This window comes from Lepidochelys kempii, chromosome 5 (genome assembly GCF_965140285.1).
Source record: "Lepidochelys kempii isolate rLepKem1 chromosome 5, rLepKem1.hap1, whole genome shotgun sequence".
NCBI lineage: Eukaryota > Metazoa > Chordata > Testudines > Cheloniidae > Lepidochelys > Lepidochelys kempii.
In genome coordinates, this window is record NC_136384.1 from 76,812,107 (window position 1) to 77,100,464 (window position 288,358).

Genomic DNA, 288,358 nt, shown 5'->3' on the forward strand with positions numbered 1-288,358 from the left:
TAGGGGGCAGGGGCCAAGCTGTTTGGGGAAGCACAGCCTTCCCTACCCGGCCCTCCATACTGTTTTGCAACCCCGATGTGGCCCTCTGGAAAATTTGCCCACCCCGATCTAGACATTTAGAAGGAATTAAAAACAGACCAACAAAACAAAACCCTAAGCATCAGAGCTACTAGCAAAAATATTTAATTGATCCTTTTAAAAGAGCCATGTCCTGGAAGAGACACACATCTTTGAACAGGTGCTAAGACTGATCCCCAAAATTATAGAACATGGACCCTTAGTGCCTTTACCAGGAAAACTGGTAAACCATTACAGGAAAACAATAAACTGCTAGATGAATACAATATAATAGGGACAAGCTAGTCCAACTCCTTGGAGGACAACTCATATGTCTCTACCTTAAAATACTTTGAAAAAGTTTAATAAAATTGTAGAGACAGAATCACTGGCTATGGTTATCTCTTCAAAAGTCTTTGGACAAATTATCTGAGGGCTAACTTTCATAGGGTGAAGTCCTGTCATGATCTAAAACTAGTTGACAGAGGTAAAGTAGGAATAACATTTTGTCTTTTCAGAGTAGAAATGTTTAATAAGCAGCTCCCGAAGAAATCATTATGACTGAATATATTTACAACTCCAAAGAGGGGTCTGAAGTGAAAAAAATTGCTAATGGTACAAAATTAATTATTTGTGTGTGTAAAACAAGGACCAGCTGTAAGAAACTGAAATTACAAGGAAACTACCTAGTGCTATTTTATAACTTAGTAATGTCAGGTAAGTGACAAGGAATTTATGCCCTCCTTTGACACATCTGGAATTAACCACGGTGGGAGAAAAGATAAGTAAACAGATAAACCACCAATCTATTCCTATATAGTAATTTTGCAGTGACTTTTTTTTTTTACTCTAAGTGGGGCCATACAAAATCTACATGAATAGGTTTTGATAAATTTTGCTACCCCTTCTCTTCAGAGAATGTATACAAATAGAGCAGTACTTCTCAAATGGGTTAATCACTGGAAACCAGGAAGCCGTTTTTTCCCATGACATTTGTTTAGTGTGGCTCTTAACTCAAAATCTGAGATTCGAGGTGTAATCCTTAAGGGTGAATAGTCCCTCAACTCGTATGGTATCTTTTGCTGTTTGCTGACTGGATAAGCACAATAATCAAGTTTCCAGCGTGAATAGCTCCAGAAAATGAATCTTAAAATTGTTTTCCTAGAGTCTGAGTGTGTGTGTGTGCTTAAACCAGATTGCCTAAATACTTAGGGAAAGTGAATGCAATGCCTGTGAACAAGGCCACCTTGAAATTATTTAAAGATTCTAATGAATACTTGTGGAAAACATATTTTAATAGTATTTGCCCAACACTAATAAGTCCTTTCAATCCAGTCCTGTGATTTATTCTACGGACAAAACTCCCTGAATAAGGACAGCTAGCTCTCCTTTAGTGGTAGCGGAATTTGCAATTCAGCCTGTGTCTATTCCTCATTCTAGCCCCACACCCACTCTAGACACAGAACTGTTCACTACCCACTTGTCTGCATCGGGTGAAATCTGAAATGTTATGCACACACAAGAGCTCTGAGCGATGTCGCTTTCTCTTTTCTTTCCTGCTGCTAAGATAAAACACAGCAAACTGCGAGAAAATCCCTTCAGAAACGGAAGCACTTAAGATTTCTAAACCAGGTGTAACCCTCTAGGCCGATCTTCGACGCAGGGCTTGGCGGTTTGCCTCTGAACTTTGAAGTTGAAGATAGAAATTCGTAATACAATTTGCAGTGCCTGGACATGACGTCTTCTTGCAATAAGTGGAAAAACCACTAGAGGTGAATATCTGATAATCTCTCGCCCTCAGCCCCAGCAAATTAAATGCTGAAGTCAAACAGCAACGTGTGGAGAAAGCCCTGCCCTTAATTGTACCTATTTCATTGAAGCAATCGGGGGCTATTTTCGTTCGTGTACCCTCTTTCCCCGGTACCTGGCGAAATGCATAGGTTTTCTTTCTCGAGTTAAAAAGGTTTATTGTTCCTCATGTGCTCACTGAATAAAGACCGAGGTCCCTCCTGCCAATTTGGTGGCGTTTGCAAATCTCCAGCCTCCTTGCTGCCTTTAGGAGAGAAAAGAAAGCCAGATGGCATCGTTACAGGTGCTGTAGGTCTTTCCCTTGTAAAATGAGATCGGGCTGCAGAGCCGGAAGCCAGAACAAGAAATCTACAGGGCAGGAGAACGGGGGCTTCATGCCCACAATTAGCAGAACCAGACCGATCGTCCTACGTCGGGCGGGGGGAGTTTTGCTAGGCTCTGGCGGTACGTGTAAGTGCTTCGCTTTTCCAGGATGTTTTTTCCTGGGTCTGGGAGTTAGCGAAACCTGACCCTGTACTAACGCAGAGAAGCTCCCGCTAGGTAGCGTGAAAGAGACGAAATCACCACTGCCGGTCGCCTGCAATCCTGATCCCACCATTCCAACGGGCAGGCTGCGCTCCCAGCAGAGACTGTGCGCTGCAAAGGAAGCGCCTCCGCGAGAGGAGTTGTAACCACCACCACCTCCTCGCCTGTCTCTTACGCACTCGCACCTTCTCCCCCACTGCACTTATAAAGGGGAATCAGCTGGCCCTGGCTAATGGGCAGGAACCGGGCAGATCCCTTTCTCCGGGCGAGTTTGCCCAGAGGAGAAGGAAAAGGGAAAGTTCGTGTAAAAAAAACAACCTACCCCCGCCCCCAAGTCTGGACCGAGCAGACTGGAGCAGTCCTGAAGTGCATGCTCGGGGATGGCGGGTTTAGGCTAAACCCGTGGCGGGAGGTCGGAGGAGAGCCACGCAGGCTGCCGGGCTGGGCACAGCGGGGATCGCACGCACGGCTTCCCCCCACCCTGGCTCTCCCCTTCAGTGAGCGACATGCCCTGTGCGTGCGCCTGTGCCTACGGGAGGGAGGGAGAGAGGGAGCCAGGCGCAGGCGCACCGCCCGCCCGTCTGCAGCCCGGGCGCTCTCAGTGCAGATCCCGGGGAGTTGATGGCAGGAGCGCGGTGCAGCCCCACGGCGGAGAGCGGTGCGCGGCGGAGCCCTGAGCCCAAAATGTGCGGGGAGGAAGACAGCGGCTGCAGCAGCTCCGGGAGCCCGAGGGACGGGGCCGGGCACCCGCTGGTTACCCAGCTCTCCTGACCTGCATACCCCCTCCCCACACATCGCTCCCCCAAAGAATGTCAGCCAAGTCCAAGGGGACCCCCGCCTCCTCCTCGCCACCCGAGGGGCCGCCCGCAGCCTCCAAAGCCAAGGTGAAGGAACAGATCAAGATCATCGTGGAGGATCTGGAATTAGTCCTGGGGGACCTGAAAGACGTGGCCAAGGAACTCAAGGAGGTGAGCGGCGGCTGGGGTGTGCGCTGCACCGGAGAGGCGTGGGGCCAGCCCTCCCTTTTCCGATAGGGAGGACGGACTTGCCGACTCTTTCGGAGCCGGAGGGCGCCCCGCGAGCAGCGCACGGGGCTGGGCACAGGCTGGGTACACTTTTGTCTTTGCCAAGGGGAAATCAACTAGTGTCTCGTCCCTGCGCGCGAGGGTGCCGCAAGCCGGGCAGCCCCCGGTGGAGGTGGCTGGCTCGGTGTGTCCCAGGCCGCGGATCCCCGGGCTCTCCAGAGTGCGGTGGAGAGGGGAAGGCGCGGAAAAGGCGCGGTTGTTTTTGTGAATGATGAATTCAAGGGAAATCTCTGTCTGGAGTGGGGTTCGCCACCCGGCAGGGGCTGAGAGCGGGGCTCTTAGGCACTTGCGTCCAGGGGTCTCCATCACACCCCCTGCCGCGCTCACCGGTTTTCTCTATGTTTCTGGGGAGGGCGGATTATGACTCTCCAGCGCTTTAAAGCAAAAGGGTCTGAAGGTATTTCCAGCCCTTCCCCCCCCCCCCGCCCGCCCGCCCGCCCGCCCGCCTCCTCCATCCCTGGGGATTCAGATTTACCTTTAGCTATTCTGCGAGGGAGAGGCTTGTGTCCGTCTCTGAGCTGACGTGCCACTTACGCCCTGGCTCCCGGCGTGGTGGTGGTTGTGCGTGGCTGTGGCGGATGCTATGTTCAGGAGATGGGGAGGACTGTTGAACTTATTACAGCTCCTGCCTTGGGGAAGTGGCCTTCGCTGCGCCGGGGTAGTGGGCATCTCCGTGGGGGGAAAAGGTTCCCTCTAGCTCCAACGTTAATTTTGCAATCGTAACCCTGTATTCATCCCAGAGCTGCCTGACTCTCATTACTCCGGCTGCTGGAAGCTGGGGACAGGGAACGGGGGGCTCCCTCAGTTATAAATCTGCTGGAGGCTTTCCCAGTTATTGGGGAAAGGGAAAGGACAAGTCTCTAGCGATCCTGCTAACATTTATAAAGGTCATTGTAGCAAAGTCTGCATTTTCCTTCTCAGACTTGTATCACAATCACGAGATGTACATTAGTCAAAATATCTGTTGTTTTTTAGATATCTGGGAATCCATTGTAATGTTTCTCTGGTCAGGGACAAGTGTCAGCTCCTGTAGGTTAATCTGCAGACAGAATGTAATGACCGCAAAGATGTTCTTAAGTATCAAAATACTGTAGCTAAAATAACGTAACTTGGCTGTCCTTTTTGGAGCTTGCCCCACATCTTGATTTTGCTACACAACTGGTCGGCAGATGGTTGGATTGGATTATGCATTGAAATTCAAGTCCAAAGTTTGTGTGCATTGCCTGTAATCCTTTATTTGACATTTGTATTAGGCTGTGTTTTTTTTGCTCTCAAACATTAGTTTTCTATTTTAACAATATTTTCCAACAAGTTTAGTCAACAGTCTTCAGAGGCAGTTTTTGATTCAGTGGTGTGTTAACATTTAGATTATATAAATGTATGTCCTCTAATAACAGATGCAATCACTATATGAGCATGATTGTAATAATCACAATCCAAGATTTTTCACTCTTTCTAGAAGATGTCTGTAATTTTCCATTGATGTGCTACCTGTTCTCTGTTTTGTATTCTTTGTAGATGTTTTAAAAACAGAAAAATGGTTCTTGTTCTTACTTGAATAGCAGTTCTTCCAACATTTAAAAATGTTGCTAGAATAAATTGGCTTCTGTTGCTGCACTAGTACATGTTGTTCAGAACCTACTTTGTGTTCTGCCCCACGAACGTAAATCATTCTGTACATATAATCAGACTCTTGGCTTTCCTCTAGTAAGCAAACAAGATCTCTGTAGTTGGAGGTCAAGTGTCATCATTTACTATGGCATGTTTCATCTAAGCAGATATGTCTGTTCTGGCTGACTGCATCTTTGAGAGAGAGAACTGGGTTTACCTGTGCCTTATGGGAGGGGGAATGGCTTGTTTGGAACTTCTTTTCCCAGTTAGAAGTGAAACCAAAAGTCTAAAATTCCAGTACTTTTTGGCTGTAACTTGAAAGCTGCGGGCGTGAAAAGGAAGCACTGTTAAAGAGTGGATAGTTGGAGAATATACAAACACCTCTTCTTATAACAATGTTTCTTAATCAGTGCTCCAAAGCTATGCTAAAACCTGTGAATAATAATTCAAGTAACTTTTTTGTAAAGAGCCATCATTATACCACAGTGTACCGACAGATAAGTGTTGCATATGAAATTATCTATAATATCATCTTAAAACAATGGCTTCATAAAAGTTAAATACATCTTGCACTGTAGCTATTTTGAGAAAAGTCTGTGGAAGTTTGCTATGTGACTGCCACATTTATAGTATAGGCTAAATCCACCCAAGAATTCTCAACATATCCTGTAACGTACTTTATTTGAACAGGGAGTAAATTAAGAATCTGGCTTTGCAGAGTCTCTATGTAGGTTGTGTATAGATATTGCTGTGCATTTGGAAGGACTTTGAAGCATCGTGCATTAAATAAAACTCCAGGCAGTTTATTATTGTATATTAAATTATAGACTATCAGACATAAAATGCTGGTTTTATAGGCAGTGAAATGTTGACTGTGAATTAGTAAACAGTTTTCACAATTTCAAAGCATGATAAATATTAAAACCAAGTACATTTTGTTGTGGAACCTGGCAGGGCTATAAACTGTAAGACAAATCTTTTCTTTTTCTATTTGCATTCTAAATCAAATTCACAATGTTCTTTTGGAAATGTTTTGGCTAGCCTCCATTTTTACTGCATGTGTGCCACAGACAGACTCTTTTATATAGTGCTTTTCTTGTGGTGTTAATGTTCCTCTTCATACTGTGCCTCACTCCTGAAAAAGAGATTCATCCTGGTGGTCGGAGAATTTGCCTTCTACTCTACTCTATTTTTGCTTTTATTTTTATTTTTAAGAAAAATTGCACACCATATTGCGATAGGTCAGATCTCTTTTGTACTTTTATGGAAATCTGCAGCTGCTAAATTGACAAACACAGCTTTTGTTTCTGGCTCAAACATTTGTTTAGGATTGGGATCTTTTATGATATAATTTTTTAAATGGTAGCTGTTAGTTGCATGCATAATTAATGCATTGTTGAGTTGAAAGATTCAGTGCTTCAGAAGTGAACGCTCCCAAAATAATGGGTATGGAGAGTGGATGTGATTACTCCTGTATCCTAGAGTTACATTTGGTTGTGCAGTATTCCACTTAAATTAACTTCTCCCATCTGTTCTTTGCCCTACATGTTTCCTACTGGTCACTTCAGTAGCTATGGCCTTGAAGGTCAGAGAAAGAGGAGGACTCCTGTCGCATTCCAAGGTAGCAACAAGTACAATGATAATAATGTCCAATAGTACCGCTTTCTAAATAGCTCTGCATTTACAGAATAATGGTCCTGTATTTAATCAGAACCAAATAGTCTGCAGTTGATCTCTCTCTCTCTCTTTTTAGAAAAGGTTGATTTTAAACATAAAAGTAGGGCCAAAACTATCTGATGTGACCTGTTAGCCTTCTGTATCCTCTACAGATCCTACCATATGACATCTTGAGAGCCCAACTGCTTGAGACAGCTTTACATGTTTATCTGGGTAAGGAACACATTTGAGAGAGATACTCCAGTGAATTAAGAAACAGGCAAAACCTTGCTTAACTTAATTTATTTCAGTGAAATCCAGACACACAAGTCTTGAAGATATTAAAATTCCTTTCAAAACAGAAGACAAAATTACATCATCTGTTGTAATGGAGTTATTGTGGCTCTGAAGTTAAACTTTATATAATTTACCATGATTTATTGGTAAATTTAGGCTAAGGCAGCCGCAAAAGACTTAGGAGAGTGAAGGAGTGACTGGGAGACTTGTTAGGATGGAATAGTATGAGAGACAGTTCTGAGTTGCAGCTGATGTACGTCTAGTCCTTCCACGGATGCAACTGACTTACTATAAACAGCCATCCTTGTGTTGTTGCTAGAAGAAAAAACTATTATGGGTATGTGTTAATTGCAGCATGTCTTGTACTGGAAGAACATGCTGTTTAAACTGAGCTGTATGGTTTCTGTTTATTTAATTTTTTTTGGCCCCTTCAGAATATTCACCAACCACCACAAGAATATGCCCTAATGTAGTCCATTTCAAAAGTTGCCCATCCAGAGTACTAGATGTCAGTCTATTTTTAAAGATTTTTAACACTGGTTCTTATTCTGCTGATGGAATTTGTCTATTTTCCTGTGAAGCACTTAGATGTTAAGGTGATGGTACTATAAGAATCCATAAGACAATATGTGCTAACTAAGTTTTTAAACAAGAGGACAGAAATTATCAGGGATTATTTCCTTTCTGTTTGGTACTTGTGGACATAGAATGCATACTGTAGCCCAAATGCTGCATTCTCTGTGAGTTCAGTGGGGAAGGAAGGATTTGTCTTGTATCTGTAATATAGTGTCATTGTTATTTTAAAGGCTCCCCCCTCCTGTGTTGATTGCATTAGGGAAATCTCAAATATTGAATCATTTGGTAAATACTTTGATAGAGATGGAAAAACTCATCAACCAGAACAGATTCCTGAAAGTAATTTGAAAAACATTTGCAGAGCTTTTAATTGGCGAATGGATGTGCTTCAACCTTTTATCAAAAGAAAGCAGCTGTTGTAGCCATTGTCAATGTTCAGTGCAATCCAAAATGGAGGTGTGTGTCTCGCATGAGAAACATAAATCCTAGTGGCCACTGTTTGAACATGGTGGTTCCTTAGATTGGAATTTAGAATATTGTTCAGGTGACTGACTCTCATCAGAAATTATGGTTGTAGGACTGAATCAACCCCTGCCCCCTAAATTCCCTGGAAATCTTGGAAAATCCTAATTCATGCATCAAAAGAAATCCTGTCTTCCCCAGTTCCACCTCCCTCATTCTGAGCCCTCCCAAAGAGCTCTGTGTTTTGGGTAACTAAAGAATGAATAAATAATTCTTTCCACCCCTTTCCACAATGTTCAATTTTAATGAAGTTATCAGATAGGAAACTCAGGAGTGAACTGAGCAACAGGTAATGTGCTCCAGGCGATGGTAAAGTTAATAGATAAATGGCCCGATTCATTACTGAGGTGGCTGCTCTTCTCCTACAATAAGGTCAGTGTGCAGTTCTTGTGGGTGAAATAAGCATGTTTATATGGAATATTCCGTATTCACCATCTTTAGGATAGACGTGCACAGACATATCATAGCTCCACTCCCAAGAGTCTGTTTCTTAGCTCATGACTATTGTGCACAGCTGGTACTCTAGCTAAGGGAAGATACAGTCCTTCAGGTCAGATCCTGAAATAACAAGCAATGTGCAGCAGCAGACTATTTACAGAGACTCCCCCTCTAGGAGATGGAAGAATGATTGTTGTCTATCTAATCCTATCGTTCATTCACATCCCTGATGTGTAGGCAGCGACGCCCTCACTGTGTTATGGAATGACATTCCAGCATACAGAGGTCATAGTCGAGGCATGATCAGATGCAACTGCTACAATGGGATTTGGAGAGAAGGGTTCCTTAATCCCCAGCCCTCCCCCACTGTTAATATATCGTTGGTAGACATGTTCTGAATGGTAGAGTAGCCCATATATCCAGGTCTGATGGATGGAGTGGAAGACTGACGTGCAGCACTGTGTGTACCTTAGATAGACTGAAGCCTTCATGTGTGTTGCACTGGTGTGGCCAGGAATAGTGTTTTGTGTAGGCATGAAGGCCCAGATGTCTTGTACTGGTTGCTTACACATCTGGATTATATGCTCCAAGAGTTGCCATTTTTGCCAGGAGTACACTTCTCCCTCTGATTTCCCCATCCCATTTCCTTGATGAGATATGCAGCTGCAATCTTTGCCTTCACTTTTGTAATGAGTGCGGAACATGATTCACTATGTATTCGAAGCACTGCATAGCCTCTTCACTTGTGATCTGTTCAGTGGTAACAAAAAGGGCCATAAATAGTTAACTGAATCATAGCTTTGTTACTCCTTTCATAGCTTAGAGTATATAAAGTATTTATAAATTTAAAATATTACAAAAGTACAAACGTATTAAAGTAAAATTCTTACAGATGTTCAGTAAATAGCTACAAAGCTCATATGTGGCCCTGAACCTCTGATGCTTAGTTTAGGATTATCAGGGACACATTAAATGCTGATGTGATGCTGGAGGAAATTGCTTTGTATCTAACTGGAATCAAGTTGCCATAAGTTAGTAACTCCTTTCATTTTTGTACAATATACAGTTAATAGAAAACCAGTACATGCATACGGCACTATTTATTAACATCATGTGCCTTGACAGAAGGAAATATGCTGTCAAATTTATGCTAGCTATTTTGTTTTCAGCTACATTCATTCTGTTTGTGAAATACGAAGTTACTTGAAAGTACAATATATTGTAAAACCATGAACTAAATGGAGCATATATAAATTTGATTTTCAAATAAAAATAGTACCACAGTTAGAATAAGTATTAAAATGTATGCTTGTATGAACTTCAGGCAATCTAGATGCTTTTGACAGTGATCAGAAAACAAACAATAGTATTGCAAAAGCATGAATCTGTTCTTGGAAGTTTTGCCATTGACTTCAGTGGGAAAAGATTGGGTTCTTATCTCAGATAAATTTTTAAGATTTCAGAAAGTTATGGCTGTTTAGCATGTATGTGTGTATGTGAATATTTATAGATGCATAGATTATAAGGTGAGAAGAGACCATTATGATCGTCTGATCTCCTGTGTCACACAGGCCATAGGGCTTCAGTGAACTAATTCCTATATGAACTAGAGCCTATCTTTAAAAAAAATAAAATAAAAATCTTGTTTTAAAAATTTCCAGTGATGGAGAATCCCCCACGAAACCTTGGTAAGTTGATTCAGTGGCTAGTTATCCTCACTCTTAAAAAATATAGTCTTAATTTGTCTAGGTTCAGCTTCCAGTGGTTGTGGATCTTGTCATACCTTTGTCTGCTAGACAGAAGAGCCCTCTGTTATCAAATTTCTGTTCCCCTATGGATGTACTTTTAGACTGTGAACAAGTCAGTCCTTAACCTTCTTTTTCATGAGCAAAGAAATTGAGTTCCTGGTGTCTATCAGTGTAAGGCGTATTTTCCAATACTTTAATCATTCTTCAGTTTATCAACATCATTCTTGAATTGTGGAGATCCGAACTGGACATAATATTCCAATAGTATATACACCAGTGCCAAATACCGAGATAATATAACCTCCCTCCTCCCACTCAAGGTCTCCCTGTTTATACATTCAAAGTTTGTATTAACCCTTTTGGCCACAGCATTGCACTGGGACCTCATGCTTAGTTGATTATCTACTATGACCTTGAAGTCCTTTTCAGAGTCACTGCTTTCCAGGATAGAGTCCCCCATTCTGTAAGTATGGCCTACTTTGGTCTTAGATGCATACATTTACACTTAGCCAAGTTAAAATGCATATGGTTTGCTTGCACCCAGGTTACCAAGCAATCCAGATCACTCTGAATCAATAACCTGTCCCTCTTCATTATTTACAATTTATAATAATTTGACTTGTGTGTGTATGCAGAAAGCTAATAAGTAAAAATGGTGAAGTGTAAACACTTTTTTTAGTTATGAATATTGTCTAATCTAGGCATTATACCTATTCTTCACAATGGTATGTGAATTGTGGTATAGTTCAAAAGTAAAGTAACATGCACCTTGTTGAAGCTTCCTGTTTTCACATATGCATAGAGATTATTAAAAATGATGATCATCGTTATTGTGTGGGAAAGCTGAGTTGAAGATCTGGGTTTTGTATATTGTCCTGGCTCATGAGTATTGTTAACTCTTGTAGAACAGTGTTCCAGAAGCTGTGGACTAGCCACAGAGATGTCTCTCTCTCCTGCTCTCATTAGTCCCACTTTTGATAGATCCAGTGGAAAACAGCTAATGTGGTTGGGCTTTATTTTCAGGGAGAAAGAGTCCCTGAGATAGCCCAGGCCCCATTTGTTGAAGGTGGTGTAGATTAAGACCGAGACGTAAATTTTAGCATAGTATTTGATGGATTGCTAGTGTACAAAGCACCAGTGTGATGTGCTTGTGACACTCTGTTTTGGTTAGTCAATGGGCTGCCATAGCATGCACCAACTGGAGCATTTTCAGTGCCTGTGGTATCATTTCCTACTTCGGTGCATTGTAATTATTGAGACTGGAGTTGCATGAATGATTGGGGCCAAGTCCTCATCTGACAAGATGGAGCATAATTTCCTGGCCTAGCATAGTTGGAAGGTATATTTTACAGATACTACTTGAGTAGCCATAGCCATATGTAGCTATTACAGTTTAAATTGTCCTATAAATATGTATTTCTTTACAAATATAACATTCATCTCATAGAACCCTGTAATCTAATTTTCTCATTATACTGACATTCATGGGAGCCTTTTCCTATTTCACCTTTTTTATAATGTTTGGAACTGTCAATTCCTGCAATGAAAACGATTATTAAATTAAATGGTTTTTATTCTAGAAGTTTGCAGATTTATTGGAAATAACGCCGACTTGCAAATATTGGGTGAAGTTGTGGTTCACTGTGCAAAGCCTGATTTATGATGATGCCCTTAGTACAGGGGGAAAAATAGAAGTGGTATAGGGAGGAAGCAGTCTTTTCATGGCAATCCTGAGGAAAGGTGCACGTTGCCTGTATAGCTAAACCATTGCTACATTAGCTCATAGGCTCTGTGGTGAAAGGCTGCAGCCTATGCCCCCTTTCCACATGCTTGTGACCAGTCTCTTGTTTGGTTATACGTCATTGAGTCTCTAGCTATCCATGCATGCCATTCACAATGTCCTCTCCTATCATGCTCTCATTGTGAGAGCAACTGAAGAGTTTGTTTTAAGCATGAAGGGGGCTGAAGAACATCTGCTCAGTCCCTTCCCACAGCCCCCAAAACAGTAGCAATTCTACTGCATTTTATGTCCATTGCAGAGGGGGCTTAAGTCCATTGGTGTTTCGTTTTTGGTTTAATATTCTTAAACTTAAATAAACTGGAATAGTTAGCAGCAATCTCCTCCAGACAGAAGGAGGATATGTCAGTCCTCTCTTCTCCATAGATAATGGAATGTTCATATGTGTTTAAAGGTTAACACACTCATCCATTGTTTCTTGCAACATGTGCCACAGTGCATAATGGAGTTTGACAGCGCTGAAGGTTGAATCATTTCCAGAACTCATTGCAGATTAAGTTTGCTCAGTAATCAGAAGAATCCTTGTATTTTTAAAACATTGTTTTTACTGAAGCCTTTCTTGGGAACTTCTGCGTTATGTCAATCTTGAATCACATTTGGTTTTTCTTTCTTCTCCCTGATGCGGTATACTCAGAAAGGAATTATGCCCTTTTCCCTGATGCATATTGAAAGCTAAGGGGCAGATTAAGTTACCCTTAATTCATGCTGAGTTGTACTTTATATGGCAAGTTATCCTTTGACGTTAGTGGAATAAGGTACTACTCAGTGGGTGTAAAAGGTATCTGAAACTGTCCCAGTACTTATTATTGAGAACCAGCAATCCCAAGTTTGTGGTTCATGAACTGAATTATAGAAGGTTTGACCAAATGCATAGAATATTATAATTATATTTTCTAAATTATGATAGTTCAGTAGATTATAAAATTTTAGGTGTCATTGCCAATACCATTGCACTAAAATAGAAAATTCATGTAATGTTCCTCCAAAGGGAATTAAAGTAAAAAATAAATATGAAAACATTAGCAAATGAACAATGTGGGACTGATTCTCATTACACTATCTCTATCCAAGTGCAACTCCACTATCTTCATTTATGTAAAGGGATGGAGAATCAGGTGTAGCATCTTTTCTAACTCCAATATTAAGCAAAAGAAAAATTATTGATTCTTTTTTGCATACTGTAATTTTTGAAGTGCTTGCTTCCATTGTATGCTTTCTTTCATATCTTTTGTTGAAACTTAAGATGAGAACTAAATGGCTTTTAAAAATTAGTTCCCATGACTGTTTAGAGAACATTAAATAAGCACACAGAGTATTTCTAATGAGAAAGTGATACGCTAGCTAAAATAAATTGAAGATAAAATTGGCACAAGTACTTTTGTTATTAGATCAAATCTATTACATATTCAACAATAATGGTATATTATGAACATTAGCATTCCCAATAAACGTTTATCTTACCAAAACAAGCTTCACAATTTTGGCATTAAAATCACAATAATAAACAGTTCCTAATTTCATACCCAATAGTACATAGTGGATTTGAAAGTGAGATTTCTTGTCCTTAATACAGTACATAACACAGGCTTCTCTTTAGCACAAATATGTGCTTTCCCCCTCCAAATTAAATTGTCATGACAAACACAATGAGATGCAATTACTCAAATAAACTTTGTGAACTATCCTGATTAGTTTTGTCCTTGACACTCCAATCTCTGCAGAACTTCCATGAACACAGAGAGATAAAAGCCTTAACTTTGAGTTACTCAGTTTTTATTGATTCGTATTAATGCTCCCAATCCTGAAAACAGCTTTTCTTTTCTCTCTGCATTCTTTCCTCTCCATTTCCCCCTCTCCCCAAGTTCACTCCAGTATTCCTGTTTAATCTGGACTACAGTACTAATGGTTTTCAAGGCTTTTCTTTTTTGTCAGTTCACAATTTGATACATACATATTTTAAAGCATTAGTTTCTATGCTCGTAAAATCTGAATAAAAAATTCAACGCACAGATGGTATTTGTGGTGAGGTATTTCTGTGAAGTTAACCTTAGTTATGTGATGTCTCTTTCTCTTTCCCAATTTAGTAGTAACAGACTGGCATGGTGGCAGAGCATGGAGTTGTGTGTGTGATCATTACAAGATGAAAGCTTTTTCTCCTAGAGTTCATAAGAGGTTAAAGTAATATTATTTTCCAGGCTTTCCAATTCAGCATCCAAAAATATTATTTAAAATCCACTCCATTCTTCATCTAAAGACTGTGATGCTGCTGCCTTTAAGAAATGGTGGTTGTTAGCTTCCAACTAAATGCTTTTCTTTTCTGTGGGCACAGTTGGTGGTGATCAAACAGTCTGCAAGAAATGTGTGTTATAAATGTGGTAGATGAACTCTCCTGGTACTGCTGTATGTGTGAGCTGAGGCAGGATGCTAGGCATAGAACTCACTGCCAAAATTTAGATTTCTGTGTTCATGGACACTCTAAGATACCTCACAGTTCAGAATAAGTAAGTGCACCTGTATCCCCCTCCTTGGTCCCTTGAGGGCACCCAAGTAAGAGTTTCCAGCTGGCACCTCTCTTGGGTGAAGACCCGCATCTCATTTCCTCCTTACTGGAGGTTTTAAGGCTGCACAGCTCCCTATATTACACGGTGATATTCCCAGCAAGCCAGACTGCCTAAACAGGTCTATGCCTGTGCTTTGCTTTCTCTCCGAAGGCTTTCACCTGTGTATTGTCTGCAGTTATAAGTCTGCAGTTACACAGCTTTTTGTAAGCAAGCACATTTATTCTTATAATAGCCTTACAGAGAAACACATTAAAACAATAAAAGAACCTAAACACAAGCTAAATAGTTTACTAGAGGTCACTCCCATCTCCAACCTAGCATTCTGGTAGGTTTCAAAGTCCTTCAAAACTCACAGCTGGGTTTCCCCAGGGTTATAAGTTCATTCCATCTTAGATCCAGAACCAGAGAGAAGGCTGGGCAGATCAGTTGTTTCTGTGGCTTGGGCCATTGATCTTGGCCTTCTGTAACAGGTAATCAGCAGAGAATAAACCTCTCCGTGTGCAGGCACCTTTGGGCTTTGAAGAGACAGCTTGGGCATGTGGTACAATTGATGCATCTGCAGTTCACGTGATTTCAACTGTGGCAGCTTGAACTGGCAGCATGGATTAGATTTCCCTCAGTGGAGGTAAAAATTAATGGGGATGGGTGATGGCCCCCCTTACCCTGCCCATTCCTGAAATGTTAGGAGTTGGGGTAAGGTCCCTTTCTTGAGAATTTGACACCAACCCAACTTAACCAGAAAACTTTGCAGATACTCATACAAGGCCTGGTGGTTTCCTTATGTAGTGGCTCTGAATAGGCATGTGGCCTTGCTATCAGGCCAGTGCATTGCTGCAGGTCTGATTTTATGTAGTACTGTCAGATGGGTAAATTACACAACAGGAAGTGATAATGTAAGATACTGTGAATCATAGAATCAGAGTCTTGCAATGGAGAAGGCTTCCTAGGTATTGATAAAATTCATTTGGAATACCATATGAAGTGTTGATTGCTGCCACCTGGTCATAGGCGAGATTTTACTGTGTTGGGAGGAAGGTTTTTATAGGACACCAAAACCAAACCAATACAACTTACATGTTCAGTTCTTGTGAAATGGAAGTCAGTGATGACCAGAGGCAGATTGCTGCACCAGAATGAAAAAACTGGTTTGTGTTAGCCTAATCTACTCTTTACATATTTTATTGCTGAAAAGCATTTTTTTGTTTGAAACCTATTTAAAGAGGTTTTTTACTTTAAAAATGAGAGCAGAGAACTAGGTGTAAAGAATGAAGTCATGCAAATATTGTTAAAAGTATTGAATATATCATAGCAAAGGTGATCCAGGAACTGAGTTTGAGAGAGATTTGTCTCTGAGACTGAGTTGAGGGATATGATGAAATGAGATCAAATGAAAAAAAGGGCAGAAATGTTGGCTAGGATGATCTTTGCTTATTTGAAATTGCATGGACTAGATCTTTAGCTGGTATAAAATGACATAATGATGTTACAACTGTGTCAGTTTAAAGCAGTGGAGGAGCTAGCCCTGGGTTCTTAAACAAAACTAGCCATTTTGGTCACTTCGTTCACATGAAATTGGTTGCTCGTAGTAAATCCATGGCCTGCCTAGATCTTCACACCAAAAATTGACCATCAATGCCTAGGTTTGAATCTATTAGCCACCGCAAACAGTCTAATACAGTTACCCTTTCTGTATATTAGGCTCTTACAGACAATGCTCAGTGTACAGAAATACCATACAGTTCTGGTATTCTGCCTTTGTTATACCATCCTTTATAACACTAACATTATGGGGCATCTAAGAAAGGTGGTCTGGCAGTGATGGAAGATCCAAATAAAAGTAAGAAACCCAACTGCATTTGGATATAGGGTGGCTATTCATGGCATTTCATATCAAGCAACTCTTTCTCCTAATTCTCTTATCTCTAGTGAATAAGTGAATCATATTTGAATACCTATTACAGAATTACAAGTATTGTAGGTAGCATTTGTTGACAATGAAAAACCTGTCTGTAGCATACAGAACGAAGGCTATGAATTATTATCATTTATTTATTTCTGTGATGACTTGCCTAGCATCTTGAATAACAAATGCACTACTAGTGTCCTAAGGTTATTAAAAGGGAGTTTTGTCCCCCTTCCCTCCACCAACTACTTCTAGCAACATACCTGATATACAAAGATTTTTTCTCCATGACTTCATAGTCTGTCACAGAGCTGCATCTAGGTTAAGAATATAAATTATTTCTGAGATCCAACATTTAACAGACATCAGTCAATGAGGGACATAAAACAAAATGCTAAAGCCAAAACTGATTAGAAAACCCCACACTATCATTTCTAAGCAAGTTTCTTTTATGACATCTTCAGGAAAAATGAAGACAGCCTTGACTGATCTTTTATATTTTAAAGATCACATACAGTTAATAACATGTTTATTATGAAGAGGAAGTGGGATCAATGCTTTGGCAGATGAATTACTCAGTCCAGAACCTACCACTGGCTTCTCAAATAGTTACTGTGAATTATAAATATGAAATGCTGTTCTTCTATGCATGGTTTCTTATTAAAAAGTAACTAAGTTGTCTGTTACATAAATGGTAATATACTACAATTAAATCTTAATCAACTGGCAATGACTACTACATTATGTGGTAATTAAATGTCCATTTTGGATAGTTTACTTAAATTGTTACCTTGTTTCTTGTACAGTAATTGTAGTCTTGCAACACCACAGTGACATTTTTCTTTAAAGAACTTTGTTTTAGATCGGAAAAGTGAGCCATGATCATCAGAAGGCAAAAGAGTATGTATATTATTGCCCTTTCTTTTGAAACTGAGCAGTAGCAGATGTCCGGGCCTTGCAGGTCAGCTTCCCATTGGAGGAGAAATCAGTCCTCTGGAGTCTGTGTATATTCTTGGTATTAGCTGATTTATTTACTCCTGTATACCAGAGCATGAGCAAAGGTGGTCGCAAACAACATGCAGGGCAATCCCTTCTTCCAGGAATCTCAGCCCAGCTTCACTGCTCAGTTTCTTGGAAACAGCTCTGAGCTTTGTGTGTGTGTTTCGAGAGGTTGGCAGAGAATACTTGACCGTGAAGGATAAGGGTGCGTGGGGGTGAGATTTTCTTTGCTTTGGATTGGAATAAAGCCCCACCCCCACCCCCTTGGTTGCAAGCCACTAACTGAGAAACACTGGCCAAGTGACAACACTCTGGTTACAAATCCAAGTAGTGCTTCTCAGAAAGGGCCCTCCCTTCACTTTTTATATGGCCCTCTGCTTGGTAGGAAGCTTAGTAAATTTTTCTAGCACTGGGAAATGTTATATTAATGAACACAATTAAAAATGAGAGTGATGGTAGCTGAAGATTCTCACAAAAGATCATTTAAACTGCAGTATGAGTGTGAAGGAATAACATTACGCATTTGTCTCTGCATGCTCAATAGACTACTATGTAAATTAAGTAAAATAATGTTTTTGAGGAGTTCTGGGTTTTCTACTATAGCACTGCCATCCTTGTCAAAGAAATTCTGACCTGAGCATTGGCTACATGCACCAGACCATACCGAGTAACTCTTTGCAAGAGTAGAGGTTTTTTTTCTAATTTTATTTTCATTGTATTTCACAGGCAAATGCAATCTATTATTGGCAAGGCTGGTAGCACCACTTATTAAAATTGCCTCACACTTCCCATTTTAAGAGTCTGTGTTCAGTTGTTTATAACTTTGCCAAGCTTTAACTGTCTAGGCTGAAATTTGCCATGCTGTTTCTTTTGGCCAAATTGTAAGTTTCCCTTGGAAAAATTGTGGTTTGCACATGCTCAGTAGAAACTTTTTAGATTTTAGTAGCTAAACTCTCCAAAGATTCCTTCTGCATTGAGCATGCTCCAACCCAGAGCTGAGCAGGAATCTCCCTGCACTTGTGGCTCTGGGTTGCTGCAGGCTCTGCTGGGTCTGGGTTCAGGTACTGGAGCTGAGAGCAGGGAGGCTTTCTGTCCTGTGCTGTTGATGAGACCAAGGCCCAGGCAGCATGGAGGAGGAACCTCCCTGATTTTAATGCAGAGGGGACAAAAACTGAACCTGCAGTAAGCTGTGGGTGGGTGCAGGAGCTGGGTCTGGAGATTGGCAGGAGGGAAAAGGGATACTGGGACTGGCCGGGTAAAGGAACTGGGACTGGGAGGTGTAGGCGAGAGATTAGGCAGTCTGGGCAAAGAGACTGGGACTGGGACCCAGTAGGTAAGGGTGTGACTGACATTGTATGAGGCACTGTGGGAAACTGGGACTAGCTGTGCAAGGAAACCAGGACTGGGAGCAAGTAGGGTGGGGAGAAGGAGGTGAGGGCGAGACAGATTTGTTGAGGAACTGGGGCAAAACTGGGACAAGCTGGATAAAGAGATTGGGACAAGGATCTGTGTGTGTGTGTGTGTGTGTGACTGAGATTTGACAAAGAAGCCTGGGGAACAAGACTGAAATTGAGAGCTAGTGGGAATGGGGAAAGCATGCATAGGGGTGGCAACAGAAGGCCAGGTTTGGGGGCAGACAAAAATTGGATGAGGAGTTGGGAGTCAGAGTTGGGACTGGCTGGGTAGGTAGAACAGGGACAAGAAGCTTGGGGAGAAGCTTGGGTGGGGAGAACTGAGGAAGGGCTGGACAAGGGGACTGGGATGAGAACCTGAGAAGTGGAGACTGGGGCTTGAAAGGTGAGGAGAATGGGACTAGGATGAGAAGCCAGGGGTGGTGTGGGGACAGGAACGAAGGAGTTAGGTTTGCAGGGAATGGGCAGGAGCGTATGTGCCCACTAGAGCATACTCCTCTCCAGAGCCTTGAATGGAACCCAAGATCCTGAGTCTCATAATTCCTTTGTTTTCAGCAAATACCTATGTAATAAACTGGGAAAATGCCCCATTCCTTGAAATTCCGTATAGTGGTAGATTGTCATCCTTTGGTATCAGTTACAAGTGGTGGAGGTCTGTGGTCCATCTAAAGGTTTGCACCCTGCTGATGACCCATGTACGTGTCACTATGATGGAATTTGGTTTGTTTCAGTTTCTTTTTTAAAAGCTTAGGAAATGATACAAAAAGTACATTAAAATAATATTGAGATTGCAAAGTCGTATACTCAAAAGTTAAGAAATGCCAGAATGAAAGCTGACTGTGTAACCTTAATTTGACTCACTTGTGTATATGTGCTATGATACAGTCTTTACATGATCTCACACAATTTTTTCTACAGGACTCCTGCCCCACTGAATGCACAGAATGGACCTACTCTGGGGATGAGTCAAGGCTGTGTATAGTGAAGCAGACTGTTGTCACTAGGGCCTCTGTTTCATTTGTTGCAGAAGTTGGAAGGTGTATAGTGCTGGGAACAAGGGATTGCAGGAAGAGAAAAGATGATCGTGTGGTTAAGGCAATTACATGCTACCCTGGGGAACTGGATTCTATCTCTCCCTCTGCGACAGAGTTCATATGTAATGCTGGACAAGTCATTTAAATCAGAGTTTTTACAGGTATTCACTATTTGTGTGTTCCTCATGTTCTCTGTTCCCAGCTTGAGGCCCTGGGTTCTGGTTTGCAGAAGTGCTGAGCATTCACAGCTGCAGCTGAAGTCCATGGGAACTGTTCTTTGAATATATTAAGTCCTGTAGAAGGATAAGTTTTCTGAAAAATCAGGGCCAAGGTATCTCATGTTGGACATTCAATATTAGTTGATACTTTTGGCCTTAATCTTTCTGTCCCTCAATTCCCTGCTGTAAAATTGGGGATAATATCCTCTCACTTCGCAGGAGTGTTGTGAAAATACACTCAGTAATATTTGTGAAGCACTCAGATACTGTAGTGAAAAGTGCTATTGGAAAGCCCATGAGGAAATTAATCGTTCTTTTTTTTAAAGCAGGGTTTGAATACATGCAGTAAAGAAGGCCTGCAGCCACATATTGAACAATGAGGATAAAACAAAATATTAAATTGCCACTCATAAAGTGAGTGCCATTTGATGCTGTGCATTGAATGAGGCGGCAGTTCTATTGAAACAATACATGTGATCATATTACTTAAGACTATCATAATGCATGCACAGAAGGGGAGTAAATTAAGGTTGCACAGGCTACCTTGATTCTGGCATTTCCTAATTTTTAAGTGATTGACTTTGCAACCTTAGCAAGTGTTGTTTTAATGTCATTTTGGTATGTGTAATATTGAATATAGTCCAATAAAGGTGAATCAGTTCTGCCAGGACACACAGAAAATGGATGAAATGAGGCTGATACGATTTAGCACAATCATTACCTGGCTTCTTTGTTTCTTCATAGAAAAGGAAAAATCTGAACTGAAAACAATTAACAGTTGATTCACTATTTCACATATCACAACAATCAGTTTTAGCTAAAATAAAAATAAATACCATTCCTAGATGTAAAAGGGAAAGATGCTACCAGCTCTGTGATTGTAGTTTATTTGGAGATTTGGACCTCTGGTTTCAGTGTTATCCTTGATTTTTGGTCCCCATTCTGCAGTGCATTGCGCACGTTCAATGCCCTGTGCTCAGATGGGACCACACACAGCAGGTGTCCACCCAATCATAATATACTGCAGGATCTGGACCTTATCAGTACATAATAAATATTTTCAGTAATGATACTTTAAAGGAGTTTAAGTTAAACCTTAATTTAAAAATATCTGGATTAAATTATGTTTCTATTACGAGGTATTGAAATGAGAGATCTCTGACCTAGAAACCTTTTAAAAACTCAGTTGATGTAAACATTAGGTTTTTATTATACTATTTTGTCTCTTTGCCAATGAAGGATAGAAGTTCTTTTCATTAAAATGTAGTGATGCTTGTTAATCAAGGTACACTGTCTGCTGAAATGTTGGCTTTTGATTATGAATCACATTTAAAGATATTGCAACCACTAAAGAGCAACATTTATTCCCCAGTTATTGCTGATCCTGGTCATGCTGTACGTATTGCATACAAAAAGTGTTTCTTTCAAAAGGATCAGTGTTTGCCCTTTTATGCTGAATGCATACTACACAAACTGTGATTTGTAGATGTGGTGGGGGTAGTGGCTAGGGTTGAGTCTCCTCTGGTTGGTTATTTTCTTCTCCGGTTTTATCTTTTGTATTTTAATTTTAATTATGTTAAGTTACCTAGCATCCAGGATAGATGCTCTTTTTTTATATATATTATAAATTTAAATGTTGAAAAGTAAATACATCAAAACCAGGAAGCATTTCCCTTTTATCAACTAAGGATACAACACACACTATTTAATTTCCAGGTCACATCCAGCATTATGTAGTAAAAGGAAATTAAACACAGAGATATGAAGCTTTTACAATACCCATTACGCCCCCCTCTCTCTGTATTCCTCTCCCTCTTTTACTGGGTACTATCTGTTCTTTCTTGCTATAAATGTAATAGTACCTCCAGCATAATGTATCAGTGTGTTAGCCGTTACCAAGCCACCACTCCAGCATTATTTCTAAAATGTTTTGTCACTCCTGAAATATATTGTGTCTTAAAGACAAAATCAGGACTTTCTGTGCCTCACATGTAGCAAAAGACCCATAATTTGGGAGTTATGGTTAAGGGGGAATTTGAAGTCACTCCTATATTCAGAAGCCGCGAACCTTCAGGGTGCCTGTAGCTAAAGCTATGCCAAAGTCAGCATTTTCGGTTCACCACCTGAATGTGTTTGTTTTTGACGTCATATATTTTGTATATTTTAACTTATGGCATTTTTAACTGTTATGCGTCTACCTGAAGGCTATAATTACCACATTTATATTTTGAATAACTGAATGATAAATAGTTTTTGTGTTTCATTGTGAGCTTTGGGTGTGCACAGACCACCAACCTCCAAAACAAAACACAGCTGAAAGTTCTAGTTTGGCCTGCGGTAGGCTCCTTTGAAAAGTGGCTGTGGTTCACCAAAACCTTCACAATCCCTGGGGTGCATCTGGCCTAGATTTCAGATATGTTATGAAACCCAAAAGAAGATGATTTGCCCCTGGCTGGCCTGATTTTGGGTTTGGTTATAAAAGTTTCCCACAACTCTGTGACCTCTTCAGATAAAAAACGAGTCTTAAAAAATGTAACACCACACATCATTATCTATATCCTAAGACCAGCTCCCTCTGTGTAAAAAGGGGATAGTAGCACTTTCCTACTTCATGGAGGCCTTGAGGATAAATACATTAATAATTGTGATGCACTCAGATACTAGGGTATTGGGGCCATATTAATACCTGAGATAGATGGATAGACAGATACTGTTGGTCTTTTATAGGGTTCCTAGAGGATAATAACTAGACTAGTGACAGTGCTTTCCTGTGCAGCAGTGCTAATTGCCAACTTTTGGTAGTTGCACATATGCTAATTACTTTTTAATAAAATCAGTGGGAGAGAATTTTCCACCAAGCTTCTATGGATAATTAACGCAGATTTTTCTTTCAAGAGCTTGAAGCTTTGCTTAAACTTTACTCTTTCACCCTCCATCAGATCTATTTGCACCAAAATGGTAAAATTACAGCAAATGTATGCTGAGATTATGCAATCTGTTCTTTCATACTGTCCATGATTGCTACGCAATGCTTTGTAATAGACACATCTTCAGGATTAGTATTGACAGCCCCTGTGATGAGGCCTTATAACTATACTAAATAAATAAAATGTTCAGGAGCACTTGGTTTTAGTGTACTAAAAATACCCCCTAGCCATCTGAGGAGGGTGGAGGGAAGCATTTTGTTGGCCTGCAAAGGGAATTGATTGTCCCAAGAAGAGTTTTCTGGAGGGGTGCGGGGAGAAGGGAGGGAGAGCCTTGGCCTGAAAAATGCCCCTCCAATCAGAGGATTGTTGCAGGTTGGGTCAAGAAATGGGACGTGCTGCTCCCAGGAGGGAGAGGGGAGGTGAAGAGCATATGCTAGAGCCACTGCCAACCCCTCTTGCCTTTCAGGTTTCACTGTGCCTTATTGGCTGGCCGGGGGAGGAGAGTGGTAGCTTATTCTGGCTTCTACCCTTCCCTCCCCAACCAATATCTTAAATCTTTGCCTGTGCTGCTCCAGTCCCTTGCCTCATCAGCTGCTCTGCATACCTGTAGCTGTAAATAGGGAGCGGTGTTTCCAGGATGTAGTTGGTCTGACTGATCACCTCTTTTTTGGGATCAGGAAGGAACTTTTCCCATTTGGCATAGGTCTGGTGGTGTGAGTTCTCGGGGCACCCAGGACCTCAAGTCACCTTTTTACCCGCGGCCTTCAGCGTGAGGGAATCTTGCCTATGCCTTGGCTAGATGTCAACTTCCTAACACCCCCAGCCTTTCAGCTGCTCAAACTCTCTCCTCTGGGCTGTGTCAGCCTTGTCCTCACCTTGCAGGCTGAGAATAGGTGCACCCCAACTCCCGAGTCCCTTTGAATTGTTCCCCTATGATATCCAGCCTCTGACTACTCACAGAAATCCCAGATCCTCTGCTCCAGAAAGTGCAGTGTATCCCAGTTTACTAGTTTTACGTTACACCACAGCTCCTGTAAACCACACAGCACTTGTAATAATACAAAAGTAGATTTATTTAAGAAAGGGTAAAAGTTAAAATAAAAACGAGAGAAAGTGGGGGGAACAAATACGAAACAAAATCATAAAACACACACCTGGGTCTACACTTATCAGTAGTTACCTTTCCTATCTAACAAAGTAGGTTTTCTCCCCAAAGTTCAGTCCGTTGCAGAGCTGACTGGTTTCACAAGAATCAGGATCCAAACATTCATGAAAGCACCTCTGCCCCACAAGGGGTTTCCTCAGTGCATGGATACAGAGTGCTACTCCCTCCTCTGTGTTATATTGAAAACGGCCTTTGGTTTCTGTTTACAGGCAGGGTGAACCCCTGTATTTTTGTAAAGTTCCTTTTTTCCGTTTAAGTGATTTTCAAGTTTACAGTTGCTTCTGATGTTGAAAGTCTTAGTATTGTGCAGGACCAAACAGTTGTGCTTTGCATTTCATCACTGGCCAAATAGGCAGGGGTGAGAACTCCTCCTTGCCTGAATGGGCTATTACTGAGGCACATTATCATCGGGTAACCAATTTTTACTCTAAGTCTATAAAGCATACTTGTTCATAATTACATTATTCCTTAAATATTCCCCATACATTTCTCTTGCAATGATTATGAATCTTGACAAGTTGTGAGCTTTCTGTAGATGCTGAATATGGTGTGGTGTATTGCGTTTGTCAGGTCTGAGGTGAGAGTTGTTTGCAAAGAACAGGGAATCCTTTGCCTAGGAGCCTCTGTATCACAGATAGAAAAGGAGTACTTGTGGCACCTTAGAGACTAACCAATTTATTTGAGCATAAGCTTTCGTGAGCTACAGCTCACTTCATCGGATGAATAAATAAATTGGTTAGTCTCTAAGGTGCCACAAGTACTCCTTTTCTTTTTGCGAATACAGACTAACACAGCTGTTAATCTGAAACCTGTATCACAGATGAGTATGTTTGCCTTCCTTGCATCATTGTGGAGGTGCAGTTGGGGTAAATAAGACTAGGATTTAGAAGCCCCATATAAAAGAAAATATAGAAATGTGTAGTTGTTGCAATTTGGGTCTGATGTCCTATGCAGATAAAGGCTAAAAGAGTGTTCTCCCACACGTAAATGAGATCTGGAATTTTAGCTGGCAGACGTTTGGCCTGTAAGGGGAGACCTGAAGTCTTCACAGACCGAGAACCCCCTTGAGTATCCCTTGGTACTCTTGCTCTCCACAGGGGGTGAGGGTTTGAGCACTCAGAATTGAGTTGAGTCATGAAGCATAGGCTGGGAGGGGAGATTCTACCCTGAGTTATTGATTACATGATGGGAGCCATGTAACTCCACACTGGACCCAGTTAATGCTTGGTAGATGTAAATTGCCCTTACCTAGTGTTAAGTGGCCTGCTGCTTAACAGCCATCCAAGTTATTGTCCTTCATTCATTCATGTGTCCTGACCAATCATCTGGGTCTATTTCCTAAACTATACTGGGCTAACTCTTTCTATTTCTTTTCACTCATCCTGTGTCCTATGTTCATATTCTCCTTATGGAATAAAATATCGAAATAATTGCCTTACAGTATCTGCATAACAAATTCACAAAGGAGAGATCAGTGTAATAAGTCTCTTCAAAAGTTGAGTGCCCTGTTGTGTTAGACTGAGCAGTGATTGGCATCATCTCCAAATGAATGCTCTGTCAAGGGTTTGCCGTAATAGTTGACGGGGATTTTAGTGGTATAGGTAAAGTAAATTCTTCACAATATTCTGTAAATTAATAAGCCAAGTATTTGCTACAGTACCAATTTAGACCTAGTGCTTGGCCATGTATCCAGCTGTACCTTCAATCTGTTCACCTAAGGCTGCTGGACTAAATAACAACTCTTTCATTGCTTATGAACAGAAAATGCATGGAATTTCCCTGAAGAATATGCATTCCAGGTTATACAGAGAGCATGAGTTCGTTCTGATGCACTGGGCCAAATTCTGGCAGTGCAGCAAATGGCTCCTAAACCAAGTACAGTGGCAAAAACAGCTTTAATGTACACCTGTATTCGGGCTGACAATGGCCAATATTAATAAAAATGCATAGCCAGTTGATTGAGTACACTTGTGGTTTGTTATGAAAAGTGTTCAGGAGACCAAATAACCAAATTTAGCCGGTTTTATTGCTAAAAGTTAATAGTACAGTACAGGGACCAAGGAGTTGCTATGTTACTGATCTTTCTGGGAAGCTGTTTCTCACAGTGTGTCAATTCACTTTACATAGGAGGTACATTCCCAAAATATGCCCCCCAAACTAGCTGTGTTTACAAGTCACAAGTTAAAATCATTCTGTTAAAATCACCCTGTTTTTTATTTTGTTTTTATGGTATCACGGCATACTCCATTTCTCTTCTTTCCAGCATTCCAGATTAGTTGGGCCAGGAAGGCACACTCAGCCTTGATCCAGAGTAGAACATTCAGGTATCTTGATTTGACACAGTTTGTATTCAGTGATGCCAAATGCTATGTTTAGCTTTGCAAGTTATTGTGGGGTATTTGAGGGGTAGGAAACGGGAGTCAAACATCCCCAGGAAGGCAAGCCCCTTCCAGAGCCTGGCTCACATGAGGGGGACAGTGGGTGGAGCATCAGACCACCACAGATGAGTGGAGTCCACACAAAACCCGGGGGCAGGTAGTGGGGCTCAGGAATCTCTGGGGAGCATCCCAGCTCACATTAGGGGTTGGGAGAAGAGCTCACCTCCCCTCCCCGAATGGCAAGCGCCTCCAGATCACATGAAGAGGGGCAGGGAGAGACGGGCTGGGGCCCCCATATCATGGCGTGCGTGCGCGCACACACAAAGCGAATGAGGGCTTGACAGGCCCACTGTCCCTATTCTCCCCACCACTCATCTCCATGTCCCGTTCTCAGTGTTCCCACCTCTCCCTTCCCACTTCCTCTATAGTCTCCATCCCCTCTCCATCACCTGATCCCTCAACTTCTCCACTGTTCCCACCTAGTCTTCTACCTTTAGTCATCCTTCCAGAGAGCATTTGCTTGTGTAGATTATTTTCTTTTCAAAAAATAGTTCCAGGGCCTTCTGGATATTCTGTTGTACTCAGATTACATTTCCCCAAAATAAAACCAAAACCAAATCAAACCTTTGACAGAGGCAGACTGGAACAAGTTACCCCTGTTTTAGTTTTAGATTTCTGCCCTAGATTGGATTAAACGCTGTGCCTTGGGAATGATTGTAATATACCATTAGAGCCACATGGGTCCTGTGTTAGAGAGAGAGTTTTCCAGGCAGTTAGCCTGCACATGCACAATGTCATCTGGTTGGTGTGTGAACCTTAGAACTGCTTGATGTGTGCTTAACTGGAGAACCAAACTTGTTTTCAAGTAACATTTTAATTTGCTATCCCCCCAAGGACTGGTGAGTGCTGTGCACTCTGTTGGGGGTAATCCTTGAGTGTTGGAGACCCTGGTGTGATGGTCTGAGCCCTGGTTTGATCTCTATCTGCGTGGGGGGTGGGGAAGCATTGCCAAAATAGGTTAACTTTAAGAAAAACTGTCTTTTTTTTCCCCAGGAGGGTGTATTTCTGGACCCCCTTGGGCAAATGGTTTACTAACCCTGCTCTGGACCCGCATGGAGCACACCAAATTTCGAGACAATCCAAGTTACCATATGGAATTTAGAGCACTTAGAACAGTCAAGTTTTAAACAGAAAGTTGGTTTTAACTTAACTATAGCAGAGCTATTACTCTGCTGTAATTAACAATGTTGTAAACAAATGGTTTGAATTTACCCACAAGGTTAGTAATTTTAAATATTCCCCAGCTAAAGACAGACAGATGAACAGTTAAGAGAGGACAGAAGAAGCCAAGGGCTAAAGGTACTGAAAGAAAAAGTGCTCTTTTATAATAGTCTGGGGTAGGTAAGTGATGCTCATTGTGGTACTTTGCTTTGGTAGGCAGAAACTGTGATGGGTTGGATCACAGAAACCCCCTTGGGGCTGCCAACTGATGTGCCAAGACTACTTTTGCCCCTGCTTTCCCTGCCAGCTTGGGGCTCCCGAACCTTGCCTGGTTGTGCCAGAGATGCTTGCCGGCCACAAACACAGACCCAGGTCTGAACTATGTCCCACAAATGGCAAGTTTAACTGAAAGCAGTTTAAGAAGTGTTCCTGTCTCTAACACTCAGATGCCCAACTCCCAATGGGATCCAAACCTCAAATAAATCCGTTTTACCCTGTATAAAGCTTATGCAGGGTAAACTCATAAATTGTTCGTCCTCTATAACACAGAGAGAGATATGCACAGCTGTTTCTGCCCCCCCCCCCAGGTATTAATACATACTCTGGGTTAAATAATAAGTAAAAAGTTATTCTATTAAATTAAGAAAGTAGGATTTAAATGGTTCCAAGTAGTAACAGAAAGAACAAAGTAATTTACCAAATAAAATAAAACACGCAAGTCTATGCCTAATATAATAAGAAAACTGAATACAGATAAAACCTCACTCTCAGAGGTGTTCCAGTAAGCTTCCTTTTACAGATTAGTCTCCTTCTGGTCTGGGTCCAGCAATCTCTCACACCCACTGTGATTACTGTCCTTTGTTCCAGTTTCTTTCAGGTATCCTTTGGGGTGGAGAGGCTATTTCTTGAGCCAGCTGAAGACCAAATGGAGGGGTCTCCCAGGGGTTTAAATGGGGGGGAGGGGTTTTTGTGGATGGACAACCCTCCCCCCCATATAGAATCTCAGCTACAAGATGGAGTTTTGGAATCACATAGGCAAGTCACATGTCCATGCATGACTCAAAATTTACAGGTAGCAGCCATGGCTCACGTGTTACCTTGAACGTCCTCAAGTAGACTTCTTATGTCGATTGCAGCCTTCCAAGATCCATTGTCCGTTAAGTGTTTCTTGATTGGGCACTTAACTTGCAAATTCTTTCTAAAGAAGCTACCCAAATGCCTTAGTAAGGCTATTTAAAATCAAACCAGTACACAGCCAATACTCATAACTTTGAATACAAAAATAATACATGTATAAAAATAGAATGAATAGATTCAGTAGATCATAACCTTTACAGAGAGATGTTACATGGCATATGTAGCATAAAACATATTCCAGTCATATATACAGTCCTAAGCATATTTCCATAAAGACTTATGGGGTGCAATGTCAAGGTCATATGAGATTAGGTTGGAATGGAGGGGGAGACGTAGTTGTTGGGAAGTTTCGTCCTCTCTCCTGGTGTCAGGAACCAGTGTAGATGGTATTGGATAAGCAAAGACCAAATCCAGGACCATTGTGGGTACGTGTTAAACCCAAGAAACACTATATTCTGAAGTTTGATAAGCTTTACACCTGGAGCAGAAACTGTAGCTTGGAGCAGGAAATAAAAATAGGACAGATACAGAGCAAAAGAAACACAACTGATTATTTTTATTTATTATAATTGTATTGATTTATTTATTGGTATTACTGTATCACCTAGGAGCTCTAGTCACACACCAGGCCTCCATTGTGCTAGGTGCTGTACAAACACAGAACAAAAAAGACCCTCCTTTCTCCAAAGAGTTTACAATCTAAATATAAATCTCTAGACAACAGATAGATGTGAACAGGCAGATGGGGGAGTACAAAGAAACCATGAGACACTATTGGTCAGCGTGGTAGACAGTGGTTTCTGCACACCAACGGCCTAATTGTTGTCAGGTGTTTTGTAGAAAAGTAGAGTTTTGAGGAGGGATTTGAAGGAGAATAATGAAGTAGCTTTGCAAATGTTTATGGGGAGCTCTTCCCAAGTATGAGGGGCAGCATGGGAAAAAGCAATCAAAGTGCTTGTTTGAAAATTTAACAAGTGGGCAATGGAGGTTGGCACCATTGGATTGGAGGTGGGAGAGAGAATAGGAAGGGTGAGGATAGGCCATGAGGGGCCTTCAAAGTGAAGTTAAACAGCATATGTTTGATGTAATAGAGACAGCGGAGGCAGTGGAGACATGGTCAAAGTGGTGGGCTAGGAAACTGATCTTTTGCAGGTTTGGAAGGGCATTCTGAATTGATATGAACAGGGCAAGATTGCATTTGTCAAGACCAGAGAAAAGGATGTTGCAGTAGTCAAGACATGAGATGATGAGAGTCTGGCTGAGAGTAAAGCCAAAGCCCGCTCCACCCCTCCCCACTGGGTTATGGTATGTTTTATATTTACTTACTTCAGTGTTCATTGAAGTTAGTGGAAAGGCTTCCATTGATTTCAATGACTGTTGGATGAAACCCCATGTCCACAGAAAACTACTCAGGTTTTCCATAGCAGCCCTTTATGAGTTTTCCTGCAGTCTTTTAGTCACAACAACTTTAATTCCTAAACACAGCAACCTTGAATGATGTTGGAACATAACAGGAGTCCAGCAATCAAAACAAAGTTCGTGGCATAGGATGGGTTCTCTTTAATGTGATTTAGTCTAAGTGATTGTAAGTCTTTTTTCCTAAAGTCCCAGGATTGTAGTTCATAGAACTTATTAAATATGTTAAAGTCTGTCTCCTGTAAGTTGTCAGATCTGTTGGTTCCATAGTCATGAGAACCTCTGCTGGAATTCTGAGGGTAGGAGTGCAACAGGGAATATATTGTAGACACTGTTACATCTAAAATATTGCAGGTGCTATTCTGTTTTTAGTAAAACAGCAGTTTAAGTTATGGACCTTTTGGGCAATAGGATTCTTCTCATTCTGATCCGATACAGGAAATAGCTGGTATACAATAAGCTTTTAATAGTGTACCACAGAAGTCCTAGTATTTGAAACGAGTTCGTCATTCACACAGAGAGCTGGGTTCAAAGACAGTTCTTCCATAATTCACATGAGGATATGAAACAGCTTGTGGTTCTTAGTGGAAATAAATCCTTTCTGTAGCAGAATGCTGCAGTTTATCAAATCTGACACTTTAAGTTTGCAGACAAAATCAGGAGACCAGAGTTCAGTGTATAAATGGAAAATTTATATTTTCCCCTAATGGTGGGAATGCAGCTCTTTTTGCCAGGATGCACTGACATAAGAGAGACTGGAAGCTCTTTCTTGTTGCCTTTTGGGACGAAGTCATCCTGCAGATAAAGTTCTACTGAAGTGTTGGAAATGGTTATATTTGAGTTTCATATATAAATCTCTTAAACTTAATTCTTAGGAAACTGGCTAGTTCCCAAGAGGATAGCATCTGAGGACTGGCTGTTTCTAAGAGTTTAATAGTTCAGATAAGGGATGTTAGTGGGAGTAATTTGAGGGGATTTCCAATAGTAGGGAGGCAGGATGGAAATCGATTCTTGCCTGGACCAAGTACTGTGTTGCCTTCCCTTCTCCCCCTGCTGGAAATACTTACTGATCTCTATAATTTGTCTGAGACAACCTTCCACCACTGGCTCCCAGATCAGCTGCGAGTGGTAGGCAGCTGGGGGGTCAGATAGGAATACGTATAAGAGGAAGAGAACCAGCTGGAAGCTAAAACTGGAAGGTTGGCCATCAACACAGGTGAGACAGAGGTGGGAGGTATTCTGTCCAGCTGTGGGGACTGACAAGGAGGGTTTGAGGGGGGCTGATGAACAAGTAAACTTGTCCTCAGTGCTATAAAGGTTAAACCTAACATATGTTACAAAACATGCACCTGTAATTGTATGTCAAAAATATTTGGGTGTTTTTGATGTTTATAATGATCTATTTCTCTGCATACATTTTAAAAGACAGAGATGACTCATACTTTGAAAAATTGGAAATTTGTCAGAAAATAGCAATATAATCTTTCGTTATATACAGTATTGAAAAGTAATGGGAACACAGAAGTTTCATCCCCTAAAGGTAGACATAATGAGTCTTATTAATGCATGACACCAGCTTTTATACAATCTCCAATTTGGGTCCCAAGTCATTTCAAGAGAAAAGAAGGGAAAATAACTTTGCAAAGTCAGAGATAATTTGTGTAAAAGAATAAATGGACACAAATCAGACGTCAAGAATTATAACATTCAAAAACCAGTTGGAGAACACTTCAATCTCTTTGGTCACTCGATTACAGACCTAAAAGTGGCAATACTTAAACAAAAAAACTTCAAAAACAGACTCCAACGAGAGACTGCTGAATTGGAATTAATTTGCAAACTGGATACCATTACACAAGGGATGGATGGGTCATTACACAAAGTAAAACTATTTCCCCATGTTTATCCCCCCCCACCCGCTACTGTTCCTCAGACGTTCTTATCAACTGCTGGAAATGGCGCACCTTGATTATCACTACAAAAGGTCCCCCCCCCTTCCCTGCTCTCCTGCTGGTAATAGCTCACCTTAAGTGATCACTCTGGTTATAGTATTAGCAATTGTTTCATGTTCTCTATGTATATAAATCTCCACACTGTGTTTTCCACTGAATGCATCCAATGAAGTGAGCTGTAGCTCACGAAAGCTTATGCTCAAATAAATTTGTTAGTCTCTAAGGTGCCACAAGTACTCCTTTTCTTTTTTCCTTATTTACTTGTACTCTTTCTCCTCAACCCCATCCCTTAATAATTAACTTTTTATCCTGTTACTTTTCTAGCTGTACAACTGGGTAGATTAACGAACAATAATTTATATAGTACCACTGTGTGCTAGAAGCTTATAGACAAAACAGAGGAGAAGGTCTCTGCTCCAAAGATCTTAAGTCTAAGATCTCGATCCTTCAAAGACTTATGCAAGACTAACTTAACTTTATGCATAGCTAGTTCTACTAATGGCAATGAGACTGTTCACATGTGTAAATCTCTGCAGGATCAGGGTCTAAGAATTTCCAGGCATGTTGTCAATTAGTTTTTATCACAGATAACCTCTCCGCCCCTAGTTACAGAGGGTTCTTTCTGGATTTAAAAATTTTCCTGCATTGTCTGCAACCTGAATTGCATGAAAAAGAACTATTAGAAAAATAAAATAAACTGTTCCTTTTCATTGTCTACAGTATTCTATAAAAATTCTAGAAATGGCATTAATGGTGAAAAGTCCATTACTTTTTAAAATTTTTGTAAGTTTTAATAACCTAAGAGGCCATTAGTAGTACAGACAAGGAAACTGGGATTTCAAATCTGCCAATGTCCCGGTACTATAGATGATGTGTAGTGATTATACATCAAAAGCATGACATTTTAACACTTACCTTCATTTAATTCTGAATGAATAGAGCAATAACCTAACAGGTTTATCATTGTCTGTCTGCGCCATTTGCCTGTATGGGTTCACTCTATATAGGTATTAGAAATTACAAAAGGATTGTGTCATATGATATGCATGCAGTGTTCGTTTATGTTACGTAACTGTGTATTACAGGTCTCATCCAATGCCCACTGAATTTAGTGGGACACTTTCCATTTACTTAAGGACCTGATCCAAAGCCCATGAAGAGAAAAACACATACAGGGCTGTTTTTTGGCAGGATGATGAGCTCCCTTAACTTACACTGCCCAGTATCTTGCAGCATTGGGCCATGATTATTTCTCCATGAAGACACATTCCTTATTTCCCCGTAATCCAAAAATCTGTGGGTGGAAAGGTTAGCAATTGTGTGCGTCTGTAAACACAACTATTTACAGCTAAATTATGGATTTAAATTTTTAGTCCAACATATATTTGGAAAGGGGTTGTGGTGAATTTTAGTTGTTATAAAATTAGAAACTGGTTGATTCGTAAGTAGAGATAGGAATTGAATAAGCATCCTTATGGAGGAAATGTCAGGTTTCCTAGTAGTACTGTAGTTCTGCCTTTCATTAAATCACCAAGAATTCTGAATTATGGAAAGCATTGTGGTGGCTTTGATGCTGTGAACTAAAAGTAATATTTTAATACCAAGAGACAAAGGCTTGGTCTACACTATCAATTTATATTGGTATAACCACCTAACCCCCGCTGTAAACAGCGCTATGTCAACATGAGGGCTTCTCCTGTTGACATAGCTACTGTCTCTTCGGGAGGTGGAGTAGCTCACCCATAAGCATAGGTAGTGTCTTCACTAAGCGCTACAGTGGTACAGCAGGTTAGATCAGCCCTAACTTATTTGTGACTCTAAGGTGGACCCCAATCTCCAGAGATAAACGGCGAGCAGTGATTAGTACAAAAAAATTACCATTTTTGGAAGGCTTGATAATAGTAAAATGTTACTGCTACGATCCTAAATGATATTATCTGCAAAATCTTCCTGAGATAGTTGTTGTCATAGACTGTAATTAAGGAAAGGAGAGAACAAAAATCAGTCTTGTCACATTTGTTCCCAATAATTTTTTTTTACCTTTCTGACCCAGTTTCACTATGAATGATAACTGCCTGATTTGAAAGCCTCTAATGTCAGCATTTGAAGACTGAGAAGCATCTGGAGGGGAAAAGAAACCTATATAGCTAATGCAAAATTTCCTAAAAGCACAATGCAGCAATTTCAGAAATATACAGGAAATGACAGTTATGAATCTTTTACATTAGACTTTTTAGTTGCTTCACTTGTAAAATGTCAAGAATGTACTTTATTTTGAGCCAAATATGCTTTGTCTGCTATTAATTAAATATTTTTATCTTTTGAATGAGTGGCTACTTCTTTGCTATGTTCTTGGGCGATGTGCAACCCTGAAAGCGGTGTGTGGGGAGTGGGAAGTTAGGGAGGATGAAGTGAACTGGAAAGGAGTCATGGTGGAGTTCAACATGAGAAAAACCTAAGTTCAAGGGAAAAAATATTAGCTGAGTCTGTATACTACAGTTCAAGGCTGTTCAGGGCAACCATACTGTAACCTAACATCATCAAGCTTCATGGGTTTTATGTGAGTGTTTAGTTTCCCATCAAAACAAAACACTTCAGGCTGTGATTGTGCCATATTTTGTAAGCTAAGTAGGATTGTGCCTGATCAAAATTGGATGGAAAACAAGGAAATCTGCAGGCTGCTGCTTTAAGTGGTGGTGGTGGTTCAGTGGGTGGCATTCTCCCAGGACTTCATGACCAGTCTTCCCTGATCCTCCATATTGCTGTACACATCAACATTTTTCATCTTGTTTGGACATTCTCAAATGATTTTGGAAAGGGTGGAAAGCTGGCTGCCTGACTAGTAGAGTTCAGCACAAGTCACAAATCCAATCTATAATTAAATAATCACCTCCTTCTCCTACAATTAGTCCCTTTTTTTTAAATACTCTTTTTACCCTATAGACTTCTTGCCTGTGTAGGTAGTCAGTCCAGATGGAATAATGTGAGGTTAGCTCAGTAGATACCCGTTTGTGGGAGTGACATCATCATTTATTGCTGAGAGAAAGTAGACTCAGAGTAGTGAGAAACACATTTTTGCAATGTCATGGACCTCTGGTTTCCACTGGATTTAGGTGGTCACCAATATTTTCAGTAGGGCCAGGAAAACTAGAAAAACTCATTGCACCAGCAGCATTTCAGCCCCTTTTCCCTCAAGCAACATAAAATTCATTTTAAACACACAGCAATTAATCCTCTTGCCATAAATAACTTCTCCAGTCTCACATATCCTGCCCTGTCTTTCCATTCTGCCACTCAGAATTGCTATCAATGCAACTCTTTGCCCACCTCATGTGGGTCCCAGATTTAGTGTTGCCAACTCCCACTTTTTTATTGTGAGTCTTGCAATATTTTTTTTCTTTTAATGTCCAAACTCTGGAGCTATGTGAATGCACAAGAATCTTTGCTTTCATTTAAAAAACAAAGGGAAGCTTCTGGTCCTCATGATTGGAGAGAGAAGCTTGTAAACATGACCCCTACAGGTGCAAAAGCCAGCAGAACTCCAAATCTAATATTTTTTAAAATCTCATGATTTTTAAATCAGTCTTATTTTTGGGGGATTCCAATTGTGATTTTTGAACACCTGGCATTAGCACCAGCGTTATCTTGGAACAGCAGGGTCTGTGTCCATGTCGTTGGATTAGTGTCAGTAATACCATGTGTGTTTTTTCTCAAACATCTTATGATGACTTGTTTCCTAATAATAATACCTAGCTCTCATATAGTGCTTGTCATCCATAGACCTCAAGGCACTTTACAAAGGTCAGTATCATTATCCTCATTTTACAGATGGGGAAACTGAGGCACAGAGCAACAAGTTGCCTAAGGTCACCCAGTAGGCAAGTAAGAAAGCTAGGAATAAATCTAGATATCCAGAGTCCCAGTCCAGTACTCTGGGCAATAGGAAATGCTGCCTCCCATAAGACTGTTAAGAATTTTGCTAAAGAAAAACATGTTCCAGTATTTCTTCTAACCTTTCTTTAAGTAAGGTTTATTTTTTTTAGAGACTTTTAAAATAGCTACATTTGTATGAAGTTTGAAGTATTACATATAATTCAGTTTAATTAAAAAAATGAGACTTTCTGTGTTGATGATATATATCTTTTGTAGCCACCAGCATTACAAAATAATGTTTATTTCACTTTTGTCTATAATATGAGATTGTTATAAAAATGTGACCCTAGTCCTCTAGAGCAGTGGTTCTCAAACTTTTTTTTCACGGACCACTGGAAAATTGCTGAGGGTCTCAGCAGACCACTTAATGATCTTTCCAAATGTTGTCTGTACCATTAGCTAACTATTGTAAAGTGCTCTGGATAAAAGCAGTATATTAAAAAAAACCCCAATAATAAAGTTTTTTGTTCTACAAATAAAAGCACAGAATTCATATTTTAATATCAATAGTCTTACATTTCTAATGTGATGGATGTGTCCTCTCTCCCCTGCTGCGGCAGCTACCAAGCTAGGGCTGGGAAGGAGAGGGGTCTCTCCCTCTCTCCCCCGCTGCAGCAACCCCCAAGCTGGGAGTGGGAAGGAGGGCCATCTGTCCCCAGCATCTGTAGCCCTGCAGCTGGGTAAAGTCGCCTCTTTTTTTGGCCGCCACAGCCCTGGACATCCCAAATTCCCCCCACCCCCTCTTCTCACCCCCCCCCACCCACTCCCACCTACCCCCTATTCCTCCCAAGGCCACCACCTCACCTTACATGTGCGTCTTCTTCAGGGTCCAGGCACCTAATTAGTGGAGCCACACCTGTGAGGTTCCACTAATTAGGTGGGTGGCCCTTCATTCTCTTGTGTGCAGCTGCCCAGGCACACACCTTAGAGGGAACTATCCACTGACCACGGTGGTGGTTCACGGACCAGTTTGAGAACCTCTGCTCTTGAGAGGTAAGTATCTATGCTGATCCCCATTCTTATTGTAGATTCCATTCTCTAGCTAAGTTCTGTGCTTATTGTGACTTTACAGTGTGGTGCATGCTGGGACATTACCTCACAGTGAGAGCTGGATGGCTGCAGTGGTTATGGTCATAATAGAAGCGTGGGGCTGGTAGAGGCACTTTATAGTAGGCCGTATGCTGAACTGGATGTTTCATAACCTGATTTCTGTGTGCATACATGGATCAAGTTGCTGGAATCTATTATATTACCTTTGCAGGTCAGTTCTGAGGCAATTATTCATGCCAGTAAGAGGTGACATGACTCTTTAACAGAAGCCAAAAATAAAAATATTGTTCCAAATTTGTGGTTTAACACTGGGATGAATTTGGCCCCACTCCACTGAATTCATTGGGATTGAGCCAGAGATTAATTTTGACCAGTGACATTGCAAAAGCTTTTTTCAGATCACACAAGGCTTTTCTGTGCAACTTCGCTTAAATTCTTCACTGCTTGAAATAAGCATGGCTTTGTGGGGAAAAGCATCCTTCAGATGTTTGGATTTGCTGCCTGACTGACACAGCCTGATGTGTCTTATCACAACATGGCGTGTCATCTGAAAATAGCTGAGAAAACAAAAGCAGGGTTCTGGAAGCTAATGCTAAGGAAACCAGTGTTAAGATCTGACCAAGAAAAATGCATTCTTTTAAAGAAGAATTTCTCTCCCCCCCCACCTCCTATTCCACTTAACAAGAACAAAATAATAATAATAAATAAAAAAAATGTTATAGAAACTTGACAGATGATAAACCCTCACCAGAGGAGACAGTTTTTCCACTGCCCATAGAGAGGAAAAATACAGAGTATATTGCTCTGGCTCGCGTCTAGTCTTAACCTCTGAATGGAGTATAAGACAAATAATTAATGAAGCCAGTGTGCAGATTCATAAGATCTCAAGTACAATCACCTTATGTAGTTTCAGAGATCACTTATGGTACTTAGCAGCTCAGAGCCATTCATTCTCAGTGATCCAAGTTTACTTGTTTTGTTTTCATCATCCAAGATGCTATTTTTTGAAGTTCCTACTTTTCTAACTTCTTAAATTGCTCTTCCAATTAATGAACATTTGTGCGCAAATCCAGAAGAACACAAAACCAAAACATCTTCTCCACACAGCGTAATAGTTAAATATAAAGATTTCCTGAAATAAATATTTTAAATAAATGATGTGGTAGTAATAAGATAAGTGGTGAGTCTGTGGAATTCACTGTCATGGGATATTACTAAAGCTGAGTGAATATTTGACTTTGAAAGAAAATTTTGATTCCCTCATATGCAAGACGCTTTCATGTTTGATTTCTGTGAACATGCAAGTGCTTGAACTTGACTATATTAATACTCTTAAAGTGTATATTTTAGATAGATATTTAACATTCACTAAAAATTAATTTCAAATTGTACATTCAGCTATAAAATTTGCAGTTTGTTTGTTTGTTATTTACATAGGTCATCCAGTCAAGAAGCATAAAAAATAACTTACAATATGTACCTTACCCAAGACAGGGTAAATATTTCAGTTCTGCATATCATTTGACGTTTGTGCTATATTGACTAGTTACAATATGTAACTAGTAGTTATTTCCTGACTGGATAACTTAGGGGTGCACAGTTGATAATTTGAACGTGCAGATAAAAGCGGTGCATGCCCACATTTTGCAGTTGAATTTTAGGTGCCCACATCTGCAAGTAATAATAGCAGAAATATTAAAAATACTATTAATAACAATTAAAACAATATTGTGGTCAAATCAGTACTAGCAGGGTCATCTGATATGTGCTCCTTTACCACCACCCTGGATATTTTTAAAATAAATTGTTGAAAAATGAGAGAGGATTATAATGTAATATTTTCTTTCTCAAAGTTTTTTGTTTTAAGTGAAATGTATATTAAAATTACCTATAATCAGTGAGGACAAATAAGAAAAGAACCACCTGTTTAACTGAAAGGTGTTTCTGTGCTAGAAGTATGTCCTCTTGTGAATAGAACCTTTCTAACTAGCAACAGTTCTTTCAGGATTTACATTGTAATTCTCTTTTTTTCCAGAATGTATAGCTTGGCTGAAAATGCCCCAGAACCTTTTAATAGATTCATAGCTTTTAAGGTCAGATGCCAAAGCCAAATGGCTATTAGTTAGCCTGACCTGCATAATCCCATGGAGGAGCGTCAGATGTCCAATCTGTGTGGAACCTTGCAAACAAAGAGAATGAATCAATAATGCTAATATGTAAGAATTTTTATTTTCAAAGCCCTCTACAAACATCAGTGTTTCTAACTCTGAAGAAGGCTTATTATTATCCTCATTTTGTAGATGAGGAAACTGAGGCCAAGAGATTACGTTTAAAAAAATCACAAAGGGAGGCTGTCACTGTTGGTATTAGAAACTTTGAAACAGTGAGGCTAGTCCACACCTTGCTCAAAGCAGGGAATTTTCTCTTGCCCCGTCTTTTTTTTATAACTCTGTTATTTTGGTGCCCAAGATTCCTTTTGTTTTGGCTGTATGACACCTGTGTGCCCTTCTGTAGTTGACGTTTCAGAAAGTTCTGGGTACCCATTTAAACCAGCCTTCGCCTTCCTTGCAAAGCTATTCTTTCTGTTGGGTGCTCACTAAGACTTCTCAGCATGGCTGTAGCAAGCTTAATTTGTTTCTGTGAAATGAGCTTCCGCAACATGTTAAGTCTGTGGTGTCTGGGAGAAAAATAACTACAAAACCCTATTAAAAAACATAAACCTATAAAAATGTGTCATCTAGAAATATTTATTTTTCAATTATTTTGAAGGGAAATTGTTATTTTTCAGCTGTGTGCCTCACAGAAGTATGAAAAGGGGCTTTTTTCTCTTAAAGTCTCCATCTAGTTAGCAGCCTGAGTGAGGGGGTAAGTACAGAAGGAAAATAACATAATTAAAATGCAAACAAAGCTTAAAAAGAGACTTTAGTAGACCCCTCTTCTTCCCTGCCCCCGAAGTCTCAAGGCTTTGGGGCTTGGCAAGCCTTTTTGTCCCTGTCTGAGCTGAATATTTTAGCATATGGCTCAGCACCTCACGCTCCTTCACCCTCCATCTTCCTTGCCACTAGATAAGATTTTTTTCATTCAGTACATAATTTTCAGCCTGCTGAACTGATGTGACAATTTTCAAATTGTAGTAAGCACTCATTTACAAGCTTGGTTTAGGCATATTCTACAGTAATTTCATTTAATTGAAGGCAACACAACTAAAATACTTCCATTCCATCGCCTGGCTACCTTGTTTATTTCAACTTGTATCCTAACATTTTCACCCTTGTTTTCTTTATCAGCTATATATCTTAATGAAGTCTCCTTGGCTCCAGCCCCTCTGCTAACATACTATTTAGTTTGTTGGTAAAGCTCAGCCCAAAAAATGAAAATGTAAAAACACAAGTGAAAGGGAATTGGTCATTTGCTACTTGGGCTTCGCTTTCACAGGCTCTTCAGGATTTTCTACTCATCAGCCCGTTAGTGATGTGTTATCAATACAAAGATGGACAAAGCTTGGGGAAAATAAGATCCGTCTGGAACATTCATCCATCTCTTGAATGCAACCAGATTATGTATTGAACAGTAGTAAAAGATTGGTAAATCAGCTTTCCCCCACCACATTTTACTTATGTTACAACCTCTGTTTAGGGGACTGCCTGGTCTCTCCACATCTGGCACACCCAGCTGGGGTGTGATCAGTCAGAAGTGATTTTCACCAGAACACAGATGAAAGGCATCTGAGATCATTAAGGGATATTTCCCAGCCAAATTTTTAACTATCTTCTCCACTAAATTTGGCACCAGAGCTAATGCTATTTTTATTAAGTAAATCAAACTTGGTAGCACACTTGGAAAAGTGTGGTGTGTTCGTCTCTTCTTATTTCTCAAAACAGCTAAACTGTCTTTGTTCAAACTTTTTTTTTTTTTAACCCAAAGCAACAAATCTACCTTCATGCAGAACCCAGATCTGGAAATTACTCTTTCTGAGAGGAGAAGTTAGGGAGCCTGCATATGGAGTCTTAATGAAAATATTTGGGCTGCCTTAACTTTAGCTGTCAATTATCTCTGGCTATAATTTATATATTAAACATAATTATTCCTCCATTTCTTGTTTTCCTGTCCTTCAGCCCATTTAGTTTTTTCTGATTGTTTTATATTGGTGTAATTTTCACTGGTTTCAGTGTCATTTCCTTATTCTTTTTCCATTTCCCTCCGTCTTTATTGCATTTTTTCCTTCCACCTCCCTCTTCTCTGTGTTTTTCAGTCTTTTCCTCCATTCGTCTTTCCTTAATTCACTTATTTAAAACTTCCATTTAACCTCATTTCTCTTTTAGTCTGTCCCCTTTGACAGTCCCTCCTTCTCCCATTTCCTTCAACTTCTGGTCTCATAGTTTACTTCCACAAATATATTCACTTTTCTTGTCCGTTGCCACTCCATTCTAGTATCTCTTCCCGCTTATGTCACAGTCCAGTGCTACATGTGTTTTATACCTCCTCTCGCTCTTTGGTTCCCCATTTGGCATCTGTTTTCTTTCTGTTCCCCATGCTCTGCTGTGGTGAAGGAATGCAAACAAGCGTGGTCTCTTTCTCTTGGGACAGAATGGAGAGAAAAGGCATGTTGCCTGATCTGTTAGTTAATTCTGATTATTTAGGATTTCTAGTTAGCGCTCTGAAATTTGGTAGCTTCTTGTGTCAAGATCAGGCTCAGTATTCTCAGGTTTATTATTCACTTAAGAGCCCCGATGGGTACAGCAGTGACAGCACCACTCGCACTCTGGGAATGCCTTTTCTAATGGCTAAATTTTTATCATCACTGTGATTAGTCCTATAAGTAAAACAATCCAAACAAGTAAGGTGAAGTACTGCAATCCTGTAGTAATGTCCTGATCCATTACATATGTATATTCACTCTGTCCTTAGGAGGATCTCAACGAGTTGAGACACATCCTAGTATGACTCTGGCATGCTGATAGAGAGCCTCCTACAGCTTGACCCATGGCTGAATGTTTTATAGGCCTTGGTATCCATCATGCAAATGCATGAGTGACTCCTCCCTCCTTCACCGTATCTTAACTTCCTCACCCTCATAGTATTGGGGTGTCCTTATCCTATAGATTAGTATATTAATTAATTTAACCTTTTTAGCATGTATGTCAGTTAGTTACGATAGCTACCTGCAGTTAGGCATCTGCTGATGTTTTCCTCCAAAAGTACCCTAACCTGGAACAAACTGCCTTTTTGTGGTTACCTGTCAGCAGTGTATGCTTAATAACTTGTAATTATTGCAAAACAAGCAAAAGTCTTATGCCATCTTGTGACTCAGAGTCACTGTTAGTTTACTTACTTATACTAACTTCATTAAGCATCTTACTCCTGCTACGACTGTAAAGCCTTACTCTTATACTAAGCATTAAGTTAATTCTTATAGACCAGGGCCTGTAGGTCTCTTGTTTTCTGCCTCATTATTCTTATCTGTTTACCTTAGTTATAAGCAGCATGTGTGCTACAGGCAGGAGATTCCACATGATTTATATCCTATGTGGAGAGGGTTTCTGTTGGGGAAAGATTGATGGTTTTAGGAGGCTTCCTGGTTGTGCAGGGATCACTAGCTTTCTGCTCCCAGGTAGAGCTGCTGAGTTAACAGACCAGTTTCTTTGGTTTATGACACTAATAGGCTGGGAGCACAAGGTGCCTTGGCAAAATACGTGTTGCAGTCAGAGGAAAATACTTCTTGGTATTTCAGAGGGGCAAAATAAACAGGCCCATGGGTCATAAGGTGGCATGAATACCAAAGATTTAGGCCATTGTCAAGAATGAGCCTGATCTTGACACAGTGCTGACAAAACCTGCACTTCTCCATCTCATTTGACCTCTCTATAGTATATACTTGGGGATGCAGTGGCACATTCATCCCCAGAGTAAGCTCATAACTTTTATAAAAACTTTTTTATAATAAAAACTTTTATTTTGGCCAAATATCTTCAGTGTTGCAGTGATGACATTGTAATAAGTAGAAGGATGCTAATGTCACCGTTGTTGGGTGCCTTTCTTAAACAAATAAAATAAAATGAAACTTGGAACAGATCCCAGATTATATATCTGCTTCTCTAATTTAACATTTCCTAGAGTGAGGATGACTAGAATTGTCAAAAGCACTTGTTTGCAGTGGGTGTACAGCTCCATCTGAAATAATGTAACAGATCATCTAAAAACATGGCTGCCGGCTGGTTAGCTAACTAGCAAATATAAGATGAATTATATCTGCATGTTCCAGCAATGTACTGCTGAATGCGTGCCACTTTTTAATCCCTCTGCTGAATATGCCACCTGTCCATTGTTTGGTTTAACAGGTGTAGAGAAGGAAGGAGGGATGGCAGGAGGAAGTAAGAAGGATTTGTTTTCTTAGCATTGCTTATATTTACTCATTTCCTTTTCCTATCTGTGGGGCAAGTCCTATGAGATGCTGAATGCCTTTAACTTCTAGTGAAGTAAATGGGAGTGGGAGGCAGTGGCTCAATGCCTCTCAGAATCTGGCCCTTTATGATTTGTTTTCCTGTTTTGTAATGTGGCACTAGATATTGCTGAGATAAAAGTAGATAGAAGCCTCGACGGTCATTTTGGGAGGTGAATTCTGCTTCTAGAACTGTCCAGCCTTCACTTTTTAAGTAATGGAATGGCTTGTTGCCTATTTGCTTGATGGTATTTTGACCACAGGTGCCAAGTAAGAAGAGGTATTTTAGTACATGTCATATTTTGTTTGATCTGGGGGTTTGAAATAACCTTTGACAAGCCTTCTGTTTACATCGTCTTTACTTCTCGGTGCAGGCTGGCATGGTATTAGAGAAAAGTGATTGTATTTAAGTGCTGTGAACTCTCATCATTTCATTGCAAGTTTTGAGATTTTGTTTTTTCTTAAGCCCTTAGTTCTCAGAGTCAATTGATGAAGTGAGAAGCTAAGCTTGAATTTCTTTTTAAAGAAAGGGCATGTCCACATGGAGACTTGGTGTGCAACAAGTTTAAGATTTCCTTGCAGTTTCAACTGGAGAAAGCACACTAGCCTGTCGTTCACTAAGTCACAATGTGGATCTGGCTAATGTGCATTACAAGCTTTGAAGGCATGGTAGCAGGGTCCATGTGGCCAATTAGTGCTCAGCACACTAGAGCACTGTAGATTTACATGCTTTCTTCTTGTGCACTAACCGATCATTAGGCAAGCCGTAAGTCTCTAGCCCTTTTGGTTGCAAAATAAAACTTGACCTGAGTGTCCTGTAAAGGTTCAAAAAGCAGAAGGCCAAATAAAAAGAATCCCAAATGTATTATTTTTTTTTAAAAAACCATCATGATATTTAAGCCAACCTCCATGATTTTGTTGGGCCTGATTCATGATTTTTGAATGTTTGAACATATAAATGTCCAGCCTCATAATAAAATATATAATGTTCCTGAAAGATTCCAAAGTGTCTATGAATTATGAAGAAAATCTTTGCATACTCATATGTTATACACAAAAGGAGGTGAGGAAGCAGAGGTTAATGCTCACATACAAGATGACTCAGGTCAGGTTTTAATGCATGCTAAAGTGTTCTCAAAAGGAGCTATCTATTGTGTTCTGTGCATGATAGGGTCCATGGGTCCTGACTGTGCTCCCAAGCCAGCAGATCAAACCCTTTGGAGCTGTGGAACACAGGGAGGAATGTTAGCTGTGCCCTTGCCTGTTGCTCAAGGAAGAGCTACAGAAGTATATTTCCTGTGGTGGTGAGAGGGGTTTTTTGTATATAAGAGGCTCCCATTGCCCTTTCTACTCCCCTAGATAAGCAGCACAACTGTGGTTCTATTCATACATCACCAGTGGAAGGAAGGAGGCCACCTTTCTGGTAGCAAGCAGTAGCCAACTTTCAGCCCTCTCCCGTGAAAGTTTCCCAGAATCAACTGGTTAAAATCGTCCTTGAGATGTGGAAAATATTGTTAGTCTTTACGTACTTGGTAGTATATTTAGAGATGCATGTGTCTTATTAACTCTGTTTTTCCTAGAGCTCCAGGAAGAAATCCCAGCTAGTGTTTCACCCTAGCTGAGATTTGGGGTGTGTGTCATAAATATAAAGGGAAGGGTAAACCCCTTTGAAATCCCTCCTGGCCAGGGGAAAGCTCCTCTCACCTGTAAAGGGTTAAGAAGCTAAAGGTACCTCGCTGGCACCTGACCAAAATGACCAATGAGGAGACAAGATACTTTCAAAAGCTGGGAGGAGGGAGAGAAACAAAGGGTCTCTGTCTGTCTATATGCTGGTCTTTACCGGGGATAGACCAGGAATGGAGTCTTAGAACTTTTAGTAAGTAATCTAGCTAGGTATGTGTTAGATTATGATTTCTTTAAATGGCTGAGAAAAGAATTGTGCTGAATAGAATAACTGTTTCTGTCTGTGTATCTTTTTTGTAACTTAAGGTTTTGCCTAGAGGGGTTCTCTATGTTTTTGAATCTAATTACCCTGCAAGATATCTACCATCCTGATTTTACAGGGGGGATTTCTTTATTTCTATTTACTTCTATTTCTATTAAAAGTGTTCTTGTAAGAAAACTGAATGCTTTTTCATTGTTCTCAGATCCAAGGATTTGGGTCAGTGGTCACCTATGCAAATTGGTGAGGCTTTTTATCCAACATTTCCCAGGAAAGGGGGGGTGCAAGTGTTGGGAGGATTGTTCATTGTTCTTAAGATCCAAGGGTCTGGGTCTGTAGTCACCTAGGCAAATTGGTGAGGCTTTTTACCAAACCTTGTCCAGGAAGTGGGGTGCAAGGTTTTGGGAAGTATTTTGGGGGGAAGGATGCGTCCAAACAGCTCTTCCCCAGTAACCAGTATTAGTTTGGTGGTGGTAGCGGCCAGTCCAAGGACAACGGGTGTAATATTTTGTACCTTGGGGAAGTTTTGACCTAAGCTGGTAAAGATAAGCTTAGGAGGTTTTTCATGCAGGTCCCCACATCTGTATCCTAGAGTTCAGAGTGGGGGAGGAACCTTGACAGCATGCTACACAATGATGTAGGAAGGAAAGTTTGGCTCAGGACACCAAGACCCCCTTTGCTGATGAAAAATACAACGGGATCCTTACTGTCCATGTGGCGAAGCCACTTCATTTTCCCTTTGTTGTTCTTATTTTAAAAGTTTCATCCAAAAGCCATTATGTTATTAAACTGTAAGGAACTCAGAGCACACCTAAACTACAGCCACTTCAGCTGCCCAGGTATGGGGCTGCAGCTGTGCCCTTTGTAGTAGTGTAGTGTAGATGCTTTTTACACCAACGGATGAGGTTTTTCCATTGATGTAGTTAATCCATCTCTCCAAAAGGTGGTAGTAAGCATTTTTCTGTTGACATAGCCACATCTACACTGGGGGTTAGGTCAGCCTAATTATAGTGCTAAGGACACGAAACCTTTCACAGCCCTTAGTGATGTAGCTAGGTCAATCTAATTTTTAGGGCTGGGTGGAGCTTGCTGGGACTTGAACACTGGCTTCATGGACTCTAGGAATTTCAAACCTGAGCCTTCTGACTTCACCGCTGTGTCGATCAAGGTGTGAAGAGCTGTAGTCCCTGACCAACGTAGCTATGCCAGCTGAGATCCCTAGTGTAGTTGCAGCTATACCGGCAGAACTGTGCTTTTATGGGTAGAGCTTGTTTCGCTCATGGGGGTGGTTTTATTGTACCAGAATTGAATGCAACTTGGCTGATGGCTGTGTCCACACTAGGATGCTTTGCTGGTGTAGCATACTGGTATTCCTATACTGGTCAAGTGCTCCTAGTCTAGATATGGCATTAACCTATTCAACCATTCCTTCTCACAGTGCTTAAGCTATGTGATTCAATATGGAACATTTTAGGTGAGGAAATATCTTCTACAGGCTAATTTTGAACAAGCCGTCAACATAGATATAAAATTAGGGCCCTACTGAATTGACAGCCATGTAAAACACGTCCCGGACTGTGAAATCAGACCCCCCCACCCCCCCGGCCCTGAAATCTAGCTTTTGGAGGGGGGAGGGGCAGGGCTGGGACTGCCCCAGCTGGGGGCTCATACCATTCACCAGGCGCTAGGCTGGGGAGGGGCAGGACTTTCTCTTCTCCTGCATGGCTGCTTTTGGGGGAGAAGGAGAGATTAGACCTACCTCCACCTCCGGGTATCTCCCCCTGAAGGAAGCCCAGCTCTGAAGGCAGCACAGAAGTGAAGTTGGCAATCCCGCGACCTCCCAACAACAGCTTTGCAACCCCCTTCTGTCCCCTTTTGGGTCAGGACCCCCACGGTTACACCACCATGAAATTTCAGATGTAAACATCTGAAAATGTGAAAGTGACCAATTAAAAAAACCCTTAAAATGGACCAATCTGGTAGGGCCCTAGATATAATGAAGGTGTAACAGATCTCATGAGGATTGAGATTAGTTCCACCATATTTATGTGCTATTCAGGGAGACACTATATGCTAGGTGGTATAGTCTCATTTTTTTTCTAGGGATGGATGTGCAGTAAAATTCTCCAGGTACTCATTAGAATTCAAGGCATGGGATCATTATTTCTTTCCAGATACCAAGCCCTTTTTATGTGATATCTACAGAAGTACTGATCTGAAGAATCTGGCTGAAGGATATATATAGTTTCTTACTGGATCTCACAATTAACTATCCTTGGAAAATCAATTTTCAGATAAATTATCTGTGTGGATGTTATGTGGGAAAGTTGCGATGCTTTTGAGGTGAGATACAACTGGGGGGAGCAGAGAAGGCGGATGTTAACTAACAGAAAAAGCAGACTTGTTTAAGTCATTTTTACATGAAAATTTTGCAGTTATAGTGTTGTGCATCCTGGAGGATCCCATGGAATTTTACGTGGTTCTTCTGTAGAGATCATTCAGCGAGCACTGTTGTGGGATGTAGCATTCATTCTGCACCATCAACATTATATAGTGGGATTTCTAAGCGGGAAAGTGAAGAATAATTTCTCCAGTTGAAACTGCAGGGAAATCTTAAGAAGACTGAATGTATTTGTCATAAATATAAAGGGAAGGGTAAACCCCTTTGAAATCCCTCCTGGCCAGGGGAAAGCTCCTCTCACCTGTAAAGGGTTAAGAAGCTAAAGGTAACCTCGCTGGCACCTGACCAAAATGACCAATGAGGAGACAAGATACTTTCAAAAGCTGGGAGGAGGGAGAGAAACAAAGGGTCTGTGTGTCTGTCTATATGCTGCTTTGCCGGGGATAGATCAGGAATGGAGTCTTAGAACTTTTAGTAAGTAATCTAGCTAGGTATGCGTTAGATTATGATTTCTTTAAATGGCTGAGAAAAGAATTGTGCTGAATAGAATAACTATTTCTGTCTGTGTATCTTTTTATGACTTAAGGTTTTGCCTAGAGGGGTTCTCTATGTTTTTGAATCTAAGTACCCTGTAAGGTATCTACCATCCTGATGTTATAGGGGGGATTTCTTTACTTCTATTTACTTCTATCTCTATTAAAAGTGTTCTTGTAAGAAAACTGAATGCTTTTTCATTGTTCTCAGACCCAAGGGTTTGGGTCTGTGGTCACCTATGCAAATTGGTGAGGCTTTTTATCCAACATTTCCCAGGAAAGGGGGGGTGCAAGTGTTGGGAGGATTGTTCATTGTTCTTAAGATCCAAGGGTCTGGGTCTGTAGTCACCTAGGCAAATTGGTGAGGCTTTTTACCAAACCTTGTCCAGGAAGTGGGGTGCAAGGTTTTGGGAAGTATTTTGGGGGGAAAGACGCGTCCAAACAGCTCTTCCCCAGTAACCAGTATTAATTTGGTGGTGGTCGCGGCCAATCCAAGGACAACGGGTGGAATATTTTGTACCTTGGGGAAGTTTTGACCTAAGCTGGTAAAGAGAAGCTTAGGAGGTTTTTCATGCAGGTCCCCACATCTGTACCCTAGAGTTCAGAGTGGTGGAGGAACCTTGACAGTATTTATTCAAGCTAGATTTTTGAAAAGGGATTTTTAATAAGTGGCCATGGCTTCAGCTTTGTGTCTGCCAGATTGTCCACATTAAAGGAGATATCAAAGGAGTCTTTTGTATGGAAATGTATGTATCTCATGTTGCTGTTCTTTCTCTTTTCAGACCATATTTAATCTCTTCTAATTTACAGAGAAATTTCTGTCTATAATTACTTATTTTAAAGAGTGCAAGGAACATTCTGTTTCACTCTGTGTGGAAAGAACCTGTGACTCAGGATTTGCATCTTATTCTTAGAGATGGGACATACCTGGCAAAATTCAGATCCTGCTTTCAGGCCACCCAAAGTTCAAGGTTCTTCAGATCCCATGTTTTGGTTCAACATCCATAATTCAGATCTGGATCTGAGTTAAGATTCTGAACCTTCCGTTCCCCTCAAAAATTCAGATGGTTTTGGTTCTGGGGTTCAGTTCATTTGCTAAGTCTACTTGCTGTTAAGTCACTTTCTTTTTTGCTTGAAGCATTGTGTTTTGTAGAAAAATCCTGCAAGGAAGAGGTAGCTGTTTCATGTTTTTAGTGAGTAAAGCTGAGGCATCAAGTGCCCTTCTTAGGGCTTCGTCAAATACTCAGTTAGTTTTGTTTCTTTCTAAGGAGACATTGGTAAGCTTGCCAAACAAGCATGACTTAATTTGATTTTCAAGATCTGAGTGCCTCTTGAAATGAAAAGGCCTACTCTTCTGTAAACCTGAAATTAGATTACAATAATGCTTCAAAACTGATGTAATAAAATTGCTTCCCGATAATTTTATTGCTATGAAATTCATTTAAAAAATCCGTTCTAACTTTCTTTGCTCTGAGTGACACGTATATCTTTGCACCTCAGGGCCCTGTTCTCTGATGGTTTTATATATTGTTTACTTTATAAGAGGGGCAGAGTGTGTGTGAGAGAGAAAAAAACTAGGAAATTTGAGTTCGTATTAAAATATAAACGTCTTCTGAGTAAGGTTCTCGCAAAACTCAGCACTCCCTATGTACCATGTCCTCACCCTTGACTCATGGAGATGTTCAAACCTGTTAAGGTGCAGAGTGACAGTGCTGCTGTCTGCCTTCATTTACAATCTAGAAGCAGTGTTTAATGCTGTATTTCTCTTGTATTGGTTTAATTTCACAATTTTCACTGAGTGCCTGGTCCTTTTGAGGTGCTGAAAACACTCAATGCCTATTGAAGTAGATGAAGTAGTTGAGGATGTTCAGCACCTTACACAATTAAGCCCTATGTTAATCACAATATTATTATGACTTCCTCAGGCCATTCTGCTAAGTGGTGCCAGGGCAAAAACAACAAGCTATGCTTGGTTGCCACACCTCTCCAGCACTCCTTAAACCTCGCCTCCAAGTCTAATGCTGCTCTGTTTTTTTCTGTATGGGTACCTACTCTACTTCATACAAGTACTGATTGTTGGCATTATCCCACCTATCAAAAAGAAAAAGATTCGCTCAGAATACATAGTTTGAATATTCTGTAGTTTCCTCAGTTTTCTTGATTCTAGTTCTGTTATTCATGTAGTCTGATTTTCTTTTACTATCATGGTGCCTATCCTCTCTTTAATATATTTGGAAATTTTTACCCGCCAGAATGATTTACTTTTCAGACTGCAGAGCTAGATGTCTGAATGGATCTACCTGGATCACAGCTGGACGCGAGACTGATTTATGTACAAAAGAAAGGGTGTGTGTAAGACTCACCTTTTACTGAAGAAGAAAATAAGATTTAGTAGATGTTCATTATGTTGTGTTTTAATTTAGTTTAAGACAAAATTGCAATTTACTAAAACAAATAATTTGTAAAACATATTGGTGCTTAATTTCCATTTCTCTCTAAACGATCCTTCTGCCAGGGCACATATGGACATGTGTGGCCAGGTTGGATAAACTTGATTGTGTTTCCAGGCATGTTAAGAAAGTGAGGCAAAATATCTGCTCAAATACTGAAGTTGTTCACCTACTTTTCTCAAAAGGCTTGTTCTTGGCATGGACATAAAAGGGCAAATTTTTCATTGGAGACAGCCCACAGTTTGCGGGTGTGCCAGGTAAATATACACACATGTGCTTATAATATCAGCAATGATGCAATATCATAGTGGCACATCACAACAATAACTACCAAATTTACAACAGTGTATTTAAAGATGTCAGTACTACAATTATGCATTCAAATGACCTTTAGGTATCGAAATTCTTGCCCACATTTGTATGATGCAATTATTACTCTACATATGTAAATTTTAAATACAATAATGTATGGACAATATACATTATTCCATAGCAGTTTTAGACCAAATATTAGCTAATTAAATTGTGTGTGTGTGTGTGTGTGTGAGAGAGAGAGAGAGAGAGAATAATGTAATGCATATAAAATGTAATGTAATATATGTAATATAACTAATGCGTATAAAATGTATATTTAGGTGCATATTCCACATACAGTGGATGGAGCACTGGTGTGGGACTTGGGAGACTTGAGTTCTATTCCCGGCTCTGCCACAGGCATGCTGGGTGACCTTGGGCAAGTTACTTCACTTCTCTGTCACCTCAGTTTTGCTGTCTGTAAAATGGGGACAATGATAGTGTCCTCCTTTGTGAAATGCTTTAAGATCTGCTTATGAAGAGCGCTGCATTATTAGTTTCAGAGTAGTAGCCGTGTTAGTCTGTATCCGCAAAAAGAAAAGGAGTATTTTTGGCACCTTAGAGACTAACACATTTATTTGAGCATAAGCTTTCGTGAGCTACATCCGATGAAGTGAGCTATAGCTCACGAAAGCTTATGCTCAAATAAATTGGTTAGTCTCTAAGATGCCACAAGTCCTCCTTTTCTTTTTGCATTATTAGTATTAGTATTATTTATTTATCATATGCTTTTACCACTTACACACCATATCTGGCAGGAATACTTAGGTCATTCCAGACTTCTGAGGAGCTTATGATAGCTAGCATTAAAAAAATATCTGTCAGCCAAAGAGAGAGGGAGAGGGGTGTTCTTCTCCCCCAAATGTGGAGTTCTATTCCCCCCCCAAAACAAAACTAAACAACCCCTCCCCCACAAACAAACAAAACACACATAACAAACAAAAAACAAATTATCTTGGACCAGTGATAGATTTCATTTTGGGCTAGAAAGCGGAGGTTTATCCCATTGGAAAGGGCAGATTTCTAGCTTTCAAGCAGGAAATATGACATTGGCTTCTAGCCCTGGGGTTTTTTTTATGTATGTATATGGTTAGTGTTTATTGCTCATAATTTTCCTCTTCCACTGATTCTCCACTTGGAATCATGAGCATGAAATATGTGCAGATTTTGATTAGCTTCCATTGAAACCCTTGCGTGCCTGTCTTTATCGGTGGAGGAATTAACAAAACAGTCCCAATAAAACTTTTGGAAAACTCTCTCAAACATTTCTAAAGTCTTTTTCTGTATGATATATGGAATAAAGAATTCAGGATGATGTGGTATTGTGATGGGATATACAAATCTCACCCTGGCCAAGAAAGGGTGAATGAGCTGCTGTGGGTTCAGTCAGCCCCATCCTGTTACACTTACAATAGATATCAGGCTTGGAGGGAGGAATTAAAAAAAGGAGAGCCCAGCTCAGTTGGGAGATGGCTGGGAGGGAGTACAGCCCTGCAACCTGACCCGAGTATGATAGGACCCAACTACAAGTGTTGGGTTCAGTCAGAAAAAAGCCTGGCCCTGTTGGGCTCAAGTGGGTTCTGATGATCTTCCCCTGCCTGTTTTGTTGGTGCCATGGTGGTTGTGTGCCTTGCTCTTGCCAGCCACCACCACCTCACTGTGCTGTGTGCGCTGCGGCTTGAGTATCACAAGAAGCCGCCCACAGCACAGCTGGGGGTAGCAGCTGGCAGGAAAGAGGCACGCAGCTGGTGGCACATGCAGGTGCTGCCTTGTCAACTCCACAGGCAGGATAGGATGATGATGGCACTGATTCAGATTCAGGAGGAAGGGTCGAGGTTGAGTCCAAAAACAACTCAACGCTCTTGGGGTTCAATCAGGTTTAAAACTTAGGGCCAAGCAGACCTCCAGGAGGGAGAATAAACTTCCGGGTCTCTCTCTCTCTCTCTCACACACACTCACACTCACACACACACACACACACACACACACACGGTTGGGGCCAGGAACTGACTAGCGACTGCTGCCTGCCGGAGCCTTCCTGAGGAAGGTCGGCCTGATGTGGGACTGTTTGACTTACTTGTTGTTCAGTAAGACTGCTGCAGGTGGTGCCCTGCCTGAAAGGGGGGTGACATCCAACTAAAAATTTGTTGTCTTGTGCACTTGCTCAGGGGCCCAGCAGTGGTTTGTCATGCGCCCAGGAGCAATCCTTTCACAGTTGTGTAAAGCTTTTATTGGCAGTTGTTTGGGTATAACCTGCAAAAGGAGAAGAGCCAAAGACTTCATACAGTTCATTAGGGACCTCACTACTGCCGATCTATTTTACATGCCAGGTGCTCAGATACTATGATGAGGGACAGCAGTACAAAACCATAAAATAAATGACTAGCATAACTCATTGTTGGCTTTGTCCCTTGTGCGGAATGCAGCCACCTCAACTTGATGCAGATAAAACCTTCATCTCAAACCACCCTGTCATGCATTCCCTCTCTCTCTCTCTCTGGTTGTATGTATGTCAGAAAAGCACAAAAATGTGTATTCACTCATTTTATTTGAATCTAGGCATTTAGATAGATTCCTGGTAGTATTAGAAATCATATCAATAATCTTGTTAAATTATAGAATACAGTTATGAGTCTGTTCTATGCTACTTGGGCACCTAAAACCTTCACTTCATTGTGTGCAATGGACACATGATTGGAAGTGCAAAATACACAAATATTAGGTATAGAAATAGATCTAGTGCATATTTATTACCTTCAAAACACATGGTGTGACTACTAAAATCTTCCATTTCTCTAGCTTGGACCGGTTAGGGAATTTCTGTTACATTCAGGTTCTCACAGAGTATTTCAGGGCTTTCAGAATAGTTGCCAAACTGCTCACTCAAGGCAGTGAACAAGGATGACAGAATTTTTAAAATACTGATTTTTGGTTCTGGTAAAAGGCAGGAGGTTGCTGTTACTCTGTCTGAAATTAGTTTAGATTTAAAAGAAATAAAGTCTTTCAAATATAAATGTTTTGAGAGCAATTGGTACACCAGGGCTAGTATCCTGACCTCTCTGCTCTCTGAAATGGAGTAGTTTCTAAGAGCAGTCGGTGGCATAGGATTCTGACCTTACAACATCTGGCTCTTCGGAAAAAAAAGCACAAATGTTAAAAGTGATATTGGGTAATTAGAACGAGAACGAAAAATAGGAAGCTTAATGCAAATAGCAGGAGGAGAGAGACACATACACTTTCAATGTTGATTTTAAAATAGAAAAAATGGCAAAATCTAGAAACACATTGTTGACTATTTATTAAAGGAATGCCAATGGCATCTGTGGTTCACGCTGCTTGAGTGATCCCATTCTAACTCTTGTCTGCAGCTTTTACCCTTCAGCCTGAAATTTTCCAGGCTTGGCCTCTGAAGGTGAACATGAAAGAAAATTTGAGTGGAAATAGTTCAGCCAATTTGTGTGAGACTAAAAAATGTTTTGCTTATTGTCCTCCCCCGATGTCTTCTCTCCCCCCCCCAAAAAAAATCAGTAGGACTACTTAATATGATGATGGGTGACAAAATCTGTCCCTTAATCATTAACTAGTATCTAGAGGATTATCCTCAATTTGTGAGGCATGACCTGACCTTGTAGTGGAGCATCAGAGAGAAGTGGGGGTTCAGTTATGTGGTGCTTGAGAGAACGAAGTAATGCCAAAGACTGGGTTCTCTCTGATAAACATTCTGTGTGCTCAGAAGCCACCTCTTAACACCTCCTATGTTCACCAATCCCACCACCTCACCATGCACTACATTTTAACTTATTTTCATAGCTAGCATACCATTTAATAAATCAGGACGTACTTAAAGGCTATGCTGATAGGTGCCTAATAAGTATCTATAATAAATGTATTCTGTATAGTGCAGTATACATTGAGATGCAGTATATGGAAAGAAGTCCCAGTACTTCCCTGAGTGCAATAAAGATGGGTAGGAAGTTTCTTACACATGCTCACCTGTGCTAATGCAGGGACCAATCTGGCCCTATACTTTCAAAAAACTTACTTCTATTAATAAATTGATCTCGGCTTGGCTGCAGCTAATTCAATATAGCTTTTCAATAGTGGCATCAGTGTACTGCATCAACATCCATTGGCCGCTAAATGCGCACCAGCCACTACCTAGGATAGCAATAGTATAATTGTAAGACTCACATGGTCATTGTCTCCTACGGTGAAAATATATCAGCTTGGTTTTAGCATTGCATTAACTACATCCAGCAGCATGAGTTCAAAATAAAATAGGATGCTTGGATGCATGAAAAAGGGATTGAAAATAATAGAGAAAATATTAAAATGCTACTGTGGCATTATGCCCATATTCTTCATAGTAATATTATTATGTTATTACTAGGGCATAACAATGATGTATTTTATGCAAGATAAGTCATGTAAGATATTGAAAAAGTTGTGATTTACAGAATATGATTATCCTATTTGTATGCATGTATCATTTTGGTATCTGAAGTTAGGAATATTGTCTATGTACTATTACAAATGTATTTACACCTGGGGAACACCCACTAGGCAGAACGTAATGGCTGGCTGGAAAGGGCCATTAGGGAGAACAGTAGGTCTTTGAAGATGCTAATCTCCCACCAGGGAACCTTGCTGAGGACGCTACAAACAGCCTCCGAGTTATGGCTGTGTCCCTACAGGGGCATGTGACCAAGTTACCTGGTGCTGGACTCCATCATAGAATACTAGTGCTTTTCCACTGAAAGGCATGGGAACTAAAGTTGGAGACAAAGGGTTCCCGCCATATGCAAAAGGGCAGGGGAGTGACAACATCGTGGTTCTTCACTGACTCTCTGCTCAAAGAAGACTTTTGGAAACACCCGAGAAACCAGGACTGAACTGGGGGAGGAGGACTGAACTCATGCTAGAGGGATTTCTAGCCTGTGAAAGGAATACCTGGGGTTTTAAGCTGCAAGCAAGTGCAGCTGGCCCTGAAGAATCTCTGAAAACTGCCTAAGCCAACAATTAGGGTGAGAATTTGCTACTCATACCCAATTTCTTTAGTATATTAAGTTTAGATTGCATTTTTGTTTTATTTGCTAGGTAATCCACTTTGATGTGTTTGCTATCCCTTATAATCACTTAAAATCTATCTTTTTGTAGTCAATACATTTATTTTTGCTTTGTGTAAAACCAGTGTGAGCAGGAGTGATTACTTGGGGTAGAAAGCTGTGTATATTCCTCTCCACATCGAAGAAGGGGGCAAATTTCATGAGCTTGCCCTGCAGAGGGAACTGTACAGTGTAAGATGGTATAATTTTGGGTTTACCCTTCAAAGGGGGGTGCACTTGAATATCTGGGCAGTTCCTTAGCTAAGCCTTCCCATGCAGAGCTGATCTCAACATCTGTTTGTAGCTATAGCTGGGTGTGTCCCTACCTCTGTGTATGCTGATTTGGAGAGCTTAGCAACTTGTCACAGCAGTACAGTGTGAGAAGGAGCCCAGGCTGGCGGATCAGGGGCTCAGTGGTACCCCAGTTCCAGGTGGCACCCTAGGGGGAACCCATCACAGATACATATACATGACTCATTCATTTGGAATACTGTGTCCAATTTTTGTTTCTCCTTAACGAAGTGATAGCAGAGACTAAATAGGACCAGGCAAGATGGATGAAAATGGTTAAAATTGGAGAATAGTGCGATTTTCAGGATATACTAACAAAGATAACAGATAATAAAGGGAAACTGTAAATGGGGATTTAGCTGAGGAATTCATAGTATAAAGGGCATATTAAAAATGAATTGCTCCCTATCTCTTATCCTGTTGCATAAGAAAAGCATTGAGTGAAATTAAAGGCAGTACTAATTGTGGTGTTCAGTAATCATTCCAAGGCAAGGAGTCTGCCTTCAGTCAGTATCTGAGTTCTGACTGATATGAGCCTCTGCATAATATGACAACCTGTTCCAGCTGGCTCATGCTAGAGCAGTGGTTCCCAAACTAGGGGCGCTGCTTGTTCAGGGAAAGCCCTTGGCGGGCTGGGCTGGGCCGGGCCAGTTTGTTTACCTGCCGCGTCTGCAAGTTCAGCCGATCGTTGCTCCCAGTGGCCGCGGTTCGCTGTTCTTGGCCAATGGGGACTGCGGGAAGCAGCGTGGGCTGAGGGACGTGCTGGCCACCCTTCCTGCAGCCCCATTGGCCTGGAGCGGCAAACCGCGGTAAACAAAGTGGCCCAGCCTGCCAGGGGCTTTCCCTGAACAAGTGGCGCATCTAGTTTGGGAACCACTGTGCTAGAGCCTCTTGGAGGTTGTCATAAATATAAAGGGAAGGGTAATCACCTTTAAAATCCCTCCTGGCCAGAGGAAAAATCCTTTCACCTGTAAAGGGTTAAGAAGCTAAAGGTAACCTCGCTGGCACCTGACCAAAGTGACCAATGAGGAGACAAGATACTTTCAAAAGCTGGAAGGAGGGAGAAAAACAAAGGGTCTGGGTCTGTCTGTGTGATGCTTTTGCCAGGGACAGAACAGGAATGGAGTCTTAGAACTTAGTAAGTAATCTAGCTAGGTATGTGTTAGATTATGATTTCTTTAAATGGCTGAGAAAATAGCTGTGCTGAATAGAATGACTATTCCTGTCTGTTTGTCTTTTTTGTAATTTAAGGTTTTGCCAAGAGGGATTCTCTATGTTTTGAATCTAATTACCCTGTAAGGTATTTACCATCCTGATTTTACAGAGATGATTCTTTTCTTTTTACTTCTATTAAAAGTCATCTTGTAAGGAAACTGAATGCTTTTTTCATTGTTCTAAGATCGAAGGGTTTGGGTCTGGGGTCACCTATGCAAATTGGTGAGGATTTTTACCAAACCTTCCCCAGGAAGTGGAGTGAAAGGGTTGGGAGGATTTGGGGGGGAAAGGCATGTCCAAACTACGTTTTTTTCAGGAACCCAGATAAAGTTTGGTGGTGGCAGTGGAAGTCCAAGGGCAAATGGTAAAATAGTTTAACCTAAGCTGGGAAAAGTAAGTTTAGGAGGCTTTCATGCACCCTAAAGTTCAGAGTGGAGAAGGAACCCTAAAGTTCAGAGTGGGGAAGGAACCTTGACAGAGGTATACTCCCCACACTAGTACAAATAAATATTATTTATCAGAATTAAGTTAATCTGTGGCATTTTTTCTGCCCCAAGGAATCATCGAGACAAATATTGAGGCTGGATTATTTTATGATCGTTGCTAGCTGTGCAACCTAGAACAATCAGATTTATCTAATCTCATGAGTCAGAGCACAGACTGAAGGCCTGTGGAAATCTGAAAGGACTAGGTGCATTACGGGTTAAGATTTGTCTATTTTATTTTTTTCTAGGATTCTTGGGAGTCGTTAGGTATAGGCTGCTGCTGGGGGGCAGAGAACCAATACGGCAAACCCTGTATCCCTATTACTGTAGGACTAGGACAATATTAGGTTCCATGTATGGGACTGTAACTCTTAATACTAGCAAAGTACAGAAATATACGAGAATACCCTTCAGAGTGCAGGTGTCAGAAATTGTACATCACAAATTTGTAATGTGTTCGTTGCTTGCTTTTTCTTTATAAAAAGAAGTTCACTGGGTTTATTTTTCATTGGCACGACTGTAAAACCTTATTGAATTTGAGTAGCTTCTCATTATTTTACTGAATCATACTGCTAGCATTTGAAAACACAGTTGACTGAAAAATCTGTGGTTGTTAACAGTCTGGGGGCATTTTTTTGGCTGTTGTCAGAAAATCTAAGCTTTAGTTCCCCTCCTGGAAAATGTAAGTTCAGTAGCGTGGAAATCAGTCATTTTTGTATCTTTTTTCCCCCCCGCCTCTGTTCTTTTTCCTTGATTATTCAAGCATCTGTACCTTCTATAGATTTTTTTTATTTTTGTTTTTGCAAAGCAGAAACCAGTGACATCTGCTTCTGGATGCTCTGATTTATAGACCGCTAACCAGCGAGTTGCTGTGCTGGTTCCATAGTGCAAAATCACACATATTTGCCTGAGGTGGAGAATCTGGTAGGATAGGCAGTAAATACTGAAGGGGGCCAGAACTTCTTTCTGAACTGTGTATCTGGCCCTTTGGCCCAGGGAATTGCTGAATAAAACACCTTGCTAAACTAAGCAGCAAGCATGTCATTAGAGCCAATTAGGAGTTTACTTCTTTTGTGCTTAAAGGATTAACAGCCACAGTGTCTTTGCTATCTTAATTATTAATTTGCATACTTAAGCAATGTTGCTCTTTGTGGTGTTTCCTCTGAGAGTTAAGGGATTCTTAAATAGCTTGAGAGGCTATTCTGATGGATGTTGACCGTATCTCTTCTTTAATTTTGGGAGAGTAGTACTTAGTGTTCATATAGCTCTTCATACGTTCAAAGCATTATATAAACATTAATTAACCAGGTAACAGACCATTGATTAAATCTGAAAGATTCAAAGAATAAAATAATTTGAAGCCTTAAATCTGAATAAAATAATTAATGCTTTCAAATCCTTACCAGCAATTTTTGTTTTTGATTTGCTTAATATAGACTTCAGTTTTGACAGATGTACTGTCTTTGATTTAGTATGTGTGTATATATGTGTGTATATATATATGTGTGTATATATATATATTCGTAAGATGAATCAAAAGACTGTAGCTTATAGGAAGAATGTAAGCTTAAATCTTACATTGCACACCCACCATACCAAACTGCCTTTGTCATCCCCCCCCCCACATGTTAAAATCAATTAAGGATAGTAGAATTGTGGAATTTCATATAGGCAGCCTTTTAAAGTAATTTTTATCTTCTAGTTAAGCTCCTCTTTGTATCCTGTAGCATTAGGGACAGAAGCTTCAGAAAATAAGACAGTGTTTAAATGCAGATTGGCTTGTCTGGTCTACCAGTGACTCATATTAAGGTGCTACTCAGCCAACTTAAATGTTTGTAATTGTTTTCAATATTGGCCCTGTTTTTCATATTTTTAAAAACCTAATAATAAAATGTTCTGAACCAGGAAGCAAAAGCATTTTTTAATTTTGAAAGATGGCCCTTTCGTCTCCCTTAAATTGGAGGAGGAAGGAATTGAGTTTGTTGCTTTCAGATACCTTCTGTGCTCCTGGTTTTTTTAAGACTTAAAAATTAAAATGACCATGTCTGTCGAACCTTAAAATGGGCATGGGCATGTGTGAAATAACAATTTTCTATAGAGATTATTAGTATTCAGTTATGGAACATGAATATATATAATACACAATGTGTATTCACAGCACGTTACAGTATTTTTTTTAAATTTGCAAATTATTCACTTACAAAATAGACCATAATATCTCTTTTGAAGCCCTGATGCTTTTCCTGTGTTTGTAATCCACAGATTAAAGCACCCTAAATAGGAATTGACACAAGCTGTTATAGTCTATTATGCCAGTAATCCATGATTTGAGAGTCCCTGGGAGCGTACATTGGTATGATGGACCATAATAGCTGAACCATCATGTCAATGGTCTGCAGATAAAATTTTGTCTTATTCGCTTCCACTAGATTATATCCTGTTCTTATGGGAAAAGTCCTACGGAATATAATAGTGATGAAATAAAAAAAGATTCTATAAATATATAATAGGTTTCTGTAGAAGCTATTGTAAAAACCCAGAGAATCTAACAGGGACCAATTTGTTTTCAGTAGTGTTTTTAATCATCCAAAAAATTTTGATATTTTGCTATTGAATTCAAGGAGATGGGTCACAATATTTCTAGAAAGGTGATTTTATTAAATTTTACAGGATTTCTCATAAAACATCATTTATTTTGTTCTTTGTCAGTCTATGAAAAAGTAACAAAAAATAACTATTTACATTTCTGGAAAGTGAAGACAAAAAGTGCTGCTAGGTGCAGTAAGCATAAGAAAGTCTCAGATATGCTAATGTAAACACCAAAATTTTAAATAATTGAAGGCAACTGTGTCCTTGTGTACCACTTAAACTTAAAGCAACAATTATTTTTAAAACATCTACAACTGACTGTGGGCACAAATGATAGCACTTAAACTTCTGTCAAATAGGACCTGCAAATCAGGTGGTTAAAGGTCTAAATGCTAAGTACCTGATTTGCAGGTGCTATCTGGTATTTCCAGGGCACAAAGCTGTAAACATAAATAGTAGCATTTAGACCTATCTAAATTTTGCCGTCAGTGCTTTGAAATGTTGGTGTTCACATTAGCATAGCAGAGACTTTTTATGATAACTTCAGTCTGCAGAGTTGCTCTAATGCTAAAGGGGAAGCTCTTTAAAGTAACTCTGTTGGTTGTTCAACTTTTTCTTGATAACATTTTTTCACTACGTACTTTGAGCAAAGCTTTTTACAGCTCAAAAAATAGGGCTACTCAGTGCAAGTTTAAGTTATGAATTAAATTTGAAGAAAATTCAGTACAGACAGTTGGCAGACACATGGATTTAGAGAAGCTGCTGTGGGAGGTTTTGATTAAACCTCTGATGTATTTGCTAGTTAGGGAGAAGTAAGAAATGAGTTGGAAGGATGTATTTTAATATTTAATGTATATCTAGACAACTGAAATCGAAGAGGAACATGAGCTAAATGCCGTTCTGTTTTGCTTTTGTCTGTCTTTATTAGGTACTTATATGATCTCCATTACTATAGTATGTGAGCACTCCAAATTTTTAATGTATTTATCCTTACAACGCTGGTGAAGTAGGGAAGTGCTATTATCTGCATTTTACAGAGGAACTGAGGCACAGAGACACTAAGTATCTTGCTAAAATCACAAAGAAAATCTGTAGTGGACCAGGGAATTGAATCCGGGTCTCTTGGGTCCCATGCCAGTATTATCACTGATGAATCCTCCTTCTCTATGGTAGAGTGGGTATTGGCTTTAATGAGCGTGTGTCTTCTATTAAAATTAATGATCAGCGGTAAGGCGCTGAAGGGCTAGTTAGGGACTTTCACTGATACATACTTGTACCAGTTCAAGCTGCCACCCTAATAATTTCTCGACTAATATAGCCCGTGTAACTGTGAAGTCTCAGTGCCACCCAAGTATTTATCAATTTATTTATCTTCAAAACCTCCTTGTGAATACAGAAGAAATATTCCTATTTTACATTTGAGGAAAGAAAGATAAAGATCTGATCCAAAGTGCATTGAAGTCAACGGACTAACTTTAATGGGCTGAGAATGAGACTTTAAGTGACCTGGCCAAGATTGTATAGAGAGTCCGTTGCAGAGAGTGGAATTCAAGCCAGATCTTTTGAGTCTCAGTTCTGTTCTGTGTTAATCCCAAAACCATCCTTTCCCAGCAGAAGACTGCTTGAAACAGGCTCTGATCGAAGTCCTTTGAACTGTGCTCAGAACGACCATTGCAGTTCTTGTTTTCCCCCTAGATAAGTGTCCCAAAGAGAAGGAAAGAACAGGACCAATGATGAGTGAAACGTCTTGGAAATACATCTCTTCAGGTTTGAAATTTGATCCATCTATCCAATTTCAAGCCCGAGGGATATCCTAACAGAGACATAATGTTCAGCTAAACTCAAGGGACTGAGAAAGCGGGCCAAAAAGTTCTGTAGTCAGTCATTACAAAGACTGATTCAGTCTCCTGTTCTGTAATCAAGGAGATAGTGTTACTTCTTGATGAATGTTTTCCATCTGGACAAGAAAATACTCCTTGCCCAGGAGAAATTATGAGGCAACATCCACTGCTCTGGGTAGCTCTTCAGACTCCATGTACTTTGTTAAGGAATCATTGCATGAACAAGTGCACTGATAGATGTCATCCCTCTCAAAACCAAGAAATCTGACTACGGACTTCTCTCTAGAAAATTTCATTGGCTGCAGACTTAGGACTGGTCTACACTGGGAACTTACATCAGCATAGCTAAGTCTCTATGTTTCTATCTAGCTTGCACTCCCAGAGCGGGCACTACAGACAAATGGGTGATGGACATAGCCCAGACGGGCTATTTGATAGAACTGTACAAGAAATTTAGGCACAGATTCATTCTATTCCCAATTTCAAACACCAAGGAAGCATCAGGGCATGAAGGAAGCCATACAGCATCTTCAGATTGAAATGTCAGAACCTGTCCCTGTTAAGGGACTGGAAAATAGAGCACAGAAAAAGAGTACAGGGGCTGTTTGTCACCCTGTTTCTAGCCTTAAATGATAGGAGGGAAACAGAGTAGTATTTGATCTGAGACGCCTGAACAGATGCATAAAAAACCACTCCCTTCTCCCCAATAAACAAACACCACTGACACCACACACAGATATGTTTCAAGATGTAGGCTCTCAAAGCCACACCAGTAGCCACTTGCGGGGCTTGTGTGGGGACTTATTGTCTTGTGTAAACCTGAAGAGCTTATATTCATGTTCTCACTTCCATGGTCCTGGAAATACTAATTGTAGGCCACGGTTAGCTGGAGATACACATCTATTCCTTTTTGGATGCCTTACTGAATTGAGCACAGATACAATGAGACCTGTCCATTTTCTGGCATATCGTGGATTTGTGATAGGAAGAAAACCCAAATATTTCCAGTGCAGTCAATCATACATGTGAGCAAAGCTATATGTTAAAGGGTAATAAAACCTTCATATGAAGGGGACTTCAACAGATGATCAAGTCTATAAAGAAAGTAAAATCTGACACAGAAATGACAATGTACTCCCTTTTGAGCTGATTGAGAGTGTTGATCTCATGAACAGACATGCTACAATGGTCGCAACTCATAAGAAACCTCTGAAGAAATTCCTGTTTCATGAATTTGTAGATTTTAAGAACATAAAGGACTGTGAAGGTAGCCTAGTTTGACATCTCTCATAATGCAGGCCACAGATATACAACATCTCTATTTTAACCATCAGCTAAGGTCAAGGCCCCATGGACTGTTCTCCACTCTCTCAGCTGGTGGAAAACAAGGAACCAATTATTGAAAAAGAAAATACTGTCAAGAGGCCAGACAACACATCATAATGGATGTTTAGAAAGATGGGGCTTGGGGGGAGACATTGGCTCCTCATTTCAATCCAGGGAGTATGATCTTGGAAGGAGAAAAAGCACAGCATCCACTCATTAGAGCTCAGAATGATTGGATATGGTGTCAAAGCATTGTTTCACTCAATGGTCATGACAGTCCATATATCTGCCATAGCTTTATATAAACAAAGCAGAACACGATCAGCACTGTTCAAGAAAAAAGCTGGCTGACGACTTACCATAATGGATCTGTAGGACCTGATTTACTCAAAGAAAAGGAACTTTAATGTAAAAGATACCTGAGGGGAATTGAAACTGAGTTTTGGTTTTTATTTTCTAAAGACAAGGATGCACCATTGAACTAGAATGTCACTATGATTTACTGTAGGGACTTCTTTTTCTGAAAATATGCGCCGTTTAAGGCGATAGTGTGTTAGACTAATGATGTGTATATATATCCTGAATCCTATATTCAAAAACTGCAGCACATCTTGTTGCTTTTCTGCAAACTGCAAGGCTTATGCAACATATTTTAAAATGTTAAAAGAATGACCTGGTGCTCTAAAAAAAAGTCCAGATTCCTTTTGTATTTTAAGATTAAAGGGGGTAAAACCCCTTCCTTATAAGAATATAGAAGTACAGTACTTTATGATCAAATGTTGCATTTGTCAGACAGCCATTAAAGAAACTTCACAATGTATTATTTTTTATCATTAATATTTCTCAGAAGATGTTCTCATGACTTTAATTCAGGAAGATTTTTTTTAAACTTCTGCATTCTAAACACAACTCAGTCTTTAGTACAAAGGGTACTAAAGTAGAACAGATCAATTTATTTAATTCTCCCAGTCCATTAATCCTGTGCCAAATAGTCTATAAATCAAAAACATGTTAGTACTATATGGTGGAATATAATACTAATTTGCCATATTGTTTGCATGATAATAATCAGTGATATTTATACATCCTATCCTGATCTTGTGCTATATTTTATTAATCCTTATTCACTTTGGGAGATTCGCAACAAAGAGTTACACTCCAGGCGCATTGGACAATGGTATTAGTAACTCAGATAATTCCTGCATTTTCTACAGTTACAGATGTATTCACATAGAACTAGAAGTGTTTTTGGAAGGGTGATTCGCTTTTAATAATCAATTATAAATGTTGCACTAGGATGAGGAGTAAGAATGTCTTGTCTAATTCTTTAATTGGTTATCACAAATTCAAGTTTATATAAAACGTCTATATTTAATGTATTACTACAATATTCTAATTTGCTATTACAATAGGTTACTACAGTATTTTGGACCATTACTGTAGGGATTACAATGTGGTCCAAAAGACAGTAGTAGTAGGGTGACCAGGTTTTCAAAGCAAACCACCCAGGAGCATGTCACAGGAGGTGAGGAATGGCTGAGCATCTGCATGAAGAACTTTTAAGGGCAGTCAGGAAGGTGGACAGGCGAGAAGTCTGCTCCTCTGTCTCTTCTTCCTCAAGATCTAAAGTAGGTTTACATTAAAATGGGTTGGGGACTGGTTTTTGAATAACACAGCAAATGATAGGAATGACCCTGAAAAATGGTGGAGCTCTCAGTTGTCCAGGTCATCTTCCCTACACAGGGATTTGGGGACAACATGTGACTGGTTGGGTGTAGAGAGGTCTATGAGGGCACACACACACTCAGTTAGCTTTCTGTGCATTTCACAGCAGCTCCATCAGGCGGCCAGATTCTGCAGGCAAGGGATTACAAAACCTGGGACAAAACACCATTTTCTGTAAACATCCACAGAGGTGCCGAGGAATGCTTTGAAAGCGGAAACATTTTTTCATACTTTGGGACAATTTATAATATGTAATTTTTTATTTTTTGTTGTTTTCTGTTTGTTTCCCATTACTGTCATTTTAATTCTTAGGGTTTTCTTTTCCTGTCTATGAATGGGAAAAATTCCCATACCTAGAGTGAGTGTGTTGGAAACACAGTCAAGTTGTTATGTGTGGATAAAGCCTGGGTTCAGAGAGTATGCACACTATGTAATTCCCACCGTATTGTTCTTCATCAGCTATTCAACATTTATTTTATATTGTTTCTTTATATTCACAAGACTACATTTTATATTCTTATTTTCCTATCTTTCCTCTCAGCCACTCTTTTTAGTTAGAAAACCTACATGTCGATCTTTACAATCTTGTGTTTTTATGTTTGTGTTAAATACTTAACCAACACAATGTTGTTTCTGTATATTTATTTCTCTTTAATGATACACATTTTGCGTAAATTTTGTTACTACTTCATGAAGCTTGTCATTCCTGTGTAACAAGTGAATTCATACCTCTGCTCTTCTGTTTGTTGTTGAGTTTCATATACACTTGAAAAAGAATAAAAGCTTAAGTAATTCAGACTAAAAATTTAGGGAGCTTCTCATTTCAGTAGGAAGACTCACTTTTTCTCATCAATAACAATGTAAATCCCATTATTTTTAACAAGGATTATGCATTTAGAAGAGATTGCAGACCCTTTATTATTAAAAAAAAATAAACAAACAAAAACCTACCTATTTTTTGGAAGGGTAGAGAGGAAGAATGGCATTGTAGTTAAACTTCAGGGTTGGGAGATATGGATTAATTTCTCAGTTCTACCACTGACTTCTTATGTTATATAGGGAAGTCACGTAACCGCTCTGTGCCTCATCTTATCTGTTAAATGGGCTTAATATTTAGCTCTAGTACCTCACATACGTAGTGTGAAGGTCAGTTAAAGTTTTTAAAGTGCTTTGAGATCTATAAATGGAAACATCTGTGAAAGTAACTTGGGGATTGGTAAAAGGATACAGAAATGTTAACCTGACAGCAACAGTTGGGCTGGTGAGAAATTTTCTGTGTGAAACTTTTTTTGATGAAAAATTGGTTTTATGATTGAATGAAAATTTACAGAAAGTGTCCACTTTTCTCAGAAATTTTTGATTTTTTTCCATTGGAAAAGTAAACATTTTTGTGTTTGGCTGTTTTTTTTTTCTGGCTGAAAAATCAAACTTTTCCACTGAAAATTTAAATAATTTTTCTTCAAAATTTTCCACAGGGAAAAACAAACACCACCCCCACTAGGTCATCTAGTCCAATCACCTGCTCAAAGCAGGACCAACACCAACTAAATCATCCCAGCCAGGGCTTTGTCAAGCCGGGCCTTAAAAACTTCTAAGGATGGAGATTCCACCACCTCCCTAGGTAACCCATTCCAGTGCTTCACCACCCTCCTAGTGAAAAAGTTTTTCCTAATATCCAACCTAGACCTCCCCCGCTGCAACTTGAGACCATTGTTCTGTCATCTGCCACCACTGAGAACAGCCTAGCTCCATCCTCTTTGGAACCCCCCTTCAGGTAGTTGGAGGCTGCTATCAAATCCCCCCTCACGCTTCTCTTCTGCAGACTAAATAACCCCAGTTCCCTCAGCCTCTTCTCGTAAATCATGTGCCCCAGCCCCCTAATAATTTTTGTTGCCCTCTGCTGGACTCTCTCCAGTTTGTCCACATCCCTTCTGTAGTGGGGTGACCAAAACTGGATGCAGTACATCAGGTGTGGCCTCACCAGTGCCGAGTAGAGGGGAATAATCACTTCCCTCGATCTGCTGGCAATGCCCCTACTAATACAGCCCAATATGCCATTGGCCTTCTTGGCAACAAGGGCACACTGCTGACTCATATCCAGCTTCTCATCCACTGTAATCCCCAGCTCCTTTTCTGCAGAACTGCTGCTTAGCCAGTCAGTCCCTAGCCTGTAGCCCGACAATCTAGCCAGCGTTCTAGTTGGAAGATGGGAGCCTACATCAGAGGTAGCAGCCTGTTTTAAAAGTGTTTTCCAGCTCCTGCTCTGTTATTTCCTAGTATGTACTACATTAGTGATAGAGGCTAAGAACTAGATTAAGCCTATAAGGAGAATAAATTATTTTTTTAATATTGAAGTTGTCAACTTTTTTTAAAAAAAGATATAAAATAAAATAGTAAGGGTATTAAAAAACTTTACACAATTGTGACCCCTCCCTGCTTTTAGGCTGTTTCCACTCAATAGTCAGTTCTAAGATGATTCTGATGTCTGTGCAATATGCAAAATAGGGTATCAAAGAGAGTTGGAACCAGTGACCTGGAAAAGCTACCTGTAAAATCAGTCTTGTGCTCTGTGCCTCATTACCTTTATTTCAGGATATCATGCTAAAACTATGGGTCTTTCTTTTCATTTAAATTGTGTGTCACCTTTAAGATAGTTCTGAGTTCCAACTTCAGCCAAATAAATGGAAGTCTGATGTAAGGCAGCTGCTCTGTCTGTAACTTATCATGTTGTCCATAGGTAGGGAAGATGTCTCAGAAACATAGTGACCTTATATGTAATGAGTCCTGTAATACTTGAGCACAGTGTGGGTTGAGTTTGTAACAGCTCTGGGGAGTCAGGGTGTCTGAGATGCTTCCATTTAAAAAAAAACCAAACAAACAATCACTTACAAACTTTTCCATTGCCTGCATGCCAGTCTGTCAGTTTTGTGTGTCTTCTTACATGGGATATGATGTTTATAGTCATTTGATTCTTTTATTATGAAACGCATTGACCCAGTATTTGACTGGTGGGTGGAGATATTGATGGAGCTATCATGCGTTTTCTATTAATATTGTAATGGCTTCAAGTTATAGTGTCATAGGGGACGCTATCAACATCATACTGGACCCATGTGTCCTTCAGACTTGATAGTTTGGTACAACCCTGCCATAATGTGTTGATGTCATTTTCAGTGCTGTAAAAAAGTGATACAAGACGAATTTGTGCAGGCTTAGGATTACAATTTTTAAACAGCATTCTAAGGAATGGTATTCTAACCGTTAAAAGAGCTTCTCCTGAACCTATTTGTATGTACATAAAATTGCATGCCAATGTGTCCATGGCTACACTTTGCCAGGTACAAGTGTTTAAATGGAGTAACACCTGCATAAGCGGTAGAGTAGACACTAGCTTAGTCTCCAGTTAGTTTTGCAATTGCAAATTCAGAAACTTACGTTTTAAAGCTGTTTATATAAAATGTGAGTGCAGATATTTACACCTGAAAATTACAAGCTCCAGTACCACAGTGGTCCAGCACTAGGAGATCTTCTCTTGTGCACCAAACTCCACCATCCCTTAGCTATTACAATACTAGAAATCATTAGGTTAAATCAGCTTCTTTGAATCAATTAGTATATCTGGTGCTGATGTTAAATCAGTTCTTTCAGCTGTCCATGCTCATGATGGATTATTTGATTTGGTAAACTTGACAATGTAATGAATACAATCTATCATGTTGTAACTTGACTGAAAATTACAAAGGACATTGAAGATATGAAGAAAAAGAGTTGGAGCATAAAGATGACAGCATCAAGGCTCTCACTTGAACTTGTGGAACAAATAGAATAATTTTGACAAAATCTCTAATATGTTTATATTGGGCAAGTGTTTGTGTGTGAGGGGAGGATTTAACTGGTACTGTATTGCTATTATTAAATTATTTATAAGAATTTCATCATCCACCTAAATCCATCATCCACTTAGATCTTTCGGTTGCCCTGGTTCTTTACCTAAATCTTAAGACAAATCTACTTTTTTCTGTTGCAGTCGCTAAGATGGATTGGAACAGGAACGGGAATTCTCCCTGTACCAGACAAAGAAAAAGGTGTCTGAGGGGAAATGCTGCTTACCCAAGCCAGGGAGAACATGAGAGGTCCTCTCTGCTTTTAGCAGAGGCTGGCGAGCTATGATTCCCCCAGCAATACCTTTGCATGAGTTGGAAGAGGTGCTAGTCTCCTTTGGTAGCATTTTAAAAAGAGAAATGGAAACAACCTCTGCCATCCTAGGTACAACTACGTTTAAAACAAGAGTATAGAAAGGGATCTGAGATACCTATGAATGTGTGAGGTTCCTGTGTACGCAAGTAAAGGTGAGTATTTGTCTTATCTAACCAAAGGGTTGAATAGCAGTAGGTGGAAGGGAGAGTGTGTGACAGAACAGAGATTTATTTTATTAGCTTTGGAGACTGATCATTCAAAATAGGTGGTTGCTGGTTTGAATCTGATTCAGATTAATAGTGACCAAATTTCTTTCCCATCAGACTGTTATCTAGTGACTTTTTTGAAACCAGCTGATGATCTTAGTCCAGTTTCTTGTGGACATGTATCCATATCACAAGAACCAACCCATTGCTGGCAATAATTGGTTCCTTTTTTGGCAGTCTCGATGGAGAGAACAAAGACTGAATTAGCCTCTCGACAGATAAAGATTGAGGCACCAATTAATGGGTCAGTACGGAGAAATTTTCAGGGCACTTCTGCTGCCTGCAAAGTTTAAAAAAAAAAAAGTCTCACAACTGAATGCTATAAAGAATTACATTCACATTTGCTTTCCCTTTTTTAGAGCAATCCACTTGCAGGAACAACTTAGAAGGAGATACTGTTTTGGATTTGAACCTGTTCTGAAAAGTTACCTTAATGATACTGTAGAGATTCTACCTTTGCAAAAGTGTTCTCTGCCACGAAATGGCAATAAGTAAGGAAAATTAAACTATCTCAAAATTTAACTGTGGAGGCTCTTAAATCTTGTCATATAATGGATAGTACATAAATTATAATATTTGAAGTACTGAGTTGTCTCCAGTGCAAGCTTAATTGCTACATGTAAGATATAGTCAAACTACAAAAAAAATCTCTCTCTCTCTGTGTAAATATGGATAAAACTACAATACAGTTTTTTTCTTCATGGATATATAAACTAAAATGATTGAAACTAATCGCAGTTGATTAAAGTGTCAAGACTTTGAGCTGTCAGGCTCAAGTTGCTGTGATGTTTTCCAACTCGTTTTCCCTGTCTTGTTAGAGTAAAAATAATCCAAAAGTCTGAAAAGTACTGACCAGCAGTACTGACTAATTTGAGATGGAAGGACAATGGTGTTTTGTTAATGATGTGTGATTTAAAGGGTTTATTTTTTTATGTAGCTATAGTGTGTTTTAGTACTTTAAGTGTGGGTGTCTAAGTTTATCTCTGACAGTTACACCCTGGGCCTAGCTAATTCTTGCTCTACTTCGGGGAAGTTGTGCATGTTTTACAGATTTTCAGACTAGATGATCATAATGGTCCCTTCTGGCTTTAAAATCTATGAATGTATTAACTTAATCATGACAGTACTGGGTTCATGAATTCTGAAGGAAAATATAGTGCACAGCAAACATGTTTGCATATAGAAAAGGAGTACTTGTGGCACCTTAGAGACTAACCAATTTATTTGAGCATAAGCTTTTGTGAGCTACAGCTCACTTCATCGGATGCATTCAGTGGAAAATACAGTGAGGAGATTTATATACACACAGAACATGAAAAAATAGGTGTTATCATACACACTGTAAGGAGAGTGATCACTTAAGATGAGCTATTACCAGCACGAGAGCGGGGGAAAGGGAGCGGGGGGGGGAAAGAAAACCTTTTGTAGTGATAATCAAGGTGGGCCGTTGCCAGCAGTCAACAGGAACGTCTGAGGAGCGGTGGTGGTGGGGGGGGAAATAAACATGGGGAAATAGTTTTACTTTGTGTAATGACACATCCACTCCCAGTCTCTATTCAAGCCTAAGTTAATTGTATCCAGTTTGAAAATTAATTCCAATTCAGCAGTCTCTTGTTGGAGTCTGTTTTTGAAGTCTTTTTGTTGTAATATTGCGACCTTTAGGTCTGTAATCGAGTGACCAGAGAGATTGAAGTGTTCTCCGACTGGTTTATGAATGTAATAATTCTTGACGTCTGATTTGTGTCCATTTATTCTTTTACGTAGAGACTGTCCAGTTTGACCAATGTACATGGCAGAGGGGCATTCCTGGCACATGGTGGCATATATCACATTGGTAGATATGCAGGTGAACGAGCCTCTGATAGTGTGGCTGATGTGATTAGGCCCTATGATGGTGTCCCCTGAATAGATATATGGACACAGTTGGCAACGGGCTTTGTTGCAATTATAGGTTCCTGGGTTAGAGGTTCTGTTGTGTGGTGTGTGGTTACTAGTGAATATTTGCTTCAGGTTGGGGGGCCGTCTTTAAGCAAGGACTGGCCTGTCTCCCAAGATCTGTGAGAGAGATGGGTCGTCCTTCAGGATAGGTTGTAGATCCTTGATGATGCGTTGGAGAGGTTTTAGTTGGGGCCTGAAGGTGATAGCTAGTGGCGTTCTGTTATTATCTTTGTTGGGCCTGTCCTGTAGTAGGTGACTTCTGGGTACTCTTCTGGTTCTGTCAATTTGTTTCTTTACTTCCGCAGGTGGGTATTGTAGTTGTAAGAATGCTTGATAGAGATCTTATAGGTGTTTGTCTCTGTCTGAGGGGTTGGAGCAAATGCGGTTGTATCGTAGATCTTGTCTGTAGACGATGGATCGTGTGGTGTGGTCTGGGTGAAAGCTGGAGGCATGTAGGTAGGAATAGCGGTCAGTAGGTTTCCGGTATAGGGTGGTGTTTATGTGACCATCGCTTATTAGCACTGTAGTGTCCAGGAAGTGGATCTCTTGTGTGGACTGGTCCAGGCTGAGGTTGATGGTGGGATGGAAATTGTTGAAATCATGGTGGAATTCCTCAAGGGCTTCTTTTCCATGTGTCCAGATGATGAAGATGTCATCAATATAGCACAAGTAGAGTAGGGGCATTAGGGGACGAGAGCTGAGGAAGTGTTGTTCTATGTCAGCCATAAAAATGTTGGCATACTGTGGGGCCATGCGGGTACCCATAGCAGTGCCACTGATTTGAAGGTATACATTGTCCCCAAATGTGAAATAGTTATGGGTGAGGACAAAGTCACAAAGTTCAGCCACCAGGTTTGCCGTGACATTATCGGGGATAGTGTTCCTGGTGGCTTGTAGTCCATCTTTGTGTGGAATGTTGGTGTAGAGGGCTTCTACATCCATAGTGGCCAGGATGGTGTTTTCAGGAAGATCACCGATGGATTGTAGTTTCCTCAGGAAGTCAGTGGTGTCTCGAAGATAGCTGGGAGTGCTGGTAGCGTAGGGCCTGAGGAGGGAATCTACATAGCCAGACAATCCTGCTGTCAGGGTGCCAATGCCCGAGATGATGGGGTGTCCAGGATTTCCAGGTTTATGGGTAGCAAATAGAATACCCCAGGTCGGAGTTCCAGGGGTGTGTCTGTGCAGATTTGTTCTTGTGCTTTTTCAGGGAGTTTCTTGAGCAAATGCTGTCGTTTCTTTTGGTAACCCTCAGTGGGATCAGAGGGTAATGGCTTGTAGAAAGTGGTGTTGGAGAGCTGCCTAACAGCCTCTTGTTCATATTCCGACCTATTCATGATGACGACAGCACCTCCTTTGTTAGCCTTTTTGATTATGATGTCAGAGTTATTTCTGAGGCTGTGGATGGCATTGTGTTCTGCACAGCTGAGGTTATGGGGCAAGTGATGCTGCTTTTCCACAATTTCAGCCCGTACACATCGGCAGAAGCACTTTATATAGAAGTCCAGTCTGTTGTTTTGACCTTCAGGAGGAGTCCACCTCGAATCCTTCTTTTTGTAGTGTTGGTAGGAAGGTCTCCATGGATTAGTATGTTGTTCAGAGGTGTGCTGAAATATTCCTTGAGTCGGAGACGTCGAAAATAGGATTCTAGTTCATCACAGAACTGTGTCATGTTCGTGGGGGTGGAAGGGCAGAAGGAGAGGTCCCGAGATAGGACAGATTCTTCTGCTGGGCCAAGAGTATAGTTGGATAGATTGACAATATTGCTGGGTGGGTTAAGGGAACCATTGCTGTGGCCTCTTGTGGCATGTAGTAGTTTAGATAGTTTAGTGTCTTTTTTCTTTTGTAAAGAAGCAAAGTGTGTGTTGTAAATGGCTTGTCTAGTTTTTGTAAAGTCTAGCCACGAGTACTCCTTTTCTTTTTGCGAATACAGATTAACACGGCTGCTACTCTGAAATATGTTTGCATATGGTAATGGTCATCACAAAATGTTTTTGTAACTTATTTGACTTGTTTGAGTATTGTAGACAATGTTGATTCAAACTAATTATTAGGTTCCACATCTGCAAGGACCAAGATTCAGTGTGTGACTTTCTGTCATTGTGTGTATGTGTGGGAAGAATATAAGATGGACAAGAGGAGAGGAAAACTGATGTGTTTTAGCCAGGGCCATGTTCTCTAATTCCTGAATTATTTTTACGGAACTCGGGCAGCCCAAAGTACCTCAAGTTTTATTCCATGGAGTGTGAACAGTAAATGACATACTAGTATTGGTAGTCTGCATGACCCGGTGGTTTCCCTGTGCCTTCAGTGGGCAATGCTGTGCTTCAGCACTTGCCTCTGGAGTTTGGCTGCCTTGTGTGCGGAGGGCAGGAAAGGGGCAAGGCCATGGTCCCATAAATAACAGGCTTTATATGTACCACCTCTGGCCTGGTCCTCTCTTACTTGAGAGTGTTGGCTGTAGCATAATCATTGTCATCTGTGAGGGAGCACTACAGGGCAGGGTATTTCTTGTTCTGTCCTCCACGCTCAATGTGCTAGAGCAGTTTCCCCAACCTTATTACACAGGAGGGTCATATAAACTTAAGCACAAAGTTGTGTGGGCAAAACAGATTCTACATACTTCCTTGTGTAAACTAAAATGATGTAAATATGATGGCAAAACAATAATGTATCAGCCATTAGTATATTGTGTTGAAGCAGGCTGTAAGTCTTATGAAATGCCCTGGTGGGCACAAGAGCAACTATAATTGGGCTCCTCTGGTAGTGGTTAATATTGACAGTGTATAAGTAGCTGAGTAGCAGCCCACAACAGTTTTATCTACCCATCGTCCTATACAGGAGTGTATCACATATATTAATGAATATATATCACTGTGTTCTTATGAGATAGGGAAGTATTATCCCCATTAACTGATGGGGAAACCAAGAAACAAAGAGATTGGGCTTTGCCCCTTGGTCACCCAGGAATCTGTGGCAGAGCTGAAAATTCAACCTAAACCTTCTATATCTCGTCCAGTGCCTTAATTGTATCATCCTTCCTCTGGGAAGAATGGTCTGCTTCTCTGAGTACTAGGATGGTAGAGCTTGTTTCCTCTCAGTACTCCCTGTACAACCTTCACATGGTAACTTGGGGGTTGGCATCTCCCTGGTGAGTTGAGTGCCCCAAACAGTTCAAATCCCAGAGCACCTAGCTTACAGAAACTGGGATTTGGAGTGTCTTGCACTCCATTGTACATCTGTGTGTTCAACACTTCACCAAGGAGGAACCACAACAGAACTCCCCATCACAGGCATAATTCCCAGAATGAATCTTTTAAGGTAGCAGTAGGCCAGCCTGAAGTCATGGAGTTGTGGCAAGGAAGGAGTGAGCAGAGGGAGAAGGCATAGATGTCCAAAGGCTTTGATTGGGTAAACAGAGAGAAAAGCAGTTCAGTCGCCAGTTAGTGTGTAGGGAGACAACCACTGATTATAAGCACCCTCAAGCAAAGCAATTCCCTGCATCCTGCTAGGGACACGCTGCCTCATACTTCCTTCCTTCAGGCAAACCATCATGTATTCTGTGATAAGGATCCTTAACCTGATCCTGCCCAGCTGCCAAGACTCGTATACTTCTGCTTCCTCATAACCTGCCTTCAGTGTTTCAGCTGTAGCCCTTAGCTTCTTATTAGTCAATATATCGTAAAAAGATACAAACATAATGAAATCAGCCAAAGAAGAAAAATGAATCTGATATATATATGTGTTTCAACCCTTGTTTCAGTATTCCTCTTCTCTTTTATCCTTCCACCTATCTCAACTTTTGCTCTGTCTAGCCCCTCTGTACCCACTGTCCCACTTAAAATAAGATATTTTCCTCTTCAGCCCTATACTGCTTTTGCTTCTGCTGTTCCATCTCTTGCACAGTTTCTGAATTTGCCTAACAGTGTCTCTTCATGAAATCATTCATTTTAGAGAGCCTCCTAAAGCTCTCTACAAAAATAAAAATCTGTCCTTAAGCAGATCAGATCAGATTAAATGTTAATATTACTCTTTTCTTGAAATTTGCAACTGGATTATAGTGACTCTGAGGTGATTTCCGGGAGCAAAAGTTCCCTAGGATTAATGAGGGAACCGCATTAACTCCTCTACCCCATCTGCCAGGATAAAGAAATCTCAGCTCCCACTGCCAAAGGCTATCATCCTTCTAGAATGTGAGAATACTACAATTTTCCAGGAACCCATTTTAGTCTTTACAGTTTATTATTGCGCAATGCTGGCGACTCTTTAAATATTCAGATTTCAGAAGAAAAAATTTTTTTTTCTGATACAACACAGCTGTAGCAGGAAAATACCTTTAATTATTCTTTCATGCTCTAATGACTGTTTCATCATTGATAACTGCTTGTTGCACTTTAAATTGTTTTTGATTAGGCTATGAGAGTTTACTGAGGTGGTTGTAGTAAATATGCTCTTTAGAGATTACCAGGTGCATCTTTTGTATTTTATTGTGGAAACCACAGGTATTTTTTGAAGGCAGTAGAAAGAAGCTCACCAGTTGCCAGGATGTCAAATGTCTTGGCAATACATTCAGTTCTGTTTTGACTCAGGGATGGTTCACTTCAAATAATATTTACCCCATTGCTGAATGTCCAGTACATTTGAATATATAATAGTTGTGAAGACTCATTTCAGAGAGAAAAATCCATTAGGCTTGCATTGATGCATGAGCAGGCTGAAAGCAAGGTTCTAAGGAGGTTTGATGCCTTGTATAGCACAGAAACTAGGATAGGTTGTGTATTACTGAATCCTAATGTTGCTGCAGCATTTAGAACGTGTCATTTTACATATTTTGCAGAGACATTTGCTACTATACCTCTATCTAAAGCATAATAAATAATAATTCAGGACAGGGAAAGAGTATCTTAGGTGTTACGCTTCTGAAAGAAAAATCTTTTCGTTCTATTATATATATTCTAACCTGCATTTTTCTAGCAACAATATGCTCCTAGTTGCAATTTCTTAAAGGAGGAGAGAGGGTGAGAGAAAATACAGTACATACAATAGACAGCTCTATGTTGCTATATAATTTCCATTTAAGAGAGATTGGGCTATAACTCATAGGAGGCAGAGAACTGAGGTCACTGTTTTCTGTACAGAAATGAATTGTACAGTATTAAATACTGTTGCCCACTATTGTACAGTTGTAACTACTACTTACTGAAGTAGCTGCTATATTGTTTATTTTGTCATTTTGGTGTAAATCGAGAGTTGTTTGAAGGAAAAATTGCTAATATTTTGAGTCAAGATACAATAAAAACAAAACACAAGGTTATAGGCCAAACTTTTAAGCCCTTGAAGGCCCTCATGGCCAGGGAAAAACACTCATGCAATTGTATGGTTCCATGTGTGCGCAACTATAGCAATTGAGGGTGTAAATCTCATATTGCATGCTTAATTGACCTTGTAAGTAAGTAAAAATTTAATTGCCTGTTGAAATATCTGTTTTACCCAGAGTTATAGTAACTGTGCCAAAACTTAGTGATGCAAATTAACTTTTAGTTTTTAAAATTTGCTATATCTCAGATCTAGAATGGGCTGGAAAATGGGTATTTTTCCCATGGAAATTTTAATGGGAAAAAATCCCTGTTTGACATTTTTCCCTCTGGGGAAAATATGATATTCCATGGGAGAACTAGAAAAATTTAACAAAATATGGAAAAAATCTACTTTTCCCCTACTTTGTTACTGTTTTCCAACCACTGTCATTTGAAAATCTGTAAGAACGTGTGAAAAATGGAGTTTTCCCTCCTTTCCAGGCACACTGGTTTCCAACTGAAAAAAGTCATGGTTAACTTTGTGTTAAAGTCTCTGACTTACTGAGCAATTGAGAAAGTGTTACTCCTAAATGTGAGAATGTACGTACCATTCAAAGTGAGACTTTCACTTTCAAGTGTTTAGTTAATACTTAAAGATGCAAATTTTACTTTTTCTCCCTTTTTAACTTAAAAAAAATCCCCCCACTTTTCTAGGGGCAAAAAAATAGAACCTTTGAAGTTGAAGTGAAACAGGAGAATGTGTGTTTGAGAGTGCACTTGATGTTCCTATCACTGCGAGGATGGAGATCCTTTGTTAGTTATCTGTTTGTTACCTTTTTGTTTTTGTTGCATTTCCACCAACATGGAGTCCTTGTTTACTTGCAAAAGGGCACGTAATTGAGCACAGTATGATGCTTGCTCTTTGATTTATACTGTTCACTGATACACATACCATGCCACTTTATATATGATGACACAGAATCTGAACTGTGCTCAGGAATTTTTAGCACAGCTCATTGTAGGAGTGAGGAGTGCAAAGGTAGCTTTTAGCTACCATTGTGCTTTACAAATCCTGGGCCTATCCACCCAAGACCAGTTCCCTATAACAATTTACAGCAACTTGACAATTGCTGTAAGTTGTGCTTGCTGCCAATAGTCCAAAGGTGGCATTACATCAGCCAGGGCTGCTGGGGTAGAGTGATTACCTGTCCATGTTTCCTTTCCCTTGTTTGTGCCCTCATACTGGCCACAGATGGGGGATGGTATAAGAGCGCTACAGTGGCTCTGCATTAACCAAGCGCCCCCAACGAGGGAAGATCCTCTGCTGGCTAGTGATGCTGTCTTTATGACAGGTTTTGTCAATGGAGTGGTGTGATGCTTCCCTAATGTAAAGGGGGATTCTTTACCAGGCATGGCAGAAAGGAGAGCGTGAAATACCCTAGATACAATTCTTAGAGTTTATAACTGGTCAGCATAGTAGTTCGTTCCTAACTCTGTCCCTGGGGGCAGTCCAGTGGAAGGACTGTGTGCCATGGCTCCTCAGTATCTGGGATACCTCTTTTAGTCCATCTTTTTCTTGGAGAACAATTAAGGGCTGGTCCATAGACCATGCAGACCATTTAGCTTTGTTTGTGGTTTTACTGAGATTCTTTCTGTGATGTTGTCTTGTCATCTAGCTGTAGCAGTTGCATGGTACCTCCTGCTGCAGACTGCTCTCCCTGTGTCTTGCTGCTGAATTCTCTGCTAGCACAGCCCACTTCCTGGCTTAGCACTTATTTCTCAATTCATGGCTCAGCTCTTGATTTCAGACTTTTCTGGTTTTCCCTCTGCAGTAAGATCCAAGGCTGCTCTCTCTAGCTTGCTGCTTTCACTGCCACTCAGTTGCCTACTATCTTCTCAAGTTTGTGTGAGTGTGTGTGTACTGTGTGTTTGTGTATTGTGTGTATGAATACAACATGAAAGAAATCACATCTGTTAAAATACATAGTATTTTTACCCTCGCTAGTGTTTGTATTAAACCCACATAAGCTACTAACTTACTGTATGGAGTATGGCAGCACATCTTTATAAATGGGAAAGAACCCTCAGGAGAGGAAATCCTATAACCTAAAACGGTGCTTTTTTTTTTCATAAACAGACATGATCATTTCTAATATCTGAAAAAGGAAATGACTGAGCTCAAACATGTACAGGGAAGCTTGTTTTCATCTGCTTGTTTCCTCCCCAAATTTCCTTTAAAGAATACCTACCCAAATTGTGTTGCTCCTCCATGTCTGTGTTGTAGTCATTCCCTGGCAACTGAAGCAACTGCTGTTTTGTAGCTCTTCTCCAGATTTGGATTTTCTAACTGAAAGTGAAATGGGAAACTTCAAAACACAATTTAAAATCATCGAAGTTCTAAAGGCCAACTAAGTACACAGACGAGGTGGGTGAAGTAATTTCTTTCATTGGCCCAACTTCTGTTGGTGAGAGAGAGAAACGTTAGAGATTACACAGAGCTCTTCTTCAGGTCTGGGAAAAGTACTCAGAGTGTCACAGCTAAATAAAAGATGGAACAGATTTTTTAGCATAAGTATTTAACACCATTGGTCCCTTGAAATATGTTAACTACTTATGCTACACAATCTGTTCCACCTTGTATTTGGCTGTGACACTCTTAGTATGTTTCCCAGACCTGAAGAAGAGCTCTCTGTAATCTCAAAAGTTTCTCTTTCTCACCAACAAAAGTTGGGCCAATGAAAGATATTACCTCACCCACCTTGTCTCTCTAATATCCTGGGACCAATACGACTACATCAGTGCTGTATACAGCGAAGTGTACAAACTAACTATCATTTTAGCTACTGCTTTCAAACAGAATTTAGTTCTTGCCACATCAGATTTCATTTTACTATTAAAAAAAACCAAACTAAATTGGAGGAATAATAATCCCCAGTACAAATTTCTTTTAATAGCTTGTGACCATTTAAATTGGTCCCCTGGTGGCTGGGAGGAGGAGGAGTGTGTGTGTGTGTGTGTGTGTGGAGACACAAAACAAACAACTTTCAGAGAACAATCCTGCTGTTGCTAGAACTAGAGGATCCAGTAGAGTAGCTCTTAAGGCAAAAGGAAAATTTACATCTTTTTCCATAGATAGCATTTCACATACAAAGAATAAACTAATAATTTGGGGGCATATCAGCTTCTGAAGTCTTTCCTTGCAGTTACAGTTGCCTTTTGGTAGCAACAGTCCTGATTTTTCCTAATTAATATTTTATTTTGTAGTGTAGGCAAACTTGGTATTTTATATTTTGCAATATATTATTATTGTCTTTAGACTGCTATAGTTACTCAAAGGTTCTTCGAGAGGGAGAAAAAGTATGTCCGTGTCTCTCTCATCTCTCAACATAAATGTTAGAATCCATATTTGGAAATTACATGCTTGGGGCTCATTTTGATATTAAGACTATATGCAACTTGTAGTATGCAAGTGAAGTAGTTGATTTAACAAGATGAGACATAGTACATGCCTTGTATCAGCATATAGCCATTTGTGTTTAACAATGGACTCATCCTGCCCACGTGCCCACTATTTAGTAGAATAGCTATTTTCTCAGGGAAAAGAAAACTTAGATGTAAAGGAACACTTGAATGGGGGTTATAAGAGATTTGGACATATTAGGTGAAATTCTGGCCGCATTGAAATCAGTGGCAAAACTTCCACTGACTTCATTGGGATAGGCTCTCATTATGGTTGCTTCAATTGGTTACATTGGTTATGACAAATGATAGGAGTGGGCCTGGCACTTATAAAATTGTCACTCTGTATCTGTATCATTGCATAGAGAAAATGACAAGTCAATTCTCTTTTGATGGTTTAAACTTGGAAGTTATGCCATGAACATCCTCATGTTTTTAGCCAATTAGTATGGGAATACCTTATTTTTTCTTAATCTTATGTACTGTTTTGTCCTGGTTCTATGATTACCCCTTACATGACCGTGATACCCGTATTTAGTTTCTGTTCTTACTGGTATTATAATGGGAATATTTTGCAGTTATATCCACGTCCCACTCAACTATGGAATTTAACAGATTCAGGTCACTCTGTTCATCAATGACAGGCTACGATTACTATTTCTGTTCTGTATCTCTTATTATTGCATTTCTCCTAATGATGCGTAACCTGAACAGGAAAATTATTTGGTTACATCTGCCCCAGAACTGCATTTATGACAGATGTTGGCTATTGCACCAGATTGTGGTCCTAATCCAGAAAACTATTCAGCATGTGCTTAATTTTAAGCGTGTAAGTATTCACATTGGAGTCAGTGAGACTACTAATGTGCTTAAATTTAAGAATGTGTTTTGTTGTAAGCTAAGACAGAATCTAACGCAAAGTGTAGCCTATTTTAACACTTTGTGGAGGAGTTTCTTAGCCTTTTCTCTGAAGGCTGCTTATTTTCAGTTTCTTAAAGGGAAAATTAAATTTAAACAAATCAGGGATGGGGGAATACGGATAAGTCCATTAATTTCGTATAAGGGTATTACCAGACAAACTTGTAGGTTCTGACAATATTGGTTTATTAACCTGTTGTTATTTTTGACGTGGAGGAAGGTGGGATGTTTCTTATAGATTGAGACTCCTGCTTTAACTAGATGCCGAGAAACCAGTCCTTTGGGAAATGATTTCTGCTAGGCACTCCTTTCTTGTTATTGGAAGATGTTGTTGTGACGTTATTGACATGAACTGTGATCGTATAGATCATTGTTGCCACCAAGGTCCTATAGTTGCACCAAATCATGTACAAAGGAGGTCAAATAAGGTATCTATGGAAAGGTTGTAATTTGCTGGTTATGATTATGTCTGTATGTGTCAAGGTTCCTTCCCCACTCTGAATGCTAGGGTACAGATGTGGGGGCCCGCATGAAAAACCTCCTAAGCTTCTCTTTACCAGCTTAGGTCAAAACTTCCCCAAGGTACAAAATATTCCACCCATTGTCCTTGGATTGGCCGCTACCACCACCAAACAAATACTGGTTACTGGGGAAGAGCTGTTTGGACGCATCTTTCCCCCAAAAATACTTCCCAAAACCTTGCACCCCACTTTCTGGACAAGGTTTGGTAAAAAGCCTCACCAATTTGCCTAAGTGACTACAGACCCAGACCCTTGGATCTTAAGAACAATGAACAATCCTCCCAACACTTGCACCCCCCCTTTCCTGGGAAATGTTGGATAAAAAGCCTCACCAATTTGCATAGGTGACCACAGACCGAAACCCTTGGATCTGAGAACAATGAAAAAGCATTCAGTTTTCTTACAAGAACACTTTTAATAGAAATAGAAGTAAATAGAAATAAAGAAATCCCCCCTGTAAAATCAGGATGGTAGATACCTTACAGGGTAATTAGATTCAAAACATAGAGAACCCCTCTAGGCAAAACCTTAAGTTACAAAAAAGATACACAGACAGAAATAGTTATTCTATTCAGCACAATTCTTTTCTCAGCCATTTAAAGAAATCATAATCTAACACATACCTAGCTAGATTACTTACTAAAAGTTCTAAGACTCCATTCCTGGTCTATCCCCGGCAGAAACCAGCATATAGACAGACACAGACCCTTTGTTTTTCTCCCTCCTCCCAGCTTTTGAAAGTATCTTGTCTCCTCATTGGTCATTTTGGTCAGGTGCCAGCGAGGTTACCTTTAGCTTCTTAACCCTTTACAGGTGAGAGGAGTTTTTTCCTCTGGCAAGGAGGGATTTCAAAGGGGTTTACCCTTCCCTTTATATTTATGACAGTATGTGTGTATCATTTTTTATTTGAAGTTATGAATATTGGCTATGTACTCGTATCTCAATGTGTTTGATTCTAAGTAGCCTCAGTGAAGCATTTGGTCAGCTTCTTGAGAAAGGACTCCTCTCAGTAAGTGCCCAATCAAGAAACACTTAACTGACAATGGACTTTGGGGGACGCCAATCCACATCTGAGCTTTCCTGGGAATGTTCAAACTAACATGTAAACAATGGCATCGGCCTGCAAAAAGCTGAATCATTCATGGACATGTGACTTGCCCAGGTGGCTACAAACTCCATCTTGTTGCTGTGACTTTGCACAGAAGAATAAAGGGGTTTCTGCCCACAAGAGAGAGAATATAAAAGGCTCTGGAAGCCTCTCCATTTTGTCTTCAGCTGGCTTCAAAGAGATGCCTGAAAGAAACGGGGACAAAGGACTGTAACTATGGGGGTGTGAGTGATTGCTGGACCCAAGCCATAAGCCACAACATTGGTCTGAAAAGGATTGGGCCCAGACTAGGAAGGAGTCGAGTCTGTGAAAGAAGCTTATTGGGACATCTCTGAGGGTGAGATGTACCTGTATTCAGTTTCTTACTGTATTAACCTTAGACTTGCATGTTTTGGTTTATGTTGCTTGGTAACTTACTTTGTTCTGTCTATTATTACTTGGAACCACTTAAATCCTACTTTTTATACTTAATAAAATCACTTTGGCGTATTAATTAACCCGGAGTAAGTAAGTAATAGCTGGGGGAGCAAACAGCTGTGCATATCTCTCTATCAGTGTTATAGAGGGCGGACAATTTATGAGTTTACTGTGTATAAGCTTTATACAGAGTAAAATGGATTCGTTTGGGGTTTAGGCTCCCAGAAAGACTGAATACTGGGTGCTGGGAAAGTCCCTGTTAACTGAGAAACCCCTGGGCTAAGTGAATCTTAGTTTTTGTGCGCTGCAGGGGGGCATGGCCCAACCTCTCGGTCTGTACTGTGGCTGAGTGGAGCGTCTAACTCAGTACGACGGGAGTGGAGGAAAGCCTCCTCTGGTGGTGGTGGGGGGGGGTTGCTCTCCGTGGTATCGCAGCACATCTAGTGACAGTCTTGAGGGAGCATCTGTGACCAAACCTGTCACAGTGTGCTTCTGAACCGTGACCCTATAATATAGGGAAACTGAATTAAATATATATATATAGGGGGTGGTTAATTTTTGTTCTTTAGTGACTCCTATTACTTCATAAATAGTTATGCAAAGATGTCTTTTTCCTCATATCACTTACATATTCATGCAAAGATTTGCTGTCAGTTCCCCTAGCAATTTGTGTGCTAATCATTTAAAATGTACCATTTATAGTCAAAAGCTTATTTTCAGATACCAAAAGAAGCATTATTGTTAAAGGAATTTTGAGTGGGAAATAAATGAATCAAGTATTCTGATATCTCAGAGAATATATTTTGTGTAGGATGTGTTCCTTTTTATTTGCTCACATCAGTGTGCATATTGAATTTGTGGAGTGACTTTAACTTCCTTGGGTAGGTTGTCTAGCCATGAGAAGACACATGAAAGCCTTCTATTGAGCATGGGCAAAGACTCTGCAGTAGTAGACAGCAAGGGACTCCTGCATTTAAAGTATCACAGACTTCTGTTTTCCTTTACTGCATAATTCTTTCACATGGTAGACAATTTATTTAAAAGGCTTTAGCTGACCAAGTGGTTGATACAGAATGCTTCATTCAGATCATGCCACAGTGTCAGGTACTTTTTGTAAAGTTCCATCTCAGGAGAAGAGCAACCACAGCTTTATTTAAAGACACTGATTTCACGACTTATTTAGGGAAAAGCCATTCAAACTATTTGTGAAGACAACCCCCCATTAGTGAAAGTAGCTCCTCTTTATTATGGAGGATTGCAAAAGCATTTCTTATAGGGTCTGTCCTCTCAGATGCCTTTGCAAAACATGAAAGGATTAATCTGAGTTTTCTGGAACTTGAAGATAAAATAAAATAACTTGAGACTGAATTAACACATCATTTTAGTTTGGATGATAAATCTGATTCACATGCTGGCAGGTTTTTTTGCAGTGTTGTTGTAGCCATGTTGGTCCCAGGATATGAGAGACAAGGTAGATGAGGTAACATATTTTACTGGCAGGTTGGCATTTAATACCCTTATTGTCAGAGTCTCCAAATTAATTATTTTTAGCTAGGCATAGATTATTTTCTTTTCCCCCAAGACAATAAACAAGGGAGATTTTTAGCAAGATTGGCCAAGGACTATACTGCACTCACATTAATCCCCACAGTTAACATGAAAGGAGATATTTTTTCCTATATAAATCTAACTATCTGCTGAGTTTTTTTAAACAAACAAAAACACCCCTCTATTCTTCACAAATAATTCAAAGCTTTTTCCCAAAAATTAAAGGATTTTTGAACCCTTAGTAGAGGAAATAAATTAATAAATCTTTCTGGTTGGAGCAAGTTCTCTGCAACTGACGGCTCAAAGTCGGTAGAGCAAAGGCTCCTTTGGGTTTGGAGAAGCGCTCTCCAAGCTGTTGGTGCCACCTTTGTCTTAAGCAAAATACATGATCAACCATTTATTGGGGATCTCTTCCCCATTCATCTGAGGCCTTGTAATCACAAAGTTTATAAACCAGTTTAGTTAAACAGGCACAAATTTCTGTGTGAACACTCTTATTTCAGCTTGAGTGGCTTATTTCAGGGTGGCTGAAACAGATTCCATATAAAAGTAAGATACATTGAAATAAACCTGTTCACACAGAGGTTTGTACTGGCTTATGTAAATCAGTTTAAAACCACAACTTAAATTGATGAAACTTTCTCAGGGAATCAAGCTACGACAGCTCATACTACTTTAATACAACTACATGGAATGGATTCTGAATGCAGTAGCTCTTACCACATACCATTTCCAACTGAACATCAGACAATAAGGAACCTGTCTAAAATTTTAGCCTCTTGCTTGAATCCTGTCCTCTTTCTTTGGTTAAACTAGTTCAGACTGGCTATGCCCTTGGCTTCCACTCATGCATGATGTGCTTTCGAGGATAGGATTATAGTTCAAAATGATCTGGACAAACTGGAGAAATGGTCTGAAGTGAATAGAATGAAATTCAGTAAGGAAAAATGCAAAGTACTGCACATAGGATGGAACAATCAGTTGCACACATACAAAATGGGGAATGACTGCCTAGGAAGGAGTACTGCGGAAAGGAATCTGGGGGGTTATAGTGGACTACAAGCTAAATATGAGTCAACAGTGTAACACTGTTGCAAAAAAAGCAAACATCATTCTTGGATGTATTAGCAGGATTGCTGTAAGCAAGACACGAGAGGGCATTCTTCCGCTCTATTCCATGCTGATTAGGCCTCAGCTGGAGTATTGTGTCCAGTTCTGGGCACCACATTTCAGGAAAGATGTGGACAAATTGGAGAAAGTCCCAGAGAAGAGCCACAAAAATGATTAAACATGACCTGTGAGGGTAGATTGAAAAAATTGGGTTTAGTCTGGAAAAGGGAAGACTGAGAGGGGACGTAAGTTTGCAAGTACATAAAAGGAGGAGGGAGGAGTACATAAACGGAGGAGGGAGAAAAATTGTTGTTCCTCTGAGGATAGGACAAGAAGCAATGGGCTTAAATTGCAGCAAGGGAGGTTTAGGTTGGACATTAGGAAAAACTTCCTGTCAGGGTGGTTAAGAACTGGAATAAATTGCCTAGGGAGGTTGTGGAATCTTCGTCACTGGAGATTTGTAAGAGCAGGTTACACAAACATCTGTCAGGAATGGTCTAGATAATACTTAGTCCTGGCATGAGTGTAGGAGACTGGACTAGATGACCACTTGAGATCCCTTGCAGTCCTTTGATTCTATGATGTCAGCAGCTGGCTGCACATTCTGGCCCTCCAGCTCTGGAAGACCTGCTGCCCCCAAGCTTTGGTGGTTTCTCTGGAGGTGGAGGTTTGGTGGAGTTGAATACTGCCTGTAGCAGGGTAGACACCTATTCCTGCCCTGAGGGGTTTAGAACAGCCCTGAAGAGGGCTGGGGCTGTGGATTAGAAACTGGGCTGATTGGAGAAGTGGCCGCAGCTGGGCCACACCCCAGTCAGGCAGCAGCTGTCCTGTATAAGGCCAGGGCAGCCAGGAGTAGTTTCTCGCTCTCTCTCTAGGGGGAGAAGGGCCTGGCTTCTGGGGAGCTTGAGAGAATACTTGAGGTGTAACAGGGCTGGGGGAAGGCCAGAGGGGCTGGGGAGCTCCGGCCTGGAAACCCCTCAGGCTGTTGACCAAGAGTAAGGCCAAATAGGTACTAGGGTTGCAGGGGGCAGCCCACAGTAGGCAGAGGCAGCAAATCCAAACCCCTTCACCTGTGATGAGTGGCTAATACACTGCAGTCTGCCCAGGGCGCGGGGCTAAGTGAGGATTGGCAATAGCCAAGAATGAGGTGAAGTGGGGACAGTGGTTGGGGGTCTCCCCTGTCTGGGGAGACCCTGAGACTGAGGGGTTACTACCAGAGGGGCAGCACCCCAGACAAAGAGACACCGGGTCCGGGAGGGACACAGGGGCCAGTGACAGGCAGCTCACCAGATGGCAGAGGGCGCTCCGGAGGCCGGTGAGCTAATTCCCAAGGACGCCCAGCAGGAGGCGCCGCCAAGTGAGTCTGCCCCCGGTTACACTGCCCCATAGGTTCTTCACAGATTTGGTGTGGGAAGAAATGTCCTCAGATGGGTTCAGATTTTGTGGACTTTTCCTGCAGATAGTGTTGTAATCAAATAATTTGTACTCTAATTATTTTACTGCAAAGAGGGTGACAAGGCAGGTATGACTGCTTTCTACCTTATTCTTTGTCCTGTTTTATAAAACTACAGGCTCTCTTCAGAGTTCATTCTGGGCATTCAGGTGGATGGAGTTACTGGTGATATGCTTGTGTTATGTCTGCTCATAAATATTAAACCTAAATTTAATTTCCTCAGTAAACCACTATAGAAAAATTTCTGGTTTTAAAATGGGTTTTGATAAATTAGCAGTATTAGCTGGATCTTTTTGTCCAAGCAGTCGTTTTCTCCTTTGCTCTATACTCTAGTAACTTTTATTCACCTTGTGTCAAAATCAAAGCTTGTTATTGAGCTGGTTCCTCCTCCCTCTCTCAAGTAGATATGATTAACGTAATTAAAATGACAATATTCCCTAAAGTACTATATTTACTGTGAGTGCTTCCCCTCATTCTATCCAAGTGGGAGGTATCTGACTTGGAGGGCTTGTTTTCTCACTTCATCTGGCATGGCGGATGCCCACACATGTGCCTATAAAATTTTAAGAGGTCTAAAATGAAGGCAGCCATTACATTTCTTTGTGTCAGACACTATAGTATTTTATGTCAAGTTAGTTTCATGGTATACTAGCTGAGTGAGATGGGCAATTACATTTCACTTTGCATTGAAGAGGGGTTGGCTTCTCTAGGCCTGATTATTCCATTGTCTTTCTTACTGGATGCACACATCCTCAAACAAATCATCTCTTATCTTTTAATCACGACCCTTATATGCACTTGAAGATGTAATTTGATGGCGAAGTCTTTAGATTTCTCACCATTGTGGCCTACTTACGTTAATTGTACATTTCCTCAAACTTGGCTAGCCCTATTTTTGAACCTTGGAGGGATTAAATATATTAACAATTATTTTACTGTGCATTTGCATTCGTAGAGGGATGTTCAGTACACCTCTAATCTTCCCTATGCTAATTTTGTTGCTTATTCAGGGATATTTAATATTTTATTCAAAATGTTGAACTAAAAACTTCAGTGGAAGTAATCTTCAGTATGTCTCGTCTAATTAGACTTTATTTATCTCCTATATAAATTTCTCTTTATGCCTCTGGGAGAGTGAATCAGAAACACCTGGGAGATATTGTGCAGAGAACAAATTACAGGTGGTGCAGGGTGTAAGATCTTATTGAATAGTCATGAAATTCCTGACACAACAGATATACAGGGATCTCAATATAAAATAGCTGATAGATTATATATCACACCACCTTGCCATACTTGGGCCCCAGTTCTGTGTTGTGATGTGCACAGGTAGACAGCTGCACTCACCTGGAGACCCACTGAAGTCAACAACGTTCTGCATATGCACAGCAGTCCACCAACGTATATCAGAGTGTAAGAGTGAGGCCTAGGGATGTTCTGGGATCTAGCCCATTCTGTTCTATGTGAAAGGAGGCCTTCACTGACCAGAAACACTGGTGGAGACGAAAGACTTTTTCATGAGGCAAGGAGGCCTTACCTGAACTGTCTTCTACAGAAAACAAAAAACTATCCTAAGTCTAGTGTGGGAGATTTTCTGTCATTTAGTTGTGAAATAGTGGTGGTATTTTCCTTTTGAAATGTCTCAGGAGAACACACTAAGCCCTGGTCTACACTAGGACTTTAGGTCGAATTTAGCAGCGTTAAATTGATGTAAACCTGCACCCGTCCACACAATGAAGCCCTTTATTTCGACTTAAAGGGCTCTTAAAATCGATTTCCTTACTCCACCCCTGACAAGTGGATTAGCGCTTAAATCGACGTTGCCGGCTCGAATTTGGGGTACTGTGGACACAATTCGATGGTATTGGCCTCCGGGAGCTATCCCAGAGTGCTCCATTATGACCGCTCTGGACAGCACTCTCAACTCAGATGCACTGGCCAGGTAGACAGGAAAAGAACCGTGAACTTTTGAATCTCATTTCCTGTTTGGCCAGCGTGGCAAGCTGCAGGTGACCATGCAGAGCTCATCAGCACAGATGACCATGATGGAGTCCCAGAATCGCAAAAGAGCTCCAGCATGGACCGAACGGGAGGTACGGGATCTGATCGCTGTTTGGGGAGAGGAATCCGTGCTATCAGAACTCCGTTCCAGTTTTCGAAATGCCAAAACCTTTGTGAAAATCTCCCAGGGCATGAAGGACAGAGGCCATAACAGGGACCCGAAGCAGTGCCGCGTGAAACTGAAGGAGCTGAGGCAAGCCTACCAGAAAACCAGAGAGGCGAACAGCTGCTCTGGGTCAGAGCCCCAAACATGCCGCTTCTATGATGAGCTGCATGCCATTTTAGGGGGTTCAGCCACCACTACCCCAGCCGTGTTGTTTGACTCCTTCAATGGAGATGGAGGCAATACGGAAGCAGGTTTTGGGGACGAAGAAGATAGCTCACAGCAAGCAAGCGGAGAAACCGGTTTTCCCGACAGCCAGGAACTGTTTCTCACCCTAGACCTGGAGCCAGTACCCCCCGAACCCACCCAAGGCTGCCTCCTGGACCCAGCAGGCGGAGAAGGGACCTCTGGTGAGTGTACCTTTTAAAATACTATACATGGTTTAAAAGCAAGCATGTGAAAGGATTACTTTGCCCTGGCATTTGCGGTTCTCCTAGATGTAGTCCTAAAGCCTTTGCAAAAGGTTTCTGGGGAGGGCAGCCTTACTGCGTCCTTCATGGTAGGACACTTTACCACTCCAGGCCAGTAACACGTACTCGGGAAACATTGTAGAACACAGCATTGCAGTGTATGTTTGCTGGCATTCAAACAACATCCGTTCTTTATCTCTCTGTGTTATCCTCCAGAGAGTGAGATATAATTCATGGTCACCTGGTTGAAATAGAGTGCTTTTCTTCAGGGGACACTCAGAGGAGCCCATTCCTGCTGGGCTGTTTGCCTTTGGCTAAACAGAAATGTTCCCTGCTGTTAGCCACAGGGAGGGGGGAAGGTTGGGGGGGTAGTCACGCGGTGGGAGGAGGCAAAATGGGACCTTGTAACGAAAGCACGTGTGCTATGTATGTAATGTTAACAGCAAGGTTTACCCTGAAAGACTGTAGCCACTGTTTTATAAAATGTGTCTTTTTAAAAACCGCTGTCCCTTTTTTTTTCTCCACCAGCTGCATGTGTTTCAATGATCACAGGATCTTCTCCTTCCCAGAGGCTAGTGAAGCTTAGAAAGAAAAAAAAAACGCACTCGCGATGAAATGTTCTCCGAGCTCATGCTGTCCTCCCACACTGACAGAGCACAGACGAATGCGTGGAGGCAAATAATGTCAGAGTGCAGGAAAGCACAAAATGACCGGGAGGAGACGTGGCGGGCTGAAGAGAGTAAGTGGCGGGCTGAAGAGAGTAAGTGGCGGGCTGAAGACAGGGCTGAAGCTCAAATGTGGTGGCAGCGTGATGAGAGGAGGCAGGATTCAATGCTGAGGCTCCTGCAGGACCAAACCAGTATGCTCCAGTGTATGGTTGAGCTGCAGCAAAGGCAGCTGGAGCACAGACTGCCACTGCAGCCCGTCTGTAACCAACCGCCCTCCTCCCCAAGTTCCATAGCCTCCACACCCAGACGCCCAAGAACGCGGTGGGGGGGCCTCCGGCCAACCAGCCACTCCCCACAGAGGATTGCCCAAAAAAAAGAAGGCTGTCATTCAATAAATTTTAAAGTTGTAAACTTTTAAAGTGCTGTGCTTAAAGTGCTGTGTGGCATTTTCCTTCCCTCCTCCACCACCCCTCCTGGGCTACCTTGGTAGTCATCCCCCTATTTGTGTGATGAATGAATAAAGAATGCATGAATGTTTAGCAACAATGACTTTATTGCCTCTGCAAGCGGTGATTGAAGGGAGGAGGGGCGGGTGGTTAGCTTACAGGGAAGTAGAGTGAACCAAGGGGCGGGGGGTTTCATCAAGGAGAAACAAACAGAACTTTCACACCGTAGCCTGGCCAGTCATGAAACTGGTTTTCAAAGCTTCTCTGATGCGTACCACGCCCTCCTGTGCTCTTCTAACCGCCCTGGTGTCTGGCTGCGCGTAACCAGCAGCCAGGAGATTTGCCTCAACCTCCCACCCCGCCATAAACGTCTCCCCCTTACTCTCACAGATATTGTGGAGCACACAGCGAGCAGTAATAACAGTGGGAATATTGGTTTCACCGAGGTCTAACCGAGTCAGTAAACTGCGCCAGCACGCCTTTAAACGTCCAAATGCACATTCTACCACCATTCTGCACTTGCTCAGCCTGTAGTTGAACAGCTCCTGACTACTGTCCAGGTTGCCTGTGTTCGGCTTCATGAGCCATGGCATTAAGGGGTAGGCTGGGTCCCCAAGGATAACTATAGGCATTTCAACATCCCCAACAGTTATTTTCTGGTCTGGGAATAAAGTCCCTTCCAGCAGCTTTTGAAACAGACCAGAGTTCCTGAAGATGCAAGCGTCATGTACCTTTCCCGGCCATCCCACGTTGATGTTGGTGAAACGTCCCTTGTGATCCACCAGAGCTTGCAGCACTATTGAAAAGTACCCCTTGCGGTTTATGTACTCGGCGGCTTGGTGCTCCGGTGCCAAGATAGGGATATGGGTTCCATCTATGGCCCCACCACAGTTAGGGAATCCCATTGCAGCAAAGCCATCCAGTATGACCTGCACATTTCCCAGGGTCACTACCCTTGATATCAGCAGATCTTTGATTGCGTGGGCTACTTGCATCACAGCAGCCCCCACAGTAGATTTGCCCACTCCAAATTGATTCCCAACTGACCGGTAGCTGTCTGGCGTTGCAAGCTTTCACAGGGCTATCGCCACTCGCTTCTCAACTGTGAGGGCTGCTCTCATCTTGGTATTCATGCGCCTCAGGGCAGGGGAAAGCAAGTCACAAAGTTCCATGAAAGTGCCCTTACGCATGCGAAAGTTTCGCAGCCACTGGGAATCGTCCCAGACCTGCAACACTATGCGGTCCCACCAGTCTGTGCTTGTTTCCCGAGCCCAGAATCGGCGTTCCACAGCATGAACCTGCCCCATTAGCACCATGATGCATGCATTGGCAGGGCCCATGCTTTCAGAGAAATCTGTGTCCATGTCCTGATCACTCACGTGACCGCGCTGACGTCGCCTCCTCGCCCGGTATCGCTTTGCCAGGTTCTGGTGTTGCATATACTGCTGGATAATGCGTGTGGTGTTTAATGTGCTCCTAATTGCCAAAGTGAGCTGAGTGGCCTCCATGCTTGCCTTGGTATGGCGTCCGCACAGAAAAAAGGCGCGGAACGATTGTCTTCCGTTGCTCTGATGGAGGGAGGGGCGACTGACGACACGGCTTACAGGGTTGGCTTCAGGGAGTTAAAATCAACAAAGGGGGTGCCTGTACATCAAGGAGTATTTCAGGCAGGACTGCACGGAGGGTTCCAATAAGAAATGGTGCAGCTAAGTTATCGTTCTTATTGGAACAAGGAGGTTAGCCTGGCCTCTGATTGATACATGGCTAGATTTACCTCGCTGCACCTTCTCTGTGAGTGACTGCAGTGTGATCTAGAGGAATGAGTCCCCTAGACAGGGGAGGAGGCAAATGAGTACAAAACAAATCTGGTCTATTTCTTGTTCTAAGCCACTCCATCTATCTTTTACATCTTTGGCTGGCAGCAGACGGTGCAGAAGGACTGCATGCCATCCACATCTCATGGCTGCTCGGCAGAAGATGGTACAGTACGACTGCTAGCAATCCTCATCTCTTGCCTGCCTGGCAGAAGATAGTACAGTACGACTGCTAGCAGTCCGTATCGCCTGCCCGCTCACCATAAGACGGTTCAATAGGACTGACTGCAGGACTAAAGAGAATGACCTGGTCAAGTCACTCCAAATTTAGTCCCAACGCCCATGTCTGCCCAGGCGCTCTCAGCCGACGTGGCCAGGAGGACATTGGACATGACGAGGACGACTACCAGTCGTATTGCACCGTCTGCTGCCAGAAGGCAATGGGTTGCTGCTACTGTGCAGCAAAGCCGTACCGCGTCTGCCAGCACCCAGGAGACATAGGGTGACGGTTACCTGAGCGGGCTCCATGCTTGCCGTGGTATGGCGTCTGCACAGGTAACTCAGGAAAAAAGGCGCGAAATGATTGTCTGCCCTTGCTTTCACGGAGGGAGGGAGGGAACGGGGGCCTGACGATACGTACCCAGAACCACCTGCGACAATGTTTTAGCCCCATCAGAGTGCTCCATTGTGACTGCTCTGGACAGCATTCTCAGATGCCCGATTGTTTGCCGTTGCTCTGACGCCGGGAGGGGCGCTTACAGGGTTGGCTTCAGGGAGCTAAAATCAACAAAGGGGGTGGCTTTACATCTAGGAGTATTTCAGGCAGGACTTCACGGAGGGTTCCAATAAGAAATGGTGCACCTAAGTTATTGTCCTTATTGGAACAAGAAGGTTAGCCTGGCCTCTGATTGATACATGGCTAGATTTACCTCGCTGCACCTTCTCTGTGAGTGACTGCAGTGTGATCTAGAAGAATGAGTCCCCTAGACAGGGGAGGGGGGGAAGCAAATGAGTACAAAACAAATCTGGTCTATTTCTTGTTTTGATCCACTCCATCTATCTTTTACATCTTTGGCTGGCAGCAGACGGTGCAGAAGGACTGCATGCCATCCACATCTCATGGCTGCTCGGCAGAAGATGGTACAGTACGACTGCTAGCAGTCCGTATCGCCTGCCCGCTCACCATAAGACGGTTCAATAGGACTGACTGCAGGACTAAAGAGAATGACCTGGTCAGGTCACTCCAAATTTAGTCCCTGCACCCATGTCTGCCCAGGCGCTCCCAGCCGACGTGTCCAGGAGCACCTCGGACATGACGATGACGGCTACCAGTCGTACTGTACCGTCTGCTGCCACAAGGCAAGGGGTTGCTGCTTCTGTGTAGCAATGCCGTATCGCGTCTGCCAGCACCCAGGAGACATAGGGTGACGGTTACCTGAGCGGGCTCCATGCTTGCAGTGGTATGGCGTCTGCACAGGTAACTCAGGAAAAAAGGCACGAAATGATTGTCTGCCCTTGCTTTCACGGAGGGAGGGAGGGAACGGGGGCTGATGATATGTACCGAGAACCACCCGCGACAATGTTTTAGCCTCATCAGGCATTGGGATCTCAACCCAGAATTCCAATGGGCAGCGGAGACTGCGGGAACTGTGGGATAGCTACCCACAGTGCAACGCTCCGGAAGTCGACTCTAGCCTCGGTACTGTGGAAGCGGTCCGCCGAGTTAATGCACTTAATGCACTTAAAGCATTTTCTGTGGGGACACACACTCGAATATATAAAACAGATTTCTAAAAAAACGACTTCTATAAATTCGACCTTATTCCGTAGTGTAGACATACCCTAAGTGATACTGGAGGGACAGAAGGATTGGAGAGTGTTAATAAGGAATAAACAGGCTATTCTTCATAGATGTGCAGATAAATGAAGTGAGTATATGTGGAAATTTATATTTTTGTTTGGTTCATTTAATTTGTGGGACTAGGATGTGTAGGAAGTTAAACATTGATGCTTCGGTTTTGGTTTGCTATGGCTGTCACTGTGAATCAATAAAATTTACTTTAAGGAAAAAAGATAATTTTGATGGCAAGGAGCCCTGGGCTTCTTTGTGAATCACAGTATCTCAGGGAAAAAAAGCAATCTTCAACAGTATACTGTTCCATTTTTTACAGATGTGAGCTCTGTCAAAGTAACTGGCTTATGGTTTCACTTCTCTCAAGCAGTAACATATATTCTTTTTCTGTTTGTTGTTGTGAGACTCTCAGGATTTTTTCCACTTGTGTCAGTGTCACAAAGAGGATTTCCAAGGTTCTGGTGACCATGAGAATCCTATTCGATAGTTCTGTTTGGGTCATACTGCTATTTTCCATTGTGGTTCTCACCATTGCAAAGTAGACCCCTTCTTCCCACCATCCCCCAGAATAGCAGCTTCTTCTCTTTGAAATGAATACAACAGTTTACATTTCATATCCTTGAGCAAACAAGCACATCAGAAGTTTTCATTTTCCAATACCCTTCCAATGGAGACAGGCTGTCAGGGCACTAGGGGAGTGTTGGATTAGGGGAAGGAGGACTTGTTCTCTCATTTTAAATGGAGTGGCAGGTACTTGAAAATGGGGAGTCCTTTTGGTTTGTTGTTTCTTGATTTTTGTAAGGATTTTGTCACATTCCCTCATGAAATCTTTATAACCTAGGAAAATGTGGTCTAGATACAATTACTATAAGGTGGTTGCACAACTGGTTGAAAGATGTTCTCAAAACTAGTTATCAATGGTTCACCGTCAAATTAGGAAGGTGTATATAGTTGGGTCCTGCAGGTGTCAGTCCTGGGTCTCGTACTATTTTATATTTTCATTAATGACATGGATAATAGAGGGAGAGTATGCTTATAACATTTGTGAATAACACGAAGCTGGGAGGGGTTGCTAGCACTTGGGAGGACAGGATTAACAGTCAAATTGACCGTGACATATTGGAGAATTGGTCTGAATTCAACAAGATGAAATTCAATAGTAAGTGTGAAATACTTCACTTAGGAAGGAAGAATCAAATGCACAACTACAAAATGGGGAATAACTGGCTAGATGGTAATACTCCTGAAAAGAATCTAGTGGTTATAGTGGATCACAAACTAAATATGAGTTAACAAGGCTTCCAAGGGAGGTTGTGGAATCCCCTTCATTGAAGGTTTTTAAGAACAGTTTGGACTGGTCTAGGTATACTTGAGTCTGCCTAAGCTCAGGGGGCTGGACTGGCTGAATTCTCGAGGTCCCCTCCAGCCCTACATGTCTGTGATTCAATGTTACCTGCATTTCATATGAGATTTGCTGTGGTTAGCCTTTCCAGACCTGATTATCCAATTGCGTTTCTTGCCAAATATGCAAATCCCTAAGCATATCAAATCAACACTTCTTTAGCCAGGTCTCTTATGTGAACTTGAATACGCTTATGTAATAACTTTATGGGGACAGAGCAATGGGGAGACATAGGACTCCTGTGGATCTCTCAGGATTGGGTGTGAGCCCTGGACCTGTGTGCGTGTGTGTGTGTGGGGGGGTGGGGTGGAGGGGTGGGGGTGGGGATTGTGCCCACCTCTCCCTTTTTTTTTTTGTCCCGAACATGTAGCTGCTTTTAGAGTGGTATCTCTTTTGTTGAACACGCAACTATAATTTGAATGTGGTTCTTAATGCTGGGGGCAGAAGTGCTGACTGATTGTCCCAACAGATGAGAATGGTTGAGTGAAAAAGAGATAATGGGGAGTCAACTGGTCAAGAGAGACCCAAGGCCTCAGATGTAAACTTTGGAGTCGTTGTGGGGCTGCCACAGACAGCAGACATGTATATTGATATCTTAAGTGAAGATCACACACAATGTCTAAATATACTGACAGATGTTTGATATCTGGTCTGCAAAACCCTGTAACCAAGAACTAATTACACAAAGGATAGATTCTCACTGGCACTTTATCATAAGCTAGGAGAATGAACAGACAGAGAAAGGAAGACTGCAGCAACTGACAAGGACAGTGTAGAATGAGCCCTCTGACCTTATTGCTTAGATATTAATGTGCTACAAAAAAACATACAATAGGTGGACATTAGAGGTGCTGGCATATAATAGACATTCATTAACAATTTCCAGAAATTAAAAAGCTTTCAGGGAAAATTTCCAAAGGCACAAATGGGAGTTAGGCTTCCTGTTCCCAATGAAAGTCCATGGAAATTGAAGCCTAATTCCCATTTGTGCCTTTGGAAATTTCCACCTTCTTTTTTTTGCTTATTTCGATTAAAAATTAAACATCAGCCTTTCAAGGAAAATTTGAATCTGAGGATCAGGTACAAGAAAGGATGCTAGAGCTTTTGTGAAAGCCTCTAATCAGAGAAAGAAAGAGTAAAGCAGATTTTTAGTGGAAAGGTACAAAGGAAGAAAGTATATTTTGACAGAAATCCCAACATTTTAAGCCTTCCACAGCTGTTTCAAATTATATGTAGTATCATCGGCTTGAGTTCTATATGTAGAAACTCCTGAAAACTATATTGTTATCCTCATCAAAGCTCTGCTGGAAAAAAAAATCAACTATTATTGTTGAGCTATTGCATTCTTCTCCATGTCAAAAGTGCCTATTTCTGTGCAGTGAACCACCCACCTGGAAATTGGTAGAAAGGCAAGAGGACCCTTCTGAAAACCAGATGCTGCATCTGAGATTAGCTGTTCTGGGAAAATAAATGACAGAGAAGAATATTGTAATCATGAAAAATGTGCCTAAAAATCCGGGGAAAGAAATGCAGAATAACTCTTGGTGCACATATTGAGGTTGTTGTAAGGTCTTACTCAATGTTGTATTATTTTAACAATTAAAAATGAAAGATATATGTAATAGTAAAGTGAAAACCAGAAATATCCTTCTCATCATTTTGGAACAACCATTCATCTCCTGAAGAAGGGTGCAGCTGGTAAGTTATGTTAGTTGATTTCATATGAGAAAGTTTTGTAACATTTTATTTTTTCCCTTTTCAAGATAGGTGCTAGTTGTTCAGCATTACCAATATTGAACAATAGATTGACATGGTTAGTTCTTTAACACGGATCCCCCCAGGAAATATTTATCTTCTGGAAAGCAAAGATGTATTTACTTTTGTCCTCAACTGTATGCTTCAGATTAACTGAAGAAAAGAGGAAAAGGAACAAAAGTTCACTGAGATTAACTACTGCCAAACCGGTGCAAACACTCTGTCCACACCGATATAAAAAAAATCTTCCTAGGACCTCTAAATTTAGAGTAACAAGTTTTCAAATACAAAAACTTTATGCTATAAAATGTAAAATATACAACAGCGTAATTGCTAGCCTCTGTTTGCCAGAAGTGGGGAATGGGTGACAGGGGATGGATGACTTGATGATTACCTGTTCTGTTCATTCCCTATGAAGCACCTGGCATTGGCCATTGGAAGACTGGATACTGGGCTAGATGGACCATTGGTCTGACCCAGTGTGGCCATTCTTATGTTTTTATAAATACACTATGAACTATATGATATGTAACTGATATATTAATCAAATTGTTTAGTTTCTGGAAATCTCCATAAACTACTAAACAGAAAGTCATAGCTGTATAACAAAATCATTGGTAGCAAATTGATACATTGTGGAATACAAAATATACGTCAATAATAATATATATAGAATCATCCCTACCATCAGCAGCAAATACACACTAGTGGGAAAAGATTATGTCTTGGAATTCAATTAATAAATTCTTTAAGTGCCACTCTTCTGCTTCTGCTGTCCCTAGAGCTCCTTGGATTACAGAATTTACTTTTATGGTTGGGTGCACTTAAGTTTATTTTGGTTCTATACATTGCCTGTTGTAGGGATCTACCACATTTTAAGTATAAGGAGTTATCACTGAAATCTAAGTCTCTAAAAACTGGATTGAGCTGTGTAAGCACACCCACTGTAATATGGCCTAATTTTCAAAGGTACTGAGCACCTACAACTGACATTGTCTTCAGTGGGATTTGTGGATGTTCCTGACCTCTGAAAATGAGGTCAGTAATGTATGTTGAACAGGATTTCCTTTGTGTTCACAGATAATTTTGAGTGTTTTTCGGTAAAATTATGAAAGTTGCTGAGTCCCTGGAACTTCGTTTGGCTTCATAAAAGCCTGTCAAAGACTCTTATTCAGCTGGTGCTTCTGTCACTCAGCCATTGTGTCCTTTTCTTACAGAGGCATACTGGAGCCCAAAGAATTCTACTTTCCCAGTCACTTCTGTAGTAACTGAGAGGCTGAAAGTCTGACTGCTTCTGTAAATCACATTGGTTCCCCTGTAGTTGCTGTTTACTGCTGCTCTTCTATATTTCCTTTACAAATGCTACTTCGATAAATTCATTTTGGCAGACATGCTTAGGGAAATTTCTTTGTATTTACCACTTCTTTATATACACAATGTATTTTTCTTAAAAATCAAGAGCTGGCATTATTCCAATCCTTCTCTCTCATGCTATTGAATTGTTTCTCCTGGATAATATGATGATAGTAGTGACTAAAACTTTCAAACTAGGGTGTCTAAATTTAGGTTCTCACATCCATATGTAGAAACCAATTTTCAGAGGTGCCGAGTAACCCTGTTAATGGGAGCTCCAGATACTCAGAAACTCTGAACACCGAAAAGAAAAGGAGTACTTGTGGCACCTTAGAGACTAACCAATTTATTTGAGCATAAGCTTTCGTGAGTGAGCTATAGCTCACGAAAGCTTATGCTCAAATAAATTGGTTAGTCTCTAAGGTGCCACAAGTACTCCTTTTCTTTTTGCGAATACAGACTAACACGGCTGTTACTCTGAAATCTGAACACCGAGTCATTTTGCTCTGATATCAGAAAAAATGCTTGATTTTTTTTTTCCCAAGGTTTTTTCAAGATTGCTGAGTACCTGGAGCTCATGTTATCTTCAAGGTGTGCTGGGATTTCTCTGGACCTCTGAAAATCCGCTTCTTTTTGGTTTCTAAATATGGATTTGGGAGCCTAACATTAGGAATGGATGTTTCAATATTTTGGCCACAGCTGTTACACCAATAAAAAAATAGAGCATTTAGCCGCTCTCACTGCCTGAGAGATAAGCAACTTGAGTTCAACTGGACTCTTCAGTGGTGCAGTTCCCCTGCGCGGAGTCAATAGTCATAAGCGACTTACCAATGTATGAGGGTTTAGTACGTATTGTTATGGTGTACAAAGGGAGAAATGAATAATGTGTTATTTATTGCCCATACATCCCTTCCAGGATTTCCCAACCATCAAATTTGCCAACTTTCTGTTTGTGGTTTTCTGATCCAGGCAGGAAACTCCCAAATGAAGATTTTGTATCTAACTATCAATAATCCTGTTCCTGCTGTATTGGGGAGCCTTACTACATACAGGTTTCAGAGTAACAGCCGTGTTAGTCTGTATTTGCAAAAAGAAAAGGAGTACTTGTGGCACCTTAGAGACTAACCAATTTATTTGAGCATAAGCTTTTGTGAACTACAGCTCACTTCATCGGATGCATCACGAAAGCTTATGCTCAAATAAATTGGTTAGTCTCTAAGGTGCCACAAGTACTCCTTTTCTTTTTACTACATACAATTCTGTGAATACACTGTAGATATTTAGTCTCTTTGCTACTGGAAGTAAGTAGGCAGTAGAATGATGCAAATGATGGATTTTTTGTTATATTGACTATTCTAAAAAATTGGGGAGAAATCTTTTGTTTGACCCAAAATGAAATGCTTTATTTAGGGTTTTTTGTTTGTTTTTTTTACATTTTTATTTAAAAAAGGACATTTCTAAATGAGAACTCACCTCTACCTGCAAAGTTTAATTTTGAAAATGTTGCAACTTTTTTTTGACAAAAACAGCTCTATGAAACCAACACACATTTACAAAATATGTTGGTGTTGTCCAATCTGTTTTTTTTTTTTTTTTTTTGCTAAAGAAAGTTTCAGCCCCCAAATTTTCACCTAGCCTTACTAGTCAGTCTGGTCTAGTCACCGTGTGTATTTCCAGCTAAAATCTACATTAAACTGAATTGAAGGTTAAGTACATATGAGTAATTAAAAAGTAAAAACATTTCCCTTTGTGTCACTTATTCACACGTAAGGGTCTAATGAGGCCAGGTCTAAGTTTATTTAACCTGGTCATTGACTTCTTCATCCATTAATATGTTGAAATAGCATAGCTGAGGTCAATAAAGTAGTAACTAGTATAATAGGTTTCCAAATTCTTTTTAAGGAAAAAGAGGACTTAGGAATTTGCTGCTTCTGTATTTCTACCTATGCAGACGGGATGCAAATAGTCTGTAAAATTGACTTCTAACAATAGGTAAATAATCAAATCAATCATTTCTGCAACTTCATTTTTTTCACGTTGAAATGAATATTCTGTTCTGTCTAAGACAACAGCTTCAATCAGCTGTGAGAGACCTTACTTTGTCAGGTCCCTTGAGAATGCAGTAATGTATTCAGAGACAACTGTACCTCTCTAAAGAACTTTGGTAAGGACAGAATTAGGGCAAACACACAGGAAGAAGGCACAACCTGGAAGATGTCTTTATGTTCCCAGACAATTGTTCTGCTCATAAAGTTCCAAGTCTCTAATTTAGAGCTATTAGAATGTGTGGCAGACAGACTGTGATCTTTACACCATTGAGCTAGTATGTTTCAGAATTAAGTTCTTGTGCTAAATCAATGTAATCATTCTGAGGAAATAGCAGTTTGGGATCATAACTAAATAAAACTCCCTGAAGCTTTTAAAAAAACTGATCTATAACCACATTCCAGGACAGTGTGTTTTCCTCTTTAATTCAGAACAAATACATGAAGTTTCCATACAAAGGGCTGTGAGATAAATTAAGACACTGAGATGCAGATCAGTAAACTATGCCTAGAGGCTGTTACACCTCTCTGCTGGACCACAGCCAAATGAAACATAATAGTAATGAGATTAAAAGTCTGATATCCAGCTTCTGATATACTAAAAGATGTAGCACTGATGTACTAGAGGTGATTTTGGGTTCCTGGAAAGTCTTTATTAAAATTCAGCCACACAATGGAGAGGAAGGTTTGAATGATTTATCTGCCTCTGACAGAGTTCACACCCTTTTGGGATACTGCTAAATTGTCTTTCCAGAGATTAATTGTCTCTGTGAATCACCAAAGTAGTTTTGAAGATTTTTTTTTGGCAATGAAGAAGATTGTAGTAAATATCCAAAAGATGTTTCTAAAGATTTCCAGGGAAAAGAAATTCTTACATCCCTTCAAAGTCTTTTTCTGAATCTACTGCTTTAAAATGTGTGTTGAATACTGTACTACACTTTCAGTATACTCACTGGACCAAGGAGCTTTGCTGATTTCTACCAGGTTCTATTCTAACTATGGTGGCACCCATTACCTTGGTTATGACTATGGAAAAGCATATTTGTACAAGGGGGAAGTATATTCCCTATACTCTCACTTTCTCTTGGCATGTACATGGTCATTTTTGAAATTAGTTTATCATAGATTATGGGGAGAAATGTTGTGGGAGCACTTTGTTAAAATATTGTCAACACAGGACTGGGAAGCAGAGCCATAAACTCAAGGCAGGAGAGGCTCACCACAAAACCCTCTTCCCACCTGTCAGCATTAATGTATCTGCTTCAGTTAGTTAAGGCGTGATCAGGCTTGTGACTAACACTAAATGCTAAATACTTTAACACTCCAGAGATGCATCTTAGATGGAGGTGAAATAACTGCCTCCAAATTTAGAGGGGGGAAGAGAGAAATAAATAATGAAAGGGACTTCCCACGTGCAGTGCATACCCAGCATATTGCCTCTGTTTTTTGATATGTGGCAATTACTGCTAAGGTATTTTGAGATAGACTGTATACAGAAAATTACTGTGGAGTGGGATCTAGTTACAGCATGGTACTCCCCCAATATAGTTAAAGTATGGTTCCGTCTTGCTTTATAGACACAATAAACCTGCATTGTAACAATGTTCTCTTCAACCCTGCAAAGTTGAACTCTGTAGCTCAATTCAGCATTGCCATTAAAACATGGTTTGGCCTGTGTATGCTACAAGAATGAACCATGTTTTTACCATTCCAGGGAGCTATCATGTTGAAACAAGGTCCCTCCATGCTGTAATCTTTATAATGTAGATTAAAGTTTAATCATAGCTTTGTTAAATTCTTATTTCATTTGTCTGACAGTGCAGTTCAAGTGTTCATATGTAGTTCAAGTGATCACTATTAGACGCATCTTTATCTTTCGCCAAATTAGTTTTACTGCAGCTTTTGCTATTTAATTTATGTAGCACTTCACATACCATGTTTATTAATTGCAAACAGAAATTTTAAAGGTTTCAGGGTAGCAGCCATGTTAGTCTGCATTCGCAAAAAAGAACAGGAGTACTTGTGGCACCTTAGAGACTAACAAATGTATTTGAGCATAAGCCCACGTGAACATGCAGTGGTATTAACTATTACAGGTCACAGGTTCATCTTTACCCATGGGGGGTATACCTGGGTAGGACGTATGGAAGGGAGGATGCAGTTTATCATGGTCCACAGTGATCACTTGTACAAGGTCAGCTTTCTTGGGCTTTGTTCCAGGGTCTGCATGTATGTGGTACCAAGTTTCAGTCTGCTAATACTTGACATGGCTGAGTTATTTTATAGCCACTAAGCACTGATACTTCAATATATAGCGACAGCATTATTTTAGCATTGCTTTCTCTGTGACCTTTCCCCCAGTATGTTATCCATGTTTAATGTAATAAGTGTTATAAGGAGGCTTTCTATTATTAGGAAACTTGATTTTTGGAAGAATTTCTTGCCTCTGTGTTGTCTTAGGGATTCCTGTATCAAGAATCTGTTCACTTCTAGAGATCGCTGTTAGGCCAGATATTTATAAGAGCTATATACTGAATAATCCAGCACTATAGTACTAATTTCAGTCATATATAAAATATTGAGTCAATGAAGAATAATCTGTTCAGAAACGGTACACTGGTATTCTTTGACAATTTAGAATACAAAAGTGGACCATTTTAACCAGAACAGTTCAGAAAAATAAATCTTTAAAAAATTGAATATACACAAGAAATGCAATAAAATTGAAAGGATACATAAGAGACTACAATATCTGACTTTCTATATGGCTCTTTGAGCTTACAGCTTTCTCCCTTCCCCTTAGGTTTCTTGTGTAACTGCCTGATTTACCAAGGTATTTTGATCTTGCTGTTAAAAAGAAGTTTTTTTAATTTTAGATAAACAAGATATATGCAAATAGTAGATGGTCTAACTTCATATTACAATCTATTTTTTCCCCATGGTTTCTTAAAAAGCCTTATATAACAACGTGCAATCATCAGGAGAAATTTAATTTACTGCATGTTATTTGACAAGAAGTTCATGTCTTTAATTTTAGAAACTGACAGCTGACCTCAGGCCAAATAGAAAAACACTTCAGAGAACAAGCTGCCAGATACACTGGCATCCCTTTTAAGGCCTTCAGCCTATCTTCTAGTTAATATATTTTGGAAAATCTGAAATTAGTAAACTCTTTTTAAAAGGTTTCTGGGTTTTTTTTCGTTTTTTTTTAACGGAAGCTCCATAACCTACTTCCACCTCCTCAGATAATGAAACAGGGAAAGCAATGCTGCAGGCAACCTAGGATAGCAGGAAATAGGTGAAAAGGTCAGCCTCCTTCATCCCATGATGTGTTAAATAATGTTCAACACGACACATATCTTATGATCAATACAGTGTAAATAAGCTGCTAATTAATTCAGTTATTGGATTTGAGCAAAGTTTTCACAATTTGAGGCTATCCGTTCCATCCGTTTTACAAAGACTTCAGTTATATTGAGATCATATAGCATTTCATGTTGATAATATTACAAACCACAATACTAATAATTAAAACATCAGTCATACAATATATCTTTAGTCCTGTCCTTTTTTTCATAGAGACATTGCTGGAAAGTCATACTGGGTGTAACAGTAATGCTGTCATCACATCATGCATATTCCTAAAGTTGAAGAAAACTAGAGAATACACAGACTTTAAAGTAAACATTTGGTCCAGTATTTTAAAATTACTTATAGCTCAAGATTTCTTCAGACATACAAGGTGTAAATAGTTATATCTTGAATGTTTCATGAATTTCTTACTAATCAGGATTATCTATAGGGATTATTTCATTTACAGTAGGGTCAGTAAATTACATTCTTCCTTACTTGTGCTTAAAAATGCCTCGCAGAAATCAGCATTTAATGTCTGACCATTTACATAGAAGACTGATTTACAGAGAATGTAACTAATTCATAATTTGGGATGGTACTAGGATATACCATATGTGACTCTATGAAGGATCAGTTTTCAGAGTAGCAGCCGTGTTAGTCTGTATTCGCAAAAGAAAAGGAGTACTTGTGGCACCTTGGAGACTAACAAATTTATTTGAGCATTATTTTTAACAGATGTGAATTCTTGATGAGGTTAAAGCAAGCAGCCATCAAGGTCACTGATGTTTTTCAGTTCTATTTTTTTATTTTTCTCTCATAAAGGTTTCTTTTAAAAGTTTCATGGGGAACATTTTTCCCTCCTGTTTAACAGGGATGTAGAAGTAGTATAGGTTGATGCTCATAGAACTGGAACTATGCAGGCTACATAGCTGTAAAGTATCCATCTATCTAGGAAATGATGGATAATAAATTCTTCCAGTTTCAGGAGAGCCATGGAAAATGCCAGTATCGTTTAACTATTTTCATTGAGATGAAGACCAAATAAATTTTGAAGATTTCAAGCCAAAAATTTTTTGCTCCTGGTGACATTTCAGTTCTGAAGCTGGTAGTAGTTATAGTAAATCTGTATTTGTCAATTTGTTTGTCCCTTCAGCTCATCAGTTCAAGGATAGTATATTTTAAATATTGTTCTTCAGGGATATTAATATTGAATTGCAGGACTTTTTAGGAAATTTGTAGGGCTGTCTTGAATGGATTCATTTTTCCTTCTCAAATACAGAATATATTTACATCCCCAAGAATAGTAGTGAAGAATAATTCAACAACTACCCAAATTCAATTTGTGATACTCTTGAAAATATCATATTGTCTTTTCCTTTCTCTGCTCTGATCCATATTTCCTAGGACCTTACCATCTTTAGAACTCTAATTATGACTTCTACATTTTAGTTTCCAAATACCCAAAGGAAAGATTTAAAGATCTTGAAAGGAACTAGTGTTTGAATTGGGGGAAAGAGGGTAAATGCTCCTGATTTTTCCCAAGTTCCCATTCACCTTTTCCAACTTTTTGTTTTCTGACTGGCAGCAGTGAAAAGTAAAGATATGGCATAAGCACCTGAAATGTTTCTATTCTCAAGCAAAACAATGAAAGGATTATGGTAGGGTTTAAGACCAAAATTGGACCTACTTTAAAGTTATTTTGCAGGTTTAGTTGTAAAGTTCCTGTTGGCTTTACTGGAAGTTATATGGCCAAAATCATATGTAATACCATAACATTTGAGGTTGATCTTATTTTTTTTTTCATGAGATAGCATTTCTGGAACTTGATTTCCATTGTAATTCAAGATTACAAAATAAGGTTAAGAAAAATCTCCTGTGAACACAGAGATTTACTGTGAATCATATGTACATTACATAAACACATATTTAGAAAATGTCTGTCTACATAGTATGTTCTTTGTACATATTGTGTAACAATAACATCCAAAAGCAGTTGACTTGTACAAGATGTTTTCAAGTACCGGTACTTTCTTTTTGATGATCCTCTATTATGCTATCATCTTAGAATATTCAAAGTGAATAGGAAACAATAGTAAGGATATTTTCTATTTTTGACTAGTAAATTGGATCACATACCCTAATGGCTCATTCAGAGAGCTCTTACTGGTGCAACTGACATTTTTAAGGCCTCTTGCTTACTACTTTGTGTACATGAGCATCATCAACTATATCAGTGTTGTTTAGGGAACAGTACTTGTTAGCTACCTCTTTCAGCAGAACTCATAAGGGAGCTGACACACTGTTTTGCCCACTCTAGAAAATAAAAATCGTGGTTATTGATGAGGTGCAGTAGGTGTTTTTAGTCTGCTATGAAGAATGAGCAATAGCATTGTTTTAGAAGAAAGATACATTTACCAAGAGGTTTTTCCAGGGTGAGGCTTACCTAGTCCAGGTTAATACCCTGGGTTTGCTTACCCTTGTAATGCCCACAAAGGTGGGAAATATGGCCTAGTAGTTTTTGATAGTGACAGGTTCTGTGTGTGCCTTTTTGTTATGATGGAGAATATTTGTAGTTAGCATGTGGACGACTCAGGTCTTTTAAGATTATAACACTTTGTTAAGGTTAGTCAGATTTGAGGCTCAGAGGACCCAGTGTCAGAACTGAAAAGCCACAAGTCAGACCAACCTGCCTCCAGCCTAAGTGTTTTATTTTCCAAATATTTCTTCCCTCACCAGGAACAGCTCTCTGAATGAGCTAGTAGGGTGTGTGATCCAAACACAATGCCTTGGAATTTGGATTTCTTTTGCTTACAAATGCTAACTTCATATGGAAAGTCTGGCAGTTCAGGGAATTCAGAGCCTTAAGTGTGTTCTGTTTTAGGGTATGTGTAATTTTTTTGGAGAGCTGACAGTGTCTTCATTAGTAAGGACATAAATGGAGAGTAAATTTGGACAACTGGGGTGAGAGGTCAAATTTTGACAGTGTCCCTTTTTAAACTACTTGATAATGTTTAATAGTAGCTGTAATAAAAAAAGTTAATAGAAATTACATAGCAGTTCCAAGTTTCACTGTGAAGCACAATGTTATGGCTGAATTATGCTTAAAATGGGGTTGTAGCCAAAGGTTTCTAAGCTTAGAAACACTAGCTATCAAATCTGTAAGCCAGAACGTCCAATTACTGATGTTATATTCACAAAAGAATCTTTCAGAATGCAAGTGATATTATCCCACAGCAGCAGTATTTACTAGCGTCTCATAATCACTGAATATAAAACACAGCTCACGTACATGTACCCTTGGTTGAGAGCCACTGCTCTAGGTCCATAGAATGGGGAGGCATGACTTTGGGGCATGTGAATTGACCCTGTAGAGTGAGAGAGTTGCATTCGTGGTTATCCTGCTGCTTTGTGTTTTGAAGTGCCGAACACAATGAGAAATTTAGCCCAACGTGTGACATCAGGTTCAGGCTATGGCAAAGATGGGGAGCACAGTGTCCAGCACAGGTTCTTCCATTCTGTTCAGGCGCAAGCATTTTGTAGCCATTTATAATACTTTTCAGAAGATAGAAAAGGTAAAAGGAAAATGTTACTAGTAACTTGGCAACTCTCTCTTTCGAAAGCAGAAGATGAAAAACGTGAACTTTTGAAAATCTGGTACTTCAAATTTTTAGCAACTTGTAGTATTCTTTAACTCAAACACCTCTTTCTCTACTTTTTCCATTTAAAAAAAAAGTCAGCAGGAAGAAAGGTAGAATATTCTGTGTTGGAAAACTATCTCCGCCTCAGGCAACCAATAAGAAGTATGGACAAAATAAAAGCAGGTACTATCCTTTCTCTGCTAATACAGAACATTTTCATCCCCTTGAGAGTTTACTTACTTTACATGAATTAGCTTTACAACAGGTAAAGCAAAAGTAATATGAAGCAGCGCTTTCACTGTAGCTGAATTTTATTACTTTGGAGTATTTATAGAATGAGATGCCTTCTGTGACTGTGCTGTCATTGCAGACATCTCACAATGGAAATTGAAAAATACTATTCACATCTCATAATTTTACTCTATAGTGTCTGGGCAAGAGCAAAATATTAACTGAATGGTTTTTAAGTATGACATGGGATTCTTCAGTTATAACTTACTAAATGCCATGAAATCAGTTGTATTTAATGCATTTGTGGCCTGACCTGTTCCAGGAGTTTTAAATTATATCTCCCTGCAGGCCAGAGGTTATTCACCTCCGGGGAAGGCAGGTTGGTGTCTACCTCTGGGTTTTATTTGCTCATGGGGAACTCCTAGGAGCAGTACTATTGGAGGCTGCTGAAGGGATACATACAGTCAGCATAAGTCCTGGCCGTGCCTTCTTTCTAGCCAGTATGGGTCACCTTTTTGGCAAGGCTTGTCCCCTGTGAAGAGGAATTTGGCAGCCGCTCTCTCCTGCCTCAGTTCACCTTATTTCCTCAGACTTTCAGCTTTGCATACTCTTATTATCTTCCAGTGGAAACTGGAACTGAATCTGATCCCTGGATTTTAATGTATTCTTTCAGTTGTCATTGTTACTAAATAAATCTTCTTATTCTTTTATAGAAATACGACATCCAAAAGTGGGAACATACAATTTCAGATGTGGGGAGAAGGACGACATCTTAGAAAATAAATAAATACTGAGAAATGTATATGGGATGAGATCCCTCCAGGGTGCAGCCTGGGACTGTGGGACCGCTGTGCTCTCTGAACTCGCTCCAGCCTGGGCTGTCTCTCATAATGCCTTGCTAGTGACCAGCCGCACTCCCCTCCAGGCGCTGTGATCACTCAGCACAACAGCATGTGGAGCTGTATTCCATGAATGCTCCAATAGCCACGCATGAATCACCCAGAGAAAGGCACCAGAGCAAAATCCCCCTAGCTCCCAGCACTGTACCTCAGGAATGTACAGTCTTGCACTGCTCAAAATAGGCAATGCAAATTTATTAATTGGGTCACTGCTTCAACAATGGAAAATGAACATTCACCAGCCTTTGTCAAACCTGAGCACATTTGCCCCACACTTCATACAAACTCACTGGTAAAGATAAACAATTAAACAAATGTATTGACTATAAAAGGTAGATTTTAAGTGATAGGCAAAAAGTCAGTTAGTTACCAAATAAATATATAAGAAATAAAATATAAGCATGCAGTCTAAACTCTCAACCCTATTAGACTGGGCAGCAACTAGATTAAGCAGTTTTTCTCACCCCACTGGATATTGCAATCCTTAATATACAGGTTTGTTCCTTAAACCTGGGCCAGTATCCTCTGTTGGAGTCTTGTCGTCTTCTTTAGTTGCTTGCAGCATAGGTGGGGGCAGGAGAAAAGGCCAGCACGTGGCCTCTGTATTCTCTTTTATAACCTCAATCGCATGTCTGGGGGCATTGCTGAGTCTCCAGGCAAAGTTGAGCAATTCTCCTGGTGTGGCCTCATGCAGGTGAGTCACTGAATTGTAGCTCTCTTGCAGTACAGTGGCTGTTGACACCCCATCTGGGCACTGGTTACTTTCTTTGCTGTTGTCTCTGGGAAGCTAATATCTGGCTGATTCCCTAACTTACAGCATGTTTTACTGACAACCATATAACACATTCACATAACTTCATATGCATTGATGATATACATATATGGATAGAGAAATGATTTTCAGCAGATCATAACCTTTCCCCTGATACCTTACAAGGCATGCTTTATGTGTAATATCACAATTATATACAGATGAAGAATATGGGGGCATTACAGGGTGCTCCCCTAAGGTACAGAAGGTCACAAGATAATTGAGCAGATTTAAATTTTAAAAAACATTTTCAATAAGCGTGTACCTATATTTGCTGTTTAGAAGTGCAAAATAGGACAGTTTGTAAAGAAACAGACACAGATGTGTGCACATGTACATATGTACTCCCTATAATAAAAGATTTGACACCCAAGTCAGAAAAATCCCAGGCTATTGAGGACATCTGAGAAATAAGGCCATAAGGTCGAGAAATGTGGGTGGCTTAGCTTTAACACATTGCATATGTCTGTCATGAATGGGGCCATTTAGTGTGACAGTGAAGGAATGGGCAAGCATCATTTAGAAGTTCTTGTTCTGCCTTGGGCTGTTAATAGTCAAGTATTGTGTGTAAAGAAACTTATATAATTTAAATAAATATGCTTTTAAAATGCCAGCGATGTAGCTGAAAGAGACTGGCTTAATGTCTTTATTTATGAGGACATTCGAGCTCCGTATGCTAAGGTTGGGTTGGTTTTCCACTTAAAATCAGTGTATAAATCCAAGTGCATTGTTGAGAATGAATCCACTTTCTTTTGGCACAGCTGCCAAGGCAAAAGAGTTACCTCAAGATCCCCCAGTACTATGTGGAGCAACCCTTACATAAAGTAGGGTGAGGAAAGTTGACTCAAGCATGTGAGGGTGGGGAGGCTGAAATTTTCACATGCAGCCTAGTAAAACTCAAACACAGTTCTTAATGTTCAATGTGTAATAGGAAACAATGCTAGAAAAGCCCCTGGAGGTTTATTTTGTCAAAAGCTCCTGGTTTCCAGTAAGATCCACTAGACTTTTGAAGAATCTCCTCATCAGGCATGTCTACAATCCAGTAGTCAGGATGTCAACCAGAAGTTTCAGGTTCAGGTTGACACACTTATCCAAATCTGAAGGTAAACATCCAGTACATTTGGAAAGTGCACTAACAGCAGACTTAGAATGTTTGAAGACCAAGCATCCAAGACAGGGTTAGGTTCATTTACAGCATCTAAGCTCCATCCTGACTGATCTGCAAACAGATCTGAACCAAAGGAACACACAGAGGAATTCCTGATTCTATTACAAGAAGGGGGAGTCTTCTAATGACAAGTTGAACATCCCAGTCCACCATCTACAACTATTACTGTAGATAGTGTGGGAAGTGAGAAGGGCATTCCTTGATGAGCATGTGCTACCTTCGCTTTTTACAACTTGAATGATCTGAGAGGCTCAAGTGTGAGTCATGTGAAAAAGAGGCAATTCTTTAGTAATCAGTCTTATGGAGGCCACAGATGTAGCTGGATAAAAGTATCGTCCAGTTACACTGATAAGGAACCTATCTGTGAACCAAAGTCTAGAGATGTGTGAATGTTCTTGCATCTGAGACAGATGAGGTCAGGATAGCAGTATCATAGTTTTGGAGTTAACTGCACCTCTCACCCTCCATCGTCTGCTCAAAGGAAGCCCCCTTAGGTCTCAAGCCTCTAGCTATCACCTGTCCATGGGCAGAGTCCCACAACTCTCTCCCTCCAGACTGGGGATTAGCCTGCAGTTCCTCCTGCCCTTTACCATGTACATCCCAGCAGACCTGACCAAGCTCAGCACCTACAGTTTCTCTCTCTCTCACTCTGTCTCTTGGGCTATCACAGGGAATACCAGTGACCAGCCATGCCTCACAAAGCAAAGTACATTTATTTTTAGGACAAAAGCATTACAGAGAGAACCTATAAAAACAATAAAACGTCTGTGTTAATGTGGGGCTGACTACATGCCCATCTTCCACATGGGATGGGGACTCTGGGTAGCTTCCAAAGACCTTCATACCTTTCCAGCAGGGTTTGTCCTTTTGGTTAAGGGTTCATGTAAGTTTGTAGATCAAGTCAGCCCCTTTATACCAAAAACCTCTCCTTGACTTCTGGGCCTCAGGAACCTCAGAGGGTGGAATTTTTTGGAGCTTACTTGTTCCAGAATTTTCAGTAATCATCCCCGCACACACGCTGATATTAATTCCTGGAAGAGGCTTGGCAACCCTCCATCATGGAGTCCACATACAATTCCTGGCTCCCCCCCCAAACAGATAACATTTATAAAGTTGATACGATAATCTCAAAGATATTATATGTGTCTGTAATATCTGTCATAGCAGGGTTGTTTTTTTCTTCAATGTTGGATGCTTAAAGGAAAGTATTAAAGCTGACTGGAGGACATTTGCAGCAACTTCAGAGGTTTCAAAATTTGTTTTTCTTCCACATTGGAACTGTCAAGATTCCTTCCCCACTCTGAACTCTAGGGTACAGATGTGGGGACCTGAATGAAAAAACCCCCTAAGCTTATTTTTACTAGCTTAGGTTAAAACTTCCCCAAGGTACAAATTATTTTACCTTTTGCCCCCGGACTTTATTGCTGCCACCACCAAGCATCTATATATACAAACAAGTATATAACAGGGAAAGAGCCCGCTTGGAAATGTCTTTCCCCCCAAAATCCTCCCAAATCCTACACCCCTTTCCTGGGGAAGGTTTGATAAAAATCCTCACCAATTTGCATAGGTGAACACAGACCCAAACCCTTGGATCTTAAGAACAATGAGAAAGCAATCAGGTTCTTAAAAGAAGAATTTTAATTGAAGAAAAAGTAAAAGAATCACCTCCTTGAAATCAGGATGGTAAATACCTTACAGGGTAATCAGATTCAAAACATAGATAATCCCTCTAGGCAAAACCTTAAGTTACAAAAAGACACAAAAACAGGAATATACATTCCATTCAGCAGAACTTATTTTATCAGCCATTTAAACAAAACAGAATCTAACGCATATCTAACTAGATTGCTTACTAACCCTTTACAGGAGTTCTGACCTGCATTCCTGTTCTGGTCCTGGCAAAAGACACACACAGACAGAGAGAACCCTTTGCCTCCCCCCCACCCCCCAGCTTTGAAAGTATCTTGTCTCCTCATTGGTCATTTTGGTCAGGTGCCAGCAAGGTTATCTTTAGCTTCTTAACCCTTTACAGGTGAAAGGGTTTTTCCTCTGGCCAGGAGGGATTTAAAGGTGGTTAGCCTTCCCTTTATATTTATGTCAGGAACAATACCAAAATCTTTTGAATGTTTTTGCAAAAATCTAGGTTTCTCAAGATGTTAGTTTTTGGATCAAAACCTGAGCTTTTAGATTTCAGAAGGGTTAGGTGGGGTGTCTAGCCCAGTGGTTAGGACATTACCTGGGATGTGGGAGACTCAGATTCACGTCCCTGCTCTGCCTGAGTGAGAGCAGAGTTTTTTATCCCAAATTACACTGAAGTGCCATAAAAACCTCATAAAGGCCTGCATTCAAAAACAAAGCCTGACCCAAGTGTTTGGAGTCTAGTTGTTTCCTGGCAGTAACGGTCTTGGAGCGTGTCAGTCATCAGCACCAGATTGGAAGTTGTAGTTATTTTTCAGAACCAATAAGTGGTGCAGCACTGAATAAGACTCAGTAGGCATTGGAGCCACATCAGTCTGGGTCTTGTTCCCAAGGTTTGAGGGCTGAAGGTGTCTCAGCACTCAAAAGATATCTCAGGGAACTCAGCTGAAGGGTTTCAGAGCCAAAGGCCATTCCAGATCCTACTCAGTACCCCATCCTGGAAACATGCACAGTTCTTCTGATTTCATCTAGAAGGATTCTCATATATGCAATATCTATCACCTCAATCAGCTATTCCTGCAGATCTGGGAGTAAATATCACTCGACATCACCTTCTGGCACTTTTTACATGAGACTAAGTATCTGACATCAGAAAGACTCTAAAACAAGAGACACAGATTTAGGCGTGCTGATTCAATACGTCACAAAGGCGAGGGGGTTAAGATGCCACCCATAAATTCAGCAAGTTAATGGTGTCAAGGTGCCAGCAACAGAATCAGTCAGACTAATTGAGTCTGGGGACTTCTGAGTCACGTATGCTAGATGTAGAAGTTCACTGAATGCAATTCTCCTGAATCTGTGGTGCTGGATCCTCAGCTGTGGACTGCTAAGCATAGAGCTGATGGTGCCAGAAAATCAATAGTGCTGGATCTTTGGTACTGTGATCAGCAGACCTTGACAAATCAGGGAAACTTGGTGACACTGATCTAGGCTATATCGCTCCTTTAGTATGTAGCACGTTAGACACAGTTAATGGCACCAGCATTGGACTCACTTAACCTTAGTACCTGGATATTGCTGATATTGGGCACCACTCTATTTTAACAAATGGTTTAACTGAGTTAATGATGGTGGATCTTTGGCATCAAACTATGTTGCCTCAGATGGATCCAATGATCCTATTAACTCTTGAATTGGTTTCAGAACTACTTCAGCTACTGGCTCGCCAAAGTCACTAGTGTTGTACCTTTGGTTTCGGTGAAACAAGGAAGCTTACTATTTCAAGCGAGTGGCTCACGGAGTCAGTTGTGCCAAAATGTTAGCACCAAACTGATTCAACCTGGATGAATCTGGAGACCCAGCACCACTTATACTGATTTTGGATCTCTTCAAGCAAGTGGTACATCAATCAGTGGTGTGAAACCTTGGCACCAGACTCATACAATCCAGACCACTGTAAAGATATTAATGACTTGTATAACGGACACATCACCAAATGGCAGTCCTGAAAAGACAATAGAAAAGGAAAAATCATTGAAGAAAGCATTGAGGATGCTGTGTGTAATCCAAGCTCATTTGCACCTTTGTCGATTAGATGGAAGTGAGGGTGGTTGGGGCCACTCCCCCGTTTATATCCTGGAATCCTCTGCAAGGGAAGGCCTCAAGCAAACGCTACTCCCCAGAAGATTATGCAGCCAGGAGGCGCCAGTTTGACAAGTGGGAATATGCAGAGGCCATTGGAAGTAAAAAACAAAACCAATCAAAAAAACCATCACCCTTCCTAAATTGATTCTTTGGATCTGGTTAAGAAATAAGCACAATATATTCCTGAGATTCTCAGGTGTTAATGATGAGTCTGCACTCTGGTCTATATTTATATTATTATATGTGTTCTAGTGGTGCCTATAGGCCTCAATTGAGATAGGGCTCTATTGGGCTAGGCACTGTACAGACGCATAATAAGCAACAATCCCTGACCTGAAGAGTTTACAAGACAATTTCAAGACAATTGAAGGGTTGGAAGGAAATAGGCACAGAACAATGAACTGATTTATCCAAGGACACTCAGCAGATCAATTACTGAGCTGGGTATGCAAGCAATGTTTCCTGACTGCCAGATCACTGTCATTTCCTCTTGCATCACCCTGGTTTTTAATTGTTTGGGGTTTTTTTGAGTTACAGCATTGGTGTAAAGTGATCCTACCCTTGTGCACTTACATTATTTGATTTTATTGATAAGTGTTCTATTAATGATGTTGGCTTATTGGGTAATGATTAATGTGGTATCTGTGGCCAGGTCACTCACCACAGGCTCTTGTTATTGTATATGGTATATCTATTGTTTTTGCCTGCTTCTGCAATCTCTGAAATGAAGAAAATCCATCAACAAGAGTCAGAGAATAGCATTTACAACGAGAACAAGAGTGTGCAGAGAAGGATATGTGCACCGATATGAAGTATTAGATGATACTTTATCATTGTTCTGTTGGAATTACTAGAACCCAGCATTTCTTGTCACAGTATTGCTGACAAGATTTTCCATATAACTTCCTTGTTATCAAAAATTATATTTGATTTATTGTTCACAGTTCCCTGTTGAGTAACAACATTCAGAATCAGAAAAGGAGTACTTGTGGCACCTTAGAGACTAACCAATTTATTTGAGCATAAGCTTTCGTGAGCTACAGCTCACTTCAGATGCATCCGATGAAGTGAGCTGTAGCTCACAAAAGCTTATGCTCAAATAAATTGGTTAGTCTCTAAGGTGCCACAAGTACTCCTTTTCTTTTTGCGAATACAGACTAACACGGCTGTTACTCTGAAACATTCAGAATCATATTTTATTATTGATGTCCTGGTTTCCAGGCAAACGATGACTATATGTCCAGTGATAGTATTTGAAGTTAGAAGGATGCTCATTTGCTGGCACAGATATAGAAATGGCTAATCATTCCTGTTTTGAAAACTCAGAACAGTGTATATTGTAGGCAAACAGTTTCATGAAGGAAGTCCCCATAAAGTCAAACTGGGGGTAAAAGCTATGACTGTTTGTTTTTTATCAGTCTGGGAAATCCTGTCTACAGTCAATTCTGCCAATGCATGTCTTCAGATTAACAATACCAAGAAACAGACCTTTAAGGTCTGCATGCATATGTCAGAAAAACAAAGCCATCAAACTAAGAAACCTTCACATGTATTTACAAAAAGGAAGGTAGTGTTTGGTCCTAAGTTGTATCCCATAAGAAAGAGCTCTCCTGCTATATTTGAATTAATGCATTATTTTTGCATGAGCTTTCGTGAGCTACAGCTCACTTCATCGGATGCATATCATGGAATGCATCCGATGAAGTGAGCTGTAGCTCACGAAAGCTCATGCTCAAATAAATTGGTTAGTCTCTAAGGTGCCACAAGTACTCCTTTTCTTTTTGCGAATACAGACTAACACGGCTGTTACTCTGAAACCTGCATTATTTTTATTGCAGTTCTCATACTCTGAATGTGTTACAATTAAAAAAAAAAAAAAACCTCATACTTTATCAAAGTATATTACGTATAATCTTAAAAAGCCTCCCAAAGCTAGAAAACCTTCTCAAGCTCCTTAACCTCAATAGCCTCTCTTATGGTCCCTTAAAAACTCCTTTGTAAGATTTTTCACAATCCTTATTCAACCACACTCAAGTTTTCTTTTCATCCACTCGCAGCTAGGAAAAGCCAGGAGAAAAAAAACAGGCCTGAAAGGTCATCAGATCTGAGCTCAGATGAACCCGGGGTGAAAGTGGGCCAGTACAGCATACCAGTAAGAAGCCGGTACCGGCCCATACCCAGCCAACGTTATAGTGCTGCCACTTTAGTTTTAAAGTCTTATTTATTAATGGGAGGACATGAAACTCTGGCTACTACTCTGACTTAGCAGAATCTTCCAGTTTTGTTTAGAAATAGCACTAAAACTTTTCCCTGAGAATAGGCACCATTTGATTCCTAGGAAAGTGGTAGAAAACATAGTCTGATGTTCTGTACCTCAGGGGAACACCCAGGACCCCCATGTTCATCCTTCTAATATGATTGTGTGGTTTCTAATGCAAAGTTTGTTATGTCGGGTGTCTTTGGAAGGCTCTTGATGTACTGTCCATTGTTATGGTAATGTTCTAGGTTGTAATTTCATGTATATATTTATGAGGCTGAAAATGTGTCCTCATGGCTTAAAGCAAGCCCAGGCAAAAACTCCAGTAGCAGAGGGGCAGTTCACACCTCATCATGGCATGTATGGGACAAAAACAGCCCAGTCTCACAGGAACAAAGGTCACTGGCCTAGGCAACAACAAAGGATCTGTTGGACTCTCAAGTGAGTCACCCACCTTTTCTTTGGTCAGTTTGGGACTGGTAATATTCACATGACTCTGAAGGGGGGGAGGGCAAAGCCAAGAGGGAAGGAAGGAAATGATAAAAGGCATTTGCCATGCTCTTCCTCTGTCTTCCACCTACATCTACAGACACCACACCAAGCAGCTGAAGCACTGATCAAAGGGAAGAGCTTGGCTGAAGGGCAACCAGCCAGCCTGTGGTGAGAAGCATCTAAGTTTGTAAGGGCATTGAAAGTGTTAAGATCAGCTTGGAATGTGTTTTACTTTTATTTCATTTGACCAAATCCGACTTGTTATGCTTTGACTTATAATCACTTAAAATATATCTTTGTAGTTAATAAATGTGTGTGTTTGATCTACCTGAAGCAGTGCAAGATGGAGGTTCCTAGGGTTGTATCTGGGGCCGGAGATATTGGCTAATGTCATTCGGTTGCACAATCCAAGGAGCAGCTTACATGCTAGTGGCTGTGCGTGAACAGCCCAGGAGTGGGGGTTCTCACAGCTGAGCAGGGTAAAGCTGGCTCCCAGAGTCAAGGATTGGAGTGACCTAGCAGATCACTGGCCCAGATAACGCCAGAGGGAAATGTCAGACATAATGCTATGGGTTGTACTAGATTTGTGTTGCATTTGCTGGAAGTATTTGTCTATTTGAGTAGCGTATAATAAAAAAACATGCTGCCTAGACAAGCTGCACTTTCGCATTGACCCATAGAGATACAAGCTCGAAAAAAAGATGAGCCGTTTTGAGATTGGATGATGTCATGTGCAGTAGTGACTGAAAATAAAATAAATGGCTCAGTCCTGCTCCCAATGAAGTCAAAACAACTAAGCTGTACAGGGCATATCTGTGTAAGCTGGGTCCTTTGCACTGTCACAGCCGCCTAAGGGCTGCTCTAATGTATTGCCTACTGCAATGGCAACAGGCTAAAAATGCAGTGAAGGTTGGCAGAGGCATACTGGCCATACGCCATTCTTGTGGCCAGAACCTCGTTTTCCCACTATGAAAATGGAAGGTGAAGTGAGATACACAAAAGCCTCTATGCATCCAATGAAGGATCACCGTTACATAACCGATTAAAGAAAAGGAGTACTAGTGGCACCTTAGAGACTAACAAATTTATTTGAGCATAAGCTTTTGTGTGGTACAGCTCACTTCATCGGATGCATGCAGTGGAAAATACAGTGGGGAGATTTTATATACACAGAGAACATGAAACAATGGGTGTTACCATACACACTGTAACAAGAGTGATCAGGTAAGGTGAGCTATTACCAGCAGGAGAGCGGAGGGTAGGAGGGAAGAAACCTTTTGTAGTGATAATCAAGGTGGACCATTTTCAGCAGTTGACAAGAACGTGTGAGGAACAGGAGGGTTGGGGGGAAATAAACATGGGGAAATAGTTTTACTTTGTGTAATGACCCATCCACTCCCAGTCTTTATTCAAGCCTAAGTTAATTGTATCCAGTTTGCAAATTAATTCCAATTCAGCAGTCTCTCGTTGGAGATTAAATTATCTTTTGGGTCAGATTGTTCTAGGTGATCTGGTTCTTTCTTTCTAAATTAAAGATTATTTTTTTGGTTTGTGGAATTCAGTGCAGGGGCCTAGTTTTGTCACAAAAATTGGGTGTCAGGTGATTTGTATGAACGATTCCGTGCCCTCGTTTAGCAGAGCTAAAGCATAATGTCTGGATGACCATTTTCGTAAGAAGCTACACATTTTGATTCTGAGTCATCTCACCAATGCTATTTGACCATTAAAATATGTTAGAAATGTAATAGTTGTTTGGATGGTATCAAGTTCTTTTTTCATGTGTAATAGTAATTATTGTTTTGAGTACTTTTATTGTAATTCTGCTTTGTAAATCTTTTCTAAAGCACAAAAAGCCTTTCAGAGAAATAAACCCTTAATCATAACATTTTCCAGTTCAGCATTATGCCAGCATTTCTAGGAATGGAAATATGATGAAGACTAGTGAATAAATTCCTCTCTTTAAAAAAGTTCCTTTACCTTGACAGAAAGATAGATGTGTCATTAATGTGTGAACTTCCATGTTTTGTGGGGTTTTTTCCTTCAGATTTTGATGCTGGATGGAAATTTCCTAAGTAATCAATGGCTATAAGCTAGGGTGGGCAGGGATGGTGTCCCTAGCCTCTGTTTTGCCAGAAGCTGGGAATGGGCGATGGGATGGATCACTTGATGATTGCCTGTTCTGTTCATTTTCTCTGAAGCACCTGGCATTGGTCACTGTTGGAAAACAGGATACTGGGCTAGATGGACCTTTGGTCTGACCCAGTATGGCTGTTCTTATGTTAAGTAATGGATTCTAATATATTTACAAAGAAAGCCATTAGGCTGTGTGTACATATACACACAGCCTAATGGCTTTCTTTGTAACATCCTTTTCCACAGCTTCTAGAATACACTCTACCAAGTTAAACCATCTTCATTAAATTAATATATCTCCTACTCTAAGACTATGTTGAGTTCTTAATAATAGTATTAATCTGTTTATAGATTAAGAAAATAAAATTATACAATGTAGCTAGAGTACTTCACAGTTTTAACCAAACACGGATATTCCAGTTTTATCTTTCATGACGTACAAATAAACAAATACAGAATTAGTTATGCAGTCTGCCATTGCAGGGGAGGAGCACATCTTGTGAAGGGAAAATAGAAACAATACTAAATATAAAACTGACAAACTGAGGTATGGGAATACGGATGCTACTTGGGAAAAGAGAGAAAATATAATCCATTTGATGAATAAACATTTATTTGTAATGTTGCTTAATGCCTAATCATCTCTCTCTCTTTTCTGGTACTGTGGAAGTTTTAGTGATGCATTGCAAAGTCACATCAGCAGTTTTGCCCATCACACTTAGGTGCAAACTGTTCTTTGAGAGCTGGTCCTGTATTCCTTAGACAGGCAAATCTTCCATTCAAGGTACTACGTCCAAAGTGTAGTAATGCAGGTTAAGAACCAGACTAGTAAAAACTGCCTTCACAAATTACTTCTTAAAATCTAAGCAAATGCTGGGGCTCCTCCTTCACTAAGGGCCCTGTTGTATGAATAACAGTTTATGCACATTGTACAATGACTTGGAAGTTACCATTTTAAAATCATTATTTAGAATAAGATAAATGTTGGTGAAAACAGTAGTCTAATGTTGATGTCAAAACTTCCATATAACAAATTCTGGAATCATGTTCAGGGCAGCAAGGGACAAAGTAGCTTCTTATTGGTACTTAATCCTGAGGTCTGGCTGGCCCAGCATGCAAGAGAGCCTAAGTGGGTTGTTCTGCAATAGGGTGGTGAGAAATGATGTGGCTGTGGAGGTTACTTCAACCCTGATCCATCAGTAAACCTCTCTCAGGGTGTCTCTGGAGGAGGAACTGAAAGAGATAGTGGCCAGACATGGACCTGTCTTAAGTTTTTTTGTTTGAAGAAGTTATTGCAGGCACTAAATGCTCCACTGACACCCATCTGTGTCAGCCAATGTCTAAATACCATGTCTGGATGTTGAAGAGGGTATTGACTTCTTTCAAGTCATCCCAGCAGTGCCTAAAATGCAATGTGTGCCAAATGAGCAGTGGGATCTATGGCTCTTCCCTCAGGGGTGGGTTAGATAGGCACAGAGACTGTATGTCTACACTATAATAAAAGACCCATGGTTGGCCCAGGTCAGCTGGCTTAGGCTTGTGGGGCTGGGTATGTGGGACTAAAAACTGCAGTGTAGATGTTCCCACTGAAGCTGCAGCCTGGGCTCTGAAATCCCATGAGGCAGGTGGTTCTCAGAACCAGGGCTTCAGCCCAGAGCTGCATATCTATACTGCTATTTTTAGCCTTGTGAGCCTGAGTCAGCTGACTTGGGCCAGTCATAGTTCTTTTATTGCAGTGCGGATATACCCTATGTGGCCACCTTGAGAGAGCCTCTTAGGAATCGCATACAGTTCTGCAGTTGTAGATCCTGTTAGCTCAAGGATGTGCTGAGTATTTAACCCAATGGGTGTAGGTGGGGTCAGGCTTTGATCCACAGGTGATATACAGGTGGGGAATTATTCACAGTAACTCTGCAGTCAAGTCGTGAGGTAAATTTTTAACATTGGTAGATTTAAAAAAAAAATTGGGCTTTTTGTTCAAGAAATGTCCAAATGATTTAACAAGGTTTGGTGTAAGATTTGCTGTTCAAAGTCCTCACTTTGGAACCTTGATGGTAATGATACCAGTGAAAGCAAGAAACAGATTACGCAGAAATATTAACTGGCAAGTTTGTGCGGTCTTGTCGTTTCAGGATGTCTGTAAACACTGTAGAACGACAGATTTCTTCCTTCAATCATTGATCATATTTCAGTATTTGCAGACATTAAACTTCTGAGGGAAGCATGTACCTTAAGCCCTTTAATTACGTGAAACTTAGTTGCATGGTCTGTCTTTTCTGTCATGTATTTGAAAGCAAGAGGATAACCAGTCCCTAACCAGTAAAACCTCTCACTTCTTTGAAGGTTGTGAGTTGTATAACTCTGAAGCACGAAGAAACAGCAGGTAATTCAGCATGTCCCTCATTAAAAGTCGGTAATGCAAATGATTTTGAAGGTTTCAGAAGTATTGATTGTTGTACAGCTATTTACCTATATGAATGTTGATAAGGTATAGGGCTGTGCAATATGAATTTTTTTAATAACCCATTTAATGTCATCAGTGTGGCTAATTTGGTACCTCATAGCGGTACAATTTGGAATACTGATATCTTGGCAACTATAGTTAACAGCTAATCACCATGTTCTGCTCTTTGTGAACATAGTAGATGGTGCTAGAGAACAGAGCAGGAGCTCTCTGAAAGAAAATTAATTTTCTTTTATTATTGTATGTTCAGAAAGTGATTTTTATTCAGTTTAAATATAGTTGCTCTAAAGCCCAGCAAGTTGTAAATGAAAAAAGTACATTGAAGTAGCATTGTTTTCCTGTCACAATTGTAAAGTATGCACTATCAGACCTTCACAGCAGAGATAGTATTTGGCAAATGGCAACACCCCAAAATATGAAGAGCAAACAGTGGGAGAAATGTCAGATACTGATATTATATTAAAAAGCATGTTTAATTTTTTGTTCACGCTTTTAATAAAAATAAGGCATATGAGATTAAAGGTAGTAGAGTGCAGATAGGTAGCATGAGTTACCAGTCACAGCATCTGCAAGCAGGGGATTCCAAATGATCTAACAAGCTGGTACTGCATTTACACCCACTTCAACAGAAAACTGAATCACGGTCACATTTTCATTAAATATTGCTGCTTAGTTCAAAGTATTTTATAACCCCTGGGCCGAAGACTTGTACTGTCTCATTTTTTGTGAAGAATGGAAACGATTTCTTCCCTGCCCCTGCAATCAGAAATATATCCTTCTCCCCAGCGCTGGGAATACACTAAACAAAGCGGGAGATTAATGCAGGGAAACATCATGTCTGGTCTTAGTGACAAAGTTGGAATAATACATGCTGAGCTTTCTTTTTCTGATGAGCGAGAATTGAATTCATGAGCCACAGGGGAATTTCAATAACCAGGAGAAGTGGGGGTAAGTAAAAAGCTTTGAATGAACCCCTCTGGGTCTTCCTTACCGGATTTTCTCTGCAAATAAACACATTAATCTGACAATAAAATGCAGTTAAAATGGTTTAGAAGGAAGGACCTTAAACAACACCCTACTGCATATTTGTCAATAATATCTGTATTACTTAATTCTCCCAGTTTAATTATGAGATGGTTATAAATCATCATAGCCTGTCTAAAATCCATATCATTCCCCCACACATGACCAAATCCCACAACCTGTATTTCAGGCCAGGTGGTCTGTGTCTCTTAGAGGTGGTGTTCTATCTTTTCACACACTTCGTTCTTTCTAAAAATGGATTAGGGACAGGTTTTAAAGTGTGACTGTACTGTTGTAGCATTGGGAATGTAAAGAATGTACAGTTCAGGTTATGAAAGTACACTTACCTGTTATCCCCAGGAAAAAACAGACATACCTGCTCTCATTAACTTTCTCTCCATCCATTGGTAGAAATACTCCGAAGGTTAGGTGGGAAACAGTTTTCCTAACCTCTGAAAATGTTCAAGATTTCAGTTTTTTTTCCTGTTCCACATTGAGACAAAGCTCAAGACCTTTCAATTTTTGTGTGTGTGGAAAATGAGAGAGCCTCCCTAGTTCCTAGGGCATTTCCCTGGGATGTGGGAGACCCAGGTTCAAGTCTCTGTTCTATCTGATTCCGAAGGAGTTGACTCTGGGTCTCGCACATTCCAGGTGCCATAACCACTGGGAATCTGTTGTTGTTCGCTCTCTCTCTGGCACAGTGAATATTTAATTATTTATGCAAAATGACCCAACCCAGAATAGACAATAGTCTAATGGCTAGATTCTCAGCAGGTCTGAGTTTCTGTTCTGAATCAGGCAGAGCATGGATTGAATTAGGGTCCCGCAAAGCCAGGGGAGTATCTAACCACTAGGATATTGCTCACTGAAGTTAGTAGATTCCTGTTGACTTCAATAGGAGTTGGATCAAACCTGTATTTATTTATTAAACTATATCTGTCCCTTACTCTAGGTATATGCATAACTAATATTTACGAAATTCACATTAACCGGTAACATTAAAATCCTTGCCAGTCACCTGTCAGGATTCTGTCCATTCACCTCCTCAATTCAGTTTGGAAAATAGGGCATGTAAATTATGAACTGAATATAAACACACTTGGGTTTTGTTGAACAAAAGAAAAGAACAGGGTCTAGAATATAGAATACTTCACTGAAAAGGCTTTATCATCTACCTTATCATCTTCTCTGTTTAATAAAGGGTCTTGCTTATTGTCTTTTTTTGGCTGAAGAGAGGTTCTCTATCTACAATGGGAATCTTTCCAGCTTGTTTTTAATCACTATAAAATAATTTTCATACACAAGGTAGAAAAATTACCTTTTTCGGTTTCTCTAGTGAAATCAGTCTGAATAGTTTAGTGATTTAAAAGAAAACTCAGCAGTTTTCTGTAAATAATCCTTCCAGATGCTATCACTCACCTTTTCTTATCACCCTGGTTTTTATTTCCTCTCTCTCCCCCCAGTGCAAATGGGTTGTGATTTTTGTCATCTCAAAAGCAGCAAAAATATATTTCTATTTATTTTAAGGGGCATTTTAACTATGGTTCCAGAAAACAATCAAACTACTTCTCTTACAGGCTGGAAAGGAAGAGGAAAGAAGTGTTGTTTCCAGTGCTTAATTTTTGCCAGGGCTGTAGGCTTGCTGTATCAGTTATGAATGTAAAAAAATTGCTTGAGCCCCAGCACCTAATTGTTTGAGCCGCAGCATCTCTTTTATTACAAATGAAGCACTGATTGTTTCCTGTTTTTAAATGCTAAGAAGTGTTAAAATATTATCTGGAGGAGGGCTATAGTAATACCTAGATAAAGAAATATTGAGTATGTGGTATGAGAAATAGATAATTTATTTGTGAAAGCCATGATTCACTTTAGCTGAGAATTGTGTTTGTGGTTCTTAGTGGCAAGGCAGCCCCTGCAGTTCAAACTTATGATCAACTCCAAACATTAAATTATTCTTTACATTGAGCTCTTTCCCTCTGTGATAATGTGTATCTCTATATATTTTATAGCACTAGCTACAATGCCAACTCATAATGGAAAGTATGCATTTACTATACTTCACTGTAATTTTTAGCTGTGCGTATAGAGATTATTGCCATGCTTTTTGATAGTGAATAGATTTATTTTGAAAAACATTCACTAGAAGTTTCTATAGTGCTTTGTGAAAAAGTAATATTTAATTTTTTAGCCTGTAAATGGCAAATTAAATAAGGAATGTAACATACAACAGGGTGTCTCGTCAATGAGACAGCGTACATACCTGTGTATTGTGAGGCTTAGTGCCAAACACTGAGTGCATTCAGGCCTGTAAAGAGGAATCTTTTCTACCATGTATGCTTCTGTGTGGTGGTTTGTCTCACTGGATGGTGCCTGAGGGAATGCTTGCTTGATAGAGAATTTAGAAACATATTTATGGTGTGTGGTATTTATTTATTTATTGTTTCAGTTGTGTTGACAGCTAAGGACCCCAAACAGGGATTAGGGCCCCATCATACTAAGTACTATGTAAACAAATTACACCAGACAGTCCTTAAGAGTTCCAGAGAGTTCACAATTTAAGATTTAGACAAAATGCAACAGGTGAATAAATGGACCAAGGGGAGCAGGGTGAGTGGACAAATAACTTTTAGAGTCACAGTGACCTAGGACACAAATCAGATATTCCTGTATTTGGCTAGCTTGCTGTGTAACTTGCTTGTACTGGGTAGAAAGTTGAAAAAGACTTCCAGCAGGCCCAGATAACAGCCTAATTGTGCTCTGTATGGTGACAATCAGAGAGATCAATAGAAAACACCAGAAGTGTGAATGGAAATTACTATAATTTGTGTCAGGTGTGCTGTGATTCAGGGCAGCATTTCAGGTGCTTCCTCTGCTAAGCCCTATAGGCTCTAGCATCTGGTAGGTCACAGTGGACAATCTGCTACAAGCCACCAACCACCACTCCCATCATAGGTCCTTTCGGCCCCTGGCAATTGGTCACTCCTCACTAACCAACTGACCTCCCAACTGCTCAAAACTTCCCTCTTCCTCCTGACTTGTCATCCTCTAGTCTGGAGACAGAAGAGCAGCATGCTCACTGCTTAGCTGCTTTGCAGATTCAACATGTATGGCTGCTCAGCAGGTTTCTCATACTGTTAGAGAAAAATATTTCTTGGACTGCCCATTGAAATCAAGGTAGAGGGTCAAGGTTTGAAGCATCCTTGGTGGGTTTTCTGTCCATCTTCCTATATGAAGCCAGGGATAATGCCTATAATATTGCACCTCCTTTCACATTGACAAGACAGTGGTTTTCATCCTGTGGTCCGTGGACCCCTGGGGGTCCGCAGACTATGTCAAAGATTTCCAAAATGGGTCCGCACCTCCATTTGAAATTTTTTAGGGGTCTGCAAATGAGGGGAAAAAAAGACTGAAAAACACTGACATAGTGTAAGTTTAGTATCTGTACTAGCTACAATTCCCTTGTCAAATTTAATATTTGATTTAGTCATTCGTCGGTATTTATCTCCTGTGAATGGCTTGATCAGTACTAAGAGGACAGTGTCACATTTGGTAGCATAAAAAAGTAATCTACTATTATGTATTACAAGGGGGTAATAAAAACAAGATAAAATATGATCCTATAGCATAGGCAAGTTACCGATTGCAATACGAGTATGTGAGCTCAGACATTATCCTAGCTCAGAGGGAGAGGTGTGTTAGCATTTGTGGGGAAATGTAATGCAGATACTTGTCATAGTTTGAGACATATTACACCACTTTTCCTGTGTACTCCACTCTTAACATTACTGAGCCTTAGATAGATCAATTGAAATTAATGCTTGTGAAAACAGGTATAACTTTTTTTTATGTACAAGTTCCATTTTACCACTGACAATACTACTGTTTCTAGTAGAAACAAAATATTCTGAACATGGTGTTTTTGGACACCTTGATTTTACATCATAATTACTTTACATTGTTTACATTCAATCAGATTGGTATTTAATGGTATTATTTAATGATTTGGTATTAATAATGTATATAGTATTAATTAGTTTTTAGTAATGTGACATTAATGAGTATTTAATAGCAGTACTTAATGGAATAGCATGGTTTGCCATTAAAGACATACTGATTTATGTTAAAATAACCATTAACTCTAAATTCTAGTTTTTCATGTGTGACATCCAACTGAAAAATAATCCTGTGTATGATGTCTGTATTTAGATGGGTGGTTTATTGAGCTACACAGCATCTCAGACTATAAACCAGAGAAATTCTTCTCTTAAAAATTAGTCAGAATAGTATGCTAAGGTATGTTTTTCTTCAGGAATTTTAGAGATTATATGTTTGCGTTAAAATGCAGATGATATTTTGTTTCTTTAGATTTGAAGCACTTGCATCTGAATAGATTAACATATAGCCTGTTTTTTAGTCGACAGGAATGTGTTAAATCTATATGAACTGAAAAAAATCTATATTTTCATGTATCAGACCCTTAGTGTTTGAAATATGTTTTTGTTAAAAGAACAAATCTTGCATCTAAAACTCTAGTCTTGAAGTGCTAAAATATGGATGACAGCTTTAAAGTGTTTACCTATACAGTAATTTATATTTTGCTAGTGGCACACAGGGAGCATAAAAGAATAAACTTATTTGCTCAACGCCACTGATTATGTCAGATAAGTCATTAGAAAGTAAATTTATTGTGAAACATTAGTGCATACATCTTGTTTTGAGGCATTAAAACCATTTTATTCTTGCCAATTATGTTCTATTGGGTAATCTGACTATATTTTCATTTGAAATAGACAAAGCCAAGATAATTTGAACAGCACTGCACCATTTTGGCAATAGGCACCAGAAGTCCTACCTCTTCTTTGGGTATGTCTACACTACAAAATTAGGTCGATTTTATTTAAGTGAACACTGAGCCTCCAATTTAAACAAGTCGATTCTGCATGTCCCCACTAGGTACATTGTGTCAGCGGAGCGCATCCTCACTAGCAGGGCTTAAATCAACTCATGGAGTGCTGCACTGTGGGTAGCTATCCCCCAGTACATGGAGCTGAGTGGAATGGTGGGTTGGACTTGCAATGCCTAATGGGACCAAAACATTTGCATGGGTGGTTATGGGAGCATGGCATTATCCTCCCATGGTGCACTTACCTCTCTGCCTCCCTTCCTCCCTGAAATCAATGGCAAACAAACCAAGCCTTTTTTGCATCTTTTTTTATAAGCCTGGGTTTACCACACAGACACCGTGTTGTACCAATAAAATAAAAACCAGCAGGATCTTATTAAAGGGAAAAAGGCAAAATACCACATTTATTGTGAATACAGAAAGAATCATAGTAAGCAGTTAGTTATAGCTATAACATTCCATTCAATCTCATATTTATTCACACATTCATTCATACACACACACACACAGGTTCTGCAAGGTTGTTATCATAGTTACCAGCCTTAGAGTTGCTCATGCCAAGCCACTGGCCAGGTGGCCTGGACATGAGGAGGGAGCAGGGCCTTGTCAGATGCTCATCTGATGCTCCTGGAAGTTGGTTTGCAGAATCAGACCCCCCAAAGTTCTCACTTTTTAGAGTCAATTTTTATAGGAATTTCTTCCTATGCCAGTCTATGGGAATTGCTTCATCATGCTGTTGCTGAATCAATCAGCAGATAGCACATTCCTGACGGCTCCAAGATGTTATCTTGTTCTTTGGTTCTCCCATTCTTGAGGCTGTTGGGTGGATTCCAGTCTGCCCTCCGGGTGGGGTCCTCTGGTTATTTCCACTTGACACCTTCTTCAGCCGATGGACACTGGATTCTTAGGCTGGCACCTCCCTGATCATTCAGTTATTATCCACACCAAGCATCCATCCACATACATCCTCTATCTCTATTTTAATCACAATGGTTAATACAACAAAAGGGTGGGGAGTCTCTGGGTGCTGTTTCTGTTGTTAGAGTATTGCTTTGAGTCTCTCTCTCTGTGAATTGCTTTGAGAACAGACTCTGTCTTAGAATGTACTAACACAATTAGCAGCTTGCAAGTTTCACACAGAGAGGGAGAGAAACAGTACCAAAAACCAAGAGACCTCTTAATTAGTAATACCCTGGAATTTAAACTCTGGGGAATCAAACTCATTTGTGATTTTAATACAGAACTTCTTTAATATGATCCAACAACCGTAGCACAAAAAGCACGGACCCCGCTTTGCTGTACACTGTTGTTGTGATCATTACAAAAACCTAATGCCTTTTCCTTCGGTATTTGCTTAGCCAAAGCAGGAGCTGCTCTGCTGAACAATGTGATGCCACACAAGTAGCCCTGCTTGGAAGCCATGGACTGGAGCAATTTGCAGATGCTGGTAGCAGTTTCATATCACCCTGACATGGTGGAGCGCCTCTTCAGGGCCCGGGAAACAAGCACTGACTGGTGGGACTGCATAGTGATGCAGCTATGGGATGATGAGCAGTGGCTGCAGAACTTTCGAATGTGTAAGGCCACTTTCATGGAACTGTGTGAAGAGCTTTTCCCAGCTCTGAAGCGCAACGATACTAAAATGAGAGCTGCTCTGACAGTTCGGAAGCGACTGGCAATAGCTCTGTGGAAGCTTGCAATGCCAGACTGCTGCCAGTCAGTGGGAAATCCGTTTGGAGTGGGTAAATCTACTGTGTGGTCTGTTGTGATCCAAGTTGCCAGGGCAATCTATAGTCTTCTGCTAAGAAGGGTAGTGACTCTAGGAAATGTGCAGGACATAAACTGGACAGAAGCTGTGGTGCTCGCATGTATCACCTGCTAGATTATAACTTGATGTTCAATTAGAAAATATCAGGAAAGGGACAAAAAACTGTAATTATTCCACAAAAATTGTTTTTTATAGACAGTATGGTCAGATTTTTTTCCAAGTAAAGCATTAACTACTAGAAGAATAAATATTTATTTAGCATTGATAGGTCTGTGTAAGTAATTTGTATATTTTTCCTTAGCTTCCTCACTCTGTGAAAATGTTTAGAAGAGAAGTCAAAGTCTAAGGATGACCTATTTGTTTCATGGTGGGAATCAATTTCACCTTGTCTGTACTTGAAAAATTATAGTTCCTATATTGAATCTGCTCTGTTTAGCAATGGTGCAAGGTATATTGTGGACAGGGCTTGTGTTTTCTTGTAGCCAATAGGATTCAACCTCTTCTACATTAACATTTGTTTTACTTTCACTTAAAGTTCAACCTGAAATAGTTGGGGAACAGGAGGTTATTGAGACAAAGGTGGGATAAGATTCTGAAGAAGAAAAAGCAGCTAGCTATTATTTAAAAATGTTATTAGTGCTGTGTTTTAACACAATTTGATTAAATTTCCTCCTCCTCAAGATCCTGAAATATCTGGGCTGCCAACTTCCTGGTTTCTCCCCTGGAGTGATTGATAGAACAACAAGTATCAGAAAGAAAGATCTGAAAAAAGCAGACTATTTGGAGAGCCGAAGGCTAATGTCAAATAGGCACATGCAAATCTTATTCAAAGCAGTTGGGGATTGCACATGAATATCTGTGTACAAAAGTTGACCCTTGTGACGTTGCACTCCGTATGTTTATGGAAATATGCTTATGAGTAACTGGAATATGCTTTATGCAGAAGGTCTATTGTAAGGTATCATTACAAAGCTTATAATCTACTGAGTGTGTTCATCCTATTTGTATGAATATATCATTCTTGTATCTGAAGATAGAAATATGAAGTACTCTGAAGTCCTATTGTAACTATGCAAAGTGTGGGGCATTAATGGTGGCTTAGAATCTTGATGGCTCCCATTAACCAGGAAATTGGTGGTAAATGGCTCTGTTTACTTATAAGCCTTCCTGTATATGTGGGTGCCAGCCAGTGGGTAATGAAGTCTCACAGGACATGTGAACATGTCACATGATACTGGAATCCATCTTAAACCTGGTGCTTTTCCATTTAGAAGGAAGGGTGGGGACCCAGAGAGACAAAAGATTCCTACCTTGTGCCAAAGATATAAAAGGGGGTAGAACAGAACAAAGGGGGCTGCCAGTCATGAGAAATCCTCTAGTTACTACCTGAGGTGGAATTAACAAGAACTGTACCAGGGTAAAGGATTGGGCCCAGACTAAGGAGGAGTCTAGTCTGTGAAAGAAGCTTATTGGAACATCTGAGGGTCAGATTTACTCATATTCAGTTTCTTAAATGTATTAGGCTTAGACTTGCGTGTTTTGTTTTATTCTGCTTGTAACTTTGTTCTGTCTGTTATTACTTGAAACCACTTAAATCCCACTTTTTATACTTAATAAAATCACTTTTGTTTATTAGTAAACCCAGAGTAAGTGATTAATACCTGGGGCAGCAAACAGCTGTGCATATCTCTCTATCGGTGTTCACCACGCTTTAAGAAAGATATGGACAAATTGTAGAGAGTCCAGAGGAGAGGAGAACATAAGCTTTATACAGAGTAAAATGGATTTATTTGGGGTTTGGATGCCATTGGGAGCTCGGAGTCTGGGTGCTGGAGATAGGTGACTTGCTGAGCAGTTTTTCATTAAAGTCTGCAACTTTGGGGGCGTGGACCAGACCTGGGTCTGTGTTGCAGCTGGCTAGCGTGTCTGGCTCAACAAGGCAGGGTTCTGGAGTCCCAAGCTGGCAGGGAGGCTCAGATATAGTTTCAGCACACCAGGTAATAGTCCCAAGAGGGTCTCTGTCACACCCTAATCACATTTTTTCCAACTAATTCACTCTGGTAACAGGTTTTCAAGTTGTAAGGGAGCTGATTTTGTTAAAATGCATGTTTAATTAAAAGTTAAACAGCCTAGGATTATGTTATGTTTAAAACTGATCAGGAATTATTTTCAACGAAACTGTTTTTTCTTTGAGTGCCAATTCATCAAAACTTTTCATGAAAACATACCAGTTTCAACAAAACGTCTCTAGGGAAAGTTTTCTCAAGCCCAGAATGGAATTTTTGGTCAATAAACAGAGAACGAGAAACCCCAGAAAAGCCAATATCCTGTCAGGGCATGCAACTGGGAGATCTAGGTTTAACTCCTTGCTCTGCCTGATTCAGACCAGGGACTTGATCCTGGGTCTTCCACATTCCATTTGAATGTTCTGACCACTAGGATATTGGTTTGGAGGGAGAGGTGTACTCAATTGCTCATGTTGTAGCTGTCTTACTTAGTATAAATAATTATTAATTGGGCCAGAGGGTGCAAAAGGGAGACTGACTGTTGCTCAGTGTTTAGGACACTTGCTTGGGATGTAGGAGACCTAGGTTCAAATACCTGTTTCAATGATTATTTTTACAGAATGGAACAGAATATGAGAGATTGAAAGAGACGCACCCACGAATAGATAAAATAATGTGGTGGTTAGAGTACTTGCCTGGGATATAGAAGATGTAGGTTCATGTCCCTGCTCTGAATTAGGCAGAGCAGGATCTTGGACATAGATATTCATAGAATCATAGACTATCAGGGTTGGAAGGGACCTCAGAAGGTCATCTAGTCCAACCCCCTTGCTCAAAGCAGGACCAATCCCCAATTTTTGCCCCCGATCCCTAAATGGCCCCCTCAAGGATTGAACTTACAACCCTGGGTTTAGCAGACCAATGCTCAAACCACTGAGCTATCCCTCCCCCCTCATATCTTTCACCAGTGGATTGGTGTATCTTCCTTTTTTTGTGAAAAATTTGAGAAGGTCTCATTTTAGTCACAATGTGGAATGGAAAATTTCTGGAAATCTTGAAGTTTTGTGGGATGGGAAAATCATTTCCTGCCCAGTTCTAGTTTTGATATTTACTTCAAACTTTCTCTTTTAGATAGGTGACTGTTTCTGCAGTGTGCCCATCAAATATAGGATTACAAAGTAACATTTGCTTCTAAAATTATTTTATGGTGAAAGAATATATTTTTTAAATGCATCTTTAAAATCCATACTATATTCCCCAGTTTATAACAATGTGAAGGTAAAATTTTGGCCTTTATGTACATTACTGAATCTGCAGGAGTATTGTGTCCAGTTTTGGGCACCATACTTTAAGAAAGATATGGACAAATTTGAGGGAGTCCAGAGGAGAGCAGAATATATGATAAAATGATATATGATTTTAACCTTAATCTGTGAGGAAAGGTTAAAAAAACTGGACATATGTAGTCTTGAGAAAAGAAGACTGAGGGGGGACCTGATAACATTCTTCAAATATGTTAAGGGTTGTTATAAAAGGGATGGTGATCAGTGATTTTCCATGTCCACAGAAGGTAGGACAAGAAGTAATGGGCTTAATCTGCAGCAATGGAGATTTTAGGTTAGATGATAGGAAAAGCATTCTAACTATATGGTTAGTTAAGCTCTGGAATAGATTTCCAAGGGAATTCCCATCAGTGGAGATTTTTAAGAACAGGTTGGACAAATACCTGTCAGGGATAGTCTAGGTACACTTGGTCCTGGCTCAGCTTGATGAACTCCTGAGGTCCCTTCCAGCTCTACATTTTTGTGATTCTGTGTTGAATAGGCTACGAATGCATAGGGAAAATTCTATAAGCTGTGGCTAGACTGAATTAATATTAGCGCTTTCCTGAAATAATTTACTTATTGAGCCATAAGTGTGGTCCAGACTAATGCCAAATTTGGGAGTAGCTCAGTGTCAACAGTCTATCATAGTTAATTTTAAGAAGTAAAGGATGTGGAAACTAGAAATCCTGTCAAGGGGAAAAAAAGAAAATGAAGCAAAAATGTCAATCTAAGACTGGTATATTGACCTTTAGTTTTGTATTTCTTTGCTTTTATGTGCATGCAATGTTTTTATAATATTTGGTTTTATTGATTTCTTCCCCCCCATAACATTGCATTCCTAAAACCAAATACTTTTATTAATATTAATGTGTAGAATATTCACAAATACCAGTTTCAGCCATATGGAGATATTTCCTTTCCCCAAGCCTCCATCTATAAAGAACCCAAACAAACACACTTTCTTTCATTCTGTGACTATTTGTTAAAGTCTTTAAATATTTTGTGATACAGGATGAGCAGAAGTAGTGCTCTGTGGAGTAAATAATTCCTAAAAGCAACCAACAATATGATATCGAAGTCATATGCTGTATTCTGCAGTCTGCCCATTTTCCTCTCACAAACAGACAATCTATTATTATTATTATTTATTACAGCTGGGCCTCGATTTACATGGTATTTTTTGCACAGTTTCAGTTATACACAGTCAATTGTGATGCTTTATTTTTGTACACAGCATGGATTCACTTTTACATGGTGCAGCACGGTCGCCAAGATACTCAGATCAGTGGTGTAGTCAGGGCGAGACACTTGGGTGGGCCCCGACTTCAGGTGGGTGGGCAATGACTGAGGTGGGGGAGTGAGGCTGGAGGGATGGGGCAAGAGGGATCAAGGCTGCCTTTTCTCCCCCCTCCAGCCAGCCTTGGGTGGGGGGCGATGGACACTCTGGCCAGGGGCCCTCCGGCCCCAGGCATGCACCTGGAGAGTGGGGTCAGGGCATGGGGGCTTGCCCGCTCCACCCGGCGCTCCTGCTGAGGAGTGGAGTTGAGAGCTTGCCATGCTCCAACTGGCACTCCAGCAGTGGAGCAGGGTCAGGGGCTTCCCTGCTCCGCCTGCCTGGCATGCCTACTGGGGAGCAGGGTTGAGGGCTCGCCCCACTCCACCCAGTGCTCCTGCCGGGGAGCGGGGTCGGGGCCTGGGGGCTTGCCTTGCTCTGCCCATCTGGCACTCCAGCTGGGGAGCGGGCAAGCCCCCACTCCCTGACCCCACTCCCCGGGTGCACGCCTGGGATTGGGGTGCGGGTGGCCTGGCCAGAGTGTCCATTGCCCCTGACAAGGCCTGCTGGAGGGGGTGAGGGGAGGAGACCCCCAATCCCTCCTGCCCCATCCTTTCTGCTTCCTATCCCCCTCCCCCAACATTGCCCACCCACCTGAAGTTGGGGCCCACCCACATGTCCCATCCTGGCTATGCCACTGCTCCATACTCCCCGGCCTCTCCAGACGCCCCAGATGAACCCTGGGAGTTCTGACTTCAACAACGCAGCATTATTCTATCAAATTCATCCTCAACATCAGTAAATGTTAGTAGCAAGTTTAAATTCCATTAATTGTTTTTTTAATAAAACCTGTATTGGATAAGTTAGGGAGGTCAGCTTGTGAGCCTGGAACCTAAAACCTTATTTCCTATAGACCATTGGTATCTTTTTACGTGATTTCTGTTTGCTCTGTGTTTTTTCAAGAATGTAACCACCATGTAAATTGAGGCCTGACTGTATCTGTATTACTATAGCACTTAAGAGTTCTTAGTTATGGACTGGGACTTCATTGTGTTAGGTGCTCTACAAACAGACAAAAAAGACAGTTCCTGCCCCAAAGAACTTACAATGTAAGAACTAGATAGGACGGTCAACATTATGGCATCTCCAGTGTGGGTGCACAAAAGAGCAGAGAGTGAGGAAACCTACTTCTACCCCTGTGCTACTGCAGTGCAAGAAGTAGTCATAATAGGGTGGCAAATGGGCTTACTGGGAGGAAAGATATGTGACTGAGCAACTTTTTAAGATTCGTAGGCTGAAGATATTGTATAAATTCTTCATTATTGTTATTTCATTCCTAAGGAAGATTCATTAGCCTTTTGAGTAAACAAGGGCTCTTTTTCAGGCTAACGTATTACCAAGGGAATAAATATTTTAGGAATATGGAAAAAGAGAAAAGGAGGACTTGTGGCACCTTAGAGACTAACAAATTTATTTGAGCATAAGCTTTCGTGAGCTACAGCTCACTTCATCGGATGCATTCAGTGGAAAATACAGTGGGGAGATTTATATACACAGAGAACATGAAACAATGGGTGTTACCATACACACTGTAACGAGAGTGATCAGGTAAGGTGAGCTATTACCAGCGGGGGGTGGGGGTGAACCCTTTTATAGTGATAATCAAGGTGGGCCATTTCCAGCAGTTGACAAGGAACAGCAGCGGTGGGGGGGAATAAACATAGGGAAATAGTTTTACTTTGTGTAATGACCCAGCCACTCCCAGTCTTTATTCAAGCCTAAGTTAATTGTATCCAGTTTGCAAATTAATTCCAAGTCAGCAGTCTCTTGTTGGAGTCTGTTTTTGAAGTTTTTTTTTGTTGAAGAATTGCCACTTTTAGGTCTGTAATCAAGTGACCAAAGAGACTGAAGTGTTCTCCGACTGGTTTTTGAATGTAATAATTCTTGACGTCTGATTTGTGTCCTTTATTCTTTTATGTAGAAACTGTCCAGTTTGGCCAATGTACATGGCAGAGGGGCATTGCTGGCACATGATGGCATATATCACATTGGTACATGTGCAAGTGAACGAGCCTCTGATAGTGTGGCTGATGTGATTAGGCCCTATGATGGTGTCCCCTGAATAGATATGTGGACATAGTTGGCAATGGGCTTTGTTGCAAGGATAGGTTCCTGGGTTAGTGGTTCTGTTGTGTGGTGTGTGGTTGCTGGTGAGTATTTGCCTCAGGCTGGGGGGCTGTCTGTAAGCAAGGACTGCTCTGTCTCCCAAGATCTGTGAGAGCGATGGGTTGTCTTTCAGGATAGGTTGTAGATCCTTGATGATGCATTGGAGAGGTTTTAGTTGAGGGCTGAAGGTGATGGCTAGTAGCGTTCTGTTATTTTCTTTGTTGGGCCTGTCCTGTTGTAGGTAACTTCTGGGTACTCTTCTGGCTCTGTCAGTCTGTTTCTTTTGTAGAGAAGCAAAATCTCTGTGAAACCAGAAGAGAAACAGTAATTTTGTCTAAGCATTGCTTTAAATATTAGGATGTGTTCAAATTCAGAATTAAAAGTGAAACTTGATGGATTGTATGAATATTTGGGGGTTGTAGGGTAAACCCATGTGAATTAAAAGAAAGGAGTTGTTTGCAAGAATCTCTGCCAAGCTATAACCTGTTTCACATAGCTTTACTATAACCTTGTTATTATCAGGTGTCACTGTAGCTCAGAAGATAACTCTTATGCCTCTATCCCAGCAGATTGTAAATTCATGTCTCATATCGGGATTTGAACTGATATTCTCCACCTCAGTAAAAGGGGGAAGAATCTCGTTGGGGACAAGCTGGTTAGAGCAGTCAGGAGAGAATTAAATTAATTAAAAAAAAAGAGGGTTAAAAGAGAAGCTATCAGCACAAAAATCAAGATGTCAAACAAAATTAATCAAGGATCAAAAGAATATGAAAAGAAGAAATTCTTGAATTGCTTATACACTAATGCTAGGAGCCTGGGTAGCAAACGAGGAATTGGAAGTTTTCATTATTAGCATAAATTCGACCTAGTTGGCGTCACTGAAACCTGGTGGAATGATTCCTCCAATTGAAATGTTAAAATCCATAGATATAGCCTGTTTACGAAGCATCAACGGGGCAAAAGGGATGGGGGAATGACATTCTACATAAAAAATGGCATTACCTGTTTCCAAGTCACTGATAACTCAGAAGAAAATAATCTTGAATGCTTATTGATTGATGTCCTAACAGAGAAAGTATAAGATGGGATACTAGTTGGCATCTGCTACAGACCACCAAATCACACTATAGAAGAGAATGATGACCACCTCCTTATGCACCTATCTATAATGTGTTAGGAAAATGTGTTATCATGTGAGACTTCAATTTGACTGACATATGTTGAAGGTCTCATGCTGCCAGTACTAAATAATCCTTGGAATTTCTAAACAGTATTTATAGTCTGAAAATTTTCTAACTCAAAAAGAACTGCAGCCAACATGGGGGAATTCTGTATTAGACCTTGTCCAAACAGATAAAGAGGAATGGATCACAGAACTAAAAGATAATGGGAGCTAAGGTACAAATGATAATGACTTGATCAAATGTATAATGTGCAGGCAAAATAGAGTTCAGATCAGCAATATAACGTAACTTAATGCTTTAAAAGGGCCAGTTTCACAAAGCTGAAAACTATTATGGGAGCTTAATCAGAAAAAAGTTTATGATAATTGGGAATCATTTAAGAACACTTTACTAGATGCCCAAAAAGCCACAGTTAGGAAAGAAGGCTATGCTGGTTTTAAAAAAAAAAATCTGTTTTAGAGGGGAAGTGAAGGCAGCTATAAATAATAAATATGACAAATGGAGGAAACGGAAAGTTAATAGTAATGAATATAAATCAAAAGTTACAAATTGTAGAAAATTGATAAGGAAAGCCAAGGGATACAAGGAGATATCTCTATCCAGCAGAGTTAAGGAGAACAAGAAAGAGTTTTTTAAATATATTAGGAACAGAAAGAATCCTGACAATGGCATTGGTCCATTACCAGATGGAAATGGTAGAATTATCAGTAATAATGCAGAAAGGCAGAATTGTTCAATAAACATTTCTGTTCTGTATTTGGGAAAAACAGATGATGCTGTCTCATAATATATGGTGATAATACTCTTTCCATTCCACTTGTATCTGTGGAGGATGTTAAACAAAAGCTACTAAGGTTAGATATTTGTAAGTCAGCTGGTCCAGATAACTTGCATCCAAGAGTTTTAAAAGTGCAGACTGAAGAGTTTGCTGGACCATTAATGTTGATTTTCAATAAGTTTTGAGCAGTGGGGAAGTTACAGAAGACTGGAGAAAAGCTAATATGATAATTTTTAAAAAGGGCATACAAGATGATCCAGATAGTGTTAGGCCTGTCAGCCTGACATTGATTCTGGGGAGGATAATGCAGCAGCAGATTCAGGACTTGATTAATAAGATTAAAGAGGGTAATGTAATTAATGCAAATCAGCATTGATTTATGGAAAGTAGATCCTGTCAAGCTAACTTGTTATCTTTCTTTGATGAGGTTACAAATTTGCCTGATAAAGGTAATAGTGTTGACATAATATCCTTAGGAATTTGTAAGGCTTTTGATGTGGTGCAGCCTGACGTTTTGATTAAAAAACTAGAATATAAAATTAACATAGTAAACATTAAATGGATTAAAAACTGGATAACTGATAGGTCTCAAAAGGTAACTGTACATGGGGAATCCCTCATCAAGTGGGTCTGTTTCCAGCGTGGTCCTGCAGGGATAGTTTCTTGGCCCTTTGCTATTTAACTTCTTTATGAGTGACCTGAAAGAAAACACAAAATCATCACTGATAATCAGCTGAACATGAGCTCCCAGTGTGACACTATGGCTAAAAGAGCTAATGTGGTCCTGCGATACATAAAGTGGGGAATCTTGAGTAGAAATAGAGAGGTTATTTTAATCCTCTGTATTTGGCACTGGTGTGACTTCTTCTGGAATACTGTGTCCAGTTCTGGTCCCCACAGTACAAGAAGGATATTGAAAAATGGGAAATGGTTCAGAGAAGAGCATCGAGAATGATTAAAAGATTAAGAAACATGCCTTATAGTGATAGACTCAAGTAGTTCAAATAGGTTAAGAGAGGGGTTGATTACAGTTGGTAAGTACCTACACAAGAAACAGATATTCAAAAGTGGGCTCTTCAATCGAGTAGAGAAAAGTGTAAAACACATTCAATGGCTGGAAGTTGAAGCTAAACAAATTCAGACTGGAAATAAGGTGCAGATTTTTAACAGTGAGAGTAGTTAACCACTGGAAAATTTACAAATGGTTCTGGTGGATTCTGCATCATTGACAATTTTTACATCAAGATTGGATGTTTTTGTGAAAGATATGCTCTAAGAATTATTTTGGGCAAGTTCTATGTAGCCTGTGTTATACAGGGAGTCAGACTAGATGGTCATATTGTCTCTTCTGGACTTAGATTCACAGATTCTGTTCAATGTTAACACTGCAGTACAGTGCAAGAAGTGATGCTGCATTGTTAAATTGTTCTCTATGGAAAAGGGAGATCTATACTTCGATATCACCTCAAGCTTAGAGACAGTGATTTTCTCCCCTATTACTATTAAATCTCTGAATCCAAAGGGCTAGAATATAGTCTCCAGAGAGAAGATGTATCACCATTAAACTGATTCTACATTTGGACTTATCACAAAAGGGTATTTAAACAGTAGTGTTGAACAAGTAGAATTAAACATCCTAGAGCACTTTTAGGAAATAACCACAGTGTTTTGGCTTCCGCTGTGCAAATAGTTGACTTTTTGGTTTGGTGCCTGTTCTGAAAAATAGAGGGGAGAAATCACTTTGGGTCTGTTGCAAAACAAAAACATTTTAAAACATTTAGTGAACCAAAGAAAAAAGATTGGGATTGAACTAAATGTTTTGTCACCCAAAACAAAATATATTATTTAGTTTTCAAGCTTTTTAAAATGGTTATTTTTAATGAAATTGAAATATATTTCTTAATAAAAATAATTTTGAGTAAAAATAAAACTACTTGATTTTGAAAAGGTCAAAAAATTTTGATTTTTCAGAGTATTTGTTCTGCTAAATAAAGCCCCCCAAACAGCAAATTCAACATGAATTGGCAAAAGGTTTTGGTTAACCCAAATCTGCAATTTTTGGCAAAAAAGGTTTTGGAAGAAACATTTTGCACTGCTTAGTCCTGGCTAACGTTCCTGTCAATGAGATAAGAACCTAATGTCATAGACTGTGAGTAGACTATCAGCTAATTCATAATGTTCCTTCACTACAAAGTAACTTCAGTGTACTCATTTATGTATTTGAGTATTGATGTACTCATCAGAAAACTCATTGAGGGACATTCAATACTGAAGGGATTATAGAGAGCCACATTAATTTATGTTCTAAAATTTTTAATCTTTCTATTGTATGTATTTCTAAGGTGCCACCGTGGTATCTAAATGCCTTTCAAGAAAATTTTTTTTTTTGTTTTGAATGGGGATGAAATATTTCTTTAAGGGTAAAAATCACCATACGGGAATCTGAGTCAACACGGTGAACTTTAATAGTTTGGATGCATATATGTCAATATATTTCTACATGCACAGATTACATAAATACATTTCATGACTAGGGACTAAATCTAATATTTACTTGAATCTTATGATGTAAATTTATGCAAATTGTTAAGAATTTTTTATCACATGAGCCATATTTAGCTATTTCAAACATATGCAGAAAGCATTTTCAAACAAAGTACAATACATGTTCAAAAGCCACATTTCAATGCTAAATATTGGCAGTTTTACAGCATTTTATTTGAAAAAATACAAGAAATGGTGAAATCACATGGACTAATCAAATTTCATTTTTCAGTTCAAAGCTATTTAAGAAAAAAACAAAACCTTTTTGTTGGTTTTCAGAAGAAAAACGCTATAACAGACAGCAGGTTCTTTTAAACTTACTACAACACATATGCAAATAGAGGAGTGTTGTTTGATATATATGTTCTCTAAAAACAAAAAGTGAAACCTTCACAAACTGATAAGGAAAAGCCAAATTCAAAAAGCTTTCTGCATTCATAGTTCTATAGGTTTTACATGTTTCTGTGACTTATAAATAGCCAAATTATTTTCATTTTGAACAGTTTTTTAACTGTTGGGAAATGTGATCCTTAGCTGGCACTTTTTATTCTGAGTTTGGGACTAGAGTGAACTTTTCTTTCCACATTTTAAATACTTGGAAATATGACTCTCTCTTGCCAACACACAGACCCTGGCCAGAGGAGGGGGCCCCACTGAGAAGAGGGCTAGTGTTAATGAGGAACCTGACGTCCCGTCCCACTCTCTCCCCCCTGTCCCGCATCTTCTCAGATGCGGGAAGAGCTGTATGTGAAACAATATGACCCCTGGATTTTTTCTTTTTAAACAAAATGACTTTTGGAACCTGCTGCAAGCAAAGCACTTTTTTACAGCGGACAAGATTATCTGATGTACTGTGCTGTACGCCTCCCAGCCCAGCAAGGCCCTCTGTTCTTTATCCACTCCAAGGTGGGACAGGCACTGATTTCCCTTTGGATTTCTACCTAATTCCTCAGTGGACTTTTTGCCAGCAGGTCTTGCACCAAGGTTTAAACTGGGATAAACCAATGTAACACCAGGCTGAATCTATCTCAGTGCTTATAATAAACTTTGGAAAGAAAAATATCTTCTGCTGATCTACTCTGATTATCCAAATGACCCCTGAAATCAGAATTTAATCATTCTTAAATCATGATTATGTTCTGAAATGCTGATTTTTTTGAGTTTTGAGTGCATCCCCATAACCATTGTCATAGATGTATTAGTTAAACTCTCTAGATTAGGTAGATAGAGACTCTACCTTTATAAATGGACGTCACTGGAAATACTGGAACGGTGGTTTGCAAAGGGGTAACAGTGGTTACCCCTTTGCAAATCTTAGACATAGTCTGCGGACCCCCGCAGACCACAGGTGGAAAACCACTGGGCTAAAACAAATGTCTGGGGAGAAAAAGAGAGAATGTAAATCCATATTACTTTTCATTTGTGGATGGATATAATCACTCTGAAGATAATAATTAAACACTGCAGTTTGGCATTGTTCAGTAGCAGTGTTCAAGAGAGACTCTTCAGTAAGCAGTATTGGATGAATTGGTTGCGCAAGGAAGCTGAAACACACATTGTTGTGTCTGGCTCAAGTCAGTGCTAATCTAATACTGAGTATGAAACATAATTAACTTATGGAACTCATTGCCATGGGTTATTATTGAGGCAATTTGCATAACAGATCCAATATTTAGGGCCACAATTTTTACAAGAATAGCCTTTATTCAAAAATACCTTTGCAGTTTTGCGCCCATGTGCAATTTGGATTGCTAGGTAGATAGTTGACTAACCAGTTGACTAACAATTTGTTTGCAACCCTTTGATTTGTGCAAATTAATTTAATTGCACATGCAAATATAGATGCAGCTGATGCAAAATTTTGCATGCAAACCTCCATTCTAAAAATTATTGCTTTTATTTCCTTGTCTGCAACTACACTGGCTAATATAAAAACATTGCAACTTAGCAGTCTTCATGCTTCAAAGATAAAGTTTGTCACCAGCTAAGCCCAGCAAGAAATTTTCCCCAATGAAATGTTACAGCAGCTGTATGGTTTCCTCTGAATTGCCATATATTGGTCACTTAGAGACAGGACAAACAATTGGATAACCTATTGGGTTGTTTCCAGATAGTCATTCAGATGTTCTTCTGTTAAGCTCTTCTTTTCATGACCTCTACCATTCATTCAAACTATAGCTACTCTGTAATGAACGGAATGAGAAAAACAAATATGATAATTTCTGCACATTATGGAAATTCAAGATGGTTCCAATTAACATGAGCTTAATTATATGAAAATTGCTGATTTCCCGTAAAACTGAATTATTCTGACTGCAAGTTATATTGCAAATGTTATGGAAATTTACTCCCAACATGTTTTAATGCACATTATCTCACTTCCTTTTTCCAGTACTTAAAAGCCTTGGAAAGCGTGTGTGGTTTGTTTGTTTGTTTGTTTTTTGTCACTTGTAAATCTTTTGTTGTTGTTCAGAACCTGCTGTGCCAGATTCATGTGCTATTCTTGGAAAGAGTAATTGAGAAGCTCTTAATTAGCATTGCTGTCCAAAGAAGTACAGGTCACATATGCTATTCAAATGCATACATTGATTCTTTAGCCTTACGTTTTGACAACTATTTAAGCTTAGTGAAAATTCTGGAATTGGGGAGACGGCAGATTGAAAACCTTATCTAGATTTGCGTCTTAAATGTTGCAATACACAGCTAATACAGAGTTTTGCTTTTGGTCTGGTAATACATGGAGAACTACTTAAAAAATCATTGCATTAGTAAGTTCCCTGAGGGAGGATAAAAATGTTAGTATTATTAGGCCAAATGTCATGCAAATCAGGTTAATCCTCTATATTTCCTAGAAATTAATGACTCAGTATTATTTTGTCATATATGATAAGACTTGAATATTCCACACAGGATCTGGAGTGAGAATTTTTTGTTTTTTTACACTGAATGACGACTCTGGTATTTTAGTTGGGCTTTTGAAACAGCTGTTTTTTTATGGCAAAAATCCTTTAAGCCTGTCTTTCTAGGCTACATCAGTTCTCATAGCCAGGGGGCTATTACACTGCTGCTGTTAGATTTCTACTTAGTTTGATGCTTATTTTTTAAAAAAAACCTCTCCTTTTTTGTGGTTGCAGCTAGAATCATCTTGTTCATTATGACGTAAACTTTTGCAATATTCCTTAATGCTTCATGACTTTTTGTTTTTGTTGTTAAAAGGCTTCCCTGGCAGACTGTATTGCGAAGGGTAGACAGAGAAATTTGCCTGTGTCATATGGGGTATTAAAGGAGCAGATCAGATGACTCCTTGTATTGTATGACTTGCCAATATCAAACCTTTTCCTTTAGGATGTGGAATAGGCTTTTTTCCAGCTTCTCTTCAATGAACATCCATTTATGTCGGAATGGTAATGCTAAGTTTTCATGGCCTTATTAGGTCTCTGGGATCCAGGCATATTTTTTAAATTTCTTTTTCTAAGGTTATGAATAAGCTGCTAACTCAAGGTGCAGGACTATATCCAAATATTTGAGACCATCTCTGTGTGTGACACAGCAAATGGTATATTTCTGAATCCACATATTTATCAGGGGTAACTGCGGAGTCTTTGTGTATATGATGTGCTCCATAGAACTGTGCTAGTTCCTTGAAGATGTCTGGATGTTGTGCAATTAATTCTTCTCTTGTGGTAGCGGCATCATTATATACTGTTCTTGTTATTTCAATAAAGATAAACTCAGTGTAAGTTTCCCTACCTGATAGTGCTGTTTTAGAAACCTTAGTAATGAAAAATATAGACTGATCTTTCCCTTGGCTGTTCCTGCTGTGAGGGTGACTTCTTCAGATTGTATCCTACATCCACCATATGCCACTAGTCTTATGCAGGGTGAGTCTAAAATCATTCTGAAGACATGCTAGTAAAACATCAAATTAGAATTTTATAAAAACATTCTTCAAATAGAGCATGAGATGCAAATTTTGCTAGTTTAGTTACGTCACTTATGTAGTGCCTTGATAAGGTCCCTGGAAAGACCACAAATTGACAATCTATTTCAGCCAGAAACTTCACTCTGCAATAGGTTTGTTTTTCTGCATTTTGTGGATGAGGGTATGACTTTCCACATGTGTGACAAATGACCCCAAATGCTGGACAGGTTTGTATTGGATGCGTTTTAAATGACAAATATCGTTTTTAGCATCGGTTATGTGTGTGGTATCATTGTACATGATCACAAGCCATGTTTGTTTTACTACCTTCTTGGTGCTTTTCCCTGACATGATCTCTCTTTGAAGTTTTTTGTTTCTGAAGCCCAGTAAATGTCTCTAACCCAAATCAGTATTCCATAGTTGCCTTTCTTTTAACTTTTTGCCAATCCTGTTGAATTCAGTTTTGTCCATTACCATATCATAACTCATAATTATCATACCAAACTCAGTTTCCTACTTGTGCCTCAAATCTGTTACATATCTGTAATCCTTTGTGCTCTGAAGTGAGGATCAGACAAGAATTGGTGCCATTCTAAAATAGTAGTATTCTTTTTAGGATTACATTAATTCCAAAACGTTAAAATTCCATCGAGAGAAGGCTCCTCATCGTCTGCTTGCTCTGTTTATCCATTAAACAATCCAAGTGCTTCCTCCACCTTAATTTTCAACACTGCTGAGTGTGCAACAGCTTCTGTCGAGGTCCGTAAGAGATATTGGGTACTTAGTATTTTTGAAAATCAGACCACTTATTTAGGTGCCTAAATATGGATTTAGGTGCCTCCTTTACACACCCATTTTTGAAAATCTTCAAATCTAATCTTCTATTAATCTGCTCCAGTAACCTTAAGAAAGATTAGAAAGTGTTGCTCCAAGTATTCTCTACTGTGATACCAGTTAGAGACCACAGGGACGGAAATTTGGAATGATCTCTGCCTATTCCCCTCCCATTGCTGTGAGCTTTAGCTTGTAGTCTTAGTTTGTTTTGCTCAAATTTTGTTACCATTTTTTAACTTCCCATGTGTACTTATTGTTTCCCTGCATCTCCACATCATCTGCTATTCTGTCTGCTTTCTTTCTTGTTATAATGTGAAAGCTTGCCCTTGTCATTATACCATGCTGAGTATATTCCACTTATAGCATGATGATGTGTTTGCTAGCGAGTGTTTTCCAGACATATGTCACCGCTGGATGTTGATCCCAAAATGTGGACTCAATTTCTCTAGAAATGCAGGGAAGCATGGTAACCCTATTTGCATAGCAAGGCATGCAAAATTTCATGCGAATCACAATGTAAAAATGTGTTTAATTTAATGATCAAAGTGGGAATAAGAATAATAGGTTTACATTTTTACTATAAATTTCTTCTTAAATAAAGTACTAATTTACCCCTGTAATTATGAATAACACAGTGACTAAGTCTCCACAAAAATGCAAGAATAATAATGACTTCTCAATACCTCTCTGCTCCAGACCCTCCACCTTGCATCTTCAGTTATCTTTCTCTCAGTTCTTCCTGGAAGTCTAGCCACCTACTGCAATTCAACATGCTCAAAACTATCTACACTAACAGCACTGTAGCAGTGCAGCTGTACCATATTTGTAATCCTGTTACGTATTCATAATCCTATGTATTCCTGTTGGCATAAAAAACACTACGAGCATCAGACTAGTGCTTATGCCAGCCTAATTTATGTTGCTCAGGGGGCGGCAGGAGAGGAGGGTAATTCACACTCTGAGGTCTGGTCTACACTGAGGAGGGATCGATCTAAGTTACGCAACTTCAGCTACGTGAATAATGTAGCTGAAGTCGACATACTTAGATCTACTCACCACGGAGTCTTCACTGTGGTAAGTCAACTGAGGACGCTCTCCCATCAACTCCACCTGCGCCTCTCACTCTGGTGAGTACTGGATGTTGACAGGAGAGCACTCGGTGGTTGATTTATCACATCTAGACTAGACTTGATAAATCGACCCCCATTGGATCTATCACTGCCCATCAATCCTGCAGGTAATGTAGACAAGCCCTAAGTGACAGAAATTATGCCAGCATAAGCTGTAGTATAGAGAAGGACTATTATCTGTTAGCCGCCCTTTTCCTTCCCCGACTTCCAAGTCTTCCGTGTACCATTCCTTAATCCTCATGGTCAATAGCTATAGAATCCTTCTGGTGATGTAGGTTACTGCAAATGATTTCTATGGCTTCCCCCAGTGTTACATTGTCCAATATACTTACCTAACAATCTTTGTCTTCACCCACCACTCCAAGCATGTCACTCATTCACCTCTGGTTTCTTTTTATACTTTTCACCTCTACCTTTTGAGGCTTTTTACAGTACCACCTAACCTACATCACATCTAGCATCCTTCACTCCCCCACTTGTGACCCACAGTTTATAAGTGCAACATCTTTTGTTGCTTCCTTTGTCTCTTTCTCTCCCAAGGCTACATGCCTTTCCCCACATGGATCCTATGCCTTCCTTATCCTCCCTGCTACAGTTTAATGTGCAGCCTCCATTCTCCTCCCAACTCACTTCCTTTGCTGAGCCTTTAATCATTGACTTCTTCTTTGTCCTTCATTCCAAACACCATTCAAAACTTTGACTTATTTAACTAATTTATAGTAAAACAAAATCCAGACATGCGCTAACAAGTACCACTCAAAACATTAAGCACAGTTGTCATTGTTGGAACCATCTATTTCCCCTGCCCCCTTCCCCCCCTCCTTTTTTTTTTTGTTTATTATCATTCTTTGCTCTGTCAAATTTTGACTCAAAGATCCTTGGGGCAGGGGCCTGTCACTTTAATTGTCTGTAAAACTCCATGAAAATCTTTTGCACCTTCTAAACAACAAAAACAATGTTTGAATGTGTTCTGGCATGAGGGCAATGTCCCAGATATTTTTATCCAGTTCAGTCAGAAAACAGCAGTAATGATTCCATAGATTCCAAGGCTAAAAGGGACCATTGTCATCATCTAGGCTCATCTCCTGGATAACACAGGGTATAGAACTTCCCCAAAATAATTCCTAGAGCAGATATTTTAGAAAAACATCCAATCTTGATTTAAAAATTGTCAGTGATGGAGGATATGGCATGATCCATGGTTAATTACTCACTGTTAAAAAAACAAAAACAAAAAAAACACCACTATGCTTTATTTCCAGTTTGAATTTGTCTAGCTTCAACTTCCAGCCATTGGATTGTGATAAACTTTTCTCTGCTAGATTGAAGAGCCCATTATCAAATATTTGTTCCTGGTGTATGTACTCATGGACTGTAATCAAGTCAACCCTGAAATTTCTCTTTGTTAAACTAAATAGATGGAGCTCCTTGAGTCTATCACTATAAAGCAGATTTTCTAATGCTTCAGTCATTCTTGCATCTTTTCTTTGAACTGTCTCCAGTTTATTGAGTTGAGGACACCAGAATTGGATTCAGTATTCCAGTAGTGGTCTAAATACAGAAGTAAAATAACCTCTCGACATCTATTCAGGATTCCCCTGTTTATGTATCCAAGGATTGCATTAGCCCTTTTGGCCACAGAATCCCACTGAGAGTATATGTTCAACTGCTTATCCACAACTCCCAAATCTTTTCCAGGGTAACTTCTTCCCAGGGTAGAGTCCACCATCCTGTATGTATGATTTATATTCTTATATTCTTATGTTCTTTGTTCCTAGATTTATATTTAGCCATTTTAAGATGCATATCATTTGATTTCGCCCAGTTTACCAAGCAGTCCTGATCTGTTCTCTTTATTATTTACCACTCCCCCAATTTTTGTGTCATCTGCAAACTTTGTCAGTGATGATTTTATGTTTTCTTCCAGATAATTAATAAAAATGTTAGAGAGTAGGGCCAAAACCTGATCTCTTTGGGACCCCACTAGAAACACATTTGTTCACTGATAGTGCCCCATTTATAGTGATATTGTGAGACGTATCAGCCAGCTTTTAATCCACTTAATATGTACCAGCTAAATTTTATATCTTCCAAGTTTTTTAATGAAAAATGCTTTGCAGGCATCTAAGTATATTACATCAACCAAACTTGTAATCTCATCAAAAGAAGTTGTCAAGTTAGTTTGACAGAATGTATTTTCTGTAAAAGCCATGTTAATTGGCTTTAATCAGATTGCCCTCCTGCAATTTTATATTGGTCAAGTCTCGTATCAACTGCTCCATTATCTTGACCACAATCAATGTCAGACTGATAGGTCTATAATTACCCAGGTCATCCCATTTACCATTTTTTAAATATTGGCACATCATTAGTTTTCTTCCAGTCTTCTTGAACTTCCCTAGTGCTCCAGGAGTTATTGAAAATAAACATTAATGGCTCAGCAAACTCCTCAGCCCCCTCTTTTGAAACACTGCTGATTTAAAAACATCTAAATTTAGTAGCTGCTGTTTAACATCCTCTTGATATACAAGTTGAATGGAAAAAGTGTTATCATATGATATGACTACATTATCTGTTTTTTTCCCAAACATAGAACAGAAATATTTATTGAACATTCTGCTTTTTCTGCATTATTATTGATAATTCTATCATTTCCACCTAGTAATGGGCCAGTACCATTGTTAGGATTCTTTTTGATCCTAATATACTTTAAAAAAACTCCTTCTTACTGTCCTTAAATCAACTGGCCATAGGTTTCTTCTTGTGTTTCCTTTACCAAATTTCTACAATTCCTAGTTTCTGATTTATATTATTTACGATCAACTTCCCTTTTTTTCCATTTGTTATATATTACTTTTTTATAGCTGCCTTCACTTCCCCTCTAAACAAGGTCATGTTTTTTAACCAATATGGCCTTCTTCCCAAAAAGTCTCAAAACCACAATCAAGGATCTAATAATTTTTGGCTCATAACTGTTTTCAGCTTTGTGAAACTGGCCCTTTTAAAGCACCATGTGTGTTTCTCTCACTGGTCTGGATTTTATTCTGTTTGCACATTACCAAGGTGTTGAAGTCATGATCACTTGTACCTAAGTTACCATTAATCTTTATTTCTGTTATCAGTTCTTCCTTATCTGTCAAGATGGGCACTAATATAGAATTCCCCCATGTTGGACGCAACACTTCATGAGTTAGGGAATTGTCATCTATAATGTTTTGAAATTCCAAGGAAGTTTTAGTACTGGCAGCATGAGACCTCCAGCATATGTCATTCAAACTGGAGGCCCACATTATCACGCAGATTTATTTTTCCTACCCGTAAGTGAAAAATTCTGGTTAACTAAGAGGGAGGGAGTGTGAATGCGGGGCAGGGGTTTGGGACACAAGAGGGAATGCGGGTCACGGGCTCTGGAAGGGAGTTTGGGTATCGGAGGGGATTTGGGGCAGAGGGTTGGGGTGTGGGAGAGGTTTTGTGATGCGGGATTTGGGGGGTGCTCACCTCGGGTGGTTCCTTGCAAGCAGCAACGTGTCCCGGCCGCTCCTAGCGGGAGGAGTAGCAGATGGCTCCACGCGCTGCCCTGCCCCATGCACTAGCTCCGCAGCTCCCGTTGGCTGGGAACCGCAGCCAATGGGAGCTGCAGGGGTGGTGCCTGCAGATGGAGGCAGCGCACAGAGCCGCCTGGTACGTCTCCGCCTGGGAGCAGAAGTGACAGGTTGCCACTTGGGAGCCGCCCAAAGTGAGCACCCCCTCCCCCCAGATGTGGCTTCCCAAAACCCCTCCCGTACCCCTGCTCCAAGCTCCCTTCTGCGTCCAAAATTCCCTCCGAGAGCCTGCTCCCCACACCCACTCCCACACTCCGAACCCCTTGTGGCCATTTCTCCACCTAGGAGCATCAGGGACATGTCGCAACTTCTGGGGAGCCACGCAGAGACAGGTAGGGAGTCGTCTGGCCCTGCACCAACCAGACTATAAACTGGACTTTCTATGAAGATCAGAAATGCTGGTTAAAAGAACTTTCCAGTTGGTACAGGGCTGGATAACACAGCTTTTACTGTAGATAGGTAAGAAGTTTCATCCTGTTCCCAAATGCGATTTGATGGTTTCTAGAAGACACCAACTAGTACCTCATCTTGTGCTTTATCTGTTAGGAGATAGGTCTGTCGGCATTCAAGATCATTTTCTTTTGAGTTATCACTGACTTGGAAACAGGTAATATCATTTTTGGTGTAGCGTGCCACTCCCTCTCCCCTTCTGCACACTCCATACTTCCTGAATAGGATAGAACTGTTAATTTTAGCATTTCAATTATGGAAATCCTCCCACCAGGATTCAGAAATACCAACTAGGTCAAATTTATGCTCATAAACGAGGAATACCGGTTCTTTTTGTTTGTTACCCAGGCTGTTAGCATTGGTATATAGGCAATTCAAGAATTTTTTTTTCTTTATATCCTTTCATTCATTGATTAATTTTGTTCTCAACATCTTGATTTTGTGCTGAATGCTCATATCTTCCCTTTCCCCCCTTCCCTTTTGTTATTAGTTTAATTTCCTCATGACTACTCTAGCCAACCTGTCCCCAAAAAGTTTGGTTCTTCTTCTACTGAGGTGGAGGCCATTCAAACTACACCCACCCCTTCCCATAGAAGGTGGACCAATGTTCCACAAAACAAAAATCTCCACCGTATGCCACTTAACTAGTAAGTGATTCCCTTTCAGAATCTTCAGTCTTCTGTTTCTCATGGGACAGGAAGGATCTCAAGGAAGATCGCTTGGACATTCATCTTCAGCAGACTTCTGAGTTCCCTGAACTCATCTACTGTCTGTGAGATATCTCATGACATAGTGTCATTAGTGTTGATATGAGCCATTACCAGTGGATCCTTTCCCATCCACTTCAGAAGCTTGTCCAATCTTAATGTCTCATGTCTTGACTTCAGAAAGGTAGCACACTGTCCTGTTTTCTGTCTGTCCCTTGCAGAATGGTCTTTCAATTCTTCTGAGTATTGAATCCCTATAAGGATCATCTATCTTCCTTGGACAGTTGAAGAACTCTTTTTGGACAAGCTTGATTTTCTTACAGGTTGTGCTGAACTGCCATCCAGAGGTGTGTCCAATACATCACTGTTCCTTTGGGCCAGCTGAACCTTGAGAGGTATCCTCCAGTTTCCATGTTGAGGACCCGATATCAATTGGAAACTGCTAGCTGTGTAGAATTCCTCCTGGTCCTCTTTTCTCCGGTGGCCAGAGCCTATCCATCCTTGTCTTTCTCCAGCCATGTATAATGTCACTGTGACCTCTTGGCTCTGGTGGTTACAAACTGCCAGTCCACCTCTCTGACTTCATGGTGGCCAGCTCATTCCTTCGTTTATCCTGGAATACAGATGTTTCCTGAACCTGGCTGTCTATTAGCTCCTCAACTTCTCTGATTCTCTGTACTGTGTCCACTTGCTTATCCAATCCAAGAAACTTCTCTATTACAGCCACCAATTTGCACTTCAGCTTGCGTGTTCTCTTTCTGTCATAGTTCTGGTAACTACAGTGACTCCCAGTACTGAAATTAAATCTAAGGAGCGAGAAAAAAACTTTAAGGACCCACTTTTGCCATATTGAAGCACTTTTAAACTACTGTTTGATCTTTTTTGTGAACATTTACCATATTCCAGTTTGACCTTTTAATTTGTCTTTGTTACAGTTTTCTTCACAGGCTAAGACATTAGAAAGGTCGAATGCTTGAAAGGTATTCTCTACAGGAACTCTAACTTTTTCAAATCTCTCTGTCTTTGAACATTCCCCCATAGTTCAGATGGTTGCTGTTTTATCTATTGAGCAGGCCATTTTGTGATTGAGAGTCAGATTTAAAAAATACCATAAAATTGCAGTCTCCAAACTGTATGTGAAAGTAGTTAAATTTAGTACAACACAGAGCAGTCACTCAACGGTAATGACATTTGCTTTAGGTAAGGTCATGCTGTACTGTAGGAGACAGTTGGTGCAACCCTTATTCTTGTTGACGAACAATTGCTTACATGAGTAGTCCCATTACTCCTGTAATCAACGGCTGAGCAAGGTGAGTTAGGGGTGCGCAATCTGGCCCTGTTTGTTGACGGATTTCAGAAGTAGTGCTACAATTGACTAGTTGGGTGTTTTAAAGAGGAACTTTTGTAACAACAGGTTTCAGAGTAACAGCCGTGTTAGTCTGTATTCGCAAAAAGAAAAGGAGTACTTGTGGCACCTTAGAGACTAACCAATTTATTTGAGCATGAGCTTTCGTGAGCTCATGCTCAAATAAATTGGTTAGTCTCTAAGGTGCCACAAGTACTCCTTTTCTTTTTGTAACAACGATTTTCTCCAAGCATCATAGTACATTTATTTACCTGCTATGCTTTAATTCATATGTATTTTTGATATATTTACTAATTACTATATCATAGTTATTTATTTTTAAACAAACACTTGCTCTTCCTGGGCTTGTTTATATAAGAATTTTAGTTTTGCTTTTAATTCACATTGAATGCCAATTCTAAATGGGAATTTTAAATTATTGTGTACCTTCTTAAAAATAATACTACCTAGCTCTTCAATGGTGCTCTTCATCAGTGGATATAAAGTGCTTTGCAAAGGTGATTAGTATCACCTCCGCATTTTACAGAGGGGGAATCTGAGGCACATGACCAGTGACTTGTTTGTTCTTGTTGCAACTCACTGCAGGCTGAATCCTGGCGTCAGTCATGTCTGTGAGCAGACATCTGTGAGTGTCTACACTAGAATTTTATTACAGTGTTAGCTTACTCTAAATAATCGGTGATCAGTTAACTCAAGTTACGGGATGAGCAAGGCTTCAAGTGTAGACATACCTTCGCAGACCAGCTTCTTTTCCTATTTATCACATTGTGAAGTTACAAAATGCTCAGTTTAAGAAAGCATACAGATTTCTGTTCCAGTAGGCTATATTGTAATCAGAGGTTTGGCTTCATTGCAGGACACAATTATGAGGGAGAAATATAACATGGATATCAGACTTGATTTAATCCTTGGATCTAACTACAGGAATCAGGGCTGTGGAGCTCTGATGATAGAAAGCCCTACCAGAACAGAAGTGCAGTATCACCAGAGGCATGTAGCTCCATGTGCCCAGTGAAGTGGGAGCTGAGTATTGGCAACCCAGAAAGTAGGGGGGTTGACCAAGACACCCAGGAGATGTGGCAGATCTCCAGGACAGCTTCAACAAGAACACTCTTATGGAGTTCTGCACAGCTCTTCCCAGCTCCTTACAAAAACTACAAGGGAGTGCAGGCAACAGAGGAGCTCTCATGTGTCCTTCCCTAGGACTGGATTTCTCTAGCTGGATTGGTATAGCTGCCCCGTGGGAGCCGAGAGGTACCTTTCCCCCACTCACAGGTGTGAATCAGGTGCAGTGTCTATACACAGCATAGTAAACTAGACATACTTTAAAAACATTTTTTTTCTTTTTTTACTCCAGCAGGAAAACCTGCTTTTGCGATGGAAATTGGTTTCTAGTTGCAAACTTGCATTTTCTATTGTGCTCATAGTCTCAGGATACTTCTGTGATGCAACTATTTTCTACATGCTGTTTTCCTACTTGGATTTTCATTTTCAGGGCAAATAGGCAGAACAAAATGACAGTGAACAGAATCATGATTTATTATGGGAAGGAATCAAGGCAGATAAGCTGTGCTATTCTTCCAGAGCCATTCTGAGTGCCTTTTCTTTCCACTTCCTCATTTATAAAAAGGAAAATTTCCAGTGTGTACTACACACTTGCCAAGGGACAAAAGATAAACTGTTTAAAGTCATTTAAAATTGAGGCATACTTAGGCCTGAGCTTTACTATGAATCCTGGGGAAAATCTTGCACTGGCAGGGGGAAAGACTGAATCGACTAAAAGGGTTTTTCCATCACTAATTGCTATTGCTCTCTGATCCATGTGCACAGTACTTAAACTGGTACCGTGTACTCCTACCAAGGGTGTAATATGACCTTTAATATTTTGGTCTCAAATTGGTGCTTACCAATTTTGTCTCTGTCATTATACTGTGATGAGGGACAGATTTGTTTGCAACAATTTGCTTTTTGGCAGGAATCTGCTTTTCATTGTGTGTGTACAGAGCCAAGCACAATGAAGTCCTGATCCCTGATTGGGACTTCTAGCCACTATTACAATGCAAATAAATCATCATAACTGGCATCGATTTTTGGTTTGGAAAATGTACTAATTATTGTTAACCTGCTACTTGTTGCATTAGCACTTCAGCATTTGGCCATTCTCCAGAAACAACCTACACTTTCAGTTGAACTAAAAATCTTCAGCAATTATGTGTTTGCAGTAAGTAATAAGAGTGATTTACTGGTTTATTTGAGGGCAAATATATATGTTTTACTTGATTTATTTGTATGGAAATATATGCTAAAACCTGGTCAGCATGTCAATTTATGCTTTGGTGTTTTCCTTCCTCTTCTTTGGGAATTTTATATTTGAAATTCCAAAAATATTCATATCAAGCTCAAGAAAGATTTGGTTGTTGATTAAGCTAATCTCTGTCAGCGAAATTTTTGGTTAATCTTTGCATAACAAGAGGCACTGCTCTGACCTCTTCACCTGAGGAGCCTTCCCCTTTTGTCCAGCCTACACTGGCCATGTTGGTTACTGCATTCCCCCAATCACCCAAAGCTCTTTGAGGGGAAGGGTCATAGGAAGCAAGCGAGACTGGGACTAAGTGGGATGGGCAGGATTCTGTGTTCACAAGAGACGTACAGCTACCCCCTGGCATTTTGACACAGCTGCTGAATCTGTTATTAAACATTGTTCAAAGCCAAGCATAATACCAGTTGGGTCTTTACCAGTCGGGTCAGTATGCTTTTACCACTCCAAGCAACCCTGGCCACACTGCTTACTGGAACAGCTCCTGTGGTAGTTAGGAGATTGCCACTAGATATGTATTTTCTTCCCCCTGCCTTCAGTTGCCTAATGGCTGAGTTCTCTCCCTGGCTGACAGCTTAGCTATCTTCTCTGTTCTGTGTTGTATCATTCAGTTCTGTAGCTGTTATTTGTTGGCACAGAAAACTTTGCCTCTTGCCTCTTGGCTCTTCCTGGGCCCAATTCTCCAAGCTGCTCTATACAGGAAGACCCTTACACTCATGTTGTCAAGGTTCCTCCCCCACTCTGAACTCTAGGGTACAGATGTGGGGACCTGCATGAAAAACCTCCTAAGCTTATCTTTACCAGCTTAGGTCAAAACTTCCCCAAGGTACAAAATATTCTGCCCGTCGTCCTTGGATTGGCCGCTACCACCACCAAACTAATACTGGTTACTGGGGAAGAGCTGTTTGGACGCGTCTTTCCCCCCAAAATACTTCCCAAAACCTTGCACCCCACTTCCTGGACAAGGTTTGGTAAAAAGCCTCACCAATTTGCCTAGGTGACTACAGACCCAGACCCTTGGATCTTAAGAACAATGAACAATCCTCCCAACACTTGCACCCCCCCTTTCCTGGGAAATGTTGGATAAAAAGCCTCACCAGTTTGCATAGGTGACCACAGACCCAAACCCTTGGATCTGAGAACAATGAAAAAGCATTCAGTTTCTTACAAGAAGACTTTTAATAAAAATAGAAGTAAATAGAAATAAAGAAATCCCCCCCCTGTAAAATCAGGATGGTAGATATCTTACAGGGTAATTAGATTCAAAACATAGAGAACCCCTCTAGGCAAAACCTTAAGTTACAAAAAAAATACACAGACAGAAATAGTTATTCTATTCAGCACAATTCTTTTCTCAGCCATTTAAAAAAATCATAATCTAACACATACCTAGCTAGATTACTTACTAAAAGTTCTAAGACTCCATTCCTGGTCTATCCCCGGCAGAAACCCAGCATATAGACAGACACACAGACCCTTTGTTTCTCTCCCTCCTCCCAGCTTTTGAAAGTATCTTGTCTCCTCATTGGTCATTTTGGTCAGGTGCCAGCGAGGTTACCTTTAGCTTCTTAACCCTTTACAGGTGAGAGGAGCTTTCCCCTGGCCAGGAGGGATTTCAAAGGGGTTTACCTTTCCCTTTATATTTATTACAATGTGAAGCTACACTGAGCCTGTGTGGATCAGCTTGCACTATCAGGGCCCCATTCATCCTCGTAGAGTCACAGTTCTGTCACAGACTCCCTATGTGACTTAAAGAGATTAAATGACTCCTTAATCTCAGTTCCAATGTGTAAATTGGAGTTAGGAATGTATTTTTTTTCTCCCTGTAGGATCTTTGGAGAAAGAAGTGGCTCTTACTATGTGTTTGTACAGTGACTAGCACAAAGGGAATCCAACTACATTTTGAGGCCACTGGGCATTACCTAAATACAAATAGGGGAGAGAAATAATATACTCTCCCCTTGGTGGTGATGAAGCTGGTGAAGTGCCACACCTTTCATAGTATCTCATCTCCATCTTCATCTGAACCAAATTCTTCTGATGTAAATATATACCTCTGAGGGTAGAATTTGGTCCTTATTTGTTTATCACAAAAAACAAGATGCCAAATCTGAGACTTCAGCACAGAGAAGAATTTGTCTCTTAATTAACAAGTTATTTTCCTATAGTATTCAAATATTGTGAAATAGAAGTACTTTCATAGGCCACATTTACCCTAAGGGCACTACAGTGGCATAGCTACGATGACATAGCTATGGTACTATAACCCTTTAGTGTAGATGCAGACTACAGCAATGGAAGAGGTTTTTTTGTTGCTGTAGGAACTCCATTTCCATGAGTGATGGTGTCTAGTTCAACGGAAGCATTCTTCTGTCAACCTAGCTGTACCTACACCGGGGGCTAGGTCATCATAGCTGTAGATTTTTCACACCCCTGAGTGCCATGTAGCTATTTCAATCCTGTTTTAATTGTAGACCAGGCCATAGAAATTCCAAATGATTCTTAAGAGAAAAGGGGCTAAATTCTTCAGGTAAATTTACTCACAAAGAATAATTAGACTAGCTGTAATAAATATGACTGTATTATCTTGAATTTCAACCTTTTCTGAAGAATTACAACAGAATTAATGTATTGTCACTTTGAAACATATCGTTCACAAAAGTACCTGAATTACAGTCCTTTGTTCTACTAGCATCTGAATAGGTGCATTTTTCAGGATGGGCTTTTAATCATAGTGTACAAAGTTTTGTATACCTAGCAGAAGGAACATTACATAATATATAAACAAAACATATAAAGTATGATCATAAATTGGAAAATAGAAGACTAGATTAGAAAAACCTAGATACTAGGGAAGTGAGTGTAAGTGCATTAGAAGTATGGTAGATAGAGAATCCTCTTAATATAAAATGCATGAAATAGAGTGAATTATCCTCTTCAGGAATAAACAGTTACAATATCTTTATCTTATAAATAACCCTATTTCAGATTTGGTTTAGGGGGAGTCAGATCTCTCAAGTAAATAGTCACAAAAGGAGAATGTGTGGTCAAGATAAGTTGGTAGCTGCTACTCACTACTTGAATCTTTAGCAGTTTGTGTAAAAATTGTTCAGATAGGCTTGTATGTTAACTTTAGACGATATATTTACAATATCTCCAATTCCAAGATATGTTTTTAAATCTGGATTTTGTGAAAGGTCAAACCTAAAAGATCATCTACAGTAGGTCTGGATTCAAAAATCATCCTGAACAAACTGAGGTTAAATCATTCAGCCTTCTCCCACACTGTGAGGCAAACTGTGTTACTGAAGGTTTATAGTTCAAACAGCATGTTATTGGTAGGCAAGCCCTGGAGAAAAAATACAGAATTTCATTGCAGAGAAACTAAAATTGTATCCCATTGTATTCAGATGAGAGGACTAACCACAGATATTTTAAAAAAAATAAACTAGATTTATATAAGAAGAAAAAAGAAACAATGGTTCATAAAATTGAATATTCAAATGTTTCAGTTCCAGGAAGGGGATAAAGATGATTGTGAATAAAGCTTTGTTTGTTTGCCTTTACTGTGATGATCCTTTATCACTGTTTGTGTTCTGATTTCCATGTAGGTGGTTGACCAGATTGACACATTGACATCTGACCTGCAGCTGGAGGATGAGATGACAGACAGTTCCAAAACTGACACGCTGAACAGCAGCTCAAGCAGCACAACAGCGTCCAGCTTGGAGAAAGCCAAAGTGCGTGCTAATGCACCTCTCATCAAGCCACCAGCACACCCATCTGCCATTCTCACCGTACTGAGGAAACCCAATCCACCACCACCTCCACCACGGTTGACTCCTGTAAAGTGTGAAGACCCTCACAGGCCTGTTCCTTCTGCCAACCCTGTAAAGACTAATGGGACCCTACTTCGAAATGGAGGTTTACCAGGAGGACCAAACAAGATTCCTAATGGGGATGTATTTTGTATACCTAATAGTAACTTGGACAAAGTTCCAATGCATCCTCTGATTCATAGACCTGATAAAGACAGGTGTCCTCAGACAGGAACCCGGGAACGGGTACGATTTAGTGAGAAAGTGCAGTACCATGGCTATTGCCCTGATTGTGACGTTCGGTATAACATTAAAAACAGGGAGGTCCACTTACACAGCGAGCCGGCCCACACGCTGGGAAAGCTTCCTCACCAATGTCCTCCTTTACCGCCACCTCCTCCCCCTCTTCCTCCATTTCCTCTAGAAAATGGAGGGTTGGGAATGAGTCCCAGTAATAGCTTTCCCCCTCTCAGACCTGCGACTGTGCCTCCACAAACTGCACCAAAACCCCAGAAGACCATCTTGAGAAAGTCAACCACTACAACAGTGTGATGTATGCCACTTGAAAAACTGTTTTTTTCCTATATATAAACATAAACAAATAGGTAATGAGCACTTTCTACTCAAGCAATAAAAAGCCCAAATATATTACATCCTGTATTCAGCGAAGCGGCATAAAATTCATATGGTAAGTACAAAAAAAATTGTTCACCAATGTCACATGTTTGCACCAAAGAATTTCATTATTAAAAGCTCCAGTATAATGCGCATCCTATGGGTCATAAGCTGTTAAAAGTGATTGCAGCTGAACAGCTCTATGTTCTAAGCAATGTTAAAAGTTCATCTCAAAAACAGCATATCTGCAGTAGCAATTAGAGGTGAAGTTAAGTCTTCCTCAGACAATAGAATAATTAGTACTAAAGGGTTTTTTTAGTGCAGGAAACTTTTAAAATACATTTGCTAGGAACATAATGTATGTTTATGTGGAACAAAATGTAACTCCAGCTAATGATTCCTGATTGAATCTTAACAAATGAGTTTTTATATGCCTGGTTGTTTGAATCAAGGGTATCCGGTCTGGAACTGTGTATTATGGTGTAAATCCTCACAGTTTCAGCCAGCTTGTTTTTTGTTCTCTGGTCTAGAGATGAATAGGCAATTGGAAGGCATGTTGATATGATCGTGGCAAAACAAACAAACAAACTATTCAAGTTTGGTTCTGAAACACTCAATAATCAAAAAGCAGAGAGAGGAGTGCCATGCTTTTGAAAAGCGGAGGCATGGCCTGATCTGTTATTTTCTGCTTCCATTGTTCCATCTCATGTGGGGATAATGCTTATCTACCTAACATGGATGAGACATGTAGGTTAATAAGTTAGAGCCCAGTCCTAAGTCTTTACACAAGTTTTACTCATGCAAATTTCCTATGGAGGGCAATGGAAATTGTGCATACAGTCTTCAGAGATCGGTGCTTAATATTTCTAAAGAGTTTTGAAGATGAAAAGCACTGTGTAATAACTAAGTATTAACATGCACAACAAGACATTTCTCTTGTTATGACATTTTAGTGGCTTAACCCAATTAAAATTCTTACCGGTGAGAAAACTCTCCAATGTTTTTTCATTGTTTTACAGAAAAGAACATTTGTTGTTAGGAGTGGCTAGGAATGTTGGCTTCTGGGTTTTTTAAAGCAGGTGATCAGTGAAGGAGATGTTATAGGAAACCTTTTCTTCACAAAGTCCCTCCAAAAATAAGCTTGCAAATGACCTGAACACCTGAATGTCAGCAGTTGTTACCTGAGTTACACACAAAACATGCACTTAGGCAATTTAGCTCTGAAAGAGTTGGAGAAGGTTGGCATTTGTGGCGTCTTAGTTTGTCAGTCCCTTATGACAGGTTTCAGAGTAACAGCCGTGTTAGTCTGTATTCGCAAAAAGAAAAGGAGGACTTGTGGCACCTTAGAGACTAACCAATTTATTAGAGCATAAGCTTTCGTGAGCTACAGCTGTTTGCATACAGCAATAGAAATTCAGCTGAAATCAGCCTCGAAACAGCTCTGCTGTATTCACACCTTTGTAGTATTTACTTTGCACCAAAACAACAAAGATCTTGGCAAAATAATTACCCTTTTTACATTAAATTGCTAAACACTTTTGAAACTTTTACCGATAGGAAAGGCTGCATTTTGTGCAAATATATCTCTGGAGTTTAAAGCCTCACATTGCACTATATTGTGTGGTTTACCCAACCATCACGATGCACAGAAGTTATTATCGCATGCATTTGATCATATTCTCCAAATGTTTTCCATTGTTTTTCAATCCCATAATTTGCATCAATAGAATGCCTTCGCTATTTGTATGATGTCAGCATATTTAATCCCATGAGAGTTGTTGTGAATGGAGTAATTCTGGACATCAAGTTAGCAGTAGGGACAAGGAACTTGTTCTACAGATGTCCTTGATCTCTGAAAGTCACTGGAAGTCCCTCTGCCCTGCTCATGATGCTCCAGAGCAGCTCCTCCTTCCATTAGGAATTTATATTTAAAATATGGTGAAACAGTGTGTGAAACATCTTTACACACAAACTACACAACCACATAGTGGTTGCTGTTAAAAAGGAAAGATTTATCATGTGATGCTGCCTCTATTATAAGTCATGTTTACCTGCTTGTGTAATTCGACTTAATCAGAACAATCTCTCCTTCTGTACTGAAGGAATTGTATTATGTGCATATCCAGATGTATGTACAATCAAACAGTTGTGTGTTTATATAAGATTTGTGCAATCTTATATAAAATAAGATTTAAAATGCTTTGAAAAATGTAACACCCTGTCTCTCCTTAGGTTTTGTTCTATTGCCTTTCCGTTTTCAGTTCCTTTCACTCTACCTTGGTGCATCTATTCCTACGTTTTCTTTTCAGTACCTGTTAGTCCCACATCTAAAATTGCTGTTTGAAATACTTTAAAGAATTCCATTTACTTTTCCCCAGTCTATTTTTTCTCTTTGCTGGCTGAAGACTTTTTTTTTTTTTTTGCCTGTGAAGCTTTTTCAGCTTCACATTTATCTGCATTCTAGCTGGTCCCTATTGTGATAATATCTCTGTGCTGGGATCTCATTCCTACTATGTCTGCCCCTTATCTTTGTTCTGGGGCTAGGTGCAGCAGCTCCCAAGCCTACTAAGCTGGCTTCCAGCAACCATTACTCTGATACCTCTTCCTCCAAATGATTAATGCAGCAAATAGGTGGTTTGATAACTTTTCTGCCTCTCAAAATGGCTCCCTCTTTCCCTTCCAGAACTGAATTGTGCATGCGGATCGACACCCTTTTGTTCCCTTTCTAGAACTCAAATGCACATAGGGTGAAATGGGAGTTGTGACATTGACTTCAGTGGTCCAGGATTTTACCCACAGTGTCTCCTTCCACAAACCATTTATTTTTCCTATAAAATTCTCACTATTGATAGGTTCTATCAGATAGAAAAATTCACAACGGAAAAAAGTGCAAATTAATTAGCATTTGGTATCATCCAAGACTGAGAACCCAGGCCTCAAATAGCAAACTAAATTCTATTTTTATTATCTGTTAAAAGAGATAAAGAAAAAACATACAAGTGATAAAAAAATACAATTCAGTTCTGTAGTTCTTGGCTGGTTTGTAGAGCAATGTATGATGTAGGGTCTGGAGCATTTCATAATTCATTCAGATAATAGCATTTCATTGCCAATCACATTAAACAATCCGCTCAAATTAGGTGAAAATTTCTTATTATGTTTTTCAAGTAAAATGTTGAAACTTAAAAAGTTATCTCTTATTCTAGCTGTCAGTTTTTCAGTATGAGATCTAAATCATATTTATTTTTTCTACTGGAAACTGGAGAATCGATTACAGTTTAAAAATTGTGTATTGCAAGTGACTCTTAGCTGGTCATTAATGTGAAAATTTTTTTACTCCAGCTAAGTTTTTAGTATGCACGGAGTGTGGGATATTATTTAGTTTCTGTCCAGGTTACAGGTCCAAGGGGAGGCAGCTGACCGGAGATCTAGGATCTAGTGAAGGATTCTCCACTTCTTGTGTCTGGCTCGACTCAGTTCTTCTCCCATAAACTCACCCAAGGTACTAGGTGTGCAGCTTTCCCTTCCTGTGTTCTGTCCCTAGACTCTGCAGGAACTGGTAGACATCCTTCCATCTCCTACATAACCATCTTACCATACAGAGATGTTTTTCTCTGACCTAGGTGGTAATTGTGCATCTCACTTAAGTACTGAGTTTTCAGTCCTCAGCTTCTGCAGAAAAAAGGTCTGTGAGGAACTTTTAACTTCAAGCCTAGGCTTTCCACCCTGAATACTCTGCTTAGCCCAGTTGCTGAACTTTTAACCTCACACACTCACATTCTATGTCCCATCTGCTCTCTGTCTTCATTCTACTTCTGGAAATCTTTTTCGATCCCTTTCTAAAAGCTTTCTGAGTTCTTGTTAACAAAACAGTCTTTTTCCTTCTCCAGTTTTGCACAAAACATTATATTATTGAATTAAAGCCTAAATTTTCAGACAGGTACACAAAATTACCTTGCATGTGTTAGATATTTAATAGGCCATATTTGAGATTTTAAAAGCAGTCTAGGGAATTTAGACATAAGTTCCATTAACTTTAATAGAAAATATGTCCAAAAGTGTTTTCTGTCCATACATCTGGTATTTGTGTGTATGTGTATAAGTTGTATCTGTGTTCAAATTCTGACTTTATTGCAGACTCCCTGTATTACCTATTTAATCTCCCTCTGTCTCAATTCCCCATCTATAAAATGATGATGATAATAATTGCCTTCTCCCACTCTGTCTGAGATGTCTGTATAGTTTGAGTTCAGCAAGGGTTGTCTCTTATGAGTTTGCACAATGACTAGCACAATGATGCCCTGATATCTGTTGAAGTCTCTAGGTATAAATAATCTATGATAATTACACCGTGAAAAAAAGTATATATCATCCTGGGGAGAAACACCAAATCATGGACATAATTATAGCCCTCTTCTCTTCCGCCCAGAGGAAAAACACACCCATACAGGCATGAAGGAATAACAGCACCTCTTTCTCTTTACAAATTTTAGCCCAGTGTGGAGGGGCAAGTGAGAGGAAGCTATCAGTGGGGTGAGGAGCCTGCAGTGCTTAGCACTGAATCCAGTTGTATTCAGTCTTGCCCTTTGCTCTTTCCCACACAGAGGAAATGCTCCTTGCTCAGTGGCATTTAGAGGAAGCTCTGCAGACAGACAGCCACCATAGGGAGCAGCAGGGATGCGTGACTTGCCCCATAGTCATTACATATAGAAACTACATGTGCTTTGTGTTTACAAAACAAGTTTTGTATTGATTTTCATAGTAGTTATTTAGCACGTCAGTATGAACATGCCAGCATTAATTCACTTTGTCTCTGCTTTTGTACATAGCTTTTAAGATGGCATGCTGCTTTGGGCCAGAAATTAAGTTCCAAAGCATGAAAGGTTTCATTTTTCTGCAATACTTGCTAAACCAGTCTACCTTTTATGTCTCACAGCTGACCATATTATCTATTGAGCGTAAGATGATGGCCCAATATCTTTGATCTCTCTTCTTTGGTCTTTCTTCTATTGTGAGATACTTTTACCAGTATAACAATTGTACAGGTTTAATCTGAACTTTATTTTGTCATGTTAAAATAAGTAAATTTGCAAACCATTGGAGGCAATTAACTTAAAGCTTTATAAAGTTGTTTGGGAACCTGTAATTAAAATGCTACAAGGAATAATGCAATGTTATATTCAGCCAGCAACATTTCTTAAATTTAAATTCAAATGTGAAGACTGTTAAACATTTTTAAAACATCCACAACACAGTATGTTTCACATCTTCCTAAGAAAGCTGTAGCAGGTTTAGAACCAGACAGTTCCAAAGACAGATGATCACTAAAATAAAACATTGTTGCGATAATATATAATATGCTACAGAGGTGGTGATACTTTGAATTGCTGTAGCTATATTTTAATATAATCAAAAAGGAAAGGCACTAAATATTATATACAGCTATAGTAACCATGGGCATAGCCATTTCAGACTATTATTCAACCTTGATCCTTTATTGATATTTTTTAAAGTCTGAATTGTAATACTGATTATTCTTATGTCTAAATTCAGATTTCACACAGTCAAAGAGGAAGAATCCTGGAGTCTTCCATTAATTTAGTGGAGGTCTATGGAACAAGTTTTGGAATTTAAAAATACAGAATAATTGCTATTTTTTTAATACTATAATTGGTTAAGATGCAAGTGAAATGAGGAGGCTTTCATGGAAAGGAACAAGTGGGAATAAAAAAAATAAATATGTATTGTGGCAACTAACTTTTAAAGCTTTGAGGGGAGATCCAGTGCACCAGTTCCACCTCTCACCTTGTTTGGAGTGATGAGTTTTATTGCAGCTTTGACAATCATAGTTTACTGTTCATAGAAGTAGTCAAATTATCCTCAATTCTGATGATGGGTTTTGTGATTTTTTTTTCATGCTTACGAAGTTTCATGAAATAATGGAAATAGATCACCACATTGTTTGGCTTCATTTGGATAACCCAGTTGTTGGTTTTAGAGTAAGAAAAGTACAAAATAATATTGTTTAATTACCAGACAGTATAATATGGTTCCTTTGGAGTTGTACAAAACTCTTATTTTTGCATGTTCTAATTATAGCTCCTTTTTTAGTGACCCCATAAAGAAACAGTCTGAATAACTATACATGTAATTGAAATAGAAATGTTGTAATCGTGCTATGAATCATTACCCTGACTACATTTGTTTTGGATTGTATCTTGAAGTCGGTTACGTTACAGGGGGCATAGTTTTACTGTGATAATATTTCCTTTTCATGGTTTGTCTATGTCAACTGGATCTAGAATCCTTCATCTTTTAAAGTATATACTGAAGAGTCTTATGTGCAGTATAAGTCCAGACATAAAGCAAGAATGGGTACATAATGAGTTTTTAATAAAATACATCAAACTTAGATTTGCGGGAATAATTTGAAAGGTAAAATCTCTTCAAAGACATGCAGCAGAAGAATGGAACTGTGGTAAGTATGACATTTGGAATGCTTTAATCTGAAAATTACTAGATACCCATTATGTACCTATATTGTATTTTATAGGGCGAAGTATGGTATATGACATATAGTAATTACGCACGGGGTCCCTAGCATTTCTGAGTTTATTGGGACTGAATGTGCTGTTGCATAATTTAAAACAGTGGCAGCACTGATGCTGTCGAGTAAGCACACGGCAGTACAGTTCATAAAATCTGCAGTGTAGTTACATCTTGGTTGTGTAGCAATTATGTGGCAGTCTTGTTTTATGTGAAACACTACCTGGGATTTTATCATGCGGGCTTGTTTTGTGATGCAGAAAGAGCCCAAAGACAGTGGGCAGATTTGTTAATTAATCATATTTTAACTAGATGACTTGTAGAAGTTGTCATGGGGGGCATGTACAAATGATATTCATTGACTAATCTTGTTGATTTCTTCTCTAGCTGCTGCAGATCAGCCTAACAGTTGTTGGTGCCTCTGTGACTTCCTGAGCTAAACAGCTATAGAAATTTCACCCCATGTTAAATGCGTACTTTAAATTCCATACAACTCACTTCTGTATATAGCGAATGAGCTCTATGTGGCATCCTCCTGTGAGGAAGCCTGGGCAGGTTCTTCCCTTATTGACTGATGTGTATGTTTTTGGCATTTCACATGCATGCACACGTAAGGTAATATTCCAATGCTGTTTGGTTGTGAAGATCTTGTTAACAAAGGCAAAGGTAGATATTGACATGTGAGGGGCTACAGTGCTTACATAGTGTGTGTTTATCACTCTGACCACATCCACTTAGTGGGATCTGGTAGTGTTTTGCAACACAGCATCTTCTGGTTACCATGGCTTTTGAAGCCATCCATGTCCACAATTCCCCAGTGTTGAGATGGCCAACCTTCTGCAGACTGTGGCACAAGTAAGAGAGCTTGGTATGCTGAGAGGAACTGAAGGAGCTGAAACTTTTATTTTAGACCATTAACAGCATGTCAGGTGCTGCTATTTAGCAGTTATACATACTTGAAGAATCCAACCATAGCCAAATCCTGAAACACCAACCTGTGATATTTAAATGTTATTATTTAGTCAATGTTTTGTTGCTTATATAACAGGCAGCCGTTTACCAGGATTTCTAAACTAAGCATTTTGTGTCTTTAAGAATGGGTATGCTTTTGGATCTTTATTAGTAATCCCTCAGTTTAGGAAGCCCCTCTCATTAAAATGAACAAATCCAAATACCAGACAGTATCATACAATAATGGTCCAGTACATTATAAATAAATTTTTTCAAAAGCACCCAATTGATTTAGATGTGTGGCTCTGATTGACTCTTATTGGGAGCTGGGTACCTAAACCCCTTAAGTGCTTTTGAAAATTCTGTCCGCTAGTGGTACCGGGTTCTGTTGTGACTCATAGCCATAATCCTACATTTGGGGACAGGGGTGAGGCAGAGCCTCAAGAGGTGTGTCTAAACTGCAGTGTGAGCCCCTGTCAAGTGAGCGGACCCTGGGTTAGAGATCTTGAGTGACTACACAGATTGTCAATCCTAGGGTAAGAATTTTCTAACCGGGCTTGAACCTGGAGCTCTAGCATCCACACTCCAGCATGAAGATGTGAGTCCAACCAACTATATCCCGGACTTCCTGGCTCCCTCCTGAAATGTGGCTTCTCTGGACCTTTGACTATGGGAAAACTGTCCACCCTGCACGTTACAGGAAGTCTGAGCAGCCCACAAAAGAGAGAGCTTGCTTGTGAGGGATTTCAATGCTTGGGGAGGTGTATGGGGTTGATTGTCATACAATATATTTATGCATGTTTTGACCACATAACAGATGATGGGGGTAGGGAGAAGGGATTAATTTATAGTATGGAGTAATGTAAGGAAGTGATTGAGGTCTGGATGGATGTAGGCTACCCGTATTGAGAAATAGTGTTTGCTTACAAATGCCCAGTTGTTCCTGATCATGTGTTTCCCTTTAACTACACATTGCATGATGTGATGCAGTGATAGCAATTAACTTTCTTCCTAAAATAAAAAGCTTTATTTATAAATATATATTAGAAAAGGACAACATTAACCCATTGCCAGACAGGCCAGCTGCCAGTACAACAAAATCTTTAAAAAAAAAAAAAAAAAAAAGGGCATGAACAAGTGCAAACAGTGAAACCACGTACAAGACAGAAATCTCCCACTGTTGTATATTCCCCCATTCTCCTTTAACTTCCTTCCACGTTTGCAGCGCACTTGGCACCAGGGGAGGAGGGTGGAGCTGCCTATGGGAGAGGGGATTAATATGGGCGACTATATGGGGTAGAGTTGCCATGCCCAGCCACTGATTGGGCCTGATCGCATGGGCCACCCAGCCATGGAGTTGTTCAAGTGATTCCTGGATTGCAGCACAGGGTACTGCGGAGGGGACTCAGGCTGTGATGGGGCATGGCAGGAGCTGGTAGTGTTGTGGCCATTAGTGATAGCAGCTGCTCAAAGAGTTCTTTCTGCTGAGCTCTGCCATCTGTCCTTAGCCACCATTCCTGTTCCAGGGGCTGTGAAGGAAGTGCCAGCTCCTTCACTGCAACCCTGTCCTCAAGCTGTGCAGCCAATCTGAACTTTTCCTCTTGCTTCTCACCATGCCTTTCCTCTAGCCGTAAATCCCTCTGTTTTTGTTATTGGACCTGCTTGATGGCCCTATCCAAAACCTCAACCATAAGTTCATTAAGGAAATGCTTCCTCTTGGAACGGTAGATGAAGATACGTTGACCCACGCTTTTGCTGCAGTGTGGTTGAGCTGTGGAGGTACTGCCAGCTGTAGGGGTCAAGGGCCTGGAACAAGACAAGACACAAAGGTAATTGTCTCAAATAGCTCACTGCAGGAGTACAGAAAAAAATCCTGGTGGACATAAAATGATACTTTTCCAAACTGAACTTCAGTATATTGTGAGAGGAAGGCTTCAGACCACCCTACTCATATCAAGGTTAATCACAGTGAAAGCGAAAATCGTAAGTTAAAAAAATCACAGTTGTGTCTTTTTTTCTAAAAAATGCACAGCAACTTGGGTTTTTGGGGTGATGTCAGCGGCCATGCTGCACAAAGTTTTCTCTATCATTTGAGGCCTTCCATATTTTGGAGGGTATCACAGTCGTTGTGGTGCCCAGTTGGCAAAGGTAGATGTCATTCCAAGCTGTAGGTGGGAAACCAGCAGTGTATACAACCAAAGTATTCAAATGTGTGGTGACTGAACAGCACATCTACGAGTGGAGTGGGCTGATCAGCTACCAATGTAGCCCTGGAAAATATGCTCTTTGCTGAGAGTTCCTGCTACAGGAGAAGTTTGCTGCTGTCAGCACCTGGTTTGGATCAGAATTCATGAGGGAATCAGCAGGTTGATGTGTTAGCTTCCACATGGCTTATTCTGTTATGACTGCATGCAAACATACAGAACTCTACAGCTTTCCTCCTCCTCCCCACACCTGGCACACGTCTGGACAAAATTTGAAACCCCAGTTGTATTTGGGACAAATGATTTTGTCACCTATGGACTGCATGGATTACTTGTAATTGAAATGGACTAGATTTGTCCATAAAACATGTTTCCTTCTTTCCTCCCCTCATCACTGTTTCCAGGTGGCTTGTTACACCATTGAATGATACCAGAGCAGTATACTTACAGACATGGCAATGTAAGGGTTATTATTTTTATGAAACATGAATGCTCTGCACCTTTCCAGTCAAAATTCTCTTTCAAGGTGTTTTTACTCTTTGCCTTTTCCTGTTGCCATTTTGAAACTTCACATCATGGGGAGTGGGAGGGAGGACAGGGCAGGAAGATGTCAAGGAGCTGGCCTACCATCTGCCATTAGTGCTAATAGCTGGGGCTTGTAATAACTTTTGCATTGGTTCGTAGAACGGAAATCCCTCCCAGAAACTTAGCAGGCTCCAGGAAGGCTTCTGTCCCATCCGTGTCTGTTGCAGGCTGTTGCTCGGGGTGAGAGGGGGTATCAAACAGCTCCCTCAAATATGCCCCCAGGGTGTGCTGTTCCTGCACCTCAGGGACTGGTTTCAGCAACAGTCACTTCGCTGTCTTCACTGGGTGCCTGCTACTGGCTTTCATCAGTCCCCTTGCTGGATTCTAGGGCCAGCAGGTTACCATCCTAGCTGACCAGGTCATCGTGCACCACCTTTGGCTCTGTGCTTGATGCAGTACCCAGCACACAGTCAAATGCCTCATAAAAATGAGCATGATGTCTATGAGTTACCCGAGGTGCAGTTCTGGCCCCTGGCTTTACGTTACCCAATCTCGAACTCTTCAATCTGCACCCTGCACTGTCACCAGTCCAGTAAATTTGCAACACTGTCAGCTTCTTCACTGTTCGCCTGTATCGCTGTATGCCAGTGGTCATTCCTTGTGTTCTTATTAAAGTCCATTGTTTTGCTGGCCTTACACCAGAGATTTACCAACATCTGGATGTGCTCTTGCAACAATGAGGCAGTGTGCTTTGTAAAGGACTACTTCTGATTGGTCTCCATTGCAAACACAGATGGTTCTCTAAAGGTGTGTTTACAGCTCAGCAGTCAGAAAACAATGGAAAGGTTAAATGCTGACTTGCCAAGCCACTGCACTACAACAAAGGGGCTTGCTTCCGTTTCTCTGGAGTCGAATGGCAATTCATGGCATAGAGAGGACAAAGGAAGTGGCCCATGAGATTGTGGGATACTGTTGGCAGACTCCCAGGACCCAAATCTGTGGGGGCTGCATCTATTCCGCAAATCAATAGGGCTTGAACCTGGGTCCTGTCTTGACTTGACCTTGAATACTCCACCCCCATAGGGTTTGGCCTCAAGCCTGGGTCTGAGCCCAGGCCTACACTGCAGCGTAGACATACCAAGGAGGCACAGTTCCTGTCAGATGTCCCAGGTAGGGCATACAAAGAAGAGTGTGCATCATCCTATATCTACTCAGGGGATGCAAATTAAACTCCCCTCCATGGCCACCCAGCAGTGTGCTTCCTGTTTTAAAGGAGAGAGATGAGTTGGCGCCATTATGCTGCTTTTTTTGGGGTGGGTAACAGAGAGCAGTACTTATGTCAGGAGAGCTCAAGGGCTCCAGTTGTGGCAATCCTTTCAGCATGAGGGAGAAAGGAAATTTCCTTTACGTATCCCTTAGGCACTGGGTACGTCCTAGCCACCTGTCTCTTGTAAGTTATTAAGTTTAGGGTTATTACAGTGAAGTTTTGTTTTGAGCACATTCTGGCCTCAGCACCACCTATTTTACCTTGTTCTCCTGATTCCAAAACTCGCCTTCCCAAAAGCTAGCAAGTTCCATAGGGAAGAGAGATCTGCTACAAGAAAAGGAAAAATCTGCTGATATATGTGATATGTTATATTATGTTCTTCAGGAAGAAACAGACTTAGATCCCATAGTTTGCTTTGTGTTAAGTGGATTTATTATCATTACTTTAAATTTCACCTCAGATTGTGCTTGATGTAGATGAATTTAGGAGCAGCAGCTCAAGGACAACATTTCCCACACAAGTGTTTATTGCCTTTGTAGTGCAGGACTGACTTTGTGAAATAGGAGCTGTCAAAGCATTTAACCTACCTAGCCTCCTTCTTGAGTAAATTAGCATGTGGAAAGCTGAACAGTATTTTTTTATACATGGTGTACGGGCTGCCTCGTTTTTGTTTTCAAGTACAGTATATTTTGCAGTGGGGTCTACCAATTATGTTGCCTTGTGTAGCCCAGGAACTACAGCACACTATAATTTTAATGCGCATTTGTTTATCTTGATTTGTCATGATAATTGCAATAGTAACATTGGATCCCAGACTTGAAAAAGGAAAAAAGTGTGTGTGTGTGTATTTGGCAGCCATTATGACAAACCAGAATGAACAGTACAATGGAGGACTCTCAAGCCAGTGCGCTTTGCTGTCTTTTTGTGACACAGTATAGTTGATAGCACAATGTTTGTACTGTACAGCCAGTTATTTGATACTAGAATGAATTGGCACATAAATACCTTTTAAAAAGAGCCAGCTATGGTCTAGTGTTTGGTAAATATTAGATTCCCTGTGTGGGTTGGCACTATGCAAAAAGAGGAGAACTTCAGTAACTTCTTAGGAGATCACGGAGTTATCTTTAGGAGAAAGATGTAAGGCAGAACACTTTATTGGTCACTATGAATGGTGGAGTGAAGAACCAGGGTAATCCTCTGCCATTGTGGTCACTGTCACAGTGGTCTACTCCATTTCTACCCCACATCATGTTTCTTTCTATGCTGAGGAAATACACAGAGTTATTGGTGACAAGCTTTAACTTTACATGTGCCAATTTAGCTTAATACAGTATTTTTTTAAACCAATGCAATTAAATCAGTACCAAAGGATATGAGAACAGTTTTATTTAGGTTTAAACTGGGATTTACTTCAGTTTTGCTTTAATTTAGGCCTGTTTAGGCCTAGGTATATTCAGGAAATATGGATTTTTAAACTTTTTTTTTTTAACAGAAACATGCATATGTTCTTATGAACTCTAACACAAATTGTAATTCACTAAAAAATTTCTGTTCAGTGCTGCGAACTGCAAAAATTATCTCTATTTGAAGTTCAGCTTCATTTACTTCACATATGTATTTCAAAGTAAAGACAGTTTGAAAAATGTCCACAAATGAACTTGGCATTTCCCACATTAGCTATAAATGAATTTCAAATGTTTTCCTGTCTTTTTTTTTTTTTTAGCTCATTGACTGGAAAAAGAAGGAAAAGTCAGCTTTCAAATATTCAGGAAGGAACTGAACAATTAGTGTAATATGCTCATTTAAAGTCATTTAATTCCTGTATGGGAACTAAAGATAGAGAAATAATACAAATGTCATAGTGGTCTTCAGTGGGAGTTTTATAATTAGTTTTAGAATGAACTGTGTCTGATAATGAATATATAGGAAAAGTGAGATGTGGTGAGAAGACAGAAAAATAAATGGTGTTGAGGTTTAAGTCCTGGTCTGGGGTAGGAGAAGAGACTAAATGGTGATGGGAATTGTAATGGAATAATAAGCTGTTCATATCTATGGGTTCCACTGGACACAGCCAATAGGAGGTACGGTGTAGAGCTGCACTGCGCTGGGGAGCACTGGGAGGCATAGTGCTTTGTGATTGCAGTCTGACTCCTAAAAGAAAAGGAGTACTTGTGGCACCTTAGAGACTAACCAATTTATTTGAGCATAAGCTTTCGTGAGCTACAGCTCACTTCCTCGGATGCATACTGTGGAAAGTTTAGAAGATCTTATTAAATACACTCAAAGCATGAAAAAATACCTCCTCCCACCCCACTCTCCTGCTGGTAATAGCTTATCTAAAGTGATCACTCTCCTTACAATGTGTATGATAATCAAGTTGGGCCATTTCCAACACAAATCCAGGTTATCACACACATTGTAAGGAGAGTGGTCACTTTAGATAAGCTATTACCAGCAGGAGAGTGGGGTGGGAGGAGGTATTTTTTCATGCTTTGTGTGTATATAATAAGATCTTCTAAACTTTCCACAGTATGCATCCGATGAAGTGAGCTGTAGCTCACGAAAGCTTATGCTCAAATAAATTGGTTAGTCTCTAAGGTGCCACAAGGACTCCTTTTCTTTTTGCGAATACAGACTAACACGGCTGTTACTCTGAAACCAGTCTGACTCCTGGAGCTTCTGGGCTCCCAATCTCTGTGTTCCTGCTAGTGCACTAGTTCTGTAGGGATACAGCTTGATACCGCTTGCTTAGCCAGCCAGCACTGCAGGCAGGTGTATGAAGGGGAACCATAGCCTTGTCTCCTCCTTGCCCTCTTAAAAGCACTGTGCCACAGGGGAGTAGGGAGGAAACAATCCCTTTGCTTTGCTAAGCACAGGGACTGGAATTCTGTCTGGTCCTTAAGTGGCCCACATTAGGGGGTGCGGGAGTCTTCTTATGTCCTCCATCCATTCTGCACACTAGTGTAAGGGCGAGAGAGAATTTGTCCTTAAATCTTTGGTTTGAATTCAGTCCAGATTAGCAGTAACTAAAAGTTACCAGCTCGTGGCAGTTGGGAGGGCCTGTATATAATGCTGTCAATCTGGAACCAGCACTAAATTAACTTAAATAAAGCAGATAATTCAAACTCTGATTTCCCTGTCATGGTCACAGGTGAAAGATGTTACATTTCGCAGACTCAGGGTCTCCTTGATATGTCTGTCATAACCATCACTTTTCACTCTCTAATATTCAGAATAAGGCATGTGAAACTGTCCTTTCCTCCTCAAGAGGGGGACAAAAGAGATTTACAATCTATATATTTTCTGTGATTATGTAACTGTTAAGTACTCTAGGCATTTTCATTACTGGAAATGTCTTGAGGCTGTATACATTGTTGATAACACAGTCTTACAGAGTTGCACTTCAGTGAATATAAAAGCCATTGTGTGCCTATTTATTAGATCATAGGATTACTTGTTGCTTTCATGTCTCCCCTTATTTCCCCAAAGAATGTTAACGTGGTCTTGTGTAAAAATTTGAAAGTTTAATTTAGGGCTTGTCTACACAGTGCAGCAATGAGCATCAGAGGGATTATAAAGCCCTGCAAAGTGTTGTGCTGTAACTGCCCCATTAGACCCTGCTGACATGTTCTAAAAGAAACCTAGTGCACGTTGATGTAGTCCCAGTTGAAACAGTACTATGTTACACTCTAAAATGTTCCTAGTGAGCATTATCAACAGGATCTACAGGGGGAAGTTAGAGCACAATATTTTGGAGCACTGTACAGTTCTACAATTTACACCCCTCTAGTGTGCATTGCCATACCATGTAGAAAAGACCTTACTTGTACCTTACAAATCAAAATAGCATTTTTAAATTATTATTATTTTTCCTGAAGTTCTATAGTATTCTATGTGTGGTATATACTTAGCACAGTAAAAAATGGAAAGGAAAGGATGGAACCTGGCTTTTTACACTCTAGATCAATGGTTCTCAACCCATGGCCCACAGGCCACTTGTGGCTCAGTCAACATACAGCTGAGCCCATGTGACATTCTCAGGGCCATACAGGTAGCATATATATATTGTGTAGATGTGGCCTACATAATTCAGAGAAAGCTGCATATGTAGACCACAATGGTAAATAGGTTGAGAATCACTGCTCTAGATGCTCAATGATATTGATCAGCAAGCAATGCTTGATTTTGACTAACTGACAGGGTTTAAACTTAGAAAACTTCTGTTTGAAGAAAAATGAGTGAAGATTTCAGTTACATGTTCATTAAAATGCAGAAAATGGACAATTGACTTCTTTTTTAGAGTTGGGTGAAATTTTTCAGATTAATAGTTTATTCACTGAGAAATGCACTTTTGGGTGATGCAAAACAATTCATGAATTTGACATGAACTGTAAATAGTTTCATCCCCCCCCCAAAAAAAATGTTTTGGGGATTGATATAAATTCACCATTCATATTGAGAATTCATCATTCATCATGTCAATTCATAATGACAATGAACAGGGATTGCACCAGGGAAAGAGTGAGAAGAACTTTATAGCATGGTGACTAGGGCACGAACGTAGAATGTGGGTGACCCATGTTGTCCGTTCTCCAGATCTGTTACAGGGGGAATTAAACCCAAGTCTCCCACTTCCTGAGTGAGTGTTCTGTCTACTCTGCTAAGCTTATATGGTAGTCTTCTGCTGCTGCCTGGAAAAATCCATTTCACATTGAATAAAGCATGTTTCACTTGACCTGAAACTGATTTTTCAATTTGCTAAAATATTTCACTATGTTGGATTCAGTTTGACCATTTTTAAAATCAAGTATTCACCCAGCTGGTTTTCATATTGTTTTTTGTAATGTCTCTGTTTATTACTTTTGAGCAGCCCAAGCATGTTAGGCACTTGATAGAAATAGGTAGCGATGGTCACCACCAACAAAACTACGGTTTAAATACAGACACAATAAATGAGTCTCATAAAATGAAAAAAAGGTTGCAGGAGAGGAGGAGGATAAAAGTATATAATACTGATCTCACAGAGTCAGCATAAATACCTGCCGATAGTCTATTCAATTAGTTTTTAAATCTTTTAACTCATTTTTCATAGGTAGCAAAGGAAAAATGACTTCTCTGAGGGATCAAGAGGAGGAGAGAAGGTGGTTAACAAATAGATTCAGGAAAGTCTTTCAGTGTATAGGTGGCTGCATGAAAAATGCATGGAGTCAGGAGCGGAAGAAATAAATAAAAGGGTCATTGTAGATAGGAGAGAAGGAATGGAGACAAGGTCAAACATATAGATTTAGGCTGTGTTGTATAAACTTGAAAGAAAAGAAATGACCCTCAAACATCATTTAGTACCTTGCCAGAAATATATAATTCTCTGAAGACTCAAAGAAAGTGAAAGATCAATGAAGAAACAAGGAGCTAATCCTTTCTAGGAGTGAGAGCTTCTGGTTTCTGATTTCCCTCAAATAGCTCAAAGTAATGTCTTTCCATGTAGAAAATTAGTAAGCTGTTGTAGCCAGTAGAATATCATAATCATCAGACTGAAGAAAGGTTTAGAACTTCCCAAGTACAGTGCAAGAAACTGCTTCAAGCTTGAAAATAAAGAGAAACATTTTAATATCAATCTTGCTCTTTGTAGAACTATGTATTCCAAAGCTGCTTTGACTGAATGTGAAGGAGGATTCACTCTTTATAGAGAAGCATGCATTTTAATACAGTCAAATGCATGGTTATACGCCTAGGAACAAATAATGAAGGGCACACTTGCTGTTTGGCAGTCTGCATCCTGCAAAGCAGTGATTTTCAGAAGGACTTGGTGGGCATGATGGATAATCAGCTGAATAGAGTGGAATAGAGATGACAATTCCATTTTGCAGCAACTTTAGAGGTTTCAGAATTTGTTTTCCTTCCACATTAGAATGAAAACAAACCCTTTGAATGTCTTTCCAGTGTGTGTAGCCCGGGACTGGGGAGACTCAAGGTTTAAGTCACTGCTCTGCCTGATTCCGAGCTGAGTTTTTTTTATCAGAGATACCTCCAAATCAAGTAGAGCAGAAACTTGAATGTGGGTTTCCCACATCCCTACCTAGTGCCCTAACTACCAGGCTGTAGAATTTCTTTCCTATCAGGAATATGTGAGAGAGTGTGCTTTGTGGAAGCTGATATATCTCTGTAAGATATTTCAGCTTTGAGAAAACAGCATATTTTCCAGCCAGCTGTACAACTGAACATGAGCTCCCAGTGCAGTGTGGTTGCTAAAAGGACTGATCCTTGGATGTACAAATAAGTATGGACTGAGGAGAAGTAGGGGTGGTGGTATTACCTCAGCATATGGTATTAGTGAGACCATTTCTGGCATTTATACGTCATAAAGGATGTTGAAAAATTGGCGAGAGTTCAGAAAAGATCTTCAAGAATGATTTGAGGTCTGGAAAACCTCCCTTACAGTGTGAGCTTTAAGAATATGATCTGTTTAGCTCATAAAAGAGAAGGTTAAAAAGGGACTTGTTGATGGTCTACATGGAAAGATTTCTGATAATAGAGGGTGTTTTTTAATTTAGCAAACAAAGATATGACAAGATCCAATGGCTGAAAGTTGAAGCTAGACAAAATCAGACTAGAAATAAGGTGCAAATACACAGAATTAACTGTTGAAACAGTTTACAAAGGGATATGGTCAATTTTTCATTACTTGAAGTCTTGAAATCAAAATTGGATATCTTCCTAAAAGATATGCTTTGGCTTAACCAGAAGTTATGTGCTTTGTACAGGAATTGCTGTGTAAAATTCTATGATATTATGCAGGAGGTCTGACAGGATGATGATAATGGTCCCTTCTAGCCTGAATATCTATAAATAAGAGCTGCTCAGGAAGAGTGATGGAAATGGATCTGGAAAGATTATCATAATGATATTGCTAGTTAGCTTTTATTCATCGTCCCTGCTAAGATTTCCAGGAATAATAGGAAAAAATCTGGGCCAAATTCTATGAAGGTGTAAATAGACACAAACCACCTGCTGGGTGGTGCAGTATAAAAGTATGTTAATTAGTGAATGCTGGTGGTGTTAATAGCACTCTGACTTGGATAGAGGGATTAGACGTCAACTTTTTATATCAGATTTTTGTATTCTGTTAGATTTACTTTTCCATTATTCAGAAAAATTATTCCACAGCAAATTTAAGATGAGATAAATGCATGTTTTATCGTGTACCAGACAACCTTCTGACATCCGTGTATATAACTAGAAAGTGAAAAGATGCAGTCAGTGTTAACTCTAGTGATGGCAAAGAGAGGAAACCCCCTTCAACAGCAGAGACACTGGTCAGGATGCCATACTAAAGACACAGCCACAGCAGACATTCTTTCTCCCCAGTGCAGGCGGACACTCAAAGTGCATCTGCATGGGGTCTGTGAGATATGATTCTGAGCTTGTGTGGTTCTATCTAGTATCCTAAAAGTAGAAGTGCAGCTGGGATAGCATAGGCGGTAGCTTGAGCTAGCGGCCCAAGTATGCACCCCTGGGTGTGGGAGGTTTTGTGCTAAGGCAGCTAGCCCAAGCTGCTGCCCGTGCTGTCCCAGCCACACTGCCATTTTAAGCACTAGTTTGAGTAGAGCTAACACAAGAATGTCTGTGCAAGGTGAGAATTACACCCCCAATTCAAATGTAGATGTAGCCTCAGTTCCCCGCTTTTCCCATCCAGCGAAGGAAGATAGTCATACTCAGCCTGATTCCCTCATCATAAACATGCAGACACTCATCTGATGTGTTGGTGAGTGGTGTAGGGAAATGAGTACTTGGGAACTCTGCCAGTGGGTAGTTAGGTTGGTGGTGGAGCTGGAACTCAACCTTCGGACATTTATCTTTCTGGTCATTCCTCCAGAACCCAGTACTTACACATGTTTATTAGTCCTGAAAGCATTTGGACTGGTGTTGCCAAAGTGTTTCTGTGCCCTAGGAAGGTTTGAAATATTGATCTTCAAAACATCAGTGTCATTGAACTTCTTAATTATTTTCTCAATAATTGTTGATACTGAAAATTAATTATGTAAAGCTTAAGGTTAATATTTGCCCCATGGCTGGTGGCATCTCTTCCAGTAAAAATCTGAGAGGCAAATTAAATCTCATGTCACTGCTGATTTCATAACAGCTTGCAAGAGGAGGTACCATAATCCTATGAAGTTAAGTGTACAAAATACCAGAAGTGATCCTTCCCTCCCCTCCCCCTGACCACTCATGGACGAGTCAGTTAACCTCTCTATGTTTCTGTGTATCCATCTCTAAAATGAAGAAATAATCTTACCTACCTCACAAGGCAGTTTTCTGGCTTACAGTAACTAGTATTTGGGAAGCACTTCTGTATGGGAAATCTTTTAATAAAAGGCGCTGTCTAACAAATGTGTATATTGTTGTTGTTGTTAACATGATTACTACATGTAGTATGACCATCATTAATATTATTGTATATATTGTGTGTATATATATACTAAATATATACTATATATACTAAATTTTAATATTATACTGTATAATATGATTATATATAATGCTTTATGCTATATAATATCATTAATATTATTTTTTATCATTCTCACCTATAAGAACAAATTCTCCCCAGAGTGTCACTAGTGCAAACCTGGTGATTCAGTGGGATTTTACCAGTGTAACTGAGGAGAATATATGCCTAAAATGTGAATGGGAGTCATGCTTTCTTAGCAACCAGACTATCCATACTAGCAAACAAATCTCTTAATTAGTTAACGTCTATACTGTCCTCTCGTTATACTCACAAAGATACTATCCCTGCAGATATGCTTGAAACACTGATGACAACAGTGACAAACACTCAGCAGCAAATGTAGCACAACTCAAGCTTGCATAAATAGGCTAACAGTCAACATTTTCTCATTAAGAACTTATTGGACAATTCTTTTTGCCTTATTTTTCCCTTTCCATCCTAGATTAAGGTAATTTCTTTTCTTCATGACTCAGCAGTGCTTAATTTGTGCGAGAGCTAAGCCCTGGCACTTCTAGGCTTGCCGTGTCAGTTATTAAAGTTAAAAAATTGCTTGAGCCCTGGCACCTAATTGCTTATGCCCCGGCACCTCTTTCATTACAAATTAAACACTGCAACTCAGTTTGTTTTTCTCCTCTTACAAGCAACTGGCAAAGAGTGGAAAATGTGTTTGTCCCTTCTGGTTTGTTTAAAATATGCATAAAAAATGTACTACTTTGAGTGTTTTTTTAACACTTGGATTTCTGGCCTTATCTTGCTCTGAGAGAGACTATGGGTATGTCTACGCTATCCAGCCTGAGGATACATACCTGTGCTAGCTCTGACTGAGCTGGCGCGCTCTAAATAGAAGTGTGGCTGTGGCCGCAGGAGCAACAAGAGGGGCTAGCCACCCCAAGTACTTACCTGGCATCTCAGATAGGATCATATTCTGGGTGCCTAGCACCTCCTGCTGCTCACACTGTGGTAAATATACTTTGTGTGTGTGTGTGTACTAGCTCAGTTAGTATGTCTCCATGATCTGGAAAATAAACCTCCAGCTCGAAGTGTAGAGATACCTTCAGATAACTGGAGAATTAGTGAAAATGTGACCTCACAAGAACTCAAAGAGTAAAACCTGAACAGATGAGAAAAGAAGGAAGTTTTAGCCAAACTTTGGGCTTTGTTTTGAAGAAACCTATTTAACTTCAATGACTAATGAACACTTTGGACAAAGTTATCTCTTCGGCAAAAATTCAGTTCTTTTGGCCCTTTCCATGAAAGGGGTCCCAACTCACAATCCACATGCTCTGAGTCTCCCCCAGGGCTGTATTTTGTCAAATTCTCCCAGTATTCCACTAGCACCTGTGCAGCTCTGCTTGTATTAGCGATATTGGGAACATCAGTGTACACCAGCCACCTGCATTTTTACCACCTGGTTTAGATAATGTGTACATTTATGTATTTTATATCTTTGCAATTCCTGTCACAGTGTTATTGAGAAATGACCAAACAAGCCATCACTGTATGAAAAGGGCATATTTACTTAAATTTATTCAGCAGTCCCAGGCTTATATAATAGTGATGTTATATTAACAGTGCAAATATTAACAGTGGAAAAACTCTTGTATTGTGATGGTTCTCTGTTGTTATATTTTACAATACAGAGACATCTTAACTGTGATCACAGGTCCTTTAAGACTGACAGTAAATTTATTCCTAAGACAAGCTTATTCTCACATTGGAGTCAGTCTTTATTTAAGCAGAATGTCAAACTAGCTGTGATGTAGTGAGATACAGGAAGCAAGACAAGCTCTTTGAATCAGACCTGTGATAACCTGTCGCATGCAGGCTAGCTGTGATGTATAATGACTATTTTAAAAATTGGGATTCATTGTAAATTAGGAGAATTTTCATATTATGCTCACAGGGATATTTTCCTGGAATATCAAGTATTGTTATAAATGGAAGAAATAGGATTTTTGGTACTCAATTGTGTAGTAGCAGAACATTCATAATAACAGAAACAAAGACTGTGATGATTAGTGGTTAAATATGGAGAGGTAATATAGTTTAGTAGTTACAGGATTCCTGGGTTCTGTTTTGAGTTGTGCAACCAGGTTTCTGTATAATGTTGGGCAACTCAGGTAAGTTAAAATACAAATTAATGTGTACAGTATTCATGGCTATTGAATATAACATTCATCCCTCCCCCCACCCCCGATTTCTCCACAGAATTACAGCTGTGACAGTACAAAGAGGCAGCATTCCAGTCTCTCTCTCCTTCTCTCTATGTCTTTTGGTTTTTTAAAGACAGGGTGGACCAACAAGTAAGATTGACTCACTAAGCCACATAGATTTTAGAAAGATGACTGCCTGTGGGTATGTAGCTACAGTATTTTGGTGGCTGTTGCTGTTACAGTACAAGCTTGTACGCTGCTGCACTTGAGACATTATAAAAGCATGTCCTTGGTGTATACTAAATGTTTCTTTTAAGAGGTTTTTTTCTGTGTCAGTAATTGGCTGTAAATTTATTTGCGTTTCACCATCACTACCTCAGACATAAAATGAATCTTTTTAAATTGAGTTAAAGTGAATACTTCGTGAGCTTTCTGTAGTATTTCAGAAATCAGTGTGTTACATGAAATGTTTTCAGGGAACCTTTTCTCTGTCACAGTAGGTGCCTAAAATATCCAAAATACAAAGAAGAAAGTGCTGTCACACTGCTAGGTCACTCTAGGACTCAAAATCAAAGCCAAGATATTTGGTGTAATACGAAAGGTTTGTACTGACTGAGTTCTCTACAGTGGAGTCAATCCTGCTAAGTAAATCAACTTTACAACAGTCTATTCATCAAACTTGATTGGCAAAATTACAACTCATGGATCTGATCCTGCAATTTTTGCTTACACAGAGTCCCATTGACCTTATTGGAGCTCATAGTGAGCCAGATTTTGCACTCTTACTCACATTGGGTAGCATTTTGTTCTTGAGAAGCACCATTGATTTCGATGTGAGAAAGGATATCAGAATCTGGCCTACTGTGAGTAAAGATTGCAAAATTACGACTTAGGTTTTATCATCATCATATTGTCAACTTAGGTTTGGGTTTTTTTGTGAATACTATTTGTTGCCATCATTCAAATAATCAATTAAAAATAAAACAAAAATGACATGTTGGGATTCTAAGGGAAGCATACACTCAGTTTATGTTAATTAAAAGTTTATAAATTGTGTGACATATTGAATCATTATCAAGTTGCAAATCAAATAAGCCTGCAGTTGATGATTTAGTCCTGCACAACTCAGGTTCTCTATTTCGTGAGAAAAATGGTAAATAGCAAGTACCATCAGAGAGGCAACAGCAGCCATTTTCAATCTTCAGTTTATTTATGGTACATGTGTTTATGAATTCATGTACTATAGTTATTTAGATTGATGTGGTAATCAGTGTCTCTTCAAAACCAGTGTGTTTTTTCCATATGCCAGGTTTGTTTTAACTTTGTATGTTGGGTAAATGCACTCTGATTGATTTACCATCACCAAATGGGGCTGGAAATGAGCAAATTCAGTTTAACTGAAAAAATGTTGTCCATTTTATATTTTCAAAGGGCCTCCTGAGTATTCACTGAACCTAAGCATGATAAAACATATTTTTGTTCACTGGGTGTGATCCACTGTGGCTACTATGTGATAGGCAGAGGGTACCGTAGTGCAGAGCACAGCCTTACAGAAAACACCTGACAATTTGTACTCGTTGATCATTGAAGACTTAATTTGTGACAAAGATCAAGAAATAAAAATATATCTGGTAAACATTCTCTCTTTTTGAGTTTGTATAAATGCTATCTTTGCTGACTGTTTATTGTGGGACAATGAATATGGCCTCATTTCCTCCTTGCTAATTCTTCAAAGGCTAATACAAATAGCAGCACTAGCCCTTTGAAATCCATGCACTCTAAGGCAGTGGTGGGCAACCTGCGGCCCATCAGGGTAAGCTGCTGGTGGGCCACCAGACTGTTGGTTTACATTTGCACAGCTGCCTGCAGCTCCCAGTGGCTGCAGTTCACTGTTCCCAGCCAAAGGGAGCTGCAGGAAGTGGCGGCCAGGTTGACCACCACTGCTCTCAGGCCTTGTCTGTACTAAGAGAAGAATTTTAAATGCACAAAAAGGAATTAGGTACCCAGCTTACATTGACTTTCAGTGGGAGTTGAGTGCCAAACTCCCCCTTCTGCCTTTGAACATTTCCCCTTAGAATTTTTTCATAAAATATTTTCCTACCTTAGCTATCACTGATATACCTCTATCATTGTTAGTTTTGATAGGAGTGCCACTGTAGTTTGACTGGCAAAATGTGGGAGTATTTTAAGTACCATTTAGTATAGTATGCTATGCTATGATTATGATTAGACAATATAGTACTGTAGTTAAAACACCAACGGCTGTCTCTCCCACTTGGTGACAGCAATGGTGGGAAATGTTATTGACAAAGTCTAGTAGAGACTTGACCCTTGAGTGCAAGCACTTTCATCGTAACCACACAAATGGGCCTGGGCACACAAATGGAGAAGATCTTTGTCTTCGTACACAGAACCTGCGCACAGTCAGGCCCTAAACTTCTGTTCCAAATAATTGTCCCCTTCCCAGTAATGTTGTGACATTTGAACAATCAAAATAAAAATACCTTGCAATACCTTGTGCAAGGCAATTGACTCGGAGGGGATACAGCCTGCCAGCCTTTCTTCCTGCACTGGCCAGAAAAGTAACTAATCCTTAAAATGCATTGAAGTACAAAGAGAGACTATTATTTCAAGATAAAAAATATACGTTGCTTAACATAATTCTGCCTCAACCATCCCTTCACCCTCATGCACAGCAAGAAAGAGAACTCTTGTTCTCTTCTTCCTTGTTCATCACTCTTATATTTGGCTGATTGGCTGATCATTTGAATGTCAAATATTTGGCAATTCTCTTTTCCTTTTATCTCTATATGTATTTATGTTTTAACGTCACTTTAAGAAGGATTTCCCAGTTTTTCAGAGTAGCAGCTGTGTTAGTCTGTATTCGCAAAAAGAAAAGGAGTACTAGTGGCACCTTAGAGACTAACCAATTTATTTGAGCATAAGCTTTCATGAGCTACAGCTCCGATGAAGTGAGCTGTAGCTCACAAAAGCTTATGCTCAAATAAATTGGTTAGTCTCTAAGGTGCCACTAGTACTCCTTTTCTTTTTCCCAGTTTTTGTTAGCAGCAAATGCTTGCCAGGCTTCTACTCTGAATTAGCCTCATTTCCAGTTCTTCCAGCTCAGGTTATTGAGTCATTAGTTAGCTTTATTTTATTTATTTTTTACCAGATCTATAGTTTAACTTATTATTAATGATTTTTGTTATTCATTGTATTCTGATACAATAAAAGTTGAATGCATAAACAAGATGAAACTTTGGCAATATAGCAGACACCCACAGAACAAATCAGTAGAAGTGATCAAATAATTTGAAACAAATCATTTGGGACAATGAATTTAGCCTCCTTGCTATACTTGTGAAATACCAGACTGATTTCTTCAAATAATTTGACAGGTCTTTTTCCCCGATTATTTAAATTATATATGTTAATTGAACAGTTCTTTTGGAACATTTGCTGGTTACTAATTGAGCTAATTATGATTGGTTAGTAAATTGTGTGGGGATGTTTCTTTGCTGCAGTGTAAGCATGCATGAATTTAAATTTCTGTTTCAGCCAATACTTAAAACATTTGACTTTTGATTTCAGCTTCCATGAACATTTGCTAATATTAATGGAAAAGCTTTTGCAGTATTCACCTAGATCTGCTGAACATCAGATGAAGTGAGCTGTAGCTCGCGAAAGCTTATGCTCAAATAAATTGGTTAGTCTCTAAGGTGCCACAAGTACTCCTTTTCTTTTTGCGAATACAGACTAATACGGCTGTTACTCTGAAACCTGTCATAAAGTGCATTATAGTCTTATTAACCTTCAGGTCTAAATGATCATAGATTTTAAAGCTGGCGGGGGATCAGGCTTTAAGGCTGGTCATTTTCCTCAGCCTCCTGCATAACACAGCCACAGAATTTCATATGCTGATTCCTGCATTGAGCTCAGTAATTTTTGCTTGAATTGGAGCATAACTTTTAGAAATACACAGCCAGATGTTTTAAATTATGAAAACGTTACCATGTTCCTAGAAGCTTGATCAATGATCAGTTACTAAACGTTGTCGGAAGTTTTCTGGTGGAACACTTTTCCATTGGAAACTGCTGATTTGACAGAATAAAAATGTTCCGAAGGAACATGTAAATTTTCTCAACTTTTGATGGGTTTTCTGCCAGCCTGGGCTCCCACAGCTGTCTGATTTCCTAGATAGTTGCCTCCCAGTGCTGTCTGACTCCCCAGGCCTCAAGTTCCTTCTTCCTCCTAGGAGGCAGCTGCCCAAGAAGTTAAGGAAGTGCCTCCATGATCTGCTGCCTCCAGGGTTGTGTCACTCCTTGGGCAGTCAGGTTGCGCTGGGGAGGCAGCTGCCTTGGTAGATGGACAGCCCAGGAGAAGCAAATATATATATATATATAATATATATATATATATATATATATATATATATTTGGGTTCTACTGAAATGGAAAATTTCAGAATATTTCCTCCTGTGATTTTTTTTAAAAAAACTTTTTGTCACAATTTGTTCAGAATTCTCTACAAAAAAAAAATCTAAATTTTCCAAAGGGGGTGGGGTGGGAATTCCATTTTCTAGCCAGCAATGTCACTTACCCTTATTGTTAAATAGAAGTATAAATGGAGTATGTATGTTTATATGGTATCTTGCATCTCTGGACCTCAAAGTGCCTTAGCTTAGCTCATAACATTCTGTGAGACACTGTAGCCTGTTATACAGATGGGATAACAGGGATACAATGACCCACGGTCATAGAGTGGGGTAGAGACAGAATAGAATCCCAGAATCTTAAATCCTGGTCCCCTTTTCTAACCACTTAGACCCTTCTCCTTTAAAGCTAATATATTGCTTGGTTAATATTGCCTATAAGACAAACCCTAACCTGTTTATGTTGATTTGGATGTGGTTTGTTGAGGTGACTTGTTGATTTCTTATTCTCTGCTTCTTGTAGTGTTTGAAGCTTGCAACTGGTCCTGGAAAGTTTGTTTAAAATTGTTTCCTCTCTCTGAAAATGTATTTTTTGGACAGTTGTTTCTTTTACTAATTTATCCTTGACTTTCGGAACCCAGCAACTTGAGACCCTATAAGTTAAAGAAATTGAGCAGGAGGCAGAAAATCTTTTTCTCAGTTTTTCCTACTATTGACGAGCTCTTTTGGCAGCCCAAGCATTGAGGATTTTGTAAATGTGCCATGTTTATTTTGAATTAGAATCCCTTTGAGACATGTGCAGTAACAAGTATTTTGGCACAGCGATGACATTTTAAATGTGTTTTTCCCCTGCTATTATGGTAAATCCATGTGTGCATGTGGATGACCATGAGTGACTATTGTAGCGTAGTTAGCAGAATGCTAGATATAATGGCAACAGGGCCTCTACACCCAAGATTGCAAAAACCTGTTCATGGTAAATATTGTAGAAAGCTCCTATAATGATTTACTGTTTAAAAACCCAAAACCCCTACATGTGGCTAGAATAAGTTTGTTACTTCAGAAATAGGAACTAATTGAAATAATATAATCTTACACCTAGATTTATAGATCCCAAGGCCAGAAGAGGCCATAGAGCTTCCCCCCAAATAATTCCTAGAGCAAAACTTTCAGAATAACATCCAATCTTGATTTTAAAATTGGCAGTGATGGAGAATCCATCACAACCCTTGGTAACTTGTTTCAGTGGTTAATTGTGGTAATCCTAGGCATTTCTTCAGCACTGGTCACTGTAGTATTGGAGTGCCTGCGCACGCCATGCCTTTTTCGTAGCATTTTGTTTTATAACTGTTGCACTCAGGCCTGTTTAACACCCTATCATTGACTGTCCAGTTTATCAGATTTGCATGGGTGTTACGTTTATTATAGTAGTGCCCAGAGGTCAACAAAAATGGGGCCCCATTGTGCTAAGAACTGTGCAAGCACAAAATAGTAGACAGTGCCTGCTTCAAAAAAGCTTACAATCTAAGGTGTGTCTACACTTTGAGCTGGGTTCAATTCCCAGCTCCAGGAGACATACTCACACTAGTTCTCATTGAATCAGCATGCTAAAAATAGAGTGTAACTGAGCGGCAGGATGGGCTAGCCACCACGAGCACATGCCTAGAATCTTGGATGAGTATATACCCAGAACGTCTAGCTCCTCTCACTGCTCATGCTGTCGCGGCTTGTAATGTGCCAGCATGCACGTTTGTCTCCTTGAGCTGGGAATTGCTGTTGGGTGAAAAGCACTGACCATACCAGTTACTAATCTTAACTAGTTTGGAAGCTTTATTAAGAAAATTTGAAGATATGATATTATCACTTCATCAAGCACGAAGCATAAGTAAAGCAGATAGAGCAGGCTAGTGTAATGCTCAGTTACCCAGTCATGGGTCACAGGTTGGCTGTTTCTGTCATCATCAGATCCATGGTGGTCCAATCTGGTGTTAAATTGCTCCACCCCCCTCCTTTGTTAAATACACATCGTTCTCTTGTGGCATCATGGAATTGCAGATTATTAAAACTACCTCATCTATAAACATTCTATTCTAAATATGTTTTCATATACAATAACCCCCAATCCTTTTAACTGATACATTTGTGTGTATTCTGCTAAAATTTTAATTGGTACCTTCTTACCTATCTTTTTTTTAACTGTTTAACCAGCTGGCTTTTCATTGCTTTTGTGTGTTTCATTATTTTTCAAAACGGTTGTCTGCTTCTTGTGGCTTGGAATTATTGATTGGTTAACTTTGTTTAGTCACTGTACTAGGGAGGTCTACATCTGGCTAGTAAATCTGGTTTGCTTTGACCCAGACCAAGAATCCACTGTAGATGAGACACAAAACAACTCCCTGATTTTATTTACAGCCCTTAAAAGCTGTGTTAACAAGACACATACAGAAAACAGAATAAAATTCCTTTTACATATTTCATATAGTACTATTAAATATATAATATCTACTTCTCTAACACTATTCAAAATACATATCTCTATCACAGTTCTTTATACATTTCCTTTACAAACACCCCAAGCTTGAAATGTGGACATACTTTAGATAGGACTGACAGGGTGAGGGGGAAGCAAGCAAACCCACTATGAACAATGCAGTGGCACCAAATGTTAGTGCCACAGTTATTTTGGGGAAGATGGAATTTAGCTGGACATGGATAAGCAAAACAAGACAAGGAAAGGGATGGGGAGTGTAGAGGATATGTCAGGAAAGGAAGAAGGGTGTGAGGGAACAGGTGTGGAGTGAGGCTCATATGAGAAGCCTGTGAGGGGTTGGAGCAAACAGCCAATTAACATTGGGCATAGAATGTACAGTCAAAACTATAAGATATTTTTGATATCATCAGTGTCCCACTGCTTAAGCTGCTTCTGCAGCTGCTCTGATGACTTCAGTCTTTGGCTGGTACCCCCCTCAAGTTTCTTTCTCAAAGGCCACATCGTAGTGGGGTGGGGTGTTGTCATGTGAGGTATCTCTCCTAAAAACTTTAGTGAAAAGTTCCTAAAGCTAGTGCTCAGTCCTGTTAAGTTTAGAGTATGGAGTCACCCCACAGGGTGAAGTTTTTCAGCACCTTGCAGGATTGAGACCCTGTTTGTTTGTTATTGATTTTTGTGTATTTTATTAATTGTGTTAGATGGGAGATAGGACTGGGTAGGAAGCATATGGAACTACCACCCTGTTTTTACAGCTTAATTTAGTAATTTTTCCACCTTTATTACTAATGTTACCATAGGGAAACCTAAGACCACCATGTAAATTCCAGTGAAAAGAGAAGTGCAGCATAAAATAAGTAACCTTGATAAAAGCGGTATAGTTGATCCTGGGAGTAAATGATGATTATAGGACAAATAGAGATTCATCTTATAGAACATGACAGGTCAGAGGGAATTGCATTGAAATGTCATTTTTAGTAGTTTAGATCGTGTTAACCGTCTAAACCAGGGGTCGTCCACCTGCAGCATGCGTACCAAAGGCAGCACGCAAGCTGATTTTTTTACTGGCATGCTGCTGCCAGCCAGGGTCCCGGCTGCCAGCCCTACACATCCCGCTGCTGCCAGCCAGGGTCCCGGCTGCCAGCCTGGGTGAATGGAACCCCCAACTGGCAGCAGGCTGAGCAGGGCTGGCAGCCGGGACCCCGGCTGGCAGGAGCCAGCGGAACCCCAGACCAGCAGCGGGTGAGCTGCTGTCAGTCTGGGGTTCTGTCCACCACCCCACTCACCTCGCTGCCGGTCTGGGGTTCCAGCCGCCGGCTCCTTACCAGCCAGGGTCCCGGCCGTCGGCCCCACTCATCTCGCTGCCGGTCTGGGGTTCCAGCTGCCGGCCCCTTACCAGCCAGGGTCCCGGCCATCGGCCCCGCTCAGCCAGCCGCCGGCCCCGCTCACCTCGCTGCTGGTCTGGGGTTCCAGCCACCCGGCCTCCTGCCAGCCGGGGTCCGGGTCTCCGGCCTTGCTCAGCCCTCCTGCCGACCTGGGGTCCCAGCAACCAGCCCAGGGCCGCTCCTGGCACTCTGCAGCCCTTATAAAAAATTACACTACAATTAGCTTAAAAACTTGAAAACTTATAAACATTGTATGTTACAGTAATCGTTAAATTTACAAATGTATACGGTTTGATGAAACAAAGTAGTTGTACTTATGTGCCTGTGCTTAATTTGTGTTTTCAATGATTTATCTTCTAAAAAAAAAACTCACGTCTCACACCCCAAGTTAAGAACCACTGCACTAAACTGATAAGATTCGCTTTTTAATTTAATTTTAAATGAAGCTCCTTAAACATTTATAAAACCTTGTTTACTTTACATACTACAATAGTTTCGTTATATAAACTATATATAGAGAGAGACCTTCTAAAAATGTTAAAATGTGTTGCTGGCACGCGAAACCTTAAATTAGGGTGAATAAATGAAGACTCGGCACACCACTTCTGAAAGGTTGCTGACCCCTGGTCTAAACAGACCGGGCCAAATCCACCCCTACAGCCATTGGCTACAGTAGAGTTACATCAGGGATGAATTTGTCCCACTGCACTGATGATAGGACATGAAGCTCGAAAAGGGCATGCAAGAAAGATAAACTGAAAACAGATGTCAGGAAGCATTTTCAGAAGCATAGATTTGTGGAGTAGCTACTAGGCAAAATGGTTGATGATAAAAACACAAGGGGACAGGGAGGGATGGAGAGGGAGAGAAAGCATGGTGGCAGAGCCATTCAGGTAACTGTTGGATATGCTTCAGGAACTGGAGTATAGAAGGAAGAAAAAACATTTGTTAATGAATACTTGCTCTGTGTGTCAAGGTATGTTAGAAGATCCATGCATGAGTCCTTAATACTGTTGAAGGGAGATGATTTCTATCAGCAATTGCTGCCTAAACAGTCAAGTCCCCCAGGTCATCTTAACAGTGTGCAAGAAGCATTTATTTATGATTACACTGTGATTTATGAAACATAGTGATTTGCCAAATCTCTCTCTGTCTCTGTCTTTTTGGGATTTATCTTGCTTTCTTATTCTTTTTTTGTAAGAATGATAAGTAGAGCTGTTGAGAAAAGTGAAAGCTTTCTCATAAGAAATTCTGAACCAGAAATCTTTTCTGAAATTTTGTAGTACAAAAAATCAGTTTTCTTGAAGGAAATTTCAAATGAATAAGTTTTGCTTGGAATGGAGAGTTTGACTTAAAATGTTAGGGGCTTTTTGTTTTCGTTTGTTTAGGGTTTTTGTTTGTTTTTAATTTATTTTAATCAAAGAATGAAACGTCATAGGTTGAAATTTCAATTGAAATGATTTTTTTTGTTATAAAATAGTCTTCAATAATTTTATTTATTTATTTAGTGGGTGCTCATAATTGATACTTTCCTGTGAAAACTTTTGGTTCTGAAGAAACTGCATTCTTGTCAGCCGACTGGGACGAAGACGGTCTACCCTAGTAGTCGGATAGGGCATCTAATAAGGAGCCAAAGCCAATGTTCTCACTGGAGGGCAGGAACTGGGTGCCAGAGCCAAGGGTAAAGACGGAGTCTGTAGTCAGGAGCCAGAGCCAAGGGTCAGAACCAGAAGGCAGAAACTGGAGCGAGCAGGGCAGCAGGCAAGGAGTGGGTTCAAGGCAGGGGCACGTCTGGGTGCAAGGCAGAAGCAGGAGGAACAAGGTAACAAAGGAGCAGGCACAGTGATGGGTATGAGCATTTAGAAGCCAGTGAACTGCTTCTGCTGGCCCCTACAGGCACTCAGGTGGTGTGGCTAATCAAACACCTGTACTGATGAGGCTGGCTAGAGACTAGCTTCTGCTGCAGGCCCCAATTCCTGCCAGTTGTTTGCTGGCAGATCATTTTGCATAGAATTCTTTGACCAGCTCTGATAAGATTTCTGATAAGATTTCTCTTGTATTTGATTAGTATGCCTGCAATGCCTTGCCTATCTCCACAGCCTTAGAGGTGGGGAGGTTTTGAGCCAGCAGGGAAACAAACGCTTAGCCCCTTGAAGGATTATGTCCCCCCCGTTTTTTCCTCCTGTCTTTGAAGAACTCAGCCTCTTCATGGGCTTTTGGAGTGGGTTTCTGTGGCTGAGTGACTGGGCAGAAGGGGCAATGTAGACCTGTTAGCGCCTGTCACTCAAGAAGAGGCCTTATTAGTGTTTCCCATGCCTGGGGGCACCATTCTGCTCTGGAAAGAGTCATCCTCCCTGCCGCCCCTTGTGGTTAGAATAGGACTGAGCTTTGCAGCCTTGCTGTGGGCATTGTGCTGGTTGCCAAGAATTGGGGGCCAGGAAGGAATTTTTCACTTACTGCCAGACTGGTCTGGGTAGTGTGGGATTTTTTCACCTCTCTCTTAGCAGCCCAGGGACCGAGTGCATAGTTTGTTGTAAGTTCATGTTATTGTAAGTTGGCAGTGTCCAATGTAGCTAATTATCAACAGGGGGTGCGGTTTCCTGACAAACCAGAATTGGAAATAGATTAGATAAAGGTGTCTCTTAAATAAGTTGGAGACTGGAGTTGGGGCTCCTAATGTCTGGTACAGCAAGGAAACAGTCCCCTCTTCCCCACCTCCTTAACCTTCACACAAGGGAGGGCAGTGGGGTCCCAGTAGTGGTGCTGGGACCAGGTTAAAAGTGTGGGGTGGGGTGGTGTATTGACAGCAGCCAGCCACTAGGTGGTACTGATTATGGAGGGAAGGAGTATGTGCATTGGACAAGTTACTGCTGGGTAGTTTCCAGATGTTACTTGTAAAGATGTGCCCTAGTTAAGTCATACTTGTGGTGTCTTACCTTATCAGTGCCTGGAACAAAGCCTTTGAATATTTATGTTCAAATAAAGAATGGTATTAGACATGCAATTACACTCTTTACATGTAAAAATCTGTGTGGATTCACGTATTGTTGGTCCTTTTAAAATGTGTATCTGTGGCTCTTAAGTAGAGTCTGTGCAAGTGTGTGGATGCACATATTGTTGGTCCTTTTAAAATGTACTTTTGTGGTTCTTAAGTAGAGCAGCACATTCAGTAGAAGTGGACAGCATCTTTGGAAAGTAGAAAAACACACACATCCTTTCCTTTTTTTCCCCTAGAATACTGTAAACTAATTTCAGAGTCAGAACCAATAAAATATGGTTCATAAAGTCCCCTTTCCCCTCCTCCTGTTGCAAATTTCTGTCAGCAGCAATGCTGAGTTAACTTTTTGTAATTAAGAGAACACTTTTATTGTCAAATCAATAACAAATCATTTTATGAAGAAACCATGACTAAATGTGGGTTTATCCTTAGCATTAATACAGATCTCATTTTGAGCATTAAAGCAAAGATAACATTAGTGACAATGTTTAGTGAACTGGCTGTATGATTTGAATGTTTCATAGGTATAAACTTTTATTTTGTGCTTATGCAGGAGATAATGCCATAGGTACCAGGTGCTCTAGGCATGCATTATTTATGGCTGCTTTTTCCAACAAGCTATTGAATTCTTAAAGTTCCCTATGGTCTTTGAATACCCAGAAAGCTTTGAAGAGTGCATTTTACAGATTACCTCTGTCTGTAGCTAAATCAATGAATTATGCTCATGGTTTTTATCTTTTACATTGAGAAGATAAAGGTTAAGTGTGTTTACTGTAAAGAGTCCTTTTCATTAATGTTTGTCCAGTAGGAATTTTGTCCAGTGTAAAGACCTCCAGTAACTAGTTTGTGGAAATAGATTAACAAAATGTTGGCCTAATTTCCTAAAGAAAGAAACTGGTTCATCTTCAAGTTCACTCTTGATTCGCCACTGCCTGCATTGTTTCTTCATCTCAAAGGAAACTTTGAAATAGAATGATATTCAACATCTTTTAATTCTTTGGTGACTATATGTTCATTTGGCTGACAGTTTGAAAAGGTACCAGTCAAGCCTGTATAGTGCAACCCACAGAGGGATTGCCAGTTTTTGCATTTTAAAGAAAGCTGAAAGCTGACATTAAGTAATCTAATGAAAATATTTCAAAGATGGCATTACTACTACTTCATAATTTAATGAATTGATTTCTGCAAGACAGAAGTAACTGTGTGGCAATGAGTAAAAGGCCAAGTCTGAGGCAAATTAATGGACCCAAGCTTCCATGCTCCTTTTGCAAAATTTATTACTTACTTCATTTAAATGTGTAATGGGAGCTGCATTTAGTCCACCATAAACCAGACCCAAAATGTTTATTAATTTTTTTCCCCACATAATTATCTTCAAATCCACATGAAAATCCATGGGCCAGAATGATAGCATTTTATATTTACTCTGCCCAGTTGTAAATAACTATACAAGGTGCCAAGGCAGTGGAGAATCAGGCCCTGCTCCTTTTTACTTATTTGCTCACAGAGGTTAATGATTGTCCTTCACCACACTGATCCACCAAGCCATCCTTTCCATGAAAAACTTTTGCAACAAGTTTGAACATGTTACAGTGAAGAATACATTTAGTCGTTTTATGTGATAGCTCAGGATGACCTACATTCCTATCCTGATGGGGCCAATTCATCACTGAATTTATTGGAGTTGCAGCCATTTATAAAATCATAGAATATCAGAGTTGGAAGAGACCTCAGGGGGTCATCTAGTCCAACCCCCTGCTCAAAGCAGGACCAATCCCCAATTCTTGCCCCAGATCCCTAAGTGACCTCCCAAGGATTGAACTCACAACCCTGGGTTTAGCAGGCCAATGCTCAAACCTCTCCTCCTGTTGCCATTGTATTTGGCCATTGAAAGCATGAGCCCTATAATCAACTTTCTCACAAATTATCTTTGCAGCCCTTCTGTTATTCTACAATTGGGTAGCCATTCTTTCTCTCAAATGAGCTACAACTTCCTTCAAATTCAGCAAAGGCCTCCCTTCTGAACTAGTTTTACTGAACTAGTTAGAAGAACCTTTTTTTAATAGTTTTCCTTTATTCCTATTGTTTGTAACATGCTTTTGAATATAATACAAATGTCTTTTCTCTACCACTTCTGTACATGAATAAACCTTATGTAATATCCTACTGCTAGGCAAAATTGTAGATGCTTCAGGACAGAATAGTTCTGCATTTCTAAACCTATGTAGAAGATGAATGACAGAAGCTTGATATGTACATATAAAAATAAAAGAGCAGACCGGGGTCTTTCTCAGGGTTTGTCCCCAAGGAAAATAAAAAGTTAAATTTATTCATTCCATCCTTTTATACTTCTACCCAATTTGTGCCCTTCTGCATAGGGACAAGTCAGTTGCAGTAGCAGGCATTTATATTCCAGTGGAATTTATTCTTCACAATTGTAGTTTCTTTGTATATTTGTTAATTCTTTGATATGTTTATCAACCTATAAAAAGTAATAGTAAAAAAGGTACTATATATATGAAACTAGTTTGTAGTCCAGACCAGTAAATATTCCTTGACTTCCATTTTTGACTTGATGAGCTTCCCCAGGTATCATAGATGAAATTATCATATCCTTATAGAAGAGGTCTTGGTATGAAATTCCATTTTTAATACATTAATAACACTGCTCTTATGCAATACAGGCCTATTCTCAAATATACAAATGAAACAACAAAAGATGCTATTGTGAAGTAAAAAAAACCCTCTAACTGCATTCTCTGTCTCACTGAGAAAGTGTAGCCAACCTGAAGTCTGAAACCTAAATTAAAAAAAGTGAGATGTGTAACTTGTTATTGTTTACAGAGATGAAATGTATATTGATGCTTTTATCAAAAGGATACATATGAGATAATGCATGCCCCGAGGTTGACCAGATAGCAAATATGAAAATTCGGGACGGGGGGTAGGGGGTAATAGGAGCCAATATATATAAAACAAGTCCCAATAAAATTGGGACATCTGGTCACCCTAAATGACCCCTTTATTTAAAAACAAACAAAGAAAACCTGCATAGAGCTTGGCAAATATTGGGAAACAGTTTCCATTAATACTCATTTGATTTTTTATTAACTTTGCACTGATATTGTTTACCATCTGCTCTTTCCCCCAAATTAGCCTTCTGTGAAAGAACTTTATTATTATTTATTTCTTTTGTACAGAACCCAAAAGCTCTTGAGGTGCTTTGAAGCACTCCTGTTTTAAGCCATGGTTGCTGTCCTAAAGAATTTATATAATCTAGTTTTACAGATGGTGTGATGAGAAGAACAGGTTGAAAAAAAAAATGGTTGTGTCAGAAATGGCCTTTTATTGAACATTTTTCTTAAAGGCTTTTTGCCAAGCCCTCTGGCCCAGCAAAGGTCTGCAGAAGCCCAGGGGTACATCACCCTGAGAGGTCTCAGGTGAGATGTTCCAGTTTGGAGAGGTTTACAGAGATGGTCTTCAGGAAAAGTATGAGGACAAAGCTCTGTGGAGGCTCTTGCAACCACACAACTGGAACAGTAGACATGGAGTGTCCCCCAGCGTCACTGTACCATGAAATGAGAGTGAATTTTCTGTCTGCTGAACACCTCTTCATACAACCCATTTACTTAAACTGTGGTCAGGGACTATTTGGCTGTGAAGGAATAAGTAAATCCAGGTAGATTAATGTTATAATTAAACTGCATGTGCTGGGGTGAGTTTTCAACTGTTCTGTTATTTGTGATTGAACACTCATCTCCCCGCACCCCATGTTAAGAAGTGTATATCTAGTTTTTTCAATCAAGTAACCTAGCTTTTGATTCTCAATACCATCTAAATCAGTGGTTTTCAAACTTTTTTTCTGGTGACCCAGTTGAAGAAAATTGTTGATGTTCGTGACCCAATGGAGCTGGGGATGAGGGGTTTGGAGAGTGGGAGGGGCTCAGGGATGGGGCAGAGGGTTGGAGTGCGGGGGTGAGGCTGTGGGCTGGTGCCAGGAATGAGGGGTTCAGGGTATGGGAGGGGGCTCAGGGCTGGGGCGGGGATTGGGGCATGGGGGTGGGGTACGGGCTTACCTGTGGTGGCGCAGTGCGGGTGCTAAGGCAGGCTTCCTGCATGTCCTGGCACTGCGGAACGTGATGCTCCCTAGAAGTGGGCAGCAGCAGGTCCGGCTCCTAGGCAGAGGTGTGCAAGTGGCTCCATGCGGCTCTCGCCCGCAGAGACCACATCCCCAGCTCCGTTGGCTGGGAACCGGCCAATGGGAGTGCGGAGCCAGTGCTCGGGGTGGGGACAGCGTGCAGAGCCCCATGGCCGCCTGCCTAGGAGCCGGACCTGCTGCTGGCAGCTTCCAGGGTGCAGCACGGTGTCAGAACAGGTAGGGACTAGCCTGCCTTAGTTGGGCAGCACCGCCGATGGGACTTTTAACAGCCCGGGTGGCGGTTCTGACCAGAGCCACCGTGACCTAGTGCCTTACAGTCCATGACCCAGTACTGGGTCATGACCCACAGTTTGAAAACCACTGATCTAAATCCCTTAAATCCTACATCTTATTACATCCCCAGGAGTGTGTGTATGCTTTGTCTCTTGAAAGAAGACTAAAAATATTACAGAATTTTTCTGAGAAAATTTGAACTAACTCACCTCACGTTTAAACTCTCCTGTCCTATATGAGTGAGAACCAGTGATTACCTGCCTCTCAGTCATGCCTGAGCTCTGAAAGTTAGAGTTCCCAAACAGTTTTTAGCTGATTAACAGGTTGTGATCTGAAAGTGTTCAGGGGGAAAAGTCTGCAGCAAATCCTTCAAAAGATGGCAGAAAGAACTAACAGGATAAACACTCAGGTCTGTTATTTCACAGCATGACAAGAACTAAAAATAACATTTGTAGTGAATAATCACTTCAGATACATACACAGTCTATTTCCTGTGGGCTGCAGCAGGACAGACTGAGTGTTAAAGTCCAGGATAGGTGGAAATCAAAAAACCCACCTGTCCTCTTTGTACCCTTAGAGTTATATCGCTTATACAGAACAAGGAATTGTAGAGGATGTAATGCATTTGCTAGAAGTTTTTCTGTTAGTTCAATAAGAGATTTTGTAAAAGAACAGAGAAAAACAAACAAAATCTGATGGTAGCAAGTAAACTTTTCAAAGATGAATATACCCTCTGAAATACCCTCTTCCCCACACACCAGCCATAGCATTAGCACTAATGGTTGAACATGCTCATTGAGAGATGTCTGTGTTCATCGGTCAAATTTATTCCTCTGTTACTATGTGAATACTGATTGTGCTAATCCCTTTAAATGACTTATTTCTTATTGTTTTAAATCAAAGCTGAAGTCCAGTCAGCTTCACTTTAACAGGGTACTGTGGGAGCTAGCTAAACATTGCACTTTAGCATTTGTGTTCATGGCTAAAGAGCAAATTAAGAAATGTTTAAATGGTAGGAAACCTTGGACATTTCTCATTAAAAATATTAATATACTTATTGCATTCTTTGCAACAGCAAATATCAATGTAAATCACATCAGTATTATAGTCATTTTATGAAGCAGTTTTATTCATAGAGTGAACAGGAATTTTGTGTAAGAAAACTGCTGTCTTCCATTTATGAGCAAATCCTCAGCCTGTTTCACAGCCTGAGTAAATGGGAAGACTCACAGAAACTGAGGTGGTGGGTATCCTCCCCTATACCACAAAGTGCCAGCAAAACCAGTGATTGACGATAACAATAGTAGAAGGTGGAATGTGTTGTTTACAACAACTGTTCTGCCCTGCGCCCTCTGTGGGGAATGGCCGATGGATTTGCATAGTTACGGAAGCACCCATTCCTCTTCCCGACAATGGCCAGCTCTACCTTCTTTTCCCTTGTAAGTTGAGAACATTTGATATGCAAATCTGTGGAGAAACAATAAATATGAGACCCCATTTTGCCATGTTTAGTACATGTAAAGTACAATATATACACCCAGTCAAATAGTTCCAAATTATGGAATTTTGTTTTTCTTTTAAAACAGCCTCGGAAATACTTTTTAATTCTTTTGAACTAATTGAAGGGTAGGCAGAGACATAAGATGTGTGCTTCTATGTACATGAATTTCTTTCACAACCAACAAAGGCTGAAACAAAGGGTGGGTCTGGAATGTTAATATTAGACTCAGTCTGAACTCATATTCACCGCTGCATCTTTGCTGCTGTAAGGATATCTACTGTTTGTATAAGAGGTAGTCAGTCTGTCCCTGCAGGCTACACATTTTATACTCTCCATACTTGGTTGAACTTTTCCTCACCATTGCGTACATTCTTAATTTGCTGCTGTTTAAACTAAAATGGAAAACTATATTGCTGTGCATTTTGCAGAATGTGCTTTGCTGTGTCATTTGTACCATGTCACTGTGATTAGCAGTATGTGCAGAAAGCATAGCAAGCATGATTTTCTTTAGTTTTAATTAATTAGAAAATCAGAGTGTATTCAAGTTAAATGTTATCTGCCATTCACTTACTTCCAAGAATTATTAAAGCATAGTATTGGTTCAGCATAATCATGACTTCCTTCCTCTTCCCTAAAAACAACATAAACTCATAATTTGTAGCAGAATGGAAGTGATTCCATGATACATCCTTGTCACTAGAGTGGTTGAAAAATTTCAAGCAAAACACAGTTTTGTCAGAAAATGCTGATCTGTCAAACCCAAAGTGTTTAGCTCAGGTCTGAGGAATTTTCATCCCATTACAGACAGTATTTCAATGGCATCTTCCCTGAACTGCTGCTGGGGAGCTCTTCCATGAGGACTGCCCTTGGGGTGGGGAGTTGGGATTCCATGTTCCAAGGCTCCTGGGCAGCCCCACTATGCAAAAGCTTCCAGGCTCACCTGCTCGAACCAGGGCTCAGTTCCCATATCTGCAGCAGGCACCCTGGAAGCCCTGATAACCCTAGCTTGAGCTGGCCTCTCAGGGCTTCTAGCTCCTTCCCATGGAGCTGGGAGCCTGGGAGACCCATGTCTGGCTGTGTCTTTCTGGGTCTAGATGCACAACTCCATACAAGAGAACCTGGAAACCATGATGAGAATCCCAGCTCGAGCCAGGTCTCTCAGGGCTTCCAGGCTCCCTGCTGTGGAGCTGAGAGCCTGAAAGTCCTGGAATGGGTCCGCAATTCCAGGGCAGCCCTGCCATAGTGACTGCTGCAGGCTGGAGACCCCACAGCTCCCAGACACCGGAGAGAAGCTGTTTCCCAGAGCTGACCACGGAGAATATTTACTGATAGTCTAACTCAGGTTTTTGCTAGAAAACAAATATAAAAAGGTCATCCAGAGATGAAAAAATATGCACCGAGTAAAGTTTCCTATCTTCTAATGCCAAATGCTTAGTTCAGCAAATGCAAGGAATTACGGGATATTTAGTAAAAAGAAAAGGAGTACTTGTGGCACCTTATATTCTAACAAATTTATTTGAGCATAAACTTTAGTGTAAAGGAACAGGATTATGGTATAGGCCAGTTTGGCTTTATTACGGTTACACAATTTGTGCTTAATGTTATTCTTAATGAATACATACATACATATATACACACACACACACAATATGAATATGATGAAGATAATACATATTATTAATCATCTTTGCTACCCAACATATATTATTCAACACTTGCCCTTTCAGCACTGAGTAGCCAACAGTATTGCAAGAGTTCCAAAATCATGAGTCTGATCCCAATCATGTGACTGGCTTAAATATGATGCAAAAATCATATGTAAAGATTGTAGAAAAATAGATTTTGGATTCTTTTTATTTCCTTTCTGGTTTGGGAGTCCTTAGAGTTCTCATTTTCAAGCTATTCACTACAACCAAGAGGGCTAGAACTTCTTTTGTAAAAATGAAAACTGAGATGCTCATTTAATCCTATAATTCCTGGATCTGGGCCTTAAAGAAAAATTCCAAATCTCATGAGACTTGCTGTAAAATCATGAGAGTTGGCAAGGGATTTAACTTATTCTGGAATTTCACAATTCTACAGCATTGTGTGTAGGTAATTAAAAAATAGATTTAATTAGCAGTCTCTGCTGTACTTCTCAGTCTCTGTTTCTTAAGATTTATCCATACATAATTGATTAAGCTTTTTAACTTTAGTAATGTTGAGTAGAAAATGTGTCTCTCTAGTTTTTGCAAGGAATTACTTTGGGGAGTGTGAAATAATTATTTCTGTAAGTGTCTCTGTGGATTTTTATATAAATTATAAAAAACTGTAGAATAATACAGGCCCAGACAAGCAAAAGACAACCAAACACTTAAAAAGTGTCCAGAATTACTACAATTCTCTACCTCCACAATACTACTTTAGTGATTTATGCATCTCTTACTTGCACATCTGTTTTCTTTTACATAAGAAATTCTTCCTATACTACATGAAATACTTCATTTCCTTATTGAACTTATTACTAACGTGCTGTGATGGGGTGTATTTGGCCTTTTGGGGCCCCTTTGCTGGAGGCCTTGCGATCCTATTACATCCCACCCCAGGAAGAAGCAGCAAAGGTGGGTCCTCCTGGCTTGCTGAGAGAGGCTGCACAAAAGCAGTCTGTCAGAGCCCAGAAGGTTCCGATAAAAACAGTTGCAGGGCTTGAGCCGGTCAGTTCCTGGCTGGGACCAGAGCAGCAAGAAAGCGTGCTCCTTGATGGTCACAGCAGCTCGAGAGAAAACTAGAAGATGGTTTCTGGTGACATTTGCATTCAGTGAGGAGAAACTGGATCTGAGAACTTTAGCCCTGAGTATGGGTGAAGAGAAAGAGACCAGGAAGGAAAAAGCCCAGGAAATAGCAGCAGCTATATGTGGCTGCTGTTTATTAGGTCCCTCGTTGGGACCCAGAGTAGTGGGTGAGCTCGGGTTCCCCCACCAGCCACTGGGAAAAGGGCCTAAGCCTCGAGAAGGGGACAAGTCTCACTTAAAAGCTTGAGTGAAGGGTGGGATTTAATGGGACCAGAGACAGGTCTGAAGACCCTGTTAAGGGCAGATAGTTTTGTTGGACATTTGCTACCTGGAAGGGGTTCATTCATTCTGATGGTGTGACTTGGCCGGAGGGCTGAGCCACTCAAGACCTGTCTAATGAGGTCAACAACCCACAGGATGTGCCAGAAGCGGGAAAAGTCCTGTAGCATCAGATGCTAGGAGGCACTCACAAGAGATGAGTGGTCCCCTTCACAAGTACTCCTAGAAAGAAATTTTTGCCTTGTCAACATACTAATCTACCAAGATTTTAAAAGCAGGGCAAGACTTTTAAAGATTGATTTTTATGTGATTTTTTTTCAAAAGGCAATTGCTGTCCATTTAAAAAAAAATACTTTGTGATCACATGTACTGGTGAAAATTCCTGGAGCAAATAAATTTCTGTTTCAGCCAGTAACTTTTGATTCCATGTGGTTTCCATTGCATAATAACATTTATCAAAAATGTGTGATACTCAGACATTATTATCCAAATGTTACCACCCAGTTTCCATAGCACCAGCACACACTGTTGTCTTGTAGACCACATTGGAACAAGCATACAAGTCCAATATATTCTTTGTATGAATGTAAACTGTTGCAATTTCATTTCTGATACAATATCACATCTTGTAGTATAGTCTGTAATCTTTCATCAAAGTATACATTTAACTTACATTTCCATCTGTTTTGCAGAGATTGAAGTGCAGGAGTTAGGGATAAGCTAGTCCAAGTAACAGTGCATAAAAGTTTTAGACTAGATGAGAAGATACACATTTTAATATGTAAGAGCAGAAGAAAGAATGCAAATATCTTGAAATTATATGACATTTTGGTTGCTGATTGCTTCCCAAGTTATTACTGTTTGCAGTAATATGAAATGATTTGAAATGTAATTTTTGATTGCTCCCCAAGTTAAAATCACTTTTCAAGGATGCGTGAAGTTTCACTAACTGGTAAACTCTCTGGACACAAATCCTTAAGAGAAACAACATTTGCTGTTTCCTAGTCCTCCCAGTAAATTGACTTATTCTCAAATTTTATTCTCTTACTATTTCATAAGGAAGAATGAGGGGTTAATTCTGGTTAAACATTGTTCCTTTTATGCTTGTACATCCTGTTATCATCCTACTGTATTTAAATATTGGCTGAGTCAACTTTTTCACTGGTGCAAGTAAGAAAGTTTGGATTGGAAAAAGTTCCATGTCTAGAGCTTTTAAATGCATCCAATTAGGAAATGATTCAGTAGGACCAAGAAAAGTATCCAGTTATGAAAGATCATCTGCAATATAATATAGCTTTGTATTTGGAAGCGCTAAACCATCTATTGTTTTATGAGTTTCTAATCTTCCTGTTTTAACTCTTGGCCTTATCTCTTCCCATAGAAAGTTTTTGATCATGTGCTGAATTACTTTATAGCAATTGAGAAGAAATTTAAGTGGCATCATACTAAATAAGTAATTGAGCTGCTATCATTTTGGATTCAACCCACAAAATGAAAGCATTAGTTGGTTCCAGTTCATGAAGTAGACTTGTAGTGATTGGATTACTGTATTAAGTTTGTCTCTTAGTGTATTTTAAAGTCCTCTGTTTAACTATTTCATGCCCATTGGCAAATGTCTGATGTTTCATTCAGATAAGAAGTTATTAGGTCACAAATGGGACAAGGGGGAATGTCTCATTTCTTAGTATATCTGTCACTTTGTTTTTAATAATCTCTCATTCGTAGGTGGTAAATTCTGGGGGAAAGTAAGGGATAGAGCAGTACTTACTTTGTGCCAGGGTTTGCCAGGGCTGAGCCCTGGCACCTCTAGGCTTGGCAGTTCATAGCCCGAGCACCTCTGGGCTTGCTGCATCATTTATGATTGTAAAAAAAAATTGCTTGAGTCCCTGCACATAGTTGCTTGAGCCCCGGCACCTCTTTCATTACAAGTTAAGCACTGAGGTCTGGTCTACACCGGGGGGGATCGATCTAAGTTACGCAACTTCAGCTACGTGAATAACGTAGCTGAAGTCAACGTACTTATATCTACTCACCGCGGTATCTTCACTGCGGTAAGTCAACTGCTGATGCTCCCCCATCAACTCTGCCTGCGCCTCTCGCTCCGGTGGAGTACCAGAATCGATGGGAGAGTGCTTGGAGGTTGACTTATCGCGTCTGCACTCGACTCGATAAATCAACCCCCACTGAATCGATCACTGACCGTCAATCCAGTGGATAATGTAGACAAGCCCTAAGACAGAGGAAGCATGGAGACTGACTTGCAAGTGTTGCAGTTAGTTGATGGGCTGTGTTCACCTATTACAGATGGCAGAATTATCATTGGAGCTATTGTGTATATTGAGAAGTGTGTGTTTATGTAAAATCTTTTGAAGTTCATTTAAAATCTGCCAGCTTTGTTCAGTTGCTTTCATGCTATCTTTACGAGTGAAAAGAATGAAGAAAGGGTTGAGCTGAGATACTTGTGAAAAGCACTGCACCAACAGAGGCCAGATTTAAGATGCACTGAATTAGGTACTATATCACTGCCTGAAATCCAGCGTATTCTTAGCTTTCAGAAGACTTAGTACATGCCTTTGAACCAAAAAATTAAATGTTCCTTTTTTTGCAGCTTGCCATCCTTCATGCTGACAGGACCATAGTATTCCATACTTCTTTACTGTAACTCACGTGCCTTCTTTTGTTGATTGTTTGGCAACCTCTAATTGAAATAGGTCTGGGAGGAATATATCTAACAGTTGTAAAATACTGTCTGTTAAAATGCAATCTTATTGCACCATCGGAGTCTCTGGAATCATTACTGGGTCCATGTAAAGCATTATATTTTCATAAATCGCCGGTGACTTGGATCTGGGGTTAATGCCCATTCAGCTGAGATCTTTTGACACTGCAGCACTATTTATATTATATTATTATTATTATCTTTAATTGCAAACAGGGGAGTTCTCTGATTCCTAGGACAGAACATTTTTAAACGCAGAGTCATGTTGTAATGTGCAAAGACACCAACTGTCAAAACTGTAGTCATTTTGGGTAAGTATAAACCAACTTCAGTCTTGTAGGCAAGGTCAGAATTTTTTTAAAAAGCTGCTGGTAACAAAATAACTGATCTCACAAATGGAAATAATTAAAGGTCAAACAAATAAGAAAACATAAATCTTCCATTACTGCTTTACTGAAGGTCACTAATAACAGCACACTTACCAAGGACTGGGTTTAGATCAATATGTATTCTTATCAAAAGCACACAAATGCTTTTCATTTGATCCATAAACTCTTACTTGTAGATTAGGTGTCAGCACTTTGGCTGCCACTTGTGGATGCTCACTTTAAAAATATCAGGCAATTAAAGCACAAGGGGATATGTCCAAATACAGACTTTGATTAATGGAGTGCTTCAAGGTCATTGGTAGATGTTTGATATTCAACTTATTTGTAAAGTTAGAGACTCTTTGCAAATTGAGTCGTTTTAACCTCTGAATTGAGGTTTCAAAATGCATCATTGTAAATTATAATCTGTGTTTGGATTTATTCAGCAATAGTTTATGCAGAATAAACAGACTAAAAAGATGCATGGAGCTACAGTAGCTTTTGGGATTACTTGTGGGAAGTAATCTCAGAATTATTTAAGATTCTATACCAAAAGTAGGTTTGAGGACTGAAGTAGCCTTAAATAAACCGAAGGTCTTGTTGGACATTTAGACTGTTGACTAACCACATGGTTAAAGATGCTAATGCTAATTATGATGACTTACAAAGTATTTGAATGTAGATGTTCTGTAAATAAATAGTTAAATGCATCAGTCAACAAATTCAGGCCCTCTACTTGATTTAATGCAGTAGGTATAAACTGTAGTACATAGATATCTGGAGAGGAGGAGAGGGGATTAGTGGTCTGTACATGCAGATTTCTTCAAAGACACACTTGACTTTCATAAACCTTTTGGATGACTTTCCTATGTTAGGATGTGAAAATACATAATACATCTTCATTCCTCCATGGTAATTAATGTTGAGGAGTCTGACTCCTAGGCAGACTGTGTTGTTAAAGCTAACACACTTGCACTTCATATTCAAGAGTGGGATCTCTACACCTGTCCCAAAATTTAAAAACACATTTAGAAATAGGTTTGTAGGGTTTTATTTTTATTCATATATGTAAATAATATAACACATCATAGTCTACCAGTCTAATTTTATACAACACACACAAAGTATTCCCAGCTATTTATTTAAACTGCAACAGACATGTGGGTTTCTTTGTACTCACAGAACAATTATATTTCTCAAACCTGTCTTGCAATCCAGCTATTAGAGTTAATGTTTCCCCAGCTTATATCAAGTGGCAGTGTTATCAGAACTAGAGAGGGCTCAGAGATGAGTGACAAGAGTAGTTAGGGCATAGGAATACTCATCTGAAAAGAATAGGAATTTGTACTTTAGAGAGGAGAAAAAGGAAAAGAGGTCATATAAAAATATACATACATAATTAATGGCATAGAGAAGATACTACTGGAGCTTCTATTCATCATGTCTCATAACACAAGAACAAGGGGACAGTCAATGAAAATGCAAGTTGGCAAATTCAAAACTAATAAAAGTACATTGCCACAATATATTATTGAAACAAAGAGTAGGACAGAATTCAAAGAAGAGTTGGACTTTTGTATAGCTAAGGAAGTCCAGAGTTATACTAGTATATATTCAAAATAAATTAGCAAAAGATTTGGAAGGGATGTAAGCCCTTGTGCTTTAAGTAATAAGCCAACCTTTAGCTGTTGCTGGTTAGCAGCCTACTGTAAGGTTACTGGCAACTTTCTCTGAAGTATATGGTACTAACTGCTGTTGGAGATAGAATATTGGACTAGATGGATGGCTAATCTGATCCAATATGGCAATTCCAAGATCCTAAATCCTACTAGGTGTAATCATCAACTTCCCCAAATTAATGGGCTTCCACAGGCAAGCACACCCTGGTGGCAACGTTGGATTATTCAGCCTTTTTTTTTTTTTACAGAATTATTTATCAGTTACAGAACATACCACTTTACATCTTCAACATTCCGTTCAAACACTAACTAAATCATTTGTATTCCCTCTTTATTTCAAAGAAACAAATCTATTAAATAGAACTGTTTATCTTTTGAAAAAAATGTTACATAGGAGAATCCCTGGTAAATGTATTATTCCAATGTCATAAAGAGACTTCCAAAAAGCACTACAATTAAATGATATTACTTTGAATATTTTTTCTATAAATAACAATTCTTTCCCTCACCTTCCTTTCATGCACACAATAATTAACAATGTAAACTGAGATTAATATCAAATGAACACCACATTTAAAAAAATACCCAACAGCATCCCCAAACGGGGTGGTTATTTGCTATTCCCAGATGACTAGCTTTATGCTTATTATAGTTCCAACATCTATTATTCATTTGCGATCAGTGGATGGAGTTCAGTGAACACTGCTCTCTTTTTGTGCCCACGTTTTTTTAACACAGTTATGTGGGTGCAGTTGATGCCATTGTGACATTGGGTGCTACCAGATATATGGGTGCTACGAAATAGTTAAATGACTTGAAGCCGTCAGTTGTTTCTGCATTTATTTAGCAGGTGTGAAAAGAGAGGCTGTCTTGAAGACCTGTTCAAAATCAAGGTTCTGTGTATCAGTTTATACTCAAAGGCTGTAATGTAGTAATTTTTTTGCTACATCTTTTTATATGTCTGTTAATGTAAATCCATTTTTGTATGTAAACTTCAGGCCCAAGTCTGGTCCTAAAGTTGATTTTGACAGATGTTTGATTCTTGTAGATTAAGGGATTGTACACAGTGGACCAGAACATGGTACATTTGCTGCACGTTAATACAGGATATTCAGAAAGTATCTTTGGTGAGTCAATATATTTATTGTATAAATTATTATGTAGAGTAAACATATCCTATTTTTTGTAATTGGGGCATAGTTTTCATGTCGGAGATTCTCAATTCCACAGCTTGCATCCTTTAGGAAAATGACTCTACCTTCCTTTCTATTGTAGCATGGTATTCTTGCATACCATTCAAATGAATTGGTAATAGCTACCTCTACAGTTGAGTGAGACCAAGTTGGTATTGAGATCCACCCACACTATTGAAGTGGAACAACTATTTCCTCCCTTTGATGAGTGAGATTTAGGAGAAAAAGTACCTTGGGTGAGGAACTTACACTTTTAAACACAGCCACAGAGTGAGGTATCAATTTTAGGGCAGCAATTCAAAGCAATGATGGAATGTGAAATCAACATGAGCAATAAAAATATAATTCTTCTTTGAGTGCTTGCTCATACCTATTCCAATGTAGGTGTGTGATTGCCCCAATAAAAGACACCAGAAAGTTTTTAAAATCCTTCAGTGTGTCCCAGACACTGAGTCCCTTCTTTACAGCTGCTTGTGCAGTCATGCCTTTTTCCACCTCCAAAAATGTGCTTTTATGTGTGATAGAATCGTAGAATATCAGGGTTGGAAGGGACCTCAGGAGGTCATCTAGTCCAACCCCATGCTCAAAGCAGGACCAGTCCCCAGCTAAATCATCCCAGCCAGGGCTTTGTCAAGCCTGACCGTAAAAACTTCTAAGGAAGGAGATTCCACCACCTTCCTAGGTAACGCATTCCAGTGTTTCACCACCCTCCTAGTGACAAAGTTTTTCCTAATATCCAACCTAAACCTTCCCCACTGCAACTTGAGACCATTACTCCACCTCGTTCTGTCATCTGCTACCACTGAGAACAGTCTAGATCCATCCTCTTTGGAACCCCCTTTCAGGTAGTTGAAAGCAGCTATCAAATCCCCCTCATTCTTCTCTTCCGCAGACTAAACAATCCCAGTTCCCTCAGCCTCTCCTCAGGAGTCATGTGTTCCAGTCCCCTAATCATTTTTGTTGCCCTCTGCTGGACGTTTTCCAATTTTTCCACATCCTTCTTGTAGTGTGGGGCCCAAAACTGGACACAGTACTCCAGATGAGGCCTCACCAATGTCGAATAGAGGGGAACGATCACGTCCCTCGATCTGCTGGCAATGCCCCTACTTATACATCCCAAAATGCCATTGGCCTTCTTGGCAACAACGGCACACTGTTGACTCGTATCCAGCTTCTCGTCCACTGTAAGCCTTAGGTCCTTTTCTGCAGAACTGCTGCCAAGCCATTCGGTCCCTAGTCTGTAGCGAAGCATGTGATTCTTCTGTCCTAAGTGCAGGACTCTGCACTTGTCCTTGTTGAATCTCATCAGATTTCTTTTGGCCCAATCCTCTAATTTGTCTGGGTCCCTCTGTATCCTATCTCTACCCTCCAGCGTATCTACCTCTCCTCCCAGTTTAGTGTCATCTGCAAACTTGCTGAGGGTGCAATCCACATCATCCTCCAGATCATTAATGAAGATATTGAACAAAAATGCCCGAGGGACCGACCCTTGGGGCACTCCGCTTGATACCGGCTGCCAACGAGGCACGGAGCCATTGATCACTACCCACTGAGCCCAACAATCTAGCCAGCTTTCTGTCCACCTTATAATCCATTCATCTAGCCCATACTTCTTTAACTTGCTGGCAAGAATACTGTGGGAGACCGTGTCAAAAGTTTTGCTAAAGTCAAGGAACAACACGTCCACTGCTTTCCCCTCATCCACAGAGCCAGTTATCTCGTCATAGAAGGCAATTAGATTAGTCAGGCATGACTTGCCCTTGGTGAATCCATGCTGACTGTTCCTGATCACTTTCCTCTTCTCTAAGTGCTTCAGAATTGATTCCTTGAGGACCTGCTCCATGATTTTTCCAGGGACTGAGGTGAGGCTGACTGGCCTGTAGTTCCCAGGATCCCCCTCCTTCCCTTTTTTAAAGATGGACACTACATTAGCCTTTTTCCAGTCGTCTGGGACCTCCCCGATCGCCATGAGTTTTGAAAGATAATGACCAGTGGCTCTGCAATCACATCCGCCAACTCCTTTAGCACTCTCGGATGTAGCACATCCGGCCCCATGGACTTGTGCTTGTCCAGCTTTTCTAAATAGTCCTGCACCACTTCTTTCTCCACAGAGGGCTGGTCACCTCCTCCCCATGCTGTGCTGCCCAGTGCAGTAGTCTGGGAGCTGACTATATTTGTGAAGACAGAGGCAAAAAAAGCATTGAGTACTTTAGCTTTTTCCACATCCTCTGTCACTAGGTTGCCTCCCTTATTCAGTAAGGGGCCCACACTTTCCTTGACTTTCTTCTTGTTGCTAACATACCTGAAGAAACCCTTCTTGTTACTCTTGACATCTCTTGCTAGCTGCATCTCCAGGTCTGATTTGGACTTCCTGATTTCACTCCTGCATGCCCAAGCAATATTTTTATACTCTTCCCTGGTCATTTGTCCAATCTTCCACTTCTTGTAAGCTTCTTTTCTGTGTTTAAGATCAGTAAGGATTTCACTGTTAAGCCAAGCTGGTCGCCTGCCATATTTACTATTCTTTCTACACGTCAGGATGGTTTGTCCCTGCAACCTCAATAAGGATTCTTTAAAATACAGCCAGCTCTTCTGGACTCCTTTCCCCCTCAGGTTATTCTCCCGGGGATCCTGCCCATCAGTTCCCTGAGCTTGTCAAAGTCTGCTTTTCTGAAGTCCAGGGTCCGTATTCTGCTGCTCTCCTTTCTTCTCTGTGTCAGGATCCTGAACTCGACTATCTCATGGTCACTGCCTCCCAGGTTCCCATCCACTTTTGCTTGATAGTTTTGTTCTAATGATGCTTTTGGGCATTGATCCAAATCTGTTTTGACCACTATGATTATTATTGCTTTGTAACTTGAATAAATAAATGGCAACACTTTAAAATAATTCAATAATTATTAATGCCCTAGATATTTATTGTAATAAAACTAATTATTATGAATTATCTTGAACTAAAGTAGGTGATGTAAATACTTCCCTAGGATTCACCCTGTAATTCAGCATTAATGAATGGATGACTATATTAAAATACTATCAAATAAAGACATTTCATCTATAGCTTTGTATTTTCCATGGTGGCTCGGTTTTACCCAGAACAAATTGGTCCTGTTATGGGACTTCTTGTTTTACCTTTCTACTTGCCCATTTTTAGAAAGGAAAATGAAAGGACCTGAATGTTTCATCATCATCTCATTTAGTTGTACAAAGTTTTTATTTTATTTTATTTTAGTTTAGTTGCAGTAAAATAAAACTACTTCTTAGAGCTTTTACCCTTAAATTTATTAAGGAATTACCCAAACCCATGGGAAAGAACATGTGTCTCAATTAAAATCTCTAAAGCAGAGGTCACATTTTAAGTACTGCTGTTGCACTGTTATCAGCTACTGATGCTTTCAGCTAGCGTTTAATCAACTTTCACCTCTTGAACCTTTCCTATTTAGGGTAGCTATTCATTGAGATAACCCAGGGAGAAGAGGATGACATAATGAGACTGAGAAAGAATTAACTATGTGTAAATCCATACGGTTAAAACCTGTTGTACTCAAGATAATATATTTTCTGTTCTCTCTCGCGTGTGCACACACACACACACTGTATTAGTTTAATTCTTTGCTCATCATTAAATTTACCTGCCCTGCTGCTGTGAGTCATTAAAATCAGTAGTGTGTAAAGATGTACCAAACATACGGATGTACCTAGGCTGGTCCTAGGATCTGCAGGGCTCCAAGCTGTGAGGGAAGGAAAAATCTGGTGATGAGTTTCCTATCCCACTGGTCCCAATACCAGAGGGAGAGCTTGGGATGGATTCCTTTAAGCAGCGCAATACAGCAGTGCTTGTGATTGGGCCCCCAGAACCCTTTCATGCTGTGTTAAGCAGCAAGTGCTGCAGAGCACAAGGGGATGTATGCTGTTCCTGTTTGGGATACAGCAAACACTGTACTGTGGGTTATGCTCTGATGTCACAGGGTGGCTCAGGATCTCTCCATTCAGCCTCTACCACTATCTTTCCCCTTCAGTTTGCTTGACAATAGTAGGCCTAGAATTTGTTCCTCTGTGAAAAAATCATCGTATGTTTTTAATGGGAGACTGAAAGAAGGCACAGGTTTAAGTTTACTGTTTATTACAGTTCAACACAGATGTTCTGTATTAGTGGATAGCTGGGGAAACTTCACTTGAAATCGATGCCTGCTTTGTGCAAGAAAGCTTTTCAGAAGTGAGCTGGCAAGCTTGTCTCTGGCCATAACATGTTTTGCAAGTTTCACATGATACATGAAGATTTTGTTACATGGCAATGAGTTTTCACCCTAGCTACACCTGTGTTAAATATAGTAATTTAAACACCTACATGGTGCTTTCATGGTTGTTTTTAATTCCATTTTGTTTTGATGCTTATTTATTTTCTTATTAAAAATTAAAAACAGTTTGACTTTAGGTCTATTTGATTTTGTCTTGGTATCCCCTATTCATAGATAAACAGGTTACAAAGTCCAATTTAAAATCATTACTTTCAGCAATGCATGCCCGTTAATGTTTTGCTTTTACTTCTGGAGACCTGCACATTTTGTTGGTCAATTATTTCTTTGTAAACAGGAAACACACAGATCCAATTATTGTGATAGACTATCCAATTTTCCCCCACCATCCACACCCCCAGTGCATTTAGTGTTTGAGTCCCAGTCTTCATTGTTCTAGGATACAGTTGTGGCTATGAAACATAATAGAAAATGGAAATAAAAGCAAGCCAGTCCAATTTTCTTTTTCACTTGAAATAATATAATCTTGAGCCTTCCTTTGACAGAACTAGGAAGAGAAGGTATTTAAAAGAATAAAATGCTGTAAATACATGAGAGAGCCAGATACACAGGGTATTAAAAACGTTTTTTTGTTTTATGAAAGTTTTATTTTACTAAGTCTTCAAACCAGCTCCCTGGAAAAATTTTGCTTGGTCGACAATCTTTCCAGTTTTGGTGTGGTGTTTACGGTACAAGTTATAGTTTGTTTTAATTTTATTTTATATGAGCCAATGAGGCCATCTGAAGTATTTAGCCTGGCAGAAAATCCCTACAGGAGGTTCCATACTCTATAAAAAGGACAGGGCATACCCTGAACTCTAATGTAACATTTCTTAATCTTGTCTTGTCATTTAGACTGGGGTGGCCAACATCCAGTCCACAGCTATAATAGATCCAATATATCCATTGCTGTTGTCCTCATGTATATAGAGATACAATCTCTAAGGGCCACATCCCTGTATTAGGTGTGAAGATCATTACAATCTGTTCCACTGGTCCATCATTTTCGCTTACTCTTTGGAAATAGAGTTAACTATTTATGGAAAAGAGGGAACACAGGAAAATGTCATTCTTATGGTGACTCCAAGATGATCTCACTTTCTGTGGCTTGTTTTCCTCCTTTCTAATAGGTAGGTAGCAGCCTATCACATGAAGGCTTTTTTGTGTCCTTTGGTAGACTCTTATTATTATTTCTTTGAGTTGTTTTTCCATCTACCTTTGCTGAAGGTGATGTACTGGAAGGCATCTACTGGAAGTTTGTTTTCCTATTTTCCATTTTGTTTATTTGATTGATTGCTTGCTTTTACACGTTTGCCTTCTATGAAATGAAAGGAAAGTAATGCAGAAACAGTACCATTCAGAGCATTCTATTACATTCCGTAATAGCATCAGTCTACCCTATCATATGACACTGCTTCTATTATGGAGACAGTGCATTCTTGGACACACAAGAACAGCCATATTGGGTCAGACCAATGATCCATCTGGTCCAGTATCCTGTCTTCCAACAGTGTCCAATGCCACGTGGTTCAGAGGAAATTAACAGAACAGGTAATCATCAAGTGATCCATCCCCTATCATCCACTCCCTGCTTCTGGCAGTAAGGGGCTAGGGATACCCAGATCACGGGATTGCATCCCTGACCATCCTGGCTAATAGATAGTGATGGACCTATCCTCCATGAACTTATCTAGTTCTTTTTTTAACCCTGTTATAGTATTGGACTTCACAACATCCCCTGGCAACAAGTTCCACAGGTTGACTATGCATTGTGTGAAAAAGTACTTCCTTTTGTTTGTTTTAAACTTGATACCTATTAATTTCATTGGGTGATCTCTGGTTCTTGTGTTATGGGAAGGAGTAAATAACATATCCTCATTCACTTTCTCCATACCATTCATGATTTTATAGACCTCTATCATATTCCCCCTTCGTCGTCTCTTTTCCAAGCTGAAAAAGTCCTCATCTTTGTAATCTCTCCTCATATCGATGCTGTTTCATACCCCTAATCGTTTTTGTTGCCCTTCTCTGTACCTTTTCCCATTCCAACATATTTTTTTTAAATGGGGTTTCCAGAATTGTAGATAGTATTCAAGGTGTGGTCATACCATGGGTTTATATAGAGGCAGTATGATATTTTTTTTTGTTTTATTATCGATGCTTTTCCTAATGGTTCCTAACATTCTATTAGTTTTTTGACTGCTGCTGCACACTGAGCAGATGTTTGCATAGAACTATTCACAATGGCTCCAAGATCTCTTTCTTGAGTGATAGCAGCAAATATAGATCCCATCATTTTGTATGTGTTGTTGAGATTATGTTTTCCAAATTTGATTACTTTGCATTTATCAACATCTGACTCATGGAAACTCCAGAGCATACAGGATATTTCCAGTGCTTTCAAGAGAGTGCTGTTTGTGAGAGGTCACCTTCTAACACAATGGAATATCAGCAAACATAGGTTCTTGATGAGCATCTGGAAAATATGAAAGAGGACCTGTTGGGGGTGAGTAGGATAAAAGACGGGGTGCCAAGAAGTGAGAAGAGAAGTCAGAGACCTGAAAATCTTTATATAAACATCTAAAAGTTCTGTGACTTAACTAACCTTATAGAATTTCTAAGATTTGACTAGCTCTGTTTAGCATGCTCCAATATTCACTGCTTCTACTGATTTGGGGCTAGTACCTCAAGAGCAAACCATTTCTGAATATACGGATACATAACATAAAATACATAAAACCAAATACAGGACAAGCATCTTTGCTATTAACCATCATAACAGATCAATGTAGCAGGTAGTTAGCCCCATCCCTCATATTATTCACAGAGTGAAGCAATATAATTTTGTAACCTACTTTTAAAATAATCATCTACCAATACTTGTGGCCATCTGTCCATACAGAGAAGGAAGTGTGTGTGAAGAGAAGTTTGAAACTGCAAGGGTATCATCTGCATCTTATTTTGGAGAGCTGCAAACAGACTCAATTTGAACTCTGGTTTGAGAAACAACATAAGAAAGAACCTTATCTGTTTCAATGTGCACACAGTAGGTTTAACAGTTCAAACATAATTCCATTCCAAATAGCCCAGAGCATTCAATACTACAGCTATTCTGATTTGGCTCAGGCCTTTTCAGCAGACCTTCTTATATTGTTGAATACCAGAATTGTTTAAATAAATAGAGCTGTATTTTTTCAACCCTGAAGCAGACAATGACTTTTCAGCCCCTTAGGCAACCAAATACTTGTAGCATTCCAAGCTCAGTATTGTGTGATGGTTTTCTGACAAGACAAATACTGCTGGTTTTCTACATTCTAGGCCTGTGCTGAATATGCATACCAGTGTACAGATTATTTTTGCCAGTAATCTTTTTCAGATTAAAATTAGAAACGCAGTTAAACCAATATGTGTTTGACTGTTGCGTCTTTCTTGCTTTGGCCAGAATGTCCTCCTTGTTAACTGAATCATTTCACAGCCAGATAAACATGGTCGCTTGCTTTTAAGCAAGCCTAATCAGCCATTTTGAAGTCATTGAACAAGTCTGCCATGGCAAAGATTTCAGAAATTGCAAATGTTGATAATTAATTTGGGGAAAAAAATCAAGTTCACATTAATTGATGTCCTCTGAATATAATGAAAAGAATCACAGATTTGGTAGTTGGATGATCGCTCCACTTGCCTCATGGACCAAGGCACAGCTCTTCTTCCTGCCTTTGAAGCAGATTTTGGTACCCACCTTATGTTGAGTATCACCTTACTCTTTGACTGGTCCTATTCTTCTCCACAGGATTAAGGGGAACAGAATCTAAGCCTTAATGATTAAACGGGGGCATGCCTATGTGATGAGCTTTTGTGCACCACCACCTCGTTCAGCTGCACGCTCTCTGTCTATCATTGGCAACTGTACTACTTTAAACCTCAGTCTCATGCAATATAGCACATTCTGGAATGACAGGAGTCAAAGCTCCACTGAGGTTTGATCATGTGATATGAGACGTGCATAGCTCTGGAGCTGCAGATCCAGCACAGAGGCTGATTATAGGGGGCAGAGGTGTAAGGCGGTTGGCCAGTAGAGCCAAGGTCTTAATCTGAATCGCTGACACCCTGAATCACTGGTACGTTTGCCCCAAAAGTTTAGGAATCTCTATGCTATTATATTAATCTTTTGTAATCTACAACTATTATTTCCTTATATAAAAAAGTAAGGAAATGCTAATAGGCAGAATATGCATATAAGTTGATTTTTCAAAAATTCAGAGCCATTTACCAATGAAAAACTATAATGTCAGTTCAGACAGCTTTGAACATTCTCTGAAAAGCTAAGCCCCTACCATAGACAGATCTGTAATCCTTTTTCTACCAAATTAATTTATGTCAAGTCTGGCTGAGCTGGTTTGTTAATGTAGATGCAGAGCCTAAAAAAACATTCTAGGATGCCAGCTAATTTTCTGCTGATCATCCATGGAATTTTTTTTCCCCTCACCATTCAAACTTCAGAACCTATTCAGTTAGGTTTCCAGTAAAACTTGTCCTGTTTTTAGTTCAGATTGTTTCTACTGCCATTCATTCCTTGGGATCTCCAGATTGTAGGCTATTCAGAAAAAATAAATTCCATCTGCCTGAGGAATGCACATCTGCCTGAGGTGAACTGGTTAAGTTTTGGTAAACTAGAATGGCAAGGGAGTCACAATCAGGCTTCCAGTCACAATTAGAGTTATTCAAGTGTATAGTGTATTCATCCAATTTAATTTTTTTCTTGAAATTGACTAATAATAGATCTGATCTTTAAATATTTATTATTCAAAATGTGACATAATTCAGCCTATTGTTCTTTAATTGAGTTTACCACATGTATAGTTTGTTCATTATTACCACTGTGATGTCATCTTATTCAGATGGTATTGTTTCTTTATACTGATTGGATGACTGTTATGTTAATAAAGTCTTTTCAAGTCACTGGGCCTCTGCTCATCCCAAGAAGGGGATGGAGGAAGTTTGTAAAGTGAAGAGGAACTAGTTAAGCAGGATCAGGGAATTTTTGTATACTTCAGACCTTTGCTCTTCTGAGCTCTTGAATCAAGCCTAGGTTGACACATCAGAGTAGAAGTAGTCAGGGATGAAATCCTGATTCCATTGAAGCAATGGCAAAAATCTAGTTGATTTGAGCAGGGCTAGGATTTCACTCTGGGATAGTATATTATTATTAACTGGATCAGATTTAAAATTAATTTTATCTCAAAACAGTCAAAGTAATTGTGTGGGTTATGGCTCAGAGGTGTCATAGGTGTCGCCAGATCCTTATCCTTAATTAATTGTCTCTTGTTAGGGTCTCTAGTTAATCTTTGTATTTTAAGGTACCAACAGTGCATTCACATACCTTTGTCCATCTTGTATAGGTGTATCAGATAAAGGGTTCTGGTCTTGGCTTTCGAGAACGCAGTCCCACCACATCATGCTTTGTTGTTGAGCATTGTACAGTAATATTTTGTCTATTGAGTTGCACTACTGTATTCACTGTGACATGGGGAGACAATGTATGCACAGGGTTAGTTGAGGAAGGTGCAGTTGGATTCCTAAAATAACTTTCGCCGTAGGGCACGGGGAAGGGTTTGGTGGAGTTTTTCAACTTCAATCTTTTATATTACTTATATTCAGCTTCCAACTGCCTTTCCTGGTCATAAACACAACAAGCAGCAAGAGAGGAAGCAGTTATTATTGTACTTGGAAATGTGGTTTGTTTATCAATAGGATGTCAATCACAGTCAACCAAATTTATTAACGCAGGAGTTTTAATCAAAATTATTCAGCACAAATACAGAAAGATAGGGGTTACATATTTTACCACTCCATCGATCTGGGGTACAACCAACAGCATGGACTTTTCCAGAAATATAATTCACTGCTGAGCAGTATATATGCCTTAGGCTGTTGCCATAGGCACAGCCTCCCCAAAATTGGTTTGATTCATTCTTACCCTAATATTTCCATTCCCATTCAGTTTGCACTTGCTATACAAGGTGGAAATTTGTACCTGTTTCTAGCAACAGTTATGAGTTGCTTATTATTTTTACAAACCTTAGCAAATTGCTATGTTTATCTCTGTGTGTGCCAAGAACAAATTCTTACACACAGCTTTTAATATATTTCTGTATGAGGAGAAATGGTTCACTTTAGCATAAGTATGGATTCTCTTAAGAATACATACTGGCTAAATAATTTTGGTAACAGTGTAGGAGGAAAGGATCTGCCCTGTCCAAAAATTACATTTAAGCCTAACAGACATTACCGTAATCCCCACAAGCTGGTACTTCTGATGTTCAGCTGTCTTTTCTGGATAAAGTGACTGGGTAATGAAGATGATTTACTACTTTTGCTTGAAACAAAGTTAATTTAGTCACAAAGTTTTGGGTACATGAATAGAAAAGTGGTGTAAATACACTGTACCAGAACTTAGTTTCTGATTTACCTAAATGTTCAATCACAAATTTCACCACTAGTCACACTGCAGACTCTTGGCAATAGACGTACAGTGAGCATATAGTTTTCAGTAAGAATCTATAGGTACAGATGAAAAGAAGAAATACCTGCTGAACTGTTATGAGATTACTTTCATGACAAAAAGAGCAGGGCTTGCTGCCTATATCAGTGTCAGCATAGATATATTTGTGACATACTCCTCTCTATGATTGCTGCTTGTAGCTGATTATTTTATGATGGTTGGCTGAAGATGTGCACTTTACCATAAAGGGCAGGTTGCTTGACTAAAAAGCGAGGTAAGGAAATGAATGGTAGGAGGTCAATGAGTATGGAGACAACAATTATCTTTTTTTGGCCAAGTGGCTGCTACTTTATTTAACCTTAAGATAGCTTCTAAATGCAACTGGTCCTGGAAGCAGTGAAAAAAGGGGACAGGGATTAAGGCCCCAGTCACCCCAGGGTATCAACAGCTTTCCCATCTTTTCACGTTCAGATCAACAGCATACCAACATTTCCTGGGGGATAGCCCCACGCAGAGGTGCCACATCAAACAACTCCTAGGCCTTGTAAACATGCCCAGATTACTTTGTCAATCTAACCCCTTTTTCTGATGCTGGGCTGATGTCAAATTTGCAGTGGTTCAAAGAGTTTTATCTTCACCCACTGCTGTTATTCTGTAGGTGAGTCCTTATCAACCGACCAATGCCAGCATTTGAAAGAAGCAATAGGAGTTAACTCATGATGGCCTCTACCAAGAAGGACTGCCATTGGCCAGCAGTTTCTGTGGCATGATCAGGAGTGTGGCACTGTCCCTTGCCTTCACCCAACAATATGGGCCGTCAGAGAATATGAATGAAAATATATATATTATGTTATATTTATACTCCTAGACAAAAACAAAGTATGTATATAAAGTTCCAGTTTTTTATATATACACACACACTTGATTATTCACCTCTCTCTTTAATAAATACTGATGCTAGAAAAACAGGGCTATTGCTCTTTAGTGAGTAATCTCAGAAGTACCCTCAGAAGGTATTCTTGCATTCTAAACTGTGTTTGTTGACCCATGTGGTAGGGGAAAAAATTAGTCTTTTGGAGAAGTGAACTCTTCTGATCGATGCTTAAGACTGTATGTTTCAAAGCCACAAAAAGGGCATAAGATTGTGTCTCCGTCAATTAACGATTCAAGGGCTGCTCCTTTCTCATTCAAGCATTAATGCAACTTCACTGGAGAAATAGCAAGGCTGGGATGGGGTACTCATTTTTAGAGGTCAAAGATCTCATTTGAAGAAAACAAAAATATCCAGATGTTTCCAAAGTACTGTCCTCCAATATCGCTGCTATGCCAACATAGTTAACCAAGACCTGCGTTTTTGTCATATTCTTAGAGCAAGTAAATGCAGTGCAGGTCATAGATATCCAATATTTTAAAAAAACAGGTGAGAGAAAGAGATGGTGGTGGATCTGAACACCCCTAAACTTTGGGAGAGGAAGGCTTCAAAATCCAAATCAAACCAAATCTGAATTTTATATACAACCTGTATCTTCACAATGGGGTGCACCAAGCCTCTGACCTTGAATATAACTTAATATTGGGATGTGAAATTTGGATACAGATCAGGTTTTTGCAACATGAACCCATCTCCAGTAAAAATATAACACAGAGTATCAGAAAATAATGGAATAATAGTAATAAAACCCTTTATGTCCAAATGACCCCAAACTAGAGAGACTGGATCTTCTAGACAGGCTGAGAAGAGCTGAGCACAAATCTGTAGCCAGACATGAAAGGCAGCTCTATGTCTGTTTCCCTGGCCTTCATCCTGAGGCTGCCAAATGCTGGTTTGGTCCCTGTTGCAAGTTAGAAGGCTCTTCTATCTTGTACCAGCTACCAAGGCATCTATGTTCTGCTCCCACAGCCAGGGATCAGCTGGGCAGAAAGGAGACCTGTACATGACCGCTTTTTGTCATCCTTGTTCCTTGGGTCAGCACATGGGTGGAATGTCTGGTGTAAAGCCATTCCACTGGCTCGACAGCACCCTTCAGTGGCCAAATCCACTAGTATAAGGGCTATTTTGCACAACTAAAGTGATATAAAGCAGCCGGAGCACTCTGTAGAATCAGGGCAATTATTTTTATGGGAAAATGTTTAAGTGAGCATATGGCTTTGGTATCTGTCTCTTTTATTCAGTACTTATACAGTGCAAAAAGTCATTGTGATTTTACCTTCCTGTCACATTAGCATGTTTTGGGGAAATAGTTTAATGCAAAAGTAGTGTTACTTCAGGAATCGCAGTATCAGTTCTGGCAGTCAAATTCATATTTAGTTCTCAGTGGCAAAATATTTGTGGCAGAGGATAAAGGAAGAAGTTGAACCCTGTAAAACATTTGTTAACAAACAAAATGCTGTCAGTTGGAAACAAATGACTTCATCCCTCGATAGGGAAATCTGTAAACAGGATGAGGCAAAGAATTTTACAAATGTCTTTGGATGTTTTGCTAAGTTTTATTGGCTTGAAAGCTGGTTTGGAAGATTGGTTTGGGCCTACAAAGCAGTTCAATTGCTTGAAGCATGGCAGAGTGATATGAAATAGATGAAGGATCAGTAAATGTCAAAATGAGCAGAAATAGTGGTAGCTACATTATTTCATACATGGCTCCTTTCACCCATACACATCTTTTAAAAATAGGCAACTGGGGGGCTGCCAGTTCAGTTCTCCACCATCCAGCCAGGCTCCAGGCTGAACAAGAAAAGGTTTCACTTGTCAGCTGGAAGATGTACTCTGGTGAGAACTGTTTCCAAACAATGTGTCATTTTAAGGATCTAAAAATAAAATAACTTTAATAGCAGATGCATGCATTCCCAGTTAATTTATTCATTGTACTTTGTTGCATGTCTTGGGAGGAGCAAGAGAGTTGGTTAGCACCAGATAAGGCTGCCTGTAGCTCTGAGATGTGCCTGTGAAAGGAAATTCTGGTTATTTATGGCATCTATTGTAATGATATGGGTGAACCCGCATTATGGGTTGAGTTAAAACCCTATTGAGATTGATGTGTGAACTCACCCTTCAGTTAACATAACCGTAAGCATAAGTGCACCACCTAACACAAACTGAATACGTAAACCTGCCCCAAAGCTTTTGGTTGAGTATTGGTTTTGGTAGGTGTGTGTGTGAAGATGGAACAGACAAAAACTGGGAAAGACTGAGGCCTGATCTACACCTAAAACTTAGGTCAACCTAGCTATGGTGATCAGGGCTGTGAAAAATTTTGCTCCCTGAGCACCATAGTTAGGTTGACCTAATCTCCAGTGTAGTTGTGGCTAGGTCAATGGAAGCATTAGTCCATTGATCTAGCTACTATCTCTCAGAGAGGTGGACTGCCTACATTAATGGAATCCCCCCTTCCGTTGATGTAGGAAGCTGCAGGGCTATAGCTGTGCTCTAGACATAAATCAGAGAGAGAGAGAGACTGAAGGAGCAGCTGAAAAAGCATGGTGGCCGTCCCGGGAAGAAACCTGGGAAGAGGTTGTTGGGTCATGTGTGCAGGCTGAAAAGAGTGTTCTCATAACAGTACATTCCACAGATAACCAGAATTTCCTTTCCCAGGCACACCTCAGAGCTACAGGCAGCCTTATCTGGTGCTGACCAATTCTCTTCAGAGAGGATGCTCCTCCCAAGACATGCAACAAAGTACATTGGTGCTGTGAGGAAAAAAAAGCTGTTTCTTGCTATTTGATTCCTTCTGCATTAAGAGAAACAGAACTTGGCATATTCTTTGTAAATAAACACAACCGCATCAAATAAATACTGATCACCAATTTCTGCTTCCAATTGGCATATCCATAGGGCCCTGAACTTGACTAGCTGCTTCGGTCAAAAGGGGGCAACAGTACCAGTGAATCTGTGTTCTGATGTTTAGTAAGTTTGTCAAGCTCTGTAGAGTGACTCATGAACGTGAGTGCCAACCTCAGGGCAGACTGTTAGAAATAAGGGCACAAACACCAAATTGGTTGTGTGTTCTATATTTAGATTTTGCCAACCAGATATCAAGTGTGAACTCTGCAAGCACTGTAACAGCATTAACAAGGAGTTACAGTCAGTCACCTTGGCACTTTGGGCTATCTTGCCACCCATGCAAGCCTGCCTTTCTGATAGATGGTTCCGTTTACCAAAAAACTCATCAATATTCAGGTTACTCCCAATCCCAAAGGACCAGTCACTTACCCCAAGTCAATTATACCTTACATCTCTCACCGAAGACAACACTTGTAGCCAATCCTGTAATAAACTAACTACAGATTTATTAACTAGGAAAAAGAAATGAGTTATGTATCGGGTTAAAACAGGTAAACATACACGCACAAATGAGTTACAGTCTTAATAGGTAATAGAAGCTGCTGTAATATGTAAGTTCTATATGTCTTCTACGGCCAACTCAAGCTAGCTTGGGGATCCCTTCCTTTAAGCTTAGAAATATTGCCCTCTTTGAATTCCAAGCAGCACAGTGATACAGTTGTTTCTGGTCAGGGCTTTTTATTCCCTTACCCCAGACTTCAAACTGTGATGGGACAAGGGTTTTTGCATGTTTCCTCTTAATGAATGTGAGGGGAGAAATCAACAAAGTCTTTTGTCCACTGGTGTTCCACAATGGTTCATCTGGTGTCTATAGGCCTTCTTTAGTTGGGGAGGAGATAATCTTGTGATAAACCTCTTGTGATAAACCTAGTATTTCACACTTAATCATGCATCTCTCCTGACTGTGGGGGTTTCCAGTTACAAAGCAAACACTTAAATACTACTTTATAGAATGGGATACAGATATTGTAAGTGAGATTAATGCATGCAGCAACCCGCAAGCATTTCATAAAGTCAAACACTAAATACATCTCTCTAAATCTAATGCCCATTTTAACAATACTACCACAGAGATGAGCCAGATTGGTTTCCAGTTACGCATTTGTCAGTGTTCAGTGAGGCCTAAGGGCCTTGGCCTGAGCTGGCACCTGCTCTGCCATTATCACAAAGTTCTATTTTGATTTTCTCATGAAGGCAATTAAACTCATGAATATTTCAAAGTGTATTGAAACAGACACTTTATTTGTATTTAGCCATCATAAAATCCCCTTATTCTATATAACAACCACAAAAATGAGCACCTCTTGGATCTATGTAATACAGCTCTTTTTGCAGGTTCCTCTTGCATCTGTAACCAGTCCTGGATGGTATCTGTAAATATTGTGTATCTTAAATATGTATAAATTCCAATGTATTGGTATGAATTATCACATTTTGAATACAGCCCCATGATTGCTTAACAAAATCCTGAAGCCTTGTGTGAATAACTTTTTTGATTCCCACACTTACTAAATTCACTCATATATTTCTAAATACACAAACCTATACATTGTCCTCATGTCCCAAGGTGATACTGAAGTCAATATTGGTAAGCTCAAACTGAAGTTAGTGAAAGTAGAGTACTGACACCAGCTGTGAATTTAGCCTTCCCACCTCTGGTAATTTTTCTCACTGCAATTTTTTGAAGAAAAATAGTTAATTGAAATTCACATTGGGAAATAAGGAAAAATTCAAAAAAATTAAGAAAGGTTTTTCTACACTATTTCTCCCCATTTTTGCCAACTGGAAAACAGTATCAAAGTATGAAAGGTATTACTTATACACACATACTCAAAAAAAGTAAGAAAGTGTGTCAGTGTATCTTCCAAATGGTAACAAAAAATCATTGCTATGTTATGTCTCACTTAAAAAGAGAGAGTTTCAAAAAGTAACAAAAATTAAAATTTAATAATGAAAGTGTTACTTTTTCACTCTTTTTCCTACTTTTCTAAGAAAAGAAAGTAAAAGAAAAAATATAAAATTTGGGGCCAATTTACCCTGAAATGTTTTGCTTTGAATTTTTTTTAAAAAATGGAAAATGATATTGAAAATGATATTTAATGAAAAACATTAGTTTTTGACATTATGCTGTTTTTAATGAAAAAAGTTTTCTTTAATAATTTCTTCCAGTGCTAGTTAGGTACAAGAGAGAGCACTGCAGCAGTCTTTAGCCATAAGATTGTCCTGTTTTTGAATCAACCACTTTTTCTGAAAGATGATGTATTTGAAACATTCCATAGCTGACATGTAGATTATCAAAAACTATACAAAGGAGGCAGAGAAGGAACTGGCAAATCATCTCTCCTCATGAACCAATAAAAGTTGACAAGACAATTCATTTCAGTAAATAGTGTCCCATTCTGATGGATCTGGTATCCTCAGATAAGAGAAGCTGCATATAACATAATGCTCAGGAGAAGGTCATAAGAACCTTATTTTCAAATGCCTCCACCCTTCCCGTACTCTTGAAGATGGGTAGGTTTTGTCTGGACCATCAGGGGAAAAAGAACCCTCAGCCCCATTAAGAATGGCAAGTCCACTCCTCTCCTCATGGGTTTGAGGAGGGGGCCTCTGTGGCTGATTAGTTAGACAGAAGAGTGTGGCATAATTTTATTGGCTGCTAGGCACCCAAGGGAAGGGATTAGAAGAACTTCACCATGCCAGGAGGAGGTGTTCTGTCTTGGGGGGGGGGGGAACCACTATCCCCCTCCTCTCCTCCCCACCAACCTTCTGTGATTAGAGTAAGACCAGGTTGTTGGGTTTTGCTGTAGGCCTCTTCCCTCCCTGTCAGACTGGTTGCATGGTATGAGTTTTCTTTACCTTCCTTTCAGCAACCCAGAAACCCAGTGGGAATGTTGAGTTATGAAATTAATTGTTGTCACAACTTGGCAGATGTCCAGCCCAGATAATTGTTCAGAGGGGGTTCTGGTTGACTGATCAACCAGAATTTGGAAGCGGATTAGGAGAAGGAATGTCCTAAAGAATGTGGAGACTGGGTTGGAGCTCCTAATGTCTGGTACAGCAAGGAGACAACCACCTGTTCCCCGCCCCTTGGGCAAGGCAGTGGGGTCCCAGTAATGATTGTGAGACCAGGCTCACAGGGTGGGGATTGATGGTGACCTTCCACCAAGTGGAACCGATTGCAAAGGATGGATGACTTGCACTGGATGAGTTATTGCTGGATAGTTCCCAGATGTTACTTAATAAAGTTGTGGCCCACTTAAACCATGTTCCTGGTGTCTTCTTTTTTTGTCCTCTTGTGGTGCCTGGAATAATAAATAAAAGACTTAACAAAAAGTGTGCAAGAAAATAGAGTCGTGGCTGAGCAGCAACAACCCAACACTGTGAAAACCAAAGCTTCGGTAAGTTGACTGAAACAACTTGACTTCTGGTCTTACTGGGTCTGGTTTTCAGAGGTGTTGAGAACTCCCTATTCCCATTTAAATCAGTGAGAGGGGAACGAGAACAATGCCTCTGAAATCAAGCCCATTATGATCAGTTGATTTATTATAATTTTTAATTATTACCATGAAGATGTTTATTAAAATACTGCATATTTAAAAATAACTAAACTAGGAAGCAAATATTTTGCTACCATACTATTGTTAGACATGCCAGAATGTTTTCCACCCTTAGTAAAGTAGCTTTGGCAAATACATACTCATATTTTAACAAACATTTTTCACATTAATATTTACTTGGTATATTACTCTATAAGCTGGGTTTTTTTTTCTTTTCAATTTTGCAATAACACCACTTTTGCTATAAACCTCAATGTTTAAAGGACTGTAATTTACCTATATATTGTGTATGTCTGAAATTTAACATGGGTGGCCTAATAACTGACCTGATTTATGTCTCGCCATCAGTGGAGTTGCTGGGTTGCACAGGGCATAAGTTTGTACAAAATTTGATGGATGAGTTAAATGCAAGATCATATTTAGATTGCACCACATTTGCATTTTCAGAAGCTTTGTATTGATTTTCTAAATCGAATTATGGCTTCTACTGTTAAACAAGTAATAGAAAGAGAACGGCACAATACATATTAGCAACTACCAGTGACCCCAGAAGATTATGAATACTGGTATTGAAAGCCATAAATGTTATAGAAAGTGGCAGTTCTTTCTTGTCTTACTATGTTGTAAAGAAAAAAGCAAAAACATTTCTTGAATAGGAGAACTAGAAATAGCCAATTATTTGGGAGTGAAATTAACACTTGTGCAGACAGCCACCACACGATCTATGCACCATTTGAGTACCACTTAAGTCCAATGATATGTAAATCTTAGTCTGGCCTCCGCACAGGGGTAAATTTCACATCCTGTACATTCAACGGGATTTAAAATGAATAAAATACTAATGTTTGTGGTTCAGTGGTTTCAATGGCTCGTGTATCAGGTTCAGAAGTCAAATGGATCAATTGACCATTAGTTGCAAAGAGTCAGAAATGTAGGTGGCAAGGTAATGTAATTCCTCAAGGACATGGTTTATTTGTGTTATCAGTATTTCTGCTATTGAATAAATAGTGGTAGTCTTGGATGTTTATAAGTACAGGAAGATCACGCAGGTATTTTTGAAAAGTTTCACGTGTGTGATTATTTTTAAGGTCCTGGAATATACAAAATTCCTATTTGTGTTGAAAGAACTGAAGAACAATCATTAAGAGGAAAATAGACCCCTGTATTTGTGGTAGTGTTGAATAAGATAGTGGCCTTTAAAAATGTATAATAGGATACTAGGGAGAGCGTTTGACTGGCCATTGTTCCAGTTGCAAGCACATGTGTACGGATTGGTTTCTACAATAGTTGGAAAATATTCTAAGGTCTCATGAAAGGTGTCAGGTTAACAGCCCTGGAGACTGAAGTCCCCTATCCGCTAGACAAGTACACTACAGGTACAAACAGTAGCTACAATCTTTCCCATGCTTGGTCTGCCAATGTTTCTCAATACAGGACTGGAAGGATTACTTCCAGGGACACAAATATAGTTTTATTTCCATTTCCATTCAGCCACTTGCTCTCTTCTGAAACTGCCAATAAGTGTTTTCATTGGTGCCAATGTTGAAGTGGATGCTTGTCCATTAGGGACTGGATTAAGAGCATCAGTCACTTCACACAGGCTGCTGAAGAGGCAACAGATGGTTGGTGGCGTCCTCACTGAAGTCAATGGCAAAACTTAGTTTCACCTGGTAACTTTTGGTTGTTACAGATCTCAGCTGCATTTGGAACCAGTGATGTGAAGATGAAAGGCTCAGTGGCCCACTGTCAGTTCCCTGGACTAGCCATTTCTCTGTCGCTCTCTCTGATCTCTACCATTCTGTGATATTCACTGAGAGAAGCATTGCAGTGTTTCAGTCAACATTACTCTAATTAAGGACCTTCAGTGTTGTTATATTATCTCTTTATATTGTATCCATAGTCTGCTAGCTGCTGTACAGAAAATTATGACACCTTGTTCCCAGGCCTTAATACGCTTTCAACTAAGGAGACAACAGCTATAAGCTAGGGGGCCTCAGAGGTAACCAAAATAAGACGTTTTATCATAGTTATATGTTACGTTGGCCAAGCACAATCCTTCTTGCATTCCTTGTGTGCTTATTCTTCTCCTGTTGCCAGTAATAGTAGTTGTACTTACTGTTAAGTATGCATACTGCAGTAGTGCTAAGGGGCTTTAATCCTGATGGGGCCCCATTTTGCTGTACAAATGCTCATAGACAGTAAACTTGTACAAATACATCATTTAAGCAGTAGATTTCAGTTACAAAACATCTTTTTTTTACTAATCCTTTCTTCACATACTCTCTGGATTCATGAAAGACAATGAGCCATATTCTCAGCTGATGTAAATTGGTATAGCTCTATTGGAATATCTGAATTTCGAGAAGAAGCTCTGGCATTGTCAATGCTGTAGTAAAATAAAACCAAAAACCATTAAAAGAAATAAAATAAGAGCAGTTTTATTTTAAATGCAGTGATAAGTGTAATCTACCTGCAAACATAATGGATTACAGTGAATAAAGGAAAAAAAGTCAAAAATTATTAACAGAGCTAATTTTAGATTTTGGAACATTTTACGACCTAGTGCAAGGTTATAAGCTGTTTTAATGAAGATAATATGGATTCTAATTGATTTCATGTTGGTATACTGATTATTTACAGGTTCAAAAAGTCAGACTGATTCTCTGAGTAATTACTAGAAGTAAAAGCATATTCTGAAACAGGGTAGCTTGAAAAAACAGTATAATTGCTTTACAGAAAGATGTGGGAGTGGAGTTGTTAACATTCAGTTTTGCTGACATTTGAATGTTAACCTTGGTTTGGTATGGGAGACAGATGTTTGAACACAGTAACACACTGCTGAACATGGATGTGTTAATATTAGTTTATAAAGTCTGAATGATGGAGAAGCACTAAGTAAAAATGCCACCCCTCCATCTCAATGGGTGAGGGAACTTGACTGGGCCAGCAGTGAAGGAGAAAATCCCCAGCAGCAAGAAAAGGAGACACTTGCTGAGCGACATCAAGTAGCTCCTTCTCCCCAGAGTCTCTGATACCTGTTGGCCAGTTGGGGTGGGGGCAGAGGTGCTGATTGACCAACATTCCCTAGTTCCCAGGATTTAACCTGGAGCAAGGGCCATGTGGACCCCCTTTCAGCTCAGTATCAGCAACCCCACCCTGAACTAGGAATGAGACTCCAGCCTGACAGATGATGTGGGTCTAACTGATCACACGTTTGGAGGTCAGGAAGGAATTTTTTCATCCTTAGGGACAATTGGCAAAGGCCCAGGTGAGTTTTTCCACATTCCTCACAGCACCTTCAAGCCACAGTGCATTAAGTAGGAATGTGCTTGGTACCTAGCTGAAATATTTGTCTTAAGTTGTGAATTTGTCCCAACTTTCATCTCGTTTCCAGTGAGGTTAAAAGGATAAAATGAATGGTTCCCAGAGGTAAAAGGCCTGGGATTTTGCTAAGGGGCCTTAGCCTCAAGGGAGGGGGGGAGACCTTATGGACCTTGGAGACTGAGGTTCCCCATCCTTCTGCACCCTCTGTCCCCATCATGGGGGGTGGTGAACTGTGTCCTGGATAGTAGGCTGAGGAGAGCCTTCCCCCATTTATGGGTAATGTGGTAAGAGCCCTGTTACCCCCACAGTGTAACCACTTAAATACCTAAGATAGGAGAGCATGAGTGATGGCTGGGTAGAGCTCAACCCCTGTGTTTAAGTTTAATAAAAGTTGTGGCCTGCCACTTACAATCCATCTATGTGTCTTAGCCACCGTTTCTGGATCAAATACTGGCTACTTGAGTTCTGGATAAAATTTGACCACTATACTTTCCACCAAATGTACTCTAAACCACCATTTGTATTTCTGTGCTTTAAAAAAAAGGAACCAAGGTATCATGACAAAGATTTCCTAACCCTGAATAGCAAGAGAATATATTTGTGCCCTAAATGAAGATGAAAGAATTACAAATGGACAGCAACAAAAAAAAAAAAAAAAAGCCAACTGACTAACGTCCACTGAAAGAAAAATTAGGCTTTAGTATATGAATACATTTCATTTCAAAGGAATAAAAAAAATCCAAGTAGCACAACTTAGACCTGGATCTAAACATCCTGGACACAGCTGTTACGTTTCAAAGCTATGGAAGATGACAACAGAATGTAGAAATGCCTGGAAAATATTTACTCCATATTTTGCAGGGTTTTCAATTGTTAAAAGCTAAATGAAACCATTTCTACATTCCTTTTCTGTATCCACAATTAGAGCTGTGCAGATAATGGACTATTATTATATTATTATTATCATCATTAATATAATTTTTTTTATTTCAGGTTCAAAAGAAATATTTTGAAATTTTCAGCAAATCAAAAAAAAATGCAAAAATTAATTTTGGGTCAAATGAAACATTGTGTTTGACCCGAAATGAAATGTTTCAATTTGATTGAGCATTTTTAATGTTTTGAAACAAAATGGAAGGAAATTTTCAAACAAAAAGCCATTTTGAATTGAACTATTTCATTTTAATAATGAAATGAAACATTTTGACTTTTATTAATTTTGTTTTGTTTGGTCATAAACAATTCAACAAATGCAACACATAGTCATTAAACATTTCTGTTACGGAATCTGCATTTTTCACCAACAAATGGTTTTGGTTCTACCTACCTGAATAACCCACATATGAAATAGTTATTAATTATAAATCCAAATTGCATTGCTTGTGATTTAAATGACCTGGGCATGCAGTTTGTGGTTACTAAAGGGGATTTTAATATTAATTACTGTAAACTGGGGATCTGAATAAATATCCTCTCTGGTTAAATATAAGTGACTGTTTATTTAAATAGTAAATGAACACTGATTTAAAGTTTAGTATAAATGTTTAATTAGTACCCTTATAGGTTATTTTCCCCTTATTAAAAGCTATCTATACAACACTCTATATTTAGTTTGAGAGGAAAGCTGTTAACAGAAAGATGCATTCCTAAAAGGACTAAATATTGGACATGTTCCAACTGCCTGTCTGTCAAAATGTTCACATTTAATATAATTGAGTAAAAATGAGGGGTGTGTGTGTTTTAAATTGAAATGGGGGAGGAAGGGTCTAGAATGAAATGGAGGAGGGTGGGTGTATATTTTAGAATGTAATTGGTTTCTTTTGGAATGAAATAGTAGTGGAAGGAAACAGTTGAAATGGTGGTGCTGGTAGGAGAATGCAGAGAGAGGGAATATGATATAGTCTGTCTCTATATCCCTCACTAGCTCTGCCCTCCCTGTCCCCCAACTCTGCATCTCTGTGTATATTTATTTAAATTTCTCTTTGTGTCTTTAGGTATATTTATGCATCTGTAAAGTTTACTGCTTTACCCTAGATCAGGATATTGAAAGGTATGGGTACTATATTTACCAACTACTTAACAGGGCTATTGTGGAATTAATTTAATGCAGTGCTTTGAATATATAAATCTCCCAAAATGGTAAGAACTTGTAAAATTAGGTGCTAGATGTCTCAAAGTGGGCAGCTAATCACTGAGATCCACAAAATTAGTGGATGCCTTTCCAAATTTTTGTCCTAAACACACTTTTTCTGCCTCAGTTCCCCATCTGTAAATTCAGGATAATACAAATTGGTTACCTTACAAGAGAGTTGTGAAGTAAAAATTGCACAAACAACCTTAATTCTATAATTGCCTAGTTTTTGAATGCTTCACTTTACAACTTAATATTCTTTGAATGTTAATACATTTCTTTTGTATGTAATATTTATTATTTTAAAATAATGCAGGGATGTTCACCCCACCTGGTTTCTGTGTGTTTCAGAACATTGTAAAATTCAGTTTTCTATGGGAGATCCCATATTATTTGTGCCAATAATAATATTTTTTCCCTTTTGGAGATCATCAAAGAGAGACAAATTTTTAGACATCACGTGAAGGTATAAAAGTATTCAGCTGTGCCCTGGGAATGAATCATGCAGTGTAGGTTGACATCCAAGATAACACATGCTGCTAGGAGAATACAAATAGACCTTTCATGTTTCACATGGATATGAATATATATTATATATATATATAGAGAGAGAGACACTACATGTTGAAAAAAAGAAATGATTTTGATATCACTCATAAGGTAATTCAGTGTTGTTCTGAAGAAGTTTGCGGAAGGATTGCATACTGACAGACAGTACTCATAAAATTATTCATGTTTGTAGTGAATTAATTAAACTCACGTATAAATTTAGATGAATCTGTTGTGGAATTTCCATCTTGCTGGACACGTATGCAGCATAATCCAGGGACATTGCTGTCACAGTGTGTTTTTTCACAATGCAGTATTAGCTTGAGGAACTCATTGCCAAAAGGTGTAACTGAGGCCAAAAATTTCAAGGATTCAAAGAGTTACGTATTTCTGAGATAGCACTAAGAATTTAAATGGGATGTAAACCTTTGTAATTCAGCATGCAAACCAAGCACTAAGTATCTGGGACTAGGATGAAACCTCCCCTAAAGACAAAGTATACCATAATTGTCCATTATAATATTTGAGAGAGGCAAAATACTGGACTACATGGGCCACTGTTGTCCTCTGATATGGCAAGTCCTCTGATATGGCAATTCCTATGTTGCTATACACCCACGTTTATCCTGCAGTGAAATGCTAGCAGATTTTTATCTACTACCTGTCAAAATGATTATGTTGCAACAATGAATTAAATACCAGGTGTAGCCTTGCTTTGTCTTTCAATAGCATTGAAGTGATTGACCCCTGGATCTCCGATAAAGGGAAATGACTGTTTGTTTATATTGTGCCAATACAAGTCTTTCTCTGTCACTATTACCTCATTGTCTGATGAATAGATATCACCAGTCATTTGTTTTTGTTTGCTAGATCAATGCTGGGGATAAAACCTGACTCAAAAACTGCAGGAGAGTAACAGTGTATTAGTCTCTGGATTGGGAGGATGCAAAAATTGGAAAGGGGAAACAAAAGATCTGCTACAAAGTTCAAAATATGGTCACAATGAGGAAAGTGACTGTGTGAAACTGGATTATTACAGATTTGCTCACTGTGTATATTCTGAGTCTTAAATCCTCACTTTAGTAACAAAAGGAAGTTAATAGTTTGTTTTTCTCCCCTTAACCAATGCAGAATCAATGTAGCTATGGTCAAGTGATAGGGATTCTTCTATTCGGACACTGTACAAATAGACTTTTCAACTAAGTTTCAGTTGCAGAATCTTCATTATTTATGATTTGGGACCATGAAGAACCCAGGTTAATTTTCAGATCTCATGCTGAGTTTGCAGGTTTTTTCAACCTTCTTTAACTACAAACTGAGCACTTCTAAAATGGACATTACTAAGAGACACTGACTGAACACCCATTTTACCATAATTAGAGCATAGCCTCCCTCTAAATGTGCCACAGTACCTCAGCTGCAGTCAATTGCCATAAATTATGAGTATGTACAGTACAAATCTGAACATTTTGGATTATACATTTTCTCTAAAGAAACAACATTGCTGATATGTGCCTCTGGTATGTAACAGGGGAGATTTGATTTATTTCCAAGGTCTCAGCACTTAGGACACCTGCCAACAAGGGATTTGAGCCACTCTGTGTGGATATTCCAATACCAGTAACTACATCTCATTTCCTTTCTGTCCGACGGCAAGACTGGAAGCTCCTCACAGCTGCTGCTTGTTTCAACTATGTGCTGGTTACCACTGCGTTCCTGTCATATAAAGTGGCATAGTGTATTCTCTTTGATATCATTCTCCCATGATGTTCCTGTGGTTTTATTGCTGTTTTCTGACATTGATAACTTCAAAATCTCAAATTTAGCAGGGTTCAGCTGTGTGCTGCAGTTTTGACAGACCATAAGTCAGTCAGAAAAAAATCTAATATATTGTTTATTATTGGTATTTAAAGTTGGTTACATTTGGCATTAGATTTGTTGCCAAAGGAAAGTGGTTTGGGTAGAAGTTATTCAAAGAAGTAGCAAAACCAGCAATTAAGTCTTCAAAGTGCTTAGCACAACAGATTCCAATTGGGGCTAGTTGCTACTGGAGTAGAAACATTGCATGTGAATAAATATCTGTTTCCTTGCTCCCTGAGCTGGGATCACAGCATAATCAGCATGCTCAGCCCCGGGGGACAGGGAGGGATGAATTGTGAAACTATATTTATATTGCTCTTCAGTGCCCTCCTTTCGTTGGCACATGGAGTAACATTAGCTAGCTCCAGTGTATCCAGCAGGGTAGTTGTAAGGCATTTGAGTGTTGTTGGGGCATTAAGAGAATTATAGAATTGTAGGACTGGAAGGGACATTGAGAGGTCTTCTAGTTCAGTTCCCTGCACTCAAGGCAGCACTAAGTATTATCTACACCATCCCTGACAGGTGTTTGTCTAACCTGCTTTTAAAAATTTGACAGATTCAACAGCCTCCCTAAACAATTTATTCCAGTGCTTAACCACCCTGACAGTTGGGAAGTTTTTCCTAATGTCCAACCTAAATCACCCATTGCTTCTTGTCCTATCCTCAGAAGTTAGAGAACAATTTTTCTCCCTCCTCCTTGTAACAACCTTTTTATGTACTTGAAAACTGTTATGTCCCCCCTCAGTCTTCTCTTCTCCAGACTAAACAAGCCCATTTTTTTTTCCAATCTTTCCTCACAGGTCATGCTTTATAGACTTTTAATCATTTTTGTTGCTCTTCTCTGGACTTTCTCCAATTTGTCCACATCTTTCCTGAAATGTGGCAGCCAGAATTGGACATAATATTCCAGCTGAGGCCTAGACAGCATGGAGTAGAGAGGAAGAATTACTTCTCTCATCTTGTGTTGTTTTCAATACTCCTGCTAATACAACCCAGAATGATGATTGCTTTTTTTTGGACTCCTTTCTAAATTTAGTTTGACTTCTGAGAGGTACTCTCAAATATTTAAAGTTCTCTTTTCAATAAAGATCATAGAATTACTTCTTAATTTTCAGTATTAAGGGTTTTTTTTTTAAATGCACTATAGTTGAAGAGGGCATTCTGTTACAGATGAAAAGCCTTCTCACTACACTACTTTCAAAGCTTTTCATTTAAGTTCTGGGCACTAGAATATTGTCATAGGTCACAGGGACATGCAAAAAGGGGACAAGCAGGGTCACAGGCCCTTCAATAATTGTCAGGGGCCCAGGACTTCTCCGACCCTGGGGCTGAAGAGGCAGGGAAGAGCGAGCTACTTCCTAGGGCCAGAGGAGAGAGGGTAGAGTGAGTTCCTGCTGGGGCTGGGGAGAGGGAAGAGCAAGCTCCTGCCAGGGAAGGGGAAAGAGGGAGCTCCTGTAGGGACCTGGGTGGTGGTAAGCAGCAAGCTCTTCCAGGTGGGGGGGTTGGAGGGAGGTGCACAGAATGTGCCCCTCCAAAAGGAGTCAAATTTAAATTCCTGCACACACCCTTGATTGGTCATGTTCTCAACTGGTGTAATTCCATTGACGTCATAGGGACTAAACCCATTTACACCAACTGAGGATCTGGTTCTGTATTGGTAAGGATGTACAATCATCAAACAACCCAGTGCTTTAAGAATTTGCAATTATATGGACTCTTAATTAAATGAAAATGTTAAATGAAACTCTTCCCTATTAGGGTTTTTATTTGGTGTCTAAAGGTTTGTTTTCTGTTTTGCTTTCTCTTTGACAGCTCCTTCAGGCTGGAAGGAATATCTACATTTGGAGGCATGTCAGTTATTTCTTTGATGTCAGTTTCGTCATTGGGACTTCTTGCAGGCCAGATCTGATGAAAGTAACCAGGAACCTGACCCTCCTTGGAGCATGGAAGCCCTTAGAGTCAGAGCACAACTAATCACTGGTGTAATCTGCATCAAATCATCTGCCTCAGATCTGACCGCTACGAGCTACAAGCTGAGCCCTGATAAAAGCCACAGCCTTAAATTCTGTTCACTCAGAAAGAAGAATAAAGAGGACTAAATACCTTGCCCCATACAGAAACAACTGTCTCCAAGCCTGACCCTTAAGGAGTTCAGTACTGAGCAATTAGAGTAATAAACAATAAACCAATTTATCATGCGGTCCAGCCAGCATCCAAAAAATATTTAAGTATGTAGCCAAAAGGAAACATGAAGCACTTGAGTGATTGCAAGAAAAGCAATGCATGTACAACAACAGAGGAATATTGCTATTTGTGGGGAAAGAAAACCTCTGCCATCCCTTGTACATATTCAAAGCCATAGAAGAACGGAGCATCAGTGATGCTCAAATGCTTGAAAGGATGTTGTCTCCTGTTCTCCACCCAAATCTGAAGAAAAAAAGGTCGCTGTTACAGATTGCATCTCAATGCACTTCTAATATTTGCACTGTCACTTCCATTCAGGGTCATGATGTGTGCCATCATTTGCACAGATGGTCCCATGAGATTTTAGACCGCAACAAGCTGTATCTTGCAGGGGCTCCAAAAGGAAGTAAGAAGCTGAAGAAAAGGAATGCTCTCTTACAGGGAGGATTTCTCCCCACAGCAAAATAGTCCTTCGTAAGATTAAAAGAAGTGTATGAAAAAAGCATCAACATGAAAAAGTGGATTTAAAAAGGGATCTAATTTTTTTTTATGAAATTCATTTTATATCATAGTAACAGCCAACAGATTGAGCCTATTGAAACTATACACCCAGAATGTTCCTGTTGGACATGAGCAGTATCCTCCTAGAAAATATTAAAGAAAAAAGTCATTTGTAATATGTATTTGACATAATACTTTTTATAGCGATTTATCTATGCTTCATGGAGAAATGTAAAAGACAAACAAACAGCATTTTCAGTTTATTTTTCTAAATAAATGTGTTGTTTGTATTATTTGCAGTCACTTATTTTAGATGGTTTTCATTACCCCAAAAAAAGAATTTAAAGATGGAACCAAAACACAGCAACTGTTTTGCCATGTTAAATCGTAACAATTGCAGACTGAAAGCTTTAATATAAATAGTATAATTTGTAAAATTATAAAGTATATTTATACTGGCAAATATGTATGGACAACAAGAAGGAGGTATTTTAACTCTTAGTTTCAGTACATAGATTTTGATAGTCACATAAATGAATGTGAAGTTACATAATTGGTGCAGGGTTTTTTTCTGTAGTACGTTGTAGCAAATGAAGCTTCAGATGCCTAGGAATTCAGAGAACAATTCTAATGTTCAAGATTTTCCAAAATTACACAGTCCCCTTGTCAAGTGATTCATTTCATCCAGAAACCACTTTTTTCATACTGTAACATACAAGGCCATTAAAGATGCCGCTATTTGGTCAGGAGGAATTTGGGAACTTAAGGGGTAATAGAGATTGATCATTACAGTCATCCACAGATTTCATTTAGGAACAGTCATTGTATCTGTCTAATGGAGTATTTTGTTATCAAGTCATTGAACACACTGATTCTAGAGCTGTTTTGAATAAAAATATATATTTTCCCTTTTTTCCATAATCTTCTAGCCTGTGTAATTTTTAGAGAAAAAGCAAATCATGTGATATCAATTCTCTTACTTTAATCATCAGCTTTAATCTAAACAGGCTTTTCTTTATTCCCTTTGCTCTTGAGGAACATACTAATTAAGTGTTCAGTAGGGGAAAAGTGTTCTTTCAAAAATGATTTCATCTAATATATAGTTGAATTTGAAATGGGTAAATAGCTTAGTACTTTTGCTCTATTCTAATGTACTAACAAATGTGTATAGGCTTCACCCCTTCTGATGGATGAAATGACAGAACTGCTGAAGTGTGTGCCTGAAGCCCTATTACTGCAACAGGTAATAGATCTGTCTTCTCCCAAAGCCCAGGTACTTTGAGTTCTGTCGAACTTAAAACTGTGAAGTCATGGGTAGCCACAGTTGGTGACTGATTTTTTTTTTCTTTTTGCAATAAATCAAACACACCACACACACACCCCACCAAAGCAATTTTAGCCCTATTTGATAGTATAAGTGGTAGTTATTGGTCACTGAAAAGTGGCCTGATCCTGTGATGTGGGGAAGACCCCCAGTTCTACAGGTGTCAACAAGAGATGAGAACTCTGAGCACAGCTGAGTCACAGCCTTAGTTCACACATACAAGTTCAGCTGAAGGTTGACTCATAGACAAGTTGCTATGAATATTCACAGATTTCTCATTTGCTCTGTAGAACTGGTCACCTAAGTCACAGAGACTTACAGACTTTTAAGGCCAGAAGGGACCATCTTGATCATCTAGTCTGACCTCCTGCACTTTGCAGACCACAGAATCTCACCCACCCACTCCTGTAATAAACCCCTAACCTATGTCTGAGCTATTGAAGTCCTCAAATCATGATTTAAAGACTTAAAGGTACAGAGAATCCACCATTTACACTAGTTTAAACTTGCAAGTGACCTGTGCTCCATGCTGCAGAGCAAGGTGAAAAAACCCCAGGGCCTCTGCCAATCTGACCCAGAAGAAAATTCCTTCCCAATCCCAAATATGGTGATCAGTTAGATTCCGAGTATGTGGACAAGACCCACCAGCCAGACACCTAAGAAAGAATTCTCTGTAATAAATCAGAGCCCCATGTACTGTCCCGTAACCGACTATTGGAGATATGTCCTGCTAGCAGTCACAGATCATACCATCCCGTCCATAAACCTCTCAAGCTCAGTCTTGAAGCCAGTTAGGTTTTTTTCCCCACACTGCTCCCCTTGGAAGGCAGTTCCAAAACTTCACTCCTCTGATCATTAGAAGCATTTGTCTAATTTGAAGCCTAAACCTGTTGGACAGTTTATATCCATTTGTTCTGTGTCCACATTGGTGCTTAACTTAAATAACTCCTCTCCCTCCCTGGTATTTTTCCCTCTTATGTATTTATAGAGAGCAATCATAGCTCCCCTCAACCTTCTTTTGGTTAGGCTCAACAAGCCAAGCTATGAGTCTTTATTTATTTTGTTTGTTTCCTCATTGGGTGACCTGGGTTTTATAAATAGAGGATCCTCATTTTATGTTTGCAAATTATCCACATCCGTAATTGTTTAATTAAACTACTGTATTATGCTAATAACAGTATTTCAAAATAGGTCATGAAAATTTCTGGTATGAGTATTCTCACAATCATATTTGCAGCAGTATTTATGCCTGTGATGGGGTTGGGACTCACCACTGCAGCACCTCCCGCTGGCACATCTGGGAATTAGCTCTGTCCTCTGTGGGGCACCCTCTGCTGGTGATGTCCCCATCTGTCTCTCGCCCTGCTGGCATCTGGACACACATTGCTCCTCGCTTGGTGGCATCCTTTTCAGGACACAGCCCTCTGGCAGTGCCCTCAAGTCCACCCTCACCCCCTTCCAGTGTCTGTCCAGCAGTCTGTCCAGTTCACTCCTGCCGCAGTGGACAACCACAACCCTTTGAGTCTAGCCTCCCTGTTCAAGGGCCAGTTGCAGTCTGTCACGGCCACCCTTCCATGGCTGGGTGCTGTACAAGGAGGAAGGGCGGGGGGTCTGGCCCACCCACTACTCTGGGTCCCAACCCAGGGACCTTCTAGTGGCAGCCTCCCTGCCCTCATTCTCTCCCCTTGTCTAACTGGCCCTGGGCCACTTCCCCTGTGGCCCTTCGCACCCTCTAGGCCCTTTCTATCAGGGCCCGCAGTCTGGCAGGTATTGGGCCAGAGCCCTTCTATGCTCCCCCGCTGCTCTGTCCAAGATGCCTGTCTCCTGCTCAGAAGACAAACCTTCACCTTCTGAAAGCCTGGAAGAGACTGCCTACTCCCTTCCTGGGAAGCCTTTATATAGGGCCTAGCCTAGCCCTGATTGGCTGGCTGTAATATTGGCCCTGATTGGCTCCCAGTAGGCCTTTTGCTGATTGGCTGCCCTTCTGTGCAGCCGATCTGGCCTACTCTAGTCCTATCTCTCATGGAGTGGGGCAGGCGCCCTACCAGAATGACATTTTTGCTTTCTGCAAACATTCTGATGAATAAATACTTGTTCACCTGAATGTCTGCAAACGAATGAGGAAAACGCAACTTATATCCGTGAATTCATATTTACAAATATGTTTTCTTCTTTACTTGCCCAACTCTAGAGAAAGCTGTGTGATATTTTTAATATACTAACTGCACCTATCTAATACTCTAGGCACACATACAGTTTTATAAGGACAGATACTGTAGAGTAGGAAGTCCTGGGTGCCAGTGGAGCTGTTATTCTATGTTAATAATGCATAAATTATAAAGATAATAGAACACTTTGGTCTGAATTACAAGAAACAGTACATATGTCTTCAGGAAGATGACATAGCAAAAGAGATCATGGTTCTCAGCAACAAATACAGTTGTTTACAGCTCTTTATTAGTAGAGGTTTTGCATATTTCAGAATGTGCTAAAACAAATATTAATCACCACCTTTCAAAATAAAGGTCAGTGCACATAGAAGGGAGCAAACTCTGCTGTCCATGGCATTGGGATAAATCCACAACCTTTGACTTCTGTATACTTACTCATGTATAGATGGGTATAACTGATAGCAGAATTTAATACACCGTATATACTGTTTCGGCTACCATAATGCACACCAAAAAAACATAATGGACAGTATCATTAAACTGCTGTATAGAAACAACTAATAAAAGCCCAGTAATACAGTTAATTGCAGTGATTTAGATTTATTTGCTGTTTGTGTGTGGTCCAGCTATTCCCTTGAGATAACAGGTCAAAATAGAAAGGTCAATACATTACTGGAATTGGAGCCAGCTCTAGGCAAATAATTAGTTCTGAAAGTCTTTTATTTAAGCCAGTTTACAATGCCCACTTCTAGACTCAGTGCCCTTTTTGTACGTATATGTGTATGTATTTATATAACATGTTTTTATAGCAAGTTCTGAATTAGTGGAATGTTGCAGGTTGTTGGGGCACCCAAAGAGGTAAGAGTGGTTGAAATCCTTACATTTCCAAAAGGAAAAACTGCTGCAAACTACCACTAATTCTGGAGGTTTAGGCAGGATCCATATGATACAAAATGGTCCTTGTGATCCAAATTTGCAGAATTCATGTACATCCTCTTGGTGTCCATAATCTGCTATGCTGACTCCGCTGATTTGAGGACTTCGTGGTAGATTTTTTAATGTATTTAAAAGTTACCTAAAGATGCAGATTCATGCCTAGCGTTTTTTTCAAACATGCCTAAGGCCCAGATTTGTTAAGGTAGTTGGGCATTGCTCCTCTCTGTGTTGCAAGGCCTAAGATACACAAAATGGTGTCACAGTGTTCAGCATTGCAGCACTAACTTTTAGACAAACTGCTGCCTTGTTGAATCCTCAGCCCTGAGCTGGGACCCCCAGCTCTCTATGCAATGTGAGATTAGACAACTAAGAAAGAGATTCACAAAGACCAGGGGAGCCAGCTAAGCTAGCCAGTAGGAAATGACAACGAGAGGATAGGGGACTAAGTTCCATCCCACAGAGGTAGAGAGAGGCCTGAGGGAAGTCCTTTCCTACTCTTGGGATTTAATTATATATACAAAGTGGAACAGCTTCAACAGAAATGATTGAGAGAGTGACCTACCGTAGAGAGTGACCTACCGTAGACTACCTACCATAGTCTTGGAGTTAGGGCACTCTATGGGACATGGGAGACCCAAATCAGGCAGAGTGGGGGATTTGAAAAGAGTTTCCCCAAGTGAGTGCCCTAACCATTGGACTGTTGGGTATTCTGGAGGACACATAGACAGACAAGTCCTGGCCTGGAAAATTCCCCATCTGGTTACTCCTGGCTTTCTTTTATGTAAGGCACAATTCAGTCAGTAGGCTCAGAGAATGCCTACCGGATTGGGTCCTGCAGAGAAGACAGATGGGGGAATGCCTAGTTTCAGAATCCTACCTTGGTTTAGGCATCAGCTCGGGTCATAGGAGACGCATAGGGGGATATTTGGGGTCAAGTGCCACCCCTAGATTTCTCTTTGGCCTGCTTGGGGAGGGCAGGGGAGAGGCGCTCTGTCCTCCTGCTTCCACCTGCCCTCCTGGGCTTGCTCGGTCCTTGCTCCTGACAGCCAGGCCTGGGTGCAGAGCAGAAGGAGTGGGACCAGCCACTTCTCAGGACAGCCCCTCCAGGAGTCGCTGCTCTGTGCCCCTCTCCCCCTGGCATGTTTCTGACTTGCTCAGCCCATCCCTGGCAGATGGGCCAGGTGGGCCGCCACTGCCCCCTCCCAGCCAGGTTCTCTCTTAGGCAGCTGCTACACTCCACAGAGCAGTGACCTGGAGCAGCCAGCTTCAGCCGGAATGAGAAACGGCTCCCTCCATTAGGTTGAGTAGCACTCATTCACATGAGTAGTCCTACTCAGCACAAGGAAGATTTTCTGGAATTGGGTCTTAACCATTAGTAGAAAGGACAATTCTCTGAATAGTTTTTGCCTCTACATTTTAGGAATTGAATAAAGCTTAAGAAATTAAAACAGACTGCAGACACAGAAACCAGGATGCTTCAGCATACATAATGCTTAAGGCATTAAGACATTTTTACTGGGAGATAAAGAAGAGGTTGGTATTTAACATTTATTTCCAAAAGCCTGGAAGAAAAAGTTACCTAAATTAATCAGTGCTTCATTTTCCTATTGAGAGTTCAGTACGTTCTAGTGTAAAATGTTTTGTCTGCAACTAGTCACTAGTGTGGCAAACATTTTAATGCAATCAAACACATTCAAGCAATGTAGCTTGTGTATCTTGAACAAAATCATTTGGGATCACGTTACCGTACAAGAGCAGAAAACCTTATTTATTCTTTATCTGAATGTGTGCTTAATCATAATCAAACCTCTATTTATTATGTGTTTTATGGATCAGAATATTAACCACTAAGACTATTATAATGTGAGCTCAGAATTGAAAATGCTATCTGTGTTGTTTCATATGAAAGAAAGACAAAAAACTTGAAAGATGTGAAAGTTCAAGGAAATGAGATGTGATTTCACAGCTGATCTATTGTGTAATAATGCATCATCATCAATTACAACAGTCATCAGATCATTCTATTTAAGTAGCGAAGACAATACCAATCTTTAAGAGCAAGAAAGTAAAATAGACTAATATATATTTCAGAAGGCAAAACATTCCCCTAAATACCATAGCCCTAAAACCCACTGGATAATGCTATTTACATTTTTGTTTTCTGTTAATATGCACACTGTTTTCTTAAAGATGTCATTACAGTACTTTTCTACTGGAATAAAGGCCCTGTTCCAAGAAATATGGTTGCTCAGGTGCAATATAAATTACACTTTTTCCAAGGAAGAATCTGATTACAGTGTCTTCAACTTGCTTCTGAAGATGGGCTAAAAACAGATCCCATATCTAAACCCCCTTGAATTTCCTAGATCTGAATAGCTGTTTGTGTTAGATTTTGATCAAATTTGATAGATACCCCTTGACAGCAGCTGAACTCATAAGATTTCTGCTATTCAGGATGGCAGGATAAGTGTAAAAGCAGGCAATCTTATAAAATGTATACAATAATTAAAAAGACTCTTGAAAGAGAAGCTAGCTAACGGAAGTTCAGAACTGAATCCAAACCTGAATTCTGAGTCAGCCCATGAGATGAACCATATAGTCTAAATTTAACCTGGATTCTAATATGGTTGCCTTGGTTCATATCTACTTGATTCAGTCTTAAGAGATTTTGTGTTATTAATTAACATATGATGGCTAAATTGTTCAACAAGATTACACTTCTTTTAACAGGGGAAAATATTATTAGTTTCCAAAAGGACACAACTGGATGTCTTTCAGAAGTAGGACACTTAATAACTGCTATAATACTTAACACCACCCTTGAGTATTTTCAAATGTCATTCTCAACACTGTCAATGTAACAGAGAGGTTTAAACCAAGTCCACTTGATTTTTCTCACACATGCTCTTTAAATTATGTATGAAGATGTACTCTTTAAGCTGGTCTCTTCCTTCCTTTTTCTTTTAACAAGGTCACTAAAGATTATTGATCTCACAGATTCAAAGCCATTGTAATTTTCTGTAAGGACATCTAGTTTTGCATTATTAAGAGTTCTTTTACCTGTTCATCCCTTTAGCTTCAAAATATAAATGTCATCTTTGACCTTATAAAACAAACTAGTTAATACACCTGTTGAGAATTGCTGTGCACTGATCATATGGAAAGCAACTTAAATCCCTTTCTTTTTGGAGTATCATTTCTTCATATTGCTCTTTTATTAATGATTCATAGTTAGTTTAATCTAGATAGCACTAAATTTATCTTAAGAAATAGAGTAAAAAATTTTTTACTTATTTGGAGAGCATAATTCCATAGAACTATATTGGACTGACTGTAAGCAAATTAATTTTAAAACTTTTTCTAAGGAAATATTACATATACAAAGTTTTTAGGAGATTGGTGGGGAGTTTTCATATTTAGAAATCACTTCTTTTCTTAAACATATGATCTGAAATCCTGGCCTCACTGAAGTCAATGGCAAAACTTCCATTAACTTCATTAAGGTTGGGAATTTTCCCATGGTTTCTGTAGATATTATAAAAGATGGCATCAATCCAATCTGGACCTGAACACTCCCAAAACCTTGTGTATGTTCAGAGATGGATCTGAACTTTGAAGTTCAGGCCCATTTCAATTTGTAATGAGAGAGAAATTTGGGGAGAGCAAAGAAGGGAGAAATACCTAACCAAAAAAGGCTGTCATAAAGAAGAAACCAGGAATGAAAATGTTACACGATCATACTAAACTGTATTAATTGTTTAGCAGTTTTTTTTATACTGGTACCAAGAGTGTTTAAAGAAAGCAAATATTCTTTAGTAACTGCAAAAAAAACCCATTTCTTTTAAACCCCCAGTTTATTTGTGTTGAGCACAGAAGAGAAAGATTGAAAGAAGACATGGTATGAAAACCTGAAGTTCCAAATTCTGAGACACAACACTGAAAATAGATGCATGAGGTCAACCAATGCAGCAAACTCAGATGACAACTGATGCTCAAGTCCAATGAATTTGGGCAGAATACCTTTTTTATGTGCGATTGTAATGTCTTAGGGTAGAGTATCCTATAAAAACAGTAAAACTGAAATTGCTTAAAAGGTTTAAGACACAGAAACTAGTTGACGTCAAGCTGTACAGCCAGAACCTGTAGTCCTAATTCAGTTCTTATTCGAGCAAAATTCCCATTGACCTCAATGAAAATTATGCCTGAAGAACTCTGCAGGATCTGACTTCTGTGGAATTAAAGAACATGTGACAGAATAATTTATGTAATTATAAGAATAATTTGAACATCTTAAACAATTATTGGTATATTTCCAGAAATTTGTAGGTATTATTCTCTGACTCCCAGGAATTTCTATTATTCCATAAATATAATATGAACATATTGAGAGTCGCCAGGCAGCATTTATTTAATGAACTGAAGGTTAAAATGTTTACAGAAGTGTATTTCTTAGTTCACACTAAGATCTGCAGGTCAACCATGCCTAACTTCATCAAAATTAGGTACAATTTCTCATTTGTTTTTTCAGAATTGTTTAATTTTTGCTATGATCATCAACTAATTTTTGCAGGATACATATATACACATAAAGTCTATTTAACACTAAGAGAAAAAGATATGAATAATTTCTATTAAAAATGTTCCCAAAAAGATTTGAAAGAGAAATGTGTCAACGTTCCATAATAAAACCAGGTAAGTTGTACCAGGTTTACTACTTTTATCAAATCAGAATTTGGATCAGGTTGACCCAAAGATTTTCTGGGATTTGCAAACTTTTTGATAAACTAATGTTATCATTTTACTGAATGTGGATCTATTTATGGATTGGGTAGAAGTTAGGGTTCAGCATGAGCAACGCTTTGTAATTCAGATCCAAAGTCCCCTGAGTTCAGAAGGATCTCTGATTGTGATTTGGGACTATTCATCATGTGAAATTCCAGAGTTTTCTTGCAGAGCAAGAAAAATCAGAAGTTTTGCTGTGTGTTTGGCAGTTTCTTCAAGCATGAAACTGAAAGAGAATCTCAGTAGATGAAAACTCACCTGAGCCCTAAATTGGACAAAAGATTTGGATGAACCCCAGTTAAATTGAAACCGCTAATCTTGGCAGAGCTCTGCCAAGAACACATTTGGCCAGATTTATCTCCGCTATTTCCATTGACAGATATTATTACGGATCAAAACCTATAGCACAGATAGAATGATATAGAGATATATTGTGATGTTTGTCAGTTGAGGGGGTCAGACTTCTATAGTAAGAAGACTAGAAATGAAGGAAGTGCAACTCCCACCTTAGCAAGCACAGTGTTGATGTGGAGAAACTTATTTAGTTTATCACAGAAGGCATTTCCCACACTGCTAAATGTGGGCTGAGTAGATTGCTTACAAGCATCAGCGAATATGACCAATCTTTCCTTTGTCTCTGGGACTCAAAGGAGTCAGCTGCTAATGAGTGGTTTTTAGTTGTTGATGACACTACTACCAAAGGCTGGGGGAGCTACTTCTCCACATCTTGATAGAACTGTAGTTTCACTTCCAATTCATTTTGACAAACATTCGTCAAACTTGTATTGCGGCTTTTCAAGTTCAGTATTAAAATGTGAAAATCGTATTTCTGTCCAGCAACTAACTAGTGGGTTGGAAGAATGGCAGGATTATGGGTAGAAATACCCAGATCAATTAATCTGGCTTTGTAGTTCTAATGTGTACATCATCTAGAGGCCAAATACAAAAATTAATAGAAGCTGACACTGGCGGTCCCGGCAGCAGAAGCCCCACCGAGCTCAGACCTAAGTGAGCTCAGTGCGGATGATGGGCTCGAGGGCATAACAGATCAGCCCTCCAAGCCTGGCATCTTTGAGGCTGCAAAGGACCTCATCGAGCTGTCGACGGCAAGCCCCCTCCCCCATGGGTGCCATGGGGAGAACCCTCTGGCACCCATGCCTCGGGTGCCGTCAAGGGGCAAACCGGCAATTGTGTGCAGCTCAAGAACACCATCCCAGCACCGCTCCCGGAGTTGGTCCTGGTCGAGCTCCAACTCCGCAGACTCACAGTTGCCAGGTACCCAGAAGGATGAAGCACCGGAAAGGGCACACCACTCTCCGGCACCGCCCAGAAACCGGCACCAGGAGGAGTTGAGACGGTCCTCACCAGAGGACTCCCGCAGACAGTCCTGGTCCAGGGAGTGCTGGCACCGGTCCCGGTCCAGATCCCGGTCCTGGGGATACCGGTACCGCTCCCACTCCTACTCAGCCAGGATCCACTCATTCTCCCGCCGGCGCAGATCGTTGGCACCACCGTGGCCTTCGCAATCAGCGTCGCCGCAGTCTGGCATTGAATCTGGCTGCCATAGCTACCTGCACCAGGCCCCGGACAGTAGGGGCCCTCAGGTGGGCTGGCAACCCCAATGGGGGCTGCCAGGCCATTGGCCCTTCTGGACCCCTTGGGCCTATCAGGACTGCCAAGGGGCCCCATCCAGTGCAAGTTACTCAGTACAGCAGTCCCAGTCCCTGCACCAATGCCAGATTGTGCTGAAGGCTACAGTATCTGGGCCTCCAGCATCCCCCCAGGATAAACCGGAGAAACCGGCACTGAGTCCAGTGCCATCCCATGGACTCCCACCCCGGCCCGAGCTGGAGGCCCCTCCCACAGGATAAGGGGAGCAGGAGGACCAACCAGAGGGGGTTGAGCAGCAGCTAACCTCCTCGTCATCCCCGGATGAGGCGGTGGTGGGTACAGAGGTGTCTGGTCCTCCACTGATAGACCATAGAGCCCACCAGGAGTTGCTGCGCAGGGTTGCCCAGAACTTGAGGTTGCAGGCTGAGGAGACGGTTGAGCAGGAGGACCCCATGGTAGACATTTTGAGCCCCAAATGTCCATCCAGAATAGCGCTACCACTCATTAAGACCATTCAGTCCAACTAGAAGACCATATGGCAGACCCTGGCCTCCAGTGCTCCAACAGCCAAAGGAGTGGAGCGTAAATTCTTTGCTCCTTCTAAGGGCTATGAGTTCCTGTTCTGCCACCCGAGTCCATGCTCCCTAGTGGTCTCAGTGGTAAATGAAAGGGAGCACCATGGACAGCAGGCCCCAGCCCCTAAGGCCAAAGAGGTGAAATGCCTGGACCTTTTTAGCAGAAAGGTGTACTCATTTGGGGGCCTTCAGCTGAGGATTGCGAAACAGCAGGCCATCCTCAACAGACATAATTTCAACTCCTGGGCAGCGGTGAGGAAGTTTAAGGACAACTTCCCGCAAGGTTCCAACAGGAGTTCATGGCCCTGGTGAACAAGGGCAAGGCAGTAGCCAAGACCTCTCTCCAGGCCTCCCAACAGATGCGGCGGCTAGAAGAACTGCGTCGGGGTGGTCATGAGGCGCTCGGCGTGGCTCCAGGAGTCAGGCCTGCCGCCCAAGGTCCAGAATACACTCCAGGACCTCCCCTTTGAAGGGTCCAGGCTTTTCTTGGACCAGACAGACATGAGGCTACACAGCCTCAAGGACTCGCAAGCTATGCAAGCTATGGGGTATGCACACCCCAGCAACCCAGAGGAAGCCCTTTAAGCCGCAGCCTCCCCCTCAACTCCAGTACCAGCCTCGCCATAGGCATGAGCCTTACCGTAGGCAAGGCAGGGATAACAGATGACGGTGCAACAACAATAGTAACAATAATACACCGGGCTAGAACCAAGGCCAGCACAAACCCCAGCTGGGCACTAAGCCAGGCTTTTGAAGGTGGGCTTGAAGACAGTGTACCACACCAGTCACCGGATCCATCCCTTTGTTTCCTGAACCGCCTGTCCTGTTTCTCCCGTGCGTGGTCCACCATTATGTCAGACCGTTGGGTCTTATGCACAGTGCGGAATGGGTACTTGCTGCAGTTCGCCTCCTTCTCCCCCTCCAACCCCTCTTCCCCATCCATCTTCAGGGACTCCTCTCATGACTATCTCCTAGAGAAGGAAGTCCGCTCGTTGCTAGAGGCGGGGGCAGTAGATGCGGTGCCACACAGCCTAAGGGGGAAGGGATTCTACTCCCAGTACTTCCTCATCCCCAAGGCCAAAAGGGGCCTTTGCTGCATCCTAGACCTGTGTGGGCTCAACAAGTTCCTGGTCAAGGCCCAGTTCCTCATGGTCTCTCTGGGCACCATCATCCCTTTTCTGGATCCGCTGGACTGGTATGTTGCCCTCGATATGAAGGACACGTACTTTCATATCTCCACCACCCAGCACATCGGCGGTTCCTACGCTTCACCATGGGCCAAGAACATTACCAGTTTGCGGTTCTCCCATTTGGTCTAGCTGCAGCCCCACGGGTGTTCATGGCGGTGTTGGCAACCTTCTTACAGAGACAGAGAATCCGGGTGTATCCTTACCTCAACGACTGGCTCCTGGTGGGCTGATCTGAGGCGGAAGTGTGGGGCCATATGGAGGTGGCCCTGAGATTGTTCTGCAAGCTGGGGCTCCTGGTCAACGTCCCCAAGTCCACACTCATACCCATGCAGAAAGTGGAATTCATAGGTGCAGTCCTGGACATGGTGCAGGCCAGGGCAAGCCTTCCAGTATCCTGATTCCGGGCTATCCAGCAAGCAGTGGCATCCCTGCGCCAGTTTCCAACGACAACGACCAGGCGCTGCCTGCGGCTGTGGCTGCCTGTGGCATGCACATGGTCAGGCATGCCAGACTGAGACTTAGGACTCTGCAGGCATGGCTCGCTCAGGTGTACCGCCCAGGAAGGACTTGGTAGTGACGGCCCCAAGGGACGTGCTGGACTCCCTGCTGTGGTGGCAGTCCCAGCCCGTGGTTTGCGAAGGCATCCCCTTTGCCGCCCCTTTGCCGCTGGTGACAGACGCGTCAGACCATGGATGGGGGGCTCACCTGGGGGACCTCATGATGCAGAGGTTGTGGTCTGGAGCAGAGCGATCTCTCCATATCAATGTGAAGGTGCTCAGGGCAGTTCGTCTCGACTGCCAGACCTTTCATGCCATTCTGAGTGGTCACAGCATGACAGTTCTGACAAACACTACTGCCATGTTTTATATAAACAAACAGGGCAGGGCTTGTTCCTCGCCACTCTGTTGCGAGGCTCTCCTCCTCTGGGACCTTTGCATAGCCCATGCAATTCACCTCGAGGAGTCCTATCTCCTGGGGGTACGAAACGAGCTGGTGGACTTCCTCAGCAGGTCGTTCCGCATGCACGAGTGGATGCTCAGAGCAGACGTCGTGCTTTCGCTCTTCCGCAGGTGGGGGTTTCCCCAGGTAGTGCCTGTGGTTCCGCTTGTTCCAGGGCTGCAGCCCGGGCTCGCTCGTGGATGCATTTGCAATCCCGTGGAGAAGGGGCTTGATATATGCCTTCCCCCCACTCCCCTTGGTGCACAAGGTCCTACTCAAGGTGTGCAGGGACAGGGCAGCGGTGATCCTCATCACCCCAGCCTGGGCCCGCCAGCACTGGTACACATAGCTTCTAGAGCTGTCGGTGGAAGCCCCAGTAGTCCTGCCCCTACACCAGGACCTCATTACGCAGGACGGCGGGCGGCTTCTCCACCCCGACCTACAGTCACTGCACCTGACAGCGTGGAGGCTCTGTGGCTAAATGTCCTGGAGAGCCAGTGCTCCCTTCCCGTGCAGCAGATTCTGCTTGGCAGTAGAAAGCCCTCTACCAGGGCGACATATACGGCCAAGTGGAAAAGGTTCTCATGTTGGTGTGAACCCTGACAGGTGCGGCTGTGCCAGGCCCTGGTGCAGGCCATCCTGGAGTACCTCCTGCACCTCAAGCAGCAAGGGCTAGCCCCATCCCCACTCAGAGTGCACCTGGTAGCCATCTCCACCTTCCATCCAGGGTTCTCAGGGGGCTCTGTACTTTCCCACTCATAGAATCATAGAATATCAGGGTTGGAAGGGACCCCAGAAGGTCATCTAGTCCAACCCCCTGCTCAAAGCAGGACCAATTCCCAGTTAAATCATCCCAGCCAGGGCTTTGTCAAGCCTGACCTTAAAAACCTCTAAGGAAGGAGATTCTACCACCTCCCTAGGTAACGCATTCCAGTGTTTCACCACCCTCTTAGTGAAAAAGTTTTTCCTAATATCCAATCTAAACCTCCCCCACTACAACTTGAGACCATTACTCCTCGTTCTGTCATCTGCTACCATTGAGAACAGTCTAGAGCCATCCTCTTTGGAACCCCCTTTCAGGTAGTTGAAAGCAGCTATCAAATCCCCCCTCATTCTTCTCTTCTGCAGGCTAAACAATCCCAGCTCCCTCAGCCTCTCCTCATAACTCATGTGTTCCAGTCCCCTCATCATTTTTGTTGCCCTTCGCTGGACTCTCTCCAATTTATCCACATCCTTCTTGAAGTGTGGGGCCCAAAACTGGACACAGTACTGCAGATGAGGCCTCACCAATGTCGAATAGAGGGGAACGATCACGTCCCTCGATCTGCTCGCTATGCCCCTACCTATACATCCCAAAATGCCATTGGCCTTCTTGGCAACAAGGGCACACTGCTGACTCATATCCAGCTTCTCGTCCACTGTCACCCCTAGGTCCTTTTCCGCAGAACTGCTGCCCAGCCATTCGGTCCCTAGTCTGTAGCTGTGCATTGGGTTCTTCCGTCCTAAGTGCAGGACCCTGCACTTATCCTTATTGAACCTCATCAGATTTCTTTTGGCCCAATCCTCCAATTTGTCTAGGTCCTTCTGTATCCTATCCCTCCCCTCCAGCGTATCTACCACTCCTCCCAGTTTAGTATCATCCGCAAATTTGCTGAGAGTGCAATCCACACCATCCTCCAGATCATTTATGAAGATATTGAACAAAACCGGCCCCAGGACCGACCCTTGGGGCACTCCACTTGATACCGGCTGCCAACTAGACATGGAGCCATTGATCACTACCCGTTGAGCCCGACAATCTAGCCAGCTTTCTACCCACCTTATAGTGCATTCATCCAGCCCATACTTCCTTAACTTGCTGACAAGAATACTGTGGGAGACTGTGTCAAAAGCTTTGCTAAAGTCTAGAAACAATACATCCACTGCTTTCCCTTCATCCACAGAACCAGTAATCTCATCATAAAAGGCGATTAGATTAGTCAGGCATGACCTTCCCTTGGTGAATCCATGCTGGCTGTTCCTGATCACTTTCCTCTCATGCAAGTGCTTCAGGATTGATTCTTTGAGGACCTGCTCCATGATTTTTCCGGGGACTGAGGTGAGGCTGACCAATGGTGGGACGGTTCCTTAAAGGGTTGGAGAGGGTGTTTCCGTACTCCCGCCCCTCAGTCACTCCATGGAACCTTATTCTGGTCCTCTCTAAACTCATGGGACCCTCTTTCGAGCCCCTCGCTTCCTGTTTTCTCCTCCACCTTTCCTGGAAGGTGGCATTTCTGGTTGCCACTACCTCAGCCAGAAGGGTGTCCGAGCTGAGGGCTCTCACCTCTGAGCCACTGTATACAGTATTTCACAAGGACAAGGTGCAGCTCCAGCAGCACCCCAAGTTCCTCCCTAAGGTGGTCTCCCAATTCCATTTGGGCCAGGACATTTGTCTGCTGGTGTTCTTCCCGAAACCCCATACGGACCCAAGTCACCGCAGCTTGCACACCCTGGATGTGCGTCGAGCGCTGGTGTTCTATTTGGAGCACTCCAAGCCCTTTTGCAAATCCGCGTAGCTGTTTGTGGCTGTAGCCGAGATGATGAAATGCCTCCCAGTGTCGGTGCAGCGGATTTCGTCTTGGATTACAAGCTGCATCCGGGCGTGCTATGAGCTCGCAGGTGTTCCGACCCCAGCAGTCATGGACCACTCAACCAGGGCGCAAGCGACTTCTACGGCATTCCTGGCAGAGGTCCCAATCCAGGAGATCTGCAGAACAGCCACCTGGTCCTCGATGCACACCTTTACGACCTACTACGTGGTCAACCAGCAGGCCAGAGAGGACGCGGTGGTTGGCAGAGCGGTCCTCCGAGCAGTTGTTCCATGACTCCTACCCTCCAGAGGTAAGCTTGTGATTCACCTAATGTGGAAAGGACGTGAACAAGCACTCAAAGAAGAAAAAAACGGTTACTTTCTTTCTCGTAACTGTTGTTCTTTGTGTTGTTCACGTCTATTCCACCACCCACCCTCCTACCCCTCTGTCGGAGTCGCCGGCAAGAAGGAACTGGAGGGGGGTCGGGCCGGCGGGGGTATATATGCATGTTGCAGTGGCGCGACTCGGGGGGCCCTGCGGGCCCGACGTGAGCCGCTAAGGGAAAAAGTTTCCGATGCTCGTGCACGCAGCGCACATACCTAATGTGGAATGGATGGGAACAACACATCTCGAAGAACAACAGTTATGAGAGCGTAAGTAACCGGTTTTTTCCAAATGTGTTTATATAGGATCAGATTTTGCCATCTTTACACACAATGGGTAACATGTTAGCCCACAATTAGTTCCACTGGAATAAGATACTAGTAAGCATTCGTAAAGCTAGCAGAGTCTGGCCTATAGTCAGTTGTTCTCATCATACGCAGCCTGGTCAGCCAAGAATACATCAAGAAAATTAAAATGTACAATAGTAAAAGTAGTTGAGTGTCTTTTCAATACAGGAAAATCTTAATAGGAAAATTCAGTTTGGCAATAATTATGTGGACTGAAAACTGACTGAGACCATAACTAAAGGGTAATTATAAAAGGCAATGTACAGAGGATGAAGAGGAGTAATTGAAAACTTTAGGCTGACTACCAGAAAAAACTTCTGGAAAGTGAGGACTATTACACTGTGGAATAATCTGCAAAAAGAAGTAGTGAACACCCTTTATCATTGTGATTTTGGACTTTTAAAATTAGATTGGAAAAAAGCCACTAAAAATATACTGTATTGATTAATCAAGTCTTTATTTACAAAGATGAGCCAAATGTTTTGATTGGTATTTTTCATCTCTGATTTCAGTGTTTCTATATATTTACCCTATCCAAATATTCTTCTAGAGCCCTTCAGTTCTTCCCCATGCATCCATCCATGCTGCAGGTACTTTAGCTGAAGCACAGTTAAAATAATACTTTGTATCAAATATCCACTGATCAATATCACTGGTATTAAGACAATCACATCTGGCTATTATTATATTTGATTTGATAAGACATACATTTCAGATTGCAAAAGGTTTCTATGGCACAGGCCCTTCAGTACCATGCTTTTGTGACTACATCTTAAAAAGCCAACAGTTTTGAATACAGCGAGTCAGGGCCAGTTGCTTGTAAAATAAAATAAATATTTTGAACTGCCATGTGCCATCTAATTAGCGTGAAGTCCTTGCTAAGTGCAGTACATGATGAAATCGGCTACCATTAACGTAGATGAACAGTCTGACATTCAGAACGCCAAATTATGCCTCCCACCCTCACTATGATTAAACTGACTGCTTACATAAATAGCAATAGCTCGCAATCCTCCAATTTGACAGAATAAACAAACTAGCATAAAGCACTAGGAAATATGCACAGAGAATAATCCTGCATTGGCAGCCAGGTGGATGGGGTGATCTTACTGGTCTCTTTCCTCTCCAACCTCTATGATTCTATAATCATACTTCCATAAATTGTCAGCATACATGCAACATCTAGTAGGTACATGAAACATTTTAACAGGTGTGTTGTTCAGATCACTTCCATTTCTGAAGAAGAAAATAATGGAGGATAATGATCTATGCTGCTGTTCTGCATGCGATGACAGCACAGTTGGCACTGTAAAATAGATTAGGGTGCAGGAAATTGCCCTTTGCCATTCATGAATTAAAACTGATAGAAATGGCTAATGGATACTGACATTTAGAGAATCAGTCTGCTAGCCAGTATATATTATCTAGTGGTGACCAGAATTTGAGTGCAAATCTAAAATTATTTTTTTGCAGGTACGAATTGAGGGAGAGAGGTAACTATCCATTCTTGCTGCTTTTAACTTAATAGAGTTTTGAATGAAGGTCTAATGGATAGTCTGGAAATGTATGAGAACTTGTACCTTAAACTACAACAGATCCTGGGCAAGAAGAATAAATACGTCTGTGAGATACACATATGCTGAACAAATACAAAGGTAACTGAGACTACACAACTCATCAGGTTATTATTTGTTAATTATATTAATGCCTACAGTGTGATCGGGATGCCCTGAAGGCCTTTGATTGTAAAAAAACCAAACAGAATAAAATAATATGAGGGGAGGGAGGAAAGAAGTTGGTTAACAAACAGGCATTTTTAATGTTTTGCTTTATTGTGCATATGGTCAACTTTTACCAAGTCAATATTAGGTGAATAATAGTGAGTAAGTTGTGTATTCTCTGTAACTTGAAGTCTTTAAATCAAGATTTGGGAATTTAATAACTCAGCCAGCGACTATGGACCTACTGCACGGATGGGTGGATGAGGTTCTGTGGCCTGCGATGTGCAGGAGGTCAGACTAGATGATAATGATGGTCCCTTCTGGGACTGCATATTCCTCTTTCTGGTGCTTATACATACAATTTGCAGATACTAGCTGCTGGAAGAGGGAATTTAAACATGAAATATGCATGCATTATATTTTGTAGACAACATTAAAATGGTCATCACAACATCACAGGAAACTGCAAGAATATGAATGTGTGCACACCCAGAACATTGAATTTAATGCTGAATGCAATCAGTAGGAGCAGGAATATAGCTGTCTCAATCTGTCATACAGACAAGCAGAAAAACACTTTAACATGTTATGTAAATCTCCTTTTAAAGCCCCTGCACATAGCCCAGGCAGCAAATAAAACTAGAGCATCATCTGTGTAGCCAGTTATAATGAAGGACACAGGGTAAAAAAGGAAAAGTAGAGAAGATCAAAATACTCAGGGCATGATTTGCATTTACACTAAACCTCTTTATACTGCACTGGCAGTGAAAAGTGAGTGTAAATGCTTTGAGTTGGTGTAAAATGTAATTCAGACCCACTTTAATGACACGTTACACTACCATAGTGGTGTGAAGGGGCCTTAGTGTAAATGAAAACCAAACCCTCAAAATGGTTTCTATCCTCAGTCACCAACCCAACTGATGAACATTAATGTTTATTTTGGCCAACTGAAGGAATAGATCCTAAATTAGAGTTAGCAGCAATTGGCCTCTTGGGGTGAATGCGGTGAAATGGATGCCATTGATTTCATGGATACGTAATATTTCTCTCTCTGATTGACGTGAAACAAAAAATAAATAAATCTAACATTTTGTCTTATGATTTTCTTATCATGTGAGAGTGTAGACATATTCTACAGTGGCTATCATTACAAAGTCAGCATATGCCAAAGGCACCACAATTGCTACCATGGTCACTCTGACAAATTTGCCAGTTTTGCCTTAGAAACAAAAAGTAAACTCAATATTTGTAGTATTCCTTCTACTTCCATATATTTTCTACAGGCAATACCTGGAATACTGCAAATACTGGGATAATATTGTTTAGATAGGTATGTCCCCATGCCTGCAAATGAACCTATGCAAACAAATCGTTATGCCCATGCAGAGTTCCATTTGTATTCTGTGTACTGTACATGAGAAGTGTAATATCTCAGATTCAGTTGTGCTTAAACATCAATCCTGCAAATGTTAAGGCATTATATAAGACAAGTAGGAATAGTGTATTTAAGATATGACAGTTTCTCTTATACATTGTTTATCAAGGAAAATAACTGTGATGAGTCTTGGCAAATGTTGACATTTTAATCATGACCACTGTATGATGATCCCTTGAAAAAATCATTTGATATCTCATTGACAGGTCCACAAAGTGACCCAGAAAGTATGGGCAACAGCTCATGGCCTTGCTATAAGAAAAAGTGAAAAATATAACTTTTATAAAATGCTCTTATTAGACTCAAATTGGCCATAAAGAAACAACGTGGGTGAGGTAATAGCTTTTCTTGGACCAGCTTCTGTTAGTGAGAGAGACAAGCTTTTGAGCCTTCTGAAGAAGAAGAAAAATAATCAACAACTTCTAATGTTCCGTATGTATGTACGTGAAACTCGGATTTTCTTGTCCGGATAGACACAATCGGGACTACAATACAGATACGCTCTAATTGTATCAGATTTAAAATTTAAAATAGCAAACATTTAAAAATATTATTAGTTAAATTAATTGTGTTTTATGGTGAGAGTAAAGTAATAGAATCTATTTTGCTCCATTGCAGTTTTCCTTTAACTCTCTGGTACACAGATCATCTGGAATAGCTGATGTGAGTGTTCATCTTTATACAACTATTTCTCTTGCCTGCTTTTGATCAGTAATTACAAGATCCTAACTGCCCTACCTCCTTCTTCTTATTTTTCTTGTTAATCACAATTTTAAAAAGCATAATGTTAGAATTACCGTTAACACCGCTCTCCTCTGCAGTTAGAGCCTGCTCCTGCGGTAGTGCTGAACACACTCCAATCCCTTTGAAATCAATGGGAGTGAAACAGCTCTGCCCTTACAGGCTCAGGCCAAAAATTTACCTCTCAGATTTTTCAAAGCCCTGTTAATTCCCCCTAACTCCAGTCATTAACTTAGTCTGTTTAGCTGCACTAAGCTTTCCTCTGTAAGCCTTAACTGATTCTTTTGTTTTTGACACTCATGTGGCCTTTCTCCAAACCCAAGACAGTTCTTTTTTTACTCTCAGAATTTTGAACTTTCTTTTGTGTAAATACATTGACCACTTCTTGGTCCTCAGAGTTTCCTTTTAAAGAGGAATTATAGTTTGTTTACTTTGCTCTAAAGCACACTTAATGCCTCCTCTAACATATTAAAACTTAGCCTCCAGCTTATATACATCAACAGATTTATTCATTGACCTCTATTCTCCTACCAGTTCTCTGTCTCCCATCTTTAGTGTTATATTAATTTTAATCTGTTATATTTATTTATTTATTTTAACGGATTCCAAGTTATTCTCTCTTTATCCTTTTATGTGCCAAGAGCTATGACTACTTTGTTATAAAAGAATTGAAGTTCTTATTGTAATAAGTGGATTTTCATTGTCTGTTTCTAGAATGTGCTCAGCAAAAAATAGGAAGCACTCAACACCCTGATAGACTCAGCCCTAAATTTCTGTTTTACGAAATTGCAGTTCCAAAGACTTGAAAATAACTGATGGATCAAATGGTTAATTATAACTGTCTGTAGAAGCTGCACATAGTATAAAGCTCTTCAATTTCTGTTCTCAAAGGGAGACTAAATCTCTGTGTTGAAAATTCCTGGGTTAAAAACAATAAATATTTGCAGTGTTTGAAAGCTGTCTATAATTACAGGAGTTTAATGTATAGATCCACACTGTTTTCAGGCATTGTGCTTACAAGTTTTTATTTTCTTGTTTTGCACACACAGATTGTCTCACCCTCATTGTCTGACTGTCAAGGGTGACAAGTTTGGTTACTATCTTACTTGAAAATAGAATGACAAAAAGTACTGTAACAGGGTTATCCATGACAAGTACCTTAATAAGGAAAGTACTCTATGCACCAGAAATGGATTAAGAATGCTTTGCCTATTCTGGAAAAAAACATGATCATGTTTTTCACCTAGATGAAGTGGCGAATCATACATTACTTTTTGCTAATATGAATGAAGAAATCAATTAGGATTCGCAGGAATGCTAGATTTTATTACACAATAGCAACTAAATACTTCATATAAGTATTCTTATGTTCTTATCTTTAAGTGATGTTAGAGGACTTCATTAGCGACAAGACTACAGGTACAGAAATGATTTGCAAAAAGAGAAGGAGTACTTTTGGTACCTTAGAGACTAACAAATTTATTTGAGCATAAGCTTTTGTGAGCTATAGCTCACTTCGTTGAATGCATGCAGTGGAAATACAGTGGACTACAAGCCTCTAAGGTGCCACAAGTACTCCTTTTCTTTTTGCAGATACAGACTAACACAGCTGCTACTCTGAAACTAGAAATAATTTGTTCTCAGAGAACACTTGTATATTAATTGTGAAAATAGATAATATAAAGACAGAATATGCCCATGGTAAGTTTAGCGAAACTGCTCATTATTTTCAGCCAACATGTTAAATCCTAGTACATTCACCTCTTTGACTCCTCAGTACACAATTCTCTGCTAATGATGCTTTCTTAGGGAGAAAGGTTACTGAGCTAATAGAATATGCAAATCACTCACAGAGGAATTTCTGAAAAGGTGTTTGTGTAAATCTCATAACCCAAGAATGCGATAAATATCAAATCTTTTTCTGAACATTGGGAAATGGCACAATGCCAGTATCATGAAATTATTTTAACAGTCTTTGAAAGTACAGAACTGATATCTTATTTGTCTGAGTGCCCAAACCAATTTCTCTCTTGATGGACATTCCATAGCTGGGAAACCTGTGGCATTTTATGACAATTTATGGTATGACTACATACCAGGCTTGGAGTCCCATTGTACTGCATGCTGTACAATCCCATAGGAAGACACAGTCCCTACCTTGAAGTCCTACTAATATACTTTACAATAGTTTAAGACAACACACAATAAATGAGTATTACAAACAGTAGGGAGCAAGTGGGGGAAAGGAGGAGAATGGGAGTCCCAATAATAAGATCACAGAGTTACAGAGGCTACCTACTAGCATAAGTTGATGGTTCTAAACCATTTTAGGAATTAAAAATGTATAAATCATAGAATCATAGAAATGTAGGCCTGAAAGGAACCTTAAATGGACACCATGTCCAGCCACCCCATTAATCCCCGTTGGCCCTCTACCTGACCATTAATAATGTGCAATTTCCTGTAGGTTTTGCAAAAACTAATGGCAATTACATTGCACAATGGACCAGGTGAAAATATGTTCTTTGGCCTTTCAGTGATGATAATGAATTGTCAAAGGCAGGAAAGCAGGATGAACGGATCATTGATTAGTTCTGTCACAAATTGGTTAGCTCTATGTCCGTGGGAAATGAAATAATCGGCCCAACCACGCCCACAATTTAAATGGGGTCCTTTTGGTGTCTTTTTTCCTTCAGACCACAATACACAGCATTCATATGACATAAAACTCAAACAAGTCAAATATATATATCCCTTTAAGCTGTCACTATACAAACACTACATTTGAATGAAGTCCATACAACAGAAATTGTATAAAAACCTCCACATTCAATGGTTCCAGGGTGAAGTTTATCTTAGTGTTTTTCAGAGCATCCATAAATTTTTCCTGTCTTTGTCAGAGAAATTGAAACAAAAGAAATGTAAATTAGCAATTATGAAATACAAGCCATTGAAAAGGGCAGCTGAAAGTATAAATGAAAAATCTATTGTCAGTAAGGTTATGGAAAACAAGATGTAATGCTTTAAATACAGCAGGAATAAAATAAATCCTAGTGATAGTGTAGTACATCCTTGTTAGTCATGCTGTTTTAGGTGCAATTTTCCTACACATTCACACTTGTTCCCTGCTTCACCATTTCAGTTGTGCTCTGGATACATATTCCATAGTTCCTGTCACAGCTCCCAGAAGCACTGGCTTCTAAGGGATATCTGTAGGTCTTCTGTGAGCCTTCAGAAAGCCCAGAGGAATGTTTGGAAAGAGGGAAAAGTTCCAGAAGTCCCCAGGATCCATCACCATTTCCTAGATATTTCATCAAAATGGAGCACAGGATGAGCCCTCAAAAAAGAAAGGTTTCTATGATAAGTAATAACAAGGCATCTGAGTTGTGTCCAGTGCAATTGGCTTGGCTTGTTCTACCTTCATGGGGTTCATTGTCTCTCAAGATACAGGTACCACTCTAAGTGCATGTTCTCCATGAACTCTATCTCCTGATGCAGTGCTATAGGATACCTGCCCAGAGTTGCTCAGAACATATGATACAAAAAGACAGCATCATGGATGTTGGGTGTGGATGTACAAACATGATTGTGATGGCAGGCTGCTCTGTGGACACATACTGAATCGTGAACTCATGAAGGTGACCTGCCTCTAACCGGTTACTACAGCATCCTAAGTAACATCTTCTTATGAATGCATACTTACAGTTCCAAGTATTTTCCAAAAAAAAGGCAACTGGTTTCAGCCAGTTCCAGCCATAACCTGCCCTTGCTTGGTTCCCTGACAGAGAGTCCAGACACCTGTTACCGGCCAACAACTGTGTGGCATAAATAAAGAAACAATCGTGATGGTAAGGTTATAATTTTATTGGGGTAATTTCTCACAGGCAGATGTTATATCATATTTGGTCCCTTGTGTGTTCCCCTAATACTGCTATGTCCTCCTACGTCCACAACTAGGGAGTGTGGAAGAAATCTATGCCTCCTCCCAGTGTAGTTTCTATATAAAAAAGGACTTCAGTGCATACAAAATCTCACCAAAATTTCTTCAGTACTCACACTCCACTTTGCTCTGAAGTAGTGGAATTCACCTGCAATGAGCACACTAAGCATTCCATTATATCCTGTGCATCTTTTAATAGTCACAAAGCTCTATCTGATCACAAATTATTTAGCAATGTCCTAATTACTATTGATTTGAAATGCTATTGGAAATGACATATTTGCTAATTAAGATTTCCAGTGGGACATAGAAAGAAGCCGCTTTAGAGCTGACTGAAGAATAATATACTTTATAACTGATGAACTGAAAGATTTAAAACTAACTGGGCTGGTTTGATTTGAAGGTGAGTTAGTGATAAAAATGTAAGACTTAAAGTTGAACTTGGAAGGAGCCTCCCAGTATAAATGTTAAATTGAATAAACTGGTTTGGTACTGTATAATTCAAAGGCTTTCTGAGCACTGAGGAATTATGCATACTTAGAAAAGTGTTTTGCCAAAAGTATTACTTTATCTTTGAAACCAAATATAATAAAAGCTGCCCTGCAGATCTGATTCCTTCGTGTTTAGTATATATTGACAGCAAGTACCAATAGAGTGAATGTACATAAAAAAGCATGTTATATTCAGGTCTGTGTATTGGGATAATAATACTGATAAATCCCATGTTATTCTAACTACAGTTGAACTTGGCCTTATTGAAATTACTGCAAACTGGGTCAGTGCATTGATGTACTAGAAACAACACTTCTGATATTTCATACAAAGATGTTTAGGTGCCTAAAGAAGGGTTAGGTCAACTGCACTGATTCCTGAAAGGTATTTCTGAATGGAAAGTAAAAATAAAGCTGTGTTTTATAACCCACTCAAATTGGGTTGACTAAAATAGGATTAGACATAAAACTTCATGCATACACATGTGTATTGTGCGCATGCGCCCACGCACACACACACACACATACAAATTTACTCAGGATGAAATTAATGTCAGTGAAATCTTTCTGATCTTGTCTAAAGGTTTTGTATTTCCTTGGACAAGCAATGTCTGTTTAGGCACCAATTCAGAAAGGTACTTGAGCACGTTCTTAACTCATAAAATGTACATAGCCCCATTGACGTCATGGGGACTAGCCATAGCTTAAAATTCAACATGTGCTTAACTACCATACTAAATGAAGTCTTAATGAGGAAATTAGAAAGGGAGTGAAGGAAGAAATCTGGCCTGGAGTCTTGTAAGTGGACCATACTACTTTAATAGTAGCTCAGTGATATCTATAGCTAAGGTTGCCTATGTGTTTCCCTTTTTAAAGTGTCTTTTTCAGTTTCTTATATTTTTCTCAAACTTTTACCTTGTGTGTGGAACTTTTCCAGTCCTGTTCGCTCAGTGTTAATCTTCTTTGGGAAAGTTTAATCAAAAATGTTTCAGTCATTTTGGAATAAAAAGGGAGTGGAAAATAACACTTTTATAATTAGAACATTTGATTGCACCATTCATCTCTTTTAAACACCTTTAGAAATTTATTGCTGTAGGGTAAAATCCTGAAATTTGGCAAGGACATGTGCCTTTAGGGCCCAATCTAGCAAACATTCACACACATGTGAGAAGTCCCATTCATTTTTTCAAAGGGAATGGCTGCATTCTGTGTGCTTTCTAAACAAGTCAGAAAACAAGTGCTAAGATCTGAGGTATCTAACAACCAGTAATCATGACTTATAGAGTAGGTCTTTTCCTCAGATCCCAGTGGGATGGTGGCAGCAATGAGTTCCTCTGTGCTTCTTCCTGTGACAATGGGGTGAAGTAGGGCCACTTATTACTTTGCCACATCCCTCGATAAACCATCCAGAGTTTGAGAAGGAGTGGTCCTTCCTGGTGGACCCCCAACGAAACCGGAGGTAAGATCAGCCCTTCCACCAAGCATGCTGAAAGGGGTTAGGATTTTTCCTTCCTTGCAAGAAGACACAACCAAGTAGGAGAGTTGTGACCACTTTGTCTATCACATGGCATGTTTTGGTGAATGGCTATTTGTAAGTTGGAGGGCTCTCCCTCCAGCCCAGGAAAAAAACAGTTGCTCACTGGAGTCTGTTTCAGGCCCTTGCCCCAGGGCAGAATTTGTTATTCAGACACACACACACTCACAAAATAACACCTAAGGAAATAATTCCCTTGACCCTCGCCTCTAACAGTCCCAGAAAGAGGATATACCCCTACCTTCAATTCTCTGCTGAGTCATGTGGCAGGCAGGCACCCCTTAACCCTTTCCTGGCTGTTTTACCCTGTCAAGAGATGGTACAGAGAACCATCAGATAAGCTTATAAGGGCAGAACTTCTTGAGTTTCTCTCATCTCTGAATTTAATTCTGCTCTGAGGCTCGTGAACACACAGTCTTATATGTGACTGTTTATTTGATAGATCTGCGTCTTTGCTCCCATATCACATTTTTGCTTCGGCGGTTTCACAGAGCATGCACCAATAACCATTATAGCCTGAGCTTCCCGGGTTCCATTTCCCCAAACTGAAATGAATATCTCAAAACCGTAAAAGTTCCATATCAATACAAACACTTGGTATTAAATTAATGTTTTAAGTGCATTTTAAGTAGATGTTTTCTTTCTTAATTTAAATATAAGTATCTTAAGTATATTTAAAATACATCTAGTTTTATACCATGTACATTTTATAGGAACTAACCAAATTGATACAAGTCATCTGCATTTCATATATATACTGTAGGTACAACATATATATTTAAAACAATTTTTTCACTAGGCCAATTTACACTACTTGTCTGGGAAATTGTCAGCATCTATAGCTTTCTGTTTTCCAGTTACCAAACAGAGAGGACTTGGATGAAAATTTTGTTACTCTGGTGATGTGTTGAACTAATTATTTATTTACAATACTAAAGCTATAGTTTTGTCTTCCAAAGTGTGGAAGAGGGGCATTCAAGGAATAAGAATCATTGTCATTTCCTCTGGAAGACACAGGAAAGGAACACAGACTAGTTGCTCCTGCATTCTTTGCAGAAAAAAGCCACTGTACTGAAAACTTTTGTGAGAGGCAATGGGAATATTGGATATGCAGGAATACAGACTCTGGGTGTATGGTCAGGATAACAATATAAAGTATTCTTTGAAACTGCTGGTAGAAGAAAGCAGGATGTTGTATGGACTTTATTCAAATGTAGTGTTTGTATAGTGACAGCTTAAAGGGATATATATATTTGTCTTGTTTGAGTTTTATGTCATATGAATGCTGTGGTCTGAAGGAAAAAAGACACCAGAAGGACCGATTATTTCATGGACCGATTTATTTTCATTTCCCATGGAAATTCTTTTACTTTTCCATGTAAGTAATTGCTTAATTGACACAAAGCTGTTATACGATTGCAAAAGGGAGAGGAAGTGGCCCCAAAACAATCTCTATATTGAGAGGTGGTCCACACTATGAAAATCTTTTTGCATCCCTGCTATAATTGATTCACAGTTCTATTTTTTTTTTTATTAAGGACATTTTCTAAAGTCCCGAGCCATTATTCTTTTGGAAATCAGCTAGAGAAAGAATCCTCCATATGTAGGCTTTGAGCAGACAAAAAATAGCCTTTGTTTGTAAGATGCAGCACAGTCAGTTTGTTATACTCAGTTACACTGGATAAACCTACACCTAATACATGTGTACTATGAATCCCTTTTAAATGATGAGAGAAATGTGCTGATCATTGCTGCTCATATCTCCACAGTACAGCACAGGAATACACCTCAACTGCTAATCCAGGTAACAGATATGTCAACACTGAACTTCCTTATTCCAATGGAAGGAAAATGCTTTAAAAAATGCTACCCTGTTCCACAACAGTGCAGAAGATTCTGAAGAGGCCAGTGGTGAAGTGATTAAAGAAATAAACAACTGCTTTGATGATGTAATAGTTATCAGACTTGTTGAAAGAATAAAACTACGACATGCTTACTCTATGCACTAGTTCTGTCAGTCACAAGAGTGTGGTCTAGAAGGGCCCTCAAAGGTCATCAATTCTGCAGGTGTCAAAGCACTGGTTCTCCCATCCACAGCATCAGCTAACATTCTAAGCATGGTGCTGGGAGCAAGAAACTTCTGAGCTCTGATCTCAGCTCTGACATGGACAAGCTGTTAGCATTCTGGCATGTTGGCTTTTATGCCAGCACACGACCATTGCTGTTTAGCTGACAAGATGTAATGAGACTCTATGGCTTTTAAGTCTTTTTTTTGTCCATAGACCATTGGTCATAATGGCCAATTTACTGCTGACTCTATTTTTAGGCTCTGTGTGTATATAGGAGGTGGTCACAAACCAAAACACTGGAACTGACTCTGGATACAAACTTTAAATGTTTGCCATAAGTGGAACCAGAACATAAGAATGGTCATACTGGGTCAGACCAAAGGACAGTGACCAATGCCAGGTGCCCCAGAGAGAGTGAACCTAACAGGTAGTGATCAAGTGATCTCTCTCCTGCCATCCAGCTCCACCCTCTGACAAACAGAGACTAGGGACACCATTCCTTACCCATCCTTGCTAGTAGCCATTAATGGACTTAACCTCCATGAATTTATCTAGTTCTCTTTTAAACCCTGTTATAGTCCTAGCCTTCACAAGCTCCTCAGGCAAGGAGTTCCACAGGTTGACTGTGTGCTGTGTGAAGAAGAACTTCCTTTTATTTGTTTTAAACCTACTGCTCATTCATTTCATTTGGTGGCCCCTAGTTCTTATATTATGGGAACAAGTAAATAACTTTTCCTTATTCACTTTCTCCACACCACTCATGATTTTATATACCTCTACCATATCCCCCCTTAATCTCCTCTTTTCCAAGCTGAAAAGTCCTAGCCTCTTTAATCTCTCCTCATATGGGACCTGTTCCAAACCCCTAATCATTTTAGTTGCCCTTCTCTGAACCTTTTCTAATGCCAGTATATCTTTTTTGAGATGAGGGGACCACATCTGTTCACAGTATTCAAGATGTGGGTGTATCATCGATTTATATAAGGGCAATAAGATATTCTCTGTCTTATTCTCTATCCCCTTTTTAATGGTTCCTAACATCCCATTTGCTTTTTTGATTGCTGCTGCACACTGTGTGGACGTCTTCAGAGAACTATCCACAATAACTCCAAGATCTGTTTCCTGACTAGTTGTAGCTAAACTAGCCCCCGTTATATTGTATGTATAGTTGGGGTTATTTTTTCCAATGTGCATTACTTTACATTTATCCACATTAAATTTCATTTGCTATTTTGTTGCCCAATCACTTAGTTTGGTGAGGTCTTTTTGAAGTTCTTCACAGTCTGCTTTGGTCTTAACTATCTTGAGCAGTTTAGTATTATCTGCAAAGTTTGCCAGCTTACTGTTTACCCCTTTCTCCAGATTATTTATGAATAAGTTGAATAGGATTGGTCCTAGGACTGAGCCTGGGGGAACACCACTAGTTACCCCTCTCCATTCTGAACATTTACCATTTATTCCTACCCTTTGTTCCCTGTCTTTTAACCAGTTCTCAATCCATGAAAGGATCTTCCCTCTTATCCCATGACAACTTAATTTACATAAGAGCCTTTGGTGAGGGACCTTGTCAAAGGCTTTCTGGAAATCTAAGTACACTATGTCCATTGGATCCCCCTTGTCCACATATTTGTTGACCCCTTCAAAGAACTCTAAGAGATAAGTAAGGCATGATTTCCCTTTACAGAAACCATGTTGACTTTTGCCCAACAATTTATGTTCTTCTGCATGACAATTTTATTCTTTACTATTGTTTCAACTAATTTACCCAGTACTGACGTTAGACTCACTGGTCTGTAATTGCTGGGATCACCTCTTGAGCCCTTTTTAAATATTGGCATTTCATTAGCTATCTTCCAGTCATTGGGTACAGAAGCTGATTTAAAGGACAGGTTACAAACCATAGTTAATAGTTCCGCAATTTCACATTTGCGTTCTTTCAGAACTCTTGAATGGTGAATGCCATCTGGTCTCGATGACTTGTTACTGTTAATTTTATCAATTAATTCCAAAATCTCCTCTAATGACACTTCAATCTGTGACAATTCCTCAGATTTGTCACCTACAAAGGACGGCTCAGGTTTGGGAATCTCCCTAACATCCTCAGCCGTGAAGACTGAAGCAAAGAATTCATTTAGTTCCTCTGCAATGATTTTATTGTCTTTAAGTGCTCCTTTTGTATCTCAGTCATCCAGGGGCCCCACTGGTTGTTTAGCAGGCGTTCTGCTTCTGATGTACTTAAAAACCATTTTGTTGTTACCTTTTGAGTTTTTGGCTAGCTGTTCTTCAAAGTCCTTTTTGGCTTTTCTTATTACATTTTTACATTACTTATTTTGGCAGTGTTTATGCTCCTTTCTATTTACCTCACTAGGATTTGACTTCTACTTTTTAAAAGATGCTTTTTTTATCTCTCACTGCTTCTTTCACATGGTTGTTAAGCCACAGTGGCTCTTTTTTTAGTTCTTTTACTGTGTTTTTTAATTTGGGGTATACATTTAAGTTGGACCTCTATTATGGTGTCTTTGAAAAGCATCTATGTAGCTTGCAGGGATTTCACTCTAGTCACTGTACTTTTTAATGGTCTCAAGTTACAGTGGGGGAGGTTTAGGTTGGATATTAGGAAAAACTTTTTCACTAGGAGGGTGGTGAAACACTGGAATGCGTTACCTAGGGAGGTGGTAGAATCTCCTTCCTTAGAAGTTTTTAAGGTCAGGCTTGACAAAGCCCTGGCTGGGATGATTTAATTGGGGATTGGTCCTGCTTTGAGCAGGGGGTTGGACTAGATGACCTCCTGAGGTCCCTTCCAACCCTGATATTCTATGATTCTAATTTCTGTTTAACTAACCTCCTCATTTTTGCATAGTTCCCCTTTCTGAAATTAAATGCCATGGTGTTGGGCTGCTGAGGTGTTCTTCCCACCACAGGAATGTTAAATGTTATTATATTATGGTCACTATTTCCAAGAGGTCCTGTTATAGTTACCTCTTGGACCAGCTCCTGCGCTCCACTCAGGACGAGATCGAGAGTTGCCTCTCCCCTTGTGGGTTCCTGTACCAGCTGCTCCAAGAAGCAGTCATTTAAAGTATCAAGAAATTTTGTCTCTGTATTTCGTCCTGAGGTGACATAGACCCAGTCAATATGGGGATAATTGAACCCCCGCACTATTATTGAGTTTTTTATTTTGATAGCCTCTCTAATCTCCCTTAGCATTTCATAGTCACTATCACTGTGACTGGTCGATAATAGATCCCTACTGTTATATTCTTATTAGAGCATGGAATTACTATCCATAGAGATTCTATGGAATATATGGGTTCATTTAAGACTTTTACTTCATTTGATTCTACATTTTCTTTCACATATAGTGACACTCTTCCCCCCCCCACCCCCGCATGACCTGTTCTGTCCTTCTGATATATTTTGTACCCCGGAATGATTGTGTCCCATTGATTGTACTCACTCCACCAGGTTTCTGTGATGCCTGTTATGTCAATATCCTCCTTTAACACGAGGCACTCTAGTTCACCCATCTTATTATTTAGACTTCTAGCATTTGTGTACAAGCATTTTAAAAACTTGTCACTGTTTATTTGTCTGAGTCAAAATGCTTCCAAAGGTGGACAGCGGGAAATCTTGATCCAAATCCAAATTTCCCCAAAGTTTTGGGATTTCAAATTTAATGTTCAAATTCATCCCATTAGAGTAGAATGAGCTGAGGACTTGGATATGAATCCAGATCCAATGATTAGTTTGAATTTTTCTGTGGTGTATGTTTAGATTTGTGTTGATATCCTTGGACAGAACAAAGGGACATTTCAGACGCTGACCAATTTTAGAATATTTTTTAAAGAAAATGTTTTTATCAGAAAATATTTGGATATTTTTCAGACTTACTTTTAATGGAAAATAGTTATCTAAATTTCCTAGAGTGCTTTGAAAATTGTAACCATGGATTCCTGCAGTCTGCAGTCTCCATCTTCCTATAACTTTTCACTTTGATAAAGAACTGATAGCTATTTTTGGTCAGTCTTGGAAATTTGGGCTTCAATTCTGCAACTGCATGTGATTCCACCGTGGCTTAGGCTAGTAGCAGAGGTCTGGCTAATTGCAGAAACAGGGTTAAAGAAAAGAGAACAGCGAAGGGGTGAAAGAAGATAAGAAAAAAAATTAACCTCCATGTACATTTTCAAAAATTACATTTCTGAAGTGGAATTTTTTTTTTTCCAACTGGTTTGCCTTTTGATGCTAAAGTACTTAAAGGCCTATAATGATGCTATATGCTTTGCAATCATGTGAGTAACTATGAAGAGTATTTGTCTTATTTTCATTAAAAACAAACTATATCTGCTTTTTAATTCCTCTCTAACACTCAGCACCATCTTCAGCACACCATTCTGGTACGTAATGATGAGCGGGAGTGAACTGAGAGCAATGCCACAGGCAGCCTCTCTCTTGTATTACAGACCAAGTATCTTACCTGTGAGGTCTCCATTGAAATGACAGTATTGAGTCTGTTCCTGGCCCTGAAGGTCTGCCTTTCATATCAGTTCTGTGTGCTATGCCATGAGTGGGTGCAGAGGGAGAGAAGCTGTGTTGCTGAGCAAGACTTAAGGCCACGTTGAATCATGTGGGCTGGACATGTGACCTTGGGATCCAGAACTCTTATTTTCATGTGATTTAGTAATCCAAACAGCAGAGGCTTTAGTTCAGATTCTTTTAATTTAATCCAAGCAAGTTTTACTGCTTTTTTTTTTAAAAAAAAAGCAGTCAGCCACAACAGCTTATGAAAAATCCTAACCATCTGTTAAGTTTCTAACTAAAACACCCTTAGATTAAAAAGAAACTACAAGCAATGTCGAAAAATACAGTTTTTAACCTATGTGGTGTGCTAATCTGTGTGTATGTTTGAGTAACCATAGCTCTTATTTTTCCTTGAGAACCTGAAGTAACAGACATCACAAAAACAAACAAAAAACCCTTCATCTTCTGTTTAAAGTTAACCTGTATTAAATCAGTTTTCATGTAAGGATGTGTTATTGCCATTGAACTTCATGCCATTTTTTAAAAATGTACAGTATGAGATATCTCCCAGTTTCTTGGAGTTGCTAACTTAATTCTATCCAGATGGTGTATGTAATAATAATCTGGCAGCATTCTGGTTGTATGGTATTAATATTGATACAAAATCAATCTTCCCAGTACTTTTTTAATACCAGTAAATATGCCCTAATCTCTTTTTATTTTTTCAAATCACAAAGAACCTTGTGCTTGAAAAGTGTGTGTGTGTGTTGGTGTGTGTGTTTACTTTTTATTTTTCAAACATATATATCCTGAAGCACAGAATATGGGCATGTATTTGTTTTTATTTTCTCTTACTACTACTTTTTGTCCATTAAGCAAATAAATAAAACAATTCCCAAAATGTCCTCACTGGGGTTTAAAGCATGATTCTATTTAGAAAAAGTGACTATAAAATAGCATCATGGTTTTCTATATTTACTGTGTCTCGAGGTCCTTATCAGTTGTGCTTGGATTACATGTAACATCCAGTCCTGAAAGCTCAGTCTAGATTTTGAGAGTCAAAGAGTGTTTTTCTTTCTGGTTTGTGCGTCACTCACCGTTAGTAATTTGTAGTCCAAATTCTGCCCTTTTTTAAAAGCTGTGCAGTCCTATTGTCTTTGGTGCCTGCCATTGTTTGCATTTTTTCATTCCCTTTAGCAGCATGGCATTGCACAGGTTTTAAATGAGGGCAGATTTGACATTTCAGTAAGAACCTAAATAATTCTATTGAAGGTTCATCAGTCAGCATAGAATCCATCTTACGCTCCTATTTCTCTTAATGACTATGCCATATAATAAGGTCTAGTAGAAGTAAGTAGTAATAAAAACTTATTCATCTCAAAAGTTTCCAGATACAACTGAAAATTCACTGAGAATAGATCAGTTGAATAAGATGGTTCCAATTTTATACAGTCACTATCCAGACCAGAAAAACACTCTGAAATAATATTAATAACTAAACAGTAACTAAATACAGGATTTTGTGCGCAGATGTTGTGTGCTACTAAAGAATGGCCCATATTATCCAGTGTTACACCTGAAGTACCCCAATGGAGTTAACTATGATTGACTGTGATAGAATCATAGAATATCAGGGTTGGAAGGGACCTCAGTAGGTCATCTAGTCCAACCCCCTGCTCAAAAGCAGGACCCATCCCCAATTAAATCATCCCAGCCAGGGCTTTGTCAAGCCTGACCTTAAAAACTTCTAAGGAAGGAGATTCCACCACCTCCCTAGACAACGCATTCCAGTGTTTCACCACCCTCCTAGTGACAAAGTTTTTCCTAATATCCAACCTAAACCTCCCCCACTACAACTTGAGACCATTACTCCTTGTCCTGTCCTCTTCCACCACTGAGAATAGTCTAGAACCATCCTCTCTGGAACCACCTCTCAGGTAGTTGAAAGCAGCTATCAAATCCCCCCTCATTCTTCTCTTCTGCAGACTAAACAATCCCAGTTCCCTCAGCCTCTCCTCATAAGTCATGTGTTCCAGACCCCTAATCATTTTTGTTGCCCTTCGCTGGACTCTTTCCAATTTATCCACATCCTTCTTGTAGTGTGGGGCCCAAAACTGGACACAGTACTCCAGATGAGGCCTCACCAATGTCGAATAGAGGGGGACGATCACGTCCCTCGATCTGCTCACTATGCCCCTACTTATACATCCCAAAATGCCATTGGCCTTCTTGGCAACAAGGGCACACTGCTGACTCATATCCAGCTTCTCGTCCACTGTCACCCCTAGGTCCTTTTCCGCAGAACTGCTGCCTAGCCATTCGGTCCCTAGTCTGTAGCTGTGCATTGGGTTCTTCCGTCCTAAGTGCAGGACCCTGCACTTATCCTTATTGAACCTCATCCGATTTCTTTTGGCCCAATCCTCCAATTTGTCTAGGTCCCTCTGTATCCTATCCCTGCCCTCCAGCGTATCTACCACTCCTCCCAGTTTAGTATCATCCACAAATTTGCTGAGAGTGCAATCCACACCATCCTCCAGATCATGATGTAACTGATGGCAGAATCTGTCTCTTTTTACTCCAGCAAAATGATTTGTTCAGGATTCAGTTTATCAGAAAACATACAGTCCATGTTGATAAATGTCAGATAAATAAGAAGGAGGTAGACATCTGTTTCTTTTATATCAGCAATCCTCTTTCTGTGACATTTGAGACACATATGAATGTCCATGCCCTTACACCAGGGCTCTTGCAGGGTTCGTTCATCTGATGGACTAATCATCCCAATCAAAGTCAGTGGTGTAGTAAATATGGGGCAAATTACCTGAGTTACTTTGGATTTACATGGGTGTAACAGAACAGAATATGGCCACATTTTGAGGGAACATTCTTCATGATGCTTGACAGCAATCTATCAGACACAGCTGGGTGTTATGAACAAACAGACATGTAGAACTTAGCTTAATGATCTCACCCCCTTCCCTCAAGAAAGAGTGGAGTCAGTACTCAGGCACAAAGATGAAAGCAAGGCTAATAAAAGGGAAAAGCAAGGGAAAGGAAAATAGGAAGTAAGAAAGTTACCTTATCACATTGAGATGTTTCATTTAATTCATGAGGATGTTGATGCAGAATGATGCAGTATCATCAGTATATATTGATGAAACACTGTGACATAACAGGCTATCATGATACCATTTTTCTGCTGCTTTTCAAAACCCCATCAGATAGCAAAATGGCTCCCTAGCTGCCAAAGTCTGACTATCACTGCTGTGCATCAAGTCACATGTGAACTGTGTTCTATAGGGACTTGTGCTTGAACTAATTTGCTGCCAAAACTGAGTTTAATTGAAAAGCTTTGATCAATATTTTTGAACTAACACAGCATCTCAGAGAGACCATGAACACTTTGTATATTTCAGTGGCCCATATGAAACCTGTGCAGCACGAAATGGAAGTGCCAGAAGGAAAATGAGTATTGTAAAGTGTCACTTAGAGCAATACACTATGAGCACACAGCAATAATGTATTGCTCAAAGACAGTCTGAAATAGTTCAAAAATGCAAGGAAGCTTCAACCCATAAAATACCTTTCTGCTTTGAGATAGGTTTGGTACTTTTCTGCCCTAGCTGGCATCAGCTAATCTGGCAGTTGGCCTAAAATGCTCAGTGCAACAAAGAGCATTTTGAACTAACTTGACTAACTTGAAGGGGAAAGGAGTCCAGGAGAGCTGGCTGTATTTCAAGGAATCCCTGTTGAGGTTACAGGGACAAACCATCCCGATGAGTCGAAAGAATAGTAAATATGGCAGGCGACCAGCTTGGCTTAATGGTGAAATCCTAGCGGATCTTAAACATAAAAAAGAAGCTTACAAGAAGTGGAAGGTTGGACATATGACCAGGGAAGAGTATAAAAATATTGCTCGGGCATGTAGGAATGATATCAGGAGGGCCAAATCACACCTGGAGCTGCAGCTAGCAAGAGATGTCAAGAGTAACAAGAAGGGTTTCTTCAGGTATGTTGGCAACAAGAAGAAAGCCAAGGAAAGTGTGGGCCCCTTACTGAATGAGGGAGGCAACCTAGTGACAGAGGATGTGGAAAAAGCTAATGTACTCAATGCTTTTTTTGCCTCTGTTTTCACTAACAAGGTCACCTCCCAGACTGCTGCGCTGGGCATCACAAAATGGGGAAGAGATGGCCAGCCCTCTGTGGAGATAGAGGTGGTTAGGGACTATTTAGAAAAGCTGGACGTGCACAAGTCCATGGGGCTGGACGAGTTGCATCCGAGAGTGCTGAAGGAATTGGCGGCTGTGATTGCAGAGCCATTGGCCATTATCTTTGAAAACTCGTGGCGAACGGGGGAAGTCCCGGATGACTGGAAAAAGGCTAATGTAGTGCCAATCTTTAAAAAAGGGAAGAAGGAGGATCCTGGGAACTACAGGCCAGTCAGCCTCACCTCAGTCCTTGGAAAAATCATGGAGCAGGTCCTCAAAGAATCACTCCTGAAGCACTTGCATGAGAGGAAAGTGATCAGGAACAGCCAGCATGGATTCACCAAGGGAAGGTCATGCCTGACTAATCTAATTGCCTTTTATGATGAGATTACTGGTTCTGTGGATGAAGGGAAAGCAGTGGATGTATTGTTTCTTGACTTTAGCAAAGCTTTTGACACGGTCTCCCACAGTATTCTTGTCAGCAAGTTAAGGAAGTATGGGCTGGATGAATGCACTATAAGGTGGGTAGAAAGCTGGCTAGATTGTCGGGCTCAACGGGTAGTGATCAATGGCTCCATGTCTAGTTGGCAGCCGGTATCAAGTGGAGTACCCCAAGGGTCGGTCCTGGGGCCGGTTTTGTTCAATATCTTCATAAATGATCTGGAGGATGGTGTGGATTGCACTCTCAGCAAATTTGCGGATGATACTAAACTGGGAGGAGTGGTAGATACGCTGGAGGGGAGGGATAGGATACAGAAGGACCTAGACAAATTGGAGGATTGGGCCAAAAGAAATCTGATGAGGTTCAATAAGGATAAGTGCAGGGTCCTGCACTTAGGATGGAAGAATCTAATGCACCGCTACAGACTAGGGACCGAATGGCTAGGCAGCAGTTCTGCGGAAAAGGACCTAGGGGTGACAGTGGACGAGAAGCTGGATATGAGTCAGCAGTGTGCCCTTGTTGCCAAGAAGGCCAATGGCATTTTGGGATGTATAAGTAGGGGCATAGCGAGCAGATCGAGGGACGTGATCGTTCCCCTCTATTCGACATTGGTGAGGCCTCATCTGGAGTACTGTGTCCAGTTTTGGGCCCCACGCTACAAGAAGGATGTGGATAAATTGGAAAGAGTCCAGCGAAGGGCAACAAAAATGATTAGGGGTCTAGAACACATGAGTTATGAGGAGAGGCTGAGGGAGCTGGGATTGTTTAGTCTGCAGAAGAGAAGAATGAGGGGGGATTTGATAGCTGCTTTCAACTACCTGAAAGGGGGTTCCAAAGAGGATGGCTCTAGACTGTTCTCAATGGTAGCAGATGACAGAACGAGGAGTAATGGTCTCAAGTTGCAGTGGGAGAGGTTTAGATTGGATATTAGGAAAAACTTTTTCACTAAGAGGGTGGTGAAACACTGGAATGCGTTACCTAGGGAGGTGGTAGAATCTGCTTCCTTAGAGGTTTTTAAGGTCAGGCTTGAAAAAGCCCTGGCTGGGATGATTTAACTGGGAATTGGTCCTGCTTCGAGCAGGGGGTTGGACTAGATGACCTTCTGGGGTCCCTTCCAACCCTGATATTCTATGATTCTATGATTCTAAGAGGCTTTTCTGAAGGCAGTCCTTGTCTTGGACTCCTACTCATTCTATCATGTGGCATCTTTGTGATGTTCTGACACCACTGACAGCTGTTGCAGTTTATCTCTGTGGGAGAGGCAATCATAGACTCATCCCCAGGTTCTTAAAAGATGAGGGCATGATTCTGCTCTTTTTTATATTGGCTTAAATCTGGATTAGTTCCATAGAAGTGATGGAATCATAATGATACCCATAAGGTGTGGAGTCTAGTGAATTGTTTAGGTAAAAAATACAACCAAACAAAAAATTCTGAAAAACATCAAAAAGTTTCATTTTTGACATTTTACAAACAAAAAGTTTCAACGTTTTGATTCAAAATGCCTTTTTGTTTTGAAATTATTTTTAATTTTATTGTAAAAACTTTTTACAAAGAAAAAAAATTGAAATAGAAATGTAACATTTTGTTTCAGGCTAGATGAACATTTTGTTTGATTCTAAACTCTTGGGTTTTTTTTTTTACTTTTCAGTCCACCAAAAATTTTCTAAATCTTGTTTTCAGATTGACCCAAAACAATTTCTTTTTCTGCCAGTGAACTGAAAAAATAATTATGTGCACAGTTCTAATTGATGCCTTCTATTAAATAATATTACTTTAAAAAAATCTAACATAAAGCTCCATTGGACCAAAGTTAGAATGATTTGTGTTTTCCATCACTCTTGTTTCCAGGTTCCAGCTAGTAAAATTGGCTACTTTGGAAATAGATAAAATTTAAATACGACAAACTTACAAACTTCATTGACAGACAACAAATTAACTACACTTAATATTAAGAAAGATAAATATTAGGGATGGATGATTCACATTGATAAAATAAGCATTAATTCAAACCTTTTCCTGAAATGTAAACCAAACGTAATTCGAAAAATGTTTGGTTAAATTTCCCGTTTTATTTTTAAGCGTCTCTCTGTGGCCTCAGTTTGTCTGGGACCACACATGAGAAACCAGAAATCTCATGAAACAGTCTGTTTTAGTGAATTTTCCAAACTGATTTCTAGACTAAGTTCATATATTTGAACTGTTAATTACTTATTTAAAAAAACCCTGAACTTTCTCATTCTTTTCAGGTTTGCTCATCATGGTGGGTGACTATCAAAATTTTTGCAGTTTCAGGTAAGCCCTGAGAAGCTTGGCCAAAACTATCTGATCTTTCTCGATCTTTCTCAGAGTTGTCTTTTCACTTTCCTCCCTCAGCTTTATGGCCATCTTTCAGGGTAAGTGCAGTTCCAAAATAATTCGCCCTCCATGATCCACCAAGGGTATCCACTTTAGGCTCCTGTCTCTTAGCTGTCACCTCTTTTGGGCAAAGGCTCATGTCTCACTCCCTCCTGACTGGGGTTTTAAGGCTGCACAGCTCCTTGGGTTACATTGTGACATCCCCAGAAAGCCAGACTGCCTAACCAAGCCACTGTCTACACTTTACTTATTCTCCCAAAGCTATGATCAGTATACTGCTTGCAGTTGTAAGTTACCCCACAGTTCCTTCCAAGCTTTATTCTTAAAGTAAAAGCACTACAGAGAGTACATATTAAAAAGAACCTACACACATACAAACAGCTTACTAATTAATGAGTCTTATGGGGCCCTAGTAGGACAAGACTTCCAAACCTTCCCTAAGGATTGGAGACCTCCCTTGGACAGGATAAGAAAAAAATGCCCCGAGTCAGTTTAAACTCAGGCTATTTATTCAAAATTCCTCTCTTTCTCTGTTGGTGTTTGGAGAATCTAGTTTGAACTAGTATATGTGAGCATCTCCAGGAGGTAGTCCCTCTCTGGGCAGCATTACAACCTGGCTGATTTTCCTGAATCACCACCCACTGTTCTTTGTTCCTGGAGGAGCTGTGGTAGCACCCACCCTCCCCTGATGCACTAGAACACAATCATACAGAAACCATTCATTTAAAACAATGGATCCCAAAGATATTGCATGGGGTTACAATATCTGTCACATCTGTCTCCCAGACAGGTTACATATAATCCTGGCCCATAATAATTTATAAACTTATCGAAGGATATTGCAAGAAATCGCCAGACCTGTCACCATGAGATTGTTTGGCTACTGTCATTGGCTCTGGTACTTACTGGTTTAGAATTGTCCAAGAATGCACTGCCTCCATTAGTGTGAAGGAAACCCTGGAGGTTTGATGGTAGCTGAAGCCCCTTCAGATGCCCCTCCACCTCTTGAGAGCCAAGATAAATGTTGGTTTGAAATGTGACATGGTTCTTAAAATTTTCTGAAGCAGTTCCCCCATCTCTTAAGTAAGTACTGCATGAGTGTGTATAAATATGATTTAGACTTGCACAGTTTTAAATATTAACAACTCTGTATTTTACACTCTGTCAAACTGGCAATATATCCTTATAACAGAGTAGGTTAAACTGAAAACTCTAAATGTTTAAAAAGAATTTTATTACTATACTGCAGCCAAATCTCTTCAAAAGGCCACAGATTTTTTTATTACCAAAGAGAAAAATTGTAGAAGATAAAGTCCTTTAATCTTTTTATTCAACAAAGTATAAACATTTATGCAAAAATCCTGCTCCCTCCTCTTGGAGCTGGAAGGGTCCAAGTGTGGCAGAATCATTCTGGTTGTCCTGTGTGCATGGAGAATGATTTGGGGAGATACGGCCTGATCCTACAGCTAATCAAGTAAATAGGAGCAGGATCAAGCCCCTTCTACTAGGGACCACCCCCTACGGAAATTGCAGAGATTTCTGCATTTCCCATGCAACGAGGTTTGTTGGGGCAGTACTGTGTAATGTTTTTGACTCTGTGTAATATTTTGATTGTGTGGGTATTCTTTAGGCAGCAACTTTGCTATGAAGAAATTATTCAGTCAAAGAGACTCACAAAGGGACAAACTTTACTTGTGTAATGCCACAGAAGCTAAAAAGAACTGTATTGCATCTAACAACTAGTATTTCTCCAAGATCTAACTGCCTATGCATTTATTTAAACAGAACTTACAATAATGTCTGCCATAGTGTTGTTTGGTTACTCCCATTCGTTTCATAGGCTGGTCAATCCACTACTTCATATTTCCTAGCCCTTGGAGTGGGGACATAGCTGCTCAGACATCACAATGCCTATATACCAGAGGTGCTTGAAATACCATGATGATGGACATAAGATAAAACCTAAAGGGACAGAGAGAGCCTTAGGAACTGCCATGGGGATCACAACAGAGGGGAAGATGCACTCACTTGCTAGCCCTTTGGAATTTTCTTTATTTTATTCAACTGCTCATATTCAGCATGGGGAAGTGTGTTTAGAAAACAAATATTGGATTTTTTTATTATTTTTGACATCAAAAAATTCAGCCTTGAAAAAACAGTCTCTTTTAAAAGGCTGGTGATTTTTCTTTTTACAGAGTGTGTAATAAGTAGTTAAGGAATAATATATTCAGTCATGAGAAGAATATGTTGTATGTATTTTTTATTCATTTCTTTTGAGTGCACAAAATGTTTGTGTTAATTTATTATGACATTCACAATGGTCAGATAAAATCACGAATAAGAAGAAAGACTGAATCTGGATTGTGTAATACCACAGGGATCTGTGTTAGATCCAGTCTTATTTAACATTTTCATTAATGCTCTGCAGGAGGGAGTAAATAGCATTTCTAATGAAATCTGTAGATGATTCTAAATTGAGAGGACTTGAGAGAACTCCAGTCAAGACAGAGAAATAACACAAAGGGACCAGGAGAAATTAGAAATATGGGCTGCATGTAACAAAATAAGATCCACCTTAGGAAAAATGCATCATGAAAAATATTCTCAAATTTCATAGTCAATGGGAAAGCCAGGAAAGGGATAGATGACTGTTTGCAGTAAGATATGACAGCAAAAAAGTGCAGCTCTTGTACACAAGGTTATTATGTCATGTAGTCCCTCTCCATATAAATAGTTGTACCTATCTATAGGCTTGGTGTGGCCATGCCAAGAATATTGCATTTCACTTTTGGCTATTTGGAGACCAGAAACATATTGACTAGCTGGAGAATATTCATAAGAGTGCTTCTGAAATTATCAGGGGCTGAAGGGATTGATTTATAAAGAAAGTTTTAGTTATCTGTACTTCAATCTGTAATATGAGCAGACCATGTGCCTACATGGAGACTGTTGACTTCAGGTTGTAGGACCAAGGGCTAAAAGAGTCAAATATTGTAGTTTAGCTAAAGAATGAGTAAGTGAGGCCATGATAACCATCTATATGTATTACACACACAAACAAAGCTGTATTAGAAGAAAATGATTAAGGTTGCATATTTGAGCACTCAAAAATTAGGAAAGCGAGAATTATGGTTGCCTTATATTCTTTTTTCCACAGGACCCCTTCATGGAAATATTCTGTCTGCTCCAAGCATGGGGCATCAGAATGTTTCAAAGCAAAGGTTGCCAGAATTTTTTAAACAAGGTAAAATACTGCAGTTTTCTTTAGCCTTGGTCTCGGAAATGGCTAAACCATTTTGGCGAAAATTTTCCAAAATAATTCAGCCTGAGACCTCCAGCATGGCAAATTTCAGCCCAAATAGTTTGGCAAAGTTGTAAGCAACTGAAAACAGGGTCTTATAATGGGAAATGTTGGGCTACCTTCATAATAGGTGGTGCTACCAGCCCTCCCTATAATTTGAAAGTTAACACCAAGAATGGAAAGGAATTAGCATAATATGTTGAGGAATAACTAGAAGTGATAAGATTAATTAAGAAAGGCAACATTACCCTGAATAGCAAGAAAAAAAATCCTGTCTAAGGTCCAGATCTATTGGAATTTAGATTAGTCTCCCAGGGGAATAAATGTATCACCTGGAATCTTTCAATCTGAAGTGAACAAAACACTAAGTGATGTACTATAGCAAACAATCCTGCATCAATATAAAAATGGATTGGTGGTTTAATGGGTATTTTTTAATTTCTTTTCAATAGTTATATGAAAAAAATAAAATATATTGAAATAAATAATAGAAAATGTTTACATGTAATATTTCTTGCTTCCCGTTGGTGAAATCCTGGCCTCATTGAAGCCAATGGGAGTTTTGCCAATGGTTTCACCCTGGCCTGAATTTGACCCAGTGTTTGCCAAATTCAGTCTTTGATAACTATGGTCTAGATGTGGTTTTACCAGAAGCCCCATATAGGATAGTGCAGTGAAGGAACTGTGCCTCAGAGAGACTTATTTCTCTCCCTGGTTTGTCTCCTTTTGCTCCTGGATAGAAACAGTCTGCTTCTACCAGGATCAGATTACTTCCTCTCTCCTAGGATCTGTATGGCTCCATCCAGTCCTGACCCATTCTCTGCCTACCTGCCCTGAATAGGGAGTAGTGGGTGCTCAGGACCTGAGTATTCCTGTGTCCCCAGACCAAAGATTTAAATAGCAGAAGCATGAAGGTGAGATGGGATGGAGGATTCTTACTCCCCTTTATGACTCTCTACATTGTCCAAGATACAAGTTAGAGCTTTTAATGCAACTAATAGCTCCTCTTCACACCTCTATTCCCAGAGGAGTTGGTCACAATCTCGCTTGTACTTATGGCTGTACACTTCACTGATTTGTATAATAGTATCTTCTGAGGAAGGATCGTGTTTAGTCCATCCACTTGCCTATGTGACTCCTCAGCAGCTCCCTTTCATCCCAGAGTGTGTGATGAGAGCTCATGTTTTTCCTCACAAACAATGTGTGGGGAAACTGCTACAGTATTTTCCACTTTCCCCAATGGAAAACCTTTTGAGTTTAGGGGTGCTCTTTCTTTTCCAGCTGCCAACACCACACATCTGTGCAGCCCTATTATCTAGTGCTAATGTTTGCTCATTAGGCATGCTTATTAGGTGAGAACAAAAGTGGTTGCAGTTGCCAATAGTGCTCAATTCTGAAGCATTCCTTCAGGAACTCCTTTGGCTTTTCATCCAAACATTGCTGCTTCAGGACCCGTACAATCCAATCCCAACCTTGCAGCTTCTAACCAGGAAAGAGGAAGCTGTGGACTTCATGTCTGAACTACTTTTGCAATGTGAGTCTCAAGATACAAAGTGTCAGTTCAAATGAATAGGCAGACTATTTCTAAAAATAATATATGAAATTCTCCTTTGTAAGTGAGATGTAAAAATGGTATCCCCCAGGTAGATTTGACAGCTTCAATTATTTTGCAACGCTGGATTTTGCTTTCTGATCTCCCCTAAGAACAAGGGAAGACTTCAAACAAAGTTAATAATAATAATAAATTGCTTGTACCTAACCCTTACCAAATAAAAATACAAACCAAATAGGAGCTTTGTACTCAAAGTTCTTTAGCCATATTAAATTAGCCATGAGATGAGGGTATGGCAGTGTAAAGCTTCTACCTTCATGCTTCACAAGAATGGGGTTGAGGGGACCATCACAGCCCAGAATGTGACTGGGAAGAAGCATGGTCTCAGGTCTACTGGAGGACATGCTGATTCAGTAGCTACTCTCAGAAGCTTTGCTGAACCATTTTCTTGAATCTAGCCTTTCATCTTTACTAAGTACAATAGGCCTGATACACATCACCAATGGCAACCAGGGCTGGAGTGTGGGGAAGAGTAGCATAAGCTGTCTAAAAACTCCTCTTTACCATCTGGGTCTGCTGGTGAGGGGGTGGGGCCAAGACATCTGGGTGTTACTCTTGATTCGCTGCTTGATCCCTTTGGCAACCCACTAGGTGTGCTTGATCCCCTTGGCAACCTCCAGTAGCTGCTTCTCTGTGATAAAACACTTCATGGAGGATGGCAGTGGTACCAGGAGTGAATGCCTTCACTGCTGCAGTTACCTCTGGGGATGCATTGGGTGCATATTGCATGTATATACACAAGCACACAGAAGTGACCGAAAAATAATGACTTATTTAAAATAAGAAGTTATCAGCTCTTTTGAAAAATAAGTAGCTGAGTTTAAAGTATATTTTAATATGACTCCACAGTGGTTATGTACATCACTGCTCTAAAAATTATATATGAAGCCTTTCAAACAACTCCAAGTCCTGGCTGAGACTGTTATGTTGACAGTTCAGCACCTACAATCGGGGCATGGCCAGATTAAGGCATAAATACAGTAGGTTTATGCCTATCGCATCAGCTCTTGGGGTCATGTGATTAAATCAGGATCTCAGCTTTCATTTTTTAAAAAACTATATGCCTAGCTCTCAGGGTTATTCAGAAAAGCTTGAAAACATCAGAGGCTTGTGTCACAGTGTGTTTAGGGACACAGGTTGCCCTAATCTGGCCCAGAATTAAGGCCCAGTTTTCAAAAGGGCTCAGCTCCCATTTAGGCACCAATTTAAATGGCTATCATGGCTTTGCATGTTGGGTGTTTGTACATTTTTGAAAGCCTGGTTGTTAGTAAGATGCTTAAATGGGAGCTTAGTTCTTTTTTAGAAATCTGGCCCTGAGCTCTTTTGAAAATCTGGCTCATAGAGCAACAGGAAATTCTGGCTACATCCTACCATATGAGATTTAAAAAAAAATCTGTAAAATGTTTATCAAAAACTCTAGAATCAGTCCTTTGGTTATCAGTTTTTGAAAGGGATTGAATCTTAATTATATAATGTTCATCTGGCAATGTTGTAGCCAAAAAGTGTTTATACTCTGAATGGATTTATTGGTGTAATATTCATAGCCTCATTTAACAATCTCTCATGACCGACTGTTAATGTAGTAAAGGAATAAGATATAAAACTACCGTAAACAGTGAATATAAAAATGAAATACAGTACAGATTCAAAGAATGGAACAAAAAACTTGGGGAAAATGAGCTTGTCAGAAACCTACATAACCCAGGAGGTTGGCTGGCACTTGATACGAAAAAACAAAGTGTGTTGGTGTGAATGGAGGTAGAATAGAAATCTGAATTTTTAATTTTTTGCGTTTGTTACAATCTTTGGCTAATCCAAACCCCTTTGAAGTTAACGGGAATCTTTCCACTGACTTCAATGGGTTTTACATCAGGCTGTTAGGCTTCAGCCTTGCAAACACTCATGCAAGTGCTATACATAACATTATCTATGTGAGTAAAGTTATGCATATTAGTATTGGTTGGATCAGGGTCTAAATGTTTTTTAAGGAAAAAATTATTTTAGTGGAAGTATTGTTAAAACCTATTTTAGAGAAGCTTTGCAACATTGTCTGGAATATTCACTAGTCCAATCAAAAAAATCTATTTACCTGTCCTGCCTATGATGTATTGATAATGACAAAAGCACAATACTTTTACTTATCCATCAAAATTTACTAGCCCGGGGGAGTAGAATTTTGCAAGGCTGATTTAGAGTAAAGCATATCCTGGTATTCAGGCTCATGTAAATATTTAGGGCTGGCTTTTCCCCAGTAAATAAATATGAATATGTAGGTCTGAAAACTGACACTAACTCAATCTTCTAGTCCTTACTCATAGAAAACTCTGCATTGAAATCAATGAGGAGATTTTACCCGTGTATGGGCAAATGGACCAGTCACAATATATTTACTCAGTGGTATGCAATGATGCCAGTTGAGTAAAGTTAAGTTTTGACACTTTAGACAGTGGAGCTAATCTGGTCCATCACAGATAGACTTTTGATTTATGTCACACTGTACATTCTTCAGATATTCCAAAGCACTTTACAAATAAATTAGTTAGATATAGTAGTAAAGTGCAAACATAAAAACACCCACTAATAATAGTCTAAATGCAACCTTAGACAACAGAATTGCCTTACTGAAAGAGTGAGTATTGGTCAAGGCATCAGGGTTATTTCCTACTCTTTTCTAAAAAGTGCCACGAGATCTATAAATTCTATCTGAACAGCTGCCAGAGACAGATGGAACTTGGTTTAATGTGTCTTCTGAAGCAAGACAACTCTAACAGTGCAACTTGCTCCCCCCAAACGTTTACTACTGCAGCATCAGTAGTTTAGACACTACTACTACAAGCCCAAATCCTTTGATAGGTCATGATTTGCCCTGGAAATCTAGCTTGTAAATCAGGCTTATCTTATGTATTATGCAGTCATAAAGTGCTGGAACTAGAAGTGCTCGGGGTGCTGCCACACCCCCTAGCTTGAAGTGGTTTTTATTATATACAGGATTTACAGTTTGGTTCAATGGTTCTCAGCACCCCCACTATATAAATTGTTCCAGTACCCCTGTCTACAGGGCAAGTCCTCTTCCTAGCATCCAGCCCAACTGACTGGCAGGGTTTGGGGGATCTTTGAAGTGAGAAAAGAGGGAGGAATTTTCCTGTCCCTGTAGGCTGTAGAGTAGGAATTATGTCATATGGCTGGAGTAGACTACATAGCCTTAGTGACCCCTTTTTTGCAGAGAAAGTCTGGAGACCTTCAGTGAGCCCAACAGCCCTTGAATATGGCCACACAAAGAGTCCTGCAGATTTGGTTTCCTTTCCACACGAAGAGGTATGCACACCCATGTGGTCTCCATAATCTTATCCATTTGATCTCTTTGCGCAGTAGAACTGAACTAGTTCCAATGCCAGAGGGAACTCCATGGGTGAAGGATTTACTGTTAAGTCTGCATGCTAAAAATCATAATTAACTTTGAATTAGAAAATGAATTAATATGATTCTGAATGGAGCAGCTTATTTGGTTGAATTGCTTTCCAAAAAATTAATAGGCATTAAAGGACAAATCTGCAAAACCATTACTTTTTCCTCGTTCAAATTCCTCCGTAAAACTCTCTGCTGTTGTGATGTCTATGAATCTTTCAAAGATGACTAGGCTATTGGTGTGCTGACACTTCTTCTTCTTAAGGTAACCAGGAATGTTCCTGGTTTTGTCATTTCCCTAATAGATTTGTTTTATGCATTATACATATATGGAGAGAGAGAGAGAGAGAGAGAGAGAGAGAGAGAGAGAGAGCTTAAAATTCTATGGAGAAGAAGCAGTCTTATTATGCGTGTGTGTGTACAGGATCAAGCACAGTGAGACCCAAATGCCTGATCTAGGTCGTTAGTTGCTCCAGAATATAAAGAATAATTGTTGCTTTGTAAAGATGCTTGCAGTTTTGAGTTCTATAATTTTATGCATTTGCCTTTCTTTGGGAAATTAAAATGGTTTGACACTTCTGAAATAATCGCTTGGTATAGCAAGGAAAACTTTACATTATTTGTAAACAACAAGCAACAACAGGTCAAGTTCTACCTCAATTTACATTCCATATGTGACAGATCTAACAATATCCTAGTCAAACCTTATGGAATTAAGTTTAACCTTATTGAATTAGTGTTTTGGAACTCCACTGGATTGAAAAAGTGTTTTGGGACTCCACTGTATTGAAAATGCAAATATTTATGTATTATAGGATTGTATGGAACTTCTTTAGAAGTAAGGACATGATTAATGAAATCTACGGAAGACGTTAGAGACTTCAAAGACCTTTTAGGATAACATAGGACAGTCTCTTCAAAGAAACAAACTGGATAAATGAGTGGCTCACGAAGTCATGGATTCTTGTTCTCAGTAAAGAGTATGATGAACTTGAGGCCACAGGGAGACCCATGGGTGAGGTTTTGAAGGACTTAGCCTGCCAGAGTCCATGTTGGAGGTAGTGTTCTCAGGTAAGTTTATTAACACGTGTTTAGGTTCTTTTACTGTTTTTAATATGTTTTTTCTGTAGTGCTTTTATTTTAAAAATAAAAGGTTTTTGCTTAGAAGAATCATGCAATAGCTTAACTGTGGGCAGTTATACTGCCATTAGTCTCTGCAGAGAAAGCAAACCGGCCTGTTTAGGCAGATTGTCTTTTGCTGGGAATACCAAAATGAAGGCAGTTCTGTGCAGTTTGGAAATATCCTGGTGAGAAGAGAGTGAGCCACGGG

General features: G+C 40.1%; 2 protein-coding genes across 5 annotated transcripts; both read left to right on the plus strand.

Annotated features, from left to right (window-relative positions):
* The first annotated feature begins 2,940 nt into the window (after nt 1-2,940).
* On the plus strand, nt 2,941-239,301 carry PRR16 (proline rich 16). Of its 4 annotated transcripts, XM_073344793.2 has the most exons (4): nt 2,941-3,359; nt 160,465-161,359; nt 233,194-233,249; nt 237,552-239,301. In XM_073344793.2, exons 1-2 carry the CDS (start codon nt 3,201-3,203, stop codon nt 161,221-161,223), a joined length of 918 nt encoding a protein of 305 aa, XP_073200894.1. In that variant the 5' UTR covers nt 2,941-3,200; the 3' UTR covers nt 161,224-161,359; nt 233,194-233,249; nt 237,552-239,301. The 4 variants fall into 4 exon arrangements, with proteins under 4 accessions (XP_073200894.1, XP_073200893.1, XP_073200895.1 ...); XM_073344792.2 differs by lacking the exon at nt 233,194-233,249; XM_073344794.2 differs by lacking the exons at nt 2,941-3,359; nt 233,194-233,249 and adding an exon at nt 118,005-119,126.
* LOC144930537 (myb/SANT-like DNA-binding domain-containing protein 7) lies at nt 90,030-91,764 on the plus strand. The gene is made up of 2 exons (XM_078852670.1): nt 90,030-90,927; nt 91,516-91,764. Exons 1-2 carry the CDS (start codon nt 90,369-90,371, stop codon nt 91,599-91,601), a joined length of 645 nt encoding a protein of 214 aa, XP_078708796.1. The 5' UTR covers nt 90,030-90,368; the 3' UTR covers nt 91,602-91,764.
* Nucleotides 239,302-288,358: the final 49,057 nt, after the last annotated feature.

Bases quoted from the DNA above. Each gene is read 5' to 3' on its own strand.
- LOC144930537 (XM_078852670.1), top strand. From the start codon at position 90,369: ATGCAGAGCTCATCAGCACAGATGACCATGATGGAGTCCCAGAATCGC. The intron at 90,928-91,515 runs GTGAGTGTACCT...TTTCTCCACCAG, and splicing joins AGGCGGAGAAGGGACCTCTG to CTGCATGTGTTTCAATGATC.
- PRR16 (XM_073344793.2), top strand. From the start codon at position 3,201: ATGTCAGCCAAGTCCAAGGGGACCCCCGCCTCCTCCTCGCCACCCGAG. The intron at 3,360-160,464 runs GTGAGCGGCGGC...ATTTCCATGTAG, and splicing joins TGGCCAAGGAACTCAAGGAG to GTGGTTGACCAGATTGACAC.